Raw genomic sequence first — 243,793 nt, 5'->3', positions numbered from 1 at the left:
TTTCCCGTCTGCCACGGTTGAAATTTAACAAAATATATAAGTAAAGGAAAAAAAACGACAATATAACCAACCAGCCCCAAGCACACCACTTCCAACTACACCACGCGCCGTCAGACACAAGCTTCCCAATTCCCAATGCCCGAATCCAAAACAAATGCCCATTTTTATGTGAATTTTCCGATTTTCGAGTTCGTTCTATATTGCGACTTGGCGATAATTAGATGATATTCGCGATGGCGATACGTGATGACGAGGCGTTCGGTACTGGTGTTGATCGTCCTGATACTCCGTTCCACGGGCCTGGGGCAGGTTGCTGTTGTTGGGCATGTTCCCTTGCCATTCTTTCGCTGTTCAGACGATGGAGCATTCTCTCGATATACTCCCATCCACCCCAATCATTTGATTCTTCCGGAGATAAAGCAGTAGTAATTTCTGCGTTCCCACTTGTTATAGGATACTCATTTCCGCTATTGTGTGGGTGGTCGTGACGTGGGGAGGTGCCATTGAGAGCTTGACCGGTCTCGCTACCGTTCCAAACCCACGAAGATTCGGTACTTCCTTGGACATCACCAGAAACTAGTGCCATCATGCCCTCATCCTGCTCAAGGTTCACCCCATTCGCAAGTTTCTCGCTCAACATTCGTAGAAACCCGTACAGATTTCTTCCGCAAGCGATATTTACATCGCGTACATCTCCAATTATTTTACTGACTTGAACACATACTAAAGCATCTGTAAAGAGCCCCCTGAAACATAGGAATAGTGCACAACGCCATACGTGGGTACACAGCATTGTTGTGGCACATGATGCTATCAAGTTCTGGGCACCTGTGCTTGAGTCAAACCTATCGCTAGGTTGAAACTGCATCGCGCGTGAAAGGAAATTCACGGTATCTTTTGCTGCTGTTACACATGAATCAATTGCCGCCGATCGAACTTCCGGTGAGCAAAGTGTTGATAGATTGTGACGATGAAGTACAAGTCGGCAGTTCTGAAGGTGGAAAATCGGAGAGAGATGTCGTGGCTCAAGAGGCTGGGGTTGATTGAGATGGCAGTTGACCGGGAATGCCGATAAGCATGTCTTGAAATGCGCATCGAAACATCCAAGATTTGGTGTTGATACGACTGGCGATTGTAGGGAACGCAATAATGGGCTAATAAGGCGAACCACGTGAATTGTTGTAAGAAGAAAGTTTGCTGGCTGCTGCTGTGAACCAGGAGGGACTAGCAATCCAGAATCGTAGATGAAATGGTCATCAAGTGCGCAAGGTAGTGAGATATCACAATCTGTGTCTTCTATAAGCAGAACTCTCCCAAGTTCAACTGATAGCAATCTGTTCATTTATGTCAGCTTTTTTTTTATATCTTTAAGTTCACTGCCTTGCAGGGAGATTACCGATCCCAGACATAAATCCCCCACCAAACTCTCCTTCTCATCTCCCCCTCCACGACTGGCCAGGGGCCGCTCTCTCGATGCAATCCGATATCCTGAGCAATTCTCACGGTAGAGCCCAACCAGGTCCAAGCAGCAGATTTACAATTCAACTCGGTAAGATATATACTGGTGAGCAGTGCTGATCGGGCGTGGTCGATGGTGAACTCGTCATTAAATAAGTCGGTTAATTGACGGGAATATGCAATAAATTGTCTTCCATTATCAGGATATTTCGCTTTAATTGCTGGGTCTGCTGTGTAGAGTAAACCACAAGCAAAGACAGCAAACAATGTTGATGCCCAGGAAGGTGGAACATTTGACAGGTCGCCCCGTTTCCGCACGTCGTCGTAACGTTGTACAAACTGTGGCCAATGAAGAATTGGGATGATTGAATGAATCGTCTGATAATATTGCGCCAAGATATGATCCACAATTGGTTGAGGAGGAAGCTCGGGGAGAGGCGGCGAAAAGTTTGACTGAGTGCCGACTTGTCTATATGGTGGAGGAGGCTTGAAAATGCCGCGGCTGTAGTTGCGCACATGCGACCTAACTGACATATCTTGAATAACAGGCGGTCGAGGACGCCTTTGTGGACTCGAATTGACATCTGGTACATTGATGGATATGTCGGAAACAATATCATTATTATTTGAATCCGCATTTTCTTTGGGGTGCCCGTTGGTGGCTTGGAGCTTTCGGATCTGCTCTCGTGCTGCTGCGAGTTGCTTCTCGAGGTCCTGAACTTGTCTTCCTCGGTTGTTAGTATCGCCTTGTTAAATGACCTGCAAACTGGACTAAATACTTAATCGATGACATGCGACGATTTGTTTCCTTTGTAAATTGACATTTGACGTTTCGGGAGGCGCATTCAGAGCAGCTATTGACATCTGTAGCATCACACTATTGGGCATGAAATTATCAGCTTTATGGGCCACCAAAGAACGAATTTTACGGGATTTAAACCAACCTTGACCTTGCGCTCCCTGCAAGCATCGCACGAAGGGTCCTTTCTGCGCTGTCGATACGCTCTTTTTTGAGCCGCATTCAAGCTTTGTCCTGAAGAATGGTGCGGTGGACCTGAGGATGGTGATGGCATCTGAGCATCACGAGAAGGGCCAGGAGAAACTGAAGCCGAATGATTATACTGTGGGTACGCTCCATGATTGGTGCTGAGGCTCATATGCTGTGTTTGTCCACTATTATGGACTGGAATTGACGAAGGATTCATGCCGGGGTCATATAAACGCATTCCATTTGCCTGGGAGTGAGGGTGAGGAAGAGATGGCTGCCCTTGAAATGATTGATGTCGCATTGACATCCTGTCTTCCATAGTACGCTCACAATCCTACAGTAAGAGAAATGCTCGGACCAATGCCACTAGCCGTTGATTGCGGTCTTCTTTTTTTGTTGTCGTCGACGTGATTACCGGTACGTCTGTTATGAAAGGGGACGATGCAGTCGAGATACTGGGTAAGAAGGGAATGAGGACTCTTTCAATAGTAGAAGAAAGTAGTAGAGGACCACCGCGTGCATTCAGCTGACTTCGTGTCGAACAGCAGTCAGATCCAACTGTCTTGGGGTCACAGTTGGCAGGCGGAGAGCAGCAGCAGCGACTCGGTAGCTGTTCCGACTCAGGGGGGGTAGGCTTCTGCTGTGTGGATACGTAATTAGACGGGGCAACTTCACAACTGGGAACGTCCGGAGGAGGAAGAGAAAAAGCGATGGGGCTTTGAAGGGAAAGATGGCGAAGATCCCTTATTTCTTGGAGTGGGAGCACAAGATGACTTATTTTCTCGGTTTTCCGGAGCTCTCCTCTGCAGTCTCCGTCCTCACCCTCCTTATGAATATTCCACTCTCTGTATTTTTCTTTTCTTTTTTCTACTTTTGCTATTGTCTCACTCTCACTTTTTACTTTTTTCTCAGTACTTTTCTGTCTTTTTATTTTCTTTTTGCGCTGTGGATTCAGACAAGGAGAATCGCTGGAGCGGGGGAGACGAATGGTAGCGGTTCAAAGACAGACAGGTTTAGTATCGAAGGATGGGTTTAGGTAGTAAAGAATAAGTGAGGTGATAGAACAGCCAAAAACAGGCAGCGTTGATCGAATCGAGACTTACACAACACCAATGCCTTGCAGCCAGAAGAAGCTTCGTGGGCAGGATGGATACATCACAGTAGGGCAATACAACCAAGAGCCGAAAAAAGAGTGTGTCCCCCGGTTGAGGCAGCCCGTCGGCTCACGTTGTGGCTTGTCCCAGCAACGTCCTCCGGTGCTCCGCTCTTGCTGTACCGTGGAGCAGATGCTTCGCTCGGATCGTCTTCACGGTTTCCACTCCCAAACACCCCCCAAATATAAGCCTCCCTCCCTCCCTCCTAGGTGGTTCATCCAAGCGGCTGTCCCAATTACAATGGCTACCTACACTCCGCCTCACCCCACTAACATCACTCTACTCAGTTAAGTTAAATCTAGAAGAGGGGGGTGGTGCATTGCGGGCTGGGATGCGGTAAGTATGGGTAGAGTACGATACTTTAGATGTGGATGGATGGGTGAATCGGTGGGCCAAATGCAGATAAAGTGGAGAGGCGAAAGAGAGACAACAACCCTCTAATAATCGCTACCGAGTACCGAGTGACAGGCCCGGCTACTTCCTCACCTTGCGGCGGGGTTTCCTCTTTTCTTTCCTTTTGGTTCGCCGGCCCTATAATCAAAACTGGTTTGTTTATTATGGTAATTTACATGTCTGGCCCCATACCGTGACCCCCAACGGCGGGATGGGCGTTAAACGAGCCAAACAACAAGTCTGGTTAACAATCATAGCAAGGCCGAACAGCATGTAGAGTGTAGGTATCAGGACCAGCAAACACCTCAGCAACACCAGCATGTACGTAAAAGAGAGAGAGGAAAGGAGGAGGGAGGGAGTGAGTGACTCGAGGGGATTCTTCTTTTTTGCCCTCTTCGCCCTCCTACATCCTGGAGAGTGACACGCCCCAGGCACAGGTAAGACAACGAGAACCGTTTCTGTCTCAGAAGAAGCCACAATTTAAGGTAACTCAGGGAGTTACGTTAAATGCGGATGCGCTTCCGTTGTGTTGTGTGAGGGCATCTCTCCGGCTCCGGCAACAAATGCAAGAAAAGAAGGCTGATACACTGGTACTCTAGGTAGGTGTCTTCATTCCTGATTATTCTTCCTGTCTTGGATGAGCCTGTATTGTGACCTTTTTCGTTCCCCACAAAGTGGGTGAAGCGAAATCTTCGAGGAAATGAGTGTAGAGGCCGCTGAATAATTTGATCTCGGAAGTTAGCCGGAGCATCCCCATGCCCAGGCACCAAAACCATTACTAGCTGATCGCCCTGATTATCCGGGGATTTCGAGCATTAGAGAGTACGATACCGGTAAGCGTCGGCGCTTGACCCGAAAAAGTCTTTTAAACCACAACCTATAACCAACTACTAGGATTACAAAAATGTTGACCTACCCCCAACCGGGGCTGTTATGGATATCAAACAGTCTGAGTATTGAGAGTAACCTGGCCCTTAGCAGCGCACCGTCTCTCAGGCTACGGAAATCTCGGCACACCTCAATAGCTGTAATCTGATTTCCTATGTTCGAGGTGGTATTTGGCATTGACACCCCCCTGACCCTAACCCTCATGATAAGTTTACACGTCCATCTATTTGAGCCATACCATTCAAGCCCATTTATCCGTCAATTACAGCCCTACCTAGATCTTAAACGACATCGATGCTATTTTGGGGGGGGGGGGTTTTCGTCTAACATTTGCTCCGTGGTCGGTATCCCTTCACCTGGGTTGTCATATCATTACTAGAGCCAACCGGCCACTCGCAGGCATGTCCACATGTATGTAGGCATTTGGCGTCATTTTATCCCCAATACACTCTATCTGGGGACAAGGCCTTCCCTGTGACGGGTGTGCTCCATCTTACTTAACCGACTTATTGGATCATGCACCAGATCGTGAACAGCACTCTAATAGGTAGAGTACATGATGACCCTTGAGGGAACAGCAAGGGCACCTCGGTCGAGAAATATATTGAATCTACTCGTCTTCGCTTCACACACCCGAAAAGAAGAAGTCATTATGTGTGCTCTATCGTATAAATTAAACAAAATAGAGTCCAAACAGGAGCTGGTTTTCGTTCGTGCTCGTGGCCCATGGGGGTAGAGAATCACAAACACGCCGGGGTATGCACCTGCAAACTTTAAGATACATACATGTACCGCCACAGAAAAACGGCATTCTCGGTATATTCCGCCTGTGGGTGCGTTCCCGCACGTCCGCTCTGCCGTGCTCCGAGAAAAAAGGACCTTCCATGAACCATAATCTTCTTGTCCGCCAGGGAAGAAGGAAAATACGACCTCCCATGAACAGAAGAGTATGAGATACATAAGTGCTATCTATAACATCTATTCTGTATACAAGAAATATCGATACTGGATATCTTAGGTGCGATGCAGGTATGTTTGTCTAGACCCCAGGGAAACAACGAAGATGGATGAGAGGGAACCCAGCAGAAAAATCTCCGAGGATAAGGTGCAAGATCCTACACGGCTCGTTTGCATCCTGAACATCTTCCGCTTTCCGCCGTCATCCTCCTCGGTCAACTTGAAGCACAGTATGGAACAAGGTTCAAGCCAAGATGTTGGGTGTGGTCGCACTGCCTCTGGCCCCTGCTGCTGCTGCATGTTGGATTTGGCTGGCAAATATCCGAGTCGATAGAGGTGGGGAATGATTCCCATTGGTTGTTTGGGAAAGGAGTGCGTTGAGTTCCGGGAATTTTCCTTCTGGTCGGCCAGATACTTTCTCAACGGACAGTCGGTATCGACATGCACTCTACCCAACTAAGAAGTAGTAATCGATACGAACTTTGCATCGCCGGTTGCTAACTGGGTTTTCTTTGTTATTTCCTCGGAAAGTTCCTCTAGTTGCACCTGTAGTCCGTATGTATAGCATTATTTGCTTTTATATTTGCACCTTTACGTGAGCCTGAGGGTACGGTCATGAAGAGTAGAAGAGTTTGAAAGGACTCCAACAACAATGGTAGATAAGATATCTCTACTGTTGCTCCAGAGAGAGCACCCGATTCTTCTTCTCATCATTTCTCACTTCTGCTTCAAGAGCCCTGGGCCCCTCATATCTAACCCCACGGCGTAGTCTTGGCCGAGTCTATTGTGCTCCTTCCTATTTACCATCCAGTCTCTGCACCACTTGACTACATGTGTCGTACGATATTGCCAGATGAACCTATCAAACGGCCAATCGGGCTTCTCCAGAGCCTGTAACTGGTCACAGCGTGGTTTGTACCGGGTGCCCTAGAGTGGAGAGTACTCTACTCTATGTCAACATACATACATGCTAGTTACCCCAAGTCTAGACCGAAAGAGTGGGATAGGTACGCTCTGAGCCGCCGTCGGGCATTATTCCCAGATTGCCCTATTGCCAGTGAGTTTTATTTTCGGCGAGGTGGACACTTTTCCCCATTATGAGGTGGTGGTCGGTTGCAGCCGAAGGATCCGACGAGCAAATCAGCATGTGAGGTTAATCAGTAGTGCTCGAGGAAATCAATCAAAAATGGTCTCTTAACAGCTTCATCAGATTCCCGTTACCGTGATTCCAACTCCCGACGAAAGCATGAATGAGTGCCGATTCGACGCAATAGTTGGAATAAATGTTCTCCGACTCAGACGTGCACTTTTCTGAGGTACTGCTTATACAATCTAGACCATGATTGGCTGGGCCCCGTTGATATTACATGTATGGAGTTTGGGTGATCAGGTTCAAATGTGCCGTCCACGGCACTGGCCATGGCCCCATACATGTATGTATCTCCTACCAGCTGCCACGCCGACTTTGGGGTAGGTAAATACTCTATCTAGGTAGAGTACCTTGATTGTGATACTCAGTCTTTTCTGCAGAAAGGCGTCCGTGATATCGAATTTTTCCGTTTCTCCGTCAACTTTATTTCAACCTCGCTGTTCCGTATGATTACTATTGGCGAGACTTGCTGAGTAGTCTCTGGATGGGCATGAGTCAGTTGCAAGGATCGATATTCTTGACAAGTGCAGCTGCACTACAAATACCAAACATCACTTAACATATTAATTGCTCGTGATAATAATACTCTCCGTGCTTCTCTATTCTTCGTTTTATGTCTTAGTTCTGAAGCCTTCCCAGCTTACGTATACACACAATAGTGAGTGAGAAACATCCAGAATCTTAAAGATCATTCCAAAGATGCTTATCATTATGAGTTCCACCGTGGCCGATTTGTGGCTCTTGTATTTGGTATTCGCAATCATCAACCTGATCTTCGAGGTATATAAATGCCAAACTATTCGGCCCTCTGATAAGAATGTTAACAAAAAAGCCCGTTCAAAGCGTTTATTTAAATTTTTTTATTTTAAAAAAAGACATGTCCTCATGCAATCCTGCCGTCCCATTTTGGGAATTGATCGCCCTCGAAGAAATTGCCTCGAACGCTACCGGAAAATCTCTATCTGAGTTTTTTGGTTTCCATGATAGTCAAGACAGTGTATACGGACCCCTTGGTGCGAGCAGCGAACTCTCGCCTGCTGCTGATGTATTCGATACGGCTACCAGCTATGTGATACATATATCTCTACCTGGTGCGAAGAAGGAAGATATTTGGATTGGCTTCGATGAGGTAACAAATGCTATTTTATTAAATTATGAAAGCAAGGGGGAAAAAAGAAAAATATTGAAGCGAATGCTAATAATCTTGGACGTGTAGCAAAAATCCGAAATCCAGATCTCAGGTGTTGTTTACCGGAATGGTGATGAAGAGTTACTAAAGACACTTACTGTTGGAGAGAGGGGCTCAGGGTTTTTGAGAAGAAGATCACGTTGGGGAGTTTAAAAAAAACCGGCTTATGTGAACTCGGTTGACATTACAGCAAAATTAAAAGATGGTGAGTATCTGCTTTCCGCGGAAGGCAGCCTAAACTTACTAGGATGATGTTATAGGTATACTTGAAGTCCTCGTCCCGAAGAAGGAGAGAGAATCATTTGAGAGTAGGAAGGTTCTGATTAATTAGAGTGCTTAAATTAGACGAGTCTAGCACTCAACGCAGATGTGGAGAACATGATCTGCGCATTGAGCGAAACTTCTTTTTCAGTGTATTTAGCACGTATATACTGTCTGTTATGGCTAAGATTGTTATCGTACTTTGTTTGATTGGCGCGGCCATACATATTTGTCATTAATGATTGAGTTTGTTATCGATATCGGGCTTCCATGCTCCTTTCCAGTTCTCTGCATCACGTCACACGCGTATTTTGCACACATGCTAAACCTCACGCCCTCATAGGATTGGGCAAGGAATATGCTTGCCCATTCACGGATACTTTGTGAGACATTTAACGAGTGATATATCATGATTGAAATACAAGGATACCTTGCAACACAAAAGTAAAAGATCCTAGAGATGGATCACGAGATGCGTGAAATAGAACAGTTAACAAATAGGAGTTTGACAGATAAGAGATTTCCTGTGGAAACCCAGTATAAGGGTTAACTGTGGAGTATCATATGTTGTCAGTATGTATTCCGTGCGTATGCAGGAACTTCTTTCTTTTTGGAGGAGATTAGTGATCCAAGCTAGCTTGGGGTACGTGGGCCAACCTTCTTGTATTCAATGGACACCTTGGACTCTCTGACAGCTACATGTATGCATACATGTAGCTTCCATATCATGAGAAAGGGGTTGAGCAACCCATCACGTGATCCAGTACATATGCATTTTAACATCAAACATCCCAAGTTATGCCTGTTTTCCACGGCAAAATAGCAAAACCCATCAGGTTTTCTAGCTAAGAGAGTCTCACAAGGACACACTAATGGATTCTAAGCTTATAAGTATGTATTGAGGCCCGCTGATCTGATGTTTTTGGATTAAAACGAGTACATACAACAACGCTGCCATCCACACCTATATTTGTTATATCTCTATCAAATGATTCAAGCTTTACGTTCTTCGTTCGCTAGTAGATCCTCGTCTCCGCATTCTGTTCATGTTTCAGAAAATCTGGGTATGAGCCTGGCGCAATCGATTGTTGTTGAAACCCCGGAGGATAGGTCAGCCCAAACAAGCTCGACCGTTACACGTCACGTGAAGTGAGATTATGATAGGCAGCGGGCCTGCCAAGAACCTTCAGGTCCACGACCACCGTAAAGCCCCTCCTGCTCTTGATTCCGATCCCGAATAAACCGTCTCCCGCTCCGACGTCTGTTAGCTGTTGTTTTACTTCTGTTTCGATCATTCGCTCCATCCCGTCTCTTGTCTACTTTCTTAACCCCGAAACTCCCGTCACGCGTCACACAACCCCTCAATCAACAGCAGCAGCTTGGTCTTACCGGCGAACCCTTTTTCTTTTTTCTTTTTGCCATCTTTCTACAGCACAACAGTGTAAACAATGGAATCAGATGGTGATGGAGTAAATGAGTTTTTGCAGAGGATCCGGGAGTTAGGGGACAAACGGGACCGCGAAGATGAGGAACGTGCGAGGAAGCTTGAGGAGGAAATCATAGCGGGACGGGAAGCAAGGCGAGCCCGGAGAGATGGTTGGTGTCTCTACATGATGGCCTAAAGCCGAATACCCCTTTCCCGGAATTTTGAAGGAGTTTGCTGATTTCCCACGATAGAACGCGCAAGATCTTTGTCACCTCAGAAGGATTCGCCGCTTTCAGCACCACTAAGTCTCAGGTCGAGCGTGTTGGAGATGTCTTTATCCCGGCCAGGAACTGCAGAGGATACAAATGGGGGCAATAGACGGGAAGATTCCGTGGAATCTGCCATGGACAAACTGACAGGAAGGTTTTCCGCCAGCACATTGACTGATGCAGAAACATCAGGGAACGAACAAGAAAAGGCACCAAGGACGCTTTCCTGGCAACGAAGACCCAAATCGTTCCACTCTTCTGTCTCCAGGCCCACTTCTTTACTATACAAACCGGAAGAGCCTCAATCAGAAGAAGAGCCAGAGAAACGGCGTTCGCAGATTGCACAGAACCTTGGCTCGAAGGACCCGTCATGGTTTCGACAAACACCTGACCGGGGTGCTACATCCGGTGCACTGCGGAAAACTCAAGACGAAAGCATGGACCTCACTGCAAAAATGGCTTTGCCAGGAATGTCTTCTTCTTTCGGAGGAATGCTAGGAAAGCTCGGCTTTGAAGAGGATTCGACCTCTGAGGCGGATAGACCAGCTCTTTCTAAGCGGGATTCGAACGAAACTTTATCTTCAACATCGACGTTTCGTGGCCGTAGTGATTCTCTACACTCAGCAAGTCAATTGACTTCCTCCACATCTAGTTCCGGAATCTCTCGTCACACAAGGGGGAACTCTTTTACGAGTAGTATCTCTGCGCGTTTTGATCCATCGCTGGTGGGTGGGGGCTTTGTTTCAGAGGATGGGTTCACTCGACCTCCAGCAATGAGTCCTAGTCAAGGCCGAATTTCGCCCGAACGGAAGGAACGCACACCAAGTCCGACGAAAGGCTTGGGGGGGTTTGTACAAAGTGCCCTTCTTAAAAGAGAAGGGTCTATAAACAAAAGATGGAGCAACTCTCAGCAGCTTGGTTCACTCTCGCGAAACAGCTCTACGGCTTCAAATAGACATACCTATGGGAATCTAAGAGAGGCTGCTGCAGCTGCGGCTGCAGATGAAGAGGAAATTGAGGGCGATGATTTACAAGATGGGGAGACCACAGAAGATGAAAGCCAACTTAGTCAACTTAGTCAAGTTAGCCAAGTCGAGCATAGTCGAGGTAGTTCTCTAAGTGAGCCAAGACTGGCATCGCCCGGCACATCTGGTGATATTCAATTATCTCCCCCACCCCGGAGTATGTCACCACCAGCATCGCCCACCAAGACCTTTGACCAGAAGAGATGGAGTCCAACGAAATCCTCATGGCTAGAAAGTGCCTTGAAGAAAGGAACAGACAGTAACGCTCCGATGAAAGCATACACTCCACCTAAGGAGAAAACACAGGCTAAAGTCATTGAGACGAAATTTCCGGATCCCATGGCCACTCGCCCCCCTACAGGCCCCAAACCCACGAGTATTGGATTGAAAAAGCCTCTCAGCATTCCAAATATCCCACCATTACGGCCTTCTAGTATTCCAGACATCCCAGTGTTGCGACCCAGCGGTAGCCTAGATACCGTAAAGCTGAACCCAGAAATTGGAGAAAAGCCTGTGGTTCCTTCCTCTAAGCCAGTTTTTAACTCTCCTATGTCAAACAGAACTTCAGTTTTTGAGAAACCCCCCCCGCCGCCTAAAGAAACCATCAATTTCCGTGCTGGGCTCAAGCCTCGCTCAATGACTGATGCTGCGGGCAAGGGGGAACACCTGCCATTTCTCAATGCTATGACACGTTTGAGGTCCACAAAAACGAACAACTATGTACCAAACAACGAGTTGAAGGACAGGATTTTGGCAGGTAAAGCCAACTTACAGGCGACTGCGGGTCCACAGAAAAATAAAGCACCGGATCCACTGAAAGAAATGGTTCTCTCTGCGAAAGCTTCTCTTACGCAATCAGAGCGCCCGATAGTACCGCGTCCCGTGGAATCTCCAATGGCAGCAATAGTAACAAGACCTCGGCCATCAAGCTTCTCTGCTGCCAAGCAAAACTCGGCACCCGGAAGACTAGAGCTGAAGGAAAAGGGCCCATCGTTGGCGAGTAGATTTAACCCCGGTTTAGCGAACCTGCTTCAAAGGGGACCCCCTCCAACCTCGGGCCGAAGCGAATCGAGTAATGCCGCTGGGAGTCAACAGGATGATTCTGAGCCCAGTGAAGGCAGGCAACTAACGCATGTAAGTAATTATAAAATAGTCGACTTCAGTGGATAGCGTTACCCTTTTTTCTCATCAACTGACCTTTGTGGCAGATGACAAAAGCAAGAGCACGAGGCCCGAAGAGGAGGGCACCGACAAAGTTTGAAGCGTCAGATGCACTGCCAGCTAAAGGAACTTCTCGAAGCACACCATCAGCAAAAGAGATGTTTTCTTCACCGGTAGTAAAGCAGCAAGCCCCACAAACCTCTCCAAAACCTATCACACCTAAACCTATCACATTCAATAAGCCATTTGATGTTCCAAAGCTTAGCCCTAAAATTGAGACGGCTACCGGACATCCGCAATTTGCATCGGCGCCTAAAGATGCACCAAAGATCGAGAAAGTGAAGCCACCTACGCCCGCTAAATCCCCTTTACTTAAAGCAACATCAGCCTCAAGTCTGAGGGAAATGTTTACACAACAGTCGTCGGGCACAAAGTCTCCTTTGAGCGAAAAGTCTCTGGTTCTACCAGAACCTTCGCTTTCATCATCTGCCACCTCGAGGATTTCGCTATTGCGTCGGACCTCGACAAACCCTAATATTAATGAGCTGAATGAAGATGAAGAACCAGCTTCGATCAAAACTAAGAGCTGGGAGGCTCCAGCAATCTCAAGAACGTCATCATTTGTTTCAAGGGGTGATGATGATGATGATGATGATGATGATGATGAGGATTCACTGGCACCCCTCGAAAATACAAGAAGTCGTGATGAGCCATCTCGGATTTTTGGCGGATTTTTCAAAGGACCAGTTACTAAGACACCAAGACTAGATTTGGATATCTCTGGTATTTTGATGGGCAACCGCAAAGATACTACTGAGGAAGTTCAGTCACTAAAGACTGAACTTTCGGAGATTACTGGGTACGGCAAGTTGCAACCTGTTCCTCAAGAGTACGAAAATGTGTTATTTGATGAGAGCATGTATGTTTGCATCCATACGTTCAAGACTCAATTGGGAGCAAAGGGAACAGAGGTGTATCTTTGGAGTGGGGACAAGGTCTCAGAGCCTGCTGTTGAAGATGCGCTTCTCTTCGCACGAAAATTAGCAAGAGAAAACGATGGGAAACTGGTAAGACTTTTACTAAAATCAAAAGCTATGAATTATACTGAATTATGATAGATTCGTTTGAGGCAAGGACGTGAAACCTCCGCTTTCTTCCAAGCTCTTGGTGGCATTGTTACCACAAGACGTGGATCTCGCACGAAAATGATAACCGAGAATCCTTTTGTACTTTGTGCGCGCCACTTTATGGGTAGTATTGCCGTAGATGAGGTTGACTGCAGAGCATCGAGTCTTTGCTCTGGCTTCCCTTTTATTGTTTCTGCCAAGGGCCGGGTTTTTCTCTGGAAAGGGAAAGGCTCTACAGCTGAGGAGATTGGCGTTGCTCGACTTGTAGCCTCTGAAATGTCCAAGGGCGAAGTCCAGGAAATCGATGAAAATAGCGAACCTGACATGTTCTTTGACATTCTGGATGGTAGCAGCGAGGACCGGGCATCTGCTGACTATTGGCACCTGAAGCCTGCCCACACTTCTTACAACACCCGACTCTTCAGGATTGATCTGGAGTCCCATGCTAAGGTAAATAAGATCCGATTTGTGCGAGTAAATGTGGGGCTAATATTTTATGTTAAGGTGATCGAGGTTTCACCATATTGCCAATCAGATCTGAACCAGTCGGAGATCTACGTTGTGGACGCCTTTTTTGAGCTTTATATGTATGTTTTATATCGTGTTTATTGTAAAACAAAATTGTCTTGCAAAATTAAGTCTAGGGCTAATACTTGGGTACAGTGTTCTTGGCGCCAACTCTCAATCTAAGAGGCCCGAATTCCAGTCCGCATTGCAGTTTGCACAAGATTATGCCATTCTTGCAGCAACAGTAGACGATCGACCATTCATCCCGGTTAGCAGTGTGATTGTGGGAGGTGCACCCAGAGAGTTTAAAGTGCTTTTCAGAAATTGGGAAGATGCAAAAATTCCCACGAGTTGGCAACCATCACGGAAACCTAGTTTACGACTTGTTGGTTTGACGGCAGCAATGGAAGCGATGAAGGTTATTGAATAGAGAGTTACTCGTAACAAAAAATAAAAGCGGTAACGATTGAACGAATTAAACGGTCTTGGGTTAGTAGTGGGTTGGGAACGGGATAGCGGGAGCGGGTCGGACCTTTCACTTCCTTGGGCATTTTCATTGGGAGGCTTGTTTTTTATATTTCTTTTATTCTATATACTCGTCATACCTTTGTGCATGCACGCATAGTGTTTTCCTATGTCACCTCCCCCACCCCCCCCCCCTTTTTTTTTTGCTTCGGGACATTTTTCATTTTCCTCCTATCATACCTAGCGCAGGGCGTTCTTCATACTCGGTTTTTGCATTATCTAAAAGTCCAAACCCGGCGCCTGAAACATATTGCATTGCATTGCGGGGTGGGAATGGGTGTTCATAACAGCAGTTCAATACCATCTTTTATCATCGTACCTTTTCCTTCCCTTTTATAGATCAGGCCGGATCACATGACCTTTTGGCCTGCGAGTGAGAGGAACATGCCGCTGACGACGGTTGAATCCTTCTCTGCAGGTGGCTTGTGTAACTTCGCATTAAGCACCGGCCGGAACAAGCCTTGAAGAAATGAAGAAAAAAAAGGAAACCTTTCCACCCTTGCAGTGCTACTAAGTACAGTCGCAACTCGATATGCCGGATTGCCAAGATTCGAAGGATTTCATACGGGATAGCAAAAAATCCGGGATAGCAAATTGATTTTGCAGTAAAAAAAAAACCAAAACCCCAGAGGATTTCGTACGGGATAGCAAGGGATCCGGCATATTGAGATCCGGCGTATCGAGTTGCGACTGTACATAATTACTTATTCATTCTCCAATAAGACCACTTTGGACACGAAACTCCCCTTGCGGTATCGTTGGCGGGCTGAATCTTCTGGTCCAGGGGAAAAGTGGGAGATCATGAGAGAGGAAAAAAAGGGATATCATATGGACCAACCTGATAAGTCATGAGAGGGTGGCCTCCAGAGAGGATGATGACGTTTCCGAACACGACTGCTATTGCATACCATACAAAAAAGCGCCAAATCCACCTTTTCGTTTGTCATGCAATATTGGTCGTGTTCGGAAACGCTATGAAGCTACGAGTAGTGGTTGCAGTATGCATATCAGTTCCCATTTGTCTGGCTGTCATATGCTTGCCATTTGAGTTCCACATCCCTTCGAAAAAAAGAGCCAGTGAACCAACCACCCACCTAAGCTACGTGTAGCCAACCAATAATACTATTCAACAAAAGAAAAAAGAAAATATCTAGAAACAGTCTAGGTACTAGCGATGCCAGAAACATTATTGATCATGTGACCCTCGTATTGGTGTGAAGCTTTGGATTTGTGAAGGCAACCGATCACATGATCAATAATGTTTCCGGCACCGCTAGTACTACTACCATCCCACTTACCACGCTCAGTTTATGCAATAATAGCAATACCAAACAATTTATATACACACCGTAACGGTCCTATGAAGCAAATCAAGTCCAATGTAAACTTCCACCCTCCCTAACGCCGGCATTCTATTCCGGAAGCAAATTCCTTTCCAACCACCCACTTCGAAACACTCCCTGTGGGTCCAACTCCTCCCTAAGCTTACACCAATCGCCCAACTTCGGATACATCTGCCCAAACTCCTCTTTTGTGGCTGTCGTGAAGTTCTTTGCCCAATGCGGCTTACCGCCGAGCTCTTTCATGAGGTATTCAAACGCCTCATAGTACCTCTCCCACTCGGGCGGATTCCGGTGGAATGGCCTGTATAGTGTTGCATTTAGGTAGAGGGTGGGTCCCGAATGATAGGATTGGTCGAGCCAGGGCTTTTCGGGCTGCAATGTTGTGTCGGAGACGCGGACTTCGATGGGGGCATGGACGAAGATGCCACGGGAGGAGAAAGGGATGCCGGAAATATTTTCCGCATCGCCGGTTAGCCAGGCTTGCAGGCGAGTTATTGCTTCTGGGCCCTTTTCTAGAGGGATGGCCCACTGTGAGGGGTCAGAGGAGCTTATCTTGGAAGAGAAGAAATGATATGACTGCATGCATGAAATAAGAAAGAAATACATGACGCAGGTGCTCGTTGCGCAACGGATGGGAATAAAAGAAATTGCGTGTTCTATCTAGCGTGATAAATGTCATGTGAAACATATGTTTCTCAGCTCTCACAAACACATCGACTTGAAGGATTCCGCTTCTCTCCCTTGATGTGCCAGTTCTTTCGCTTCCTTATTCATTCTTGAACAGGGTGTTCCCCAAAACGATCGGATATGTTTGCAATAAGAAAGAAGTAAAATATATATAGAGAGAAAAACGAGTGATATTTACCTCATTAACGAATTGTGAAAACAGGCAATCCATAGTCAACGCCTCATAGCTTTTTTGGACCGCATTCCCGGTCTCGCCCTCACCCCACCCATACTGCATATAAAACACATACCTCTCGACAATCGGCATAAACGGCGGTACCCAAGTTGCCAAGTACAGCAAAAACTCGTAGGAGAACCGTCCCAGAGTCGCTGCGTACCAACTTGGTGGTCTCTCTCGCAAGGGATCCTCAGTCTTATCTGCTTGCCAGATTATAGACCGCCCAGAATACGGGAACCACCATACCCGAACAAACTCTTCCCGAGTCCACAGGTCCTTATTCCATGCTTCAAGCATATTGGGGGTCTTTATGATATCCTGATGCCATTTCAGGTTGTAAGCCGGAACAGCCTGAAATGTGACATGAGTGATGATACCTAAACCTCCCAGCGACACAAGCGCAGCATGATAGAGATCCTTATTCTCCATTGTGCTACACTTGACGCTCTCCCCACTCGCCAACATGAGAGTAATGCCAATGATTGCCTGCGCCAACGTCCCATGCCTCAGTGATGAACCATGCGTATTTGTCGCAATGGCGCCTGCAACACTCTGTGCCGTGATGCTCCCCAAATTCGGCATAGCCCATCCACGCTTCTCCAGCTCGTCTGCTAGCTGATGCAGCCGTATGCCCGCCTCAAGTTCCAACTGCATCTCATCCTTTCGTTCCGCCACCACCGACGAGAAATCATCCAAATTCACCATCCATGACGATGTGCATGTCAGGTCCGATGGCGAGTGCCCGGACCCAACAACAATAATTTTTTTACCATTTTGACGAGCGAGGGTCACGATGAGTTTGATTTCGGGCAGCGATTGGGGACGCAGGTAGAGCTCGGGGTGAGAGAAGTGTGTTTTGGCCCACGTGTGGTGCCTGTGATTTAGGGAGGCGCGGAAGGGAGTATGAGTTTGGGTAATGGGGTTCCAGGAAAGCGCCGAGATCTGGTCGGAGGTGTATTTGTAAAACTCCGAGTACGCCTGGGGGTCCATCTCGGGCATTCTGAATAAGGCGATAGTTTATAACGATATTTCAACTTCTCTCGGGCAAATAAATGGAAGGAAAGGTAATTGGAGGTTGTCAGGTATGTATAAAGTTTTTCTTCTTTTTTTCCTTTTTTTTCTTTTTGGCTTGTCTATGTTACTAGTGAGGATCGATGCTGCAAGGGACTATCGATCTCTCTCGGAGAGTAACGGAACCTGGGAAGGGGCGAAACAAGGTGCAGCAGCGAAGAGTAGGAGTATGGAGGCGAAGAAGGAAGGAAGAACGGAAGGGAGGTATGTATGAAGATGTATATGTATGCAAACTGTAAAGATATATGTACGTACGCGTACCTATGCAGTATCAGAGGAGGGATTGTTTCGCTGTTTCACCCACCTTTTATATTCACAAGCCAGGCTGAATCTGACAGGATAACAACGTGGTCTAGTGACCTTCGAATTGTAGAACATCCCGCCACCTTGTGTATCGCATCGTGTCGTACATCCCGTGTACCGGGCATCGCACCGCATCCATATTGTTCGCGGAGGGATTTTTGGTGGTGGTGTTGGTGGTGGTGGTGGTGGTAATGGTGGGGTATCTCACAGTGGGAGTAGAGAAGTGTATCTAATTCTCAGATTGTCGGCGATCTTGATGTAGTGTTGTGATCATCACACTCCCTCATGCCAATCAATTGAATAGGTATGGTAAAGTACAGCTATGTAGAGTAGGATACTATGCAGTCGGGGGAGTGCGGTGGGCCATGGGTGATACATTGACAGGCATGATAGGGAGTCCGAACGAGATGTGACTGCGCGTGCGTACATGTAGTTATTGAGGTTGTTTGGCTGGCAGGCACAAGGATTAGAACTTGTAGACTGTCCTAGAGGTCATACAGCCAGTAAGTAATAAACACTGCGGCAATCGGAACCAAGTTGGAAATGTAGTAGAATTGATGAGTGATCTCAAGACAGAAGTAGGGTGAGAAATTCGCCAGGGTATCGATTTGAATTGCACCGCTGACCACATTATATGGTGTATAACAAATCTATACCCCCAATGAACTTGTCATCTTGAAAATTGTGGGTATCACCACCATCACTGGCAGATAGGTATCACGGTGACATGTCATGTCACTCTACATGTTGTACCTTCGCCGAATCCCAGTATTGCGCGTCTAACTCGTCAATATTTCAATGTTTATGAGGGGGCGGACAAGTCGTTCACTTTGGTACAACATAATGACGACATTCAGCTGTTTGTGACAGACTGACAGACAGCCTGAAAATCAAATAGGGAAAGTCGGCATGTCGAGTCCTACAAAAGACCGTCAATGAAGTTAAGGGGAGAAGGGATAAATAAGACCATATTTTTTTATATCAACTTATTAACAATCTTTCAAGCAAGTACAAGAAGCCTGAATACTCAAGACAGTTAGAACACTAGCCTTACTAGCTAGCGGGAGAAACAACATCGGTAGATGTAAGTACCGAGTGTGTGAACTCTACTGCATTTCGATCACAAACCAATACCACGAGCAAGCAAAAAACAAAAACAAAAACAAAAACCCTTTTAAAACCCGAGGAGGTGATCGCATCCTGAAGGAGGGGCGTCTTGCTCTATCTCCCGAGATGGTGGTTCTGGCAACTACCCAACTAGTCCCTTTTCCATGTCAATGACAGAAAAAAAGAAAAATACGAGGCTCCATCCTGTCAATGACCAAAAGAAAAAGGGCTTTTACATAAAGCGGGCTTGCCGAACCGTTCCCCTCTTCGGCAGAGAGGTGAGGGTAAATCGCTGGCATCAAAAACGCCATCGGCAATCCTTGCATAACTACCGGTGCCTTGCGCCCCGTTCGAAAAACGTGATCATGTCTGTGTGTCTGCATTTGCTGGGTCGTCGTCGGGCGGCCAGGATTTAGTGGGATCCGAGTCGGTTCGGATGGATCTTCGTAGTTAACCCTAAGCGAAGGGAAGTAAACAAGCGCAGCAACAAACGAGGATGGTTAAAATTACATCTGCCATGCCATGCCTTGCCATTTCATCCCATCAAGCACGGTAGGAAGGGAGATGGAGGGGGGCTTTTGTGATGCACTCTATCCTTATGACCTACATGCACATGTAAGATTCACTGGATGCTTGTTCTAGAGAGGGGAAGGTTGGATGATGAGGAAGACATGTGTATGAAGAGGGGCATGATGAGGAGAGGGGAGGATGAGGAGCCTCAGGGGGAGGGCAAGCAACCTCAGATCAGATGAGGGGCAGGAGAGATGGAGTACCAAAGATCTGTTAAGCGGAGACATCCTGTCCCGGTACTCTTTGTATCATAGCTTCGCACTCGCCCATTATTCTTCCAGTCCAACGGTGCGGCACGTCCCACCTAACGCATGGAAACACCCGACCTCCTCCCCCTAACTTCTAAGCCGCCTTTCCACCAACCACGTGGGAAATATTTTCTAGAAATCACGCCCGTACTACAAATAGGTACCGGAGGGGAGCTAGCTACTGACCAAGACAGTTATACCTGCTACTTCATGACGATGATGATGAAAATTGTGCCTGTCAAGGCTTCCTGAGCACTTTCGGATGTGCTGTAAAGCCCTATCCTTCAGAGACCGGGCGAACAGCCTCATTGAAAGAGTCAGGTAAACGCATGATGGATATAGGCGCCATAAGAAACAAAGCCGGCCTTTGACATGAATGTACTATGTACTCGTTTTCAATGACCGAGTTCGGTACACTTCCTAGTCTCGGGACTGTAATCAATACTTAGAGGATTCCGGGTACTTCCGCATGTTGTACTCTACTGGAACCGATCTTAAACAACATCAACTGAGATTTATTATCTATCCGGGTGACTCATTACCCACTTTACTAGTTAGCTAGTAGCACTACACATATTCTACAATACGCACTTCAAGCACTGAATTATTTCTCCCAATTTGCACTCATAGAGAGAGAGAGAGAGAGAGAGAGAGAGAGAGAGAAAACTTAGGCCCATCATATTGTCATGATCAGTATAACCCATATGTACGCTTGAAGCTACATATAGTAGAGCACTAGACGGTTAGGTCTATATAGTCGCACAAGTCTTCTATTTCGCCAGTCCAAATCCTTGCAGCGAATCTATTTGTTCCTTCAATATCCAAGCAAAGCAAGAAGAACAATGCTCCGCAGGGGCTCAGTTTTGCCCAAAAACAAAGACTCCAAGCCAGCTTCGCTACCCACAACCTCCGGAGAGTAAAGTGTATGCCCCATATTCTCAGTTCGTCTCGCTTCTCAATAGCTAGTGTCGTTTCGTAGTGCCGAGGCTTACTCCGGCCGTTTTTAATGGCATAACCAACCAACCAATATCGACACCTTATTTCTTTGCACGGAGGAGGAGGAGCTAGGCATAGCTAGTAGTGACTAATATGTCATCATCAAACCTCACACGACCCAGCCCAAGGGGGAGGCAGCAAAGCAAGCCTTGAGGAGGGAAAGGGTTCAAATCCAAAACCACCTAGAAGGTAACCCTACGGCGGAAACTCCACATACTCAATGCGAGGAGGCTTCCATGAAACTTCTTTACAGCTACTTGTTCAAGGAAACATGTAACATTCTAAATGCCCAGGAGTTGTATATAACCCTTTCCCCCTCGACTTGGACCCCATCCTGTTTTACCAACTACAGACAATACCTAGAGAAGAGTTAGAAACAATACAGTTGAACCGTGCACTACTACTACCATCCATAATCAGTACTACAATATCTCTTTCGTTACTCACATTACATCAATCCTCATCTATCTTCCTTCTTTAACTCTAAGCTCCGGTAGCTCAGAAATTTCATATATTCAATATGTCCTCATCTTACAGACCAGTGGTTGCCATCGCCGGCTTGGGTGGTGTTTTGGGCCAGGCCACTCTTGATGCCCTACTATCACCACAATTTGCATCAAGTTTTCAGTTACCAATAAGAGTTCTCATGAGAGACCCTTCCCGTTTTGGTGGCCCTGTTCATCCAGCTGGAATGGTATGCACTTACATTTGCACTTACACCTGCACAGAACTTTATTCTTCTATTTTTGTTTTCCTTGATTACTGACTCTTGAGGATTTCTCAGGCCGCATATCTCGGTGTTGACTACGAAGACCCTGAGGTCCTCGATGACGCCCTAGAAAATGTCGATGTAGTCATTAACCTCCTTGGAAGTATGTCTTCATTCCTCCTGTTTCAAAATTTCTGAAACCTCGTTTCTCAAGCGATTTTTCCCTCAATGCGCCATATGAGTGAGGCTGACATAGGTGCGCATAAAGTGTACCCAAGGTCGTGGATTAGCCTTGGCGACGCTGCCTATCGATGTGGTGCGAAACTGTACATTCCATCCGAATTGTAAGTTACTTCCCAGAAAATATCCCCGAAGCACATCCACCCCGGACACCATCAATTCATTCCCGTTCCCGTGTAAACGTAAAAAAAAAGATTAGATCGGTAATACTTATATTACCCTTCTCTACAGTGGCCCAGATCACCGAATGTTCACATTCCCATCGCCGCTATCAGTCAAACAAGAGCAATCCCAGCGCTCCCGTGAGGACGGCATTAAAACTGTCCAAATCTTCTGCGGAATGCTCATGGACTACGTGATCCCGTCCGGGTCTTGGTTTGGCGTCGACCTGCCAAACAGGCACATAGACGCCGTTGTTCCCGGCGGCGGCCGTGCGGAACCAAAGATCTCGTTCACATCAATTGGCGATGTTGCTATGGCCATAGCGTCCGTGGCTAGACGCAGACCTAGTACCCTGCCTGATGTGATCCATATAGCCGGTGACACCTGCACCCTGAGGCAGCTGGGAGAGCACTGGCAGACGATTACGAGGTCAAGGGTACACGTTGCGACGACAGATTTGGCAAGCTTCAGGCAGGGAGTGCTTGAGAGAGGATCGTCGAATCTTGCGCTTTATTATAGGTTGGCCGCGGGAGAAGGTTTGCTGAATTACGGGTCATCGAATGCGAATTCCTGGTTGAGCACAGGTGTGCAATGGCAGTGGAAGAGTATACAGCAGCAAATAGCCGGTAATTAGATCTAGCTTCTAGTCTTTAGTTTTCCTTTCTCTTTCCTTTCTTTTTTCTTACTTTTGGTTTTTCCTTTTTGAGTTCTCACGTTTTGTCTCTTCTTCTTCTTTTTCTGCCATTGAGTATTCAAGTCTTGTAACTAAACAGTGCGTGTCAGCAACACAGTCTTTGCAAAGTCTTACCGAAAGATCAATGCCTGAGACCAGGGCAGCGGGAAGGTGCAAGATTAAGGAGATCGGAGGGGGGGGGGGGTCGCAAGAAAGGTCGGTTTCGCGGGGGAGGAAGAGGGGGGGGGGGTAGGCAAAGAGGCACGGAAGGAGGGGGGGGGGGGGGTAGGCAAAGAGGCACGGAAGGGAGGGGGGCACTTTAGAGAGGCTGTCGAAATGATAAGGGCAGTACAGGAGTACTAAAAGCATAGGAACCAGCGGGGCCACCACCAGAAGAAGGGAACGGGACGGGTAATGGGTAACGAAGACGATAGCGCACACAAGCAACGAGCAAACGGACAATTCAACATTGGGGTAGACGATTATAGATTTCTTTAGGAGTTTGGGATAGATGGTTTTGATATTTTAGATGTTTTGGACGTTTTAGGCGATTTAAATGGTTTGGGTTGGATAGACGGTTTAGACGGTTTAGACGGGATAGATGGGATAGATGGGATAGATGGGATAGATGGGATAGATGGGATAGATGGGATAGACAGGATAGACGGGATAGACAGGATAGACGGATGCATATGGGGAACACATTTTTAGGTTTGGGGTCATTTTTCATATTCTTGGGTTTTTAGGGGGGTCACAGCTACATGTAGTTGATCTGGCAAGTGACATCAAATATAGCATAGCATGAGAAATTTCTTTTTTGTTCGCTACATGTAGTTTTCCCCTTAATACATCCTTTTTAGCAATTGAAATAGAATGTTTGGTATTTGTTTTAGCCAGATGTTGAATTTGTCTCCTCTTAGTGTTGATAGGTGGTATAATTCTTTAGAGTGGCTTGGACCCTGGCGGTCATCTTGAGAATAGTCTACAAATATTAAGCAAGACAAGGACTAGTCTTCTGCTGATACTGATGCAGAAGATTTACTATAACTATACATATATAATCAGTTTCCTCGAGTTGAAGACCTTTTCTGTCTCTGACTATAAGGCTGACGCTAATCGTGTGGCTGTGACCTTACGGCGATGGTAAAAGGTCGGGATCCGTTGGCGTGGATGCAATGGAATCTGGATGCTGGGATATCAAGCTTGCTTCTTTTCACCGTCGGTAACTGTGTGGCGTGGTGGTGAGAAGTTGGAAGTAGGAAAGTTGCGAAAGCTAGGGTCCATGGCCCTGGTCCGTGCACGCATTGACACTTGAGGCTGAGAATGAAACCAACTACCTCAATCTCCCAACATCAGACGACGCCTGGATTCGCTCAGGAAGTCCCTCCGCACCACTGCAACAAATAGAAATACCTCAGAACCAAAAGTTACAAGCGATCAAGATGTTGTCAATTCTCCGGAAGGCGCAGTTAAAGGACAAGGAGATGCGGGTATTGATGCTGGGTTTGGATAACGCGGGGAAGACAACCATCGTGAAGCATATCATGAAGGAAGACGTCAACACTGTGAGCCCGACGTTAGGCTTCATTATCAAAACTATTGATTACAAAGGGTAAAAATAAAGCTCTCTACTGTTTCACCTGATCTATATAACTATCTTTTTTTGGTACCCTCAGCCCTCTCAGAGAATGATAATATTGCGCCCCATATCAAGTCCGAAGCTAATGATACTTATAGTTACAAGTTAAACATTTGTGAGTAGTACAAGAAAATATGTCATAAAAAGCAATCATTGAGGCTTTGATATCCGGACCCCAAATAATGGCCGGATACTCTTTTATGATATCACTAACACATCATGGAGCACCTCATTAGGGGATGTCGGAGGTCAGAAGACTCTCCGCAGTTATTGGCGAAACTATTTTGAAAAGACCGACTCCTTGATCTGGGTCGTAGATGCCACCGATAGATTCCGACTTGAGGACTGTGCCACAGAACTTCATGGACTTCTTCAAGAAGAGGTATAGATCTTATTTCCCCTTCGATTGCCTTGTCTATGCCTTACATATGGTCTTGAAGGCATCAACTGCGAAAAATGAATATAGAGAATAAAGCTAACGACAAGCGCTTTCCAATTATTTGTAGCGGTTACTTGGAGCGAGTTTACTAGTCTTTGTAAATAAGACCGACGTCGCTGGATGTATGACTCATGATGAAATCCGGGAGGTAAGCGAAGCCTTTCATGAAACTCGTTAAGGAATCTAGGGGTGGGAATAAGAGAAGTCAAAAGAGGCGAGAAACCGCTTCTCTAGACTGTTGCTACCCTAGTACTATGCACTAACCGTTTTGAGCGGAAAGGGTCTTAAACTCGACGAAATTAAGACGCATAAATGGACGATATTGCCTTGCAGCGCGATGACAGGTAAGAATCTCCAGGAGGGACTAGATTGGGTTGTGGAGGACGCCCAGGAAAGACTTTTCCTTTACTAGGTAATTTGCTTTAGTATTTGATAGAGGCCGAAGAATATCAAAAAAATACCTAATATATGTCAACCGGGTAAACTCGATCATTGATCCGCTGCACATGATATGATTACTGAGGCACACCCAACTGCCCAGGACAGATTTGTCAGAATAAGGATCAGATGAAACATCCCCATACTCCCCAAAATCCAGGGACTGCATAACAAAGAAAACCATTCCAACGTTTTGAAACCCAGGTTTACTTGCATGATCACAACATATTCCCAAATAAACCCCCAGTCACTTAGGCACCGCACAGCCTAGTTTTAACCGTCTGGATCGATTTGAGTCCTCCATGCGCTGGCCCTGCCTCCTTTACTGTGACTTCTTTCACCAGACCTTTTGAACCGCGCCACAACCTGGCCTGGTGAGGCGTTTGCCAACATATCGACTCCCTGTCAGATCTATCTTGCATGCATGCCAGATGAGATCCGAAGATAGCACACACCACATGGTCAACTAAACGAGCCGCGCGCGCCCGGGAAAGCGGATAAACGATCAGATCTCAAGGATCACAGAGGCTAAGGGGATGTGGTACAGTCATGCGGGGGATTCTCACTAAATTGACGCCAGACAATAGGATTATTCACGCGGCTGTCTTTTTTCGCGCCCTCATACACATATTCTCTCCCTTGAGGTACAGTAAGATGTACGTGTACTGCGTTAGACTGGATTTAGTACATTGTCCGATTCTCTTCGCCCGTGCTTGAGGGCGCTAATGGGGGTGTATATAGAGAATTCGGTTTGTCCCTTTTTTATAATTTTTATATTGCCGTTTTTTGTTCTAGTAATTGCTTTATCCGGACGGAAATCATTGACACCCATTGATTGAAAATAGAACCAGAAAACAGGCAAGGTGATGGGGGTCAGGCGTCAAAAGGATTTCTCTAACCCATCTCAGAATCATAAAATCGACCTCGGTGCTTTACCTGAATATAGCCTACCGGAAACTAATCGCATGAGAAATGATCGGTACGGCCGACAACGCCGCTTTATGACTCGATAATTAATTATCTTCGCCGTCACGAGTTGGTATTTCTATTAGTAGGATCAACCAGTGCTTTTGGAGATTTATTGTGATAGTGGGTAGTTTGGGTTATTGTGGGATGTTGGGGGCCGTCAATCTTTGCTCTAAGATTTGGGTAGTTTAGGACTTGTCAGACTGCTTAACACAGCCCTGGAGGTAGAAGTTTACTGAAGTTGTTTTCCCCCGTAACATCGATGAATCCATACCTGCGGTTGGGTAGTTTACAGCTCGAGTCTGAGGTTCGTATTGAGGTAAGCACCCGGTGCCAGCACAAGAAGCCCATAACCCCGCCCACACCAAATAACTAAATACTTGTTCCCAAGTGGTCCTTTGCTTGCTATGCGTGCTACTAGTCCTATACGTTTTAGAAGTATTGTAGGAACAAAGATGAAACATTCAATTTTACGAAAGAATATCGGACTTAGGGCGGGGTATGTGACTTGTGACATGCCACTCACGTGCACCCACAAGACAAGCTCTAATATATTCAGATTAAGCACTTCGTTACTCCACCTCTTTAAGCTTGACGCTTCGTGGGAAGTTCGCTTTTCTATATTTAACAATACTCAAGCGTTCCCAAAGCCCGAATTTAAGGATTTCTTGACCTGCTCTCATGCCTGTACGTCTCTTAGGTCTGCTTATAACCTGCTACACATGATAGAGTAATTTAAACAAGAGGGTGAGTATAGATAACCTACTGCAAATGATATCTTTCGCATTGACACCAAAAATTTCCTCTCCTTCCGGCATCTCGTGACTCGCCATCTACTGTGAGATAAGTGCATGTAGGGAAGCGACAGAAATTGATTTATTGAAAAATAGTGTGTCAAAATATCGGAATGCCACTGAGCCCACCATATAGCTACCTGTGATATCACGTTTGTTCCTGAAACGCACTAAAATCAACGCATATACAATACTGAGGCGCGACGACAGTCCCAACCCAAGCCCCCCAAGCCGTAGAAGTAATAAAGTCTTGGATGACACTAGGAGAGAGCTCGAATGGTTAACCGAAGGGAAATTAGCAGACGAGATTGAGGAGTAAGCCGACTTCAAAACCATATGGGAGAGAAAGACTCGCTTCCTCAGCATATATGGTGAATCGAGATCGCTATCCCACCAGCACTGAATGTCATCATCCTACATATACATTAGAGATCCCAGCCCACAGATCAAAAAGTAACTCAGCTTGACAGAGGAATTCGACCTCTAACGAGAGCTAGAAATAAGACGTCTACGCAGTTAGAAATAGGACGACTGATTCAGGCTAGCATCGACTTTGGGCATGGTAGGTTATGAACGTATACACAGGTAAATGTGGTACTATAAGGCTTACATGCATATGTACTAGCCGACTGCTGCTGCCATGTGGTGGGAAGAGAAACCCTACACAATGTCTCGGCATCGAGTGATATCCTATGAAGGCTAGCGCGGGTGGTGGACGAAGTTATTACATGAATACATGTATTTCCTTACCGTTTTATGATTACTTAAAGTGTAACGTGTTTTGAAAAAGAAAGGACTATGTAGATAAACTTGAATCAAGAAGCATTATTTCAAATGATATGAGAAAAACAAGAAGTATTATGAAAACACGTACGAAGCTGTTCTAGACCTGCCCTGGATACCCAAACTATGTATGTATGTAGAGTATGTAGTGATTGGTCAAGTAAGATAGTATGGAATAAAAGGATAAAACACTCCCTCGTTTCTCTTTTCCTATTTGCCATTAGCATGCTTTCGATTCTTGTAATTAATAGCGTTAATCAAAAAAGAACAATCTTGCGGCCTCCCATCGTGATTCAGGCTAAGGCACAGCGGTTTTGGTAAAGTAAACAAGATGTTTACCGCTTGACCGTAAGAATCACGAGTGTTTTGGCCAATTGGCTAAGTTTGGCTGAATTTTAACCTTGGCACTTGTTGCAGAATATTGGTTGGATTTATGCTAGCCCCGCAATGTACGTTTTGGGTAACTGAAGGGCGGGAATTGAGCTGGAGCTGGAAATTCTCACAATATACTATTATGTGTAAGGGGTATCCTACGCATTTGGTACTCTTTGGTTATAGATGGCTTCACCACTCACCCGGAAGCCTCCTTCACCCAGACAGTTGACATGAAAACAATCAGATCTACGTTCTAACCGGCTTGTAACAATTACTATAAATTATTTAACTGAGGGGAGTGTCCGTATGAGTGGTGGAGCTAGTCTACTTGAATGATGATCGATGGTCGACTCGAATTTGGAGGGTATTCTACATAAACACCGAAGACAGAATTGTAATTCCTACTTTCACGCAAAAATAACTTGAGGAAGTTTCGATATCAAAACAAATAAAAACGCTAGGTTTTGAGCCACGGATATTTTTCGAGAGCCGTTGCAAGTTGCGAGTGATATCTTATGATGCAATTCTACCCTTGAACCACAGACCGGCACAGAGAGCCATCAATTGATACACGTCCAGAATAGGATCCGTACATATAGCCGCTCTACATCAGCCAATGAGATGCAAGTGACAATGATAATCGTACCCTGAAGTGGACCTTTTCTTGGCACTGCACTCCATATGTATCGCATGTGCACGTGCTCTCTCCAGTCTGGGTCGCGTCGGGACCCGGCATGGGGAAGGAAGTCAGTCAATCAGTAAATCACTCGCTCGCTCACCCACACACTCCTCTCTCTCTACCCCCCCGCCCACACACAACACACGACAGATACAACTCATCAATTTCCCCCCTCATCTCTCCTGAGCTGCTTCCATCTGAACTTCAGCTTAAATAGAGAGGAAGAGAGTACTGCTGTGAGATGTCTGCCTCCACCGCCCACACCACGTCCGAGTTCTCCCCCACGAGTCTGAGTATCTCCATATCAGCCTCGTCCCCAATGGAGAAATACCCAGGTAATTGCAAGCCCACCTCCGAATTAGCCTATTACATAGCTAACAAACCCACTCTTCAGCCAAGCAGCACGCGCGCAACGTCGCCAAAGAGCTCCTGGTAAAAGACGGCCTGATCTACCTCGAGGGCACACCAACAGTCCTCTTCGAGGACTCAGACGAGGCAGTAAAGTTCCGTCAGAGACGCTACTTTCTGTACCTTTCCGGTGTCTCGGATATCCCAGACTGCTACCTCACCTACTCCATTCAGGATGACAAGTTGACACTGTAAGCTCCAGTTTAGCGTGCACTAAAAGTGGTCGGTCCGCAGAGAAACTAATGTGGCGTTTATGATAGCTACATACCGCCATTCAACCCTAGTCAGGTGCTCTGGTCAGGCCTGCCGCCGTCGATTGAAGACTGTATCTACAAGTCTGCACCCCCTGGCTTATTAGCTCGCTCGACTGACGATACTGACCGCTTATAGATACGACGTCGATGAAGTCCTGCACTCCACCGCCGTCGCTGATGACGTCCTTAGCTACCACCTCAGCTCCCCGCACTCCCCCCTCTACATCTTACACACACAGCAATCCCTCATCCCCACTGCCGTACCCACAACTAGCATCAATAACCGCCACCTGCAACCCGCAATGGACAATGCACGCGTATACAAAGATGGCCACGAGATCGCGCTCCTCCGCAAAGCTAACGCCATCTCGGCCGCCGCCCACCGCGCCGTCATGGCCGCCGTCCGCACCGCAAAGAACGAGGCTGAACTTGAGGGAATCTTCCTGCAGCAGTGTGTCTCGCGGCAGGCGAAAACGCAGGCCTATGATCCGATTGTTGGCTCTGGACGGAACGCGGCGACGCTGCATTATGTACGCAACGATGAGCCGCTGAAGGGGCGGCAGTTGGTGCTACTGGATGCAGGTGCGGAGTGGGAGGGGTATGCGAGTGATGTGACGAGGACTTTCCCGATCTCGGGAAGATGGACAAAGGAGGCGAAAGATATATATACCATTGTAGAGACGATGCAGCGTGAGTGCATTAAGCGCACTGTGAAGGGCGTGGACTGGCGGGATACACATATGCTTGCACATCGGATTGCGGTGAAGGGGTTGATGCAGCTGGGGATCCTGTATAATGGCACTGAGGAGGAGATCTTTAGGGCCGGTACTAGTAAGGCCTTTTTCCCTCATGGGCTGGGCCACTTTTTGGGGCTCGATACACATGATGTCGAGGGGACACCAGATGTCAACTGGAAGGCTGAGGGAGCTAGTGTCTCGATGGCGCCGACGCTCCCAACGCCGAGAGTGGGCAGAGGGCTTTATAAGACGGCAGTGAGAAGGACTTTGCAGCCACGAATGGTCATTACCGTGGAACCGGGAATGTAAGTGAACTCGCCCATAGATTTGGTTGACTTGGTATTAATTATGTGGCAGATACTTTTGTGAATTCATCATCCTGCCGTACTTGGCACATCCAACACACGGGAAATATATCAACAAAAAGGTTTTAGATAGGTATTGGGACGTGGGGGGTGTCAGGATTGAGGATGATATCCTGATCCTAGAAAACGGCAATGAGAACTTGACTGCGGCGCCCACGGGTTCCGAGATGCTGGCATTAATCAGTCAGGGTCAAGGTACATGTAATGGGTATGAGTGGTAATGATTGATTTGGACTGTTTTTGTTATGTAAGTAGTTTCGAATACCTTGAAGCAATATCTACTAATATTTATAGTGTTGTATGAGCGGCATTATTTTGTCCCTGTTCTCGTGGCCTGTTGATAGGCTTGTATTAATTAAATAGTTAATTATTCCATTTATCAATTGAGTCGAGGAAGTTCTCTGTGCAGCAAATCTCTCGTGAAGACATCCCAGGGATTTCCAGGAGTATATTCACTCATGCCTGACCATACTTACTGCATGCTTGGTGATACTCTCTTAGGGCTTCAAAATAGCATATCTGTTCACAGGATATCACCATATCTCCGGAACCACACCACATCCCATCAAACCCATCAGTAAGTTAGCCATGAACAATGAAGTATCTACACAGCTCCTTCCTCCTCCTCATCCTCCACTTACCTTCCAGCGCCCTCACACCCTTCCCCTACCTCTACGAGATGCACCACAAGTTCTCCCCCCCACACCTCCCACTCCCCACGAAGCCCATGAATATGAGTACCTGGATGTCACACCTCCCCCTCCACACCCCCTCAACACGCTTTCTATCCCCGGGACCCATGACACCATGGCCTACCGCGCCAACCGCCTCCCGAAGTTCACCACTACACAAACCGGCACACTGCACCAGCAGCTCCACGCCGGCGTCCGCTTCATCGACATCCGCGCCCGCCACTACCGAAATACCTTCGAGATGCATCACGGTGTCGTGTACCTTGGCACAAACTTTACGTTCGTCGTCCGTACGCTCCACGCCTTCCTAACGGGTCCCGGCAGCTCCGAGGTCGTGCTCATGCGCCTAAAGGACGAGCAACACGCCCAGAGGAACACACGCACGTTTGTGCAGACGCTTGAGTGGTACATCGATGTGCACGAGGACACCGTGGAGATGTTGACGGACCTGCTGTGGTTCCCTGGGGATACGAGCAGGCGGCTCCCACTGCTGGGTGAGGCCCGCGGTAGGGTCGTCGTGTTGAGGGATTATGATGCGGAGGGCGCAACGTATGAGCTCGGCCTGCCGTATACGGACGAGAAAAGAATAAAGATTCAGGACCACTATCAGTTGTACACGTACCTAGATGTGATCAAGAAGAAGTGGGACCTCATCATCAACTTCTGGCGGGAGTGGGTCTCCTTCTTCAACTCTATTCTCGACGCCTCCGTTCCCACTACTAATCCACAGGATCTCCCGTTGCTAGTAAACTATCTCTCTGGCGCATCGCTGTTCTGTGTGCCACGCAACGTGGCGACGAATGAAGCCTGGGGCATCAACAACCGCGTGCAGTTCTTCCTTAGGACGGCGTGGGAGACAGCGTGGGATGCGGCATTCCCGGCCTGGAGAGAAGAGTTTGTCGAGTTGAGGGGTGAGACATTAGGCGTCGTGGTGTGGGACTTTATAAACACGAGAGCTGCGAGGCTGGTGGTGAGCTTTAATTTTAGAGGCGTGGAAGGGTGGGATTGGTCGGAGGTGGGGTTTTGGACGGCAGGCGAGAGATGGGAGTTTAAAGAGTGGAATTAAAGATGTGTGGGTAGATGGGATTTGGTGAGCTTATATAGCGGTTTAGGAGTAGTGAATCGATACCGATTATCGTGACCAGTTTCAAAGACCTGCCTATAATATGATGTGCGCAGAGTGATATATCATGATTCTAGGCTCCCTTTAAGCTTGAGACGGCCAGGCTAGCTCGAGACGGTTGGGCCTGCCAAGAATTAGTAGCACTAGGCTAGCTAGAGGCCAATGATTGGAATTCTTGTAAAACCCCAACCCTCGGGGATCGGTTTCTCTCGCATGAAATGCCTTGACTTGTAGGTTGCGATATCAGGAGCGAAATTAGTCCGCGGATTATTCAATCTGAACTCAGGGCTTCTTGTTCTTGGAGGTGGGGCGGGGTTGGCGTGGAGGGGCCCGTACATCAAGTGGGTGAATTCCCCTGCAGAGCTCTAAGATTTCGAACAAGTACTGATTGTTTGACTTGCCAAGATAGCCCAGAATAACATAAACCCAGTACACCCGCCCAAAATTCTACATTTTGCAAGGTTGAAACTCAGCCAGATCTGCAGAGACAGCCAAAGCCAGTCAAAACACTCCAGGACACGTCGTGGCTCCTAAGGTCAAGCGGTAAACTTCTTGTTTACTTTACCAAAACCGTTGTGCATGAACCACGATGGAGGCCAGGGGAGGCCGGAAGATTACCGGGGAACCTTTTTGTCTTTTTGTCTCAATTTTTATGATCCGGGATGTAATAGGTGCTTGAAAATACATAGGAAATTGTAGAGAGATTTTTTTTTTCTGCTCTTGCTTTTTTTTTCTGACCTGTTTATTCTGCTCCGTGCATACCGTTAATTCTCGAATAATCCACTATCCCCGTATTTGTATGTGGTAGGTCCGAACCAAGGCGAATTGGGGTATCAAACTTCACGGACTCGTGCAGGTACATACTTTTTCTCACCCGGAATTAAGATTTAGCGAAGCGGGGATAGTGCATTTCTCGAGAATTAACGGTATATCGATAATCGCGGTGTTCTATATATATACATATATACCTTTGAACTTGCAAACACGGCTCTTATCGTGAAGTATAGCCGCTGTCCGCGGCTGGGCTCGGTTATGACCTGGAGGCATAAGTAACCCTTATCTATATAATTTAGAGCCGTAGATAATCCAGTATTTCTACGGCCCGGAGTAACGAAAACCGAGGAAGATAAAGGCCTAGATCGGGATGCGCCATGATCATATATGACTATCTCGTTATGAGTAAATTATTTATAGATGACTGTTTGTATTTATGACCTCAACGGGCCTATAGTGTGGGGTGGGCTCGACCATTTCGATATTGTTTCATACCCCAAAATCAAGAGTCAAGACGGCCCTTTGGGAGACTTGACGTCTAGCTAACATTAGTGTGCATTGATCGGCCACACCACCTTCGAAATCAAATCCCGCAAAACAAAAGGTACTCATAAGATCAGAGTACCTCTCCCACGGGAGCCCTTGCATGCAATTAATGAATTAAACAAAAAAAAAAAAATTCCCACGGGAGCCCAATCATAGAAAATCACTCGTCCGAGCTAAGCGCAGCAAGCACAGGAATGTCTTAGGAGAAATCCTTACAATTCAGCCATTCGCATTACATAAAGACCTTCCCTCTCTTTGGAATGAGTCGGAAAAGTCTCACGGTGACTGAGTTCTTTAGAGTGAGTCATTTCGTTGACTTATCAGCTATCGATTCGCTTATCCCGAGGGAGTCGGACCGCAGTCACACAAGATTCCGGGCTATGGCGCGCGATGACTACCAAAGCGCGCAATAACGGCATCGCATTCTCAGGCGCCCCTAGCACTCCGGTACGTACCTTCAATTTGACTTTTATCGTAATTAAAGGAATGGATGGTGAGAGTGGTGTGTGAGTCATGCTCGTGGCTTGTGGGACCTTATGGAATATAAAACATGGCCCTGGCCGCCCGAAAAGTTAGAAATCATCAGAAAATACAGACAAGCAATTTCTAGAAGGATCAGGATCCTGAAAGAAAAAAACCCCATCTTATAATTTATCTCCTCCTTATAAATACATCTAATACCCCCTCAACAACAAAAACCTAAAAGCACCAAACAATGGGAGTCAACCGCGCAAAAGTTAGCAAGTTTGGTCGTCGTCGTATTACAAGATACAACGCCAAGCACATCCTCTCCGAGATGTACGAGGCCGAGAGTCTCGACGCTGAGGTAGATAGTGACGTCGCACGCGAGTTGGGCCTGACGTGGTTCTACGATGATTACCATGGCAGCGCTGCTACTATCAACCAAGATCTAGCGGCCGCAGATGATGTATGTTTGATTACCACCACTAAGCAGAAGGGAAAAAAGAATCAGAACTGACAAGCTCGCGGATAGACGCTTTACAAGATGGGTATTCTTTATGATACACCAACGGAGGCGGTGGTGGATCCGTTCCCAGGGATCGAAGTGGACCGAGACTGGGATATGGTGTCTTTGGCACCGACGGATGGGGAGGGCGAGTGGGATGTTGTGTCCATTGTAACGGTGGAGGATGATAATGCGGATGCGGACGATTGGGAAGAGCGGTCGGTGGCTTAGTTTAGCCTCGATGGGCTGTTTTCCTTTTTTTTTCCAGGCATTTAGCATGGGTTAACGTGGAGTTTGTCTTTTGATTTAATGTACTTTATTTACGGTGTTATTTGGGTTTATTTTTTTGTCCCCCTTCCCCCTCTGGTTTTAGGAGGTTATGGTTTTTTTTTTTTTGGGGGGGGGAGGGTCCATTATAACTTAAAATTTGGTTTGGTCTTGGTCGGAGAAGTTTTGGGGTGATTTATTTGATTCTTTTGAGTCCTCTTTTCAGGAGGAAGAACCTCAATGCGAGGATTTGGACTGGTCTCGATAAACGCGGTGGTCAAGTCCGATAGAGATTAAAAAAAGAGAGGACCTTTAATGCTTTTTATTTTTTTTCTTTTTAAATTATAATTCTACATGCGGTTTTATGATAGAATATTATTTTGATCTTGATCTCAAAATTCCTATAGCTCTGTAATTGAATGAATGTGAATATGATGTCCCGGCCCGCGGCTAAAGAGTGTTGTACATGTACCCGGGGTACATGTATGTATGTATGTAGGAATAAACATTAAGAATGCACCTGGGTGAGCAGGTTTCAGATCGACTGTACTGTGCATGTGCATATGTGTACAGATGAACTCAGTGTTTCAACACTGTATGCCCCGCAGGAACAGCATTGTAATTTGTGAAGTCAGTTACCATGGCCTCGATTTTCCTGTCCACGTTATCATAGTAAGGTAAAACATGCCTTCCGTCAAACCTCTTCCCGCCCCCTTCCTTGGACGCATTTTACATGTTTCAATGTTAGATGCTCTGAGTCAAAAGTACAGTTTGTGATTCGGTACTCCCGTGCACAGCCCATTGAGTACTCACTCAATTGTAAGAAATTGACCAATAGAAAAATACTTGTTGAATAGGTTGAGAGGGCGACTTTTTCGGCTTTAGTAATGTTGATACAGGCGGAGAAAGCCTAGGTACTGAGAAGATGGTGAAACAGTAAAGTATGTGTAGAGCGCGCGCGGGGTACGATAACCATGAAATAAGGTCTATTATACGAAATCAGTCTTGATTGATCAATTAGTAATGATTAATCTCGGTACACTTACAGCTAATCATTCATATTCATCATGCGAAACATGATGTCCATCACTGTTCACGACTACATTTCTGGTAAGCTGTTTACACAATAGTTTGTTAGAAGTCAGAGAGGATCAATGATTGAAATGCCTCTTTGCGCGTGATCATAATTGGATCCGATTTTGGCAAGTGCTAACTAATTCCAAGGTGTGGTATTATTACTGCAGCCATTGGCTTTGACATAACCCTGCTACTAAAATATTGAGTATTTAGTAATTGTGAACTCATATCATTCCATATGGGTACATGTGCCTACATACGTAAATTGGAGAGCCGATCCTTGACACCCAACCACCAAAGCAGGGTAACCTAAGGCCCTCCTTCAACACCCCTCCGTCCCAATTACAGCATACCATACCCCGCCAATCCAAATAACCAATCCCACTCTCAACTTCTCAGAATGGACAACAGACAACGTGGCGGCTTTCGAGGAGGACGTGGTGGCCCCGGCGGCGGCGGTGGTGGCCGAGGCGGCGGCCGTGGGGGTGGAAACCAGGGTTCATACAACAGGGACCAGCAGCAAGAACGAAAGCCCCGCGAGGCTATTCTAGACCTGGCAAAGTTTATGGATAAGGCTATTACCGTTAAATTCAATGGTGGAAGGGAGGGTGAGGGTTTTTGTTGTGTGGTGTTGCTTGAGAGACATGGTTAGCTGACTGCTGGTGTAGTTGTTGGAATTCTGAAGGGCTACGACCAGCTCATGAACTTGGTATTGGACGACGTGAAGGAGAACCTGCGAGGTATGTTTTGTGGCTCGAGAACTTTGCGTTTAGCGTATTGGTGCTAATAATTATGACCCGAGCACTACAGACGAGGACGGAAACGAGCACACACGCGAACTTGGCCTCATTGTTGCAAGAGGTCCCATGTTGACGCTCATCTCTCCAATCGACGGCAGTGAGCAAATTGAAAACCCCTTCCTACAAGAGAGCTAGAGCTAGAAGAACAGGTATCATTAAATTGCAGGAAGAAAAATTTATGATAATTACAGGGTTGGCGTTTTTTCCTTTTGATATTTTCTTGCCTCATAGGATTTGTATGCTATCACAGTACCCGCATCGAAAAAAGGGTCTGCGTTAGAGATCGCACCAATAAAGCGCAGCCGGACTTTTGCGTTTGCTACCTCTCGGTTGTGTTTGGTGTCCCCAAGCTGTTGGGAAGTTGTTGTATGGTTCTGTGTGAACTGGAGAAAGCTTAGGCAAAGCCAGCTGAAAAACATGTGACTCGGCTAGATTCCCAGAAAATCTAGGATAGGCGCAGGTTGAATACATGTGGTATGGTCGAGTGATATTTACCCTAGTAGCCAAGATTCATAGACCGTCACTCGCATACACCCGCCCCATAGAAACCACCCCGCAGCTTTTCATGCATGAAAAATCCATTATTTGGTTACTTTACAGCGGGACTTCAATAAGAAAGAGAAAAACTCCATCTAATACTAAGATACAAACAAAGGAAAATGTAATTGTCCTGAATAGGCCCAGAAAGGTAGCTATAGAATGATAAGGAAGGAACCTGTCCCCCTTCGAAATATTAAAAATGAAAAGCATAGTGGTGTTGTTTAAGCCTCAGAATCAAGGTCGCGAGCGCGCGAGGGGCCATTGAATCGACGCACAGTACGAACCTTTGGTTCGCCCATTCCTGGAATGACATCGATATCAACGCAGTGGGAATAAAACTATGAGATAACTGCCGTTAGTATCATTTACTCGAAACACAAATAGTCAAGGGCTAGGCTCACCTCAAAGTGACCCGAATCCACGGCCGGTCCATACTTTTCACTGTAGTCCCAGACCCAGTACACCGAGTATGTAGTCCCAGCCTTTACATATGTAGGAATCACGAAACCACTATCTCTGCAGTTTTTATTTTTACCATATACACCGACCCCCCTGTCTTTGGAGATTTTGGTGTGGTTGGGTTCCGCACATTCTCCGTCATCGAACTTCGAAATACCAACGAGTGCACCTTTGGGGCCGCCATCGCGCGTCCATGTCCTGACATCTCCCAGAGTCGTTTGCTTACTCGGCTGCGAAGTACCGTACCAATACGTTTTACCAGCTTTCCCAGAATACACTGGGTCTGTCGTATGCCCATTCTCGCGATGCCATCCGATTACTCTGTCTCCGGGGGACGCTTTAAGTCGGGGTGTTCCCGGTAGATTTACGGCATCCCTTTGAAATTGATTACAGATAAGGGATTTATTAGACTCCATCAAGTTGACATGGTGCAAGTCGGCTTGTGGGTCGGGTTCGACTGTTGGAGAGTTTGTTAGATTATTTATATAAGAGCTATAGGTATCTTTAAGCGATTATCATATATGGGACGTACAGAAGTTTCTAGGATACCCAATAGCGCCGGTACGCTCGACTTCGATGTATTGGAGCTGTGTGTGAAGGGCGTTAGCGTATTATCAAAAACCGGAAATGATCTTAGATCAGATTATTTTACCCATGAGTGTGAGGCAACCAGTTGCACTCCCAAGATTATTAGAGCGAGAGGTGAAAGTTGGGTAAAAGTGCGTTGGAAAAGCATGGTGAAATCTTTATTGTCGTGAATATGAGGAGCTGTTCGTTATGTTATAAATGAAGAATTAGAGTATGTAGCTAAGACTCGACGCCCTGTATTTAAATACAGCGGGTCAGTAAAGATCAATAGAAGTCAATTTAAACTCATGATTGAAGCTTAGCTTCACTTACCTTCAAAAACAGAAGCCTAGCAAATGAACAGAAAGAGTGCCGTTAATACTATTTACAATATGAATACCAGCATCTTATTTACTCATAAACGGTGCGTGGGAAGCACTGTAATATAATACTCATGAGCCCCACCTCGAAGAAGAGAACAAAGGCAAAAAGTCGTGCACACAAATGTTTGGCTGCACTAAACATCCCATCTCAAGTCTCTACACTGGTTGAATGCCTTTTAGTTCATGTAGTGCTCAAAGGATATGATACAAGCTCGGTACTAGCTGCAGGCACATACGTTAACGTGTCATACTTGATTGGGTGTCCTATAATTCAAAACCCGGTTCCTGCATATGCACGTGCATCCTGATGGGTCAAGTCTATTGTATGTACCTGGGCCTTCATATGATTTGTCGCTCTTAACGTGCTCGACTTTGTGAGTTGTTGATTCATTATCCGAAGTCGTGGGAGAGTTTTGCATACGTTAGGAATTTGACCGGGGTTGTGTCTAACTACCAATGATGGTGTGTCCTAGGGTAGAGAAGCTGCACAATGTCACTGTTTGGGGTAGACTGACAACTCGACTGTTCCATAGTCCAAATTCAATGCCGGTGTGATAGCACATTAAGGCTTACAAAATCATAAATGCCACGAGTGATCTAGGATGAATAAAAGGCGATTTACAAAAGTGACGATATAAATAGTTGAGTATTTCCAACTTTTCTAATTACAACGGATAACAGTCTTCTTGCAAAAGCCCCGGCAACCGCCCTCTAGTTCTTGCCTTGCTCGATCGTGTGTTCCTATTGCGGAACAACGCAGAAGGAATGAAATTATACTCAGCATTGTAACTGCCAAAGGAAAAAGAGTCACTAAGATACATTGCAGATATTTGTTCCCAATATTACAGACGAGGTGTAAGGCAACAAATATGGAACGTTCCTCCCACTAATCATCCTCCAAACAACCTCCGTTCTCTAGACCGATGCATATAAATGCAAGTAAAGGAATCAAAGTCCTATACTCACGCAACTAATAACCATGTTGATCTTTACACGTCTTACCCCGAGAAAAATTCAGAACCTCCAAACCTGGGTATATCGCTCTTTCTCTACGCAATAGACCCATACACCCAGTACATAGGAAACGGTATTTTACCGTCTGTTGTTTTTGTTGAGATCCTGGAAACATGTTTCGACTTGTCGCTTCAGCTGTATTGTGTCAGTTCGACCAGACAAAGCAAGTAAATTACTAAACATACCTCCTTGTAGGTCACAACAAAACAATTCATGCTGTCCCGAGAGACCAACATAATTCTCTCGTCTACGCCGGCATCCAACTTGTTCAGGCAGCTCAACACATGTGCAATATCCACCACCGGTTGACCGTTTTCATCAACCGAATGAAAGACATAATCTCTGAAGAGCTTCAAGAAATAACGATCACCAGTTTCACTCCATCTTGGATCATGATCAAACTCAGGTCTCTCATTGATGAAGCCAAACTTGCACAAAAGCCGGACCAGCCGACCATTCTCAAGTTCTCTTGAAAGCTCCGATTCAAGCGAGTCTTCATAATGAAGAGCGCTGTCAAAATTCTGGAACGCCTGATTGGCAATTGTCTTGATGAACTCTTCCACAGACTTCGTTGCACCTGTGGCAAGAAGGTAGATGCTGTCATGCAATTGCATAGAGTAATGTCTCCTGATATAATCCATACTTTTCTGGAAGTTTTGAAGCGCTGTTGGAGTGTTGCAAGCAACGGAAAGCATGAGCCGACCTAGCTGGGTCAGGTCCTCAAGCTGAGCCTCACGCACCATGTCCTGAGTTTTTATGGTGTCTGGATGAATCACGTCCAGGATACCGCAACAATTCAAGCGTATTCTAGCACGATCAGTCAATATCATTCCAGACATTTCTAAACTGGTTTAAGTACCGCATCTTGCTTGTAACCAATATTTTTGATCCTTCGATTACCCTCGCTGCCAGACCTGCACTATGAATGACTTTCAGCGCTGAAGCAATCTGTACAATGTAACTCCATAGTACTGGTTCTGGAACTATAGGCCCAACAGAGTGTCGAGGGGTAGTGTATCTTGGACTTGGCCCAAAGTGAGTCTCAGCCAGCGTCTTGGACAAAGGATGATAATCATAGACGAAGATGATAGCTACAAGACAAAACTTAGGCATGAACGCTCACAAGCTCGTCGGATGCAATGAGCCGAAAGAAGATCTAGATTGACTTACAGCTGTCTCCAAATTTTGTAGTAGTCCAAGCGTTATGGATGGTCACTATGTTTGCGCTCAAAACTTTTTTCCATCTTTGTATTATTCTAATGTCGGCTTCGTTGGACAAACGGAACCCTATACATTGATATCTCACCTGTTAGGGCTTTTATATTCAAATGAACCGCGGCAAAAGAACTTACCCTCAACTCTCCGAAGCGCATATGGATTGGCATCTTCATTTGAGAACGCCTTATAAGCCCAGCTTGGATATCCAAATACATTTATGTTCTTTTGGTTTGATGTATCTAGTGGCACTAAAGAGTGGAATTCCTCCACTGCCGGGGGAAGAATCGAAGTAACACCTTTATCGGGACGAAAGAGATATTCATGTCAATCACCGTCCACCCTGGCTAATAAGGGGCTGAAAGAGACTAAATTACTTGGTAAAGACTGCAACGTAATTTCTGCTTTCCTTTGGAGCTCTTCCCTGAGATTATCGGACATGAAGAATCCATGGATGTTCCTTTGAAACGGTAAAAGCTTTTGCGGAAAGGGAGCCAGAGGAGCATAACGGTGGTAAGGGAGCTTCAAAGTGAGATAATGGAGTTAACAAAACTCTCCATTGTGAAAATCAAACATGGTAAAAATTGCAAAGGGGGGCACAACCAGAGGTGTATATGACTGTGTTTGTGGGAAAAACATATCGCCCGTCTGCGCATACGGATTCACCGGCTGTGAAACCGGAAACTCGTATGCATTCATTGCGTTTGTTGCCGCGTTCTTTATTTTGTTAGCCCTGCGCCGTGATTTCGTAGGCGAATATACATTTTCCGCCAATCCTATTGGATCAAAGCCATGCTGCTGTAACTGATAATTCTGCTGATGATCAACTGCGTGGGATATTGAGTAACTATCCACAATCAGCTGACAAGAAAACGAGTGGGGAAAGCCTTTGAGATTGTAAGCTACCCACCCATTATTAGGATCATGAAATTGAGGCGCAACCGGGGGTGTCGCAACTCCTAGCACGTCAGCTCGAGATGCCGCAGAGTTTGCCCTGCTCAATGTATTACCAGTGGTGTGTTTCGGGGTGAAAGGTGCAGCGTCCGCAACGTTCGGGGATATTGTCTTCTTGGGGGGAGTCGCCGGAGTGAAAGAGGGTGAGTCTACATTGAATTTCCCTCGTCCGCTCCCAGATTGCTGTTTTTGCGAATGGGGATCGTGATTGAATGCGCAGCCTGGGGTGATCTTAGTGACCTATTCCAGGACATCCACAACCTCTGACCTCTCACCCTTATCTTGGTAACGACAATACCCGTAGATTGTGATGTTTCGACAAAATGTGTTGGTAGATTCTGCTTTGTGTCAGGACCAGCGGATATCCGTACAATCAGATTTCGTGGATTGGAGTATAGCGGACCTTTCGCTTTTGGTCGAGGTGAGGACGAAGCACCACTGATAGACCGGCGGTTCTCATTCGGAGGTGGAGTTCTTGATCCTGTCGGCGAAGCACCAGTCACAGATATTCCAGGGCCACCGCTCGTATTTGGCCTCAGTGGAGAGGTCAATGCCTGGTTGAAATTGCGGTTGCTGCCCGTCGCCGTTGACGGTCGTTCGGTCATCGTGGAAGTTGTTGTGGGCTATGGATATCCGGGAGAGAACAGTATCCCATGCAGGAATGTATCAAAGGCAGATTATAGCAACAAGTTTACTATTATTTATTATCTTTTTCCGTTGCCCGAGGATTAATAATTCTGAGCGAATACCATGGAAGGGAAATTGAACAGATTCCGGAGGTTCGCTTCGGTTGATCCTTGCTTTTCTCTCTCTTTCCCTCTCTATGTCTGCGATGAGTCTATATACCTCTCTCACAGATTAGAGCCTCCACAGCACGAGAGTACAGGTTTCCCCACGCCTTAAGTGTTTCTTTTGATGGAATAATCTGAGGATCGAAGAATACAGCTGTTGAATGAGATTCAGGTACAGTTGAGGGATATTTGTAATATGGAAAGCTCTCCTTGTTTATCGGGAAAGCTGTGTGTATGTGGTTATGGAGGAGAAGGGATGTATCTCTCTCTACCTATGTAGGTATCTCAAGGACCAGGTATCGCAAATCGTTTTGGGGGGCAGACTTGTGTAGCGATGGGTGGGATGCTGAAAGGTGCAGCAGGAGGCTGTTCTCGGACAGAATAGGAGGGGAGCGCTCGAGGAGGAGAAGAAGAAGTATGTAGAGGCGGCGCGGCTGTCCGCAGGTTAAGGAACGGCGAAGGGCTTACTCGGAAGGAGGGGTGCATCTAGCCTCGATCTGGGAATAACCTATCAAGTTTAGTGGCTTGTACCCCACGTTACACAGCCCATGCTGTCTGTACCTGATCTTCCAATGCGGAGACTTCTCAAGATCTACAAATGAGAATTTGGGTTTCCTAAATTCTTTTTTAAATCGTAGAGGTGCTGGAATATATTTTGGAGCTCGTATGGGTCGATCTGCCTTCCATGACTTGCCTGAGCATCGAGGACCTTCATAACGCCACCACACGGGCTTTCTATATTGCATATGATATATGCCTGCAATTACATGTATATAGAAGAAATCTGGCGAAATCGATTTCTATTTAGACACGTTCCTTGCACGCGGTGAAAAATTGGTGTCCCGAGACATAGGAACAGAAACAAAGTTAATATATTAATCCACCGTAGCACTCAAGCGCAGAACCAGGATCAACTGCAACTTAAATTATAATCCAAATACATTTTAAATATTTAATATTTTTTTTATTACAACCACTAACTTTACAGATACTGCAACTTTCATTTAGAAAATCCACTTGGATTTCAGAAAGGAATGATCATGATCAAGGATTGCGGGAAGCTTGGGTCAAGAATTCCAGATTTCTAGTGACACTACTCAAATCAACTAGGTACACTAATATCTAATACCAAACTGGACTATTGGTACGCATGTCGGTTTCAATGAGGGAAGTTTCTTCGCTTTTACGGGGAGGACTGTATTTAGTTGGATATATACGCGTATGATTCTGATAGCCCCAGGACATACAATATAAATCATACAAGATTGGTGGCGAAAACTTACATGTATCTATTAGCACCTACAAGGAGTTAAGGTGACATGCAGGGAGACCCGACTGTTTCGATTATCCAGCCTTTATTGAACAACTAATTGTTATTGGTGTTATAATTCAACGATTGCGTATAACGATCAAGACAGGAGAAAGATCATGTTCTTGACGGGGGAAAAAACCACACATTAGTATATCGCTAGTCTCGTGCCCAGATTTTGGTTGTGAACTCGTTCCTCGTCCTGCAGACTACAAATCGCACCACAGGCTGTGAACGGGACTAGTATACCGCACGTTACCTCTGAGTACTCTTATCCCAACCCTCGATGGAAAAGCTGGCTCGTGGAACACATAGAAAGCGCAACCGCCCCATTCAAGTTAGCCTGTCATATTTAAACAGGATGCCAAACATAAATCGGGATACACAATTACTATAAGTTTAAAATGACAAGCCAACCTTCATCAAATTTATAGTTGTTGGCTAGCAAGGGATGATATGGTTCGAGTGATAATCCATGACCCATGAAGGCTACATATCCAGGCTACATCCATCCATCCAGTAAAAGAATACATGAGCACACCTAGAAATACATGATTTTTTGCAGATATCGATAGTGATAGCGAGAGTGAAAAACAAAGGAATGCCGGGGCGCATGACTTTTTAAGAAATACATGCCCCCATCAAGTAAGTGCAAGATCTTTGGAAAAAAGATTTTACAAAAGTGTTGATACATTGCGGCTATCCAATGTGATCACGGTTCAACGGTTCTTTCCGGAAGCCAGGCCCGAAAAGCGAGTGCAGGGAAAGGAATAAAAGCGCTAATTAACAGTTACAAATGGGTACAGGCACAAATAGGAAAGGTGGATTCATGTGAGGATGATATGGGGAGACATCAGGCATGGGATAGGGGACGATGTTTTAACATAAGATCATATATCATATGACGTAAAGACAAAGTGGGAAATACGATCGTGTATAAGAGTTCTTCCAGGGTAGTTTATGGGTAGTTTATGGGTAGTGGTGCAGGAAGGGATGGGGTGGGAGCGGAGAGGACAGGGGAGAACCAATGCAAGACAAAAAAGAAACCACAAGACAGGCCCGTCTTCAACCGATCCATCTAAACGAAAACAAGAGGAAGAAATGAAAACAAAAGAAGAATAAAAACATGGTGTATCTCTAACCAGGATTCATCAAGCATAAATATATCCTTCAGATCCTATAGTCAGACATTCGCACATGCTTTTTTTTCATTATCAACCGTAACCGCCGGGAAAGAGCAACTATGAAAAGAAAACAAAAACCAAGAGATACGGAGAGGATAAGAGAAACAGCAAACTCCCCCAAGGACCCCGAGTTGGAAAACAAAAAGAGAAGTAAAAAACCAAAGGTAATGCCCAGATTTGAACCGACTGATTGAATAATGAACCTCTTCATCTAGGAAACTCGGAAAAATATTTTCTTCTTTCCCCTCCCTCCACCCTTCCATCTTTCGTTCTAACCTTGGCAGCAGAAAAAAAAATTCATTTCCGTGAGATTTTTAACATTTAAGAAGCTTGTGCCTGCTGACGCTTCACTTGTTCCCTTGTCCATCGAGCAGTTTCAAGTGTTCTAGAGCTAAACTCCCGGCTTTGTCGTACTTCCTTGATCATGGCACCGATCCAATCGGCGCGGAAGTACTGGGCAATCTCGCCACCGGGGAAAGCATCCGCCAAGTCCCTACCTCAAAGTAAGTTTGTGTAAAAAAAAAAAAAAGAAAGAAAAATGCCTCGGGATATTGCAACTTACCCAAGAACACCCATGCCAGATCTCATCAGTCCTTCAGTCTTGTTTATGTCGGCATTTACCGATGACAGGAAGCCGAATATGTGCTGAACGTAAGGGGCAAGGAGAGAGGCTAAATTTACGTTAGCATAATTCCAGTGTCTAAACACGCTATGCAACACAAGGTCTCACTCTTATCGCCTGATTTCAGAGCAATGATGATGCCGTCGTACGCATCCATGATTCCTTCTCGTAGCGAGATAACGTATTCTACCATCTCATAATTGCTATCGGTACTGGCAGTAATCCCAGACGCCTGTTGAAGAACACCCATGACCACTTGCAGGTATGTCTCGAAGTGGCCCCCAATTGCTTGAGCAATGTCACCAAAGCACTGAAGAATTGCTGGCTTGAATTGCTGGCTAAGAGTGTTGCTCTGTTTTCTTGTTATTATCACTCAAAACAAACCATTGCAAGTAGGAAAACATACCTGGAGATTGTTGAGCAAATAGTTCATGAAGTGGTCGCAGTAAGGCGCTGCCTTGTCGTTTATTGAACGAGCAATGTCACCCACGAGACCAATAGCCATTGAGCAGAGCTGCTGCTCTTCCTGGTTGCCAAGGGCATTGTAAAGGAAAGGCGTGAATGCATCCATGTAATTGGTGAAGTCCTCCTCCAAAGCATTAGCCATAGCTCCAACGGCTCCAAATATCGCGTCAGGAACAGATGAGTTTGGTGGCAGCGTGGAGAGGATCCCCAAAAGGATCTGCATGATGCTATCGGCCTGGGGCTTGATCTCCTTGTCCAAACGTTGAATGATAGTCTGTTCTACAAGTTAATATGGGGAATACTAAAAGCTGTCGAAAACGCTGGAATCCGTACCATCAATACTACAGCCAAACTAGTCTGCATCTCCTCCAAAGTGATACGGTCATCCGTGCTAACAATTTGTCCTCTCAAGGCAACAGTCTTCTCTAGCCTCTCCATGATTACAGTGCACAATTGAGCAATAGACGGCAGCTCATCCTGTCCAACGTTGGCAACAAAAGAGTTGAGGACTTCGTAGCAAGCCGTTCTGAGCTGGTTATCAGCGTCGGATCTATAAATAAATGTTTGTTTAGCCTTAGTCCCCAAAAATTTGGTGTGGGAGTTTATTTATACCTTTCAGTTGCGGCCAACAGGGCACTAACACTATCCTTAAAGTATTTCGACAACGAGTTTTCCTCAGACTCGCTTTCAATGCCAAATCTGTCCGCCAAGTTCATCAAAGCCCAGCAGCAAGAGCTAGCCATTTTTGGACTATCCTTCAGGCCGGAGAATAATGCCTGAATCAAGCTTGGCAGATGGAGTTGAGGGTCGATAGATTGCCCACAACATTCGCAAATCCTCCCAAGAGCATAGGCTGCAGAGTCTTTTACCATTAAGTTTTTATCATCCATCATTCCCACAAGTACAGGCAGAGCCTGCTTGACCAGGGGATCAAGTTGCTTGAACTCTGGTCCTTCCATGATTGCACCAAATGCCGAAACAGCAGCATCTCTTAACCTCCAGTTTTCGTGGCGCAAGTTGGCCTCTACAAATTGCAAAACATGGCCGATCACCAGACCCTGGACACGCGCGGAGTAAAGCTGCAGGCACTGGTATGCTGCACGGGAGACATTGTACTCATCGTCCGCGGCATCTTCGTCCTGCTTTGTGAGGAGCTCCAATAATACTGGGACGACCTCTGGAGTGGCAATACGCGCAAAATTGAAGAATGGCCGAAGCTCAGTCATTCCCTCTGCTTGGAACTGCATACTGTCAGCGTCTAAAGTCCGATTGAACAGCTGGGGTCGGATTTACCTGTTCATTGTCATCTTCAACAGCGGACTCTTCCTCACAAACTGTGCACCAAAATTCAATGGCCAATTTGGAGACCTCCTCCTCCTCGTGCTTCATCCCCACAATTGTCAATCCAAATAGGGCCTTCTCCATGTAGAACTTCATCTTGTCGTAGTAAAGATTCATTATCCTGTTCAGGCAACCAAATGCTGCCTGAGTAATCCTGTAGTCTGTGCTCTGTGTGGCCTCGCAGATGACCTGCATGATATAGTTCCTCTCACCATCATTCTCAAAGTTGGTTCGAACAAATTCCAGTGAATCACCCAACGCAACCATGGCCGCATATCTTACGTCGGCGTTAGGCTCCTCCTTCCGGGCACCCTGCACGACGGCCGTGAGGATTGCATTAGAGTGCTGGTTCAGACTATCCCGGAGTTCCTGCTCCTCTGATTCACAGATATAACCAATGGTGGTCAAGGACGACTGTTTAAGGCTGTCGGAGCCTTCGCCGACGTTTCGTACCAGTGCAGGCATCAGGTCCGGCCACTGATTTCGGGGGAGTTCGATGGCGGCGATGGCCGCAATGAACTGCGCGGCCGATTGCCCCGCACGGTTGTCTGTCGAGGCTAGTGTTCGAAGAGAGTTTTCCCGGACTTGGGTCTTGATGGTTGGGTCGACCTGGGTGAGCCATTTCTGCTGTACCTCTAGCAGACGTGTTCGCTCTTTGGCAGTGAGGGCGTTCTTCAGAGCGATACCAGCAGCACTACGGATAAAGGGAGATGTCTCTTCATTTGCGAGTTCCGCCGAGAGCATTTGCAGATACTCGGGCTACATAAAAACCACAAAAGAAGTCAGTTTCCCGCCTCTTCAAGCCAGGGAAATCGGATACCCAACGAGGTGTGGGGGGGGGGGGGCAACGTACAAAGTGTTGGACGGCAGCGGTCGAAAGCTGCTCCTCAGCAGCACCACGGATAGCATTATCTAGAGAGAGAAAAAATGAACATCAATTTCCGGAGCAGAAATTGGGGTTGGAGGATAAACAAAACTCACCGGCAGATAAGGTATTTGCCAACACCTCAGAGACGTTCATGGTTGCGGTTGTGGTGGTTTTGCGATGAGAATGAGATGGCGATGAGATATGTAGTTTAAATCGACGACGTTGAAAATTAAAGACTCAAGGCGTCGGGGAATCGGTTGTGATGATGGAATTTGTGGATGATGATGGTTGTGGGTAGAAACAAGTGGGAGAGGAAAGAGGTAGAGGCGGTCGTGGAGTCTACTGAAAGAAGCACGAGGCTGTCTCCTGTGTGGAAAAGTTCAGTGTCAAAGGTTTGACGCGGGCCACAACAACTCTGCCTTAGGGGGAGTAATTGCGACGTTACACAGCGTTGAATACAACAAGAGATTGTGATTCCTGATTTACCGGAGAAAAAAGGGAGCAAAATAGAGAGTTGTAATCAGGGGACTCTTTTTCTTTCCTTTCAGGTGAAAAAAGAGGGGGAGAGGTGGTGGGGGGAGGCTACCGCAATATCAAGGTGGGGAACGTGCTTGGAAGGCAGCAACGAACCTCTCCTCTCTGTTTTGTTTTGGGGGTCGTCTTTTTTTTTTCTCTCCCCCTTCTCTCTGCTAGTTTCTATTGTTTTGATCCTCTAACTAAACAAGCAGAGTTTGTGTGTGGATGTTTGTTTCTCCTCACTGGTTGGCGTGGGAATAAGGCAGGGAAAATGGGGGGAGGGATTGAATTTTTGTTTTGGGTGTTCGAACTGTGAGGAAGGAGGGGCTCTTTTTGACGGAATTCCAAGAGGCATTATCTATGCCCCACAGGGATGGTTCAACCCCTCTGAAGCTCTCCATGGGGCTAGAGGGGGGCACAAAGCAACCAGCCAGCCAATGATAACCCCGCTCTTAGATGAGTCATCCGCGAAAACTGGAGAAGCTGAGAGAACTATTCAACGACCTCTTCTGTTCGTGAAGAGGAAGAAGAAAAGAGACAAAGCAGATGGTACCTAGACAGACCGCTCTACTGACCGCTGTCACCTATTTACAGATACCTCACTAAAGCAAAAGGTACAGATCACTTGCATACAGAGAGGGTTTAAGGATGTCGGTATCTCCTCACCTCTACATCCATGGAGAAGGAAAAGCCACTGTATCATGTGAACTATGGAAAGGACAGATCGTGAGGGCATGGACTTTCCTGCATCGTCAACGTACCTGGGCTGCTGTATGCAACGATACTTATTGCTTCGTGGCGACACACGTAGTTATCTGCTCGCTTCTCTCCCGTCTCGTCACCGAACTCCTTTCCAATCCAGCTACAGGTAAATAAATAACTGAGGCACACCTTCTACACGCCCAAACAATCCTTCCTACCCGTGATTTTTGCATTTTATGAGTATTATTTGGGGCTGCATTCAACATGACTCGTATTATTGCAGTCTATATATTTTATGCTTGTCCTGGCATACATACAGAGAGTCATTCAACGAGATATATGACCAGCAACTCCGGTGGAGCCACAGAGCTACCCACAGGCAACCTTATGAATCTCTGCATACATTGCAAATTAAAGATTAAAATTGTCGGCAATGAGTAAATAAATGTGGTTATCCGACAGTCTGTATGAACTACAATGTCTATGTAGGTATTGGTGAGGGGGCAGTATTCCAGAGGTACATGGACTGCTCAGAAAATCCAACAAAACAAAGGCACAGTATGCTGCAGGCAGGGGTCCCTGACTAAAGAGTCTACTATGCATGCATTATCTTTAACGTCCCACTTTTCCCGGTTGTTTACTTTTTGCTCCAAATAAGAACGCCGCCCAAAGACTTTCCCAGTGTGTATTTTTGTAACACCCATAAGCCCCCAGATCTAACCCACAGCTACGTTTCGTTTCAATATCAATGTCGTCATTCATCTTTAGTTTTCCCCCTGCCCCTCCCCCTCCTCCCCCTCAACTGTCATTCCCCCCTCCTCTTCCTCCCCCTCCTCTTCTTCGTCTTCCTCTTGACCGTCCAGATCAAACACAATGTATCTCATCCTGTCTTCCGCAATCACACACCCAACTCGCCTGCCCTTATTCCCATTAATGGTGAGCTGCACCGGTATGAACGAGGAATCGAACTGGCGTCTAGTGACAACGGCCATCTCTTCCCCTTGCAGCGCCTCTGCATACGAAAATACGCTTTCGGACAGATCTTCGTGATCGTAGTTCTCATCATAGGTTATGATATCATATGCGATCGACACCATCTCGGAATTACGACCAGCTAATATTAAAAAAAATTGTCGGTCAACAAATAGAACTAGCGGAACCTTGGAAAACAAACGGGGATATATGATTACTTTTATCAGCAAGAATCAAGATAATTGCGCTCGAATCAACGAAATGAAGATCCACCAACACGGACTCTGGGTCTGGGAAGAGGACTTTGGCGCAACCAATCTTTGAAACCGTACTCAGGGATCCGTCGACAGAGATCTGGCACCGGATAAGGATAACTAAAAAGGAAAATCGTTATTATCAACCATTATTATCAGTAGGTTTGCATGCAATTAATGAACTAAACAAAAAAAAAACATTATCAAACCTCAAGAAGGGCAATCATTATCAAATCTCAAGGAGGATGGCTGCACTCACGATTATTCGCCTTCTTCTCAACATCACACAACGCCACATAAGCCACCTGGACCCCCCCCTCCACCACCATCCTCACATCCATCTTGCCCACCTCCCTCTCCGCCACCGTCACCGGCTTCCCCACCCTCAACTGCTGCCTCATCGCCATCTGCGGCTTCGCAAATACCGACCTACACAGCTCCTCCAGGTACGCCGCCAGCTCCATAAACCCGGGTGGCACCGGCTCCCTGTCAGCGTTGCGCGCATACAGCTCAAACACGCTCTCGCCCTTCTTCTTCTGGTACTCGCTCAGGCGCAGGAAGCCCTCGCGCCGGAAGAAGGCCGCCAGCGACGACTGCTTGAGGTAGCATCTGATGTACTCGGACACGCGCAGTGTGTCGATCTGCGGGTCCTCGGCCGGCTTGTCGTCAATGTTGATGACGGTCGACAGCTCGTCGAGCGTGTGCCGCAGCCAGGAGCCGAAGGCCGCAAAGTGCTCGAGCTCCTTGTTGAGCTTCAGCAGGAACTCGTGCGCGAACACTGTAAGCCCTGAGACAACGTCCAGGCAGCGAGTAAAGTCGTCGGGATCAAGTCCCAGGGGACTCCCTCTTTCCTTCCTAGACGGCCCCCCCTCGTGGTTAGCTAGCTGGTCAAGGATTGAGCCTGGAGCCCGAAACAACAACAGTAACACACCATCTAGCCAATCCCCGCAGGCGGCAGAAGAGCACCGTCAACCGCTCACACGTCGGAAGCAGGTTCTCGTGGACCAGCCTCCGCAGCGTCTCATAGCCATTCATCGAGCTCTTTTCCCAGCGCTTCTGGCCCTGCTGGCAGATTAGCGGATTTTCCGATCATTTCCGGGGGGTGCACGTGCCGCCTTACCCTTTCTGTCAGGACGTCGACCAGCCATTCGCGCAGCACCTCACTGGGCACGCCGGTCACGAGGAGCTCGAAGAATTCGAGGGAGACCTCGCTCCCTTGCTTGCGCACGTCCTCGTCGATGATGCTGACGTAGCGCTGGGCGAGGTCGTTCATGGTTTTGAACTCGGTCTCGAGCGCGACGACGGCCTCCTGGATGTAGCGGAGGAGCGCTTGCACCCTGGTTGATGTTGATGCGAGCTGGAACAGGTACTGGCCGAATTGTTGGATGAAGAGGATGTCCATGGTTGCGAAGAGGATGTTGTTGGTCTGGGGTTCGTGTATTAACAGCGAGTGGGTGGACAGGTCTGAGGAAGCTGTGTGACGCAGGAGCTATATTGCTGATTGTCAGAATCCGGATTAGCATTGCAAAGGAGGGAATTGTGGTATACCTTTGAGTGGGGTTTGAGCTGGTGGGATAGGGATGAGAGCTCCATAGTTCCTATTAAGAACGAATCAAATACACTATTAGATAGTTAGCCCTCCAATATCAAGCTTCACAAGAAGAATCAAGCTCCACAAGAAGAGTAACCAACTTCAAGAGAATCTTCCCGCCCTCCTCCCCAATCAGCAGCACATCCAGATTATCCCCCTCCCCGCCCTTTGTAACCGAATTGATCAACGCATCCAGCGTAACCTTCGACGTAAACGTGCTATCTCTGTAACAACCCCCTCATCAGCTCTCCATTCTGCCCCAAACCCCCACCCAACCCCATCCCAATCCAACCTCAAACACCCCCCAACCTCAAACACCCCAAAAGCCAAAACCAAAACCAAAACCAAAACCAAAACCAAAGAAAGGAAAAGCCCTACGCTCCAGCCGACGACGGCAACACACTCAACCGCGGCAGCATCTGCCCCACATCCATATCAAACAGCGCCTGCGGCGTACAATCCGCCGACTTGACCTCCGCCGCCATCCCCGGCCGCGTGCGCAGCGAGTAATTGTCGACCCAGCCCACGCACGACACCGTGCCGAAGCTGGCCGCCTCGGACGTCAGCCGGTGGATCTGCTTGCCGTTGTTGACGTCGTAGATGCGCGTGGACCCGTCGCTGTAGCCTAGGGCGAGCATTTTGCCTACACCCCACCAATCCAACCCAATTAGCCACCACCACCTCACCTCCGACACACACAGGGGGGGGGGGGACAAACCGTCAGGCCGCCACCGCAACCGCTCGATGCGCGTCTCACCGCCGCCGGGGCCGACGTTGCGGTCGCGGCGGTGCGCAAAGCCCCAGACGCGCTGGCCGTTCATGCGGTAGAGGAGCACGTTCTCGTTTGTTGTGACGAGCGCGATGAGGTCGAGGGTGGGGCTCCATGCGGCGAGCCCGGGGCGCGCGGGGAAGGGGAGCGCCTTCTGGTAGAGGGCGAGGAAGCCCGTGGGCTGCTTGGCGGCGGCGGCGGCGGCGGCGGCGGTGGTGGTGGGGGTGGTGCCGGGCTCGGTGTGGGGTGAGGAGGCGGCGGAGGCGTCGCCCATGATGAAGAAGGGAGGGAGGGGAGCTTGCGGTGGGGGATTGGTGGGGGGAGACGCGTTGAGGGTTGAAGTACGGGATTGGGTGAGATTAGGCGTGGGCACTGACTGTCAGTGAGTGAGTGTTATCGGAATTGTGAATCGAATCGTAGAGGGGGGAAGAGTTAAAGAGGTTCGAGAGCTTCTACCCCACGGCAGTCCGAACACCTCGATAAGATACGATACGATACGAGAGAGCTCGTGCCTGATCGTCGGTGCGTAGTGGGGTGTCCGTTGCCACGGCAACGGAGTCTCGAGTGTGTGCGTGTGTGCGCGCGTCATGGAATATCACTCGGTGCTCAAGCTCTGTGTGTGGCCCGGAATGTGTCGGGGTGCAGAGTCTGTCTGGCCAACAGCATTGGACCTGGCATTAAAACAGGCACTGTCCTCAACACGGGGCCTATGTGCTGCGTTTCGGTCATGCGGACTTGTACTTGCTAGTGCACTCACCACCGGAGCTTGTCTGGCAGCGCTGTACTTATGCCTTGAGAGCCAGAGGTAAAAGTATATTACATTATACTCTCACATTTCTGCGGTCTATCTACTAGCCCTCTTCCCTACAGAGCCCTGCGATCTGAGCATCTGAGCATCTACCCACTCACTACCAGCTTCAATCCCCCCTCCCCCAAAACCCACAAATAAACTCTACAGCTAGTAAAAGAAACAAACAAAACAAACAAAACCCACCAGCCAACTGCGGTTACAGAATTCTCTGAGAGACTTTAAACCAGCTTTAAAGCTACATGTAGCTCTCCCTAGATCAGAGAGCCCCCTTAACCACCCGCACCATTTCCCGCGCCTTCATCCACCCCATGCATCCCACACTACATAACCCCAGACCAAGCTACATAACTCCACTGCCGAAAGCCAATGCTTAACCCACCACAAAACGTACATTCGCCATGCCACTCTACTTACACCATTGAATTCCACCCACACTATTCCATCCTCCCGCACCCACAACCTCGAACCCAACCCCAAAAACACGCAGCACATACTCACCAGAGTAGAGTAGAGTAGACCATCTGAAATCATTGAACCTGGAGCCAAACCCCCTACCGCAATTGATCCAGCCCGCATGTGTAATTACAAACTACAGCACCGCGGGACCGCTGTCGACTACACTACGTGACCCCCAGAACCAAAAAGCTAAAAGCCAAATATTTGATTCTACTATACACCGCACCCCCAACCCCTTTTTTTTTTCCTCCACAAGATAAAAAAATCCTCACAATAAATCTAAACCATAAGCATCACCAACAAAAGGAAGAGCTGCACAAAAGAAAGAAGTTTCACATTCCAGCAAATACTGACTATACTACAATTACACTCCTATATAACCCCACCCACCCACGACCTACTACTCATCATCATCATCACTATCATCCGCCAAGCTCTCCACCACCAAATTCGCACTCGGCCACAACATCCCATCCCTCACCTTCCCCTGCGCCTCCAGCACCTGCCGCGGCATAAGACTAACCAGCCTAAACCCCCACTCATGCGCATACCCCTCCGGCGGTGCCACAACCTTCTCGTCCAGCTCCACGCCCAGACAGTCCACAAACGCATACACCTCCTCCACGTCCGCGCCGGCCCCAAACCGCCTCACCAGCCTCTCGCCATCACCCATGCGGATCGACACCCTCGCCGTCTCGGGCCCAGCCTCCGGCTCCTCCGGGAGCAGCGACGCGCGCCACTTCCTCCACGCCTCTCTGTTGCGCTCCAGCGCCTCGGCTTCCTCGGCGGCTTTGCGCGCGGCCTCGGCTTCCCGCGCGGCGGCTTCGGCGGCTTCCTTACGGGCGCGGGCGCGCTCGCGGTCGGCGGCGAGGGAGGCTTCGTAGGCGCTGTTTTGCTGCTCGCGGATTGCGCGGTCGGCTTCGTGGACTGCGCGCTGGGCACGGAGGCGGTCGAGGGACTCGGCGTGGGTGTTGATGGCCGTTGTCATCTTTGTTATGAGCGCCGCCGACAGCGTAGGTCCTGCACAGCGAGTCACGACTGACATTCCCTGGGAGTTGGAGCCCGACGCTGGTGTCATTGCGATCAGCGCTGCGAAGGGGAATTTTGTGCATGCCAGCGCTGTCGAGACCTGGTAGGCTTCCGAGTCCTGGACACTGCCCGCCCACAGGATGATTCTGTGATCGTTGATGAAGCGGACGACCTCCGGGTTGGTGAGTGTGTCGCGGTTGAACGAGGTTGTGTCGTCGTGCTCGTCGGACTGGAGGACGACGAGGAGGAAGCGGAGCTCCTTCTTTGCGAGCTCGAGGGCCTGGGCGTATCCGCCCTCAAAGAATGGGAGACCGGTATCGGCGCCGTACTCCTCCTCAAAGAGGCGGATGAAGCGAGCGGCGGTGTCCCGCGGTGTTTGAGAGCGGCGGGCCCGGGCGGTGCGGGTGGCGGGTCGGAAGCGCGCCAGGAAGGGGAAGAGCGTGTAGAAGAGGGTGAGGAACGAGTTACCGACGCGCCAGAGCATCGAGAACGGGAATATTAAGAGTGCCAGGAGGAACGGCGGCCGCCGTGACACCGACGTCGGCTGCGGCACTATTCGGGGCGCGGGAGTGATGCCCGATCTGTTGCGGGTCAAGGCATTGGGGGGAGTGGCGAGAGTTCTGGAGGTTGTTCGTGCGGCGGCGGGAGGCGGGGCTGCTGCCTGAGCGGCGAGAGCTTCGGCGACGGGGTCGGCGGTCTCGCCGTCAAAGAACTTTGCGATTGCGATCTGGGAGCTGTCAGTGGGGGGGGGGGGCAGGGAGGGGCCTGGTAGGGTGGGCTTGTACCTGGACGTTCCATTGTGACCGCTGTAGAAGGGGAATGGCCTCTGGGGGAGCTTGGGCAGTGACTGCTGTGAACTGCTCCAGAGCTTCACGCTGGGAGGCGGACAGCTGCTGGGTGGGGTCGGTGGTGCCTGATGAGTCTGACATGGTGACGGGGGGCTGCTACTCTTCTAGTACTCTGCTGTTACTATTACTGGCGTGGGGGGAGGCTCTGTACGTAGATCAGTCTGTGGGCGTGAGTGTGGGTGTGTGACTCGTGTGATGCAGACAGGCCTGCTGGGAGATTGCCTGTGTGGTGGATGTCCGAGAGATGGAGATGTATTAGATAGAGCCGATAGCTAGATGATAGATGGGGATGGGTATGTAGATAGGTAACGAGGTGGCCGTGGTTGTGGGTGAGTGACTGAGCGTGAGTGTGAATGAATGTAGGGAACGTAGGGATGGATGGAATGGATGTGAGAGTGTTCGGCTGTCTCGGTGTTCGGCCTCGTGTCCTCTACATTGAGGTGTGTTGCTCTACTTTACATACTCGACAGGGCTGCAGCACGCGCATGCACAGCACAGGACAAGGGAGGGATTCAGGCATGCAGCACGTCGATAGAGATACAGACCAAGATAGAGTGCCTATAAGAGCGTCATTAAGCTCTGTCTCTGGTACATCTGGCTAGGTAGAGTTGAATGCCTGAATATCTGAATCTCGAGATATCCACTTGCCTACACAATAAACATCTACATCCACGTCTACCTACACTCTGTGCCCACGGAAAGTCACTCGATTACCCTGTCCCTAGCTGCCTGCCTGTCGCTGCCTGCCTCACCTCGACTCTACTCTCCACATCACTCCTCCTCTCCCTGTGCTCCCACCCCAGCCAACCAGCATGTCTCAGCCTCTCACGTCACATCGACACAACCACCGCAACCAACAATAGCCCCCCCCACCGCCGATCCCTCAACCAAACCAGCTTTTTTATGATGAACACTGAGATATCCACCAAGGAAGCAGGCACAACAGGCACAAGCAGGCACAGAGATGGCTTTAATTTTACTTCTCTAGCTGCTACTACACAAATAAATACCCAGTAGACCCACGCCCCCCCGGGCGCCTATTCATCATGCCTCTCCAATCCATCCCATACGTCCCAGCTGACCCGACCCTGAGCTGAGTGTACCTGACACAAATTAAACATCTACGCTCCCACGATAAACTCTAATATACATCTACATAAACAACCCCCCCCCCCCCAAATCCCCTTCTCCCTCCCTTCTCCCCCTCCAAAAATAAACAGTGTATCCGTCAAGAGTGCTCTTCGCAGCGGCCCTCACCACCGCTGCTGCAGCCCCCGCAATGCCCGCCCTCGCCCGCAAGATCCTGATCGTGGCCGCCATCGACGGCCTCATCCTCTCGCCCATCCAGAACTCGCGCAACAACAGCAACAACAACAACAACAACAACAACACCCCCAAACCCGTCAAGATCGACTGGAAGAGCAAACAGATCCTCCCCCACGCCGCCGCCGCCGCCAGCAAAGACAACAATAAACCAAAAGACGATGCAGCAGCGGCAGTAGCTCCCAACGGCCTAGAAGCCCACGGAATCGCAGGTAACCCCCCACTTCCACCCCCCCCCCCCCAATTCACTCAACCCCCCAATTCTAACCACCAACAGGCCTCCTCACCATCTCCCCCACCTCCTCGTTCCTAATCGCCATCACCTCACGCGAACAAGTCGCCACCATCCGCGGCCGCCACCCCATCTACGTCGTCACCGACGTCGCCCTGATCCCGCTCTCCTCGCAGCGCGACGCCGACGCCTACATTGCGCGCGCGCGCCCGCGCGTCGCAAGTGGCGACACCGATGGCGCCACCAGCTCCTCGGAGGAGGAGGAGCTGCAGGACGACATTGCGGCGTCGTCGCGGCGGTCGAGCACCGACACTGCTACTGGTGGTAGCACGGTCGGCGAGGATGTCATTGGGCGCAGGGGCCTGTACGGCCGCTTCGCGGAGAAGTGGTTCAGTAAGCGCGGGTGGGCGGAGGAGCGGAGGAAGTCGGAGGGGCTGTCGCCGGGGGAGAGGACGGCGGCGGCGGCGGTGCAGCCGCAGAAGGTGGATGTGGGGCATGCGGTGGAGGAGAGGGAGGGAGTGGATATTACGAAGCCAGAGAACCGGCCGGCGCCGAGTGGTGAGGAGGAGAGGGTGGTGGATGGCGCGGCAGATAGTAAGGGGGAGGTGGAGAAGAAGAAGGAGGAGCAGGTGGTAGAGGAGGCCGTGGAGGCGGTCAAGGAGGATGTGGCGCACAATTTGACGCCGAAGCTGCTGAATACGACGAGGCTGCTGTTGGGGGGGTCAAGGAGCTTCTATTTCAGCTATGACTGGGACATCACGAGGAGCTGGAGCACACAGCGTCACTCGAAGAGCGAGAGTCTGCCATTGTGGAAGCTTGTGGACCCATTGGTGAGTTTCCCCCCATTCATTCGGTCGATATAACCATCTCTAACCCTCCGCAGTTCTTCTGGAACCACCATCTCCAAAAGCCATTCATCGACGCAAACCAGAACGCCTTCGTCCTGCCGCTCATGCAAGGCTTCGTCGGGCAGCTCCCCTTCACAACCACAACCACCGCCGCGACGCCCCCGCCCTCCGACGGCGACCAAGCCCCAACCTTCGAGTCCATCGTCCCCACGCAGCAGAACCTCCTCCTCACACTCATCTCGCGCCGCTCCATCCGCCGCGCAGGCCTGCGCTACCTCCGCCGCGGCGTCGACGACAACGGCAACGTCGCAAACAGCGTCGAGACCGAACAACTCGTCAGCGACACCGAGTGGGCCCGCGTCTTCTCGTACCTCCAGATCCGCGGCTCAATCCCGCTATACTTCCAGCAGAGCCCGTACGCGCTCAAGCCGAAGCCCATCCTGCTGCGCACAGAGGCGGCCAATGCGGCCGCATTCGCCGAGCACTTCAGGGCCGCTACTGACCGCTACGGCAGTGTTCATGCTGTTAGCCTTGTTGAGAAACATGGCAATGAGGCTATCATCGGCGAGAAGTACCAGGCTGCGATGCAGGGCCTCCCGGAGAACGTGAAGCGCAGTGTTGGCTTCAGCTGGTTCGACTTCCACCACGAGTGTCGTGGGATGCGCTTCGAGAACGTCAAGCACCTCTTTGACGAGCTCGGCCCGGTGCTCGACGGCTTCGGCTACCACGACGAGTCCTCGTCGCCGTCCGCCGGCGGAGGAGGAGGAGGCCATGTTACGCGCCGCCAGCAGGGCGTGCTGCGCACAAACTGCATGGACTGCCTCGACCGCACCAACGTCGTCCAGAGCGCCGCCGCCCGCGCCGCGCTCGAAAAGAACCTCGCGGACCTCGGCGTCCGCGTATCCGACGGCTCGGACGAGGCGTGGTTCAACCGTCTGTGGGCCGACAACGGCGACGCCATCTCGAAGCAGTACGCGTCGACGGCCGCGCTCAAGGGCGACTTCACACGCACCCGGAAGCGCAACTACCGCGGCGCCTTGACGGACTTTGGACTGACGCTGACGCGGTACTTTACGAACATTGTCAGCGACTTCTTCACGCAGGCCGCGATCGACTTTCTGCTGGGCAGCGTGACGGCGCGGGTGTTTGACGAGTTTGAGGAGGAGCTGATGAGTGGTGATCCGGCGGTGTCGATGGAGCGGCTGAGGCAGAATGCGGTCGAGGTGTCGAGTAGGATTGTGGTGGAGGATGAGGGGGAGGTGCTGCGCGGGGGGTGGACGATGCTGGCGCCGGCGGAGGCGGGGACGCTGAGGACTTTCCCGTTTAGGGAGGTTGTGGTCTTGGTGACGGATAAGGCGCTCTATCGGTGCGGGTTTGACTTTGCGCTGGAGAAGGTTAGCGAGTTTGAGAGGGTGGAGCTGGCGGATGTTGTGGGGGTCCAGTGGGGTATGCTACTTCCTCTTCAAGTCACGGATGTTGTGGGGAATGGTTTTTTTTTTTTTTTTGCTAACAGTGATATTATTATTATTATTATAGGAACATACATCATCTCAACCCTCGCCCACCCATCCACAGACGAGAAACGCAATGTCGGCTTCATCGTACGCTACCAGCCCTCGTCGGCGGGCGGCAGCGTCGTACGGGTCAACACCCGCTCCATGAAGAGCATGTTCTCCAAGGGCACCTCGCACCCAAAGTTCATGGCCTTCAAGGTGCTCCCTGGCGCGGCCAACAGCAACAGCGAGATCGAGCTCGTCGAGGGCGTGTGCAGAGAGATTGAGGCTGCGCAGAACGAGAGGGTGAAGAAGGAGGGTGTGGAGCAGGGGAAGGAGGAGGAGGGGCAGTTTGTGGTGAGGAAGGATGTGATTGGACTGGCGGAGGCGAAGAGGAGTACGGGGTTGCTGGAGCAGTGGGGGTATTCGTTGAGGAAGTCGGTGTGGGCGTAGATGGGGGGTGGGTGGTTTTGGTTAGATTGGTGGTTTGGGGAGTGGGGTTTTTTTTTTTTGCTTGTGTGCTTTTGTTTTTTTATGGTTTAGATGAAGTAAGTACTTGAGTTACGAAGTTATGATATACTCTAGGGTGGTGGTTAATGGGATATCAGCTAGACGTGCGGCGGTTGTTGTGTTGATAGCTATATAGTTGGTTGAAATGATATATTGCTGAGCTAGAAGTTAGTTTGATAGTGCCTTGAGTGAAGGATTGGGGAAATGATTGGAGTGGTAAAACCGCTAGGAAAACTTGTTTATAGACTTTGCGCGCAGGAACAGACCGTCAAAGACTCTACGCTTATTCCTTGGCGTGCGAGTGATGTCCTGTGATGTAGGTATCTAGTCGTTTACCAATACAAACCAAAAGGTCTGCAATATCCCACCTTTGACAGAGGTGCGTGTCCCGAACAAGCCGGCGCTTCAGCTGCACGTTATGCGGGTATCGGGTGATATCATTGTGGGTGGTTCCTTGTACATAAGGCGTTTTGAAGGGTGACGAGGGTAGATCGATCACCAGTCGGGCGTTATTGTAGTTACAGAGGGAAGGCTAGCTAGATAGATAGAGCTCGTACCCAGGGTAGTAGCGCTAAGACCTTGTATTCTAAGGTAGGGATGTTGAGGTGCAGGGACAATGGCTGTACATTTGCGCCTGCGTGTGCCAATCATTTGGGGGGGGGGGTGTTGCCTGCTTTGTGTTTTGCTGTAAATCACGCCTGAGGAAAACATCGTCTCTTGTGGCCGTAGTATCGTGTTCGTTTACCGTTCCTAGTCCTTGCCTAAAGAAAAAAACGATGGCATTCGAGATTGTGACGTGGTCCCGTCTGTGAATATATTTTTTTAGACATAATAGTTAATACACTAAAAACAACTCCTAGAAAAACCATGCATAGAGGAAGCCTTTCGGCATCAGTAATTATGAAATATTTTTTGGTGGCAGGATGTACTTCTCTACCGATGGCCGTCTAGGAGTCAATCGCAGCCAGAAATCAAACGAGCTGCGTTGTAGTTTGATGTTAGGGCCAGGAGTTCGAGGCCAGGTAGGGCCATCATACTAGATTAAGGCCGAGGAATCTTGAGGTCACTTTCTGGCTGTGTTTAGAGATGGTTCGTACAAGTAGCTAGGAAATAAGAAATAATGAATGGCTAAAGATACATGTATGCTTTTTGACATTAGGATCCTGGACGATGCTACCGTGATGGATGGACCCGTTACATTATAGAAGGGACTAATGAAGTATCGATAAACCATATTACATGTAGTATATAGCTACGTCAGTGTTAGACTCATTCTACCCTATCAAAAGCAAGAAACTCTCATCTAAAAAAAGACCTCTAACCTCCATTAGCTGATGTTGATAGGTTTCTTCTACTAACCAATCCTTCCAAATTTAAACTGGTCAACCCGTGGAGCCTCCTCACTGGATGAGCTTTAAAAGTGGGGTAAAACACAATTCATCACACACAGCGGCGTTTAATCCATAAGTCATGTCAACGGACATAAGAGTGTGATTCTCACACCATGACCAGCCGAGATGTAAATGACGAGTGATAACTTGTGACCTAAAACAGGGTTGGTAGGATTGGAGCTGCAGGGAGCTTTTATGCCCTTCCGGTTACGTTTCTGCTAATAAGCTTTCGGTCATTAGCCTAACTTGGCCCTTAATTATATGTAATAATACAAACACACTGCCGCGTACTCATAACAGAAGATAGGGCAATTCATGCAGTTGCGAGTGACAAACTGTGACCATAAGATCTGCAGGAAAAGTGATAACCCGAGGAATAACTTGCATTCAAGCTTAAATTACTATTAGGGGAAATTAAATTTCGCCCTTCATTCGTGTGATTAAATTTTCTTACAAGGATGATTTTCCGTCGTGACTGCCGCGTAGAATTATGCACATTACATATTGGCAATAGTGGTTGGCCTAAATCAGGGTAAGTATTGTAGAGATGCCCCCCTCTCAGTCATAAACCATCATCACCCACTCCCTTTTTTTTTTTTCTCTTCCTATGACCAGTTTGCCCGATAGAATCTTTCATCAGGCACGTTAAAATTACACTGTGTCCATCCCCCTCGACCATTTGCTGTGGGTTGGTCAATCATTCGGACAATACGCGAAACGCACACGCACACCCTTTGTTCAGCAAAATCGCCACGCTACTGCCGCCTCTTCTCCCCCGACTTGCTCATCACCACCACAATCACCACCACAATCACCACCACAATCACCACAACCACAACCACCACCACTTCTCTCAACCCCTCAACTTCGAAAATAACTAGCCCGCCTGCTTCATCCACCGCGCGACAAATCTCATCAACATCTAGCATCGTAACACGTTTTCGACCCTGATCTACTAACTATTTAGCTTACAACCCTGACCACCAGCGCCCGAGACCCGGTCGTGATTCACACCCAACCTTGCAGCACACGTAACAACGCCCCGGCGTTTGTTACAAAGGCGTCCCTTAACGAAGGAAAAGCTGCGTAGCAGCTCTCACAACAAAACAGTGGGTCACCATTCATGAGCCTGTCAGTTCCAAGTATTTCCGCTTCTCTGTTAGCCCCCTCCACACCATTCTCAGATCTTCTTGATCTTTCAGACAATCCGGAAACTCCGGAAACAACATATTCTTTTCAAGAGCCCAGACAGCATCGAACAACCATGCAGACAGATGAACATTACCTCGCCGAGCCCGTGCCGGACAGGGCGCCTCACTTCAACACAGATGACGAGATGGTAGATTCGGAAACTGATCGGAAAGATACCGATTTCGATATCGACCTTGACTCGTATTCTAGTCCCGAGGGAATCGAGGTCGATGATGTGAATAATGCCATGGAAGACGACTATGTCGACAATGCAGAACCTCCAAGTATATCATTTGATAATGATGATCTTATGATTGACGAAGAGGAAGACATCACATATCCAGTTCCACAACCAGCCCTCCTTAGCAGTCATGGCAGTAGTGATCTACCGGAAGCATCTCAGGACACCCTTAGACTCCCCAGTGTTCAGAACAGCGCAGATGTTCCGCTTTTTTCTTTCAGTCATCAGGAGTCCTCTTTGCCCCACGAGACACAATTTGCTACCCAGGAGCTTCCTTCAGTTCCGGATCACTCGCTCTACGAAGACGTGCCAACAGATAATGTAGACATTCCAGAACAAGTAACAAATACTGAGACTCAGTCCTCAAAGCCTGATGCAGAGGCGTCAACAGAACTTAATAAGGATGAAGAGACACCACGCGCTCAGTCTCCCGCTAAAGCCGCAGAAGAGGCGCACAGAGAGCCAGATTATCAGTCGGGAGATGTACAAGGGCACGATTCGACTGAATTAGATAATGATTTCCATCATCATGGTAACTGGAGTGAAAATACATCCACTACCCTAGCTCATGAGCCGAACTTATTAGAGGATCAACGAGAGTTCGAGGATGAACAAGATGCTATTGTCGGCAGTCATGCTGAAGATGTTGCGGCCGAAGTTAATGACACCATCGAGGATCCTGCCACTATTACAGGGTTCGCTCAATATAGCCTTCATCCCATAATTGTACAGTTTGGTGAAAATCGCCTGAGTCTGTTCCCCCCGCCTCCTCCAATTGCCGAGGATGGGTCCATTGGTAGTCCGATAAATGATCTTGAATTCTTGATTCAGGACCACGATGTTTGCGAGAAGGGGGTCGATCGGTTATTTCAAGAGCTTCGGAATGTTCTGGAAGGTGTAGTTGGAAAAGATGTAGAGTTTGTCATGGAGATTGAGGGTTATGGAGTTATAATTGGCGAAGTAAGTACACACTCTTCTTTGTACAAGCACCTAGGCTAATCCTTTTTTACAGGATAACAAATCTTGCAGTGCCTTTTCGCTCCAAGACATCCTCAGTTTCCACGTGCAACTCCACCAACAGGATGGCCTCGAAACCCCTGAACCTCTACAGATAAATCTGACTACTCGTCCAACTCTTGTAAACCGTATCGCGTCCCTTACAGCAGCCGTGAATCAGGGCATTGGGTTTTCTCAGGCTGTCGGTGTCATCGAGTCCACTATTGAGGACATTGAGGATAGCTACATGAAAACCGGAGACGACCATAATGAGAATGTCGCAGAAGAAAACGCTCAGCCCGAACAGGAAGAGAACCAAGAGGTAGAGTACCATAATAGTGACGATGACCGACTTCTTGAGGAAGACGAAGAGAGTTTGGCGCCCGAGCCGAAGGCTCCACAAGAGGTTTACTCAAATTTAGTCGCGCCGGTTGTTCAAAAAGATACTGAGGAAGAGCTTATGAAGGTAAATGAATCAAAGGCCGATCCCTCCACAGATATGAAGAAAGTGGAAGAAGAAATTGATGATGATGATTTTGACCTCGAATACGGCAATGAAGAGAAAGAGGAGGCTGAAAACGAGCAGCCTGAAAGAGAGCAGCCTGAAAAAGCGCAGCCTGAAAAGGAACAGGCCGAAAAAGAGCAGGCTGAAAAAGACCACAATGGGGCAGATGAAATGGGTCCAAAAGTTGATACTAGATCCCCATCCGGGTCTTCTTTAACTTCCGAGCCTCCAAAGCCTGTCGGTATGCCGACTGATAAGGATTTCAAAGATACCCCAGTCTTGGTACAAATCGAAAGTGGGACTGAGGTGATTATAGAGGAAATTTCTAGCGAGCCTTCACAAGAGGCTCAACAACCCGAGGAGATCCAAGATGCTCCTTCTGATCAGAATAGTCCCGAGAAAGATGACGAGGAGTTGATCGAATACGAGGAAGACAATGAAACTGATGAAAAGGCTACAGTTGATCTTGAGCATCAAGCTGCTGAGTCCAAAGAACTGTCCCATCACACTTCCTCGGGCCAAGGATCCCCTCAAACATCATCTCATTATTCTCCTCCAGGGCAAACAACCTCCCATGGCTCTCCTCACTATTCTTCAGCAGAACATAAATCCCCTCTCGAACCTGGCTCTCCGCACGTTCATGGTATGTACAATTCCTTTTATTCTTTGACACCTTTCATTTCCATCGGCGGGCGTTTTCAACAATGCAGCCCCGGCCTCAATCAGTTTGGTCGCCTTACTTACGATAATCCAACTACAGAAGACTCGAAAGTAGAATCCCCTGCTCATTCAGTTAGCAATGAATCGGAGCATCAGACAGATCACGTCAAAAATTTATCTGAAGTCAAGGAAGACAATTCTCAAGAGATTCAGGACATCCCAAACGCTACTAAGGTTCCATCTTCAATTCCTGTATTCCAGGGAGATGATGGCGCCGAAGTTCAGTACGAGTATGCTGAGGATCAACACCAAACTGAATACGACGGATACGAGTATGATAATCAAGAATTGTTCGAATTGGAAGAGGGAGAATTTGACGAAGAAAACGGTGGAATTGGAAATGAAAATGATGCAGAGTACCAAGAAGGTTTTGAGTATGCTGCCAATTACCCCACAGATGAACAGAACGGCTATCTAGGCGAAGAAGGAAACGAAATTCCGGATAACGCTGAGCCACACGAAACGTACGTGGGCGATGGTACATACGATAGCTATGAGGGTGAAGCAGAATACTCAGCCCAGGATGCGGACGGATATTCCATCGAATACCCTGAAGAAAGCTACGGTGAAGATTTGGCTGCTTATGAGCAAGCCGAGTTTGGAAACGTCAACGACATCGAGACGGCTGCAGATAATGAATTTGGTGTCCCCGTAAAGGAGGGCTCGCAATCGCCAAATTATGTCGTTAAACTTTTGGACAAGACCTCAACAACTATCAAAGAGGTCGAAGAGGAACAACTAATCGATTATGAGGATGAAACAGAGCTTGTGCAAGAAAAATTCGAAGACAAATCTTCTCAGCACGTGAAATCACCTGGTGACCAAAAGAGAATGCGCGAGGACGAATCAGCATCCCCTGGTTACGGGAGTGATGATGAAAATCAAGGTTTGTGGCACTTTATGCAATAAGTTAGATTCTATATCAGGTGCTAACAATTTTCGCAGCAGCTAAACGCGTTCGCGCTTTGTAAGAGACACTTTCCGTTCTTATCCGGCTCGTATACTATTCCGCCTTCACCATTTTTCGCTATTTTCGTGTACGTCATTGTGTTTCCCCCTGTTTTCTCTATATACGCCCCGCATTCCGTCTAGCCGGCAACACAACTAGGACGGGAATAATGCTCGTAAACCCACCATAAAATCTGACTCGGCGGGTTTCTTGGGGGCATCATTGGGGTGTCTAAAAGTTCTGGGGGTGTTGTGGGATGTTCCTGTATTTTGGGAATAGGGCGTTCTTTTTGTTTGTTGTTTTTCTGTGAGGAGTGTTTGTCGCCTGCTATAGTTGGTCTTTTGGGATTATTTATCTCATGGCTCAACGCCAGGATTGTGGTGATATAGTTGCACGTTGTGCAAGTATTTCACTGTAAATCTTGGGGTTGAGGCGTGCTATACCTATCCTAGGAGAAGACTGATCTGATCTATGGGCTGGTTGGATTCATGTCTCAAGAGTTTGTGGTACGCAAATATTTCGAAGGTAATCTGTTGGGAAGTTAAAAAAAAAAAAAAAAAAAAGGTATGTCACTGGGATCTAAGGGCTTTTGTCGAGAAACGCTGGATCGAATATAGAGTAAGTCTTCACAAAGTACTTAATCCCCACTCCTCCCCTCCCCCTTCCTATATCTCTAATCTTACACCCTTTTTCTTTGTCATTTTCGTGTCCCCCCACCCCCTCCTCGATAGGAATGAGGATTTCTTGCAGTCTACAGGAAGGAAAAATTTGCCTTTTTGGCTTCGTGCACGCTACTAATCCCCTTCAACGTCACTCATTATAAACACTTTCTTTCTCTTCGTTTTTTTGCTTCTGTCGCTTTTATCTAGTTAAAAGATTTACTTTACGTATTTGGCTAGCGCTGGAGGGAGATATCTTACTTCCGTTCGCCGAGTTTGAGTGGGTCATCCTGATCTTCATTTGCTCGGGACGATACACACAGGATGTGTGGGGAGCTCGCATTTGGCAAGCCAAATATCCGGTACCTTAATGTTTGTTCATGTCTTGATTGCTTTCCTTGTTTTTCTTTGTGTTGAAATAGGAGGTCTTCTGTGTTTCACGATCTGTTTCGGTCTTGGTTTTCAAGTGGTTAGAGGGTGGCCGAAGGTGTAGCAGGTTTGAATTCTTTAGTTTTTATCTGGTAGGCAGTCGGTAGATATAAATTAAGTCTCTTTATCATTAGGGCTAGTTCCATCCAAGATATAGATTTAAGATCAGAGCCATGGCGTCGTAGTATAAATTGACAAATATTTTTGATAAGTAGGGCCAGCTTTCTAGGAGGGACTGTCTTCTGATCATGATTATGTGGTAAGTTTTACACACACTACTTCACCTTCAACTTTCATTCTCGAGGGATGATTTCTTGCCCCACCGGTCAGGTTCCGAATTTACGTTCTCTACTTTGTACTCTTGCTTTGGATACCTTAAGTGACATTATATTTTTATTGATTATATAAGAGCTGTGAATATCTGAACTAAAAAAAAACATGGAATACCTGAAGCACAAACCGTTTCTTTGAATTAAGACTTCCTGACCATGCGAAACAATTACTCATTGAGATTGACTCTCTGCAAGAGCGTCGACTGTATAAATATATTGATATATCCTGTATCAAATACCATGAAAAATACAAAACTTTGCCCAAAAGATATCGCCAAAATCACAGGAAAAAGAAATTGGAGAGGTTGAATATAAGAGAATGTAGACGGAAATCCATTGCACGTACGCTAAGCCTCAAAGAGACTCAAATATAAGCGTTCGAGTTCTATCTACATGTACATAGTAATAGTAATAGCAGCGATACCCAAGCGCGCCTACATATATTTGTATATATGTAATGTATCGGTTTGTGCTTACGTTTACGACAGGTAGATTCAATAAGGTTGGTGTTCGCTCAGAAACTACAGAAAATTGAGATTGTGAGTGCAAAGATTAGTGTAGAAGTACAAATTGATGTTTTACTTACCAGCGGTTGCAACTTCCTTAGAAAGTTCTGAAAAACGACTATCCGCCTTGTCCAATCTCTCCTTCATCGTCTTAAACTCTGAACCGACCCCCTCAAAGCCTCTCACGACCGAATCTTTAACATCCTTAACTTTCTCAACGCCTTCTTGTACGTGCTTATCCGTTTGAAAGACAGCCTGACTGCGAGAAATTAATATAAGATATTCAGAGCCGCCTCATGATATTAAAAGGTGTGAGCCTACGAAAAAGGTTCACTCACAATATTACTTCCATAATGTATGACTGGAAGGTAGTGATGTGGAAAAGCAGAGTTGACCCAACAATTTCTCTTGCAACACCCTCATGACTCAAGCCCCATTTGATGATCCTCCACTTATCCTTGGTTTTGCGAACATTTTTTTCGACGTTTGCACTTTCAAAGTATTTGTTGTAAGCCGATAGGTAGGTATTTAGAATTTTCTTAAGGATGTGGAGCTCATCGAGAACCCCGTCCCTTATGGTAGTGTCAAATAAAGTGCCATCTTCATCCGATTTGCGCGAGAAAACTTCCGACGCTATCTTGATTGATCTTTGAAGGGACATAAGTGAGGCGCCAAGTGTTCTACACTCTTCATCGATGTTTCCGGCGAGACAGTTGTAAAGTTGTAACGCAAGCTGCCCTACCGAAATTATATCGCCGACCGAAAACCCAAACGACATATGTGTATATACGGTGTATTTTGAATTGTTTTTTGAAGACCAAGTGATAAATCTATGCTTGACTATCAAATCCTTTTGGCGCACTCTTCCTTATTTTATAGTATCGGGTAGTCCTTATTTAGGGGACGCTCATGTAAACACGAGATTGTGAGCGTTCGACCTGAGCGTCTACCACTTAGAACGCTTATGTTACGTTATGAGTAACTGGCTTCTGGGATCGCGTGAAAGTTCTGGAACTCGGTTCAACTGAGTTGATCTGGTAATTAAGACCGCCTGCACAGCCAAAACCCAGTCCCTTATCCCACCAGTAGGGTGTTTAAACTCACTAAGCCTTGTAGCAGACCCGCAGATATATCACTGCTGTACTGAGCGTTCCTCCAGTACTTACCGGATTTTTTATTGGGTCCGACTCTTTCAACTAGGTGATAGGCAACATACGAAGCAAATGCAATCAATGAATTAAACAAAAAAAACATACGAAGCAAATGCCCTCGGGAAACCCCGTTACGAAGCGGTTTCCCTCTAGTTCCAATTGGAGTAAAACCAATCAACACATGAGATTTCGGGCGTTTTTGACCTCCCTGTCAGCGGGCGTTATGGGATTGTAGGGCTCGAAAGTACGAGTTGGTCATTTGATCTTTAGAGACTGAAAGAAGAGCTCGGTAGGACGCTTTGTGCGGTAATACAAGGCACACATGTATTCGTAGATCCAAGGACGAAAAGATCCATATATACTTGAGTTAACAATATCGGTCCAGGTGAATAGTCGAGATATGTATTGAAGTCTTCCACATATGTACATTACTGATTATGGATGTGCGATATGAGTGTGATTGATACTTGGATGAAGGTGAATCAGAGAGGGGGTAGCGAGTATGTTATAGGTGAAGGGACGTAAGGGTTCTGATTCGGTTTGAAGCGTTTTCCATGAAGTTGCTGGATCTGTAGAAGTAAACAACTCGAGGTGTGTCGTTTTGCGATAGGGATTATGCCTTGCTTAAATGCATGAATTGACTTTTCCCTTGGAACTACCGGCGGCGCTATGCAAGAGATTCTGTACATAGATTGTTACCCAAGTAAAGCTGCAAGAAAAAAAAAGCATTGACTGCTATTGTCACCCAAAATGTGAACAACTCAAGAGAGATGGTTGCCTCGACCTGGTTTCGTATCCTGCGCTCCGTCAAGGTAAGGTTTTGAAGTGATAGAACGTATTCTGCTACAATAGAAGATGGTTTTTGAATAGGCCAGGTTCCCGTAAGCATATGATAATTGGTAGTCTCGTAGCCAACCCCTACTTAGCAGCAAGCTGCTCAACCAGTAGCAGGTAATTAGTATATTCCGAAGATACCAATTAAAGATCTAATATTCGGTCCCGGCCTAATAAAAATTTGGCGCTAGTGTGGTGTCTTCTCTAGTATTGCAACGGATAGAAGTATAGGTATCTATCGAATAGGCCCCTATAACAAACGGATAGATCTTCGATTCTGTTTGATAGAACCTACTCGCCAAAAAATAAAGTCTGGGTGAATTAAGTATCTGGCCGAATGGCTGCGTTGCAACGGTACTTATTTCACCGCCAGACTTTATTTTTTGGCGAGTAGGCCTCAAAAATCGTCTATCCGGCAATAGAGTGAGTTCTATCGCTTATGGGAAGGCGTCCAGTCCAGCCCATGGCAGCCATACATGTAGTATCGCCACTACATGTATGAAAAGATGCTGCACGCCGATAGGTAGAACGCGTACTAGAGATCTGGATAATGCTGGTTTTTAAAATCTCTCCAGCAAATTTCTTGTAAATAGGAAATATGTTAGCAAATACTATCACCCAACAACTTCCCATTGATATGTTCTAGTTTAAAGCTAGTACTCACTCAGAGAGTGACATGCATGCTTCGGTTGGTGAAAATTCTTGATACTGACACTCCCTAGTCTCTGGCTTTTCTAACAAAGATTAGGTGTAAATGCTTATTCTGGACGTATTTCTTCAGGGTAATATTAGCTGTTTTTCTGCACTATATGAAATAGAGGAGATGGGTGAACCCGTGTTATAGATGAGACGAGACGTCTTGGAGTCTCATCTCGAACAGCTCGATACCAAATGTTTTTAGTCTAGGGACCGGCTGGAAATCTGCCAAGATATACAACATGTAGTAACATGTAGCAGAAATGTGATATAAAAAAGATAAAATAAAAAAAAAATGTAGCAGAAATGTGGATACACATGTAATTACTACATGTACATATACCTCTGTCTTTCGCAATGCGGTAACACTACATGTACTGCATGCTTCGTTAAAATAAGGAAATAAAGGGGCATATTCTCACAATGCCACACTCATGCGGTATACATTTCAGCTAGAAAGCATGTTCGACCGTTGAGCAATCGACCCCATCCAAATCGGGCAGATTATAGAAGTATATGATACTAAGAATTGGCCTAGCTCGGTGGTCCTCGAGACTCCTTGTCCTTTTAGACCATTGTCCTTGGATGCCATCGAGGACATGTCCTCGAGGAAAGGGCACACTATCCTAGTCGGCTAATATATGACGTTGACGTTCCCCCTCCACTGTAACACCCCCCTCACTGGAACAGATGTTTATTGGTTGATATTTGGTGAGGAAAACCGGTTCAAGATGAAAGAGGCCAGTTATAATGAGGGGGTGTTCCGGCGGAGGGGGAAGGCGCCTTTGTGCGTAGTGTGCGCAGGCGCGCAGCCATAACCCACTTAGGATTTTCAGGTGTTCTCTCGGATCCTGTAACAACTATCATTAACCCTGACTGACTGGTAAGATCGATAAGATCGATAAGATCGGAGCCTCAACCATAAAATTTATCGTCTGAGTGTAACACACAGATTCTTCATCCCCAACCACATTCTCCCATAGCACCAATCGACCCATAGATAATCCCACACAAATACTTAATACTTCGGCCTTACATCCACCCTAATACAGCTTTGGCTGTCCCTTATAGAGCTTGCAATGGCCACTCCTGTCGTCCGAATCCAACCTACAAAACTCCCAGCACTCCCCGCCTCCACCACCCCCGAACAGCGGTACTGGCTTTCCTTCAGGTCTCCATTACTAATTCATGAACATGCCTCCGTTTCATCAATTCACTTCTCACCACTTGCGCCGCATGATTTCGCCATTACTTCCTCAACATTAGTCAAGTTATTCTCTTCCAAGACCAGATCTGTGTCAAAAACGATCTCGCGGTTTAAGGACATCGCATACTCTGGGAATGTTCGATTCGACGGGAAGATTCTTGTCGCCGGAGACGCGACTGGACTGATCCAAGTTTTCAATCTTTCTTCGAGGGCTATTCTCAAAACATGGAGTGAGCACAAGCAACCCGTTCAGGTAACAAAGTTTTCGCCTAGCAATCTGACCACTCTTTTGTCTGCGTCCGATGACACCACTGTGCGGCTTTGGGATCTTCCGTCTGGGAAGTCAACCAGCACGTTCCTCGGCCACAGTGATTATGTGCGCAGCGCTGCCTTTCTTCCCACTAACAGTACCCCACTCATCGTATCCGGGTCTTATGATGGCACCGCACGCTTGTGGGATCCGCGACAGGCATCTGGAAGCGTCATGACGCTCTCTCACCCTTCGGCGATCGATGCGCTTCTCCCAATGCCGGGTGCGACTACAGTTCTTGTTGGCTCGGGTCCTGTTGTCCAGGTCTGGGATATCGTCGCCGCAAAGCCACTCACAGTCCTCCAGAATCACCAGAAGACAGTAACCTCCATGGCTGTCTCGTCATCGTCTGCTGGACGCCGGGTCCTTACCGCTGGTCTCGATGGACACGTAAAGATCTATGACCCTACATCCTGGAAGGTTGTCCATGGAATCAAGTACCCCGCACCTGTTCTCTCAGTGGGCGTATCACCCGATGAGAAACATCTTGCTGTTGGTATGGTCGGTGGATTGCTCTCTATCAGAACTCGTAGCAGCGGCAAGGACAAGGCAAAGGTCACGGACCAGGACAAAATATTTGACATGATCGCCGCCGGAATAGACCCCATTACCGGAAGAGGAGGGAAGAAGGAGAAGAGCAGTGCTCTCAAGCGAAGACTCAAAGGAATAGACTACAAGGGAGAAGGGACAGACATCGTTGCCGAGTTAGGCTATAGGGGCAAGAAAGAGAGATCTTGGGAGAAGACTTTAAGGAAGGGGAGATATGCAGACGCGCTAGACGCAGTTTTGGTACCAGATACACTTCCGTTAACAACCTTTACACTGCTCAATGAACTACGTTATCGGAATGCAACAAGGACTGCACTGGCAAACAGGGATGAGATAACCTTGCAACCAATCCTAAAATGGCTGGTCAAATATATCACTGATCCACGATATGTGGAGGTCATTGTCGACGTTGCGTTGTTGATTCTTGGTAAGTGTCTCCCCAAAGGAAAGCCTTGAACGCGACTAATGACTGTAGACATGTATTCTCATGCCCTTGGCCAATCTCCCGAGTTTGACGGATTGATAAAGAAGCTGCATGATCGTGTCAGCAGTGAGGTAGAAAACTCAAAAATGGCCTGTCAAACTAAAGGGATGTTAGGGATGTTATTGGCAGCTTCGTAATTCAATAGGTAGATGCAGTTTCCTTAATTTATACCACAATATCCTTCAGCATACCTATGTAATGTACGATTATTTGGATGGGCTTTTTCTTTTTCTATAAATATTTCATTTGCTTCCGTATCAAAAGTTTTTTTCTTCTTTCTTATCTCAACACAAGCCCCGGGAGAAGATTCCTTTGAAACTCCAAGAGCACGAGGGTGCTACTTGGATTTAAAAGGATTTACTGTATTTAGTGGTAAAATATATCTCAGTAGATCATAAAAGTAAAGTTACATGTATCTCGTGGTGCGAGTGATTACATATGATTCACGTTCGGGGAGTAGCGGGTACAAGCCGGTCTTGACTCCAATACATAGTCGATCCAATATCTATAAACTACTTAGTTTTTATAGTATACAGCAGTTGAATAAAGGACATATACATGTAGATACTACATGTACTAAGATGATCGCCGTCGAATACATTCAATTGGGCACCCTGGTCTGGTTGTTCATTTATGGTTAAGCAACGTCCCCCTGCATTCCGCACATGTCTGCACGCATAGCTGTCATCCCGCTACCGAATTTACCCTAACACCTAAGCACGATAAAGGTAGTAGATACATGTAGCTGCACATAGACACCAATGCTATAAAACCCCGCACCTCTGTCCTATTCAGAGCCTTTCCTTGGTTCCCCATATTTTGACTCCGCACGGTTGGGGCAGTCAGGTGCTGTCTGGCACTTTTCACCAACTCCCTGGCTGTCTCAACCTCCCACAGGCTATCACCGCACAAAGCCCTCTTGCTTTCGCCAACTAGCCAGTTCACGCGAACTTTCCTCCTTTTTGCGAAAAAATCTTGACAAATATTGAATCTTGATCTCGGTTTCCTGGATATACGATAGCGGGCATTCTGCTGGTTATCGGAACTGGCAATTGCCAATTGAAGGTGTCGACGGCTGCGGCGGATAACACCTGTATTGTGTTAGAGTTTCTCGCACAAATATAACCCTTCATTTATTAAAGAGTATGAGGTGCATGTTGGACAATATGATTTTCCCCCTTTCAGCTGAGCAACCCATCGCTACGACAACTACATGTATCTATCTTGGCTATTTTGCGGAATTTGATCCCATGAGGCACTCCATATGTTTTGTTTATATGCCTTGGAGTACACACAGTATATTCGAGCATCTAGAGACAACTCCTGGGTATACGTATATATCCCATGCCACTGATAGTAGACTCTACAAACAACATCCTGGCGGTACGTATACCCCCCCCCCCCCTTTTTTTTTTTCCCTGGGTCACAATGGGAGAACTAGAGCTTGACCCTAACGAGAGTAAAGGGTCGATAAATAAAAAAACAAATAGATCTCCGAGATTAGAGTTCGTTTGGGAAAGCGTGAAATTTTTCTCTTGGCCAAGGGGATTTTCTTCGGCGCACCTCCCCTTCGGCATCTTGTACAGGGAATACGAATGGAACAAATAGTAAGTGCTCAAAGCATCTGGACAATTGGGAAATTATGCACATAGCTGATACCGCGTTAGAAGTTCAAATAAACGGGCCTGAAAAGAAAAACATCCCGAAAAATATTGGAGAGGCTATCAACCTAGCTCATAGATGTGCGCGGTGTCCATAAAAATTATATTGGAGACCCTTTACTGGTGGGTTCACTAAGCCTTCTAAGGCAAGTGGAGCCACCAGGTTTTCTCCATCACAACCAGAGAACGTATCCAGGGAACTTGAACTATGGACTGTGAGTCTTAAGTTCGGCAGACCCGAGATGTCCGGGGCTTTCACTGCACACGACCACGCAAGAGGCGAAATTCCTACCCATCCGGTGAACTTTTCTAAAGTCCAGCAGCAACACTGGAACTCTTGAAATGCCCAACATATCCTTGAGCGGGACGGTATTAACTAAAACATTGGGGTTAATGCCGCTCGCTGAAGGGATATGTTGATATTTTGACAGTTCCAGTGCTGGTCCTGGATTGTAGACGAGTTTACCGGCAGCTTAGGCAGGGAACTCGAGCAATGGGTGGTCTGTGACTTTTTCGTCGACCCGGTTTTGGTAATCCAGTCCTATTTTCTTAGTATCTCAAGAGTTAACTAGTAGCATGGCAGTTACTGATTACTTATTTTACTATATATAGCTATAGCATATAGTTTATTTCGGATCTGGTTGAGACAGAATATAGAGGGGGCGCTTACGCAGATATCGCAGAGGAAGATGGATTATGTATCTAGCTGACGAGTAACATTATGGTTCAGAACTGCTGTTTTGTATCGTTAAGAATATCTAATAATCTACATTCGATGATCCAGAGTAACCTGATCAAACGTTAAATAGAAAATAACATATGCTTAAGCTTATTTGTCGAACGATCCCGTATTGACTTCTGGCAATCTTAACGCCTTTGTCATCCACAAAGATATATGTAGCTATATATAGAGTATTGAAAGTATGGGATTAATATAGTTGGATGTTCATGTAGTTAATTCAGTTGCATTGCACATAAGTCAGTGACGTTGTTGCGATTTATAGCGAGCCAAATTTCGAGAAAGGACAATGTCTCGAAAAGGACGTTAACCTATTTCTTATAATAGGAGTCCATGGAAACCATGAATACAAGTAGTTCAGATCGAACCTCTCATAGATATATCAGTCGGATAATAGTTCCAATACTTTGAGTTAAATTTACATGCCCAGGTTTAACTCTAGCCCGGTTTCTACCTTCGGTCAATTATAGCGCTCTTTTTGACTTCGGGTTGCCACTTATCTCCTTTAACTACACACACCTCCTGGTCCCCACGGCTACAACCTGGAAAGGTGGCCATCACTTAAGATCAACGAAAAGTCTCATACACGGAGGTAAGTGAAAAATTCCGGGATAGGATAAAATTTCCAATAGAGTTCACGGAATATCTCCGCAATAATATCGCCAAGACCGAGTGACAACTGATGATTCGGCCATCCGACCCATGCCCCAGTTTCTTGGGCCAGGGAGATCATTATCTGCATACATCTGTCAAAGCTCACCATATCCAGTCTCCTATCAGGGGTGAGCTTTTGGCAGCAAATCCTCTAGCTACTTCGGGCTATGTAGTACCTTCGCTAGATATATAAATATATTGTGATTCTGACGCTATAGCACTAAAGTCACTTATTACCAGGCTGGGATATCGACGCAGTATGCATTATATAGGGAGATGATAACAGTGTTGATCGCTAATTCTAGCAGCCATTTAATTCCTCGTAAACACTTGCTCGGATAAAGGAACAACATCATACCTGCACACTCTCCAGTGAGATTTATGAATGCTAGTTACGAAACTATTGAAGGAATCTGATTCGGCTATAATCGGTACATGTACTTGTACTCCGTCAAAGGGGTGATATATGTGTCCAAGTTGTCCAAATATACACATCTAGCACCGGTCAAGAGGTTGAATATCTTGACAATCGATTTATTAGGCTAAAAAGGCTGAGGGTTGAAATTTCGGCGCCGTGGCCGAAGATAAACGGATCATTTTCATACCCAGAAATCTAGAGCATAGTACTGCAGTATCAATCGATATTTGATTTCACCTAGGAGGTTGAAGGGATCATAGCTTAAGATATATATATAACTATTACTTATGAACCTCCTATCAGGGTTCAACAACTGCCACGACAAACATACATATACGCCCCTTTCTTGGTATTGACTTTTGGCGAGATTAACTATTAGATATCCTGGCAAGTGTGTGCATGTATCTACGGTACCGGTAGCATTTTGTTTTCCCAAGAAAACGTAACAGCCGAAACAACACCCCTTTATCCGTTACTAATCTGCCAGAATTCCGTGGATCTTACAAGCACTCTCCTGGATAAGGATAAAACAATTAAAGTTGATCCATAATAGAACAACACCCTCGCCGGATTTGATTGTAATTTTGCACGACGAGGAGGCTCAGTATTAGATCTGATAATGTGTAGATAGTACCGAACCTCGGGCACACACGGGGTATCATTTATCACCTTGCAGAGCTCACGTGGGATGAAGACTCGCCAAGTTCGCTAATCGAGGCCACGGGTCCGACAGGTCGTCTGGTGAACGCTCTGAGTGCTCAGGACAGAAGATTACGCGCGGGGAGGATTTCAGGAGGGCGGATGTGAAACGCTGGTGTGAACTGGGCCAGGGGGGGGGGGGGGGTGGAAACGGTCTGGTGGTCCCTGCGTTTTCCATAACATTTTCCGACTTGTCCCAGAATACCAGATTGTTTCCATACTGTTTCCACACCATCAGAATCAAAACCAACTGCAGAAATGGAGAGATGGTGTTTCAAAAAGTGTTAGAATAATAGTGACAGAAATTCGATGGAAGAAGACTATAAATAATAAGGTTTTGGGGGAAAGAGGAGATCCACTCAGCTGAGGCTGGAAACCTGACTTATTTCGATATGGATTTCTTTCGTTGGGAAAGTGTTAAGGCAACCTTGAATTCGGCGTGTGCACCGAGGCCCTTGTTTTCTCAGGCTGGGCGTTAAAAATAGGATCAGTTGCGCGGGTAGAAGTGCTCTATTGCTCTTGCTGCATGCTGCTAGGTGATCGCCAGCCGAACCGACCTCTCATGTGTTGTTGTATCAGGGCCAAGTAAAGAAAAAAAAGACAGATTTCCGAGGCTTCAATAATGCTGGGCATCGTTCTGTAAACTACATACCTCAAGGCATCTGCCATCTCTCCTATGTGCCTCGAGATACCGAGATAGCTACCTATCCCCGCTACGCAAGGACAGCTACGGGCTGCTACTGCACAGTCAGACAGACGCCTCTCCGCTGGAATTCTCCCCTTCATACATACGTACCTACTCTAGACCCCCCTCCCCCTCCCCATACATACTTACCCTTACACACACCCCCTGGGAGATCTCGCGCACGTAGGTATTACATACAGCGGACTGCCTTGCCTACTCTACGTCCACTGGCACTGAGCGAGCGACCTGTGCAACTTTCTATCCTAGAGTTTTCAAAGGCATTGTCTGTGCCTTTCTACCGAACGAACCCCTCAGAGTGCATCTTCAAGAAGTTGCGTCTGTTTCTCTGCCCTACGCACGCTGTGCTCCTACCCAAACTAGGACTTACCCGTTTGAACACCCCCGGCACTAGGCTTATTCTCCTCGAACAAACTTCCACCTCTTACTGGTCTTAGACTCCTGCCGCGTGGCCTTCAGATTCAATCGCGATAACAGACCACCCCCATACGATTTTCAACCACATCAGCGCGCTCTCCTACACACGCTCTTTATTGCTTCATCGTTTCTCGTTCATTCACGCGACGCTGGATTCAATTCGCTCGTTTACTCACTTTCTTTTCATCCTCAAGATACAACTGCAGAGCCTCACTCAAGGCTAGCTGAGGGAGGAGGGGCCAAACATTAGATTCATCATATTATTGCATTTTCTCGGATATCCTTAGATCTACTGCGCATAAAAAGAAGATTTAGAAGGTTCTAGAGTTCGATCTTCAAAATGGAGGAGAAGTGCGCATTCCATCACCATTTGCCATTTCGTCATTGCAAGGCGGGGAAGCTGATTATTTCTTGTCATGGCGCCTTGCAGATACATTGGGTTACTTTTGGCTATAACCTCTAGCATGGCTATAGGTTTGTTTCTCTTTTCGTCCAGGCTGAGTTTTTGGGGAAATATTGTGGCTGATTGTGTTTCTTCGTTGTGGTAGGAACAAGCTTTATATTAACAAAAAAAGTACATTCTCACGGCGGATATCCGTCTCCCACTCCCTGATGTGGGGGTCTTCTCAGGCATCGCTAACCTCAGCCTCGGCGGCTATAGGGACTAATAGATACGGCAGATCGAACGGGGTTCGAGGGGGAGGGGTTTACATATCTAAAGAACCCCATATGGTGGATTGGGATGGTGACTAGTAAGGGACCCACTGATTCAACTTGAAGAGAAGCCCCGAGTCATGTCGGGCGATGCGACTCCTTGATCCTTTTTTTTTTACTGACCTACTGCTTTTCCCATCGAATAGTGATTCTCGGTGAGATTGCGAATTTTGCTGCATACGCGTTTGCACCGGCAATCTTGGTAACGCCTCTAGGCGCATTGAGTGTATTGGTTGGGTGCGTTGCGCTATAATCTAATATCGAACAACACCTAAGGAAGTTGAGTTTGGCTAACGAGGGTTTCCATGGCGCAATAGTGCAGTATTGGGCACATATTTCCTCAAAGAGGAATTGGGAGTCTTAGGGAAGCTAGGATGTGCGATTTGTCTGATCGGCAGCGTAATCATCGTGCTTCACGCACCTCCAGACAAAGAGATTACTACCATCGATGAAATCTTGAACTACGCAATTCAGCCAGGTACGTACTTTTCTATAGTAGCTTCCCCCAGTTCTATACATGTATCTAATCGGGTTTTCCCTTGTGAATAGGCTTTCTGCTTTACTGCGTATTGGTCATTATCTTTTCATCGGTAATGATTTACGTTGTATCCCCGAAATACGGAAAGAAGAATCCACTTATCTACATTTCAATCTGTGGGACTGTTGGTTCATTGACCGTCATGAGCTCCAAAGCATTCGGAATCGCTGTCAAATTGACCTTTGCTGGCGACAAGTCGGAAAATCAATTTACGCATCCTAGTACATATGTATTCGTTATTGTTGTTGGAGTCTGCATTCTTACCCAGATGAACTACTTTAATAAGGCTTTGACCCAGTTCTCGAGTTCTTTGTATAACCACCATCATCCTCTGGGCTTCCACATACCATAGCATTGATCAAGACTAATATATATCCCGCTGACTAGAGTTACACCTCTTTACTACGTCACCTTCACGACTGCCACCCTAGTTGCCTCGTTCATTCTTTTCCAGGGTTTTAACACTACTGATCCCGTCAACACTATCTCGCTTCTTTGTGGCTTCCTAATCATTTTCAGCGGCGTATATCTTCTCAACATCTCTCGAACAGACCCCAATGGAAAACGAATTCTGGCGAACGGCCGAGTTTCGACAAGCTATGATGAGGGTGTGCCGACAGATGGCATCACTGGACTCCAGGTACGACGAAGCATGCAGCTGCGGAGGTCCGATGTTGGAGGGACCAGGAGCAGCATTGGCGCAAGACTGCTGGGAAGAGATGACGAAGAAAGCGCGGTGGGATTAACGGATTTGGCAGAGGATTCGGACAGCTATAGTGAAGATGATGATGGGATGGGGAGATTAGAGAGCACGAGACGATGATTGGGATCGGGTGCTGCTTTTTTTTACTATCCCATCTCATTTTTTTCTTCATCTTAATCCAGGGCTTTGCCTGCCGGACTATATATTTTTTTTCCTTTTGACATAAAAGAACTGGGGTTTTGTTGTTTTGGGAACGAATTTTCTTTTGTCATTATATTTTCCTATATATTTTTTTTCTGGAGCTCAAGGTGCAGAGCCGCGGCGAATGGAAACGGAATAAAGGTTAGCTTAGGCGTACAGACAATATGAAGGAGTACGTTGAACCTGTTGTAGAAATCGGATGGGTTTGGATGGAACATGGGGAAATATTCATTTTGTGCTCAGGACCGGAACAAGGCGGGCTGGCTTGGCGGGTGGGGGTTATTGTTATTGCATTTTATTGTTAATTTTCTTCTAGTAACCCCCGTATGGTTCCTCTTCTTTCTTTTTCTCCTCCCACTTACCCGCCCTTATCCTAGCAGATTATTGTATAAGTTTCTATTTCATTGTGTACCGTGTCGGGTTGGCTGGCAAAACCATTGGATGGTCGGTTGCTAGACATATGACGAAAGAATCAGAATACGCCCTCTCTGCGCGTCGCAGAGATCGAGGTGGTATCTCTTTTGTAAACATGCTTGTTTATATTTTGTAGAGTCAGGTCATGAAGGAGTAATATGGGATTCGACATTAGAATTATCTTGTCAACCTTCATTTCCATCTGCCACCTGTGCTTTTGCTTCAGATGCTATTAACTACATGTAACTACCAACTTCAGGATCCGCCCCTGTTTACTATCATTTCTTTTGTATCGTTACTATTACTTGTAGGTACTTTAACTCTTTTTAGATTTTGTGTCGGTGTGTGGACTCGGAATAGAGTAATAGATGGTTTAGAATTCGGTTCAGGGGAGTCGATCGATGTCATAGTTAATCATGTCGTATCACTCGACATTCTCCACCACCATAGTAGAAGCAGGGATAGAGTTTATTTTAGTCTTAGCACGCTCTTTACACATACTCTACGTCGAGCCTTGCTCAAATATTAGACAACTCGAGTTCTTCCACTTTGAAATAAACAGTGAGGCATAAGATCCTTACTAGTTACGTCTTACCATGCTGTTTTCGTCGAGTGCCTTGTGTCACTCCCGAGTAAGAACTTTAAATACTTTGAATCAATCATAAACTACATTTAAGTAACACATACAGCGCCAAGAACTTGTGGTATAGAGCCTTTGGACCTGTTTGTCCTCTCTTAAACCAATTTACCTACTTCCTCGAGTACGTGGCACTAAAAAATCACTAATTAACCTTTCAAACGTCGTGGGGGGTGCTACAAAGGACACCGTGGAGCTAAGGGATACTCGCTATATCGCGGGGCCAGAGTGCCATCACATCTTTGAAAATTTTCCTTTTTCTTGATTATTACGGTTATGATTTTCAAAGACTTGAGCCCCACAATACCAGCATCGTTCTCTACCAATTACTCTGTCTTCCTCAAAGACTGAGGAGCAGGGATTCCTGCATACACCTATCAAGTAAGTCTTGGCACCATGTCAGAGCATCCTGTAGCTAATCCAGAGTAGAGTTCACCCTAGCTACTGCACCAGGTAGCTAAAGTACTCTACTCCCACCAACTGGAAACAAAAATTCATAACCTAGAACAGATCGACTGACAGCGATATAACGTTTTTTTCCCTCTCGTCTCGGTAAAACTAAGCTTTCGATCACCTTGCGATAATCGAGAAACACCGCGTAACCAACCAATGGGGTATGTTCACTCCCTGTATGTGGGGCGATGGTTAGATTTGGTTGGATTTGCACTGCACTTGGTAGCACTCGGATCGCAATCGTGCATACATCATAGGACACTGTACGTACCAGCGCTGTTGTATGCGTTTTTGTATACTTTCACATGTCAGGTACATACAGTTGAATAAGTATTCAGTTGAAGCCAGTCCAATTGTCGATTATATAACTGCGCTGAGCCTTCTCCACGGAGATTTTAACATCAACCACATTTTATTGTTCCGTTCTGCCCTTCATATAAGTCGTAAATCTGCTCTGACATTATATAGCTACTTAGCTATCTGCCTTCTTCCTACTCACACGACCAAACGGCATACAACCTACAACTCACACATAGCCTCACGTGCCCTCCCATTTGCATTCGCATTCCCAAAACGAACTTTCAGCTGGTCACGACTTCCCCGAGGTGAGTAATTATTTTTTTGGCTTCTGACCTGCCTCCCCCTTCTAACATTTCTTCAGGGTACCGTCCCCTTGCATAGCTTAAGATCCAAGATAGAGGTATTTATAACCCCCCTCCCCCACTGAGCAGGTAGTTTTCTGTTCTAACCAGTATTCTAGAACTTGTCATTGGCCCAATTCGGAATATATAATTGCTTCTTAACCCCCTCCTCCACATCCTGCAAATTCTTTCCCCCCCCCCCCCCCACCGCAAAAAAAAAAAAAAGGGAAAAGCTTTTGCCCTAAGGTATATAACCCTTCTCAATTCCCGCATAAAAAATTTTTTCTTCCAAACAATTAACACTGTCTTAGAAGATCTTATATACCTATACCTACCTCACAACCTAAACCATGACCACCACCACTGCGTCCTCCTCATACCTCCGTGCCACAAAAACACCCGCCGCATACGCTCTCTCCTCGCTTGGCCGCCTAACAATGACCCCGCGCACGCCGCTGTCCCCTAGGCCTTCTGCCGCCGATAAGATGCATATGCCATTCCGCGCGCGAGAGCGCCAAGACAGCACTGCTTCAGCAGCCTCGTCGGCGTCGTCCTCAATGTCTTCGTCTACGATATCGAGTGGCTACAGCAGCTGCACTGAATATGACGCGGACGTACCAAGCAAGGGTTGGCCGAGCACGCAGTTTTGAATTGCGGCGTTTGAATTGTGCGGCGTTTAAATTGTGAGCTTTGGGCCATTGTGGGACTGGTTGATTGTGCATACTCTTAGGTGTTTAGGCGTTGAAGGGGGACCTTGTTTAAATGGGTTTCATGGTTTGATGTTTTTTCCCGGCGTATGGTAGAGGTAGAGGATTCGTTTTTTTCCCTTTCTTTCTGGGGTTTACAGTAAGTATATATAAGTGCACATTCATTCCTTTCTTTACTTTCTTTTTCTTTAATTTCTTTCTATGGAGCATTGTGGGCGTTCATTTTTACTTCTTTTGGCGTTGGCCGACGAAAAAGGAATATTGATTATATTTTTTCTCCTCTGGCGGAAGGTGTTGTTTCGTGCATCATCAGGAGTCTAGATTGCGGGTAGGCTGGTGGTGGGTGGGTGGGGTTGTGGTTGTAGTATTTACAGTAGACGGATTTTATTTATACCTTGGTTGCGTTGCGCATGCGAGTTAGGTTAGCTTTGTATTAGCTGCTAGATATTAGCTAGACTGCGGGGATGCGGAAATGAATTTAGAGGTTATAGATTTCCTACTACATGTGCAGCGTTGCCGGGAATCAATGGCCAGTAAACCTAGCCATTGGGTTCAGACTTGGTTTTTCTCTCTCTCTCTCTCTCTCTATGGGGTAATTAGGATGCTCTAGAATCCCTCTACGGGTTGGAAAAAGTGTAAGGAAAAAAAAAAAAATATTTATGGCGCAGAAAATAGGGCCAAATAGTAGGTTTCTGTATTAGAAAAGAGCAGGGACTCAAATCACCAGGTATTTGACTTAACCATCCTGGCGCTCTTATTGTACCCATACCTAACCCTGGGGTTTTAATTACATGCCCATCTAAACCTCATTTCCACGATGGCCATATATTTGGGTTTGGGGGGTTGAGGTTTGGCATGCAATTGGGATTGTGGGCGAAGCTTCCCTACACAAAACCCGACTTTTGTAACCCTCATTGGTTAACCAGCACATCACCACCACCGTATACTTATTCAATCTTAATTCTCAATGCAATGTTATATAGCCAGAGCCGGAGAGAAGCTCCATTGTCGGATATACTTGGATCCTTAACACACGCCCCAGCACTATATATATATAGTAATAATCGGTATTTTCCCCAATTGGTCAATTGCAACCATGGCGGTTCACTCGATGTTCATTCAGGGGTCACCGGAGAATATTCACTCGGGTTTGTAATGATCACGTGGGTTTGTAGCTAGCTGGAGAAGAAGGAGGCTGGCTTTAGATATCGTTTTCCTTTTTGAAATTCGCATTACATATATCTCCATTCCCCTCCCGTTTTGTCCGTCTTTTCTTTTCCTTTTCTTGTCTTTTCCTTTTCTTGTCGTGCCCATTTAACCCTTTGCATCCTCCCATTTGCATCCTCCCTACTCGATCCCGTCATTCACATCCCCCATTGAAAGAGCGTCCTGTCTCGAAGTTTAAAAACCCGGTCTTTGGTATCCAAACAAAATCCAACCAAAAGTAGTGAGGAGAAGAAGGAAAGAAAAGAAAAGAAAAAAGAAGAAAAAAGAAAAAAACTACTACTCATATCCACTCCATCTCCATCTCCATCTCTGTCCACCTCATCTCATCTCATCTCATTTCGACTCTGACATCTCGATATCCCAAAAGAAAAAACCGCAAAAAAAAGGTAGGATATAAATAAGTATAGCGAGCGCAACCCATACCACTTTAATAGTAATAAAAAATAGAAGAAAGAAAAAAACACCCCATTTCTGTACATAAAGAATATAAAAAGAAATAAACAAAATATGGAAAACCTAGCTGGTACTCAGACCCAGACCCAGACCCAGACCTACTCAGACCGACCCATCACCGAACCCGAAACAAGCTTTAATAGCGGTAATTTACCGGCGGGTCCGGACTCTGCACATTCAATTAGCCATAATCCCCCGCAATCCCACAAGAGCAACACAGAGAATCAACTTACAATCGGCGACACCGGACTCTCCGCCCTCGGCGGCGGCGGCGGCGTCCTCCTCCTCACCTGATTCCCACCCGCGCCCGCCGCCGCACTCCCCGTCCTCGCCGGCACGTCCTCCGCCCGGTCCGCATGTTCCGCCGCATACGCACTCCATGGATCATCCCCACCCACATCCACGATCCTCGCCTGCTCCGGCACCGGCGCTGGCGTCGGCGTCGGCGCTGCCGTGGCCAGCGCAGTATACCGCTCCAGCGCCAATCCCAACAGATCATTCGTCTCGATCAGCGTCGTCATAGTGTCTTCGTCCTCCGTCGCCTGAATATAATTCACGATCGACCTCGTCGCCGTGCGGCAGCGGTCCGCAAACTCCTTGACGAGCTCGTTGGTGGATACCTCTGCGGGCGGCGTAGATTGCAGGACCTGCTCGAGCAGCGACGCGGACGTGCGCGCCTCCGAGATGCGCGCTGTAAGCTCCAGCATGCTTGGCAGGCCCTGGTGGCCCTGGTAGCTGTCGTGGCCGCTCTGGTGGCGGGGACGCGATGAGCGATGCGTCTCCGGGGCATTCGGGACAGCGGCGTCGCCGCCGTGGGCCAGCGACGCCGCATAGTTCAATGAGCGCTTCTCCTTGCGCCAGATCTCGCGCAGTGGCGCCAGGCCCTCGTCCGCGCTCTTGGCGCCCTCCCAGTACTCGAGCGTCTCGCCGAGGATCTGGCGCACGCTGGGGTCCATGCCGCGGCGGAGGAGGTCCTTGACGGCGGCGGTGAACTTTGGGTCGGCAAGGTTGCGCGTAAAGGTGGGGCCGGGGTTGTCGCTGAGGATGCGCATGATCATGATGGCGTTGTACTGCTTGTGTGGGTGCGTGGCATTGTGTTTGGGGTCGAGGTGCTTGCGGAGGGCGGCAGCGGCGGCGGCGCAGGCGGTGGGCGAGGACTCGGCGATGTCGACGATGGCGGGGAGGTGCAGGACTTCGGAGCCTGCGGGGGAGGAGGGGCCGCCGGAGGTGATGAAGAGGGCGAGGGATTTGAGGATGGCGGTTTCGGGGGGGTCGTTGGGGTTGGGGGCGGGGTGGTCGGGGGTCGGGGAGCGGCGGCCTGTTGGGGGGGGTTAGTGGAGCTGTGGGGCGGGGAGGGGGGGGTACTTACTGCTGCTGTTGCTGCGTTTGAAGGAGGTCATTAATCGCTTCATGGCTGCTATTGGTGATGCTCTTCTGCTGCTGTGTGGCGGTGAAGCTCTCTCGTTCATCTATGGATGGACAGACAGATGGATGGATGGGCCCTTGGGGGAAGAGAAGGGGTAGGTGGTGGAGAGGAGTGGAGTGGAGTGGAGTGGAGTGGAGAGGAGTGGAGTGGAGAGGAGTGGAGTGGAGAGGAGAGGAGTGGAGTGGAGAGGAGAGGAGTGAAGGAGAGGTTTGGTTATGTATCGACGTTGGCTACAGCTCTCTATTCAACAACAGAATTAAAGTGTCGTTGGGGGACCGGGGTGACGCGTAACAGATTGAGGGGAGCAGGGGCCGGGTGCTATCTCTTGGGCTCTCCTCTGCACCCGCCTCTGTGGCTGCTGATGTGATGTGATGCGCGGCGGGGATAGCTACATGTAGTCACAGCAGAGGGAGGGAAGCCCTATCTATCCCTACCTACTGTTCCCTCTCCACCACAACCACATCTTTACTTAGGCGCCGCATCCATCCACGCACGCTCGGACGTTAAGCCGTATGCACACCCACACACCCACACACCCACAGCGATACATGTATGTACCTACCCGTACCTTAAAGTAGCGAGAGTCTCTTGCTATTCTTAATGCTATTCCTGCAGTGGCTGTGTTCTTGGTTCCGTCGAACGTCGTCAGCAGCGGCGGTCGGAGTTAAGAGGGGGGGGATTGCGTGGATGCGGTGCGTTGCAACGCCTCGCGGGTCTTCCCTTCCACTTCCTTTGTTTCTGGTCGGGAGTGTGCTGTGGGGGAGGTAAGGGAGTGGGCAGGGAGGGAGGGTTGTTGTGCCGCGCGGCAGTCTGGTGTGGCAGTGCCGAGGAAGGAGATTGGCTGGATTGGGTGCATCATGGAATGTCACTCGAGAGCGGCAGCTAGCTACAAGTAAGGGTTGTTGCTGATGGGGCTTTTGGTGGAGAGAGGGGTAGGAAGTGGCTACATGTACTACTACTCTATGCTCTACGTGATACATTCTGATCTACCCTGCTGTGGCGCTATGGAGAGAGAGCTATCTCAAGATCTACGGTGGTGGTGGCCAAGCGGCGATAGGCTGGGCTGCCCTCCATCCGTATCCGAAAGGTCCATTCCGATCAATTCTTCACATCAGTGTCAGCAGACTTAGTCAGGGCTCTCCGTACCACGCGGACAACCAACATCCCAAGACCCAGCCCATTACGTAGGGATGTATTCATGGTGTATCACTCGGTGTGCTTTACGGTTCTAGAAGGTGGTTGCGGGGCCGACGTGGGTGGTGAGCGGCGGCCGCGATATTCTAATAGTATCTCTCATCAGCAGCCACGAATGAACTTCCTTCTAGTGACGATTACCTCTTGATGATGATGTAAATGTAAGGGTAGTGTGAGGGGTGGGTGACATACCTTTGATAAAAAATCTTCCTCTTGTCGAAGCCTAGCTTTATTGCTCACTTGACAGGTATCTACACCCTCCCCAGCCGGAGTCGAGGCATGTGCTCGTTGGCTCTAGATCTCTGGGGATGGATGGGGGCTTTATAAAACAAGACCTACGCGAACGGCGGATGGTGATCGACACTCGTGGAGAAGGGGTTTGATACATGTAGCTATGATGACGATGACGATCGATGAGGAGTGACGCATGGCGCTGGGAGCTGAAACTCAAATTCTTTTTTGCTTGGTGGGAAGGTGTGGATCGCGGACTGGGGGTTGAGAGTTGGAGATTGATGATTGGGAGCGGGCAATTACCTGGCTGACATGGACCCTTCCATTCCATTCCATTCCATCACACTACCACACCATCCCAGTACTACAAACCAAGCCCCACTATCATTAACCGCATGTGCATGTAACGACCTCCCATCAATCAGATCCGAAAGTCCAAGCTCCTGAATCCACCCCTCCCTCTCACTAGCCACACACAAAGAAAATGATAGCCCCGCCGACGCATACCCTCCACAGCTTACATATGTGGTCTGGTAGGCCTTGACAGTTGAGGGCATGCTTTAATACTCGTTGGGGCAGAAAAAAGCATATGCACATGATCAAATTCTCAAAGGCTAAGTGCTCTGCTTCTACCCCTCTAAGTCCGAGCCTTAGTATATCGAGGCCTTCTTCTCGCCGTTTCTCCCCACAGCTATACTATAAGAGCGTCTGCGTCTGGTACGAAGCGGCAATGATCGAGTTAATTCGGGCGGGCCCAGGTGAGTGCAATTAAATCTGGAAAGTCCACCTACCACCGCCCTGTAATCTTTGCTGGTGTATATACGCCGAAGACGTCTTTAGCACCTTTTGACGCACGAGGGGAGCATAGCTAAATGCCCCAAGCTCAGGTGGGTTCACTCAAGTACGTCTAGAAAGAGCTTCCGTCCGGCCCCGCCTGGTAATCTCTGGCGGCGGAGGTTGTAGGGAGTCTTTGATACCTCTTGATACACGAAGAGATGGGGTAAGTACTTCCCATGATGAGCTGTTATATACAGGATAAAACGGCGCATCTTTTACGAGGTCGGGTTGGTTTGAAGCTGTATGGGGAAAGGGAGGAGAAGGTGGTGGAAATTGATTTTCACGCACACACACACTCTCTCGTCTTCTAAGATATTCTCTGGCTATGGCGACTAAGACAGGTAGATACTTTTAATTCGATTCGAATGTTTATATGCTGTATACCACGTGGTTTTCTGCCTGGTGGGCAGTTCTGTGCCACGACCCAAACAGAAAATGTGTAAAAAGCAGAAGACAAGGGTACATGTATGTCTACATGCAGGTTATGGGAATTTCCCCAGACCCCTTTCTTCTTGCAATTGGCGTCTGTGGGTACGTATACTTATGTTTCTTCCCCCTTCCATCCTCTACTGTTAGCACGTTGCCCCCTCTCCAAATCCCTTTTCTTTCTTCCCCTTTACTTACTGGTCTCCTCCGGAGATTACAGTATCAAAAGACTTTTGGATATCCTTTGGGGGGGGGGGGGGGTTGTCGCCGCCGCTGGATATTAACTAGAATGATGGAACGCCAGACCTTTTGCCTTGCCTTCCTACCCCCTTCCCCACAGGTCACGCACTGTTCCCCTCCGAGTCTTTTTTCTTTATCCGTTTCTAGATCTCTTCACAGGTTTATAATATATCTCGGGGCCATATTGGGCAGATATATGAAATACTTCCTATCACAGTCCACAGAAAAAAAATGCAATGTAGAGCTAGACTATCTCCTTGACGTGCGCGTGTGGTGGAGGATAATTCCGGCTGTGTCTAGTTGCTTCCCTTTTCTGGTCCCCCGTCATTTTCTGCGGGGTGCGTTATTCGAGTGAGATTTCGTGTCTAAGAGGACGATCGCTGGCAGAGTTAGGGGCTTGAGAGCTTTAAAGCGGCCTCGACTGGCTGTATTGTAGTAGATAGAATAACTGCAGCGCCAGATATGATAGCCACAGGGTAGGATTGGATGCGGGAAGGTTTTAAAAGAGCGGGAAATTTGACTCTCTATTGCTAGAAAGTGGATTTGTGTCTTGGAGGTTCATAGAGTAGAGGTTGGTTGTGGGTTGTAGGCTTTGGGTCAAGCAGTTACCCAGCTAACACACCTTCTTTCTCACCCACCAACGACCTACATCCACCACCATCTCCAACGACGCATCTCAAGCGTCTCATCCTCCAACCAGAGGCAACTGAGATGATTTCTATCTACTTCATCTTTTTCCCTCTTTTGCGCACAGTATGTCATCCTTCGGATGACCCACTTCCCCCTTCATCTAGCTCCATCCAACAATGAACAGCGCCTGTACTAGTATACTCTCTTAAGTGGGAGTTTCCATCACCCCTCATTACCAAACTACCAAGATACAGCGCAGACCCGCTTGCTACGGGTGGGCAAGGACTACATGTAGCCCCAACATTTGGCAAACCTCAGGTCAGGGGTGTGTCAATATGCGCTCCGGTGCCCATTGACGGATGGTGGGAGCGAGTGAGATATCATGTCGCGGCTAACCCGCGGTAAGGGTTCAATAAGGTGCACTAGACATCACTAACCGCAGGGCAGAATCATCAGAGAACATAGGGCCCGGCAAAGCAACCAGTTTCTTTTTTTTTCTTTTCTTTTTTTCGATCTCTTTTTCGGGATCGGGCTAGTGCTGTGCATTTATCCAACCCACGGAAAAACCGCTGGCTATGTCTCCTGAAAAGATTTTAAGCATCCTAATACCTTTTGGGCTGGAGTCACTGCAACTGCATTTGGTAGTTGCCAATGAAAAGAGATTCTATTCGCCTCTTTTTACCATCGCCGAAGACACCGCTAAATATAATGCTGCAGATTGGACCTTGTTCATTCACCCGAATTGGGGACGAGAACGGATATAGTAAAGACTATCCTGGAGTTTGGGAGACTTGTTTGAACCACTAATGGATAGATATGCCAACAATATTGAACACAGTTCGCAAAACTCATCAGTCTCGAACCTATATCTATATCAAGGCCCACAAATAATGAGCATAACTATAATAGACCAAGGCTGCATATAAATGCGGCCGCGGGATATGTATAATATACTTGACTAAAAAACGCAACGAAGCGCTGATACACCGCTATTTGATCAGTTGATCAGATCTAAAACTAAGGCTTAGAAACAGCTAAATAGTCATCTATTAGACAGTAGTAAGACTTCATAAGTTGGAGACCATCCCGTAAAAATGACCCTGCGGAGCCAAATTTGGGGCGAGTGATTGTGGGTGAATGGGAAAAAAAAAAAAAAAAAAAAAAAAAAAAAATCACAAGCCTTTTTAAAACTCTACAACCAACGACCACCATTACTTACTGCTCAATGCCTTTTAGATAAACTGCTAGTTCGGTAATTGGACAAGGAACCCTACTTTACATGCCGACATAAAATATCGAGACCTAGCTAGCGGGTTAAGGGAGACCCGGGCCTGTAAATTTTGAAAAATTACGGGCACCACCCCTCTGAAATTCTCTGAGCACCCAAATGCCTACAATTCCATTGGATACATGTGTAATGCTCAGGCCTCAGCTTCGTGCCTCGGCAAAGTGAAGCCTTGGCAGGAACCAGGATATGAGACACCAATAATAAATAGTTTATTATGCTGTTAACCATCCGTTGTCACGTCAAGCTCTTGTGGCCAAGGGGTAAGGCGTCGCACTTGTAATGCGAAGATCTGGAGTTCAAATCTCTACTGGAGCATGTTTCTTTTGAATTTTTACCACCAAGGTCACCCAGTGTTACTTTTTGGGGAAAGAGAACGATCCTATTGCCCAACACAAGATTTTAAACCTCGCTGGCATACTGACTGCTCTACGGCTCACCAGCGCATGTTTAGTTAATTCCACTATTGCCTGAGGATCATTGGTACGGAATACTTTATCGAGTGAGGGTTTATCCATAAGGCATCACTCGCTCGATCTCCCACCACCTCTCCCTACGCCTTTCTCGCGCGCGTGAGTAATCTTTAGCAATGACGAGTATCAGTCGACTCTGCTTTCTAAAGCTTGATCGCAGCAGGTTACACCACGTTGGAGGGCAGGTCTCGTCCATGTCGGGAGGTTTCCCGCGGAGCAATTCGAAATCCAAGGACACCCAAGTAAAACCAAAGCTTATTATCCTCCTTCCGCCTATCGGCGGCACTGACCTGATCAGGTAGGTCGTTGATATTGATTGACCATCAACCGGGGTGTAGAGTATATTAGAGAGTTTGCGAATGTAGACCTAGGTCGCTGCGCTGTCACACTTAATCACGGTCATGCCGAGAAAACGCCTTCCTGGAAGTGCATGCAGAGTGCTCACCTACTGGAGGTCTAAAATGTCGATTTGGAGACCAGAAATCTCCACCCACAAAAACAGAACAAGACTATGGGGGATAAAGTTATAAAAATTATCATGATGATAGTCAACAATTCGTCTCTTCCTAGGCTCAAAAAAAGGTAAATTCGAGCGTAAAGCAGGGGGGTGAATAAAAGTGAGTTTTCCAAGCCGATTACAGGTTTCTGTTGCATTTGATCACTAGCGCGACCTCAAACCCGCAAACTCATTACACCCACCTAGGTCTCATTTCCAAAAACTGCCTCTTGGCGGCGACCTAGGTCTGCATCGCAAACTCTCTATTGCAATTGCATTCGCATTTCCCCGCATGATGTGCTGTGGATATTATTAAGGTGCCCGGGGTCCCGGATATCGATGAAGTATGTTCATACGTACTTATTTGCTAACGATGATCTGGGGGGTACTCTGCGCACAGAGGTAATAAGGTGGGTAGGCGGCATGTTCCTCGAAGAGATTGACTGCACGATGCCCTAAATCCTCCGGTTAATATGTACATGCAATTGTACGAGTGCTATAGTATAGGGTGCGGGGGGGGCTGCATGCTCAATGGGATTCCGCGAAGCCTAAATCACAGATATGACAAAAGTGCTTCGAGGGAAATTGCGAATTGAAGTCGCACTATAAAACCGTGTTAAGAATATAGGTACATATATCGGTACCTGAAATTCCAATTGATATCCATAGAGCTGGGATTGGTATTTGTGAAAAATCAATTGAAGTGTTGATGCTTCATGATCATCTCACTCATGTGTGGGGAGGCACATGAGTGCAATGAGGACTGCTGACTATCAAATAGGCTGTGAATATCAATCCCAGAATGGTCACTCCGAACTCGGATGAATAAAAATATGGCACAGTAAACTTAGATCGGGAATGCTCGGAAATACCGCATCGAAACCCCACCCCATCTACAACTCAAGTCATAGAGAAAGTATAGCAAAGAATATCATTACTAACCCTAACTACATGTATGTATCTGAAGGGTACTCGCATGTTAGAGAACTAGCGCGCCCGCACTATTATCTAACAACGCATAAACCTTCTCCGAGGTACTCTAGAGGCAGTCTCACAATTCTTGTTCCTGGCGACTTGGTGAGTGGATGGGTGCTTGATCCGAGGTGCCGGGTTTGGGAGTTTGGTGGGTGATGGTTTCGTCCGAGGAGTTGAGGTTGGAGCTCATAGGTTGTTATTCGATATATGGTCTGGCTTATTGATAGACAAGCACATTAACTACATCAAGTTATCGTGAGTTTCTTTTCTTATTGATCTTCATTTCAACCTTCAGGAGTATACATACATTAGTACAAGTAGTTTCCGGCCTTCGGCCGGTACTATATGTATATCAATCAGTCCAATATACAGACAAACCGCTTTTCGGCTTATTTCTCTATTTACCTGGCAGGCAAAGTCCATCACTATATCTAGATCTGCTCTGGTCAATATGTGCCTTTTCTGATATCCCCGATATATCAACGGATAGGTCAGACAATTTCTCCAGTTAAAACTACAGGTATATCCCTTTAACACCCACCAAGCCGCTAAAATCGAACTACTAATCGATTCCCAGAACCAGTAGAAACCTTATTAACACTCTAACAACACAGCACAATACCCTATGTTAATATCCAACACAACATGTTTCAAGTGAAACAAAAACATCCCTCAATGAACCAATCAGAAGACTATAAAAGCACATTGCATATGCAGGTTATAATTATATACTTATTAGATGTAGCTATAGCAGTCAGGTAGTCCAAACTTTCTGCAACAGCTATTATTTTCGCAATCAATGCGGGTATCCATACCCCCATCTCCCGCGTGAGGCAGCCAACCCGGAATATTATGTTTTCGCTGTACAGGATGAAGAGCCTTTCGTCTCAAGTTGCTTTTTTTCGATTTTCACTTTGGTTTTTGTTCCTGATAGAGTGGATCAACTGAGAGTTACCGATGCCAAGAGTTTTTGTCAGAACTATCACTAGCTCTGTTGGACGTCACTGGAACTTATTGATGCAGCCTAACCTTTCAGGAGATATTCGGTGAAGTTCCACTATGAAGTCCCACTATCCCTTGAGATTCGTGAGTTGTCTTACTGCCTTGCGGTATCTTAGTCAACTAGGTCATAGCGCACACCTACTAACTACCCTGTTTTAATTTTTGGCTATCCATATGTACTACGCGTGTAGGGGCAAGTCTGTTGACAGTGAGAACTGTTGCAACCACGGCCACTGTCATCAGACTTACCCCGACATTCGTAGTACAATAAAACCCTTTAGAATAAGGTCACGTCCCTTAAGCTTCCAGGCCGGATTACAGAAGCCAGCAAAGCTGTTAAGTGATATGGTGGGTGACCCATTAGAGTACGGATCTCCAGGAGTATGTATATTCCGCAACAAAACACTTAGAGTACGTGCTGAGATCCTGTAATCAAACCATAAATTTCTCCTCCCGTTGCTTGATCAAACCGCTGATCTCTATAAGCAAGACATGAACAAGATTATAGATATTATCCTTAAGCCATATATACCACGACATGTCGTACTACAACTTTAGCATATATCACCACCCCAACCAGACGCCATTATTAAAGAAAGAAAATATACATACGAATAAAAAGCTTACTATACGCAGTACTGTTCTTAAGACAAGATCAACCGCTTACAGATGACGTAAGTTGTAAATTGATACATGTGTTGAAGTATGTATGCGATCATTACTTCGAAAATCACCACCTGACGGAAGGTTTAAAACGATCACTGCCGGGTTTAGATAACGTATATAGCCTAATTTTGATACGAATTTTCACTTGTTTAGAACGCAAAACCTCAGAGCTCCATTCATTTTAAGCTTGATAGTCTCAGGGGTTAACTAGGAATTTTTCACACGATCATTGACAATAGGCATAGAGAGTTTTCTGCTGACAAGTATTTATTAACTATCACTAAAAGAATGTATCGTATAACTGCATAAGCCATATATATCTAAATAACCCAGTCCGTACCCCCAAACCTAAATGAATGATCCCATATCCCAAAAGCTCCATAGTAGTCATAATTATAAAAATAAAGGAATGACACGACAACATAATATGAAAAAAGAAACGATAAAAACTACATTAAAGCGATTAAGCAAGAACGATCAGACCAGCCACGACAGCAACGAAGCCGATCATGCTGGGCCTATTAATTCCCGCAGCGCCAGTAGAAAGCGGTGGTGCAGTACTAGATATAGTTGTTAGCTTTATTGGTGTTAATCAAAATTTGACAAAAAGGTAGTGAACTTACGTAGAAGGAGTAGTAGCTGGAGCAGTAGGAACAGTCACATTGGTTGAAGGGGTAGAGACTGTTACTACAGTACTTGACACCGGGGGGACAACAACTGTGACGCTGGTAGACACTGCTGGAGGAACAATCACCGTAACACTGCTAGTCACAACAGTGGGCAAAGTGTAAGTTGGCGGCACCGGGATGTTTGTGACACAAGTTGTGGTGGTATAGTAACTCGTCTCCGGAGCACAAGCAGCACATGGTTTAGTTACGATGTAAGTTGTTGTCGTGAAAGTGCTGATGTCAGTGGTATGCGTGTACGGAGGAGGAACCCAGATTGTAGTGGTGAGTGCCGGAGGAGTAGCTGTGGGTGGGCATGAGACTGAGGTGATGGTGTTGGTAAGCGTCTTGGTGATTGATGTGACAGTAGTGTAGGTGCTGGTTCCGGTGGTATAGGTCTTAGTGACCGGGATGCATGTCGTGAGTGTCGAAATTGTAGTGTAGGTGATAGTCGTCTTTGAAGTGACGGGAGTTGAGGTGGTACATGGAGTAGAAGTTGATGGGGGTGGGACAGTTGTCGAGCTGGTAGTGCAAGGGGTTGACGTCGGAGGTGTGGGAGGGTGCGAGTGAGAAGTTGTGTTCCATGCCGGAGGAGGTGGGTGAGAATAGGTGGATGGCGGCGGCGGCGGCGGAGTAGTTGTAGAGCTCGTCGTACATGAAGTTGACGATGGCGGTGGTGGAGGAGGCGGAGGAAGCGTTGTAGTCGAGCTAGTGGTGTACGGAGTCGACGATGGTGGAGGGGGAGGCGGAGGAAGTGTTGTAGTCGAGCTAGTGGTACACGGAGTTGACGATGGAGGAGGTGGTGGAGGGTACGAGTGAGATGTGGTGTTCCACGCCGGAGGAGGCGGGTGAGAATAGGTGGACGACGGCGGCGGCGGCGGAGTAGTTGTGGAACTCGTCGTACATGAAGTTGAAGTCGGGGGCGGCGGAGGCGGCGTATAGATTGAGGTCGTGGACGACGAAGAAGAGGAAGAAGACGTAGTCGACGTTGTGCACGACGTCGAAGTCGAGGATGGCGGAGGTGTAGTACTAGTAGTACTGGTAGTGCATGAGGTTGAGGTTGTGGGAGGAGGAGGAGGAGGATGAGAGTGCGAAGACGAAGAACTCAGTGAAGAGCTCGACGACGAACTTGGGGGTGGTGGGGGTGGTGTATAGGTAGAAGAAGTTGACGTAGTGCAGGAGGTTGAAGTCGACGAAGACGGGGGAGGAGGAGGAGGGGGGTGGGAGTACGAAGACGAGGAACTCAGTGAAGAGCTCGACGACAAACTCGAGGGTGGTGGGGGTGGTGTATAGATTGTAGTTGACGTAGTGCAAGAGGTTGAAGTCGACGAGGATGGAGGAGAAGGGGGCGTGTAAATCGAAGTGGAAGACGACGACGGAGGTGGAGGTGGAGGCGTGTAAATCGACGTGGAGGAGGACCAGGAGGATGGAGGTGGAGGATAATAGGTCGAGCTCGTTGAAGTGGTACACGAAGTTGAGGTCGAAGATGGTGGATAATAAGTAGAGCTGGTAGTAGTTGTGCAGGGAGTTGAAGTGCTAATTTCATAATCTGGGGTTGAATAATGTTCATGGTCCCAACCCTCACCACCACCTCCTCCACCACCTCCATTTCCGCCATGATCTCCTGCAATCGCCCCAACTGCTGCGAGGGCGAGAAGACTGATAATACGAACTGAGTTAACCATTTTTGTTTGGTTCAATATATCCTTCCGTTCTCAATTGAAATTGGAATAAATGCGTTTTATTCCTCGACTCGACTAACGATGCAAGTCGGACTAAGTAAATAGCGAGAGAGATATCAATCAACACAAAAGCGAGTGTTTGTGTAGAAAGATACTTTTCGAAAGCGAATGACCTGACGACAAACGATAGGGAAGAGATGGTAAAGGAGAAATATGACTGTGGGGTCACAGGTTCTTTATACAATCATGAGTGGAAACATGATGCATAGACAGATATCGAGTGACTAGGAGTCTAAGCATGTAGACAAATCGGATAAGCACCAAGTAGCTGCGCACAGGTGGGCTCCGGTGTGACAATCACTACATGGCGACTTGCACCCACTCAGATTTGCTATGCGATTCCATATCTTCACAGCCGTGATATGATGTAGTAATGTTGCACAGAAAGCCTAAGCCTTTTTTGGCGGCTGACATGTAAATATAATAGATGGATACGAGTAGAGTAAAGTATGTATGTACTATACTCTATCTACTCGGCGTTTTTAACCACATGTAGGCCCGGAACTACCAATTGACAGGCGACCATACTAGAACTAAGTAGACCGAACGTCAGATGAAGAAAAGCAAAGGAGCAGTGTCCCATCCGAGTTAGGCAGGGAGGAATGATCGACTTACGATCCTGATAAGAATGCAATAACAAAACACATGCATGGGCTTGACTGAATTCACGAAAATGAGTGGTATGATGGCGTTGAACGCTCATTCGTCTTGATCATGATAACTAAGGGCTTACCCAGTGAAATAAACCCCAAAGTGGCTGGGGTGGCCCAGGTCGAGTACTTAGAGTAGTGCCAGCTCATCTGTGCTGACAGGCTTAAAGGAGAAAACCCTATTTTGCAGGTTCGAAAAAGTGCCGGAATGGTACATACAATACCGTATGTATATATATCGATCAGCCCTACGGCCCTAAAAGAGCTCCAAAAGTGAAACTACTTACTACAGTACACATTGCACTTTCTCATCCGCTCGTCAAATTTTCCAAATCCCCTACTGAATAGGCGATCTGTAAATAATTCAAAGTCCATTGATCGATGAGGGTTTTTGTTTGTGGCATGGGCGGCGGCGTCCTCCAGGTGTCTCAGTGCCGGGCCGGATGTGATAGTAGCCCGATTGTTCTTCCCTTCCCGATCAACGTGCATGACATGGATATGGGAACGGTTTACTTACTTGCATCTTTGTATTTTTGGTGGGCGTGGTAATCAGCGTCATTGGTTGCAGGGTTCTATGATTCTGGAAAAGAAATATACTATTCTAAAAAAAGAAATGGATCAAGCGAGGGAGGCACAGGGCGGAACATAGTTACAGTTGAGACCTGCAGTCAACGCCCGATTGGCGATGTTTCTATCTCTCCTCACTGGTTTGAGGAAACGGATAACTGCACGTTTGGCAGGTATGTAGAGTGCATAGATGCTGTACCTACATAACCCGACTCCTCTTTTGGTTTGCCCTTGGTTGGGTAGAATTCCCAAAATGGGTAAAGATCTTATGTACAAGCTTAACAGCAACATGGGAAGGAATCAACATTCTTCGCTCTACTCTATGAACAGGTTTCTTCTTATCATTCTGAAAAGTCGTTCTCATCCGCTTAATTGTCTCTGAACCTTGCGGTGTAACGAAAGAAAATTTCACCCCATTACCCAAGGTATCTGACTGGTACCTATGTATTGTTATTTCACGGCTTAAGTTCTGGCTGATTCCTGAGACAACACAAAAGGCGATTTTTTTTTACTTTATTAGATTCTCATTCTAGGCTGAAATACATGTCATGAGGGCAGCAATGATGATTAGTATGCTTCCTACTGAGTACAGAGGAGTTTAGAAGGCGTGCATTGCGAGGGTGGGTGCTATATATAGGTTTTAGCAGCTCTACACAAGCTTTTATCACATAGCCGAGCTTCCCTAAGAAATTTAAATTGTTATGCAAGGACTCTAACTAATCGTCGTCATCGTCAGACCCACTGTTGTATCCCTCCTCATAAGCTTCCGCAAACTCCCCTAAGTCGTTTAAAAGAGCCTCTCTTTCATCAACACCAACTATTCGTGACACGAGATCTTTGACATTCTTCAATCGCGAGATTGTTTTGGATGATGTTGTGAGTTTGGTGGTAATCCTGCCAACGCAAGGCCTGTCAAGGACTGATCTGTCAAGAACACGCGAAGAAAAGATGGCGGGGAAACTGTCGATTATTGGGTATGTAAACTGCGTGAGATAACTATATAACCGTCAGTGATTGATGAAGAGAGGTTGCATTATACAGTGCGGGGTGAAGATGATCCTGGAAGGAACAGGAAAAAGAAAGCAACGCTGCTGTAGGGCTAGATAGATAGTGCTTGTGTACTGACATGCACGTTGCTGAGCTGATGTAGCCTGAACACAACGCCCACCACTCCATTCTATGGCATTATGGGGCAACAAGATATAAAACAAAGAAACATCAAAAATAAAAATTGAATGCTGGAAAACCAAGCCTCTCAGTGGCTGGGGGAAGAAAGAACTTGTGGCTTTTTCGGCGCTGTGAACAGAAAAGGGCAAGAAACACCCGGGGGAAGCTATGGAGGCAGCGAAATCAAAAGAAAAAGGGCCTTACCTTCCGAGAATAGCGTCACGCCGATCATGTGCCAATCCAACTGTCCGAGAAGCAGCTGCCGTCTCTTCCATAACCTGCTTCTCATCGAATCCTCTCATAACTTCCGCTTCTGCAAAGACGTGTCCATCACCATCGGTTTTTTTCCCTCTAACCCTGGTGTTACTCGAGTCCCAAGAGAGTTCAATCTTTGATGCCGAGTCCCGCGGCGAGCTGGATGCTGGTGGCAGCGGCGTGCCGTCCGATTTTTTTTCTTCCATATCGTGGATAGACATGGTAAGGTTGGTAATCTTCTGACTCCCGCTGACATTGAGTAGAGCAGCCATATCACCCAAACTTCCCAATCTACCAGAGCTATCACTATCCCGAATACGAGTAGGTAAAATGCAGGTCTCAAGTGCTACTGATAATAACCCGCTCACATGCCATTTTGAGGAATTGTCCATTGTGAGATAATGTGCAATTTGGGGGGAGGGCTTCGAAGAGGGATGTAAAGAGATGTCAGTGGGACTATCCCTGATAGAGAGTACGCGAGATCAACTGTTCGCTTGATCTCCTGTTCCTATTTACGGTCAGTCTTGACTGGCTTAATCTTGGAATACGAGGTGCTCGTTCTAGTATAAACTTCCATCCGAATCTTAGATAAAAAAAAAAAGAAAACGAGTGACTGCGAATCAAGGATAAAAGGCAATTAATTTGATGGTGGGGGATAGTAAAATCGACAATAACATTAGCAAACTCACCCTGGGAACCTTATCTCTACCTTCCAACCCCCAAGTCACTATGGAGGCTTTGGAGTACTCGTCTCTTAGAGCAGCAACATATTCTGAGGCAAATCCACCCCAAGCATCATCGGTAGAAGTCATGATTTGGATGCCCTGCATTTGGTCGCACTCCTCTGCAAATAACCTGAAGTCCCTATCGATCAAGTCATGCTCCATGTGCAAGTCATGGAAAAGAGCCTTTCCTAGGCCGAATCCCTTGAGAGGCATAACCTTCGAATCGAGCTCATACTCACTGATTTGAATAGATGATCGTGGGTGATAATATACTCTATTAAAGTCACTCCAGTAGCGGACTGATGGCGTGTCTAGCTCGGGAGCCGGAAGTCCCTAAACGTAACATCTCGCAATTGTGAATACATGTGGGGGTTTCGGAGAGCAAGATTTAGATGCTCACAGCTTCGAGGTTTTTCTGGTACTCAATTGGTTCGATGGGGGTCTCTCTTTGTATAGTGGTCCCACGATCCCTAATCCACGCAAGCAAATCTCAGCACGAGACCCATTTCGTAAAAGCAGATTGATACGTATTCCCACCATAGTCCCTGAGGGATCCCCCCTACAGTTTCCTCCATTTGATCATAAAGCGCATTTATCTTTCGCATGGACCCAAATCCACCTGTTTCACCAGAAAAAGTCAGCGAGAATTAAATCATGATAGATAATTCCAATATCCTTCTTGAGACTATATACCCTTTAGGTCGTAAATCAGGGTCCTTGGTGTATATGTTTCCACCCCACCGACTCCGATACCCGGGCGAAAGTGTACGTCATGATCAATGGGACTGGGAGTTGCATCTTCAGTGTATGTGAAATATGACTCCTAGAGGATGTTTGAGTTAGCTACCAGGTTGTTCAATTGCCCCAGGAGCTTTGCTTACTTGAGTGTTCCAGAAGTGAGTTCCTAAGTAGTTAGCTTGGTGCCCTAGTTGTAGGGTGATGATTTCGTGCATTTATTCGGCGCGAGTAGTCGTTAGGGATGTGGTTTGAGGTTTTAACTATGGGATCAAGAGACTCTTTGGAGGATGTGAGTCAGAGATATGCAACCTTCTCATGAATTTATAAGCCTGGTTATAAAGTTGTGTAGTGATACTCCAGCTAGATGCTTAGGAATGGGCTGAAGTGCCATGCTTTACGGGTCGCGATGTGGAAATTCTCTGGTCACGTGACTAAATCTACTGGTGATGATTGGCTTGATTTACAAGAGTGCCAAGAGTAAATCAAAGGATAAAGCTTAAGCTAAATAAGTTCCCCGCTATCACATCCTTATCTTATCGCAATGCATCATATAGTATCACTCGTCATCAACGAATCAAGAATGTTTTTGTTTAATTCATTAATTGACTACATGTACTCTATGTATAATTAACATTACATACTTACATACATGTAGATACATGTACTTATATGTACGTTAAATACAATTATGTACTTAAACCCTTATTCAAAAGTAAATACATGTATTGTATTTACAAGGACCTTATATATAAGCTTCTATCTAGAATGAGAGCCTGGTCTGGGAAAGGGGTCCATGCAATATAATCTTGCGGACGCATGTTTTATTTAATTAATATTTGGGCGAGGTCTATATTTTGGCTTATCGGTGGTACTATATGATTTATTCATATTTCCCCGAATCTATTCTAAGTAATTGCATTCATAGAAGGACTGTAAACGTGCATTGAGTTGACAGTTTTAGTATTTCTTTTAATACACAGCGGGGGCAGGCGAAGTGATGTAGTTAATGATATATCTTTGATGAATAAATAAAAAGTCCCGATAAAAGATTTATAAGTCACTTCTATTGAAAACCTTTGTGCAGAGCTGATTTAAATTCTACCCACAATAAAATGGGTTTTTCTTTCTTTTAAGAGAACAGGATACTATCACTCTATTCTTGACGACCAATGAAACAGTCATACATCTAACTAAAGAGAAGTAGGTCCTCGTCGTGATAGTGATACCTGCTGATTGGGCTGCATGAAACCGATTGTTCGCCATCATCGGCTGAGGGGTCGATGCTCCCGAAAAAGTCAATTTTCTTCGTGCTGGATAGGTCCATCATATCATGCGTTGACGAATACTTGACATCTTGAGGGGAGTCCCCACTAATCCCAGCATCAGGCATGTCAAATAAGACATCATCAGGAAGCCTTTCTGATAGATTGGCTGGTCTGGTAGGGTATGAATTACCGCGATATGAAGGTGGTTTCTCTGATGTTTCCATGGCACGGCCTATATCATATGGAGACAAATCACGTGTTTGTGCTTTGGAAATTTCGTTTCTCCTGACGGATTTCACCGGCACTGGGCTGGGACTAGTCGTATGGTCATATTCACCGAGGAATTCGGGCACTGTTGGAGATGATTTGTCGTGAGTTGATGGGTGTATCCGAGAGTGAATCTTGGTGGGCATAAGAATTGGGGTTTTCAAATCAAACCCGTCCTTGATAAGGCCCTCCTCCCAAGTAGCATATGGCTTTACAGTTCCCAAGCTTGGAGAGTCGCAAAATGATGAGCTCCGAGGAGAGGTCCTCTGGGAGCTGTGGTTGAGCCTTTTGGGCGGAATTATATCAGGAATTTGCTCAGTTGTTGTGTACTTGGTTCGATGAACTAGAGATGAATTTCGCAATTCATTCTCGGCATCGACATCAGAAAATATATTTCCTGCTCCCCTTGCAGAATATCTGGGTCTATCCTCTGATTTTTGACCCGGTTTAAGCAAGAAATCCTCTGGATATTTTGAGCTAGAGAAAATATTGAGTTCGTCCCTAATTTCTTCTATAGCCTCAAAAAGTTCCTTCACCGTTGCGATGACATAGTCCAGTGGAACCTCCCTAGGACTTTCGCGTAAGTACTCTTTCAATTGGTTATTTTGTACTTTGACCTCAAACACGCTTTCAGGTCCATCTTCCACTTCAAGGATAGAAACCTTGATGTTCCCACGGATCCAGGTGGTTTCCTTGAAAGTTCTAGACTCTGCAAGGACCAAGGGCTTATATCCGTGGTTACGTTCAACCTCAGAATTGACTAAAAGTCCTCTTTTGGTTGAATACCTGTAGGTCCGACTAATGCGTTCTTCAATTTCCTGTGTACTCGCGGTACATTCGCGGGCGTTAGCAATGATTGAAAGTTTGAAATCAAATGCCTTGGCTGGGTTGTGAATAGTGGCCGAGAATGGACTCCTTTTAAACACGCGTACTTTGTTGAGTTCAAGCGGCCTCGATTTTTCTAATATTATCAGCAACTTCCACCTCGAGGTTGGTGAAGGAGACTTACTACCGGCATATTTCCCTCCCTCAAGTATATCAAGCGACCAGACATTCGCGTAAGAATTCCCATCTTTATGTCCCACAATGTGTCGGATCTTGACGGTTTTAAAAGTGTTTCCTTCTCTATTATATCTGAGTTTTGGTAGAATGTCTCCCAAGTGTTCGATCAGGCATGCATCCAGACATTTGCGAAAAGAAGACACAGTTTCTCTGAGGTGACAGAAATCGTTGACGGCGAATTTTGCACCATCAAGTGGATAATTGTTGGAATTTTCGTAAAAAATCACTTTCCCGATACTCATCTATACAAGTTTGTAAGTATATAAACACCCCTTATGGATATATGAGTATTTGGTACCTCCAGCTTGAAATAATCCTCTGTTTCTAGTGGTAGTCGCCTTAACTGCGCCATCAAAACTTTACTAGCTTCGCGGGTTACTTCAGGAACAAACTTCCATTCAACAAATTTCTTCATATCCCACATGCCGCTAGCACAGATCCTGTCATTTCCATTCTCAAACTTATCCGTATGAATTGGATCTAGGACATAGGTGTTGGAAGTGTTCTCCTGCAAGATACTTCCGTCGTTGAATTTGCGAAAAACGACGCCATCAAGGAATTCTTTCCCCAGAAGCTTTACTTCTTCTTCGGCGAGTTCATCAACGATGGGAGCATCCGTTTTGGAAATACTGAGACGTTTCAGCAGCTCATGGAGCTCAGCATACGCCTTTTTGACGTCCTTAGGCCCGCCATGGATGAAGAGGGCATTTCCCTTCTTGTCACACTCGATATGGGTATTTGTTTCGGTCCCGATTCTAAAATAAATAGAAGAGTTAGTACTTATTCCATCAGCGGCTTTGATAAAATAGATTACACCCCTTACCTCGTCAAGTATTCATCACAAAGACCAATTCTATCTGCTGCTTCTTCTGGATATCTTTCCAGAGAAACACAAATCTCAGTTGTGACCACGGCCATATGGTCCAATTCTGTAGTCATTTCGGCCTTGGTTAAAGGTTTGCTGATTAAAACAGGAGAGTGTAGCGGTTTAGGTGTTCGTGAACTCTCACCCTATTTTTTTTAAGGGAGAGACGATGGGTGTTATATGAGAAGGGGAAGCGGGGTTGTGATGTTGTGACGTTATGAGGTTGTGAGGTTGTGAGGTTGAGAGCTGTGGTTGAGAGTTTGGGTTGCTTGAGTTGTACTTTGTATGCAGAAGATTGCCGCCATAGAGTTAGAAAATGAAAAACGCTATCTGAACGAGTTTTTTCGTACATGGTATACATGCACTGCATTTCAGTATCGTACCGTAGTAAGGCCTGTTCGGATGTCCTGGCCCACAGCTACTTTGGGCACATTGGTGGTTTTGAAAAGGTCCTGTACTACATACATGTATTTTTTTAGGCAACCATAATCTGACAATGCTGAGATTTTATTGAATAAGCGCCAATACCAAAAAAAGCCCAAAGTTTTTGGGGAGTTCGGGAAAATAATCTGGAATAAACCGCATCTTGAATAAACCAAACACGAAAAACTCAATTCCATATTTTCCTAGATATCGGAGGAACAGTTTGGTTAGATCACAGGTTTTTTTTTTTTTTTTTTTTTTTTTTTTTTGGGGGGGGGAGACATTTTCATTCCATCAGTTAGAGGCTGTAGTAGTAGAGTATGGTTGTAAACTGGCGAGTCTTTATTGCATACATTATGTGGCTTCACATGCGTGAACAAAATTGGTAGAATCAAGCTCAGAGCTACATGTTATATCAAATGTATTTGACCAACAACTCATTTCTCAATCCTCCTGCATATGCTCATCCTCAGAAATATCATCAGGTATACTGAGAAAGTGCGGTCCCCCCATTCCCCCAAGTCGCTCCCGTTGAGCTTCGCTCATCTCCCCGATTATATCCTCTAATTCTGTTACATCATGCACCCTCAACTCCTTTTCTGACGAAATGATGGACAAAATCTTCCGCATTTCTTCAAACCCTAATACCGGGCGTAACTTTTTGAACGCTAAGAGCACCAAATCTACGATTTTGTTAGCATGATGCTTCAAGGTAAGATTCTTATCACTAACTTTTTGACCATGGGCAGCATTGTATCCCCCTGAACAGCGTTTCCTTGGCTCTCCTTGGCTCTTTCTCTCTCAGTTCGAAGTTTACATAGGTTATCCATAGCCCGATATTAGATTTAGTTCTGCCCAAATGCTGGTTAGTTTGCTACACAAATATATGCGGGTCTACCGAAAAGCATACCGATTGCACTCTACTGCCTGCTCGAATAACGATCTTACTGCATGTGGGCTATATCCTCCGCCAATTCCCGTCATTCTCAACTCCGCCCAGATAGCAAAAACCCACCCCAAAACTGTTTCCCTTCCTTCCTTCAGTACTACGTCCCTCACCAAAGTCCTGACCTTATTCTCGATCTTTGTCTTTCCTTCATTCCAGGCATACAATCCCATGAAAACAGTGTTATTCGGAAACAGCCTAACAGCCTGCTCTAAAACTTCTCTCATAATTTTCATTTTAAACATCTTCGCCGTCCTTGCGTGGTAATACAACATCTGCGCTTTCGCCATAAGACAGAGTTCATGCACAACTGATTCTGGCCCAGTAAGATCCCGCCGCTCAAGCTCTTCCATGAATGTATCAAAAATCGACAATGCGATGGATATATCCTGATCATGAGAAAGATATTCAAGAAGAGCCCGGACTTCGACGTATATAACTGCATGGTGATTGTGTCCCATTGACATCATAAGGTTCTGCTGATCATCCAGATACTATGGTGCCAGAAAGATCGTTAGTAATTTTCAGTCAACAGGCCTGACACACTCACTCTTCTAGCCTTCAACAACAATGCTGGCTGTATATTTTTCGGGCTAAAACTATTCTTATCTTCTGGAAGCAGCTTCCCAGATTCTATGGAGAGAAGAATACGAAGTGTTTGTGGCGGATCCTCGAGCTCTTTCCACGCCCAGGTTCTCCACAGCAGAATTGCATCCCGCCTACTTGCTTCCGGAAAACCTTGGCTCATTCCCAGTGTGGTCGTAAAGATATTCCGTGCGGCGTCAACTTTGCCATCCTGCCATTCAACCTGCGCAAAACCATTCCAAAGAAGTAAACTAGTCCTAAATTTCTTTAATAGGGCCTTTGCGACCTTTGTGACACTATTTTGTGTCAGCTTCCTGCTAATAGGTACATCTAAGTGATACATACCTTTCAGGCTGGTTTCGTGATATCCAGGCTAGGTAGTAGGTTGCCAGTTTTTCATCCTCGAAACCGTCAACAAGCATCTTTAAGGTTCTACCTACAAATGCTGCATCCACTCCTTTGACGTTTTGGCTCCAATTGATAGATTCCCAAGTAAAGAGGGAGGCTTGCCCAATCGGATAATTTTTTAACCCAAACCCGAATGGATTGCCTTTGGACAGGCCAGTCTTTCGTTCCGGCTCCATCGACAGTCCCCCTAAATAAGTGATTATTTTTGAGTCTATGGCCTCATCCGAACTCTTTGGCCAAAACCACTCATCCAGATACCATTCCTCCATGGAACTCATATCATTCCTCAAAAACGTGTCCGTTACGCCTGGCGAGTTTGAGGAAACAGGCCTCGCCGGTGTCAGGTCTGAAAAAGTCAAAAATGCATCAACAATCTTTCGCCGCACTGCACCGACCGAAAAGCAAAACATGAGAGCTTTGAAATCTGAAAATAGTATAACACGATAGGGATCATCCTCTTCTACCTCGTCGGTAGTCCTTGCGGGCATCATAGATAATGCCAGCCTTTCCTCCTCGTCGTCCATCCATGAACCAAATATATCTCGATGATCCAATGGCCCCGAAAAAAGCTTTTCTTCTCGGGGTTCCGGGATATCACCGTTACCGCCTGAAATTACATATGCTGCCCAACCTTTAGCACCTGGCTCTCCAATGCGTATAACTTCACTGTCCCAGAACTCTTCGAGCTTTCCCAGGAGCTGTTCGTGGGCTACTTCGGTGTTTGGTGGCGGTGTGATTAGCGGGTTAAAAACATTTAGCTCTAGCATGCACTGGAAAGACGCTATGGCAAGTTCCACATATCCAGCTTCACGCATGAATAAGGTTGCTCGTAGGAATACGTAGAGAATTATGTCTTCGAGCTTCTCTTTTTCTGCTGATCCCGTATCGTTTTTCCCTAAACGAAACACCGCTGAACGAAGTACAACCAGACATTCGGTGAAGGATTTGATGCCTTCTGGATAAGTAAAGCTCTGAAAGTCTGTTTGACGAAAATTGATATATTTTGTCCACAGCCCAATAATTGCAGAATTTTCTTTGAGTATTTGCTGCCACTTTAAAAGAAGTCTTTTGGGGTCCCAAAGGGTTTCGGCAACACCCATATATTTTACCAGTAACCTTTCATCCCCTGGGCACTTTTCTAAAGCCTTGGTTAGAATATCAAGTTTAACTTCCCCGATACTTCTTCTCTCAGCAAGTTTCGGTTTCCGCCCGCTGCTACTTAGAAGTGTGTCTTGGTGGTTTACATATTCCATCCAAATATCGACATCCCGAGGATTCGCATCGACCTTCTTGATGAGCTCGCTGTTCCGTCTGCGATCAATCCATTCACTGGAGGTGACAAAATCTTTATCCGAGTCTGTGGAAGACGCATACTCTAGATCCCGATCCTCCGGCTTTGTGCCAACCTTTTTTAGCCCTTCAAGTGACCGGTAATGGTTGTCGTCTTCCTCTGAGCTTTCACTTTCTGCACCTGGGTGATTTTTTCTCTTCTTCCCCTTCAATTTTGACGATATTGGCACAAAATCCAAGCCCGCCTCAAATGCTTTATCATCACTCCCCCCGTCCTGCTTAATTCGCAACATTTTCACACCGTCATTATCATTTCTTGCATAGGTATATCTTGAGCTTTTGCCACCCCCAGAAAATTTTATATCTTTTTTGGATGTCAGGACAAGCCCCTTCCCATCCCCCTTTTCCCTATCAATCCGGATATCCGGGCTTAAACCTACCACACACCCGGACCCGTGGCGACGGTAGTCTGGGATTTCATAGCGATATATAGTGCCATAAGTGATGTTTGAAGGGTCGCCGCGTGTATCAATGTAGTATTGTTTTTTCGGCGCGTCCCATGAGTCCGGAGAAGGCGAGCGCGTCCTTTGAACCGCTATAGTAGTGGTATTTCTAGAAGGGGAGGTTGATCTACGATGATGGTGACGGCGATGTTCTCGATCTTTATCTCGGTGCTGATGTTCTCGTCCACTGCCATGATCTCGGCCCCTGTCCCTCTCTTTGTCACGGTCACGACGCCTTTCGTCGGGGTCTCTCTTCCTATCTTTATCTTTCTTCCTATCTCCTCTTCTATCCCCACTCCCTGAGCGGTGCTTCCGGTGTTCTCTGTGGCTCCGGTTCTCGTGGTGTTCTTGTCGATTGCCTTTCGTTTCGTCCTTTGGTGCTAGAGAAGCCGGAGGTGAATCTTCTTTTAATGGTTTGAAGCTCGAAAACTTGGGGACAATACGGCGGGCGGATTCCTGAATATGATGTTAGAATGGACATGTATCTCAGGCGTGATATGGGTCTTAACAGTAGGCTGGGGATCCATTTCCGAGGTGTTGGTGGTTTCCATTATGTATGGTGATGTTGTAGACAATGGCTATTGAGGCTCAAAATAAAATGTGCAACATATAAGGTGCTCGTGTGATGAACTGTGATGTGATGTTTTTTTCTATCACTGGCTAATATAATAACAATACTCAATGTAGTGAAGAATAGAACAAACGGATATCTAAAGCACTGCATTCACCGCGATAAGCCAACAGATCAACATTGTGGCTTAGTCATAGTACATATGGTGCGCCCACGCTTAAAGGTAGCGGATCGCAACGAAATGTCAATCGCTTAAGTCTTTGCCACGAAAAATGGTAAAAAAAAAAGCGGAAAGATAGAACTCTAGTTCAAGAGATGATGTTTAGTTATATCTTTGCAAATTTTCGATATCTATCTGGGTTGAAAAGCCTTAGCAAGTTGATATTGTAGATTTTTGTATGTAAAATGCGCCAAGACTGAACAGGGTGGAACAGTATTATACCCATTTATACCCCAGAAAAGCAAACCTGAATGATCCGTGGCAGTAATGCAGCAGAATGGCTAGAAATGGGTCCTCTTATTGGCCCATGAGGCCCTATTGCAGCCACAATTGTTCCACTTCCGTATGCCACCATATCACAAACTCTACTTGCTGCAAGGAGATATAGCTACATGTACCTAATGCACTACATGTACATTTAGCAAAACCCTGAGTACATGTAGCCCTGAAGTACAATTACTCTAACCTGTAGTTTAGCATCTAGAGTAGGCAGAGTACTCTACATGCGGTCTAATCATTGAACTCTAGGGCTACATACATGTAAGATGTTGCTCTGCGGGTATAAAGTCTGACTCGAGAATAGGGTTAGGGATGATACTGTTACCATTACCTGTCAATTATGAGTACACGTAGCCTTGGGAAGTGAATTCGGTCGGTCAGAATAATGACATGTGCACACATTTAAGCAATATCTTGCAATAACTCTCCATATTTGCCCAAGAAAAATTGCGCACTCTGTGATTTGAGTTTGGGATACCTATGTACGCTATTTTAATTTTTCTCCGCTACACATACGTATTAACACCACACCTGCCAGAAAGAGTCACCACCGCGCAGCCTGATGAATCACCCTGCAATCCCACCAACCTTTCCGGCGCTATACATGTACATGTAATTACATATACTCTACACACTTTCTTTTATTATTATACCCCTGAGCTCTGAAGTAAACCCCAGGGCATCAACTCCAAGTGTAAATATGTATGTAGCCAGTGATGATGCCAAGACCGCAGTCCGCAGGGTCTCAAGGAGCGAGTCATAAGCTATGACGCAACGGCCCTTGAAGCTTAAAACCCTCTACCTCTCTAGCTCTGGGGGTTTAGTGTGCTGTCTTCTTCTAGCTTCATGTTATGTTGTCAATAGTAGCTAACTTACTTGTAATCTCTTTGGTATGACTTATAGAAGCATGAAAAACTTTTGTAAGCTTAAATCTAGGCTCAAATCATGATGCGCATTTTTTTTTACCAATACATTATAAGTTGTTACTTAAATTCATTCTACCCACGAGCATACTGACTACAATGTAAAATTGCCTTGAGGGTATTTGGTAGCGAAATTCACCATCACTAACTCTTTGTTTCATCTTTCCAGGCTTGCAATGAATACTCCCCACATGAGTGACCCCCCACTCTACTAGAGCTCCTTTAATAAACAGCCCGAAGATGCTACATCCGTTGTTTACTTAATAATAGAGTAGTCTCCGGTTTCCTAAGCAATAACCTCACTACATGTACATATATGTATGTTGCTAAGGTTAATTGTAATCAGATGGGCCAATCAACTGATGGATGACACCCAAATATAAGATTTACGGAAAGGGCCAAACACAAACTACATCCAAATTTGATCCGGGATGATAATCTGGTAATAATCACATGCATGCACAGAACGAAAGAGAAAGAAAAGTCACTTAAATATAAACACAGAACCGCGACCTACAAAAAAGAACCCACAGATTGACAACCCAAGAAAGAGAAAGGCTTTATTTTTTGTTTCAACTGTATCAGTACAGGTGCCCCAACCGTACTGGTACAAAGCAGGGGATAGAGGAAGAAGAAAAAAAGCACATTTCGACATGATTTCGCCTTTAAAACTTTTTTTATTCCTGCCTGCCCGTCTTGATTTCGATTTTTTTTTATTTATACCGACCCCATCCCCGAACACCAAACCAAGTAATTCCTTAACGGTTGGACTTGGCGACACTATAGTTTGGACAAACAAATCAGCTTGAAATCCTAGGTAGGAGATGTTTGAAAAAAAGGCTTTTGCGTACCGCTCGAGCTCGTCCTTCTTCTTAATGGCGTAAGAGTTGGATGACCCCTTGGCAGCGTTGATAAGCTCCTCAGCTAAGCACTCAGCGATGCTCTTAACGTTCCTGAATGACGCCTCCCTCGCTCCGATAGTCAACAGAGCGATGGCCTGGTTAACCCTCCTGAGGGGAGAAACATCGACAGCCTGTCTCCTGACGGTACCGGCAGAACCAATACGGGTTGAATCTTCACGGGGACCGCAGTTGACAATGGCATCAACAGCGACCTGAACAGGGTTTTGGTCGGTCATGAGGTGGATGATTGAGAAAGCGTGATCAACGATACGGACAGCCTGGAGCTTCTTTCCGTTGTTGCGACCGTTCATCATTAAAGAGTTGGTGAGACGCTCAATGATGGGGCACTGAGCCTTGCGGAAACGTTTTACGGCATAGCGGCCAGCGGAGTGAGAGAGGTAGACCGGGTTACGGATGTTCATGTAGTCGCTGTGTATTGACAATTTCATGTCAGCTTTCCATCCGTTTCAAAGGTCTGCCTTTCCTCCTATGCTTCTTTCCATCCCGCGGCTTCCTTCCATTATGCTTCCATCCTGCCCATTGAACCTTGCATTCCACCACCCTCCATCCACCCATCCATCTCATAAAACATCGCCTTCCCGCGAATCTGGAGAAGCAGTCGGGGGGGAGGTCCTACGTCAACGAGATATCCCTGATCTCAACATCCTCGTAGCTCCACTTGTTGAAAAGCTTGATGCTACCAATCTCCTCGGTAACCTCCTTGGGGAGGACAGAGTAGTTGGCCGAGGCGACCTCAACTTCACCGTTATCAGACATTTTGCTGGATATTAAGCTGGGTTCTGTAAATTTTTTTCGAAAATTAGCAAAAATGGCGGGGCGATTTCGAAATTTCTAACACCTGAAGGAGTTATTATCTGACGTACATAAAACTCTGGTAGCCGCAATGGTCTCTCGGGTTGTCGTGATCGTGAAGGGTGGTAGTCAAGTTGTTTGGTGGAGATCTTTTTTTGGTGGATCTGAGAGAGTGTGTGGTAGCTGTCTTGGCAGAGAGATTGTAATCTGATTGTGGCCTGGGACTGCTTTTTAGTCAACAGCAAAGATTAAGCGCTCTTGCACCCTTATCTGATTTGATTCCTAAGGATCATTGGTTACACAAATCGATATAATTGAATATGCATGGGAAGATGAGAAACCGCCTCAGAAGTACCGTATATCATCTAAAGACATTTTTCTCACAGTAATATTTCTATAGTCTCTGTCTTCTTGGATATCACCAAATCACAGACTTTTTTTTGAAGTTTTCGCCTCGACTTCCCCCTTGCTCAACCCCTGTCTGCCAGCCAGCATCCTGATCGCCTTCTTTTCCATTCATCATCTTCATCACACTCATCACATACTTCGATAACATACAACGAATCCACTCACCGACTAACCGGTGAATTCTCTATCCGCATATCGGCTACAAAGATTGTTTGAAGAAAAGGGTTCGAGTTCACCGCTTTCTCCTTCTGCCCGCTCACAGGGGAATTACCTAACACCTTTGTCTTTGCCCTCGTGTTCCAGTGAATAATCCCCCCAAGAGAATCGCCCCATCAATAGACCTACGAAGAGAGCAAGAGAAATAGACAATCATGTCGGGACTAGACGTAGAAGCCCTCCTCGAAGCCTCAGAGAGCAATAAACCTAAGCAGCCAGATCATCAAAACAGTGCCTTTTCTTCTCCGAAACCAGATCGGAACGGCGGTGGAAGCGTCAAGTCTTCTTCATCCAGACGTGATAGGGACGATAGGGATCGCGATCATAGGGGCGACGACAGGAGCCCAAGAAGCGAGCGCCATCGCGAGCGAAGAGCAAGTAGAGACAGTGATAGGTGAGTGCCTGAGCTTGAGCCTTATTCCCCCCATCATCAAGGAATGTTATGCGCGACAATCACGTACTTACAAACATCCGATCTTTTCAATAGACGTCGCACTGGCCGTAGGGATTCCTATTACGACGAACGTGATGACTATGATTACTCCTCATCGCGCTACAGGCACCGGTCCCGTGAACGGGATGATGATAGGTACTCTTCTCGCCGCGATCGCGATCGCCGTGAGAGCGATTATTATGATGGTGGGAGACGTGATCGCCTTGACCGCAGATCTAGAAGCCCAAGAAGACGTGCGGGGAATAGGAGAACTAGGTAAACTCGACAAACATATATCACTAGCTGTTCTTTTACTAACAGATGGATCCAGATCACGTTCACCTCAGTTGACCGAAGACGAGCGTGATCGTCGAACTGTTTTTGTTCAACAGTTGGCTGCGAGACTTAGGACCAAGGAGCTGATTACATTCTTTGAGAAGGTTGGCCCAGTCAAGGAAGCCCAGATCGTCAAAGACAGAGTTAGTGGTAGATCTAAGGGGTACGTAAAAGTTTTCTGTATAAAGAGAGGAATTCTAGAGCTTTTGCTAATATTCCTTCTAGTGTTGGTTATGTAGAATTCAAGGATGAGGCATCTGTGCCTAAGGCAATCCAATTGACCGGGCAGAAGCTTCTCGGTATCCCAATCATCGCGCAGCTTACAGAGGCAGAAAAAAACCGACAGGCTCGGGTCAGTGCGGCAGAACAGAATACAGCGAACCAAGTACCTTTCCATAGACTTTATGTTGGAAATATTCACTTTAGTATTACGGAGAGCGATTTGCAGCACGTTTTTGAACCGTTTGGAGAACTAGAGTTCGTCCAGCTCCAGAAAGAGGAGAGCGGTCGTAGCAGGGGTTATGGTTTTGTGCAGTTAGCTCCCTTTCTAAGCTATCTTCTCAGATATATACTAACACCATGCACTTAGGTACCGTGATCCTAATCAAGCAAGAGAGGCACTTGAGAAGATGAACGGCTTCGACCTTGCCGGCCGTCCTATCCGTGTTGGTCTCGGAAACGATAAGTTCACACCCGAATCCACCGCGCAAATGCTTCAGCGTTTCTCAGGCTACCAGGGCTTCCAGGGCTCTGCATTCGAAAACCGTGGCCGTGGTGGCAATGACCGTGTTGGTCGCGCTGACGATAAAGCCGGTGGAGCTGGTGCTAGCGCTCTCGATGATACCGATGTCGCTGGAGTAAACTTTAACAATTATAGTAGGGACTTGCTCATGCGCAAACTTGCGAGACAGGACGAACCGGCCCCCACGTCAGATAAGCCACATACGAACGGAAGTAGTGGAAAAGAGATGCCTGTGAGGCAAAAACAGAAATTACCCGAGAAGGTGATTGCTGGTCACAAGTCTCTCCCCCTTGACGTTCCCATGGCTAGTAGGTGTGTTGTATTGAAGAACATGTTTGACCCCACCGAGTAAGTTCTACCTCCCCTATTTTTATCTTCGGAATACTGGAAGTTAACGTCATATCAGAGAAACTGGTGATGCGTGGATTAAAGAACTAGAAGACGATGTAAAGACCGAGTGTGAAGGCAAATACGGCCATGTTGTTCATATCTCCCTAGACCCCAATAGTCAGGGTGAGATTTATATTAAGTTCGAAAAGGTTCAAGGGGGCGAGAAAGCCATTCAAGGGCTTAACGGGAGATTTTTCGGTGGAAGGAGAATCTCTGCCAGCCCGGTTGTCGACGCTGTATACTCGAGTTTGTTCGGGCGATCGAACGCCAGCAAAGCAATCTAAGCAGACAGACAGTGGCGGGCAGGAGGCTAGTGAACATTAAAAATTAAGGATTAAGATGGCAGGCTAGGGACTCAATACGTGATGAGATAGACGGTACGTTGCTATTTGCTTCGCTACTATCTCCTACTTGATGATCGATGGTTTTTTTTCCTTATCACTCTAGGTATATTTGACTGTGGGTGGATAGTATTTTCCTCTTTTATTTCTAGTTTTTTTGTTTTGTTTTGTCGGGATACGAACGCAGTAAAAACCAAAAGTAGGGCGCATATGACTGTTCTGCAGAAACTCTTAAACTGGAGTGAATATTTTTTTTGGGGGCTATACTCTACCACTCACGCCTTTTGCTTTTTTTTTTACCTGTGATTATACAGATAGTTAGGCTGTAGAGTAATTTAATGAAAATGTGGGTACAACAGACTATTAGGTCACGAAGAGGGATCTCTTTGGTTACGCACAGTCATGGGGCCCAACACTCCAGAAAAGAAAAGTAACGATATAGTAAGTCAAGTTTGTTGACCCTTGCTGCAGGCAGCATCACAAGATCTCGTTCGAAGTATATATCCTACCAACCCACGTTGTCGTTGTCTGTCCGACCGGGTCCATGGGAAGAATGTATCAGTCACAGCCTTACTGAGATCAACAAATCTTTGTTCCCCGGCCCCGGGACCTTGGTTCCTTTTCCTTGTTCGCACCTGAGGAGCGGAGATTTACTGCACCCAATCATAGCGATTGCGTCATGAGATCTCGCTCGGAGTTTTCTAGGCAGACAGGTTTGTCAACAACTGCAGTTTCCATCCCAACTCCTGCATCCCGTACGCGTGCCGGGCGAACCAACCAGGCAGCTGCAGCCAATCGTAATTCCCGTGCACTCCATAACTACCAAAAACAAGGGGCTGCAGGGTTTATCTGCTATCCTTCTTTCCTTCCTTTTAACTTTTCATTCCTTCGTTATTATTGGTGGTTGGGGCTGCTGCTGGTATGTTGTTTGACGTGGTATTTATTATCCACCTAGCATAGTATTTATCTATCCTGTTGTTTTATTGGTAAATCGGTCTGTTTTAAGAAATTACCACAATAAACATTGGTCTGCTGAGCTAGACGGCGAAGCTTTCTATGTTTGCGTTTGTTTTGTGGAGGTCCTTATAAAAAACATCGTGGGCCCCATTTTTGTTCTTGCTGTCTTTGAGAGCCTTTTTCGTTGCCTTGCCTTGCCTTGCCTTACTTTGCTTTTCTTTCCCTTGACGTTGGCCTGCTTTTTTTGTTCGTTTTTTTGCGGTCATCGCTGCTGTTATTCAAGACAAGGGTTACTTGATAAGATAAGAAGCCATGATTCCAAGCAGTGAGCCCAATAAAACTCTCCATGCAAAGTTTAAATATGGAAATACTAATATGCTGTAGAAAATGGTGTAATCGGGGCCGAGCGGCTGTCACAAGTCGTTATCCCCAAGCCAGAAGTCCGTCATAGGGTAATCTAGCGATGTCAACATTTATACATGCTCCCCTGCCCCAATCATAAGATCTCACTCATTTCTAAAGGGGGGTTCACTCACCACTTCCGACTAACCTCATCATCTATCCCTAGGAAATTTCTGGCTTCCCTTTCCTTCTCCCCTCGTCTCTATGCGGACTAGAATCTCCCTTGGCCTACAGCAATTCTATTTTCAGTCAATCTTCCAAGACCATCACTGATAATACTACAAACAATAGCAACATGAGTTCCGGCTTTCGTTTCTCCGCAACTTCGGAACCCTTCACACCGATCGAGACTCGGCCGTCTACACCTAAACCCCCTGCTCACGCAGATCCGATTGCGGTAGAAAGACTACAGAATGAGCTTCTTGAGACATCCTTCCAAGTCAATTCACTCACTGGGAACCTGCGTGAATGTCAAGAGGACTTACGGGCTAAATCTGCCGAGAACAAACGGCTACGTAGCTACATCCACACACTCGAGGTCCTAAATTCACGCCAACCTCCTGCTCTGGTTTCTCTACAAGCGTCTATTCCTTCCGCGCCCCCTCCTTCTTCCCTTGTTTCTCCGGGACGAGTAGCGACAAATGGGACCATGAAACCCGATAGCTTCTTCAAGGAGGAGTTTGGAATGCTGTTTCGTGAAATCCATAACTTTGGGAAGGGCTTCTACAAGTTCGCAACGGATGTCGACATACCATCGGAGCTGGCGGGGACGGTGAAGGATATTGTGGGTGACGAGAGGATGCTGCGGGATACCCACACAAAGCTGTTGATTGTGGCAGGGATCGTGATGCGATTTGTCTGTTTGGAAGTATTCAGAGATGGCGGGGTTCTGGAAAGTAGGGAGGAGCAAACAGGTGAGATTGACAAACTTCAATTTTGGTATGGGAGAATTATTAACAGTTACCCAGCTTCTCCAACAGCCTCGGAAAAATATAGCACCAAATCCGCCGCCCTCGCAACGAAGATTCATACATTTATCCTACCACTCATGTCCCGCCCTGGAGACCAGAAACACTGTGAGGAGTCGTTCCGTCTGTTGGAGGCGCTCATCTCGCATGCTTTCCGCATTGGTGTTGATAGAGACAATTGGCGGTTCTCCTTCCCAAGTCGTGGAGCACGCTTCGTAAATGCTACAATGGTACCATGTGATACGAGGAACCTGGGCTTTTCGGGTGAGCAGGAGAGGGATAATGGGACTCTCGAGAACGAGAGGAGATGTGTCCTTTTTTGTGTGTTGCCGTGCATAGAGAAAAGGGGCGCAAAAGGATGGGGTGTTGTTGTGAAGGCGAGCGTGAGAGTGTAAGTTGCGATATGCCTCGTGGTGATATATTTTTAACTGTCTTTGTTTAGGTATTAATTTTCCCTTGTTTCCTTCTCTTCTGCGGTGACGTTCGGTCTCCGGTGTCTCTTGGGTGGGTCCCTGTATGATGGCCTGGTGTTATTAGTTAAATACATTTAATCTAGAGTGGTGAGATAAATAATTCTATTTCCTTGAATGCTATGGCTTACGGGTATTGTTTGGCTAGTGTGTCCTTAGAAGTTGGTAGTGATAACGAGTAACAAGTTAGCGGGGATTTGATCGAGTGATAATATATGATCAACTACGATTTCTGGCTTGGTAATCATCCTGTACTGCCACTCTCGTGAATTTCAGTTGATTGTGGACCTTGAGGCTACTCTACTTGAGAAGAGCAGAGAGACACCTTACACTCTCAGACTTTGGGGAGTTATGACTTATTCTACCCGATGACTGTATGCCAATTTTCAGGTGTGCAAAGGGATTTGTATCTGCATATTGTGGTGATTGTATGAAGGTAGGCACAGGTAGTGCCGAAATGCCTTATATACATACATGTACTGGCTGCAAACAGCACTGGCTACTTGTCCCCCAAGCCTGAAGGGTACACGTAAACCATAAACGAAGATTTCTGTTAAATAGAAGGTTCTTCTACTTGCTGCGAGAAGGAAATTACAGGATAATTTTTCAATTTAAATCCAATTGTCATGCCAAAAATTAGCGGAATTTCATGCTTGTGGTGTACATCCGTCCGGCCGGCCACACCCTTTCCTACATTGCCCATCGATCTTCGAAAAACATATAGATCCCATATTTAGTTATGCATAAAATTCCTGCTTACCTCTTAGCGATGCTGCTGCGCCGGTTTTTGGTTATAAATCTGCATGACAGCCGGCCTGGGCCGGGTCATGGGATTTAAATGTCGGCGGCCGCGACCGGATCAGTTGAGTGGGGCTAAAGTGGACCACGAGGCTGCTCGAAGCAAACAGAAACAAACGCATTGAGAAGCCTCTGCATCTTGGGGCAATTCCCTTTCTGTACTCGGGCAGTAGAGAGACGACGTTTTCAAGGAAGCAAGCATTGATCATAACTACAAGTACCGAAAATCAAAAGAAAACATGCAACCCTATCTATAATCAGGCCTTATGCCACGCCAATGGCGAACTTGATCCCGCGGCTTTGATACTAATCGTTCACATATATATGCGATTTTATACTAGCTGACCGTAGGCCCAAATAGAATAATGAATCTGCTGGGATTCGCTGGATTAGTTGCGTGGTTGAAGTTAGTTCATTTTTCTCCCCCTTCCTTCATTCCTAATTGTCATGATATGGTCTTTTTTGTCATAGGTAGAATCGAATTCTGATGTGGCATTAACTGCACATGTGGTTACGGCTTTCAAATCGTGGCTGTGCATGTTAATGGCCGAGTGATGATGTGTGATTGATACGCAATCACCAAGAGATGAACTGCCTTGCACAATACCCGTGAAGGACATAAAAACCTGTTCAACGATTCAATTAGCATCGTTTACACCTCGGACATAGGAATTTATGCATGGTGGCCCTTGATTTGTAACCACACCCAAGACAAGAAAAAAAAAAGCTTAACGAAACATCCTTGGCTTGATTACTAACCCCAAAGAAGTTCTAAGTTCTTGGTACTTTCATCCCCAGAGCTTTTTAAGCCGTGATCGTTGCCTGGTCAATACGCACGGGCCCATCCGGAAGAGCTGCATTCAGTGATGCCTGCCAACCCACACCGGGTGGGATGGTGGTCCCGCTTGTGCATCACTACCTGGGTATCCGTATCTATGCGGGAATGAGGGGTGATGTATTTCGTCATTGGCAAGCTGGAGTGGTGATATGGAAGAAACACACATGACGTTGAATTGAGTATAAATATGGCCCCCCGCACTCGGGGTATGAAATATCTCTATCTCTATCCTCATACTACTTACACTCCATCTACTCCAGTCTACCATCGCCCTAGCTATCAATCAATAAAACTATCCATCTTACCCCAATTCCTTCGATCATAATGGCCCCCAAGGTCTTTGCGTAAGGCTTCTTAGTTCTACCAATTTACTCCCAACCCATCACTAATATTACCTTCTAGCACTGGAGCCTCTGGCTACATCGGCGGTGCCGCTCTCGATGCAATCATCAATGCCCACCCCGACTACGAAATTACCGCCCTCGTACGAAGCCCACAGAAAGTCGCATCCCTAGTTGCCAAATACCCCAACCTCAAGACTGTCAATGGCGATCTCGACTCAGGGTCCGTTATTGAATCCGAGACAGAGAAGGCCGACATCATCCTCCACTTCGCGGACTGCGACCACGTCCTTGCTGCCAAATCCATCTCCGCCGGCCTCAAGAAGAAGACCACCCCTGTCTTCCTCATCCACACATCCGGCTCTGCGATCCTGCCCGACATTAGCAAGGGCGAGTTCGGACAGCAGGTGGACGAGAAGATCTATGACGACATTGAATCTATCAAGGAAATCACGTCGTTCCCAATCGAAGGACATGTACACAGGGATGTTGATACCATCATCCTGGGGGCTAACTCGGATAACGTCAAGACGGCGATTGTGTGCCCACCGACTATCTATGGCGTTGGAGCTGGCACAGCGGGAAATACCCGCTCTAACCAGGTCCCAGGGCTTACCAAATTCACCCTGCAGCGTGGCGAGACATTCCAGGTGAATGCGGGGAAGAGTTATTGGAACAATGTGCACATTGACGACTTGTCACAGCTGTACCTCCTCCTCACTGAAGACGCTGCTGCAGGTGGTAAGAAAGCCACCTGGGGCACAGAGGGTTACTACTTCGCCGAGAACGGAGAGCATGTTTGTGGCCCCCACTTCCCCAGATTTTACAGCTTACATGACACTAACCTCGGATAGGTCTGGGGTGAGTTGGCGAAGAAGATTGCCGAAAAGGCTAAGGTCAAGGGATACCTGAGAACCAATGACGTCGCCTCGTTGAACGATGATGAGATCAAAAAGATCCACCCATTCGGCTGTGTTATCTGGGGAACTAACTCGCGAGGGAGGGCCTCAAGGGCAAGAAAGGTTTTGGGATGGACACCAAAGGGTGCGTCATTGGAAGAGACACTAGATGCGCTGATCGACTCTGAGGCAAAGTCGTTGGGGATTACACCTCCTGGGGAGACCGTCGTTTAAAAGCATGGTATTAATCAAGAATCGGGATAGTTTGTGGTGGGGGTAGCTAGCGTTGAACAAACAAATTTATTATACCAGTTGGCCTCCATTATTAGTAATATTTCTTTCGGCGGGCGAGCATAGGAAACTTGAAAGTTGGAGCAGTGTAGAGGAGTTGCATATCCCACTGCTGGCTAAGCCCCAAAGTAATTATGTATTGACATTGGCTCGTAGAGTGAGTTAGCCACTGGAGGTGGTTTTCTTGAAGGTTCTAACATGAGGGATATCAAACTTGCTTCATGGTCTATAATAAATTGATTTTGGTCCAGAGCTACAATACATGTAGCTTACCGAACCCCTACATGTACTTTACCATCCGATAATACACTGCGTGTAGTAATTGATCTTTTACTGATATTACTCTACATCGCCAAATACCTATCCAGATTCAATAACAACTCTATAGTTGAACTATATCTGGATTCGGGGGCTTTTAACTGTGGACTAAGCTCCCTAATGTAAGTTGTCTAGACCTCAGTTCTGCATGAGATGCAAAGGTTCATCAACGATCACTCGTCCCAGGAAAACAGCGGAAGAGTGTTTCTAGAAGTTTATAAATTTTGGTAACTGACGTTGATATTCTTCTTCATAGCTCCAAGTCTGCATCCTTAGGCCCTGCCATTGCGTGTATAAATGAGAGGAACGAGCACTGTTATTCTCATGCCAGTCCTTTATTTTCCCGGTGTTGTATGGCAGTATGGACCAACACTATCAGGGTGTTTAATAATGCCTATGGACGGCCCGATACCGCCTATATGATTTTAATATTAACACTGGGAGACACCCGGAGTTTTCCACTTGGGTTATCGACATCTTTAAACTTAGGGTACCAAAGGTGTGCACATGATGTCTAATAACATTTTGTTAACGGCCACAAAAGCACCAAGCCTATGGTAAGCTGCATAGATAACTCTGCCATCATTTCCGTATGGAGAGGCCACAAGGTGGGTTATCATAGATCTGTAGCAAAATCATATAGTTCCAGTGCCCTGTGAGGTGATACCAAAAGAACCCTAAATGGGAGTGTGAGAGCGCCCCGAAGGTTGAGAGGCAATAACGAAGATATATACGGCATGATTATAAATCGCAGGTACGTCCACGCTACACGCCGCAGAATGAGGTATAGATTTCTTTTGGCAGCAGAGAGTATATACTCTTAATTGGACTCTGGTTACTGGTGTTTATTATTTAGAATGCCAGGCTGGTATGAAAACCTGAGGCCAGATCTGGGGGTAGACATGCCCAAACTTCTACTCATATAAGAGTAACCTTGGCCTGTTCCAGGCGGGCTTCTTCCTTAAGTCGCAGCTTGTGTCATATCTTTAGAATCGACACTGCTCATTGGTCGTCGAGAATAGTAATCCAGACCAGAGTACCAGACTAGAGTACCAAGATAGGTGAAGAGGATGATTTTTCTTCGTCCTCAGACTGTTGGAGAGACCAGATATCCTGGTCCGTGAGCGAGGTTCATCCAACGATAGAGACAACAAAGGGCGGTAAGCTCGCTTCCTAAACGGATCCTTTCTGGCATTGATGACAGGTACTCCAGCTCCAAAACTCGAGTGACAAATTATGAATGCCGTACTGGCGAAAAGCCTCACTGGGGTTGAGTCATACATTGAATTGTAATCGAGATCGGGCATACAGCTACACCTCGCTATAAAAAATACCAAGGTGCAGGCAATTTTCATTTCTTATGGCAATTTTCATTTCTTATCGCAAAATATTTCTTATAGCAAGTAAGATTTTGGCGTAGAGCTGTTAGCGTGTACCCTATGGGGTGTTTATTACAGCAAGGTTTTTTTTTAATAGCGAGGTTTATAGCGAGGTGTCGAGGGGAGGCTAACACGTTAGGAAGGTAGATAGATGTATTACTCACAGTCTGACCCACCAAGCAACCTTAAAAGGGCTGGTCTCCCCAAGTCCCTCTAGCAGAAACATCCAGGAAATAATGTCCGACATAACCATCTGCGGCCCCAAACGGGGCGACAAAGGTCCATTGTTTGAAGATGCCATGAAGATTCGTATCCCTGTGTTTGTCGAAGAGCAGCACGTCCCCACCGAGAACGAGCGTGACAGCGACGACCTCCGCTCCCTCCACTGGGTCGCCTACGAGGGCGCAACCCCTGTCGGTACCATCCGAATTGTCCCCCCGCACGAGCACCGAGGCTACTTCAAGTTGGGGCGGTTGGCAGCGTTGAAGGAGTACCGGGGGAGAGGTGTAGGGCGGCTGCTGGTCGAGGCGGCGGTCGAGTATGCGAGGGCGAATCCGGTGGAGATGGGACCGATTGGAAGTGCAGGTGGGGTAGCAGATGGGGATTGGGATGGGAGGTGTCTGGTGCATGCGCAGACGGCGGTGAAAGGATGGTGGGCGGGCAGAGGATTTGTGCTGGATGAAGGATTGGGGGAGTGGGATGAAGAGGGGATTATGCATGTGGGGATGTGGATGAAGATTGTAGAGAATGTGCCCCCAACGTTGCAGGGGAAGGCGTAGAGTGTGTGCATACTAGGCATAGATAAGGGACGGCACCTAATAGATTGTTACTGTGGTGTTTGACCTGAACAAGGTGTGGGATTAGGTTTCTCAGGCAAAGTCTGACTACTGTATCGTCTACTAATAGAGGCCCAATGCGGTCATCATTCACTTAAGCTATGTAGATTGTCGACTGGCTACTGGCTATGCCTCACATACGAGGTCCATCTCGCCGTACGTCTGGGAGTTTGGAGACCGGTTGGTAGGTACCCATGCAGGGCTTCTCCTATCAAGTCCCAGGCCTCAAGGCGAAGGGTCATCACAGGGTTTAAGACGGAATTAAAATGATGCGGCTTTCCTGTCAATTGAGGCTCATAGAGGCTCTGGCGGGTCGACCCGCTGCACCTTTTCCACACCTGGCAAGTGACCATAGGCACATCAGTCCTCTAAAGTAAACAATAAACAATACCTCTTGAGGCATAAAACATGCCACTGTCTATTAGAATCAATGCAGGGACATTAAAAAATACGTAGGAAATGTAGATTCTCACTCATGGTACGGTTGCCAAGGAAGCGCGCCCACTCCCACTTTCACATCCCCATTGGGGTCAAGGATCGGTTATTAAGACAGGGTATCACGCTACTCAACGACAGTCAAGTCGCGGATCGCGACTTTCTCCCCTCTCCCCTACATAATCTATCGATCCTCCAACCCTACTCTACCTATCACCCATCCACCACAACACTCCTTCTATATCTCTAACTCTCTCGTTACCGTTCCACGGATCTCTCACCGTCTACTTATCCTTATCCTCCTACTCACAAATCTCAATTCGCGTGTTTCTCACACAAAGCTTTCCCCACATCCGAGTGAATCCACGCCCATTTTGCCTTGTCCCAGCAAAATATGGCGTCATCAATCTTTTACAATACCCCATCGGGGACATCACGAATGCACAACTTCGGGCAAGATGAGATCGACTACGGCTTCCAGCCAACCTGGGCAACCGTCCCCGTGCAAGCGGCCTTCGACACGTCGCCAGGCACCGGCGCCCGCCGCGACCAGCTGCTAGGAATTACACGAAAACCCATCTGGCAGGAAGCAGAAGAGAAAGAGAAGGAGAGAGAGCTCTTTAATCAGGAGCAGCTGGACATGACAGCGACCGAGAGCTTTGCGTTGGCGACTATGGCTACAGCGTTCCATGCGACGAGTGGTGTTGCAAGGATCGTTGGCACGACGTTTGTGTTTGCTGGAAAGGTCTTGTGGGCTGTTGGTGACGGCGTAAAGAACATCATCAGTAAGAGGATTAGTCAAGCGGGGTTGACACCGATGGAAAGGAAAATTAGGATGAAATCCAGGAAGAAGCCGGTAGTTAAAAAGAGGGTTAAAAGTAGGATGTTTGATACCGATAGCGAGACTGCCGAAGACGATAATGAAGATGATTCGGATTCAGATACGGAGACAACTGGGATGCAGAGTATGCTGGCTATGCCGCCGCATATGGTCGGGGCTACTCCGTATGTCGACCTGATTCTATTTGGAAGGGCTCGGAATGTGGTTGTTGATGCTAATGGTGTTTTATAGGAGAATTGTTCGTAATCAGCGTCGCACTATCCGCCATCCAGCACAAGCACCCAAATTTTCATCACCAGCTGCTGTTAAAACTCGCCGCCGTAAGATGCCAAATACACCAGCCTTAAAGCGTAAGGTCAGATTTGAGGACGACTCGAGCACCCCCGCCGATACGCGCGCAAATAACGCCCCCAATACCCCAGCATTTGTATTCAATACTCCCAAGGAAAAGAAAAAACAGATGACCAAAAAAGACGAGTTTAAGATGAACTTCAAAAAAGATATATTTCAGCCATGGGTTGATTATCTCCACAAATATGGATGGTCACGTGGCGCATTTAGGGCCGCTTTGGCGAACTATGAACTCCCTACAGATATTATTAGTCAGCTATACGATATGCGTGATACGAACCCAAAGGCGTGGGACACTCTTATCGAAGCTCACACTCACGACGGATTTATTGAAAGACTCAAGCTCTGTGTTCCGGCTGTTGTATACCCTGAACCTATTGACTGGGAGGCCATGAGCGCCAGAGGAGGCCCAAAAGTTTCTTCCGAGAGTCGTCTGCAGCAAAAGGACGGAAAGTGCGTGCTCTGTCGAGGCATGTCATGGGCTGGGAAGGTTTATACCAGAGAAATTGCCGAAGGAGAAGATGTACCATGTCTGAGCCACCATAAATCTGTTATCCCATATACTCAAGCAGAACTTAAAGAAATCACACCTACTAGCAGCGACCCAGTATTTAGAAGGTGGTGCCAGGAATCACGCTGGGACTGGCTTTTTAGCGACCCACCAGCTAGCGGTCTTAACGATGACGAGACCCCCTGGAAGATTCCTAATGACGACCCGAGACTTCGCCATGTTGCCCGCCTTGGTGATCCTGAGAATCTGGAGCATCCTACTGAAGCTATGAGGATGTTGATCTTTACCAGATTGCAGGAGAAGTATACTGCTCAAGATCTAGCTGCCAAAAGGTTCATTGATGGTATCCAAACCGCCGGTAATCTCATCCTCGCTGAAAAACTCAAGAAAATGGATCTCGAACGGAAGCGCCAGCAGGTCGACCAAAAATGGCTCTGCGTCCGCCAAGTCAAGGTCGTTGTCAAGGAAAAAGAAAGCATTCTCCGCCATGGCCGCAAGCGCACCGCCGCTGATGCCGATGTCGAGGAGAATAACGCAAAGAAAGCACGCAGCGACGCCGCTGCTCCAGTATTTCGCAAGATCGCCAGTGTCCGCAAATCGTCCATAAGGCCCCCTGCTAACACTAACACTAATGCTATCAAAAGCCCCTTCCTCTTCGAGAAGCCATTATTTACTATACCAGCTCCCTTTGACCCCGTCGAAATCAAAAAGATCAGGCTTATCCCACCTGTACAGGAGAAACTGACTGATCCCGACACACTTTTCAAGCGGCGATACGAAGAGTCAACACGATTCTCACCGAAGCCACAGAAAACCGTCAGCTTTAGCGCCTCCACTGCCGCACCCGATGAAGAAGAAGAGCCATTGTCGAAAGAGGAGCTCGAAGCAATCGCCTACAATGAGGAATGCGAACGCCAAGAACGGTTAAAGCAGCTGCGTCTCCAGGAAGAAGAATTCTGTAGGAAGGAACGCGAAGAGGATGCCGAGAGGCGCAAGAACAACCCTAGTACTAACAGCAAAGAAAATGGTAAATCTTCATCTCATTATGGCGCCCCTGGACCCGGAAGCACTATTGATAAGGACAACGATTCTGATAACTTGGGCAGCGGAGGGCAGAACAACTTCAGGCGGCATCGAATTCAACTCCAGCGGGAGGCTAGGCGCGCGCGCTGGTATAAGGAAATAAAGATGATGGAAGAGGCACGATCCGATCGGTCGGTCGGGTTCGTGCAGCGGATGAAGTGGGCGCGGGAAATCAGAGGGCGGAGAAATATAAAGGAGAGGTGGGAGAAAAAGCAGAAGGCAATGGTGGAGAGGGAGCAGAAAAACTGGGGAGAAGGAATGGCGGACCGGGAGATGGACGCCTGGGAAGCTGAGCACAGGCGTCAGCAAGCTTTGTCCAATAGTCCGGAAGATCAATATAATCAACATATTACCAATCACTCAAATTCGCCTAACATGTCCCCTACATGTACATCCGGTACTAACACTAGGACTAACGCTGACGCCAACGGTGCTGCCAACGCTGACAATGGTTTCGTTGGCAGCACAAATAACTTTTCGGGTAAGCGATCAATATCTATCGCTATACTAGATGATACTGACACAACCCCTAGTTCCTCCTTCAATTCCCAAGTCTTTTCAACAAGCTCAGGCCCCATCTCAACAATCTGCCAGGCCTCAAGTGCCATTCAGGGCCAAACCCAACCCGCCTTCTCATAAGCCAGCACGTCCTTCTGTTCGTTCTATTTCCCCTCCACTAAAGGAGGCCCCCATTAAGGAGGGACAGGAGGAGCAGACCTACAAAGCGTGGAAGTCGATACCTCTTTTTCGCCAATCTGGGTCTTCTTCTTCTTCTGGTTCTTCTGCCTCCTCTCCAGCTGTGCGTGAGCCGACGCTCCCACCGCTTCCGAGGCATGCGAAGGCGAAGTGGCAGGGCGGGGCGAGGATTGGAGAATGATTTAGAGGACGGTTTGGAGAATGCGGAGTAGGAAAGGGATTGTTTCAATGGCGTATTTTATTTAGGGGATGGAGAATTTTATTTTATTATTATTTTTTGGAGGCGTTTTCCTTTTGGGCTCTTTTTGATAATTGTATTTTTTTTTCTCCTCCTTTTGTTTATATACCCTTATTCTTTGTATCCTTTATCCCTTTTCTTTCCTCTCCATCAATTCATAATATCATAATTCTTCCAAACAATCAAGACGTCCTTATCGTAAAGAAGGAAGGTCAATGATCGCTACGCGTGTTGGTGCGGTAATTCGTGACCTATCATTGACACCACCATCTAATCTTATCTGATCTGTATGTCGCAAATGCTGGCACTCTGTGTCAGCTTGCTTGGCAATGCCCAATTCGCCGGCGGCCATGACATGGCGAGACAACACGGCATCTTTGTGTCGCACATTAAGTATGGTACATATCTGCAGTTGAGATATGGCAGCTCCTAAGAGGCCATCATCATCATCAAGCTTAACGTGGTGTGTTTGACGTGAAGGGGCAGATGTATGTAGGTCCCGTATGGGGCGATACTAGCAGTAGGCAGGTACAGACAGCAGTTGAGACTGTTAGAGCTGTATCGAAATTGTTAATATCACATCGATTGGCGTAGGAGCGCCCAAAATCCATGCATTATCTGTCTACTCCACTCTACTTAAAAACGAGCCTCGCAAATGGAGGAGACCGACCCGACAACGCCGCCGACGTTCCTTGCCAGTGGGTAGGTTAGCTGTGGGTATTTTTGAGCTGAGCTAGCTAGGCCCTTCATCTCCACAACCACCCTCTCCCTCCCCTTGACATTTCCCTCTTAGCATGCCATTCCCGCCACCGAAAGCAACAAAATCCATGGGGCGCAGAAAAGCTTTCCCGACCGACTGACTGACCGGCCTCAATTTTTGACACTCCCGCTCTCGGTTATCCGCCCCACACCGTACGTGCTATACCGGTGCGGTGCACGTACCCCGACAGTATTGCACCGGTGCGGTTAAGCTTCGTCATAGGTATGGTTGCGGACACCTGTATCCGGAGTAGGTGCGACATTGGTGTTTTTTGGCTATCACTTTCCCAATCAAGTAATAACTTGGCTCTTTCGTGCCAAGACCTATCAATGATATTAAGAGGTAGTCCGAGAATTGCCTAATCGGGTAATTAAATGCATAACGCCCAGAACAATTTCCGAAATAGGCAACTTTGGGCGACATTCATTTGGTCTCTTACCAAAAACCCAACTTTTAGAAATTCAATAACTCCACAGCCATAAACGATAAAATTAATTGAACTCTGTCATGATGTAGAGCGGAGGCTAAAGCATCATTTAACAGAGAGAAAATAATTTTAGGTGTAGTGGTTGGAAAGTCATCACCCCCCAAAGTTTGAGGTCAAATGTCCTCCGGTTACAGGTGTCCGCAACCATAACCCTAGAATATCTATCCGGGCGCGAGGAATGGAATGGCGGCCCCCATTCTATGTCTGTGTGTTGCGGCTATTCAAGGACATGTGTGGCTTGCGCCTAAGCTACATGGTTGGTTTATTGTAGTAATGGTTTTATGCGTGTTTGGGGCACAGGTTGGGCTGGCTGACCTTGATCACTGACTGATTTGGCCGACGGGTGTCAACCGAGTATTGTCAATACCGATAGCTACAAGTATGTACATACTTGCCTCATAGCCTTCATGAGTAAGACAAGAAGCAGGTGGATTAGCTTCGTGTCTAAGAATACTTTTGCTAATGTGGTGATGATAATGATGATGATAATGATATTAACTAAGAGGTACCAGGAAGAAACAAAGGAAAAAGCCATCTAAAACGAGTGAGAGAAAGCCAGAGAGAAGAAGAGAGAAAAAACCCCACGAGAAAGAACGCCTAATGTACCCCAAACTCCATAAAAAAAAAGTCAAAAAAAACCCAATTTCGGTCAAACCCGTCTACCATCACTGTCAGACTATGGCTTCATATACGAGCCCTTATACTGCGTATCCACCGCTCTTCTACTTTGCTGACCGGAATGGTACACCTCGTCCATGTCCGGCTCGTATTTCCCGTCCATCAATTTTGCGTTTTCCGGGCGCGCAGCGGCCACATATCCATCCGAGCTAGCACTGCTAGCACTCGTCTCTTTCTGCATCGCTGCCCTTTGCGCCAGCCGTCGTTTCTTTGCCTGTCGGTTGCGGTACGTGAAGAAGCAGAGGACAATTAGGACGGCGACGATGAATATGCCAATTACAAGACCGATTAGACGACCGGTGTTGTCGGTGCTATATGGTGGGATATATATGTTAGAGAGGGAAATATAGCAGAAGGAAGAACAATAGTAAAAACTTACAATGATTCACTATCAGTCTGGCCACTTGTGCTGCTAACAGCAGCCGCGCCGCCGACACCTCTGGCCGGGTCTCGTGCAAGTAACGAAAGTAGTGGTAACGCATCCACTAGTGCCAACAGTCCGAGAAACACTCCCAAGAAACCCGCCATGCGAGAGTATCTAGAATCCATCTTTATTCCTTTTCGAACAAATAAATCCACCAAGCGTCGAGCGAGTGTGTATGTAGGTAACGTTACTGGGCTTCTCTTAGAAAAATCTGGGCGAGTACCCCCTCCTTATATGGAAAGAAACCTCAAACATTTTACCAGGGGCTTTAGTTTTTTTTCTTTTCCCCCTGATCCCCTCACATAAATGTATGTGGAAGTAGCTTTCTTTCCACCCCGGACCTGCGCAGCTTATTTTATGGTTGTTTTGACCAACCCGGACCCTCACTCACTCCCCACCCCGCTCGCTCGGAGGGAGAGAGGCTGTGTGCCACGCGCGTAGTGACACTGCAGCACAGCATAGCAGAAGACACCTCTACGTTTTATTTCCGAATATGGTGGGTTTACTGTACTGATTGGGGCTTTGAGTTAGCCTTCTTTCACTATTTCGGCTGTATTAGTAGCGTCGTGTCACCGACTGAGAGATCACTGGCTCGATATGCTTAGTCATCTATTTGTCGCTTCCCCACTGGTTAGCCACGGTCACAATTTATAATTGTTAGTTACGAGTGCGGAAAACCGTTGGGTATCGCAAAATTTGCACTTTGGCTTTGCTGATACAAGCCAAGGGGGAATGGTGATGCCTATGAAACATGTTCCCCTTACTTACCAGGTAATCGTACAGGGAGCGGGCCCGGGGAAAATCCTGATAGAGGCCACTATGGGCATATCAACATATTCCACCGTATTGGACTGCAGGGGTAGCTTTTAGAAGACGAAGAAGACATCTCTCCATTCATTCTTCTTGACGTTCAGTCGGCAGGGATCCTGAAGAATAATTGTGCTTGTGGAGAAGCCACGGTAAGGAGTCCTTGACTCCTTGTAATATAAAGTCTATCCGTCTCATAGAATCCTATCCTATCGCGTTAGCACATCCTCCTTGAGGAACAACACGTAACCTGTCGTTCCAGTTCCATGGCCAGGGAGGGGGGTTTAAGCCGTCACAGTTCCCGATTCCTCGGTACACATGTAAACTTTGTAACGGATATACCCGCTGGAGGCGTCTAATTAGCACCGATCCAAACGCTCATTTGAATGCGTATTCGATAATTGCATTACGAGTCTACAACAGGGCGGTGCCTTTTAAAATGCATCATCACCATCCACTCTTCTTTCCCGCCTTGCTGCCCATAAGGATAGAGAACAGGGTGGTTCCCTTCACCTCACAGTTCGTCAAGAAGCGAGAAATATAAATAAATCCTCATTGCTAAAATCAGTGAGGAGTGGTTGCATGAGCCGCAGCGGCTGGGTTATCCTGTGTTGTGCTCCATGCAAGGCTTCGGAGGTTCTTCCGCGCATAAATAATAACTGCATAAAGTGTAGTTTTGTGCACGCTTTACATCGCCCTTGCTGGTTTAGTAAATTGAACCGAGTGCGAGTGACGATTCATGAAGAAGAAGAAGGCTATTGAGTTGAAGCGTCTAACGATGAAAGCATTATCGAGTGATACCTTGTGATCTCGCGAGAACAGATATAACTGTGTCCAGGGATAGTACAACTCTGTATAACACATACCTCCGCTTTCGTTTGACTTGTAACTTGTGCCAACGAGTTTGATGACTAAGGGTGCAAACAAGTCGATTCAAGCCCCGAATATCGGCCAAGCCGAACCTGTGACCCAGGATCTTGAGAGGTCGGTCTCCAAGGCCAGTTCAACGGTCGTGATACGAGCTCACTGAGCTCGTAAGCCCCATCCACGGCGACCAAGGAGGAGCTCACATCGGCCAGAAACAGGTGCAGTAATATGCTTGCTCTTTTGTGAAGACATCAAACGAAAGGAAAAGAAGAGTGGAAGAGCTGCCGTGGTTCACGACAACGAGCTGTTACTAGAGGGCTATCTCGACCACAATATTCAAATAGCTTCATAATCACGATTAGTTACTGTATAAATCTATGAGAATGGAAAAAAAAATAGATAATTACCGCTCAGGAATGCCTGGGTTACTGATGGTATAACCTCTAATTGTAACAGCGACAATGGGCATAACGAGCGTCTAGTGGTGGATGTCTGGTATCGATTCACAGAGACTTTCTTGTCCGCGTAGCGATACCGGTGATCAGAGCAAAAAAAACAATAAGACCAAGAGTCGATAGGCGCCGGGTCAGCGCAGCATATGATAGATACATCTAGATACAATAATGACCTTGATCATAATTGCAGTAATGCTCCTCCAAATTGGTAAAGGGCATAATAGGGGGAGTGCGGAGGCTTCAACACAGGTGTTATTGATAGCACCTGCAAGCCATCACGATGATTGCATGCAGGTAAATTGATAGTGATAAATCCGTTTGAATAAAGCTTACTGTGTCGTCACTGAGTACTTAACCGCTCAAGAAAGCCACTGGAAGTCGTCTCAGCACCACCCACTCTTTACATACACCTTAACTGGTGGCGTTCAAAATCCCTCGGCAAGAACCCTACCAAAATGACGCGGCAAGTCCCACTATTACCATATTTCTTCCCCAGATTATACAAACCTTTTCATGTTGATTCCCGAGTCTAGCTCTTTCTCCAGTGAGAATTTCAAGACTATCGAGGAGTATGATCTCCAAGGCACGGTCTTAACAAACTGGTATCTAAGCTTTAGAATCAGCTCTAGCATAGGCGTGTCTGGATCTAATATTAAAGAAATTTTGAGATGCTATATATAAGTAAAGATTGCTAATAAGCAATTAATTAATTAAACAAATTTTTTTTTTTGCTAATGGGTGCTATAACCGCTAACCTTGCTAGCTAGTTTAGTACGCGTACTACAGCCTCTCCATCGATATAATTGCTTATGAACCCTCCTATCTATGATTACAGAGATTGGTAGTCAGAAATTACAACGTGGAGTTTGGAACTGAGTATCGATTTAGTTGGTACTTTGGTGGCAACGCAAAATAGTTTATGGCTGCAAAAGAGAAATTCTGTATCTCTGATCGCTACTATATACATGCATAGGCAGCGGCCTACCCTTTGATCATGAGGCTATAGAATCCTACGTATGCGTATATGAACACGTATATTAAAAGCCTTAGTCACCGAGAGCGATTTCTAAACTGGCCGTTCATTTTCCCCACAAAATAATTTTACAAATGCCATTCTTTCTTAAAATGAAGAGGAAATACTGTCCAGACGATAATAACCACTCGCAGTACGTACCCGAGTTTCCAAGAGGGAGCTTAGGAGTATGAAGTTGTACCATTTGAGTCAGCGTAGTCTAAACACACGCAGACTGACCGGTTCCTGATTTCTTATTCATGTTTAAGCTAGGCCTATCGATATCTTGAGCTGATCCGTTGCAAATAATATATGGGCTAATCTGATCAGTAATTAAGATTAATACTAGTAAACATTATTCGAAAAGATTTTAAATAGGAAGCTATTGGAACTTCTTTGCATCAGAGTCATTTTTTTCGATTGGTAAATTGTCAGACCAGACTCGACGGGTATGAAGTTCTCCTGTCCGGAATAATAATCGCTGATGAGATGGCTCTTTAAGCTTACTACAATTAGGAGGATCATGTTTACTAACAAAGTTTAATTTTATATTTCTCAACATATCTCTTGGGAGTTGTTCTTGGTGGATGCTCTCCTGCCAAGTGAATGATTGTCTCTCTACTAAGTGTTTTCGTAAGATCCAAATAGTGGTCACTGCGAAAGTATTTCTGGAAGCCGAGATAGGAATTTTTTATCAGGAAATAGATCATGAATTTAATTCTCACTAGAACAGGTAATGTGAGACTCGATGGTCATGCGCTAAACTCACACAAACAAAAGATTCTAACAAAGAAAGCCCAAACAAAAACACGCTCTAATGAGTACAAGCAATAGAAACATAAGAGAAAAATGAAAGAAAGACGGAGGCTAGCTAGTTCTAAGTAAACGCCACAGGGCTTCTGTCATCATCCTACATTTTTGGAACGGCCCAAAATCATTAGCGGTGGTGAATAGGTTGCGGATGTGTGTACTGTTGACAATTCTCAAGAACGTTTGGTAATTATGGAGTTCTGAATTCCGCTACCATCAAGATAGATAAAAAAAGAAACCATAAACTTACGGTTCTCATCCAAAATACCCAGCTCCATAATCAATATCTATACTCCACATACTGGTCGAACTCCATATCTAGGTCTAGCCCAAACAGCTCCTCATTTTTCTCACCGTAATAATCATTCTCCTTCTCTTTCTCCTCATCGACCTCAGCGTAATTTACCTTTTTCTTCTCATGGCCTCTAGGACTCCTTCTAGTTGGAGTCATCGGTGAAACGTAGCTGTTCTTCCTCGCGCTTCTTCTCGTTGGTGTTTTCGGCGCAATGGCAAAGCTTACGCTCTTTCTTGTCGGTGTTAGTGGGGACATTGAGAAAGGGTCAACCTTTCCCCTTGTGCTTCTCCTCAAAGGTGTTGTCGGGAAATTAGTGCTCCCCAATAAATCGAATGTAGCCAGCGAGGGAGAATAACCCAATATGGGGGATAATGGAAGTCTCTCTTTTGCAGTAGGCAAGGAGAGGACCTGAATTCTCATGTCCATTGGTGGTCCGCGACCTTTCTTTTGCGGAGGAGATTGTAAAGATGTTCTTCTTCTCTTCGGGTCAGGCGACGATTCAAGCGGAGACTCAGGTTCAGGCTCCCTTGCTCTTTTTCTATTCCTTTTGTCTAGTTGTCCACTCCCTTTCTTCCCTAGAAAACGCACCGCAGTCGCACCAGTCGGCCCCATTCCCATCTTCTTAGAAAGTCCATTCCTGGGGGCGATAAGTAAATCGCAACGGCCCTCTTGCTCAAGTCTATTCATTTCAGCCACGGTCACCCCCATTGCCCTACGGCCGCCCCACAATGCACGAGTCGACAATTGCTTGTCTATATCTTCTTGTGTCACTCCTGGTGGCGCGCGATGTAGACATTTTGCACGGGCCTTCTTGATATTTGCAAGCCACAAGGTGGCATGTAGTGAGCCCTTGCCCTCTATTTTTGGCTGGTTGGGGTTATAGTTAGCACGCCATGTCCGAAATGCAGTGAGCTCTTTGTTAGAGAACACCATCTTGTTATTATTCTTCATATTTTTCCCAGCCGGGGGCTCTTTGATGAAGTTACTGCGGCAGTCTGGGATAAGCGTTCCGGTAGTAAGAATGGGAGCGATGTTAGTCAGAGATTCGAAGCATTGGAGGTGAAGGAAACAACTGGAGAAGTAAGGGTCATTATCGCTTTCGTCTGATTCCTTGAATCGGCCTGAGACTTCGTCTATAGCAACACGGAACTCGCCAACTTTGAGGATTCCCCCAAGAGCGCAATCTTTGGCACGGCAGGTCGTGTATTTTGGTTTTGACCTGCTTTTGTTTGATTTGCCATTGGTTGTATGGGACGAAGAGGATATATAACGATTTTTGGCCTCGTAGGGATGTTTCTCAATTCTGAGGACAAGACTGGGACCGAGAGGGTGATGGCGGATGAATGAGGTGAGAGTGCTGGCATTGAAAACGATTGTTTTGTCAAGGAATCCAAGAGAGTTGTAAGTTATCCCGGAAGAGGGGAGACCCGGGGCATGCCAGGTGGGGAGTGATGTATAGGTGGTGTATGTGAAGTCGGTTCCGGATTTCGAGTGAGTAATAGTGTAGGAGCCATTGATGCGGATACGGGGGACAGGGGATGTGGAAATAAAGTAGTTGGTAAGATCTGTACGAGGGTAAATTGGGACTAGGTTCGTATAGATGGATGTTTCCACGTCGGCAGGGGAGTTGGTGAAGCTTGACGGCTGACACTGTGTATTGTCTTTGAACCCGTCTTTAGGGACTGAAGATATTGTGATAGACTCATAGACACCAGATACCTTCTTTGGGAACATAATGCCATTAGGAGGGCACAATTGTAGCTTCGAAGGGGTGATTGCAATTGGGCCGCTCCACTCATCAAGCATCCGTAGTTCAGGATCGATATGCGAATCATCAATAGTAATCGGCGAATACTCTCCTCCAGACTCCGTTGCTTCTTGGCCGATATCAAAGCCAATATCTTGCATATTATTATGAAAGTTAAATTCTTGGAACTGCAAATCTCCTTCCTGCATAGCAGGTTGTTGCACTTCTTGGTTTCCTGGGAACTCAAAGTTTTCAAGCATTCCAGTGAATGAATCTTCGCCCGCAAACATATCAATATCAAATTCTTGGGTATCTTGCTCACCACTTTGGTAGCGCCCGCCGAGATCGAAATTGGCGAGACAAGAATCGATAAAGTGCCGAGTTCCTGGAGTAACCGGGCTATTCGGTAGACGTAACTGATCAAATTGGTTGGTAGTTCCGGCAGACATTTTATTGGCTTCGGATATTCTTAATTGAGTATTGGTTGGGAATGTTGGTTTAAGTTGGTAGTACTGATGGATGGGATGTGAATGTGATGCTTTTTTAATTGGCAGTAAGAAGCTTAACTTTTATATCAGTACGACCTGCGTACAAATTCTTGAAAAAGAGTGTATCAAGATGAAATCCCCCAGGGAGGTTGAAAAATAGTTGAGAGAATGTTCGCTTGAAAACGGCTTGGTGTTTGAAATGGGATCGGGAATAATTGACATTTTATACATGGCCCGTGCGAATATAGCGGCATCGGATTTTCAAGGGCCTCGTGCATTTTGTTTATTGCGTTACGTGTGGTAGTCTTTCTAGCTATACATGTAGTTCGTTGGTTTTGGCTAGAAGTTGGTGAAACGAAACAAAGGTTGTTGCTTGTTACTATTATATTAGTGCGAGTGATAGTTAGTGAGAACGAGCTTTGTGGCTTTTCTCTATTAGCTCATCTAGTAGATTCATATGAGACATGATCATATGATGATATTACATATGAATTGATTGCGGCTCTGCTCGATTTTAAAGCTACTAGACCGGTGACGAGAGAAAGAAAATTTTGTCGGTTTCGGAGACCTTATCTGCCACATTAATTTTGATATGGATATATATAGAATTAATACCACAATTTCTTTCCGGCCAGGGCTAAGAGGTAAATATATATATATGAGGACTTGGATTTTGCTGGATCTTAATCATAAATCTTAATCACGGCCTAGAATTATATTACGGAGGTGTCGTTTCACAGTACTCCACTAGAGGTTTCTTCATGTATTTGCACTTAGAGGGAGGCTCAAAGTTGAATACGTCACACATATTTAGATTGTAGCAAAGAGGTTTTAAAGTTCAGTAAAAGTCAAAATTCTATGGTACTTGCCATGGCATCACTAGGAAAGGTGAAATATGAAGGTAAATCCACGTGATTTTGCTGGGTTGGAAACGATCTTTCTTTCTAGTTACAATTCATAACCATTATAACTGATCCATGGATGTATCTATGTGCGGTAGAGCTTGTAGTTTCGTTGAACTTATATCTGTATGTTAGCACTCTGAAGAATGTTTATAATATTACGTATAGTTACAGAATTTACTAAATTCAATACGAAAAGGCTTAGCTCCTCAACGCAACAGCTACGTAATCCCAACTTCGACTTTTTCGTACGGTGCATACATTTATATAATCAGAGTGGGGTAATCTACACAGGATCAATTCAACGCGGCCACATTGATACTATTGTGGAGGTATCTGTATGTGTCGAGATAGAAGTATCTTGATCATTTTGCAATTTCACAGCAGATAGCTGCAGGCGCAAGAAAAAAAATTTATCATTCGAGCGGAAAGTTGTGGTGGAGTTGATGTCATTGCATAAAGTCAATTTCACCTACAGGAAAAACTCCGGTAGAGATGGTGCTAAATGTCAGATTGAATAATTTAGTTTTCCCCACCCCCCCTGTTTCCACTACCCCCTCACCTTCTACTCCCATCTCTATATAACGGCCGCGACAGTCGCAGACTCATACCACAAAAGTATACCCTCCTCTATTTTCAGGTTATCACTTCACTAACTCGCACCTGCTGCTACTAGCTGGCTAGACAAACAAACACAAACAAGCCACTACCTAGTTCCCGACTAAACCCCCCGGTTCTAACAGAGTTTTCCCCAACGCCTAACAGTTTACATCCCACATTGAGATCCGTCATCATGGTTCCTAAGACACTCCGCCTCGCCGATATACCAACAAAACCCTCTCGTATCATCACCTTCACCCTCACCTTACCCCAATCCAGGGACTTTCTACAAGGCCTCGCCAACTCAACCCATTTCGGAGTTTCTCCAACTGTCATAGTTGAGCCCACCCAAACCACAGAGTCATCCCCAGAATCTCAAGAAATTTACTCCAACATCGAACACGACCCTGACGGATCGTCCTCTCCCAATACCACTCCCGAGCCGGGCACACCAGCTTCGCAGTCGTCATCTCCGCTTCTTCCTCTTCTTCCTCATCCTCCTCCAACACCACCACAGAAGACGAAACATCAAAGCCTAGAGGAGATGCGCATTGAAGCAGCCAAAGAAGCTGTCGTAATCCTCCGTAGCTGGGGTCGCGAGGACATCTCAGCGGAGTTGAAAGAGGTTATCGCAATTAGGAACGCATCGGAAACTGAGGCGGAGCTTCTGCAGAAGATAATGTGGGTGAAGGAATGTCTGAGGGGAAGATATCAGATCTGGATCCAACGCTCAGAGGCATATAGAACTGAGGGTACTTCAAGGAGCACAAGAGGAAATAAAGATCACGAGGTTAAGATGCTCTGTGGCTACCCGGGGTGCGGGAGGACATGGGATGACGGAGAGATAAGAGTCAGCTTCGAACCACACGGATGGACAGCAGAGGAGAAGGTCAAAGGTGCCGACAAGAAGAAGAAGAAGAAGGTAACATTTGATCTGAATAACGAAATGATGGACGAAGAGGAGGACAGCATGATTATTGGTGAAAACGAAGAAAGTCTCAATGATCCAGCGGACGACAGCAAGGAGATCAAAAAACTACCAGATTATCACGCCCTGCTCACAAGCCCCCGGAATATCCGCCTCCATGGACGTGGTGGATTCTTCTGCCTCCACTGTTTTGAGAAGCTTCTGGTCCCTCCAGCCACCCCTACTTCTCCCGCCAAAAAGCGCAAGCGGGAAAATAGGCAACATCTCCGTCCAAACCCGCTTTGTAGGATATACGGCTCGGTGTTCCCAGAGACCCGCTTGTCTGCGGATGGAAAATTTCGGCTTGATGCAGACATGGTGGATCTCGTGCAAAGATGGAAGGACGCACTTTTTGACAAAGGGGCTAAAAATCTCAGGGTTCGTTTTGGAGAATATCTTGGGAGTGCGGAGGAAGCTCCTGAGGAAGTGGAGGATCGGGAGGTCGGAGATGGAAGAGGATTGGCAGAGTTACTGGGTATAAAGATTGTGGAACCGGGTGGAATTATTAAGAGGAAAAAAAATTATTGACTGAACTGGGCTACATAGGAGTGAGTCGGTGATAGCTAACTGTAAAGTTCTAGTATCGCAATAGGTGAATAAGCTAATTATTTACCCCCGAGAAAGACTAACAGTTTGTATTCAAAATTCAACTAGGCTTAGAACCCCTCTAGAACGATAAAAACGCATTTCGCATTTCTACTTTATTTTTCTTCGTATTCTCGTCTTTTAGTGCTATAGCTTTACGTTATCTACTCCAATCTAATTATCCCTTCATCAACGGTATTACGTTAACGAGACATGTAATTAAAAAGAATCACCTGTAAACGTTTTCAGTAATGCGTTAATACGGACAGTTAGAACTCCAGTCAATGGGTACAAGGCCTTGAATCACAAAAGGTCACTCGACAAGTCACATGGCTTGGCATTAGTGATATTTGATGATGCACCAACAATATGGATCTGAGTCTCTTTCACAAGATATTGTCTGCGCCTGAATATTGTTCAGCTCTGACTCCCTATCATGGTCTAAAATATGCAGCACATGGGCCTAAGCAAATCAATCCAGCAGGAAAGGAATCGAGGTGCAGAGTGCCACACTCCTAGTTATCCTATGCTCTGTTTGACAGCCGTCGCGGGGTGACCTGGGGATTCTCGTTGCAGTGAGGACGTCATGTTGAGGGAAGCCACAGATTTGAGATATGGGGGCGATGAAGCTTTAGTAGACCGGTAAATTGGGTGTATTCAGTAGTGCGAGCGAGGGAAATGGCGAGCTTCGTAGGGAAGTCTCGTTGGTACCGGTGTCGTACATCGTCAAGGGTAACTGGAGAGGAATACTTCCCGGCCCAGTATTAACGTTTTAAATGATTATACCAGATGCAGGATAGATAAGGAACATGGAAGGGCTGCTATGTAGTGGAAGGGAAAGAACTCTTCCTGAGTCATATAACGAGAGCAACAAGTTGACTATAAGAAATATAGAAGAGCCTAATTCGATCCCAGTTGCTTTAATATGCACGATACTTCCATCCTGTTTCTGCCAAATCTACAATGTAATTAGCCCTAAACCCTAATAAGAATTTCTTAGTGCTTTTCTAGTACAGCCATTAAAAAGCTCTCTTCCATCCCGCTTCTCTCCTCACACTTTCTACCAATGCAAAACCTTACCAGCGAAATCAGATTCAGGTAAGTCACCGCCAGTCGGCTAATACGCACAGTCGAGAAACACGCCGAAATTCTTTCCCGCCCTTAGAACCCATGGCTTTTGCTTCTTTGCCCTGGCTTCGTACAGAGGCCATCTCTCGAGTCTCATCAAACTACAGCTGAAGTGATAGTTTGTAGAGAATCCAAGGATGGTTATTCTTGAGATAATATGGCTTTGGTAAGCCGAGTCCTCTCTCTGATGAAGGTTTCTGCAGGGGAAGCCCTGGAACATAACCATCCACCACTAACTCTTTTTACTAGAAGGGGCGTTGAGTGCCTATCTTACTTCTACGCCCAGCGAGGTAATGTCCCTCCCAGCCCCGTAATCAAAATATTCTCTCGAGAATACTAACCACTCGGCGCCATCGCCACGGAGTCAAACAAATACGGAAACTACAAAATTTCTTCCAAAATATCCAACAAGCTAAAAATATACAGGGCAAACACACAAAATCTACCCAAACACAATACACAAACCTAAAGCAACGGTAAGAAAAAACACTACTCTCGTACCGTACACCGGCTCTAACTCACAAAAACAAAACAAAACAAGAAAGCAACGAAGATGCCCCCAAAACCCTCGAGGTAACCACTCCACTGAGCGTAGAAACCCGCATGTTCACACAAGATCACTCGGGCTTGGCAACCTCCCCTGCCTACCCGGAGGCCCCGGGCCTACTCCAGGTAGCGGTAGGGTTGAGAGTAACCAAATGTTAACTCAATTGAATTCATGGAACAGGGTGATATGGGTCTGGTAGCCTAAGAGCTGATTAACCGACAGGGGCGGGGGATATACTTCCGGTAGCGGCGGAGTGAAATCTGGTGCTGGGGGTGTCCTCCGTCCCCTGCCGAAGAATTACATTTAGGAATCGCAGAGCCATATGGGGGTAAATGATGGAAGATGAATAGCGGGCTTTAGTTGCGATCCCGCCCTTCATTGCCTCCTCTAGGTCTGGCTTCGTTGAATGCAACAACCAATGAGTATTAAATTAAAGCACGGATATCCGGAATGCCGAAAAAAGCATAAGCTGGGTTGTGTAGTACAGAGATAAGTCCCCAATTTAGATTGATGTCAAAAATTTAGAGGTGCACTAATTACTAACAACATTATAGAGGGTAGGGTATAACTTAGGTTTCATCTTGGGCATTCAAACCAATACAGAGGTCTTGTAGCCCTCTTACGAAGAAAATTGACACAGATGAGTGGCACCATATACTCTCAGTAGAGCTCCAAATGAACAATATATTAAAAATCAGTCATTTCCTTATCATACAACATAGCATCCTCATCGTATATTCAAACACGGCTAACGAAGCAGATCATATCACATCACATAAGCTTCGTCACCATACCCCAATTTGGAAGATCAAGAATGTCATTGATCTCCCAGTGGAGTATTTAAGCTACAATACAGAAAGGAAAACCCAAGGAATGAAAGCCCCAGACCCAGAAAAAAAAAGAAAGAAAAAATAATTCCACCCAACAAAGGAAAGATAAAAATAAAAAAACACACAAAAAAAAAGCCGTCCAGTTCCGCTTCTACTATCTAAGCAAAAGCACCCACAAACGCCATCCCAAACGCGCCAGCAAACACCAAAAAGCAAGCCGCCACTCTCCTCTTTCCCGTGAGCACATTCCAGCTCTCGTCGCTCAAGAAATCCTCCGCGAGCAGCTCTACCAGACCCGCAAAAACCAAAAGACCCGACGAGATGGCATTCATGACCCCGACCATAAGAAGACCCGTCTGGCTCTTCGGGCTATACAGTGTGTGTGTAGCGAGCCCAATTGCTTGTCCGAGTGGTGTAGTGAGCCCGTATGCAAGTGCCATCATCCATGGTTGTATTGCCTTTGGATTCCAGTCCAAAACAGCAATTCTGCTTCCGAGCGCAAGGCCCTCAAACGTCTGGTGAAAGACGATAGCGATAAGGAGGACAACGAATCCGGGACCGCCAGTAACGCTAAGCGCCATACCGATAAAAACACTGTGAAACAAGATCCCCATCTCAAGGAGTCCAACCTGGAGAAGCGCCTTCTTATGGACCTGCTGTGGGGTCAAGTTTCCGTTGATGCCGTGGACATGTTGTGGTTCAGCGTCGTTGACGGACTCCGCGGGCTCCTTCTTCTCATACTCAACGTCGACATCATCATCCTCCTCCTCAACCTCGACATTACCCTCCTCCTCAACGGCACACTCATCCGCCTGCGCAATGGTGTCCGACGAGTTCCTCCGGTTGTAGCTTGCAGCTCCCGGGCTAAGTGGCGGCCTCGTTTTCTGCCCCTGCTGCTGCTGATCCTTCCCCATATCACCGTACATCTTCAGTCCCTGGCTGAACGAATGGCGCCTGGACCTTCTTCTCCCCGCCATCCCAAAACCGACCACACCGACACCCCCCGCCCCACCAATCTCCTCGCTTCCCTTGCTCCCGTGTCGCCCCCGCCCCATCACCGCCCTCACCACACCACCCGCACCCCCCCACTCTTTGGCTGCTTTCTCATCCTTGCACTCTTGTGTACACCCCAGCTCGAGCGTTGCCTCCCGATGGTCCGGCTCAGAGAAGCCGCCCTTACACAGACCGCGCGTAAACAGCATCTCGATGACTGTGACGAAAAAGACGGCAGCCATGGCTATCGCGCCAGGCATGGCCGGGTACTGCTTGTTCCAGAACTCGGGTAGGCAGGGGTCATTGAGTGAGATAAAGGCGGTCGGGAGGAGATGTACGAAGGCTGTTGAGATGAGGACGCCGGTACCGAAATGGCGGGCGCCGAAAAGGAATGAGGGTGGAATGCGGAGCCAAGGGACTCGTTTCGCGATGATTGGGAATGCACATGCTAATCAATTGGGTGTTGTTAGTTGTCAATGATCGCGGCTGCGGGCAGGAGAAAGGGGACGGGGGAACATACCGAGTGAGCTTTGTGCTAATACTACAAATAGGGCCATCACATGTAGGCCGAGATTGTATTCTTCATCTTGGGACCGGCCGGCGCCGCACACGGGCACGGAGCGTTTTACGAGCGCATTATCGAAAGTTGGCGGGTTTTGGTTGAACCATGTGTTCCCTAGATCGCTGGAATGTCAGAGAGGCTTTGTTCATAACCATGAAGTCTGAAGAATAGAAGGAATAAAATGAAGGCTGGCTCGTCTCGTTCATACCGGCAGGTTCTGGATCTCTTGTGGGGAAATTCATATTGACGTAGTTGAAGAAGCCGTTCTACAGGAAGAATTTCCAGAGGATAAAAAAAAAAGTTACCCGCAAACAATGCGGTGAGCAATAGCTGGATTGATTGTTTCTACTGCAATGCGGCGGTATATAGAATTTTTTTTGGGGGGGACGTAGAGATAAATGCACAATAAGACGGAGAGTAGGGTCTTGGGGGGCTGCAGCTACCCTTGTTGACTGTACTGGACGAATCGAGCGAGAGATAGGAGGCTCAGCTCTGGATTGGGATTGATGGCAGCAGATCTCGTGTGAATCACCAGCTGGATGGACTGGATGGACTGGATGGAAATATAGCGAGTGATAATGACGAATTTATTAATGAACAGGTAGGCAGCACTGTTGATAACAGGTGGTAGTAATGGAAGTAAGTAGATGATAATGAATGTCCTTCAAGAGGGAGAGAAAAATCCGGGGAGAGAACGGAGGAAAGGAGCAGCAGTATATATTGCCTCCAATGTAATCGAGTAGTGAGTAACAAGGGATGAGATTTTTTTTTGTCGTCAGCTTCATATCATCCATCCCCCATCCATCCCATCCCAGCAAAGAAGTTTTTGTTGCTGCACATGATCCAGCAAAGAACCCTGTTGGACTGATTGTCTGGAGTGGACAAGAGGACAGGCTTTCCCACAATCGGACCTTCTCGGAACCTATCTTGTTACCCGATCCATCCATCTCGTTCCTTCTCCACACAACGGGGAAAATAAAAATATGCTCAAGTAGAATAACGTTCCGCTAAGAGCAGTAGGTGCCGAAGCGAATGAATGAGATCTCGGCTGACACAGCAAACAAACAGCAAACGAACGCGCCCTTGATCTTCCTGCCCCTGTCTGCAGTTTGCAGATTTCAAAGAGACGGAGAGCTAGATGTACGAAGGAGGTCCGGATTGAGGTTGATTTAGAGTTTTGCTTTTGCGAATTGCTTTTCGCTAGCAGACTGGATTGGTGGATGGGATGTATCGCAATTCTTTTCATACCTATTCTCATCCATGATCCTTCCATTCCTTCTTACTCTACCCACTCTGAAGCGGTTTCACGGCCTAGCTTAATTTTTATCCCAGGCGGTTTTCTGTCCATTAAATCCCTCCAACAGCAAGGAAAATCTTTCTCGCAAAACTTGTAGGAAAGAGAGACGTACATGAGTAGGTATAAAGTTAGGTACATTTTGGTATTTAGGGCATCACAACCAATCTACGCGGAAGCTTCTGCCCGCAAGTTGGTGCTGGTATCCAACAATACATGTAGCCCTGATGTCACTCTAGTATCTACCAAGTTACAGCTTGTGTAGATGAAACCAAACCCAGTCCATGGAAAAAGAAGATCAACTTGCAGAGAAACAAGTCGAGCCCCATCCCCCAGCCCCCATCCCCCATCCCGGACCGTCCCGTGCGGTAACCTCGGGAATGGTCTCAACCTCAACTTACTCTACTCACTCGCTCCTCCTCCTCCTCTCCCCACACCCGTTGGAAGGGGCAAGGCGAGAAAGAGTGAGACTGGGATGATGATGAAGTGAAGGAAGAGGCGCCCCGACGCACAGACAAAGTCGCTCCTCGTGTAGATTCCGCATTGGGAGTTTCACGATCCACAACGTAAACGCAAACAGCAACAGCACAGAAAGAAAGAAAGCATATGATCAGGAACCGCCGCAACGCAACACAACGCAACCCAGCGCCTGGCGGAACCGCTGCGCTCGGGCCAATTGTGCTGTCGACACTCCCAGCTAACTGAAAAAATGGATCGTGATCAGAAAGACACTGAGACGAAAGGGACGCTTTTACATTTTTACTTTTATTTTTGCGTGCACGATATCCACGATCACTTTTTCCTTGTAGCCACGATCACCTCACACAGTTATTGTACCACGGCACATAAAGGTTTGATGTGCAACATGCCTGTCTGTCTTTCTCAAATATTCTGTCTGCTCCAGAGACACGGACACGGTGATATTTTGATCAACAACACCTGCCCAAAGCTCAATGCCTCACATATGTAGACTCAGACTCCGACGTAGCAGGAACAGACATTCTCCAACTAATACTAATGCTCTACTCCCGGCCTCTGCTCTACATACTTATTCTACAAGGATCGATGCCATACTTGCGTCTATGATACTAACTATTACTCAACTCCCCATGCACGTTTTTCAAAGTCGCTTGTAACTCAGAACGAAAGTCTCATCTAGCGTCAAAATCACTCACTCACTCACTCATGCTCACTGCACTGCTGCAGTCTCCGATCCCACTCTCCTAGGGACCGTACTTCTAGACAGCTCTCGATTCCTCTCTCCTCTCCTGCATATGATATGTACTTGGATTATATTCACCTCTTTTTCAATTGGCTCCCAATTCCTACTGCCCCGTCCAACCAATCCTCTGGAGCAAGTAGGTACAGTTGGAATACATAACTTCAAGTATCATATACCCTCAACCTCATTCGGTAACCCCGAGACCGAGACTCCGAGTCCACCCGACTGACTGAGCAGACTCAGCCCAGTACTAGTATTTCTCTGACGTTTTTGAACTGGGCCATTATTGCATACACCCAAAATCATGAGCTTGGCGTATTTTTGTATGGCATGCAATATCAGTCGCGTCCACAAACGTCAGAGAAATACGAGTAGAGTAGCTACATGTACCTACTGTAAGGTATGCATGCATGCATCCCCTCCAAACAGCATACCACACCACACACAAAAGATAAACTTAATCTAAGTGCCAGCCAAGCCAGTTAACTACACAATCTACTCTATTCTATTCCTCTCACCCTTTCTCTCCCATCCCGCAATAAATAAAAAGAAACCGCTCAAAAACCAGCTGCAGATCATATTCGGTCCCTTCCGAGTGTGTGTGTGTGGGTGGGTTGAGGTTTGTGGGTGTGGGTGTGGCTGTTTATTAAATACTCTGCATGATAGATATTAAACTACCGTACATACTGCATTTTTTTTTTTGGACGAGCACCGGGTAGACAATGAATGGTGCTGGGTAAAGATTCTACCGTTCGAGAACCGTGGGGGGAGCTTGCGGGGGGAGCCGGAGCTGCGCGGGCGGGGTGGATATATTACTTTGGAGATGGAATGTGGAGATACGTTGAGGTTCAGTTGAGGGGACGATGATTGACGTAGGTAGCTTTTTGTTCCCTATGTATATACCCATACCTACAATATGTAGGCCTAGGGCCCGGGGGGGGAGGTCAAGGTATGTACCCAAGCAGCTCATGGGGGCCTCTCCACAAAAAAAAAAAAAATTCGGGAGACGGAAAAATTCAACACTGTAGAGTAGCCCTAGCTACATGTACATATACTCTACCTAGTGTATGCATGTACTTTAGAGTAGATTTACTCACGGCGCCCAGAGGAGCGCCCTCCACATGCAAATTCTGCACGTCGCACGAAACGCGGATGAAACCGTTGGCTCTGCAAAAAAACTTACTCTAGAGTGCATATGCGGGCCTATATAGCTATAAAATAAGAATAGTAACACCAGAGCAGAGTGGGGTAGAGATCTGCGACTGGAAATGACTGCCTGGTGGGTATTAGTCGTCTATTATGCAGCAGTCGGAGGTAGCTTGTGGGGCGGATGAAGTGTGAGTAAGTGTAAACAGGGTGGTGAGTCGGGTGAGTGAGTGGAGTAGGAGAAGTGAGGAAGTAAGGGAAAGCCGGTAAAATGGTGTGTGCGCTTCTTCACGGAACGTCACTCGGTGGGCTAGCATCTTGGCGATGCACCGGCGGCGCTGGGCACGTCGGGTGTACGTGTTTCATTATCTATCTGTAGCATTTCGAGTTTTGTGCTTATCTACTCGTGATGATAGTCTATAGAGAGGAATCTATCGTAACAATAGAGATAGGGTGTTTGAGACCGCTTGCACTGGAGGGCTCTAGTTCGGGTGACTGGAGGTGGATGGGGTGATTTGTTGGCCATTGGTGCAGCTGCAGTACTAGTACTTTGTTGTACGGTAGGAGGAGGAATTCTGTGTGTATCATTCCACAAAGCACTATGTAGGTGTACGTTACTTAAGTACTTGGTAAACCAAGAGTTAAGGACGTAGATGGGAATATATACATGTACATGTAGTTGTCAGGTCGCGTATCTTACCGTATATCTTCCGGATCGTGTGTATGTAGTGCAGATAGCTCCGGGCATCGCCCACTAGTGTATCCAACCCTCCGGGAGAGATGCCATACGGGCATGGCCGGAGCTCCGTGCCGACTGCTGTCTCTGAGCCTCTCGGTATGTCGGTCTAGCTGGGTTTGCTTGCACCGGATTGCGTATCTCTTGTCTCTCAATGCAGGTTATCATTTCGATTGCAAAGAATCAGGGAAACCAAGAACTTAGGTGCCTCTCGCGGATGGTGATGTCTATAGCTGCTGTGTCTGCGTCTCTATAGCATCTATAACTTCTCCTCATATGCTACGCAGATCTAGATTATCGATGATGTTTTCAGACGTTGGGGTGAGAGTAAGTTAAGGTTCCATGCAGGCACTCCCGGGAAGGAAGTGCATGCACCGCGCATAAACCTTAAAACTTAAACCGCCCGCCCACCCACCCATCAAAACTGGGAGTCTATACCGGTCTTTGTCCTTCGAATACGAAGAGGGAAGAGGCGGAGGACAAGCAGCTGGTAGTAAGGGTTCGCAATTAATTTCCTACATGTACAGTAGCCTCTGCTTGAATTATACGGCACTGCACCATTGGGGGTCAAGGTCAGTCGTGGTACCTTTCTTCCCCATATTTATTATGCTACTTTATCACGGTTATAATTATCTCTTGCTTTAATATATATCTACATCTCTGTATCAACAAGGAAATTTTTAAGTAGAAATATAGCAGCCCTCGGGGGGAATCGGACCCCATCTCCTCTGGCAAACGTCCTACTGATACCCAAATCGAACACATTATATCAACTATGCTACCGGAACCACTGCTGATATAGTGGGCTCTGAAGCGGAGATAAGTACCACTCGATTGCAGATAAGGGAGATAAAGGGGATCTAATATAATACCAAATTTGCAGGCTTTTGGGTATGCAGCAGTTTAGTTTGGAGGGGGCAGCCATCCCGTGTGACTCCTACACCAGCTGCATCTACTCTTATAGTATGGATACAGGGCATACATACCTTAGAAACCTCCACCCCGCCGACCCGCCCCGCCCCACGATTCGTGGATCTATTATAAGGCAAAAATTTACCTAGAATTCACATCCCACCAGCAGAGGCTCTATCAACTATCTCTACCACCCGGTGACTCTGATCTCGCGGGGAATGTTGCTGTAGCTCGGCGCGAACTTTGCTGAGACGAGTTCCAGTCATGAGGTATCACTCGGATAGCACAGGTGTTGGGGGAGTCTCGAGACGTTCCCTAGATTAGTGGAAAGCTGGCCCAGAAAAAAAGTGAGGGTAGAAATGACAGAGACTTAAGGCTCGCGGCTTCAGGATGCTCAAACACTTTTTTACACGTGGCCTCTTGCTGGGTCAGTATGTTTGTTCTACATAGGTTTTACTGTGGCCTGTTTGTTCTTTTCAGTATGCACTGGGTCTTCAGACACCGCTCAGGCTTCCTAGCACACCGTTTTGAGTTACTAACAAAGTGTTATGCTTTATCAAGTATGCACTACACCCCATCCTACGTTTCCCTGTAGGGTGTTTAATCTAGTGGAGTAAGCTAGGGGTCTAGGACGATTTGGCCCAGGGGTTGAGGCCACGAACATGGCGAAGAAATTCTCTTTATCTTTGTCACTCTACCACACGCTTCATCAAGACCGTACCTACATCCCCCCCTTTCGAATTGCTACAGTTCCTAATAGGGCCATGTGTAAGGTTGCATGCAATTAATGAATTAAACAAAAAAAAAATATGACTATGTGGTCACCAGATATCACTCGATTGAGATGTCTAATCTGGCGTCATCCCAAGTTGCATTTTTGTCAACGCTGGGAGTAGATAAAATATTTAGGACTAAAGAGATGATAACTGTGCTCAATCTTTGGAGAGAATCGTAGCGGGCGTTGTCCTATAGTCCTATGCAACGTTGTTGCCCTTCCTTAGGAATAGATTTGGTATTTAATCTATCTTTGAGTTCCGCCCCAGATTCCGAGTCGAGGTTTTGCTTGAAAGTGCCACGGAAAATGCCCCGGCTCCTTGTTTTTGATCATGGTGCCGGGCTTTCTCAAAAAAATATTTTTTATGTATGTGGTAAATACATTTAGTATTTCATTTTTCGAACTTTTACGGAATGACCGGGCCGGGTGATGCTACATTGAAGAGAGAAAACTTGAAAGAAAAGAAAAGAAAAGAAAGGTATGCTACAACTGTCCAAGGCTATTCTAACAATGAACAGTTAATAATACTTTGCAGTGACACTGCCATAAGTTTTACCCTCAAACTCAAACTCAAAAGTCAATGTTGCACTCTCTACCGTCATGATGAGATTATAGTTGATATCATAATACTCAAACCCGTACGGACTCGTTCTCTTTGGAAAGATGTCCTTCGGTATTGATGCCGGGAGTCTCGACGTCAGTTTACACACCAAATATGTATCTATAACGCATATAATTAGCACCATTGAAATAAACCTATGGAGCGCCGGGAAACTCACCAGTACTATTCGTCTTGATTGGCGCCTCATCAAGCTCACTCGCCACCAAATCATCCTCAAACACCATCTCCTCGTCCCAGTGTGTCTTCCACCTGTTGTAGAACGGGAAACTGATTGGTTTATCCTCACTAACCTCATCACCCTTCTTGATATACCAGAAAGCACGATCGCGCACTCTTGGTGTACCATCAAATGAGCTGAGATACTTTTCTGCCTCATCGTGAACATTAGAGTCAAAGGCCTGAGTACAGTTGACACCGTAATTTCTTCTTGCGTGACGGCTTCTCACAATGCCTCCCTCCAGCCCACGCAACACAGCACCACGCACCACGGCACTCCACGCGTTTGTGGGTTGCAGAATCTCGACTTCAACATCAGGATTGCGGGTACTCTTGAGATCCTTAAACAGTCGCTGCCGGAGGTATTCACTTGCACCGAAACCTCCGACTAGCAGGATTGCGGAGACGTCGAAGCCGTCGTCACCGCTCTCAACAGCATCCATCTGCTTCTGCACCAACCCGACAATCTGGGAAATCACGGGGTCAAAGATCCCCTTCATCTCCTCTCGCGTGAGGATGAAGAAGCCGTCCTCTACACCCGCCTCTTCATTGTCCGCGACTCCGGGAATGGGGCAGGAGAAGATGTCCTCGTCCTCATCCTCGTCCTCGTCGCTGAACGTGCGCTTGAGGAACTCGTCGAAATGCTTCAACATCACGATGCGGCCCTTGGGCTTCATGGCGTTGAAAACATCGTCGCCGATCCGCTTTCGCACAAAGTTCTCAAAGTTGGCATTGATGTATGTAGATCCACACATGCCACCGGTACCCACTGCGCACTCCTTCACTTCAAGTGTAGGTTTGAGCGCCGTGATTTGGTAAGAAATAAGATCCTGATCATTGACCCCCCAGTTAGTCGCCCCCAATTAAAGGACCAAAAAGAATAGAAGTCATGCGCAACATACCACCGTACCACCACCACAATCAACCACAATGAACGTATCATCGACCCTCAGCGAATTCGGCTGGATGTCTCTCAATGTACACACCGCCGCCGCATCGGGCTCACTAATCATTCTAATCTTCGTTCCCTCGCCCAACCCGGCCGCCTCCGCCGCCCGCAGCGTCGTCGCCTTCGCCGCGTCGCTCCACACCGCCGGCACAGTCATGACCCAGTCGATCGGCGTGGCCTCCAGGAACTCTTTTCCAAAGTTGCGCTCAAGCGTATCGACCGTGTGGCGCTTCAGCGCGCCGAGATAGTCGGCCACGACGTCCACGGGCTCTTTTCCGGCGGGGATGAGGTGCTTGGTCTTGCTGAGGGGCGAGTTGGCCGAGTCGCTGTCGTACTTGCTGGGGTCGAGGAGCAGCTTGATCCAGATGAGCTTCTCGGACTCGAGAGGCAGCTCGAACCCCCATTTGAAGCTGGTGCCGTCGGCGGAGTAGGCGATTTCTGTGGGGACTTTTTCGGAGTTGCGGTTACCGCCTGCTGGCCAGCGCTGGATAACGTTGATTTCATCGGGAGTTGCGGTGTGGGCCTGGAAAGCTTAATTAGTTATCTGGCAGAAGGTTGAGGAGTTTTGGGGAACTACCCATGCTACACCGGAGTAGGTTGTTCCAAAATCGATACCGACTTTGAGGGAGTGAAGTTTAGTCATGGTGGGATATATCAATCTCACTGGTTCTCAAAGTAGTTTCAGTATTTCTGAGACGCTCAGGCGTGGATATAGAGGAAGGAGAAAAGAGGTAAGTTGCTATGAGCACTTTCCAGAAAGACTGATCTACTGATTCCCTTGAGAAAGAAAGAAGGAGAAATAAGTAGAACCTTGGGGGACTCTTATAAATATAACCAAGCTCCCACCTGAACAACCACAGTAAACTAACTCCCTCACTTACTTACTACATGGTAGGTATTCCACTCCTGATAGTCAGCCTCATTTTTCCATAAAGGCCGCCCAATAGGCAGCAGCCTGTGTTTTCGGCACCACAGCGTGAAACACGACATCTCTCCGATGTGAGTCACACAAAAACCTTCTTATCATGAACATATAATGTACCTACAGTCCAATCCCCAGAGCTGCTGAGCTTACTGATCTTCACCCGCATGGTGGTTGTTGCTGCCTTGTTGAGGAGCAAGGCTGTACCGGCATTATCCACTATCCAATGGTTTCAGCTGGGTTAGGGTTACACAAGCATTTAGAATTCTGACATGTCGAAAAAATGTGGGGGAGTAGGTATTCCGTGTGAGGAGGGATGAGATGCATGCAGGTTGGCTTCAATCAGGACAATTGCAGTTTGGGTAGTTCCTTTTGGAATGACTCGTTTTAATTCCTGTCGAGAGACTTTGTTCTGCTTTGGGGGTGACTACAGAACGGAGGCTCTTGGAACATGGAATTGGATGAGTAGAAGCACAGCTACAGTCATTTTTGGGGGGAGTCGATATTTTCCGTCAGTCGTATGAGATCGAGGGCTTAATGATTGCGACAGCTTTACCCCAGCACGTCCCAAAAAGCACATTATGCCAAGGTGCAACGCGACGGGAGCTTCCTGACCTCTGAGCCTCAGCCTTACCGGGTTTTGTATGGATTCGTTAATCTCCAGCCTAAACCATGTTGAGATATATGTCTACCCCCGCATGTTAAGTAAGTAAGACTCACAACAGCGGGGATACGAATGTGCGTACGAGATGGGGTACGCCGGAGCAGATGGGGTGTGTGGTAGAGTCAGAATATTGCAGCCTAGAAGTCACTGTGCAGCTATTGCTTTTAGCGATGCTACCTGAGGTGTTTGAACATAGCCTCCAATTCTTGCTTGCATAGCCGCTTGATGATAGGCAGACGTACAAATATTATCTCTTGTAGCTGCCTAGAGGTGGTATTTATCCATGTTTTGACTTGGAGATTAGTATTGATAAGGAAAACTGCACCCTCCCCCACAAGAAAAGGTGCTAGAGAATAAGAACTAAGAATCTGTGAGAAAAAAGAGTATCTACTCTCTTTCACTGTTTGCAACACCGGCCTTTTGGATAGTTCCAGATAGTTTATTGCCGTCGATACAGAATACCTTGGACAATATGACTTCAGCTTTCCGGGGTATGTACGGGTGGTCATCAAAGTTTGCAGCAGAGGAGAACAAGAAGCTATCTGACGAAGATCTCAAATTAGTCGAAGAGGTATATACCATTACTTTAGTTCTCAAAGAAATAAGTATTGCAAACAGACAACTTACCAGCTTTAGATCTCCAAACTCCAAGTCACCAGCAGCCCCCCAGATCCAGCGATCAAGACTCTGCAAACACGGCTCCTAACATCCACAAACAAAATCGCCCACTTAACACGCGAAAATGCTGATCTCAAGTATCAACTCCAACGGCTCAATGAAGAGCGCAAACAAGCCGTCGAGGCCGGTGTTAATAAAATTCTGGAAAAAGAATGGCTTCCTGTCTTCAGACAGCTCGATCAAGATAACAAACAGCTTCATGCCCGAAATATTGCTTTGAATCGCCATATCTTCAATGGAGAGAATGAGCTTGTCCATCTACGTGCCGAGCAGGCAGAGATGAAGAGATCCACGCACATCGCTGAACAGGCTGTGAGGAAGTATGAGCAGCAAGTAAATAAGCTGACCGAGACGATCTCACGCAATGGACCGAAAGAAGAGGCTAGACAAGGGACCGCGCGAGATGACGACTATTTTGCTACTGAGTTCTCAGAGCTGGTAAACGGAGTACAGCAGTGGGTGTTTAGACATTTTAGAGGCGGGGCTGAGGATAGATTGGCCGGTCTAGAGGGAGACTTGAAAACCGCCTTTGAGGAGTGTGTTCATGAAGCCGAACCGGTAAAGAAGTCGAGGGCGCAGTTAGACGCAATCTCAGCGATGGTAGTATGGATGTTGAATAGAGATGTATTCCAGGCGTTTAGATACCTGGCTTTTGGGGATCTGCAAGAGCCATTTGCAATCTTGTACGATACCATAGAGGGGACTGGTGAGTATCCAGAGATTATCTGTTTCCAGTATAACAGCTAATAATTTTACCAAAAAATAGAACTTCAACGACATTTATGGCGCTCAAAGACTGTTGACTTGTTATGCAAGCACCCCGACGTTCTTGCTGCTTTCGCCACAGCGGTCGAAGCTCACACGAATGATCTCTCCGCACTTTTCACTCCCCTCTGCGCTAAAACCTCTAAGGTTGAGCTACGCACCAAGTCTCTCCATGCGCTTGTTGAGAAGACCGCAAAGCTAGCTCTGGAAGTTTCACAACAGCAGGCAGCCTTTGACTTGTGGCCGGTTGCCCCTGGGGAAGAGTATGATACGTATTCGATGGAAGATGCGGCAGCAGATGCAGAGGAAAGAGAAGATGAAGAAGATACCGAAGCGGAAGTTAGGATACAGTTATTCCCAGCGGTGCTGAGGATGGACTTTGATAGAGATGGAGTGAGAAGAGACGATAATCCCGTGGTGGTGTTGAAGGCAAAAGTTGTCTCGAAGCCTGTGGCAAAGATCGAGTAAAAAGGGTAATGAAAGGGGTTTTTTGTTTATTTTGTAGGCATATACTTTCAGCGTTCGAATTCTTCGACTTCGTAGAGGGAAAGATAAGGTTATCGAGAGGCGGATGATTCCACCGAAGGGTTCTTGTTGTAGTGATGTGACTGTTCCATATAATCTCTACAAAGTCTTTTGTACTGTTTTCTAGGGTGTCCTTCACAGTATCAGAGAGTTCCCATACACATGATACACTCTGCGGTGTTGAGTGTGCGACCGATATTTTGATTGCTAATTAGGATATATATTTAATCGTACCCTGCTGGACCATATAAGCTCCTGACGCATGGTGAAGTGTCTTTCACAATGTGAAATTCACATGAAGTCACTCGATCACCTGACTCCTTGATCCTAATATCCCTTAAGCTATCAATATATTAGCAATCTTTTATAGGCCAACAAGCAACAGAAGATTCAGGCAATAGGAGACTGATCAGGTCAAATAAATGATAAGAGGCCCTAGGCCTTAGTAAACTACTGATGTTATAGTACCCATAAAAAAAGAGTCATGTTTCTACAGAAACTCATACGTACGAAGTAGTTGGGATCCTGGTTATTGTGAACAGGTACGAAGGCTTGTAAAGGGCAAAGAAACTCAAAGAAATGATGCCATAGCTTGATTACTAGCTCGGGCGAAAGTTTCCCTCTCCTGTTATACTGATTAAGCACTTTGATCTTCAACACAAAGTACTAGTCATTAGCCGTACTACATCCATTGCCTGCTGCTTGCAATCTTGCAGTCTTTGGATTGGATTTTTTTAGGTACAATATCGTACTTAGAAGCATCCATGGCGTGATACCCAATCTATCTACTTTGGACCAAATCCAATCTTCTCATGCTATATATATGACGGGGATACTAGTCGGCGAGGTATCAAGTTGAGTTGATTTTTAAGCAAAAATCCAAATTAGTAATAGCCTGACAGGGGTAAATGATCGATTAACCAACTTAAGCTTTTAAGCCCCCACGACAAACAAGGCTTAGCTGGTAGATCACCCGTATATTTGAAGGAGCTGTCGCATATGTCGATTGGTAAGTTGCGATGATATTTCGGCTTCAAAAATCAGTATATTCGTATTTATGGTGGAATAAGTCCGATATCGTGGTATATAATAGGCCTTGAAGGATCACTAGAAATAAGCACCATCATCAGCAAGAAGAACAGCAGCAATCAGCGCACTAAGCAAACACAAAATGTTCTCAACTAACTTAATATCCTTCCTCCTCGCTCTCTCCCCGATTGCGACTCTCGCAGCCCCCCATCCTCCTCCTGAAATCACCTCGTACACTCTTCCTGGAAACAACACCCGCCCCGAAGGTGTAGGCCGCCAGCCCAACTCTCCTTACTTCTATTCCGGGTCCGTCACCACAGGTTCACTCTATCGTGGCGATATCTACACTCCGGAAATAGAAGTTTTCATTCCAAACACCCCTAGCACCTGTCTCGCCGGGATCAAAATCGATGATCAAGACCGCCTTTATGCCGCCGGCTGCGCTAGTGGTTCCGTCTTTGTTTATGATGTTAATACGCGCGATCTTCTGTATACATTCACTGTAACCTACAGCGGGGGATTTTTGAACGACCTGACGATCGCGGACGATGGGACTGTATATATCTCTGATTCATACCGCCCTTACTTGCTCTACATCACCCCGGATCAACTCGCTGCGGAAGAGACAGAGCAGGAACTGAAAGTCTACACAAGGCTTGATTCAGTGATCCCTTACACAAACGCAGGCGACGGTGTCCATATCGGAAATGGGCTCGTGGTGACAAAGGACCAGGAATTTGTGATACTGGGAAGCTGGGAAGGCAGGGCTATCTACCGTATCTCTTTGGATGATAGCAAGGAAATTTCTCCTATTGACTTGGGTGGAAAGACGGTATATATCCCCCGACCCATACACATGATATGTGGTAATTTCTGCTAACAAAATTGAATGAGTAGGTTGGTAAAGTTGATGGTCTACTCCTCCGGGGCAAGACTCTCTACTCCGTTAACTCCGACTGGGACATTGGGCTCTTTATCGATGTTATAGAGATCGTGTATCCGTACCTTGAGGCGACACCAGTGGGGACTCTCACGAGTGATTTGCTGTATGGGCCTGCGACTGCGGCGTTTGATGGGGATGATTTACTGGTTACAAATTTCCAAGGGAACTTGCCAAATCCTCATCTACCCTTTGATATTGTTAGAGTACCACTATGTCAGAAAGCATGAGGAGAGTTCACGTAGTGGTTGAGCTAGTTTTTATAGATACATGTAGTGATTAGACTTCAGTGGCAATATTAGAGTATTATCGCTTATAAATGGATAAACAAGATCCTAGTCATGAAATATCACTCGTCGCTTTTAAGGAAATACTCCGGATTTATGTTTCAGGGCTGTAGCTTCGCTATCACGGTACCATCACTAGGTATAGAGATACATGTAATACTGAGTGAGTACAAGTAAGTTGTAAAATACTCATACATTTTGTTAAATTGTTTCCTGACCCATTGAGCTATTCTCAAGGTAAAAACCAACCAGTTTCTAGAAAAACCCCCTGACCCCGCCGAGAAAGACCCTACTATTCAGAATATCACTCACTCTCAACACTAACTAATTCATACGCTCACAATTCGCACTAAGCGAGAAGGAGGCGCTTCAAATTTCTACCAAACATCCTCTACGAAGGGAAGAGAAAAAAAAAGACACCAAAGAAGGAGAGAGAAAAAGAAAAGAAAGAAAAAGCCAACCTGGCTCAATAAGTACACTTAGAAAATATCGTCTACGTCCTTCCATTCACCACTGTGCCTCATGCCCCAGTAATCGCCCTTCGCCTTCCAGTACTCCTCGCCAGTGACTTCACAAACCGCCTTCTCGAACCATCTTGGCTTCCACTCCTCGCCACTCTGCTCCCGGTCTCTCCTCTTCGCTCGCTGCTTCTCCTCCAACCTGTTCTTCTCTGTAGCCGCAAAGTCATATTCTCCTTCTTCCATCGCTCTCTGGTCGGGTCGGAGACGTGTATCAGTAGGGCAGAGTACAGGCTTGAGATTATCAGGGATTGCGTTAAGGGTTATGCTGAACGGGGTGAGATTGAAAGGTGCTGGTGGGCGTGGGTGGTTCTCCCAGACCAGGAAAGCAGGGTTTGAGCCACCGCCGCCGTTAGCAGGAGGTGGGGCCACCGCAAGATCCTGGCCTGGAGAGAGGCGGGCGTAGATTTTATCATTCCATCGGCCACCAATGCTCCACACTTGAATTGCATCGGCGTTGAAAACCCGTCCCTTAACCTCATATGCGGTTGATACACGCCAACCTCGTGCCTTGAAGTCGAGCTGACAGCTTTCTCCGGTGGTCCAGTTTTTGATCTCCATAAGACCGTAGTTGTCGACTGTTGGGGAACCTGTGATGATACCAATAACGGACGTTGTGACCTTTTTCCACGTGTACAATTCCTCTCCTCCGTCAGGAGTTCGGAGACGAAGGAACCATGTACCGAGCGGGTTGATGTCAAAGCTCTTTCCGTAGAATTTACTTCGAACGGCCGATTCACCCCAATAATCCCATTTCTCGGCCTCAGCCCATGCCGCACCGATAGGAGGATGGTGGGAGACTTGCTCGATCATGAAGCGGTAGTTCTTGTCAGGGCGGACGTATTCATAAGTCTCACCAAGAAGAGGGTTGAAAGGCTTTGCGACACGATCAATGGTTGACGAGTACTCGGAAGCAGCAAAGGCGGCAACATAAACCATTCTTTCGGTAGAGTCGGAGCGATCAGCAGCCAGGTCAAGAAGATCGGTATATTCCATATCCTCCGCTACACGCTGAAGTAGCGATGTAGGTTCATTGAAGGAGACTGGAAGTGTCATCTTTGTCATATCCTTTCCAATCATGGATTTCAGAATACCCTGCTTACTGTCAGTATTTTCTCACTCATAGGATATCACTCGTGGTCTTACCCAAAGCGAAATTTTCGGCCTATCGTCTGCATCCATGCTCAACTTTGCTCTTGGCGGATCCTCATAACCCTTAAAACTTGTCTTGACAGCAACCAACTTCTTGTGTCTCAACACCAATGCTCCTTCCGTCTCTGTAACGTCCCCTTCGGGCCCTTCGCCAAGAGCCATATTCCTCTCTGAAAGTCCTGGGCTCTTAAGGCTCATGACACTAATTGGCATCTCTGAAACAACCTCCACCTCACCGCTGTCAATTGCGTCAAAGAATTGGTCAGTATCCTCATCGTCGGAGTCACTGTCACTGTCCGCTACAAGCACCGGGCTCTTCAACACCGAACCAACCCTGGCAAGTTCGACACTATTCAGTTGTCCATCAAGGTTCTCCGAGGTGCTGTGATCCAGTCTAGGGCTCAACGGAGCGCTACCACTAGTTCCTCGGAGAACCTCCTTTAGCGCACGTTTGGCCTTCTTCTTCTTTTCGCGCTCACCAGCTGCTTTGCTCTCGAGAGTTTCTTGCTCACGTGCCAAGACAGCCATATTCTCCTCCCATATTTTTCGAAGACTGATCTCCTTCTCAATGCGATACCGCCAGTAGGAGTCGCGTTCCTTGCTCATTGAGAGAAGTTCCTCAACAAGTGTTTTAAGACTGGTGACAGCACTTTCATAACTACTCAGAGCTCCAGTAACCAGAGGATCACTGAGCGTGAGGTCGGGGTTCTTCGCATGTTCGAACTGAACAGCAAGTACAACTTGGCTAAGAAGATCCAACTGCAACCTTGCGGAATTTCCTAATAGAGATAGAGCATCACTGGTTGGCGGTTCATGGTGTCCGTTAGAGCTATTGTCATCATCATCCACGTCGCCTTCCCGCTCATCCCCAGAGGCACCGCTGCGGCTGCGGCTGGATTGACGATTTCTTGACGGGCCGCCTGTGCTCTGCTCAAAAAAGTCACTTTCCTCACCCTCCGTTGGAGCAACAAAGCTGCTACCGGTACGGAGGCTTGTTTTTCTATTATCTCCCGAAGATCCCCCAACGCTGCCGCGGCGACTAGATGCTGTGTCGTTGTCCTCATGACGTTGCTGCTCTCGCATCCGTCCCATCCGCTCGGCCTCGCCGGCTTTCCGGCGCTCCTCTTCTCTCGCCTCGTCTTTGGCCCATTGTATGGCATTGTTCAGGGTCCAGTACCAGCGTTTGGCCTCGACCACGTGATTTGCTTTAAGGTGATATTTGACGGATCCTTTGCCATGGATCTCAAAATTCTGTTTGTCTTGTGCATCCATGTGAAGTTTGGCAATCCTCATATTAATTGCACCTCGGCAAGCGGAACCAATATCGTCTGTAGATGTAAATATTAAGCAAACATTTTTTTGGGGGGGAAGGACATGGGGACACTTACCCTGATGTTTGTAATAACTCAATACCCCATCTTCAAGCACAAACCACCGGAGCTTGTATCCGCTGGTATAATTTGTCCATTTCTTCAGGTACCCCTTCATTTCCCTTCCTTCCTTCCCAGCGATGCCAGTCGCAAAGGTTTCCCCCGCAGTAGCCAAACCAGTAGCAGCGACTTCTGCGGCACTCCCAAGAACAGCCCTCTCCTCTATTCCCCGAGCAGCGGCTTGCGCAGCAGGGCTCTTCTTGAGCATGTTCTTCGTTTTGTCATCCTTTGTTACGTCCTGCGGCAATTTTCCCTTGTTATCTCTCCTAAACGGATCCGCGCCGTGCAGCAGGAGGATCTCGATTAATCTTGTATCCCGCCTCCTGGCAGCATCATGTAGTAGTGTCGATCCACCGCCATTAGTAGGTGGTTCGAGGGTATTGAGGTCTAATAGCCCTTTCACCCTTGGAATTTCCAGAAGTTTTTCGATCCGTTCGTAGTCCTGCTCTGCTACGAGTCGGGTCAACTTCTCGATTGTTTCCTCTAGAAACATACTTCGCGCCAGCTGTAGCATCTGAAATACCGCCGGGGTCCTTGAGATCTCCAATGGCGTTCGATTATTATAGTTGTGAATACTGTCATTAATCTCTGCTTGCTTCAATAATAGCGATACGACCTCTGCCCTTCCAAGCTTCGCCGCCGTATGTAGCGGCGTATTACCTGTCGTTGGATCCCGATGGTTGATATCCAAGTATGGCAATCCGGACGGGGTAGCCGCGTCGGTCGTGGTGGTCGACAGGATATACTCTATCACCTCAACTTCGGCACACTGCACAGCCAACTGTAGTATAGAGCTCCTGATTGCATCATCCACTGAACCCTCCCTGATGGTCTTCGAAATAGCCATAGTGTCTCCATTCCTCAACGCTTCATAAAGTCGGAACGTGCGAACAGTATCCTCAACGCTTTTCGCATTTCCGACTAATACTCCCGAGCCGCCGATCAGCGATGTCGCAGAGGTGTTTGCAGTCGAGGGCAAAGGTGGTGGTTCTTCCGTGATTGGCTTAGATGATGGTGATCGAAGTGAGATGCTTCGTTTCGGCACTGAAGCGGTCGAGGAGTTCGCAGGTGTTAGGTACTGAGTTGATGAGTTTGGGGTTACAGCGGCAGACGCGTTGCGGGAATGTGATTTGGAGGGTGAGTTGCTGGAGGATGAGTGTAGGAGTGAGGAAACCATTGCGGAGCGGGTCCTACGATGCCTGGATGGAAATTTCATAAGTAAGCTAAACCTGAAAGCTTGATAAAGTGATCAAAAAGAACAAAGGAGTGAATGAATGAATAATGGAGGCTCGAGTGAACGGGACGAAGATGGGGGAAGAATGATGGAAGGATCACGGTGTAAGTTATGAAGGAAAGACTTACCCTCCATCATTACGGCTGCTCCCCTCGGACATTGCGGGTAGACGAGCGAGGGAGGTGAAAGTGAAAAAAGTTAACTAATTTGGGATGTGCGGCGTTCCCGGTGGAAGATTCAGAGAATGGCGAGCGTTCAAGCTCGGTGAAGCGGGGTTCAGTAGCGGGTTATGATGACGATGATGATGGTATGTATGTATGTATGTATGATGGGGGGAGGTTGAGGAGGGAAGATGCGGCGACAAGAGGTTTTATTTTAGGACACCAGGATGGGGGATTGATTGCTTTTCACGTGCTTGGACTATACGCCAAGTTAATCGTTATTCAAGATCGTGGAGTTCGATGTCTAGGTGGTGGTGGTGGTGGTGCAGTGCAGGTCAGATGGACACCGGAAGATGAGAATGACGGTAGTGGAGGGGCACAGAGAGAGGTGTATGTGAGTAGCAAGTATTTAAGAACCAAGAAACCGGTGACGAAGCTGACAGGAACTTGACCAATAAGGGGGATTATGAGAGAGAATAACCTTTTGTTCGATTCTTTACAGCAGCAGCTGCTGCGGCTTTGAGGTGTTATTAAAAGTTTAGGGAATCAATCCTGAAGGTTGGCGGTCGCACCAGCTGATCCCTACTATTTACGGTCGCATCCAGATTGTAGATCTCGATGGACCCTTGCGACTAAAATTCAAATATCGCAGCGGTCTTGCTGTCACCCTTCCAAATGGAGTATTTACATACGTACTAGTAGAGAACCATTTCTCTATCAATAGAGGGAGCGTAGAGTACCAGTGTTGAGATACCCCACCCAACCCCCTCCCCGTAGCACTGATACCGACAATAGGTCCCAGCGTCTATATTTCTTGTTTCTACATGTCTAAGATTTTTGCATCAACCAAGATTCTGATTGCCTCTGAGACAATCAACCGCGCGACATGAAAAGTTGACGCGTAATCAATTTCAACAGCACGGACGCTCAAGAGGATCCTTTCAGCTTGGTTGTGGCAGTGTAACTCAGGAACCGATCACTTACTAATACTAATATATCTGGCATGTTTGTTAAGACCGGAACGGAACATCTTGTGAGACTTCAATAGCCGTAGATTGGGTGTAACCTTAATTTCACTTCCACCAAGACTTTGATAACGTCTCTCTAACCTGATCTCGGCATCGGCCTGTTAAACTTCTTCCTCCCTGCCAACCTCTCATCGGATATTTCATCTCTGGAACGTCTCCATTCCTTGCTTCGGAGCTTGGAATGCCTTGGTATGTTGGCTGTGCATCTTGTATTGACGAGGTTTCGGGTGATGCAGGAACCGATGTTCGAGTTGAAAGAACGACGTGAGGGGGGAAGGAGCCTATTCCCTTTACTTGATCAAGGGAGGTACTCTTTGACTGCATTAAACTAGTTTTAAAACTATGGCACTGGGCGCAGAATATCAATGCTATATAATTGGATGTCGGTATTTATTCTCTGCTCCCCGAAATCATTCATAAAATACACAGTATCATTATAACCCTTGGATAATCCTCAAGATTTAGACCAAGAAATGAAAATATGATAGAATACTGCCAACAAGCTTCGACCATAAAAAGAAAAGGGGCTATTAATGAATTAGAAGAACTCTGAACTAATGATTAAACTAGATGGCTCTACGGCCTCTATATCTCGCGGGTATAAATGGGTTATAAGCCAGAGAAGTGATTGGGGTCTCGACCGCGGCAGCGGTAGTTTCAGCGGGAACCTCTGCTGCGGGTGTTTCCGCGGGTTGTTCAACGACACCGGTTTCTGTTGGAATTTCAGCTGCTGTGGTCTCGGCAGGAACTCCGACCGCCGTTTCAGCCGGAGTTTCTTCGGCGGCGGTCTCACTAGGAGTGTCATCCAGGATAGTCTCAGTAGGAACGTCCTCTTCAGCCGTGGTCTCCGCGGGAGCGTCAGTGGACACTGCATCAGGGGTGTCTTTTGTGATGTATTCGACAGTTGGATCGGTAACTGTAAATAAATCAGCATCATATCAAAAATTCCCGAATTCTGAGGTAACATACTCCACTGTGTCTCAGTCTCGGAAGCACTGGCTTTTTCATAATCCACTTTGGCGATAGTCTCGTAGCGTGGCGGTGCGGATCTCCCATCGCGATCGATGACGACAACTATTTGCACTACAATAACGATAATTTTCTGTCAAACATAAAGTCAATTCATGCACCCCAAGAAATGAAGAGTATAGAGGCAAAAACCTTGTTATTATTCTTCCTGTCTTTATCCCTTTGCTCCTTAGCCCTCCTTAAGTTGGCTTCCACCTTTCTCCGCCTTCTATCATCATTCTTCTTTTTGTCGTCTTTCTTCTTATCATCCTTCTTTTTATCGTCATTATTCTGCTGATCTTGTAGCTTTTTAATCTGCTCCTCCAAGGCATCGATCTCATCCTGGAGTCTCTTTGCCTCTTCATCCGCATTTTTCTTCATTTCATCATACTTCTTCTGTTCTTCGTCTTTTTTACCGGGGTCTTGTTCGATCCGGATCTGAATTAGGATTACTTCAAGTTGTTTCTCTTGTTCTAGCCGGCGGGAGTCTTCTTCTTGTTTCTTAGTGGCAAGTTGGGAGTTGAGCACGTCGATTGTATCTTCGCGTTTAGCGAGGGAGGAAGGTGATGTAGGTGCTGAGAAATATTAATTCAGGTCTAGATCATAAACGCATACCGAAAGAGGTATTACTTACCAGCTTGTACAGATATGACAAGAAGGATGGCAAATATCATGGAAAGATTGAGAAAATGCATCGTGATAGTGCGTGAGTATAAAGACCTTTCTGGTCGAGAGTTCAATTGAGGAGTATGAGAGTGAATGTAAGTGACGCTGTGCCTGACCGCGACAATAGATTAAGTAAAGAAAGAATTAGTCGCCCTAGACGAAAGAAAGAAGAAATCAAGGAAGGTAGATTATGAGTTAAAGTTTTTGTGATTGAAGTAGTTGAATGAGGAAAAAACATAGAGGGAAGGAATGGTATTTATCTAAGTTTCCGATGGAACTACCTGTGGGTCTATAACCTGACCCGTACTCAACAAGCAACTGATGCTTGACATTCACGCATGGACCATCTCAAACTCCAGCACTCAGGAATTAAGCTCAACAGCAGTATCATACTACTGCATTGGTGGCTGTATCACAGGTCAGCACTCGCTACGCCAAGTCAAACTGGGATAAAACGCCAAGCCCGTGATTGGCGCCAGTTCCTTTCTTCACGCCTTCCTGTTTTGAAGGCTTTACTACCATTTCTCCGCATCAGCCTTATGGGAATCTATTACATTTAAGCATATCTTTCGCTTCGTTAGAAGCCGCCCCTGGGCCGCTGTTAGAGATCGGGATTCGAAACCAGGATACGAAGAAGCTTGGTGTTAAGTGTGGTCTTCTCACATCTGAGGCATACTGCAAACCCTCCTAAGTTGGGAGGAAAATCGCTAAGCAACCGAATCGTTTCCAGAACACGACCACTCCACCTACTGATTTCTCGTCTACGACGCTCTACTTATGCCTATTGTGGGATGAAGACATATACATTACTACATTATACGTTACTGGAGTTAAATACATGAAAACGGCAATACAGAAGAAGTAAGGTTCCAAAGATGTTTGTCTTTTGCCTCTCTCCTGCCTTATACAGATCACTCAACTAGCTATGCCTTAACATGATCTGATGAAACTTACAACAAGCATATCGATCGAGCACCACTCTCAAACCTTGGAAGCGAGAAACCGCATGCACCATGTTATTCCAAATAACTAAATAGCCCCTAATAAAGCGGTTGGTCTCGATGACAGCTATAGAGATTTCAAATAGCTAATGCGGGTGGTTCAAACTCCTGTCCCAATAGACAGTCGCGATGAGGTTTGAAGGAGTAGTAGGCCTTGTTGAGTCAGTTCAGTTGGTAACACAAGCAGGACTTCATGCATCCACGATTCTGCCACTTCAACCGTCTCATGATCAGCATACCTGGTTATCCAGATGATTTACGATCAAAAGATCGCACCACCATAGGCTGAACCACGGATCGGATGTCGTTGTCCCCAGTAGCGAGCGTTGGCGCCAGTGTGGTTTGTGTGGTGCCACAGACCGTACGTTGTTTAAATTCCCCAGCACGCACCCTTGTCTGTGGTCTTTTTATATGACAAATTATTATTTCCGGGTGCATGTACGACATTTTGTTTAAGGACGCAAAGCCTAAGAATAAAGTCGCCATGGCGCCAGACTCGACAGACTCTCCTTCCTGGGGAACTTTATATTCCACCACGGGTCTTATTTACCCTCTTAGGTCCAAACTACATCAACAGTCAATAAAATACATGCCTGCATCCGCATTGCCACCTCCGAGAGTCTAAGCTCATCGATACTGATTCCGCAATCTCACTCGGGAAATCCGAAAAACCGCTAGCACACGAATAAGCCTTAACTCTTTATAAAAACGGTGCGAATAAACCAAAGCTTAACACCGACCAAGTCCCGCAAGTTTTGGCCTATTTTCATTCCTGGAGGTTTTTCGGCTTTCGCCAGCTTATACGGTAGAAGAGTTGACTGTATATAGCAGAAGAGAAAGATGCTGCACGGATCCGCTCCAAGTTCTCAACAGTGACGGCCAAGCAGTCACCACATCAGTACGCCCAGGATAGGAGAGAAACTTCAGCGCCTGAAAGTTCATATCTGAAGTCCATCACTTTTCTTGGCCTTTCAGACCCAACAACAATACAACCTCATTCTTTATCGAACTAGAGTAAGTCAACTAGATCAGGAGTGGCTTTATCTCTCTATTCGTCCCTCTTGCGCATGCCGCCCTGGGAGGCACATACTTGCTGATAAATCAAGTGTGTACTATTCAGAAAGTATCCGGAGATGATCAGATTTAAATCTAATCCAAAAAGGTTCAACCCACCATAACAAAATATAACGAAGAGCCAACCTTCCATCAGGTCGACGGGAAGTGGCGAGTAGACATTTTTTTTTTTCTATTGTGAATTCCCATTCATCCTGTCCAGTAAAGACGGTATCGTATATACTATACTGGGGGTATATATGGCGCTCACGGGGGTGTTGGGATATTTGATTTATTTCCATACACAAGACAGCTAAACTCGCGCGAACAATCCTCTTAAATTACATAATTGGCCTATTGCTCGAACAGCAATTGCTTTCAATGCTTTCAATGCGAAGTCCTTTAACCCTGTCCATCGCGGTAGCACAAAAACCTTATTGGTAGATTTTGAGCCGCCGATGCCAAGGAGGATGGCCGAGTTGGTTATGGCGCCAGGCTTAGGCAGTAGTGCCAAGGCAGGATGGCCGAGTTGGTTAGACCCAGGTCGTAGGCGCAATCCTGGGGGTAGTTATGGTTAAAGTGAGGGTACGACCAACTCCTGTGTATATTTACAGTATCAAAAATGTGGGTAAATCTGAGTGAGAATGTGCCGCTTTATCTCCATATTTCAACGAGGTATACGTTAGTGGTGCGGCAGTGGTGCGGCATTGCCAGAGGCTGCGGTAGTCGTTTTATCCATATATTTGCAAATTGGTTTTAGTACTCCTTAGCGTTACAATAGAAAAAATCCCCACACCTCCCACGAGTACTACGTCTATGATGTAAATAAAAAGAGCAAAAGACACCGACGGGTGCGTCTTCTTCGCCAGTCCGAACGAAACCTCAGCAATAAAAAAAAAGAAAAAAAAAAGATGAAGGAGCGTGAGTATTGTAAAAAAAATGATACACCTGGTATGGTGTAGATAAAAAGAACAAAAGGTACATTGATGGCAGCCGCCATGTCTACTACCCCCACCCCTGGATTGAACCATTGACCTTCGACAGGTACAACTTGGCACAACCTCGCGGTGTATCCGGAAGGCGAGTGTTAACCGGTTGGCCACTCGCCCATGTGTGTTATGGGCTCTAAATGATACTTGGACACCAAGCTTTGATTGTTTCACGTGACTAACACTATTAGATGAAGTGCTAAATATGGGGTGCACGGCTCGACTCGTTGTTTGGCGGGAGTTGTTGCTGGTTGCCTCATGGGAAATCACTCGGATTATACCACCCTTTGGGCCTCGCGGTGAAAAGGCCACAACCGTTTAGCCATCACATAGTACGGCCACTCCATATGTACTTTTCTAATGAACTGGTTTCCCATATACGTACCAACCCTCCTCTTGGGCCTGAACTGTGGCCTGGTTAAATTTCTAGCTAGCTAGCTCGGCATGCATCATGAATATCACTTCATTGCGCAAATATAGCGTAACGTAGTCACTGGCCTCAGTATTCCCAACAAGTCCAGAACAATAAATTTGTTCTGCAGTAGGAAAAAGTGTATTTCACTGAGTATTTTGTACGAGACAGACAAGCCTCTCCTCTCCTCGCCCATGGGTGTTCCTGAATGGAAATGACATTTAGGCGCCAAGGCTTAGCTCCAGTAGCGCTTTGCTGTTTCGGGACTCGAGCACTAGTGTCCTTAGTCAACTTTCAACTTTCAAGTCCCGTCTATAGCGAATCGCACATGCCAATGGGGAGAGTTTAATTTCAAGCCAGGGGGTGTTAGGACTATTGAAATAGTGTGGATCTATTACTTATGCTTCTGAGAGTCTGTCGAGAGTCTGTCAACTCTAACTCTAGGTCTCTCTAGCAACAAAAGCGCAATAACTACATGTACATGTACTTTCCAAAAGACTCTGCAATTCAACCCGGTTCACTTCACCTAGCTCCTCAAGCGCGAGGCCCCTTATATTCTACGGGACTACACGAGTGAGCGCATCAGGGGAAAGGGTCTGGCCGAAATTACTTTAAGTGCAGCAAACCAAAGGGGAAGCTAGGGGAAAGGGAGGGGACACTGATACAGGCTGGCTCATGGTAAGGCTCTTTCGGGGCGGCATGGTATTGTTATATTACACTGAATCAATGAAAACAAAACTTAGTACCATACAGCAACAGACGGCGCCCAGCACGCCGCCAAGCACAGTACGAAGCCGACCCCTTTCTATGAGAAAGAGCCCATCTACCATCAAACCCAATGGCCACCACAAATACAATACCAATTCCCCAGCTACCAAATCCCCTACTAGCGCGTCCCTAAGTGAATCTCAAAGAAGAGCTCGCACCTTACCCAAAGAAGCCATCCCAAATAAGTCCAATTAGAGCCAAACAGCAGACTAGCACGCAACCATTTAGGGCCAGTTTCACCTATTCTGGCACATCTCTTCAGCTGAGGTCTCACGGGCCAGGCACCAAAAACAATCTCAACCAAGATCTCGCCATCCCGCAGCGGCAAACCTGTTTGAGTCCTTGCCCCAAGCAGTCGGAAGCGAGGGTTAGGGCTAGCGAGTGGACCCTTGCGCCAATCGTTACCGCGCGCGCTTGGGATAAATTTAGGATGACGTCGAGCTAGTGGGAATCAAGCGAGTTTCGGCTAAGGGTTAGGGGACGAGCCTGACCCAACCAATCTTGAAATACAGCGAAATGGTCGACAGGTTTTTTGGGGGACAAAGACGTACAGGGACAGGGGATAGCTTTCAAGAATGCTGTTCTGGCTGTAGATCGATCTGGGGATGGGACGAGTATATAGGGTGAGACGTTCCTGCAGTTTGGGGATTTTGGAACATTAGTTTCAGCATTTCAGTATTTCAGAGTTTAGCATTCAGTATTATTACGATCAATATCTAAAGGGCAATCTGGAATTGCACTTACAGTAACGAATAGTACCATATCTACAACCAGTAATAAAAAACCAGCCATGATATCTCCCTACCTCCTCTTCCTCCTCCCCGCCCTCTCCCTTGCGCAGCAACAGACACGCTCCGACACCCGCACCCTCACCGTGACCAACAACTGCCCCTACACCATCTGGCCCGGCCTACTCACATCCAATGGTACCGGCCCCGCCACCACCGGCTTTGAGCTCGCGGCCACCTCCAACCGCTCCGTGACCGTCGGCTGGGACTGGGTTGGCCGCATCTGGGGCCGCACAAACTGCACTTTTGGCGCCGACGGCGCTGGCTACTGTCTTACGGGCGACTGTGGAAACAAGCTTGAGTGCCAGGGCGCAGGGCAACCACCGACGACGCTGGCAGAATTCACGATCAGTGGGAGTGGGGAGCAGAGTTATTTCGATGTGAGCCTGGTGGATGGGTATGATCTGGATATGAAGATCACACCACAGTATCAGAACGGCGAGGGGAATAGTCCGTCTTGTAAGTTTATCCCTTTCGGCCCCCAATACATAACGGTCTATAGCGGAAGTCCATTTTGCTGACTTGACTTGATATAATAGGCGTAATGACCTCCCCCGTTGATGACAAAGCCATCACACACTGGTGTCCCTTCGACCTTCTCGTCTTCCCGCCTCCAAAGTCCCCGCGTGACAGTGCGGCGTTCTGGTACCCCGATGACAACCTTGAGCGCCCGCTGCTCTCCCCGTGTCTGAGTGCCTGCGCGAAATGGAACAAGCCCGAAGACTGCTGCAAGGGGAAGTGGGATGACCCGAAAAAGTGTAAGCCGAGCTTGTACAGCAGCAAGGCGAAGGCAGTGTGCCCAGATGCATACAGTTATGCGTATGATGACCATCTGAGCACATTTACCGTGCCGACGGGACAGGGCTTTGAGGTGACGTTTTGCCCGGCGGGAGAGAGTTCGGATATCATGATGGAGAGGGGGGTGACGTCGGGAGCAGCGGGAGGGTGGAAGGGTGGGATGAGCGCGGTGTTGGCGGTGGCAGGTGTGGTGGGTATGGTAAATATGTTGTAGATGTGAGAGGATTGGACTGAAGTGGAGTAATTCTTTTGTTTGGGTAATAGTGGGGTTAAAGGCGTTTTCTTTTTTCTTTTCCTTTGTGGTGTGATACCCTATTAACGATGTAATCTTTAGAGATCGATAGATCAACCCATTAGCTATAGACGGTCAGGAATAAATAATCTCGATCATTTAATTTTGGGGTGTTCGTTGTACCGAGTGATAGCCTGTGACTGCATCTACCCACCCCATTAACGTCTTAGACAGAATTGCAGTCGGCGCAATGGTGTAATGGCATGGCACAATGGAAAAGGGGAATTTAAAGGATGAGTTGAAAGTAACTAAACAGGGGCCAAAAGAGGATGAAACTGTTTCTTCTAAAACGCTAGAGAGCTCCATGACGGCCTGCCAAGCAGGAATTGCGTTCAGCTAAGCATACATAATCATATCTTGAGAGCCGGTCATGCACTATTTCGATTAATGCGACTGACCGTCCAAAAGATTACATTTAGAAAACCGTTTTGGTTGTAATGTGATATGACTTGGAAGTGGGTTATTCTTAGTCTCGTACCCATCCCGTACTTGCAGCAAGCCGCCCACCAGATGAAATCAGACAGGCTGGGGAGGAGCCTAGGCCACTCTGTGCTGTATATACGAATGAATTATCTACCAACAAATGGAGGTGAGTCATAATCTATCACTCGATACCTCCAGTAACTCCCACTAAGTCGACCTCGACCTCGACCTGAGTATAACCTGGGATAACTGCTTCACTTCTGTACCAATGTCAACCTTCTCCGTCGGCCACGGTTTTCAGGGAAGAATCCAACACACACCCGCACTTCCTTCGTCTTGGTGGAGATTAGCGTGCGGCACAATGCCCATATACTGAAAAAATACGCAAGAGCATGATGTATCTCAGTATAGGCACACTCCAAACACGGATAACACTAGCAACTGCTTACAGGATCCCCTCAGGTCTTTGGGTGCTGGGTCGCGTCTTTATAGACAGTATGGCAAACACGAGATATCATTTGGGTGTGCCAGTGGAAGACCTTGATCAGCGAGTCTCGATGCTACAGGAATTTTTCTTAGCCGTTGATCATGGGCTGAGGCTACCTATTAAGAGGGTTTCATTTATTCCGTGACGCTGGTCTGACTCTCATACGCGGCACGAGGTCGATATTGATTGGTATCTCTTGTTTGTGCGCAGTTCCGGGCAAGGGAATGGTGCTTAACAGGGCTTGATTTAGTTACGAAACCTATCTCAATAATCAATTGCAAGCTATATACAAGCCGAACCTTATACCCACCAGCTATTATCGGGTTGGGGTTTAAACCTGACTACATGTATGGTTCAAGCTAATGGCTAATCAAGTATTCACAGGGACAAACAAACACAGAAAATAACTTCGAAAACCACTTATTTGTGGTCGATTGTGTATATATACACAATTCCACCACTTACAAGCTCGGACTCGTGAGGTTCTTCACCCCCGACACTAACATTCTCGCTGCCCCCAACTGCCTCTTCAAGTCCTCCTTCTCCACATCATGGGTATCCTCCACCTCGCCCCACCGTCCGGTTTGGAACCTCACCTCCACGCTCGCCGCCTCCGCCGCCTCCTCCGCGCCAAACACCTTCTCCCTCCCCATCGAGAACTGCATCTCTTCACTCCACTCCGCCACCAGCCTCGCCGCAATCAACAAACTTTTCGTCGCCAGCACGGCCCTCTCCAGCCCCACCAGGTCCCACACCCCCAACCTCTCAATCCAGCTCCTAATCACATCCCTCGTCTCCTGCGGCTGCCCCTCCACCGCAATCAACCCCTCATCCCCGTCGACTGGCACAAGCTTCACCCCCGGCCATACATTCGTAGTCATAAACGCCGTAATCGGCCTCGCGGACTCCTCCTGCATCTCGCGCAGTGACTTGCGCCCCTCCTCTGGGGGCGTCGTCGGCGCGAAGCACAGCAGCGTGTCGGTGTCGAGGTACCGCAGGAGGTTCTCGACGATGTCGTCGCGCTTCGCGACGCTACCAGCAGCGGGAGCGGCGCCCTCGGCTTCACTGGCTTGTAGGTCGATGGCGCGCGAGGCGAGGCCGGTCAAGGGTATGAGGTAGGACTTGAGGGCGTCGGCGGAGGTGCGGAGCAGCGACCATTCGAGGGCGATTGCGGCGGCAAGGATGGGCTTGGTGCGCGGGATGAGGATGGGCTGCTTGGTGGGCGTCTTGAGGGGGCGGGTGTCGAGGTTGATGCCCAGTGCGCCTGTGAAATGGGTTCCCGTGCTGTTAGCTACTCGCTGCTGTGGTAGGAAAGACCGCAGTACGGGGAGAAAGGTCGCGAACCATTTGATGACTCAATGACAGACACCTCCTTCCAGAAACGGCCGCCTTTCGCCGACAGAAGAGTGTTTTCGGCGCGCTCGAGCTTTTGGCGGCGGCGGAGGTCGGCGATCTCGCCGGCGGGGAGTGGCGGCTTGGGTGGCGGCCCGTGGGCGGTTATTGGGAGGGGCGTTGCGTAGGCGGGAGAAGAGGTGTGTAGGAGACATTGAGAGGCCGGGAGGAAGGGCCGGGTGCTAGCTGTTATACGTGTGCGTGCTGCAAGGCGTGGGAGTAGGCGGGACATGTTTGTGGTATTTTTGGTGATGGTGAAAAATGGTGGTTTGGACTCTGGAGATTTCGGGGATTTATGGGTGTGCCAAGACCGGTGTGGTGGTGGTCATGGTGCCATCGCTGCTCACTCGGCCAGAGAGCTGGCAGCTGCAGATCTAGAAGAAGAGCGAACAGAAATGATTTTGATTTTCGGAAAAGGCTCGATCATGAAAGTAGGATAACCTCCTAACGAGATATTTGATGGTTGAAAGGAGACCTGAACCCTCAATTGCGATGCCATTAGCTAGATATGGGTGGTAGCTGCGAGTGATGGTGCATGCATGAATGCATTCTTCTATCCCCTCTTGACGCCCAAAAACCCTCCTTTCCTCTTTCATAATTGAGGTCTAGATGCGAGGAATAGGGCGTGAAATCTAAAGGTGAATGAACAGAAGACTGGTAGTTTACTGATCTCCATATAATTACACGAATTGAACTGACAGAATATATCAGGAGACGGAGGTGGGTTCAGGTCCTTCGCTCTTATGATCGCATAGAAACACAGCAGGTATGGAGTAGAGTAAACACCTACCCACGTGCTCCTAACTGCATGCCTCCTAAGCTTTCCCAGACAGCACTACATGTATGTATCAAAGATTCACGACGCATGGAGCTCGCGTGTATCCGTGCGTGGGGAAGAATTCAGGCTCAATGAGCTGAAAGTGCTCACATTAACCGCAGAGATCCTCAGTCTGCCATATGAGGTACTAACTAACCTCCACCCAGAGTTTCGGTGCAGCAAAGCTAATGTGAGTCGGGTGTGTAGATCACTCAGGAACAACAGCGCAGGTGGATCAGCAGCGCCCGCAACATGTCTTGCAGCCGGACAGACACTCTACCTACTCTAAGGGACATAGGCACATAAAGCATTTACATACTTCAGAGTGGTATGGGGGTGCAACAGGTGAAGGTTACTTCTTCCACGGACGTCGTTCATTCATTCCTCTTCATGCGCAGCTGAAGAAGGAATGCAAACCGTGGCACTTGGAGCACTGGCTATGAAACGTGGCTCACTGGTACAGAAACTATAAAGAAGCTCTCCTCCACGTACATACTTGTATCTTCTGATCTCCTTTGTCTTATCTCACCTTGTCGGCTTACTAGAGTGGAACACCATCCATAGTCATCGGGCCCAGCATCCTGCAGGTAGAGAGTGTGTACATGTAGCTACATGTTCTACTCTGATCTAGGGCGTGAGATAGATAGCCATGATAAGTGCTCCCCGTAACTGACCCCTCTTTCAAGTGTCTTTTTTTTGATGACATGCAGGCAAAATCCTCTCGTTGTTCATGTACCACAAAGTTTGGGAAACGGAAACCTGGGTGTGGAGTTCTTTGCACTGTGTTGCTGTAGCAACACTTCGCCCACGAGGGCTGCAAACTTCATCACGTTCAGGCCTACCAGAAGTTGTATTTGCTCTGGATCCTGCTCTGGCCGGTCGGATCTCACAACAACGCGTCTCAACAGCTCTCACTCATTTGCCCCTCTCCTCCCCCCAATTCCATGCCTCATATTGAAATGAGTGCTGCTGTCCCAAACGACACGGTACGGGTAGCTGGGGGGGAAGGGAGGAGTGCAATCTAAGGTCCACCACCTGCAAATTGAAGAGGAGTGGAGCAAAAGTGCGTCATCTTGCTGTGCTTGTCTGATTGATCGAAAAAAAGAACGCACCAACCAGGTGGAAAGGGCAGCACGGTCCAGTCTGGAATGCAATGAGGTGCCAAGTTTCTTCACAACCTCCATCTTATCGTGGCTTTCCCACTCCCGTGATTCGTCACCTGGAACGATGCCCGATTCAACCCTGTAGAAATGTGAATTGAAGCTCTGACCGGTTGTCAGCGCAACCGAGAGAAAAAAAAGTTGGATCAGTTTTCTGGCTGTTCTGCTTTGGCCTTTGGGAAGGGAAGGTGCCTAGTACGGTATTGTAGTTAGTAGCAGAGGGAGGTAAGACGCGAGTAAACAAACGCTCTCCACCACCCCCACCACCCAACCCGCTCGCTGCCCACATCCATCAGAGAAACGCAAAACAACTCTCGAGCAGGGCCTTGCTTGTTGTTGACATCAGCTGCCTGCCGGAAAGAGTGAGAGCTTCCCTTTCCCTCTAACCTATCCATCGGTCCCTCTGGTCGTCCACCATCCGTACCTACAGGTGTCGGCTCCTCCCTCCCCCACCCCTGACATTACCGGCGACACGTTTTTTTTTTTTTTTTTTTCCTTTGCATCTTGGGAAATCGTGCATATACATATCTATCTAGTGCCGGATTCCGCTGTGTCCGCTGTCTGCCCGTGGAACCTTCGATACCTAGAGTACCTACCTACCTACTAGCAAGGGGCCTGCATCAACGGTAAGGAAGGAACAGAGAAGCAAGAGCAGAGAGAGAGAGAAGGGAAAGAAAGAAAGGAAAGGAAAAAGGGTCTCTAATCATAACTAATTTACAATAGGTAGGAGAATAAAGAAGATTCCGTTGACAAGCGTACGAAAAAGAAAGGTCAAGCTGAGGGGAGAATCAAAAAAAAAAAAAAAAAAGTGTCCCATCCGTTCTGAGCAGTCAATTCCGTCAGGCATCTTCTGTTTTTGAATTCAAATCCCCTGCTGTCTTTCCTACCCTATCCTACCTATCCTACCCTATCCTACTCTATCTGTATTCCTTCTCCAGGTCCCTAGCTGCCAAGCTGCCACGTCGCTGCGTTTTGGAAATAACAGAGCAGGAGGAAGAGGAGGAGAGACCCTCTCTTACAACAGACAGACCCAGCCAGCTAGCTAGCTAGGTAGCTTCCGGGCCAGCCTCAATATCAAGAACACCATTCATTCGCCAGGAACACATCCGAAATCCCCATCCCTACAACGCCTGGGGGGACGAGATAGATACATAGTTGCGTCCCAGGTTGAAGACTTGCAGCGATATACCTCGAGGGTTAAATCTCCCGCGTTACGTTACGTCAACCTCCTTCAACAACCCGCGACCACACGCGGCCCCGCTCCAATTCGACCGAGTGAGAGTGGGGTGGTAGAGGTTGGACACGATAATTAAGAGACATAGTGGAAGAGAGAGGATAGAAGAGGAGAAAGAGAGCTCTACATAGAAGCTAGTAGGTAAATATTTTGTTCTTGTCTACACTGTAGGCCCATCGATTCATTACATCGTGACACCCAAGTGCGTGCGTGCGGCTCTAGAGCTCTAATTGGACCTTGTATTTTTCTAACAATAACAACACCATTACCCAATATTCACCATCGGCCTATCAATTGTTTCATTGGCTGCTGAGTTTCTGGGAGAGCTTGTTACGGGGGCTCAAATAGTCAGCCGATCCTACAGTCTCGAACTAATCTATTAATCTTTCTTGGTACTTTCTTTTCGAGCTCTCTTTTGAACACCCCCCAGCTTCTATTCTCTCCCTCCTTCCCTACCCCCTCCCTCCCCCCTTCTCATCCCCCCCCCCCCCCCAGGCATTGTTAACCAGCTAGTCCGCTCAATGAGTAGTAAACCGAAATCCCCACACTACCCAACAATGGTAGCCCCGCCCACAACCCCCCGAAAAGCCGCCGCCGACCCAGACGACAACATCCCATGCAAGACGCCCTCACCGCGCTCGTCAGCCTCGCAGGCACCCCCGAACCCCCGCCACAACGAGGAGGAAGGAACACCGCGGGTAAACCCCCATGCGAACGTGTCGAGCCACCCCTTCAAAGGGTTCGGGCTCAAGTTCATGAAGAAGGCTGGCGGTCATGGCGGCGACGACCTCGACGACCGGCTCCACAGGAAGACGAAGGAGCAGATGGAGCGGGCCAAGAAGCTGGACCTGGGCCCTGCGCTGGGCCCGCACGACACGGTCAATGTGCGCGAGCGGGTCAGGAAGTGGCAGGCTGCCGGGGGGGGCGTTGTGAATGGGGACCCTGTTGAGATGCCGCCGATCACGCCGGCGACACCGTCGCCTCCGGCAGCAAGGAAGAGGGGCTTGTCGACTGCGACGGCTGAGACGGATCATTCGCCGCTAGTTCCGCCAGATGTCATCATGAAGGAGCTGCGAGAGGGGTGGGAGAGCGCTTCTGACGCTGATAAGCAAGCGGAGCGAAGGAGAGCGAGGAGTAAGGAGCGGGAACGAAAAATGAAGCGTCGGAGAGACCGGGAGAGAGGGCTTAATAAGGACTCAAGCGTGGGCGCTCAAACTGAGTACGAGGTGGAGGTCATGTTTGGCTCGGAAAAAGAGGCTACCAGTGGTGTCAGCAAAAGCATAGTCTATGACGACGACGGCATAAGGATAACGCCCGTACGTGTCAAACGACGAGGCTCCGGGAGTCGGAAGAAGAAGAAGAAGGACAAAGCAGCGGCAGTGGAGGTGCAGACCGACAATGACGGCGGCGGAGGCGTGAAGGTCGAGCCCGAAACCGAGGTCGAGGAAGAGGGCGGCGGTGTGAAGGTAGAGGTTAAGGCCTGGGAACACGATGATGGCATCCGAATATACACCACCAAGCCCAAGACCCCCGTACCAAAAACTCCAGTCTTCGCAAGGGTCCAGGGAGGTACCCGTCAGAATTCGGTCCGGAAGGGCGAGAAGAGCGTTCGCGCACGGAAGGAAGAGTTCGAGGCGGAGATGAAACGGGAGAGGAAGGCCACAAAAGAGTTTGAGGGGCTGGTCAAACAGCAAGAGGCAGATGAGGCCGAGGAGAAGCTCAAGGAGGAGAAGCTTAAAGAGGAGAGGTTGGAACGCGCCAAGAAATACGAAGATGCAACCTCTTCGAAAGACGATTCAAATAACAACATTGAAGGTTCCACAATTGTAGGGGACACTGAATCGGCAAAGAAGAAGTGGGAAGAATTCAACGATGATGACGGCATCCGGGTCAAGCCATTGAAGAAGGGACGCCGAAAGAAGGGCGCCTCATCGGAAAAGCTGAAGAGTGAAAGGGAGGCCAGCATCCCCGAAGAAAGCATCGCAGAATCAGAGACGGAGATGGAACAGGAAAAGCTAGAGGAACAGCGGCGGAGGGAACGTGAACTCTCTGAGATTGAAAGCGAGCGTCTACGCCAACAACGCCAAAAAGATAGAGAGAAGCTCGAGAGGGAGCGTCAACGTGTGCGTGAGCTCGAGAAGCTGGAGCAGGTCCGTTCACGTGAGCGTGAAAACGAAAGGCTTGAAATGGAGCGTGAATTGGAGGTGGAGAGAGCGGAAAAGGAGCGTCTGCACCAAATCGAGCTGGACAAACTTGAGAAGGAAAGAAAACGTCAACGGGAACTCGAAAAAGCGCTAGAGAAGGAAAAATTGAAAAGGGAGAAAGAAAAGATACGACTGCGTGAAAAGGAGCGGGAAATGGAGGCAGAACGGAAACGTGAACGGCAGCGGATGAAGGAAAGAGAAAAAGAGCTGGAGAGAGAACGAGATAGGGAAAAAGAAAAAATGAAGGAGAAGGAAAGGCAACGGGAGAAAGAGCGAGAGCGAGAACGGGCACAGGAGCGCGAAAGAGAGAAAGAAATGGAGAGGGAGAGGGGGCTTTTACGTGCCAAAGAAAAGGAGCTAGAGCGCGAGAGAGAACGTGAGATAAGGCGGGTGAGGGACATGGAAAATCAACGGGAGATGGAACGGCAACGGGAAAGGGAAATGGAAAAAGAGATGCAGAGACGAAGGAACGAAAAACGCAGGAGAAGGGAAGCTGAAAGGCAAAGGCCTGCTGGTTCCGGATCCGAATTGGATGAGGATTCTGCATCAGAGCCTGAGTCCGCGCCCTTTAAGAGTACAAAAACAACTCCAAGGCCTCGAACCCCCGAAGACCCATTAATGGAATTTCTCAGGAAGGCGGCAAAACGAGGCAGCCCACGTCTTTCAAAAGATAGGAGCTCTCTCGACGATAAGAGCGAACAAACATCGCATAGAGACTCGACCGCACCCCTTGAATCTCCGAAGCGGTGGGAGTCACGGAAAGAGAAGAAAACGAGAAGTGCTTCCGCTACGCCAACACCGAGTACCCCGTCTCCCAAACCAGCTGAGGAGGAGAATTCCCCGCCCCCAACTCCGGGCTTTACAAACGAAGACCCCCCCGAAACCCCTACCATTCCTAATAGACCAAAGAGAACCAAAACTAAGAGCAAGAGTTCGATTCATCCTCCGGAAGCAGATAGACCAACTGGTATATCATCTAGGTCGGTTTCCTCTCAAGAAGACGTATCATTGAAGGCGAAACAACCAAGTGTAAGGTCCACACCTCAACTAGATGAGAATTCCACCGTCAAGGATACAGCAGAAGAAAGACCCTCTACAGCTCGGTCAGATGGATCTTCCAGATCATCACGATCATCTGTACTTCCTGCCAATAATCTCCCGCCGATGCCATTGAGCCCGCCAGCTGTAAAGCCTCTTAATCTTTCTCCGAAAAAGAAAAAAAGCGATAGCGGGAACCTTCTACCAAAGGTTTCATCAGCAGCTAGCTCCTTCTTTAAAGCCGTTAAGGAAGAATTTCAGGCTGCTTCTGCGCGGGCCAATGAACCATCTTCCCCATCTTCTTCTTCAAGCGATTCTTCGAGTGATGGTGAGAGTATAACAGATGTTATGGAACGTCGGACAGAAGCGCCAACTAGGGAGAAATCTGTGTCCAGGCCAAAGAAGGAAGATACTGAATCTGAATCGGACTCCGAGTCGGACACAGAATCTGAGTCGGAGGTAGAAGTCAAGGAGAAGGTAAAGGTAGATGACAAGAAACCGGAGGTGAAGGAAGAAGAGCCGGAAGCACCCGAAGAGAAACCTGTATCCAGGTCTTCATCGCTGAAGAATAGCCTCAAACTTCAAGACATTCCATCACTTCCCTTCCCACGAAGAAGTCTTCGCAACTCTACCTCCCCGCCCAGACCTAAAAGCCACAACCGGTCGCGCACCGAAGGGTCGATCAAATCTACTCGTTCTGTTTCTCAGGATTCGGCTTCCATGGTTGGGTCTGAACATGCGAGAACAATTTCACTTTCTTCCGTGGCTACAGTTAAGCCTTTAAATATCACGCCAAGGCCAACTCCCGTACTAAAGTTTGATCCTGTTTCTCCCCCTCCCCAGCCACAGCCACAACCACGATCACAACCACAGCAGAAGAGACATGTGGAAGTGCAATCTGTCCCGGAGAAGGATGCTCAAGAAGAGACCTACACACCAAGTATCCTCTCGAAAGGCGGCAGTTTGAAACGCAAGTTCACCAAACATGAAGACCTTATCTCCATCCTTTCGGCGCCAAAGCCTGGCAAAAGCCTCCGATCTGCGGCCCGGTCCAGAAGCCATCGTACTAAGGGCAAGAAGGCAAACAGAAAAGTTTCTACACTCACTGTCACTGACCTCATGGATGAGATTGCAGCAGAAGAGGTGAGGTATATGAGGGAGCTTCGAACATTGGTTGAAGATGTTGTTCCTGTGCTTTTTGCAACTGTCCTTGAGCGAGCCGATGATGTGGTAAGGAGGAGATCCTTAAACCGTGGTCGCGGCCATGAGTATAGTCCTTGGAATGCATTTGGAGCAAATCCAACCAGACCAATAGTGGACATGGGTATCTCCCTTGAACGCCTTAAAACCATGCATGAAAAGATGCCGAAGAACCCAGATGACCTTCTCATTTGGGCCAGAGACGTAAAGAAGGTATATGAGGAGTACTTGACTGTTTGGCGCATGGGATTCCAGGATGTAGTCGTGACTCTAGTTTCCCATGTTGAAGAGGAGTTCGACGATGAGGCCTCCCAAAAACAAAGAGATGATGCTGCAAGGAAGGACTTGGAGCTGCTTTACAGCTTCGGGGTAGCTCCACTCACTCCTTCTCCATTTGAGGGTGATCCTTCAACCTGGGCCATGCCGCCTCCACCACCTCCAGAGCTTGAGGAAGAGGAGGAGAAGGTTGATGTAGCGTTCTTACTGAAGAGACCTCTTGTAAGGTTGAAGATTTTGGCCAAGCTTTTTAAGGTAATTCTCTCTAATATTATCCTACCAAGGCCATACCAATCGTGGTCAACATGTGGGGCCCAACACATACAAAACTCTTTCTGTTACAAGGGCATTTATAACTAACCCAAAACTTACGATGTATAGCGAATCAATATGCTTTGCCCTTCTCCACTTGCGGTCTCGCTCGCATCTTCATTTCATTCGTTGGTCACCATGGCCCGCCGGAAGATTGCTGAAGAGAAGGCACGCATTGAAGATGAGGCAGCGGCTTCAATAGACGTTGAAAAGGCATGCGAAATATACAGCTTACTGACCAAACCCGACGTTTATTTGGATCCATCCAAACGAGTTCGGGCACGTGATAGCTTCTGGATGAAACTTTATCATTCCTCTGGACGTGTGATACAGAGGAGTGTTGAATTGATTCTCCGGGACCCAGCTGTGAAGGGCAGACCACATGGAGCTGAAATTCTCATCTGTGAATTTGGTGCTGGTGCGGAAAAGTGGTTGCTCTTTACACCTATCCCCCTTGCTGCTATTTCTGCCAGGACGGGTGATGCAGCTGGCGAAATCGTTGTGATGGTTAGAGGGGCCGTGGGAACGCCGGAGGAGTGGAAGCAGGTTCTTGTTTTGCAGTCTGCCACAGCGGCGGGCTTTGAGTGGGTCCAGATGCTGGGTCTCATGCCTGTTCCACCAGAGGGGCCATTTGGGGGCCAGGTTCATAAACCTACTGTCCTTGAAACGGTTATCGAAGAATCAACCATTGCCTCCGCTTCACGTATGAACACACCTGCCGTAAGTCAACAAGGAAAGCCCGCCATTGATGTTTTTGCATTTATGGAGCCGGAGGGCGAGGAGGAAGCCGGCAAGGACGACAGCGGCAGCGACAAGGACGACAACGACAACGACAACGACAAGGACGACGTCAACGAACCCGAGCCCGAGGACAACGTTGCGGACCCTGAGCCACCTCGGCCGTTGTCTGTCAGGCCGTTATCGGTTACACCCTCCACCAAATCCTCACTCCCCAGATCCGAGAACGCCTTTGGGGTGCCCACTCCCGAGTTTAAGCCAGCAGAAGCACCACCTCGGCCACTTTCGCTTCCTCCGGATTTTGCTGTGACACCTATCACTCCCGGCGGCTACAAATTCTTGGGAGGATTTTTCCAGGTGGTTAACGTTAATGCTGATGGAACGGATAGAGAGCCTGATGAGAGCCATATTTTACTTGCATCACCTCTGAGGCATTCGCCATCCCTACATACCTTGTCGGACTCGGCGAAGGCTGCCCAAAATGAGAATAGGCGTTCTGTTTCTGGTTCCAGCATTCAGCGGTCTCGTAAAGCCAGCAAGCCAATTACTCCAAGACGTTCATCTGTAGCTAGTCTTGAGGAAGTTCATGATGAACGCCCTAGATCTCCGAGCCCGCCGCCAGAACCCAGGGCTTTGGATACTCCGAGAACTCTCAATCGGATGCGCTCCATTCATCTCGATGATGAGGAACGTCCAAAGGCTTTGAGGATAACCAAATCTTCGTCTTTGGAAAACATTCCAGATCTCTCTCCTAGGCCAGAAACGCCAAGCGAACAGACTGAGGAGTCAGACTCTCCCCCGCCAGTTCCAGCTCATAAGTCCAAGAAATCTCGCACACCTGTTACGGAACCTCCGCTCTCTTCTACTCGAACGGGTGCCCCGCGGCGCCGGACATCGAGCCCTCTCAAGCATGAGTACGACCCCTCTTCTCCTTCGGGCTCTGAAGCCGAAGTCGACGAAGATGAGGAGATAGAAGAGATAGGAGAGGCGAAGATAGTTATCGTAGATGCAGTGGAAAGAGTGGAACCTGAGACTGGAGAGCTGGCTACGCAGGAAGAAGGTTCCTCTGGGACCTCGTCCTCTTCTTCTGAAGATGAGGATTCTGATGATGCGGTATCGATCTGTTCCGAGGAAGAGGATGGCGAATATCCTCCGCCTATGCTTTCAATCCCTAGGCGTGTCTCGAAACAGCCGTCCGGTCTCGTCCAGTTGCCAAGGCAGCGGCCCTCTTCAGTGTCGTTGGACAGCACCCCAACTGTCGCGACAACGGCAACTGCTGCTACCTTGCAGGCGCCAGCCCCGGTCTTGAAGTTCCGAGCTTCAGTGTTCTCATGGGCCACCAGTACATGGGAAAAAGTGCATCCGACCGAGTGCAGGATCATTATCACGCCTGGACATATTGAGGGTATTCCTTACTCGGCGCCCTCGCCGCCAGGGACCCCGAACTCTCAAGGTTCCCTTAAAGACATCAAGAAACCGTCCGATACTAGTTTGGAGTCGTGCATGACAATTTTCAATATCGAACTCACTCCTGTCACACCTGTGCGACGTGGGACGGCAGTCGACATCTCAATCCGCACACCAAAGAACTCCAAGTTCGGCGGAACGAGTCTTATGCTACGATGCCGCTCTCCCACGGAGTGTGAGAATTTGTACAATGCTATCAATCTTAACAGAATCTATCCGGCCAACTTTCAACCCCCGTCGACTTTGTTAAGCACACTCACGGTATCCGAGACGAGTGAGACTTCAACTGGCGACAACACTAGTGTCAAGCGAGGTTGGGGAAGTTGGGGTAGGTCAAAGACTTACCGCAACGGGACTTCTAGCGTGCCCGGGAGTGTCATCTCTGGTCAATCTGGTCAATCGGGCCAATCTGAGAGCAGCAACTCTTCAGTCTTTGGACGATTCCTTCAGAAGAATGGCATGCTGAAGAGCTCCCAGCTTGGCTCTATGGCATCGATCTCATCTGCTAGCTCTAACGGCGATGGCTCCCGCACCGTCGTGCTCGATGGGGATCAGATCTTCAAAATCCGTCTGTACCGCCGCGAGAATGCATCCAAGTGGAGGGACCTTGGTAACTCTAGACTCAGTATCATGAAGCCGCCGTCGGGCCATAAGCGTCACAATGCCACCGGCGACGAAAAGAGGATTATTGCAACCAACAAGAAGGGAAACGTTGTCTTGCTGGACGTGGTACTGGGAGAATCATCGTTTGAGAGGGTTGCGAGAACGGGTATTGCGGTGAGCGTGCTGGTTCCCGAAGGAGAAGAGAATGGCACGGGTGTACCCGGGGATGTGGGAGGCCTTGGTGCCAAGAGTGTTGTCTATATGATGCAGGTAAGTCGTCGGGTGTACACTCATATGGTTGTTGTTCGTTGTTTGGTATCATATACTGATGTGTTTGTCTTTTCTACAGATGAAGGGTGAAGTGGAGGCGTCGTACGTCTTCTCGATTGTCGGGAAGTTGAGATATTAGTTTAGTTGTAATACCCTTTTCTTCTTCTTCTTCTTTTCTTTCTCTTTCTTTCTTTTGTGCATAGTAGTTGGCCCACAGGAGGATATATTTTATTTTGACGGCGAAATAACCCCTCTCATTCTTGTTTTGTTTGTTTGTGTTGCAAAAATGGTCTAGTATACAGGAGTTTAGGCATTTTCATTTGGGAAAGGGAGTGGAGTCTGTATATTTTGCTTTGGGATTTTGTTTTGTTACTTTTCTATTAGTGTAATCATGTAGTATTGCGCGGTGGCAGCATTAGTTGGGAGTTTTTTTATTTCTTTTCTTCTTGTCCCTGATCGATGGTATTTTCAGTGAGCCCCTGCGGTTGGTATATACATGTACCCATAGCATCGTGAGCTCTTCTATATACCCCGGCTGCCTCTGACCGCCTTAAGAGACGGCTTATGAGCATAAGTGCCTCTACTCACACCTCCGCCCGTATGTATGTACCGGTACTCTGTATTTCTTCTTCCTAGAACCCAGATTTTAATCACTTACGCTTCGGCCGTATTCACGGCTTATCACATTTTTCCGAGCTTACACATACGTGAACGTTCACGTGCTGCATGCAATGAATGCGATGAACGCATCCGAGTGATTACCCATGTCGCCTACCCACCCACACCCCTGCAGGACCTTATGCATGCTCTGTCGATCACAGCTAACGTCGGGGTTGCACGTTACTACCGGCGCCAATCTTACTGGCCGGTTAGCTACATACAAGTATTTAAAGCAGCAATTCCAATCGCATTTGCAAAATACGAGAAAGCAAAGTTCGGGTATGTGCTCTACATACATGTATTCTTTTTCGAAGCTTTTTTCACCGCGCTGCTATAATGTACATATGCAGCATGGGGAAAACGCGGCACAAACCCCCTGCGAGAATTTATATTATCGATGATCTCATCTCTACTCGTCGTTCATTGTTAGTTACCCCCCCCAGCGCAGCTCCATGGAGCAACTGTAGAGTGTGTGTAGCTAGACCTATCCTGAATAGCTCTGTAGAGCTAAAGGGAAGTCGTAACGGCCGCCTCATATCCATACTTCTAGCACTAGTACCGTCGAGTGGGATGTCAGGTATAAATAGAGCACAAACCCGCCCCACACATGTAGCCTGTAGTTCTAAATCCGCCAATTACGACTTTTTGAATACTCATACAACACATATATATCTACACCTACTTTCTTCAACCCAACCCAAATCACAAATCACACCCAGCAACAAATGCCATCCTCCACCACCACCACCCCCAGCTACGGCACGCAGAAGCCCATCTTCCTCGCCACGCACCCGCGCGCCTGCTCCACGGCGTTTGAGCGGGTGATGATGACGCGGTCGGACGACGCCCTGGTGTGCCTGCACGAGCCGTTTGGGGATGCGTTCTACTACGGGCCTGAGCGGCTTGGGCGGCGGTTCGACGGCGAGGGGATGCGCGGCGTGAGGGAGGGGAGTGGGTTTGCGGAGGTGACGTTTGCGGATGTGGTGCGGGGGATTGAGGAGGCGAGGAAGGGGGCTGAGTTGGTGGGTTGACTGTGGCTTTTTCTTATTGTTGCTGCTTTTTTTTTTCTTTTTTCTTTTTGTAGTTGCTGTTTTTTGTGTTGCTGTTTTTAGGTGGGTGATCATTGGCTTTGTGGGCGGTTGTGGTTTGTGGGCGGTTGGATCATTGGCTTTTGGCTTTTGACTTTTCGTCTTTGGTGGCCTTCTTAATTGCTTCTTCTTTTGATTGTTTTTCTTTTGGTTGGTTATTTGCTTGTGGCCTCTACCTGAATTATTGGTTCGTGATCCAGCTGTTATATCACGGAGGAGCTGTTTCGTCAGCTTATCGTTCCATATACCCCAATCCCCACCTCTACTTATTAGTACTCATAGCTTCCCAGAAGACCCAACAACTAACAAACCTCCCCAACCAGGAAAACAAGCGCATCTTCATCAAAGACATAACCCACTACCTCCTCCCGCCCACCCCCTCCCACACCTCCCAACTCGCCCCCTCCCTCTCCTTCCCCCGCAAAGGCTACGGCACCCTCTCCTCCTCCTCCTCCGAAGACCACACCAACCCCACCGTCCTCCCCCTCCACATCCTCCGCCGCTACCAGTTCACATTCCTGATCCGCCACCCGCGCCGCGCCATCCCCTCCTACTACCGCTGCTGCGTGCCGCCGCTCTCGGCCGCAACGGGGTTCGACTACTTCCGTGCCGACGAGGCGGGCTACCGCGAGCTGCGGGTGTTTTTGGAGTTCTTGCTGGAGAAGGGGGTTGTGAGTAGGGAGGAGCTGTGTGTGGTTGATGCGGACGACCTGCTGGATGCGCCCGAGGCGGTGATGAGGAGGTATTGTGAGGCGGTGGGGTTCGACTTTAGGGTGGGGATGCTGAGGTGGGGGGAGGGCGGGGATGGGTGTGGGGAGAAGTTTGAGAAGTGGAAGGGCTTTCATGAGGATGCGATTGGGAGTGTAGGGTTGAGGCCGAGGGGGAAGGTGAGTTTTGTCTTTGTTTTTTGTTTTTTTCCCCCCTCTTTTCCTGTTGGGGGTATTGGTGCTGATGGGGCGTAGAAGCAGGAGAAGTCGGAGGAGGAGGAGTATCAGGGGTGGGTGCAGAAGTATAGGAAGGAGGGGGCGGACCTGATTCGGGAGACGGCGGAGAAGAACTTGGAGGATTATGAGTTTTTGAAGCAGTTCAAGATGGTGATTTAGGTAGTAGGCCGGTGTTTGGACTTTGGTTGTGTTAGCAGACTCTTACTACTACTGCTGCTGCTGCTGCTGCTGAGTTATATATATATAGAACGCTATACAATAGCTGAGCTGAGTCGAGTCGGGAATTTCTCTATTTATTAGTATTTACTCATGCCACCGAATATAAATGGCGGCATAGCTTTAGCTGCAGTAGTTCTTGAAAGCTATTATTTAGATTTGGTGACAGTACTAGTATGAGTGTTCTAGTAATATACTCGGTCTCGCCAGTGCCACTAGAAGCACAACGGCCGTACAGCGTAGAACGGGGGATCGTCGCTGTCACAAACGCTTGCGCAGCCCTATTGCCCCACTCAGGAGAAGAGAGCTCACCACTGGCTGGCCCTCGCCCCTCGCCCACTCACATCCACTCACATCCACTCCCAAGCCAGAGAGAGCTCACACTCACACTCTCACTCCCCACCCCCACTTCCTCATGACGCACTCGTCTAAGCTCCTCGCTGACTAGTGACGTTACCGCCAAGCCCCTCCCTCCCTGACTAATCAACCCCCAACCCAACCCACCAACATCGAACCAGCAGCTCTAACTTGCCAACACCCACCACCGTCGATATTCATCACCATCACCCTCACTGTTCATTCCTCACAGTCCTCACCGTCCCTCACCGTCCCTCACCGTCCCTCACCGTCCCTCACCCCCCCCCACACACACACATCCATCCTAGTAAAACCAGAAGAAAGAAAGAAAAACACCCAGCAAGCTATGCGGTACACGTACCATATACCCGCGGCGCTCCTCGCGCTGCAGCTGCCGTCCCTCGTGGCCGCCAGCTTCTCGTGCCAGGCCACCCCAGGTGGCAACGTCAAGTTCGACTTTAGCCCGCTCAAGGGTGCACACTCAATCACGATGGGCCCGAAGGACGACTATCCATTTGTATGTTGATTTGTTGTCGTCGTCGTTGTGGAGCAGTGTGATGCTGATAAGTACGGTGGTGCTGCTGGTAGGTGAGGAACATTACGTGGACGATAAACCCGTGTGGGCCGATAGGCAAGGAGAAGCACATCCCCGCGAAGGAGCAGTGTCCTGCAGGAACCCAAGGTACGTACCCCCCTCCCCTTCCCCCTCCGCGGGCGTGCTTGCTGATATATGTGTAATGTGGTATGAAATGAGCAGTGTGCGGCATCGAGCGCATAGGCCAGGAGGGCGACGAGACACCGCTAGTGGCCGTGATCCCCATAGCGGGCGACATTGATGGCCGGCACACGGACGAGGTTGTGGAGCGCCTCAAGACGTCGACGGCCCCGACGGACCAGGGCAAGGAGGGGCTGCGCGTGGTGCTCCACGGCGGCCTGTACAAGGGCGCGAAGCAGCAGGCGATCGTGGACTTTATCTGTGATCCTGACCGGACGGGGTTCGAGGGCGACGAGCCGGACGAGACGGAGCCGGAGGAGGCGGCGGCGGAGGGCGTGGCGAGGAGGTCGCCGGAGGAGGACAAGAAGGACGGGGATAAGGAGAGGAAGGACCGCAGTTTGAAGTATGTGAGCTATGAGAGCGTGGAGGGGAAGCATACGTTGAGGCTGGAGTGGAAGACAAAGTATGCCTGTGAGACCGTAACTGGGGGTGATGGATCGCCGGACTCGGGGAGCGGGTGGGGCTTCTTTACGTGGTTTATCATCATGTGAGTATCTTTTTTCTCGGCTTGGGGCTGTCTGGGGTGTTGGCTGACTGGATGTAGTCTGTTCCTTGGTATCGCTGCGTATCTCATCTTTGGTTCATGGCTGAACTACAACCGGTACGGCGCACGAGGGTATTTATCACCTATCCCCCTTCCTCTCCCAGTTTATTTCCCCCGTTAGGAATGAAGACTGACACTGCAAACCAGCTGGGACCTCCTCCCGCACGGCGACACAATCAGAGACGTCCCATACCTCCTCAAGGACTGGTCCCGGAGGGTCATCGGCACACTGCAAAGAGGTGGTGGCCGAGGTGGCTACAGCGCCGTGTAGAAACAGCTGCATCAGGGGGGCGGGGCGACTCTTCTCTTCCCTCTCTATCTCTCTATCTCTCGTTTTGTTGTCAAATCACCATCATATCTCGTATAGTTTTTTTGTTTGGGTGTGTGCATTGATTGGCTCTGGGTTCCTTTTTTTTTCTAGCAAGCTTCTTCTCATTTTTTTTTTACCCCTTCCTTCCCCTTCGGCCATATTACTATCTTCTCTCTTGCTTCCTCCTTCTCCACTTTTTCTTCTTTTTACTTATCATGGAGGACATACTACAGGCAGTTTGGGGGGGTATATCAGCGCGGGCTTTCTTCTTTTTTCGTTTTCTCTCTTTTTAGTGCGTTCTTGGCCCGATCGATATTCGTAAGGGGGGGGAGGGGGTTGCTTTTTTTGTGTGGCCTATTGGCCCTTACTTGGTAGTTGGTTACATGTAGCTAGGTTGGTGGTGCGTTCTAGAAGGGTAGCGTTGTGTGCAATTTATTGGTTTTTATATTCTGAGGTGGTGTCGTTGTCGTGGTGGTTTTGGGGGCGAGTGAGGAGTTGTGATGCGCCCGTAATCTTGTATATGGCAGCCAGTGTCGTCTCTACGCGTACATGCAGTATATGTAGTGCTTTAACAAACGCTTCGTTGCCTGTGATGTACATACATGTAGCTGTGCGGTATGCGTAGGTAGTTGGAGCCACGCATCTGGGTGGTAAGACTGCTGCACAGGCCATCACTCGGATCTGGGTTTTTGGCTGGGTACCGAGATGGGTATGATACAGTACACAACGAACACAAACAACCAAAGCACAGAACAGGAAAGAAAGAAAAGGTAATATACTCCTGCACTTCCATCCCCCCCCCCCCCGGTTCAGACCACAGCGCACACCCCCCAACACAAACAACAGTAGCCAAGCTCCGGGCGGCCAAAAAACAATCTTGGCACGATCCGGCTGGCTATAAAAGCACGCCCTCTCCCAGACCTGGTGCGGTGTGGTGTGGTGTGGTGTGGTGGGTGGCAAGTGGCTTGTGGGTAACGGCTAGGTACCGGCCTACAAGTGGAGCTTGCTGCTGTGACCAACCGGCAGGTGGGGGGATGGTGGGGGAAGAGAGGTGGAGGGGCAGGTGGTGGTGAGGTGGGGGAGGGAGGAGGTGGGGAGAGCTGTGGTGGGGGAGGTGGTCTGGGAGAGAGGGAGGGGGAGGAGTGGCAATGGGGAGCAACGACAGATGCTCTCGCCGTTTGCTTCGTCTGGTCCTGGTTGGGGGTGGTAACTGGGACCAGAGAGGCTGGTGGTGGGGGGAGGGGGGTTTCTGTCGTTGCTGCTTGTGGGTGGAGGGAGGTTGCGTGTTGCGCCCTTGGGGTGGGGGGAAGGGGGGAGTTCTGGGCCGCTGTTGGCGGGGGCGGTTTGCGGGGGCGGCTCTCGGCGGTGCGCCTGGAGGGGGAGGGCGAAGGGGGCTGCGGGGTGGTTTTCTCGGGCTCTGGCTACGGCTGGAGCTTGAGGGAAGCTATCCCTATGTTCCTACTGGGCTCTTGCTTTGGCGGGTGCTTGGGGAGACTCGGGGGAGGTTTTCGGTGCGCTCTGGCTACGGCTGGAGCGTGAAGAGAACCATCCCCTAGGTCTCCACAAGCTCTCACGCCACTGGGGATACCGTGGGGCGGTTTTCTTTGGACTCTTGCCGTTAGTGAGAGTTAATGGCGGAGGTCGAAAGAAAACCACCTCGGTATTTTACCAGAGGGCGAAGGAGGGCTTGGTGAGGGCCAAGGGTAGTTTTTTTTCGGACTCTGGCCGTGAGCGAGGGTTTGGAAAAAAACTATCCCTTGGGCTTAACTAGGTCCTCGCCTTTGTGAGAGCTTGGAGAGACTCGGGGCAGTTTCCTTTGCGCTTTAGCTACGGCTCGAGCTTGGAGGAAGCTATCCAAAGGTTCTTACCGAGTTCTCCCTTTGGCGGGGGCTTGGGGGGGATTCGGGGATAATTTTTTTTTTCGCTCTCTGGCTACGGCTAGAGGTTGAGGAGAACTATCCTCAAGCTCTTGCGCTGGGTAGATCGGGCTCCACTAAGGGTTTTGTGAGGCCAAAGCGGGTGGTTTTCTTTCGGACTCTGGCCGACGGCGAGGGTTCGAAAAAAAAACTATCTCTTGGTCTTCACTAAGCCCTTGTTTTCGTGAGAGCTTGGAAAGCCTAGGGGGTCGGAGGTTTTCTCTTCGCCTCTGGACATGGCTAGAGTTTGAAGAGGACGTTCGGGAGATCGGGCGTAGTTTTCTTTCGACTCTGGCCGTTGGCGAGGGTCTGAAGAAAGCTACTCCTCGATTCTCACCTAGCTCCAGCTCTGGTAATCGCAAGGGCTTACGGAGGTCACGAGGCGGTTTTCTCCGGGCTCTGGCCGCTGGCGGGCCGGGGGTGTGGGGAAGGTCATAGCTTCGCCTTCACTAGTTCTTGCCTTTGGGATTAAGGGACAGCTTTCTTCGGGTGGTTTTTTTCTTCAGCGAGAGCTTGAGGAGGAAGATGCCCTTTAGTTCCTACCAATCCTTAGCTCTGGCGAAAGTCAATGGATGGCTTCCTTCCCACTCTGGCTGCCGCGAGGGTGCAAAGAAAGCCATCCTGATTTCCTCCAAGATAAAGGGTCTACCGCGCCGACCAACCGAGGGGAGGGAGATGCTCTTAAAAATACTCCTAAGCTTCCACCTGCCCTGAGGGCGGAACACGCAGAGCTGAAAGACAAGAACCTAGGTAACCAGTCAAGCCAACGCCAATATCAGATGTTGTTAGAGCTCTGTTTACGGCAGGCTATCTATGTGTAGTCTTTTAAAGGGTTCTATCTAAGGAAGCTGAACCTCTCTCCGCTAGCGGAGGGAATCCCTGGAAGGGAAGGGCCGTCCATCCCCAAAAAAACCGTAAAAGCTCTCCGCGTCGTGCACTTATATTACAGCTTATGCCGTTGGCTTGGAGTCTCTATATACTAGGCCTAGCTGCCTAAATAGTCACAATCGAGCCGGACCGGACCGGTGTCTGCTTCTCCATAAGGAATACATTTCACCATGCAGTACGTTCCTTGAAACTCAAACCCCCCATGTACTGTTACCAACAGTCCTAGTAGGAGCGTCGACATTGAAGAAAAAGCTCCGAAAGGCGCGCGCCGTCGCAGTCAGGCGCCAAGACCTACACAATGCGTATCGCAGCACCAGGTTCATCTGCAGCCAGGTAATGCTTCCGCTGGTACCTGCACCCAAGCCCGGTAGGAAGGAAACCAAGTCCAGGAAGCGGTAACAATGCCTTTTTTTTTTGAGCCGCAGTACAGAATCCTACAGGGGCAGAAGGCCCCAATGCCTTTATCAATTTGTTTTTACGGGCCCGATCGGAGAGGGCCACATTGAGATGTTTAGTAGCGCCATGGTGACCGTCATCACCTCTTCTCACTCGCACACGGGGCATAGACTCTGGTTTCACTCGGCAGCATCAATAAACCTTCTGAACCTTATTAGGTTTCTCAGATCTACCGAGTCTCCTCCAACACAGCTACAAGCCCAGAACTAACGTCAATTGTAGTACAAGGGGCACAGAACCTTATGTACCAGCTACGATCATTGGCCCTGTCCCTTAGCACCTCAAATCAGAAGTGGAGAACGCGCCCGAGTGACAGCCAGTGACGCCCCAGCAGCTGTCCCCCCAGCCCGTTCGTTGCCATAGCAACACCCTCGGCCAGCTTCCCCACAAACCAAGCTCAGTAATCAGGCGCAAGCTGTCCAGCAGCTGCAATATAAAAACCCCACAGCTCCCCCACATATTCAATTCCTCCCCCACACACCTACATCTACATACATACCCTCTTCTCACAATGGCCGAAATCACAAACTACCCCTCCCTATTCACGCTCACCTCCAAGACCGCCGTCGTGACCGGCGGCTCCCGCGGCCTCGGCCTGCACGCCGCCTCAGGCCTGCTCCACGCCGGCTGCAGCACGCTCATCATCACATCGCGCAAAGCCGACGGGTGCGCCACCGCCGTGCGCGAGCTACAAGCACTACACCCGGCGGCCAGGATTCTCGCCATCCCCGCGGACCTCAGCAAGCTGTCGGAGGTGGAGCGCTTCGTGAAGGCGGTCGACGAGGCGACTGGCGGCAAGGTGGACGTGCTTGTGGCGAACGCGGGGGCGACGTGGGGCGCGCCGCTGGAGAGCCATCCGGACGAGGGGTTCGCAAAGGTCATGGATCTGAATGTGAGGAGTGTGTTTAATCTTGTGAAGCTGATGGTGCCGTTGCTGGAGAGGGCGGCGGCGGAGAGGGGCGGCGATGAGAGGAGTCGCGTGGTGACGGTGGGGAGCGTGGCGGGGATTGTGGTGGGGGCACGGGCGTGAATGGGACGTATGGGTATGCGGCGAGTAAGGCGGCGGTTATGGTATGTTGAACCTACCTGCCTCCGGTGTGCAATTGAAGTGAAGCGGTGCTGATTGTGGGTGTATAGCATATGACGAAGCATCTCGCCATCGAGCTCGCCCCCCGCCGCATCCTATGCAATGCCATCGCGCCAGGCTTCTTCCCAAGCAAGATGGCAAACGGCTTCATCTCAAAGTCCGGCGGCGTGGAGGGACTCGGGAAAGAGAACCCGACAGGCAGGCTCGGGAAAGCCGAAGACATTGTTGGCTGCGTGGTGTTCCTCTGCTCAAACGCTGCCAGCCACGTTAACGGCGCCATCATCCCAATTGATGGCGGAAAGCACCTGGCGCAGAGCAGACTATGATGTTGATGTGAATAGCGGAGGAGGGGCGAATTGCGTTTTTTTCCATTATTATGTATTTTAGCCTAGCCTACATATATAGTCATTCCCGTAGCAAGCAAACACAAAAGCAAACAAAAAAAAAGAAAAGAAAAGAAAAGAAAGAAAAACCATCCACTATAACCATTACCACCACCGCAAGCCTACTTCTCTCCTTCCTGCTGCTTCTGTTTCTCCCTCCCCGCAACCTCCATAACACACTCGATCACCTTCCTCACCCCCTCCATCTCCTCCTCCACCATACCGCCACCCCCGGCCGCAGAAAAGCTCATGCTGTTCCCCACATACACCGGCAGCCCCAGCCGCTTCGCGAGGATCTTGCCGATGCGTGTCGCCGTCTCGAGGGTCTGCTCGCGCACGTAGATGGCGGTGGATAGTGGCTGCACTGACGTTCTCTACCACCCCAGTCACGTTAGCTGTATCCCCAACGCTAGAGTCACTGAAAGAGACGTACAGAAGGCATCGCATAGATAAAGGACCCCAGCGGCGCCGGCTGCGAGGAGGTCTCGGGCGTGCGCGTGGTCAGGAAGAGGAGGAGGGAGTGTGCGGTGAGCGTCATGTGGATGTGCACGGTTGTGTTGTGCGTGTGGGGGAGGGGGAAGGAGAGTTGGTGGGGGGTTGCGGAGGGGGCGAGGGCCGTCATTATAGTGAAGCTGTGGGATTTGTCGGTGGTTGGTGGTGAGGATTGGTGGTGGTGGGATTTCGGAGGTGAGCTTTGGTGGGGTTTGGTGGGTTGGTGGGGCGGGTGTGTGTGCAGGGGTCAGTCAGGTTGGTAGGGGGTGGCTTGGCAACGAGTGATGGGTCGTGAAGAGGATGTGGATTGGAATATTCCTATCTTACTTAGCATCGTAGTGGTACGATTCTGCTAACGTATATAACCTCAAAGTGCCCAAATAAACTAACCAAGTAAATATCATGTAGCGCCCACCGAGAGGCAAACCCCCCATAAATATAAAAGATCTCGAGTATCCACACCGGGATCAAATCCAATATGTCTACTAAGTACATAGTAGCTACATACACTTACACATCACCTTAAACCTACAACTGCACGTATATCAAAGGATGCTACTTCCATCCTAAAGCAGACGCCGAGACAGAATGGCCTTACATAGCTCACAGGTTTTGTTATCCCCCTTATCTGCAATTAATGGCTTACCACCCGCTCCAGTGCCCACTGTAGCAGCAGTAGTTCCGGTAGCATAGTGAATAATGCGCTCGATCGGGTATCAGTAGGGACCATTGCCAGAGGAGATGATGCTTGATTCCCCCCCGAGGGCTGCTGTATTTCTGCTTAGAAATTTCCGTTTTGCTGCGGAGATGTAGATATATTGAAGCAAGAGATAACCGTGATGAAGTGGCATAATAGATATAGGGAAGAAGGGGTTATAGAAGAATGCTTCGCGTTGGTGCTCAGAGAGTAAGTGATCTTTGCTCACGGGTCTATTTAGATAGTAGGCTCTGGGGCGGATGATGAGTACCACTTGATTGTATATAAGGAAGATAACAAGATCTAATTAATGGGTTGGGCGAGAAAAAAAAAAAAGAACGAGATCTGGAGAACGAGTGACATCCTATGATTAAAACTTGTCCTCAGAACTAAAACCACCCCGAAGCAGAGCCATATATCGGCCTTCAATGTGGTCTTTCTGGGGCCACTGATACTTTCCTGAGTACCATGTTCGCAGCACCTCGTTTAGAGAGGATACGAAGGAAAAGAGAAGTCGGAGAACGCCCAAATATTGAGTGAAACGGTCCCCTATCCGCTTGCGAGGGGCAGAACTGAGCGCAGCTCAACTGGCCCTCGATCCTGGCACCTGGGACTAAGAGAGGCCAATCTAAACACAACTTGGCCCCTCTTAATACGAAATTTGGGTTCTCCCGGGCCCAAAAAGGATAGAGAGGGCAGTCTCAACGTGACTCGTACCCCTCTTAATCCTCTAGGGTAAAAGTACCGAGAACCAAGAGAGGCGGATTCCACATTCTAGCTTAGAAAGTCATAGAGACAGTTGTCATGCTTCCCATATATCTCTTCGTGTCCATTCTTCAGCGTTCACCATTGATTGTTTTCCACAGACACGTACACATAACACTTCCATGCACATGCTGGGTAATTGCTCGAACCGGGACGTTTAATTTGTAAAGAGGGGTTAGCTACGGTCATCCTGAACTGAGGTATAGTTAATATAATTCTACGAATGGAACCAGAAGGGTGATGCAGTACTGGCATATCAAGAAGGAGCGGGCGGTGTATCGATGTGAGGGGATGAAGACCTATCTGACAGTGGTGGTAGCTACATAGCCTGACGGATGGAGAAAAAGTATGTTGAAGGGGGTACACTGTCATTGTCATCGATAGCGATTATCAACGGGCAAGGTGTGGTGGTGGTGAGGAAGGCGCCAGAAGTCATGTATTTACTATGACCCGTGATCGTACCCTGTTGACTACGGATATGTCAAATCACGGATATGTCAAATCTTATCAATTGCGATATGACCATAAACGTTTCCTGATTGATTTGAGGCTAGACATCGGTTAGATATGTGACCTTTTGACCTTCTCATCTGTCGCAACGCATGTATACGGATAATCGGCATTGCCGGGCTTCCGCAGCTGCAGATCACAGCCCGAAACTTTAGACCCCTGGAATCATGAAGATTATACCGTGTAGTGTTTCCTCAAGTTGCTTAAATGACTTACAGTCTCATCTCAAGATAACATGGCCGAACTGATAAGATAATCTTCCCTTGGAATCTTAACTTTGAAAAGGCCTTTGGGGAAAAAGAAGCTTACGCGTCATCCTATTCCTCGCTTTAGAAATTAAATTAGGTCCGCCAGGTCGACGTCTACATGTTCTAATCTCGGTCAAGGATATCACTGTTCTCCTCTACCTACGAGTGCCCCTCATTCAGGAACATTCCTATATGGGGTATATATAATATATCTGGGATCTAGATAATCTATCAGAAACAATTTCCCCACATTCCTTCTCTGGTAGTGCTATGCCTAGCTGCTGCAGGCGATCATTCTGTGGCCGAATAGAGCCAACCAGGGATCGATAAACTAGGACTAGGTCATATGCACAAATAGAAGGCCACACTATATATCAGAGAATCATAAATCTTTGTGGAATATGATCAGCAAACTGAACCCAAGCTATTGATATTGATAACAAAAAATTAGCGTTGACGGGTGAGCTAGGTCATTATGAATATCCATTGAGTTCCATGACTTCAACCCACAGAAGCCTTTTCGAGAATGCTCTCAAATCTACAGAAGGAATTGCTGAGGTACCGGTGACATTGGTATTCTGAGAGCGGGTCTTTGCAGCTATGATAGACGTCTTAACGGCTCACAGCAGTTGTATCTCATGGGAGAAGAAGTCATAATAAAATTCGGTTTACTACGAGAAAACTAATTATGGACATCTTCAAACCTGCATAGGACTGTTTCCCACCTTTTCATCAGCCCTCACCTCTACAATCTCTGCTGAATCCCCAGTCGACCCAACATTCTCTGACCGTTTGCAAAACGGGTACCTTCCCTTCTTTTCCTTAAACCACATTACAACAAATCCAGCTGACACTACAATCCAATAGATGTTATAGGCAAGGACTGAACCATATGTTGCCGAGTTCTGCCATCCGAGAACTATGGTCCCTGTTAGAACATGACTGCATTATGGTTGAAGGAGGTAACTTACTAGCGTTAAAAATACCCCATCCGCCTCCTTGATTAAAAGTCGGGCTGCAGCAGTTAACATGCCACACGCTTTTCCTAATATCATAGCTCCCAGGACCCGTTCCCGTCTCCGCAACATCCCCACCCACCAATCTACCATACTGCCACATCTCAAAGTCCCACACAGCTCTCGAAAACAGGCCTGCAGCGACTAGGTACAGCACAGCCGTACTCGCCACGAGGAACATTTGCACCTTCACAGTATTTCCACCCTTATATATAATCCATCCGATTATCCCGCCTGCGATCAGTCCTGTGATTACAGGGAGAGGGAATGCGCTGGCCGGCGAAGAGATTGAGACGCCACCAACAAACACAACGGCCTCGAGCCCCTCCCGCAAAACTGTGATGAAGGGTAGAATCGCCATGGCGTACTTCTTTGTAAAACCGCCCATGTTCTTGGGCTTGGAACCAAGGGTTGCGGTGAGCTTTGTGGACCATTTGGCCTGCAGCTTCGAGAGGCGGAGGATGGCAGCACCCATTATCTTGAAAGGTTTTAGTTCATATCTTTATAGACGCCCGATGAACGAGGAGTAATACGGTGATGATAATGGACGCGATAAGACAGAAGATTCCTTCCCAGAGATCCTCACTGGTGCCCCAAATGTCTTTTCCGAGGGTGTAAAAGGCACCCAGGAAGCCTCCACCGATTATCATACAGATTAGGAGCCCGGCGAGAGAACCTAACCAGACCTAGAAAGAAATTGTCGTCAGAAACCTTCTTGTTAGATGGCGAGTCTCTGGATAGGGCGTATTACCTGCCATACGAGGCGTTTGTAGATCTTCGGATCATGTTCGGGGCCGTTGAAGGACTGCTTGAGGAAGGCGAGGAGCACGGAAATTATTATTCCGGCTTCAATGGTTTCTCGGAATATCACGAAGAATACTGGAAATTGTTAATTAAGTTTAAATCTCTGGATTTATACAGGCTCTCAATGGAAGGTAGACCCCCGTGGGCGTTGAAGGTAAAGAAGGGGTATAAGAGAAATACGACCAAAGAATTGAGGGTCATGACTGGTCACGTACCTGGAACAGCAAAGAGGTCAGGCATTTTGGCGATGCTTGAATCCCAATGGGAATACTCTTCAAGAGTTTATAAAGAGGAATACCACAAAGAGGTCGAACGAGATCACCAAAGTCAAAAATCTACCACTTTTGACAACGGAGCAAGCAATAAAGGAAAATAAATGGCACAGGTAACACTAGCTATTTACCTATCACCCCCTATTGTGAGACGAGATATTTACCATCCATCCAGCCGGCCAGGCTTAGTTCCCCGTAGGTATATCATGATCACGGGGAGGATGTAGGTAAGACTCTACCAAGAACAAATTACAAGGGTACCACCTGGAAAAAAAAAATCGGTCCATTGCCACATGTCCCACCACATGAAGCCAAATACCGAGCGGTATCACAAAAAAGCAGTGTCCAGCTAGTTAGCAGCGGGGAACTAAAACATGCATTGCATTAACGACCGGTTGTCTGATGAACTGATTGCAGGAGATTATCAAACCATCTTATCAATCGAAATCACAATAGATGATCGTGGTGGGGTTTCAGGAGTGGAAGAACCGTCTCGTACTCAGCTAGAGGCACCAACAGTGAGGGGGGGGTGGGAGTTTTTTTAGTGGTGATCCTTGCACCCGGGTTACACAGAGAGATTTTAGATACTTCATAATTGAGAATTACAGGGATGGAAAAAATCAAGCTCTCTTGGTGCTAATCAAGCTCTCTTGGTACTCTTGGTACTCTTGGTACTCTTGGTATACATAGGCGAGTCGCTAGGTATGTGTTCTGGGTAAGAAGTCTCTCCAGGAAAGACATTCTGGGCAACATGTACCGGTACCTACCTAGTACCCTGTAGCTACGATGTCCATGAAATCGCGCATAGATTAGATACCAGCAGGATCCACACGGCTTTCGGCATTGGATGGCCCAGGGTCTCTAGATCAGTTAACTGTACCAAAACGGCTGGGTGTCATCTGATAACACCACAATTATCTGCTGATTGTTCGAGATAACTAGCACCAACCTGCACTACGATTGGATCAAGCAAGCGAGACTGCTCAAGGGGCGTTCTTTTTTGGCTCCCTGCATTTTTCTTTTTCGGTCCAAGGCCTGATCTTCGATAACCATAGACCAACGACCATCGAGCCATCAGATAATCCGCGCGGAACGCTGCCCGTTACACACTGGCCACGGGGGGGGGGGGGGGGTAGGTAGGGGAACTCTAGTAATGTGAAACACTTGAATTCTCTGGGACTCCGTTAGCTAAAATCGCATGGGTTCCGAGTTTTCTTTTTTTCGCTCTCTTTCTGCTGGATGTGGGTAGGCTGAGTTGGTACTAGCTAGTGATTTACAAGGCGAGTCTCAATGATGCTGGGGGTTAACAAATTTACTTCTTTATTCCCGAGGCTTTTTGTCAACGGTATGTGGCTACATGTTCGTATGTACGCTGCCCGGTTTGCTTTTCACAATTACTTTTCACAAAGCATAATAATTGAGGTGGGCAGCATCACACGAGCAGCTTCTTGACCACCCCAAGTGCCTTGTTGTCAACCCTATATTATATCCAACAACAGAAACTCCAAATATTACTTTTTCATATAGCCAGCTCAGCTAGGCCCTCTATGCAATCTTCCGCGCCATCTTAACTTTAATCCCCATATCATTGCGAGCTGACCCTCCCCTTCTCCCCCGAGAGTAATTGTCCTGCCAAAATGTTATTTCCACTCCTCCTCCCTGTATTAGCATTCCTCCCCTGCGTACTCTCGAAAACCGTCACCTATGACTTCAACATAACCTGGACCACCGCAAACCCCGACGGCAAATTTGAGCGTAAAGTCATCGGTATCAATGGAAAATGGCCAATTCCTACCATCGAGGTCGACAAAGGCGACCGGGTGATTGTGAATATGTACAATGGCCTGGGAGACCAGAAAACAAGTCTGCATTGGCACGGTCTTTTCATGAATGGGACGAGTTACATGGATGGGCCCGTGGGAGTGACCCAATGCGCGGTTGCGCCAGGACAGAGCATCGTATATGATTTCGTTGTAGGTATTCACCTTCTCAACTTTTTTTCTTTCTCTTCAGATAAATGCTGGCTTCATGATGCTGATGAAACCACAAAACCGCAGGTCGACCAGCCAGGCACATACTGGTACCACTCGCATCTGAAGGGCCAATACCCCGACGGCCTGCGGGGCGCCTTCATCGTCAATGACCCCGACGATCCACACAAGGACCTCTACGACTCCGAGATCGTGCTGACCTTCTCCGACTGGTACCACCAGCAGATGCCATCACTCATTAAGCGCTTCCTCTCCGTTGCCAACCCCACCGGCGCCGAACCCGTCCCGCAGTCCGCCTTGATCAACGAAACACAGAACCTAACCGTCTCTGTCGAGCCCGGCAAGACGTACCTCTTCCGCCTGATCAACATCGGTGCCTTTGCGGCGCACTATGTGTGGTTTGAGGGCCACACCATGCAGGTTGTCGAGGTTGACGGCGTCTACACGAAGCCGATGGATGCGCAGATGCTGTACCTGACGGCCGCGCAGAGGGTTGCGGTGTTGGTAACGATGGGGAACGACACGAGTAGTAACTTCCCGTTTATGGGAAGTATGGACGAGGTATGTGCGCCGAATTACCTGCTAAATTCTCATTTCCAAGTTGCTGGTTGCCGGTGGCTGACGAGGGTTTGCCGGGTAGGATCTGTTTGACCAGGTTCCCGAGGGGCTGCAGTCGAACGTGACGGGGTGGTTGGTCTACGATTCGAGGAATGAGAATCCGCCCGCGAAGGAGATTTCGGAGTTTGATCCGTTTGATGATTTCTTGCTGGAGCCGGTGGATGAGGAGCCGTTGCTGGAGAACCCGGCGACTTCCATTACGTTGGATGTTGTTATGGATAATCTTGGAGATGGAGCAAACTAGTATGTCTTCGATAACTCCATTTATATCTCTCCTATTAACCTATAAATTAGTGCTTTCTTCTCAGGAATCACCTACGTCGCCCCAAAAGTCCCAACTCTCTACACCGTCCTATCCTCTGGAAACCTCAGCACAAACCCGGTGATATATGGCTATAACACAAACTCGCATATCCTTAGACACAACGACGTGATAGAGATTGTAATCAACAATCTCGACCCAGGGAAACATCCCTTCCATCTTCGTAATTCCCCCCCCCCCCCAAACCCCATTTACCCAGCCTAGTACATAACACTAACAACCCCCCAAAGACGGCCACAACTTCCAAGTAATCTACCGCAGCCCCGACGACGCTGGCGCCTACGACCCCACCGCGACCCACGACAACCCCGCCATCCCCATGCGCCGCGACGTAGTCCTCGTCAATCCCAACGGCAACCTCGTCCTGCGCTTCCGCGCCGACAACCCAGGCGTCTGGTTCTTCCACTGCCATCTCGAATGGCACATCGTCTCCGGTCTTGCCACAACATTTGTCGAAGCGCCGCCGCAGCTGCAGTCGCAGGTGGTGCCGCAGGACCACCTCGATATCTGCACGGCGCAGGGGCTGTCGACGGAGGGAAATGCGGCGGGGAATAAGGTGGACTTTTTGGACCTCACTGGGGAGAATAGGAGTCCCGACCCGCTACCGGCGGGCTTTGAGGCGAGGGGGATTGTGGCGTTGGTGTTTAGTTGTGTCGCGGCCGTGGGAGGGATGATGGTCGTGGTGTGGTATGGGATGGCGGACGTGCCGAAGTAGTGGCCCAGCTAAGCTTAAGCCGTAGAGTCAGTGTAGTTTCTCTTTTTTATTTATATTTTATTGCGGATAACGAGACATGAGATGATGAGATGAGGGCGCCGGGCTGGAATGATATGCGTTCTACTCCCTGTAAATATTCCCCGAGATCCCAAGAGTAGATACTCTACACGCCACCGCCCATAATTGAAACTTCCTCAGGTTAATGCATCTGAAGTTACGATAAAGTTCCCGTAGACTGTGGCGCATACAGCGCTAGCCACCACCACAACCAACGTGCCATCAGAATCACACATTATCACTCGCCCGAGAACTCCGTGACGTATTCTCACCCTTTTTTTTGTTAAGTCATTAATACATATTCTCGCCCCCTGTCCATCTAGATCTAAGAAACATTCCCATGCGTGCAGACGCGCTTACAACCCGCAATTATCAACTCACGAAAAACTACACCGTACATATCAACGGCGGTAGATCTAGATTAATGCCCGTACAAGGGCCAAGGCCGTAAAAGTGGTTATCTAGGCCCGGTTATAGGCTTCCTTCTTCTCAAATCTCCTTCCACTTCTGTAATACAAGCAAGAAATCGACAGCACTACCAGCGGCCAGATCGCTACACATATACTACTTCGCCCAAACCTTAACCTAAACCAGCTATATTTGCATGAGAATTGGTTCTCACGGCTAGGTCCGCTAATCTTCACGACATAGGTCAATTTGTATAGGAGAAGAAGAGCTAGATGCAACCACTTATTGGTGGTTGATGCCGCAATGGTCCAGGTCATCGTATATCACTCGGATGTTGTAGGTCTTTGTGGTGGCTGGTATCTACGACCAACGAGGTGGCTGAGAGAATAAGTTGTGTCCACAGCAAGTATTGGATCAGTTAATAGTTTACAAAGCCAAAGATTACGCACAATGAGTCTCAACTTGACCGAATCGTAAACTTGAATTTTACAGAAAACCTCTCGTTGACGCATACAATATGTATTCAAGATAACACAAATCCGATCCCAACTTATGTAGTTTATATGGATTCAGTCGTAGTACACCTAGTTGTAGTTCTAGGAATTTTGTAATGACTCTTATCTCGTCGTATCTTCTAGAGGCAAACTCGCAGCCCGCTTTCTTTTATGTTTTCGTGTTTTTTCAAACTTTTCTTTGGAACCCGAGAAATGGACCACCGCGCTACTCGCAGTTACAGCACGTACAAGATTGACCTCATCAGACTGGAAGACTCCAGCAGACACAAGGTTCCTCTGACCGGTTTCCGGGGTTTTATCAGTTGCAAGATCTCGAAAATCAACCCGATTGGCTTGCGGGGTGGCGCCAGTTACACGAGATCCAGGGCTCTGATCTGGGGGATAAAAACGGTGTGGAGTAGGAGAACTTCTTTGTGTTTGTAAACGGGTACCCAAGGACCCCTGAACATTAGGCGCATGTTTCCTCTCTCTTTCCAGTTGTTCCCCTTGACTACACCATCAAAAAAAACAGTCAGCCAATGAATACAACACCACCCCCCGTTTCAGATCAGATTCAACCTACTCTATCCGCACCTGCGCACCCGGCTCTATCCACGCAGAATGATAAACCGACTCACCTTCCCCAGTTCCACGCCCCATCCTCGCTCTCATCAATCGATCCCGTTGACTACTCCACCAACAACCAGTCAGCCAACGATTCACGAATACAACACCACCTACCCTTAAGGGCCAGACAAAACCTACTTCTGCACCCGCAAATCCTGCAATAAGCTACTCGACTCCGGCCGCGGTTCAGGCTGCGGCTGCACCGTTACCAGCGGCTGCCACTCAGGCCCCTGCCCGTCAAGGCCAGCCCCTTCCTCAGGCACTACCGGCGCATCCACACCGTTTCTCCGGCGGCTCTCACCGCAGTTCCTGGGTCGGTCAACTAGGTGGATGAATCGGAACCCACAGAGCGAGGCCCAGCAGTCACTTGCGTCCTCGCGCACTCCCTGGTAGATCTCGGACAGCCTTCCCATAGTTGATATAATGATATAATATATGGTACAGATATATATGTACCGGGTTGAGAGGACTCTGTGGACAGAGATTGGGAAGATTATTTATAGTCACATGTAGTGATTGGCGGCGGCATCGAGATAGCTGGCCTTTAAAATCTAGATCCAGCGACGGTTGTGGTATTGAAAACACGTAGCTGACTCAATCGATGAGAGATATGGCCAGGCCCTCCGTACGAAGAGCTAGGCCTACTGGGGATCGATGATGCGCGGGTTGGTGAAATGAACTACATATATAATGCTGATACTTGTATTTAATTCGGGCTACATGCGCGTGTGGGAGTAAGTATATGTACTCAGTAAAACTTGAGACCGCCATAGCCTAACCACGTCTCAATCGGACGTATGGAGAAATCCATCTATTATGCCTAACATCGAATCACCAATCAAAACAATAAATATAGAATCACGGGCGATCACTCGCATTTATAGCCCAGTCAGGTCTTGATTGATTGATTGATAACTCGGTAATCAGCTTGACCCAAGATCCGGAGATCCGAATAAGCCAAAGATTATTCAAAATAAATCACCCACCCAACGGTTTTTCCGTCACGATTATCTTTGCCAGTGCAGGACGGACACCAGTGTACTTCTATGTTGACCGTTAGCCATGCATACGGCAGAGCCCAGGACATGTGAAAATGCTACTAAAACGACTTAATCATCTCCCTGAATTAGTCTGCCCTTCATATGGTCTTCTCATGTGTTGAGTTTCCCGGGACAAAATCCCATCTCGTGTGCATCACCCAAAGTGGAATTTAGGGTGCCACTTAAGCTTACTACGCAGCTCCGAGACAGCAAGGTCATTTTGCGGGGAATATGCACTTAGCTCATTGAAAGCGGCACGCTGATACCTTCAGTGACACTCGTCAAAAGCAAGCATTGTACGCGTTGCGTCATGGAATCTGAAGCGGCATTTACGTAACTTCATTGATAAAGGCAGTCATATTCCACAGAAACGAGTGATAGTCTATGATTTCTCCACTCAAGTTCACATCTATTCGATATGCGCCAAAGACAAGGCTTTCGCAATATGCGGGTTGCGTCACCAACCTCAATTATAGACACAAACGGGTTCATACATGTGTATGTACACACAAGACAGATCTCGCTCAGAAGGCGCGCACTGCAGCTTCCCGAATCCCGATACCGCTGGTGGTATGGGCTGCATGAACGTACACTACGGCTCGGTTTTGTTCCCGTTTAATTTGGATTTCTTAGGTTTGGGTTTTTAGATTTGCTCCATGGGGAGTATATAAGTTCAACATCAGCTGACTGTGGCTTAGAAATAACCTCCAACCAACCCTTGTGTGATAAAGGGAGGAGGTCGGGAAGGCTTAACGTTGGGATTGAGAGAAAGACAAATTCTAACATGAGCGCCCAACGATCGGCATTCTGTTCCGCCGAGGGCTCGTTAGAGTGGCTCTGTTATATTGCTCCTGAACACACGTTTGGTGGAACTTGTTCTTTTGTCAAACATCGGCTGTACAGATGCATCTCAACCAACCGAATCCAATCTCTTCAGTTTTTAGCAAACCTTGTGCTTATCTGCTCCCTTTTTACTATGATATCGTTAATTTCCATGTACTCCCTAACCATGGGATGAACACCGCCGCTCTCTATATCTAGACCTCTAAAAGATAATTTAGGCTTTATTTCTTATATTCTTGCACCCTTTTTCTTTGGAGGCTCCTTCGAGAATGAAGGATAAGAACAAGCGTATGCGCATTCGGTCTCAGGGTGTCCGAGTGGGACTACTTCATAAACTTAACTTCCGGCATTGGATTTATGACCATTGCTCATTAATGGCATATCCAAGGGATAAATGTTCGCCCACTAATATACAAACGAAATGCAGAGTTAAAGATGAGAATTGACTAAGCTAAAGAAATTTCGCGAGATCATATGTAGACAGTTTTCTTTAAATATGGATTCCTCAAGAAATAACTACGAATATAATTGGTATAATTTGGGCTCCGTAAACTATTGTAGTGTGTAAGTAGAGGATAATAGTACTATTGTGGAAGTCAGAGTCTTCAAGTCTTGGGTAGAGGTGCCTCCTTACCCAAACCTAGACCCTCCGAGCTCCAAATTCAGTCGAGAGACATTTCCGAGCCTTGTTGATTGTTTTGGGGAGGTTATGACCAAAGTGATGAAGTTTGAGTTAACGAGGGGGGGAAAGCTCTTATCGTGGACGGGAAGTCAGTGGTAAGTACCATGACTGGAAAGAAACTGAGCTTTGAAAATTCTAAACCCAAACTCATTCAATCGTTACTCCATATAATTTTCAGCCGTCAACACATCCTCCATCTCAACTTTTGTGGTCATTCGTCACCTTTGAAGCACTGCCTCAAAGTAAGGCGCTTCATAGAAATCCAAAACCAAAACGCATCTCATTCGATAGTTTAGTGGTTCAATCCTTGGGTTGCATAAACCAATTGTAAGCCTACAGAAAGTGGTGTCTAGCCTCGGCCGAATGGAGCATTCGCTTCACTCGTCCCGTAACTCGCCCCAGCTTAGCACAAATCATTCCATCTTTGCAGTTAGTCCTGCATAAGGGGGTGTCTGGAATATAGATCGAGAATTACGTCTACCGATAAATGGAAATTATGTTTTTTTTTGTCACTGTCCCGAGTGTCGCAAGGGGTTGTGAGAGAGTATATCGATAACTTTGAGAACGTTAGAGTAAAATGCGTCGAGTATACTCGGGCACTATTTCTCCCGAGAGTTTTTTTTTTTTTTTTTTTTTTTCACGTTAGGAACCAATTCAGAGTTCCAAACCAGGCTTTCGACATTTTTGAGAGTAACTATAAACTATAACCCAGTGTGGAAGCTAGAGGCAATCTCTTTTGGAAGAAAGCTTAAACCCATGGACCGGGAACTGGTTGATTGACAAGTCCCTGAACTTCCCACGTTTCCTCCCCTCCCTTTCTTTGGAAAGCCCCAGCGGATTTCCGACTATCAAAATACCCTGACGCCTGGAATCGTATAGCTCCCTTCTGTAATATTACTCACCCAATATTTCAGAATTGAAAGGAGGGAACGGGGCCAAATCAACGAAAGTTAAATCAGATCATGAACCGAAATGAAACACAAAGATAAGCAATTGAGCTGTATCGTGCATCTCACATCTTTCTCCTTTCTTCGCTTTCACGGCGTCAAGTCTGTGCGAAATGTAATAATAGCGGAGCGGGACTGGCCGAGGGAAGATATTGTATCATTTAAACGGTGTACACGGTATGATAGTACATTCCCTTGGGGGCCATCACGTCTACATGCATATGAGCCGTGTTGCATGGTATATCAATCTGTAATTTAGGGGATTAGTAAATCCTAATAAAATACGGAGGATTACGGCGAAGAAGGATATAATGTATGTAGAAGGAGCCGAGAAAACCAACCTACTAAGATTGAAACCGCAAACCTGGTCTGGCACCCTTGTTCCGTGCATGCCATGTTTCGTATTACTATACTAGGCACTCCCTTGCTCGTGGATCATAACGTCCGGATATTATCTTTCGTGTAGAGTTTCGCTATTTTAACCGAGCTGTTACCAGGACTGCACTGATATCTATGTCTAAACTCGCGCAATTTGCATTCGCTCTTCTGAAACAGATGGGCCAAGCACTGCGACAAGCGAAGCTCGTTTGAAAGTAGAGTAATACTGACTGTTGCGGATCCTACACTAAAGACAAAGATTCTCGAAGGAGCAAAGAACCTTTCTGCGGGCAGAGTCGACAGCCGACATTAGTACTAGAGTGTTAACATACTGCTGCAATGGCATTATTCCAAATGGGAACATGAAGCCCAATTCAGAGATAACTAATTAGTTGTTTGTGCCTAAAACGGAAGCGCTACCACTCCCCACAGAAACAGCGGTGTCCCTTCCCGCAACCACCACCATCCCCCGCAAACCCCACGGTATATTTCACAACTCCATAAGAAAGACTTAAGTTGGGGTTTGGAGGGGAGAAAGCGGAGTATCAGGCAGGAAAAAAAACGCGCATCGTGAATGGTGCGCTATTTCCCCCGTGAAAATAAACACCCATTCGTCCACCAAATAGGGATTACCATGAGTAACTACCAGAATTAGCTTTGAAAACATGCAAACGACAGGCGGAGAACGGCAAAGACGTGAAATGAAGTTACCTGATCATGGCATGATGGACCAATTAACAGGTAAAGCCTTTATTGCACCTGCGTTCAAGTCGAGTCATCGAGTGTGAATGGGTGAGATTTCACATATGATCCCAGTGGACGAAAGAATCGAAAAGAGTATCATAGAATATCTCGAGTTTGAACCTCGGATATCTATTTGTGAGGGGTGGGGGGCAGATGTTGAGCAAGGGAGGAACGTTGAGGTGGGGTTTAGACTAGTATCTAGTTAGAAATTGAAGAACTTCTTGCTGACATTGACTCAGCAACGTCATCAACTAACATCACATCAAAGTCACATCTGAATATTCTACCATACCTTGATGATAATTTCCTTGATAAGTTAGATGTACATGTATTCAAAGCTAATTGACGCACCCAATCTTAGAGCACAAGAGGACACACTGGAATCCGGATGCGTCTTGCTACCAGGATAATTTTACAAGGAAAAAAAAAAAAAAAAAAAAAAGGCCAATCAAGATTTCGTGGAGTAATTGAGATCTAGACTGTGGGGTGTGCTCTACGAAGCGTGTGGAGGATAATTGCATCAGGTTATCAAGTAGGACAGAGAAAGAAAAGACTGCATTTCGACCAGTTATCCGGAATCAGAATATGGGTAAATCTCATGCAGTTGCAATCGACCTGCACGAGTGATCACTGATGACTTTGCTTTTCGTCTTGACTGATAGTTAATAGAGCCACTACATTCCATAGCGAGGATAATTACCCGATGTCAGATAACTTTATATCTATGTACCTAACTTGGGCGTTCTACTCCCAGAGCTTGTATGGCGTCAATCTACACTATCCATGAAAACCCAGGGAATTCTCCCGTTCCAGCATCCCCAAACGGATCACGATACCTTACGGGAGAATATTCATTGCGGCAACGGCGCTGATGGAGGACAATAAAGAGATGAGAAATACATACCCGATATGTACGTTCCCCTTCTGGCAGTTAGGCCCGCCACGACCGCTTGAAGTTTGTGAACCAGTATCGGAAAATCTGTTGTTCCGATAGTACGGAAACGGGGCCCGTACTACCGAGCTGGGAGGATCAATTGGATTGTATCACGAGTCTCTTTGTCTTTTCGGGCAGATCATGAGTTTCGTTTCTTTTATGTCAGCTGGGTTTTTTTTTAGAGATGATTTCACTTCTTTCCTCAGGGATATGTGCCTACCACCCTTGGTGGTCCTGAACAATTTGGTCGTCTCTGATAGATACGGACCGATAGTCCGTGCGTTCTGACATCTGTGGGGATCTGCATGCGGCTATTCCGACAAGTTGGGTGCAGCACTTGCCAAGAAAAAACGCCAAGATCCTGGATGAGGCACAGTAATACATTGTTTATTATTCCTTGACGAAAACCTCCATGCAAGGATCTATCGCAGACTTCACGATGCTTATATTAAAAAACTTAATGATACAAGCAAGAAAATTTATTGACTGGATCGAAAGCGTACTAGTAGGAACATATTATACCAAGAGTTACAAGGCCCATCCGTAATCCATAATTGAATAGGTCACTCCGTGTGTCTACGGGGCTGTGCCTCCCACCGGTGGGGGTAATCTTCTAGCACTGTATTGTATGTACCGGTCCGGTGTCTACGCTTAAGTTTACTTCTAGCGCCATAATACGCTTATAATTAAATTTCATACAAAGCAGTTGTTTTTGATAGCAATGTGGGAAAAAAGACATGAAACCTAGGAGCTCCCTATACGGGATCTACACTCGGACCCAGGCGTATATTTGGACAGGCATAAGAGAATACGTTCTCGGATCCTGCAATCAATCGATAAGTTTTTTCAATCAGCAACAAAATTATCACACAGCTGCATTCACTATAGTACTTTGGATATATATTGGTTAACCAAGGTACGTACGTGAGAGACAAGTACCACGTCTGTGTCTTAACCTGCACCTTTCATCCAGTGAGCTTATTCAATCCAACAAGGGCCCTGGGGAAGGCACAGCGTAAGGAATATGCACCCCCGGCTACCAAAAAAGAAACTGGCCTGAGAAGTCGTGATAAACAACTGATCGATGAATAGAGAAAGAGTTATGCTGCGGTGATTGGGACCGGGAAAAGGGGACATTAATATGAATGCGTGAGAATTCCAGAATAGGAAATATTCTCTTCAATGAAAAACGTGAATTTGGTACTACAAGATCGTACGACATGGTTCCATAGATCCTTACGCACATACCGGGCGTGAATAGGAAGAAAAATCTGTGGGTAGTGAGGTGTACGGGCGTGGCTCATGCGGGTCTTGCGAGGACGGGGATGGTTTGGCCTATAATATACCAACAACGACGTCCCCTCCTGTGTACTTCCTTCACAAGTCATCAACCCCCCCTGATTCCCAAAGTACATTTTAAAGCCCGTTGCCTTCATCAAGGTGATCACTAGTCATCATCATACGCATTGGTCGTTGATCGTCGAAATCGTCATCCTCACACTCTTTACAAATCTTATACCACACCCACAACAAACCGTTTCTCCCACGTCCGATCACGAGCTGGTGGGAAGTGGATCAAAAGCAAAACAGTGACTCAAGTCTATCCCGTAGCTGTAAGTTAAACTTTGACCTTGCGAGACATACATGCAGATAAAAAAAAAAAACTTACAAAAGGAAGTACCGCAACCATTCGAACTGGTCAACGAATTTGGAATTCTAGGACCTCGCTCGAAGTAAAGAAGAAAAAAAAACGAAACGCAAGGTATTTTAGTTTCAGTATTACTGAAAACAATTGTAAGTCCTCATATTTTGTTGATGTTTTCTCTCATCTCCCCTCTGTTCACGGCATTCTCTTTGTTAACATTCCAAACAGAAAAATTCAGCGTCTCCCTGGCTTCGGCTGCGGAGTTTTGATCCTTGCACGATGATTCGGAATAAACAAATAGTCTCTATCGGCGCCATGAAGAGCTCAAATTTACCGCTCATTTTGTCGTTCGGTTTAATATCGCAGTTCTTGACTTCTGTGGGAGCAAAAGAACTCAATAATTTGGAGGGACGAGCTGAAGGCCTTTTCAAAGGGGAAGCAATTCCAGACGTCAACTGGATGAGTAACGATATCGTCAATTTCACGTGGGGGTTGACGGGGGTGGATAATTTTGAGAATTTGATGTTTTCGTAAGTTATCTTCGTGTTTGATATGATGAGAATGTTGGGTTTCGTTCAGCCATCACTAACCAGCCTCTCTGATAATAGGACATATCTCTTTTCAACCTTAGGAATATCATTGGCCCTTTTATTTTTCTTCCGGATCTATATTCACAGCGTTCAACATAGTAGACTAGCAATAACCGTCAGCTCCTCCTATACGGCCTCTTCATCTCATTTTTACTCCCTGCCTCCAGGAAAGAAACTCGTTTGGATCAGACGACATCTCATACTCGCACCCCTCCACAAACTTCGTCATAATAACCCATGGATGGTGAATTGTGGATCCAAGATTAGGTTACATCTTGGAACTCTCCCCTCTCGCATTCACTTCATCTACTTATTTCTATATATCCTATCCAATGTTCTTTACTGCACACTCGCCTTGCCATGGAACGGCTCAATCGGGCCAGAGGGAAAGTTTAGAGCCCCTACCAAGGCATCTTTAGTCGCTGAATTTCGAGGAAGGACTGGGGTCATGGCAACTGTCAATATGATCCCACTATTTGTTTGTATGGTGCGAAATAACTGGATTGGTGATGCTGTCCAGGTCAATTTCGACACATGGAACTTGTTCCACAGATGGATTGGCAGGATCGTCGCCCTAGAATCTTTTGCACATATGGGTGCGTGGACAGTAAACAAAATTGACCAATCTGGATGGTCTGGTGTTGCCGAAGCATACAAAATCTCACCGTTTTTGCAAGTTGGCTTGATGGTGCGAATATTCTAACAACCCCTTCTCTCAACAATAATGAATTTTCTAACTTTTCACCCAGGCTGAAATTGCACTTGCTTTGATCGCTGTAGCATCTGCATCACCCCTTCGACACGCGAACTATGAGTTCTTCCTATCGCTTCACCAAATCCTGGTCATTTTCTTCATGGTTGGCGTTTACTGGCATCTTGTCATTGACCAGCTGCCGCAAATCACCTACGCGAACATCACCATCGCGATTTGGGTGCTCGACAGAGTAATGAGAATTTTCTGGATCCTCCGCTGGAATATCAAGATGAAAGGTGGCAAGGTTTCATGTAACGTGGCAGAGGTTATTCCTCTCAAAGGAGCCAATGCTGTACGAGTCAGTGTGGAGCTCGTCCGTCCTTGGGACTTCAAGCCGGGTCAACATGTACGTTCTCATCATCCTCACTTTGATACTACATGTACATGTACTCTACATATAGAGTAGTACAAATTGAGCCTGCAGCTAACTGATGTTTCATAACTCACCAGGCATATATATACATTCCCAGGATCGGTTGGTGGCAGTCTCACCCATTCTCGATCGCCTGGGCGTCCACAGAACAGGAGTTCACAGAAAGCGAAGACGCAACCTGGGTCGAACACGGCACCGCCGAGGATCTACGAAGAAGTCAAATTTTTGCGGCGGAGACCGGTGAAAAGGTCGACTCTATGGTCTCGGTGCGCGAGCATGACGCCCAGCATTTATCTACGCCGCGCTCTGGCGGCGGAAACCCCTACGAGATCAGCCCGCACCATTTGAGCCCTGAGGGGCACCATCACAACAACCGAAACAGCACCTATAGCTCGCGCCCCGCCTCTAGGCTTCATCGTCTTAGCATGCCCCCATTGCCAGTCTATCACCGGGAATTAGTCACGACGCAGGCACTGAAAACCAAGACCACAATGCACTTTGTCATATCAAAGCACAGCGGCTTCACCAAGAAACTCTACGACGCGGCAGCTAAGGCTAATAATGGCAATGACGGCGAGAAGGGTGAGGTGGCTCCTCTCCAGGTTGTTGGCATGTTCGAAGGTCCCTACGGGGGGCACCACTCATTCGACTCGTATGGCACCACAATTTTCGTGGCTGGAGGGGTCGGGATTACCCACGGTATTGGGTATGTGAAACACCTGTTACACGGCTACAACAAGGGCACTGCAGCGACGCAGAGGATCAAGCTTGTCTGGGTTGTCAGGAGTGTAGACAATATTGAGTGGGTCTCTGATTGGCTCGAGGAGATTCTGCAAATGCCCAATGTTAGGCAGGTCGTAGAGGTTGATGTCTACATCACCCAACCAAATGAGGCAGCGCACACTAGTAGCTGGTCTGGGCGTGGGGGTGTTGTCAAGCTTTACACTGGACGCCCGGATTTCGATATTATCGTCGAAAAAGCTGTCAAACGGCAAGTTGGTGCCATGGCGGTTAATGTCTGTGGTGGAGGTGCTGTCAGCGACGCTGTCAGAGCTGCCGCTAGAAAATACATTGACGTCTCCTCAATTGATTTCTCAGAGGAAAGCTTTTCCTGGTAAAAAAAAAAGGTGAGAATTTACCCTAATCATTGACTATAAAATTTACCTAAAGCTAATGATTTTCTATTAGATTACTTATATTTTTTCATTGGTCGGACGTTAATACTATTCCTTCTTCACCTAATATCCCTACCCTCGAACTCTTGGTACTCTTTACCTCGAGGGTTGAATCTACAAAATATTTTTCCTTGTATTTACTAACACTTCCATCTTGTTTCCTGAGCTGGAGATACCATTTTTCTTTGTCAATCATATGGGAAGGTTCCTTGGCGTCTGTCTATATTTTTTCTTGATACCCTCCCTCGGTCTGCATGCCGCCTAGTCTATTTTGCCGGTTCCTGCATCTCTCCCTAGCATTTGAACTTGGTAATCCAACCCAATCACGCGTATTAGCGAGCGAGTCTCTTTCCCCTTCCTTGTTATTTTTTTTCTTCGTTTTTTTGTATCTTTTCCCCAGGGGGGTATATTATGATATGATACTATGGCGTCATTGATATTTTTCTTCTGCTTTTGGTCCTTCCTGTATATATGATCAGTTCTCTTCCATATCCAAATTAGGCCGTATTGTTCGGAACGAAGGAACAATCGTCCATATTACTATTGCATTGGCTACCTCTCCGAGAAAAACAAAGACAAGTCCGCTCGTGATGATGACATTTTCCGAGACAAAGCCTCAGGCGCTGCGGAAAGATCCTCCGGAGAATTATGTAGGTAGAGTATTTGGAATAATCGTCAGCGGGCGCTAGCAGTCCGGTTCCCAACAAGGCCCCGACGACCCGGCGGAGTGTTCTTTTATTTCCCCGATGAGATTCGAATTCAGGAGGGAGGGGTAGCCCAGCATATGAAATTTGCGGAGGTTCGATTTTGGTGCTACGTTGTTCCCCCCAAGACATAATGCAAGTCTCATATACAAGAAGTGACCCGCCCTTCTTTCCTCATCCGTGCCTTACAAGCTAGCGTAGGACGGACGGCGGTCGGGGATCCTCCAGGAAAACAAGACTGCTATTCTTTCAAGGTTGCCTCGTCTCTTTGTGTTTTCGTATTCGTACTGGTTAGAGTTGAGATGCGTACGAGGCAAGGGCCGAGGCGCAGTTGAGGAATTGGAATTGTAGTAAAAATCTCCTCTTCCGTGGTCCCTTACACTATCCGCCCTCGTAGCGCGTGCCCAAACCCGTATGAACCTTTGCTGCAGGCCGGTAATCCGTGGGGGTGGGGGGTTTTTCCGGGGCGGTCCGTTATTCCGGGATCTTGTATCTAGTATGGTCCTGATTAATATAATGCGGGGTGTACCGCCATGAAGTGAGTGACCTAAAGAGCAGGCTAGACAAGGTCATGCCCTGGATTAATTGGAATTAATTGTTAATATAGAGAAATTCCGGAATATGTATTTGATATTATGTGAAACCGCGTGCAGGTGCAGATGACGAAGGCATTACAGCACAGTTGTAATCTCTCCGCCTCCTCCGCCATGATGCAGAAGAAAGCTGGGTCACGATGGAGGGGAAGCGGGGAACGCGGGGAAATACAAAATGGTAATATGGGGAAACAGCCTGGTAGAAATGCATGGGAGAAACGGATAGAAACAAAGAGACGAAACGAAAAAAGGTACATGCGAAGCAGATTAGCAAGTGCGGCTGGCGGGGTAATTTGAGAATTATTGAATGATAGATCCAGCGAATATAGTGCTCCCCATGTCGAGTCGAGTCTGACAAACAAAAATCAGACACTCAATAAATAGTCTAGACCTCCATATATATATCCGCCGTTAGATTGGATGAAACATATTTTTGAAGCCGGATGTGTAGGACATATGACCTGGTCGGGGTTAGACTGTAATTTCTCATAATTATTATGGTGAGGAGTACCAGAGTGGGAGAGATTAAACGCCCGCTAATGTGGTTGATGGTGATGGTGATGGCCCTTTGTGCAGCTGGGCGGATGGTTTATTATATTTGAGGCGACGAGAGTGTGTTCGAGACCTGGCGATATTTGCAAGCTGCTTGGAAATAACTGTGGAGCCTGGACAGTTGCGAGCTGGGGGGAGTTTCAGCAAGTTGCGGGGGGGGGGGGGTTGATATATGTAGCCTAAATGAGGAGTTACATACTACGGTGTACGGTGGAGAGAACACACCGACAGGCTAGTATGTGAGAAATATGGCCGGATGAATAATAATAGAGCAGTGGTGCTATTCTTAATTAATAACCAAGCTGGACGGGAGATTCTGGACTTTCACATAGACACTTCTTGTCTTGTACTAACCAATCATGTGCGCTAACTGTATCTAGCATGGCATGGACGCGAGGCCTTTACTATTTGTCCCAGGTTGGTAGATAATCTTATCTTACCAAACATCAATTGGAAATATCTGCCACCGACAGTATTATTACCCACTAGCGCGCTCACATTCTTGGTTAGCGTAGAATGTATGTAGTGCACGTATCTAGCAATTATTAAGATGCACGTGTTTTCGAAGTCCTAAAGATCGCTTAACACCGACCATACAAATCACCATGGCTAGAACTCACCTGCCGTCCTGGCTTGGGCCAGAAATCTAATTCTTCACTTGACCCACGTCTCCTCACATTAACCTTATCCCCCTTGTTTTGTTACCGGGGTGCCTGTGTTCCAATTACACTTTACATTCCCAGCGAACATCCAAACAAGTGGCTTTAGTTGGTCATTGGGCTAGAGGTTTTTCCTTAGGATCTTCTTAGGCCCAAAGAGCAAGCTATATGTTTAGCGAGGTAAAGGTCATCCATCGCATAGGCAGATGTAACATTGGAGCTGTGCATGTAAGTGCGTGTAGTTATATGTATGCATAAGAAATCACTCGATCGCTACTTACATACATGTAACTTAGTGGCCTTGGCGCTGGCACGTGCCATGACAAAAGCGAGTGTTTTCTTTCAGACCTCATACGTCTTGCACCTGTCTTTCACCGCCTATCACTACAAATAAAACGCTCATTGACTGACCTTCTCCATCAAGTTGCACTCCCTTTGGGTAGTGGTTGGCCAAACGACGCACACACCAACTAAGTGATATGCAGCGACAAGGAACGTCCGCAATCCCCGACCTGGAGCAACTGCAATCGAATTGGAGATCATTCACGCAGTCGAAATAGGTTTGAATACGCAGCAGTCCCCATTTCTACATGTGAAGAGTGCTCCAGCAGCCAAGATTCATCCGACAAAGTGCATATCCCAAGGAAATCTTCTAGGGTACAGAGGACTGTTTGGTGGTTGTGCGGGCAATAGACATGCGGACAGTTAACGGTTTGACGCCTAATTTGAACCTACCAATCAGATAAGCGGATCGACGTTGCAGCTTCTAGAGCACGGGAAGTCTTCCCCGCAAAATTAGAATGGCATGGGTTCCCCGGATGCATCCCGGACATTTATCCGCAAGTCTCAACTGTGGAGAAATCACTTATATTCCTGCTAGGTTCAGATTGGTTCATGATCCACTCCACCAGAGCTTATTATATTAAATTATTCTATCATCCTATAAACAAGGGTCGAGATCGACAAACACGACAAAATTATAGCTATTGCCAGATTATACCAGAGGGGAGATAATTCTAGAGGGGAGATAATTCTGGAGGAGAGACAACCATATCCCTTGATGCCACCATCAAGTCGAACACCAACAACTACACGGCAGAAGAGATTTCTAAGACCGTATGCTAACATAAATCGTCAATAATACTTAGGTTTCAATATTACTGGTCCAACGCTTGCGCTTGACACTACACCGCGCAAAACCCAAATCAGTAAACAGAAATCAGTGCTCATGCGATTCGGCGTACATACCATCTGATAGTAGGTTCCTTTCATTTTAACAAGAGCAGCATGTGAGCCTTGCTCCACTACCTTCCCGTCATCAAATACGAAGATGACATCTGCTTTTTGTATCGTGGAAAGCCTGTGCGCAACAGCAATCATGGTCCTTCCTTGTGCTGCACCCTCAAAGGCCTTCTGTACAATTTTTTCAGACTCAGTATCGAGACTTGCTGTGGCTTCATCTAGTAGCAGAATCTTCGGCTTTCTAATCAATGCTCTTGCAATTGCAACCCTTTGCTTCTGTCCCCCAGACAACCCGACACCTCGAGCACCACACAGGGTTTCATAACCATCGGGTAGAGAGGAGATAAAGTCGTGGATATGAGCTTCTTTACAGGCTTGGATGACAGCTTCATGGGATATATTCTCGTCATTGGACCCGAGACGGACATTTTCGGCGATGGTCCCTTGGTAAAGCGTTGGCTCCTGGGCCACTAAGGAGACAGCATTGCGGTAGCTCTCAATGTCCAAGGAGTCTATATTTCTTCCATCAACTAGGATTTCACCACCGGTGACACTATAGAAGCGCTCCAAAAGACTGATTGTTGTTGTCTTTCCACACCCGGATGCACCGACAAAGGCAGCGAACTGCCCCTTCTCGATCTTGAGGTTCAAATTTCGGAACACATTTGCGTCACGCGTGGAGTATTTGAAGTCGACGTTTCGGAATTCAACTTCATAACCACCTTTTCCCTCGTGGTCCATAATCTCGCCAGGTGGTGGTTTTTTCTTCTCGCGGATACCAACGATCCGGTTTACTGCTTGGACAGCTTGTGCAATGTCTGGTGAATATCCGAGGAACTGGCCCGCAGTTTCTCCACTTTGGATAATTGCCTGATAAACAACAAAAAATTGAAAGGGATTGTACTCCCTGGTCGACATTAATCTACCGCCGTACCAGAAACATAACGCCGACCCAAGCAGGTTTATCGACTCTGAAGCAGAAAAGAGAACTGCGGCGTATAATGTTGTGTGGATAGTACTCTTTGCATGGGCGGCGAGTAGCGTCCGATATCGTTCACTAACCGATTGTTCCATGATGAGCGATGAAACAGTTCGATATGCACCAACCGCTTCACTAGCAAACTGTGCACTGTCTGCAAAGACTGCAGTCATACTAGCCGCCAGTTTACCTTCGATGCGGACTCGGATGAGACCACCAAGAAAGATAAATGGCAGCGCACTGCAAATGGAGACTAGTCCCAACTTCCAACCGATGACGAGCGAGAGGATGGAACATGATAAGATGTTCACAAAAGCGATAGTTATCATCCCGGAATTTGTCCCGAGCAGATTTTGCAGTGCTGTAGGGTCGCTGTTTAGTTTTGATGTTAAGGACCCAGCAGAGTTCCCTTCTGAATCGAAGAACGGAATACCCTGGCGGAGCACATTTTGGAAATATTCCAGACGGTAATGGGTTGTAAGGTTCTATAATATCAACGTTACAACTGATTATCTCAGGCTTGAGGATCGAGACACATACGTATTGGATCGAGGTAAACATCGCGCCCATCATGAAATAAAATACTCCAACACCCATTGCCAGAACAAAGAACATCAATGCCCAAAAGTTTGCACGCTCTTCAAACTCACTGGGATTGTCAATTGACTGGAAGGTCTCCAGGAATTTTCCAAGTAGAATCGACTGGGCTGGAAAAGAGGCCCCTTTCGAATTCTTCTAATCAGCTCATCGCCACGAGACCCCCAAAAAGTGGGAAACATACCTCCACCAGCAGCGCCGATTAATCCTAGCAGGTAAAATGGCCACAGATAACGTTGTTCCCAGAGTAAAAGTGAGATGCAATTTACAGCCCCAAGTTCTTTGGTTTTCGTCGGGTGTGCGGCTTCGACATCACTATGATGAGAAGAATCTTTGCCTTTTCCGATGCTTACTTTTGATCGCCATGTCGTCGTTCTTCGGAGCCTTTCGTTAACATTCGTTGCATCTTCTTCCTCGAGCTTCACCACATCCTCTTCATCATCCGATAATGCTCCTTCTCTATCTCCCATTGATAAAGTCTGCCCATTAACAAGTCCTGCATATGCACCGTTCGGCCGAGATAACAGCTCCTCATGAGTCCCAGTTTCTAGTACATTTCCACGTCCAAGAACAACTATCTGATCCGCTTTCTTGATGGTAGAGAGACGATGTGCGATAGTGATTGTTGTGCGCCCTTTAGAGACTCTGTCTAAAGCATCCTGAACAATTCGTTCATTTCTAGGATCGATAGCGCTAGTAGCTTCGTCTAAAATGAGAATTGAAGGTTTTGAAATGATGCTCCGTGCAATTGCGATTCGCTGTTTCTGACCTCCCGATAGTTTGACGCCCGATTCTCCAACTTTAGTATCATACGTCTCTGGTAATTCGTCCACAAATATACTTGCGTTGGCTTCAATGCATGCTTCACGGACCATACGACGCTTCTCCTCCTCGGTCACATCTTCCCATTCGGTGCCCATGAGTCCGTACGCAACGTTCTTGTAAATCGAATCATTGAATAAGAATGGCTCCTGCATGACTAGTCCAATCTTGCTTCTCCACCATCGAAGGTTTAAATCTTTAATGTCTACACCGCCAATACTGACAGTGCCCTGTTGAGGATCGTACCAGCGCTCGATCAAACTGACAATGGTAGATTTACCGGAACCCGAACTTCCAACGATAGCAGTTGTCTGCCCCTCACGAAAAACTAGTGATAATCCTCCTGATTCCACATCACCGCCTTCTTCAGCAGATCCAAGGATAATTATATCCTTCCGTTGGCCAGAACCAGGATATGAAAACTTGACATTCCCGAGAACGAGGTCTCCAGAAGGTACTGAAGATGGTTTCAGGCCATCAGTAGATGTGGCGTCGATCGTAGGCTTGCGATCAATGACCTGAAAGATGGTGTGTGAGGCGGAAGCAGCTTTTATTATCGCTGTTGCTTGAGGTGCTATGCTTCCAAAACACATCACCGCAATAAGGACAGCAAAGAATACACTACATATACGTAAATACATCAGTTAGCTAGAGCTAGAACTGGGGTATTGAGTGGTATGATCATAAGGAGACCTCACGTAATAATTGTCCCGGCATCTTTGATATGACCTTGCCGAAATAATCTTATGCCATACCAAAAGCAAAGGGCATAGCTAGAATCACGTATATATCAGCGACCACTATCAACTTCCTGTCTCAAAAAGTCTTACCCGCAGTAAATCACAAAAAAGGCTCCCGCGTATTGTACCCCACTGTTTGGCGCTTTCTTTATCCCTTCCGCCCTACCCTTTTCTAACAACACCTGGTATCTTTCTATCAACCGTTTCTCGCCATTGAAACTCTTGACCGTCCTTACACTCCCCAATACCTCCTCCGCCAATTCGGCAGCTTTAGCTTGAGCAGCCAAAACTCTCTTCTCAAGTTTTATCTCGATTGGTATACTAACCCCATAGATCAAGATAGTGGCAGGCAGAATACAAGTCGTAACAAGTGTCAATCTCCAATCCTTTGCGAAAGCAATTGCAAATCCGGTGAAAAGCATCGCGGTGTACTGCACAAACATACCGAGCTTTTCGGAGATACCTTGTTGTACGGTGTTAGAAAGTGTGGTAATTGAGACTGCGACAGCCCCAGGGGTGCCGGCAGCGGCGGTAGGCGTAGATGCAGCATCTTGTGGTGCAGATACCATATCGAGAGTGACATCTGTATCTGGAACATATGACATTGCAAGAGCATCAAAGTAGGCAAGGTCCTGTCTAAAAACAGAAGTGAGATATTCAAGGCGAAGAGCTGCAGAAATACGGGTTCCTGTTATACGAAAGCAAGCCTGAATGTTAGGTTAGTGTATGATCGTCATATATAGGATAACGAGTTTCATATCGATATTATTTAGATCAGAAATACTGACTATTGAAATATATCCACTGAGAAACTTTCCGAGGAAAAGATAAACAAAATATAGACTGTGTTGTAAGTATATCGTGCCATCATACAGCGGAGCGAGTAAAATTAAAAGCTTACCACATCTTATCAACACTTCGCCGAAACTCTTCCGCGCTGACAGTACTATTTGGCTGGAAAAATTCTGTGAACCCCGTGACAAGATTACCGAGTATTATTGTCATCATTGGGCTAATGATCGTTAGCATCGAAAGCCGGGCGTACAGGTCCAGTGCTAGATAAATGGGAAACATACTATGCAACACCAGTTGCTATGGCCATAAAGAATCCAATAGTCTGCAATGTCCAATCAAATCCAGTACCATATCGCATGATCCTCTACACATATAGGAGATTAGCTACTGACCATATTCATAAGTCGAGACGTTAGTAAAAGAGATTCTAACGATATAATTACTCATCCCCGCTTCATCGTTTTTCTTTGCGGCAGACTTTTCCTCCCCATTCTCAACATCTTCCTCAGATTTTACCGCTTTAGTCTTATCTTTTCTAAAACGTTCAAAGAAACCTGTTTTCTTATTTCCGCCAGACCCGGCACCGTCCTGGTAGTGAGGATCAACGGCTATAACCCCCTCTACTTCGCTTTTTCCTCCTGCTGTTTCAGCAGGAAGGGAGGTATTCATCCTTGTTGATTGAAGAGAATAATCGCCCCGTTTAATCCTTTCTCCGGATCGAAGAACAATAAAGATATTATAGCTGTAACAGGTCACGACGGCTGTTAGGTCTTATTCGCGGAAAAATTAATCTTAAAATGGAAAGCTAAAATGACATATAAACCAGTATGCCATAGTGAGATGAAAGAGCTTTTACCCGGAAGAGTATCACATACATAAGGCAAGAGAATAAGTACCGGTTTTGTTTCAAGTTCTTGAAGCACAGAGTTACTGCGATACTAATAAACCCGATTAAGCTTTGCTGGAATAGGATGGTTTTACACGTGGTTTGAAAACACGGCTAGGCACGTGCTAAGAAGCTTAAAAGAAGAGGTTTGCGGGGCGGGTAATTAGGGCAGTATCAATATCTCGGTCGCCCCGCCAGAGCGATGAAGTTGTTGAAATCTTTCGGGAAACCGGAAGTAAGATGTCCATATATATAGTCCACACATCTCCTGTCGGAATTGCTCCGAACCGTACCCCTAACATGGAAAGCACAGATCTCATCTTCTTTGTTTGCAGAGGTCGAAATCATCGACCGCGTGTAACATGGTGTGCATGTGTCATGCACGTTCGAGTCAACCTCGTATCTGGTGTAACATTAGCATTCCAATTGGGTTTTAAAAAACGAGTTTGAGTCTCTATGGATGAGGTTAATTGACGAGGACCGCTCATTTCATGACTCCGCCAGTTATGCGTGCCAGGAGCCCCGGCCCTTGTTTTTTGTTCTCGAACCTTAAAAGACTTGGCAAATAACACGCGATGAACTAGAAACCATCGTGATATTGTTTTAATCTACCCAAAATCTATAGTATTCATACAAGTACAAGTAAGTACCTGTATTTATTCCTTCGTCTATTATGTAATATCTATTATGTACTGGATTTGGTATAAAGTAGTTGCGATATCGACAACTCGCGTTAGAATCCCCATTACCAACACAGCGATATTAATACGAGGCCTACAATATTCAGCCAGCCACGACTTCATCTTGTGTTGAAGGTTATATATAGAATGTATACCAGTAAAACGCTACGGACATGTAAGTACTACGTTAAAGAAGCCAAATTCTGGTGCGCATGCATCCTGAGCTCCCCCAGGGGCCTCATGTCTCTGCGCTGCCGTATTCAAAGAAGGCTGGCTTTCTGCACTTCCACGTACAAGGCTCTGGGATTAAGTGAGTGAACGGATCCTCACCAGTCAACACCCCATTAGTTCATTCACTTAATGCCAGAGCCTTGTACATACCGACTTGGGATCTTGTGTACCTGCAAATTATTTGCTTTTCCTATGATCCGCGTTCCAGAAAATCCAGATATGTTAGCTGCCGCGTAAGCCCAGTTAATTACATGACTTGCCGCCAAGATTCTCTTATGATCAACAGTACAGGTTACCCATAACCATTTTAAACAAGTATGGAGATGGCTGGCCCAATACTGCGCGCGGTACATAATTGAAATCCTTCACAAGGCCATCATTTATGTTTCCATGGAGCCCATCGAAAATCCAATGAGCTGGCGCCCTGTAGCTACTCTAGTTGACAGAGCTAAGGTAATTCTCCCTTACAAACAACTTACTTACAGCCACTCTGCAAAAGTGTTCGTGATTCCGATTTCGGAGTGAGATATTTCTCCATATGTAACCGTGGCGGACCATCAAAAACCCCCAAGAGAAGACTCCCAGTGACCAATGGTGCCCAAATTAATGAAGAATAAGATCAATGACCTATCTTCTTTTATATAGTCACGAACTATATTATATATTTTTCGTTGTTTTGAATCTCAACTTTAATAACATCAGTATTACATGCAATTAATGAATTAAACAAAAAAAAAAAAAAAACATCAGTATTACGGGTGCGCCACACTGCGCACTGACATTAACTATATCACGAACACTTTTGCTGAGTGGCTGTATATATAATTATGCTATCATTTATTAAAGATGGCCACTGAGATTATCCTTTGGCCTATCACGAGGCTGCGCCGCCTAATATAGGCCCGGATATCTCAAAAGATGAGCCAAGTGCTAGTTTAGTACGGCCCCGTATATCCAACTAAATCATATAATATTATAATATATTCAAAGCATCAAAAATCACCCGCTTCCAACCCATACCGGACGTAATCGTTTATAGATTGATTGATTAGTTGATTAACTAGCTGATTTAGCTATACAGTCTGATATAACTCCTTTGTGCGCCTTGTCGGCAGCAAAATTTAAAAGTAAATGCATGTAGTTGCATATATCACTGCAGCTGAGCTTGTACGTACCTTTTTTTTTTTTTTTTTAAATCATGTAGTTTTATTGTTTCTAGGTACAAAACTCTGCATGCAATCATAGACTATGGCATATGAGCTTGTACATACCTACAACCTGTTGAAATATATCTCTTGGCGGTGAGACTCTCTCTTAGAATTCTCTTACAGTGGCAAAGCCAGTCACAACACAGGGACTCTTATCGATCACCAAATCACCCCATATTATTTGATAAGAGTATATGCTGTGCTGAGGTCAATAGAAAATCCTGGAATTTCTGTCGATACGAAGGCTCTGTGCGCGCATCTGGTACTAGTATATGCTTATATGTACCGATGAGAGGATGTGTATGGTGCATGCTAGGCGCGTGATTGATTTATCGATAGTAGTGCTCTTTTTCCAGTGCCAATGAAATTTATCTTCGCTCTCTAGTGTAAATTTCGTAGTCGTGTTTCTTTTTCTGAGGACGATATCGACCCGAGCGATAACACATACGGAGGCTCTCGGTAGTTTAAGGAGATTTAAGGAGTTTGGGGATACCGTTTCTAGTCTCCGATTTTAGCCCGGAAGTCCTAATATGGATCCCAGATCCCTCCGAGCTAGACTAATACCTCCGAGAAGCCAGCTGACAGAAAAGATCTCTCACACCAAGCTATACCCATGAGTCAACCAAACGGCGATGAGACGCTCTGCAGATCTGGGCATGGGACTAGAGTACTCGCGTCTAGTATAAAGAACCAGAACATGCAAATGCGTAGTTTGTATGGCAGCTCAGCGCCACTCCATACAAATAATCCCTGCTTTCTCACTTGCATGTTCTGGTTCTTTCTCCCTGGCGCGAGTACATTTGTTTATCCTCTTGATGGTCCTCTCGGATCACTACTGTAACAAGCACTGTGTTTGGGACTCCAGTTTCAATGTTCTTACTGTTCTTTCCACTGCCAGTAGCTATTAATGACCTAGATAGCAGTTTTGTAAAAGATAAACGTTCCACCTTTAATTCAAAGCAATTTCGAAAGCCTTCTCCATATCTACAACCAGAAATAACCCAATACCACTTGAGTCTCCCTCCCACCTCCAGCTTTCAGCATAACATTTCATCAACGTCTAAATGTCAACATCAGCACCGATTAGACCTTTTGACAGACGAAAAATAGTGTTAGTAAGAGATCTTATCATAACCACAGTGTTCATTGTAGTACCCAACTCTCTCCTTGCTTGTGCCTCTGTTGAAAGAGACATGCCATATCATTTCACTATGATAGATGACAGAATTAAAGAGGAAGACAAGGACAAAAGAAGGTAGGAGGGGAGGGGAAGAGCGCCCGAGCGAAAAACGGAAGGAGAGGTCTCCCGTTGCATGCGTGGGTCACGCACTAGTGTAAGTGCATAAATATGTCCTTCCGATCTTATCCTCAACACCATCTTTACAAACGGCTATCCGCTTAGCCACTCACATTCATTATCAGACTACATGTACTCTACTATTACATATCACCTAGGATAACTATGGAAGTGGTGGCGGTGTGTCTTTCATAACGACGTACTTGCATGTATATACTCGTCTACCAGCATAAGCACCAGAAAATGCGAGTGACAAAGTCAAGGATTATTTGTATGGCAGAACGTTGCCACTCCATACAAATAATCCTTGACTTTGTCACTCGCATTTTCTGGTATGTATTGCCAGGTTACAAAAATAACTATGCACCCCGCATAGCAACCAGACACGATTCTCAATCCGTTTCATTCCGGCCATGGACAAGTGTACTACATATAGTTCTCTAACTCTCTAGATTCATAGATATAGAACCATCTTTACCTACTCTGACGGTTGGTGGTTGTCGTTGGTGCGTAGTTATTTTTGTAACCCGACAATACTATACTTTGCGAAAGTGAATTGGAAGATGATTCATAATACATTATAAAGCAAGCGACCTGCATCACCTCCACTCTCCTCCTCTTGAGCCTATGATTCTTTCTGATAATTAATTATTGTGGTTCCAGATACTCGCACGTCAATTATGTATTTGCCCAACCAGCAAAACACACCAAAAATCGAGGTTTGCAACAACTCATAAAAAGCCCCACACCTAAACCAAAATATCAACGACCAAGTATAGTATAATTTTGATAAAGGAGGTCCATGCTTCAAATTCTTGGCCCAATTGAGATACTGGTAAAGGTGCCATAAAAGGACCCTTTTAGACACATTTCACCTTCAGTGCTTGTTCTTTGTAGATATGGCCTAAAAGTGGCCTGTAGAGTCTTTCAGGTGTCTAGATAGAAGACACATAATTTCAGGGGAGATGGGAAAGCTCTCTGGATTCTGTGTGTGTTTTGCTGGTTGCGCAACAGGTGCACGATAAGTTTTCGTTGAGCTGAGCTCGCCCTGCGATCCTGTGCATGCGCTCTGCTGGCAGCACATGCAACAATAGCGAGTGATGAGACTACAAAATGAGACAAGACTTCAATATATAAGTGCCGGTTTGAAAAATTCTCGTGGCCTTGGGCAAATCTTCGATCTTTATCATATTTAAATACCTTAGTGCGTCTCGGGAAATCCACATCAAAGTCGGGGCAGGAGAATAGAGGAATTACCCGACACAAGACGCGCGTATACAATGATATTAAAGTCAATCCCCAACTGCCTCAACCGATGACGATTTAGAAGTAAATCTGCCCACTCATGTGAAAAGTTTAGGATATAATAAACCCTCGGGGATAGTGTTTGCGTTGATATCGGGGGCCGTGGTTCTCGGGATGTTTAAAATTCTAGGTTTTCGGAAAGTATATGTATGACCCGGCACATGACCCTAGTAAAAACACCCCGAACTAGTACGACCGTTTGGTTGATTGCCTAGGTCATTGTATGGTTAGTTGGTTATTAACCATACCGGCCGTGCACCCAAACGATATTCTCCATATCTCTCAATCTAGCTAAAACAATTTTATAGGCGCAATCTGGAAAAATTACATTACAAAACTCTTGCTTGTCGTCAGTTCTGAGCCGGCCCATGTATCCAAGCCTGATTCGACACCCTGTGACATTCCTTTTTTGCATTCCGGTTGATCAGCTAATCCAACCCTGGTTCTGATCGACAGAGGATCGAATAATAGCTACCAGACTGTGCACCGTGCGAGACGAGCAATGTACACGCATACACATACTGCGCGCGGGGTATGTACTACCTGAGTTGTATAGGCCTTTTGACAGAACGATCCATTTGATCAATCCCCCAAATCACCGTTTAAGCCTTGAAGGTCGGAAAATACTTACCATGGACTTAAATCGATATCAATTGTTTTCTCTTTTCAGTTGTTTGATGTTGATGCTATATGTAGTTTTATACGGATATCAGCTTCTGGATTTAAAGTTATGTGAGTGTGTGTGTGTGTACCACGCAATTAATTAAGCCGGCGGGCCGCAGGCACCATAATACTTACATGTACGTATTTGCATCTGGTGTGATAAGCTGATCTACGGGCAGCACCGGAGATAGAAATCTAAATTCCACCAGCCGCGGCAAACCCGTGATGTATCTATGTTCAGGATATAAAGAGGCATAAATCCTCTCTAACTCGCAATTCAGCCCGTTTCCTCTGCTTAATCATCAGCAGCTCATTAAAAGAAGAAAAAATGACTATCCGAGCAGCAATCATCGGGGCTGGTATATCTGGATTGGTTTCGACCAAACAGTGCCTTGAAGATAATATTGAACCAGTTTGCTTTGAGGCTCAGGGCCACATAGGAGGTACGTTTTGTACGCACGATACTCGATCTACTGTTTAACTTGATATTCAATGATGCAGGCCAATGGCGGTACACTGAGCCCGATCCACAAACAGGCGAGGTTGTTTCATCAATCTATCGCAGTATTGTGATCAACACGTCAACAAACGTCATGAACATGAGTGATTTCCCCATGGACCCAAAGATATACCCAACCTTCCCGGTAATCCACCTCTTTAGCTACCTTTTATTATCTTCGTGGTGCTAAATAAGAAACATGAATATAGCATCATCGACATGTGCAGAAGTACTTCGAAGCTTATGCGGAATTTTTTGGCTTATATCCATTTATTCGTTTCCGCCACCGAGTCCTGTCTATCACTCCAATCCATGACAATAAATGGCTTGTTCAGACAAGACAAGATGACGGAATTATCACTGAAGAGGTCTTTGATGCGGTATTCGTTTGCACTGGCCATCATTCCACGCCGAATATTCCAGACTGGGAGGGCGTCGAAGATTTCAAGATGAACGGCGGTGAATTGATACACAGCCATTCTTACAGAGATCCAGCGCCATATATTGGGGAAAATGTGGCTGTTGTTGGAATTGGAAACTCTGGTTTGTCCCTGATTGCGCTTATTTTATGACACGTGCATGGGTATCGATATTAATGTTACATAGGTGTCGATATAAGCTCCGACCTCAGTACTATTGCGAACGATTTGCATTTAATAACACGCTCTGGCGCTTGGGTTTTCCCACGGCTGATATGTGGTCAAGCATATGAGACTCTAATCCGTTAGTTATACCATCATATTGGGGTACACATTATTTATTATTGTAAATCTGAGTATTGACTACTTAGGTCGGGCTTTCATGGCAATACTTCCGAGATTCTTTGCTGCACTATTCTTGCAATTTGTCTTTACTGTGACTTTAGGTTCTATTCCACCTGCTCTCAAGCCTAAGCATGACATTCTACAGGCCCATCCTACAAGTAAGATGCTTCCAACATTAATATGCGTTGCTTTCTTGCTAATAATTGAATATAGTTCGCTCTGACTTATTCGAGCGGATTAGGACGGGTACAATCAAGCCCCACCGCGCAGAAATCTCACGTTTCACTGATAGAGGGATTGAGCTTACCAATGGGGAAAGAATCGAGCCATTAAGCAAAGTCGTTGCTTGCACTGGTTACAAGGTAAGGACCACTATCATACCTCCGGATGAACTCAATGCCGTTGGGGTCACTATTAAAGTTTGCCCCAATTGCAAGCTAATCGTGTATATCTTAAGGTTACATTTCCTTTCCTGGCCGATGAAATATACATGTCACAGAATGATACTACAAATTGGGTCAACCTACATCGTATGGTTACACCACCTAAATACCCGACCTTGTTTTTTATTGGGCTAGTTCAGCCACTGTAAGCTCAGTTTTTCTTCGGTCCCGTCACAGGTTGATAAAAGTAGTCTGGAGAAAGATACTAATCCCCGTAGTGGTGCCATAATGCCCACCAGTGAGCTACAATCCCGCTGGGCAACTTCTGTCATTCATGGAGAAATTTCCTTGCCTCCAGCGGAGGAAATGCAAAAGCTTGCCGACCAATATAAAGATAATCTCAAAAAAAGATACGTTGCGAGTGCACGACACACAATACAAGTTGACTACCTCCCTTACATGGATAGTCTCTCTAACGACCTTGGTACCGGGATTACACCATGGAGATTCATCAAGACATTTGGACTTATTAAAGGTTTTAATGTTATGAAAGCTGTTTATCTTGGGATGCCGGGCTCGGCGCAGTTTAGGTTGTTTGGGAAAGGGGCGAAGCCGGAACTTGCGAGACTGGGTTCAGAGAGAATATATATGGGACAGGACGTAGTTATGAGTGAGCAGGAGAAGGAGGAGTTAGAGAAGTTCAGGAAGGTAAAGGCAAAGGTAATTGGCATTTAATGGTTCATGAAGGATATCGTATATATATATAATTCAAAAGTGTGATGTTTTCCAGGATAAAACGAATTAAACTACTCGGGCCCTTGATAAGACACTGTCATTCGTTCTCAAATCATGGATTTCTCGACAAAACTCGGCTTCCTTTATATGATCGAACACACAGCATCAATATTATCTGAGATTGATATCTAGCTATGAGCGCCGCGGTGTATGTCTTTTGTCTCTCACACATTGAAACGTGGTCTATGGAAGTATGAGTGATGGGAAGAGTTCTGTGAACTAGATTGAGTTATGTTCATATATTCATCTGCCATTTCGCTCGAATACTAAGGAAGACTTAGACTGAAACATTCCTCGTATACGGGTGACCGTACACGTGGCGGTGATATCATTTCAATCGTGCTAAGCACTCAGGAGATAAATATACTTTGTACACGCTATATAAAGTTGTAAATCAATACTTCCGATGATTCTACTCTGGGGACCTAATTCAACGGTCTAGACCCGTGGTCATAAGCGGCCACATTAAACATGGATCACGTGTGGTCACTCGAAGGAAGATCCAATTATTCTAGACCTAGGTCATATTAATAGATGACCAATACCAACAATGCAGCAAAGGTTGGACACATCAAAAAAACTCCTCATATACCTTGATCCTAGATCTATGGACGAACACATGGAATCGTCTCAATATTTCATAAATAGAGAAATATATGCCATGGCCTAGCCTATGCTGAGCCGTGGACCTTCCTAAACCATTTATACAGCCACTCTGCAAAAGTGTTCGTGATTCCGATTTCAGAGTGAGACATTTCTCCATATGTAACTGCGGCGGACCATCAAGAACACCCCAAGAGAAGACTTTCCCAGTGACCAATGGCACCCAGATTAATGAAGAATACGATCAATGACCTATCTTCTTTTTATATATAGCCACGAACTATATTATATATTTTTCGTTGTTTTAAATCTCAACTTTAATAACATCAGTATTACGGGTGCGCCACACTGTGCACTGACATTAAAACTGTATCACGAACACTTTTGACGAGTGGCTGTACATACATCTTAGTTCAATCAGCACATTATTTTAGGATTTGTGTATCAATTGGGTTGAAGCTTTCCCCTCTCTTTTTTGGCTTTGGATCTTGACCCATAGAATCAATACTGCACTCCCAAACCTTGGCACAAAGTGCAATTCCATGACCCCTTTAGAACTGACTTCTCGAGTACGTGATATCGAATACTTCTTAGCTGGTTCCACAAGTCCAGATTTCCATTCAATTCGGTTCAATCACAAGGACTCTTTAATACGGGACGGGAAGGTTATAAGATATATTTAGATTTTCTAAGTATAACCTTTCCTATTGGCCAAAATTAGCGGGTTACAGCAATCTTGTGTACCTATGGATACTTAGCACGAAAACCTAAGACAGTAAGCAATGTAACAACGTGCTCACACAGCAGAGCAGATGTATGGCGGTGACCAACTTTAAATGATATTCTCCGAGGGTAGTGACAGTAAATCCAGATAGGTACCTTCAACCTCAATCTTCGATTTTAATATAAATACTAGACTTCCAATTCCATTATTGTCTTCTCCAGCCCTTCACTATCGTCATCACCATACATTCGATTCGACATAACTACAAGTCAATTCAATTAGCCATGATGGGAATAAACAAGCTCCTATCGTTTCTTCTCCTCCAGATTCTCTTTTGGGCCCTCCCCAGCGCCTCCGAGGCCCTCCCAGAACCAGTAGCCCAAGATTATGGTGTGTCTACCACCACGACAACCACGAAACCTACACCCACCCCAACTCCCTACTTCAAGCTACGCGTTTGGAACCACTGGAGGGCACAACCCCATTTCGAGGGGACTATTGAACTAAATTTTGGAGGCGTCTTCTACAATCTTACTCAAAACCCCGAGGGATTTGATGTGGTAATTACATACTTGAGGTCCTTCGCGATGTGGCCGACGTCAACTGATCTGGGTTACATGTAGTATTTCGATCAAAATGCCCCCGGAATGATTAGACAGAAGGAATCTGCTGCATATGCTGCTCTGATTCCTGGCGCAACAAACGGACTGTATACTTTTCATTTTGTCACCCGTGTCAGGGTATGTATTCCTCCTGTGCCTGTTAATCTAACGATTGGTTGGCTGATGGCCCGACAAAGTCACCGAATGTGCTGTGGAAGTACTTCAGTTTCAGGTGGCTAGTCTGCGGACAATGCTCAGGACAGTACTTGGTATATGATCTTCCGGGTGCTGGTCCTAATGCTTCGAGTAATTTCCTTATGGCTCCTGATACGTCAAAGCCGGGAGCTTGGAGGGTGAGTTGTGTCTTGATTTGTGTGAATAACTGATGAAGTTGCTAATTCGAAGTACTCCTGCGATAGGTTTATTGGAATAATAACAATGTCAACAGTCAGCTTCCACCTGGTAGTGTTCGCATTGAGATCTTGAAATAAACATTAGTTATGCGGCGTTTAATTAAGAAGGCACGAAGAGAAATTCCATAGTTTATATAGTATAAGAAATTGGCAAGGAAAGACAGCCGTCAAAACTACATATCCCAACGTTAGCTGGCTCGCCATTGCATTGTGATATGACAATCGTGAAACCTTTCTATATGTACAACATTACTTCCGGACCCGGGACACATTAGCCACGAGAATAGAAGATAAAAATTTCTATTATTAGTACTCGATCACCCAATATGGCAACAATAAAAATCACGGTCACATCCACCCCTTTAGTTAATGGTAGATATTCCATGCATACCCTAAAAAGGACACAGAGAAGCACCTTAATGATCCCAGTTAGCCTTGCTTCTCGTGCGAATACTTGATCAACTTACGTATTTAGTGCAACCTGTGAAATGCAAACATAACCACTCTTATCCCAGCTCAACGCATTGATAATAAATGCACTGTACCATATACTAACACTTAAGATGCCCAGACATATGCATATCCGCCGTCTTTCCGAATGTTTTCGAATTAAGAAGACGGCAGGAACTATACCGCAGATTACTAGACATAAGACCGCGGGCAGTTGATTTAAACTAATAGATAATATGGGTTAGCGATGTGGGGGGATACTGGAGCATCGAATTTCAACGGAGACCGCTACCTGCATCGGGAGTCGTCTCGAGGTGTTGCCATCGCAAATGTTATTGCGAAGAAAACAAACTTGAGAAACAAGATGATTATCAGAATCGCACGGTTTGCGTCGTTCATGTTTGTGATTGCTTGGCGGGTATAAATCAACGACAAATATATAATTCAAAATGGCTAATTAGCCCGCTTAAACTAAACGCAGAGCTGATGGCGCTAGTAAGCTTTTGTATATCGTTGCTATTGATTCGATCGATGAATTAGTAGGTGCCGGTGGCGGCGAATCTTATTCCAAGAGGCGGCCGAGCCGACCAAGCTGGGAGACGTACGTACGTCCAGAGAGAGAGAGCTTCCTAGCTACTTGGCTAGGCAGCGTATGACTACAAGTATATAGCTGGGCAACTGTATACGTAAGGATTCGAATTCAGTCGACTGTGTGAAACCGTAATATGATGCTAAAACCGGGGGGGTCGTCGAGTTTACACCTGCGATTCAGGGTAAATATTTGGCGGGGGGTTCCATAAAATTGACGGCTATGTTTAAAGAGATTCACCCCCAGCACCCCTTTTAATATTTTGCTCACGATCTGATTGGCAGTGTGTCAGGCTCTCTCCGGCCGTTGTTACCCTGCTTAAGCTAGGATTTCGTGACTCGTAGTGTAGCAGTTACATACGTTACTCGATGATCATGCACATCATGTGCAGCATATATATATGTAGATATCAAATGATATCAGCCAATTAAACCACGTCGTCCACAGGGCTTAAAACTTGTTCCGACGCTATATTACAAAAGCCCTCAGTGTATTTAAGAATCTAAAGCTATTCAAAATGAGAGAGTTAAATTGCCGGAATAATCCGGTTTTTCTAATCACATACGGTGGATTATATAAAATCAACTCTTCTATGCCATAAGTTTGGCCTAATTGGCCAATTCTCTTGAGGTGACTGGTAGATCGATTGACTAGCAATAGCGGCCACCTTTATCTAATACGTAGATAACTAATTAGTTACATAATTATATCATACAAAGTTAGAAAATTTCAGAAAATTTAAATATATCTAGTTGATACCAAAGTAATACTCATTTAAAACATGCATGTATACATGTATGTACAGTTGGGAAAATCTAGCTTTCCATTACATATATTTCAACTACATGTAGTCGGCACAGAAGTCAATATCGCACGTACAGAAACGCGCGATCCCCAGCTATACAAACACCCACCTAAATTAACATATAATGCTTCCAAGAGCTCGAGTACAGTGATATATAATGTCTTGTACTCAAAAAATGATATTTACCCGGCTTCAAATTCGGTATATGATCAAAATTAATGGGATGATGGGCGCAAAAACACAATGAAGCTTATATAGGAAAGTCAATTTATCAACTGCAGAGCTAGAGGTATACCAGGGTAAGAACCAAAAAATGCAAGTGACGGAAACAGTAATGATTTGTATGAGAGATCACCGCCACCCCATACAAATAATCCTTGCCCTGAGCAACTGGTTCTTTTCGTGGTAAACGAGTACAGCGCCGGACAGTCAAAATCAACCCTCATGTTCTTTTCAAGCCAGAAACTAGTCCTAATCGGGTAATAATAATCATCTAATCATCCCAATAGGGTAAGAATTATCCCAATTAATGTGGCCGCCTTGGCATAAAGCTATTAAAGTTATTATTTCACACCTATGTTTTTTTCAGGCAGATTGCACCAAATGTTTGAGAGGTCATAGTGCAGCCAGTTCTTAATTATTTTAAATCCCATTTTATGGGGATGTTTACAACCATGATTAGACCCATTTTACAAAAGAACATTATTTTTGGACAAGTGTTGCGTTGTTGAAAGTCGATGGGGCGAAGGGGAGTCGGTGGTTGCTCTGGCCGGCTGGTTTTGGCTGTCCGACACCGTAGTACTTGTTTACCACGAAAAGAACCAGAAAATGCAGTTGCTCAAGGCAAGGATTATTTGTGTAGAGTGGCGGTGATCTCTCATACAAACTATCCCTGTTTCCGTCACTTGCATTTTCTGGTTCTTTTCGTGGTAAACGAGTACCGCCAAAACTCGAAAAATTGGCTATCTCCGGCCAGGGATTATCACTCGAGTGATTGGTTGAATGGCATCGATCTGCATCAGAAGTTTCCCATACAAGTAATTTTGATCTCTGGAAGCTAGCCAATTTTTCGAGTTATGGCGGTACATACTCGGCGCTAAAGATAGCTGAGTGCTCTGGTGTAAAGTCAGCTCTGACAACTGTCCGATGCGTCCGATGCAGAAAGCGACAGTTCCCAAGAGAAGTTTGGCCGCAAACTGTGAATATCTGAGAATTCTTGGTAGCAACGACCTCACAAAATCTCTCACGACTTAATTAACGCGCGAGTAGAATCGCACAAAAAATACTAAAGCGTAACCCCATGCATGTAGTTATTCAACAAGGGCGAAAGTGATTGCAATGAACTACTCAGCTCTTAACCATACGTGTACCAGCACGGCTACTGTGATCAGATAGACGCGAATTTGACTTGGTTCCAAACAACACTAAGTCACGCTATCTCATCCGATGAACGGTGTATAAAGATATTATGGTTCAGTATGTCTCTCATCATGAGATTTACTAATATACAATGACTAATAATACTTGTCTTTACGCGACCCAGTCTAGCACCTCTCACGCGGCCGGTTTGAAGCCGCTCAAAGAACTGTGGTGAATGATTTGGCAACGACTGAGCTCACGTTTTTGCAGTATTCAGATCAACTACCTTTTTGTCTGATCAGCGGCTTCAATCCGGCCGCTAGAGTAGTTAGTACACAACTACAACTGCATCTACCCAAAACTACCATTATCACTGAAACCCTTTCGCTATAACGTCCTCTTTTGGCAGCAAAGTACAAGTGTGTAAACAATCTTCATCTTTACTAGATTACATCGATATCTGTACCAACAGGATGCAGCAGCCAAACCACATATGTCTACTCTAATCAGTTCTATACCTGTCGTTGATGCCAGCGGTCGATGGCAACACTACTCTTGATCTATATAGATTGCGACGCATGCAGATAGAATACATAATTCCTGGCTATGGCGCGGTAAATGTGTCAAAAGTAATCCTACCAACGGTAGTAAATTATTTTGCCACCGGTGGTGAAAATAATACCACCATCTATGCTATGGAGCGGTAAATGTGTCAAAAGTAATTTTACCAACGGTAGTAAATCGTTTTACCACCGGTGGTGAAAATAATGCCATCATTTATACCTTATAATGGATAAAAGCACAGACCTTTTGGCCAAAAGGGGCTATATAATGCCAATGTATGAGTCCTATTGTCCACCGGTGGGGAATTCACCATTGGTGACAGGTATTTTACCATCAGTGGCAGGTATTTCACCACTGGTGGGAAACTTTCATAAGTGTTGGCATTAATGATTGAACATCTACTAATGAAGTATAGTGCAGCATAAAGATTGAAATTCAGTGTTTACACTGCAGACCGGTGGTAAATAATTTATCAACCGTTGGTAAAATCACTTTTGACACATTTACCGCTCCATACTATGCCTTATAATACCAATTTTTATGATAAAAGCACAGATCTTTTGGCCAAAAGAGGCCATATAATGCCAATATATGGAGCGGTAAATGTGTCAAAAGTAATTTTACCAACGGTTGATAAATTATTTACCACCGGTCTGCAGTGTAAACACTGAATTTCAATCTTTATGCTGCACTATACTTCATTAGTAAATGTTCAATCATTAATGCCAACACTTATGAAAGTTTCCCACCAGTGGTGAAATACCTGCCACTGTGTTACAGGAACTACGGAGCGCTGTCCTAAGAAGCGAAGGACAGTAAGGAATACGAGTGACGGGTTGTGATGCGAGGACGGTCGGGTAACGAAAGGACAAGCATAGAAAGGTATCGGGTAGTGTGGGGGCACACGGTGTTACCACACTAGTACTATACTATTATGACGGCACGCTTACTATTGGGTGTCTCACCCGGAATAGAATAGAAAGCGGGGCTTACGGCTGTAGGCTGTTCTACTTAGGGAAGTAGGTCTAGGATAATAGTATGGTACAGCCCGATGACTGGCAATTGCAAGGTTCATGGTTACGTGTCGGAATTAGAATGGAGGACGGAACTATGCGGGGGCGCTTTTCTATCTGGGTTATCTTCGGGAACGTTATCTTATTCTATTATCGTTGTATCAGTTAGTATTAGGAAGCGGGCCTTGGCATAGGTTCCAACATGTATAAATAGGGCAGGATTCTGCGAAGACTTGAGGGTATCATCAACCATCAAGTCAGGAATCCGAAAGGAATAGGGGACTACAGAACAGCGACTCGCTAAGACCTGTAGAGACCGCCGATTTCTGAGTAACATCCGTTTGATGAGTTGCAAGTTGGACCTGTCGGGTTTCTTAGCGAGGTATTTACTACCTACTCTACGCTATTGGAAACACTAGAGATCCTTGAAATACTTGAAGAGCAAAGCCAGATTTTATTTCTTAAGTACGCTTTACATAGTTACTGTTGTAATCGGCGGTAATTTTTTCAAATGTATGGCTTATAGGAATGAAACACTATATTGTACCTTATCCCTAGCTTTTACTCTTTACCTATCGCATACACTACCAGAAGTCTCGATAAGACAGCTACTCGCTTAAACCAATACTCTGAGTATTTTGCTTAGTGGCGGATAGTCACCGTGCTCTCAGTAGAAGAATAAGCGCTTAGTCTATTAGAAAGACCAAAGTACTATATGCACCACCGAGCAGCAACCGCAGCCATCAATAACTACCTTTGCGCTACATCCTTCATCGTTCGAAGAGGAAGCGCCGAACATCTTGTAACGGGGGTGCCTTGAAAGGGCGCGACCGTGACTTCGATCAGGTAGATAGGCAAAAAGGAATACGACAAGCTATCCTTTCGGCTCGTTCGATGGAAAGATAGAGTTTCATTTGTTTTATCGTTATTTGTAGTCTAGAAACTTAATAACTTTAAGGGGACTCCTCGATGGTAAAGACTCGCTGATCCCCCGAGACCAAGCTGGGGCAACCGAGTTCCTTTATGGAAGTTCGGCGCCCCTTCCTTCATTCCCTCTTTCCTTTTTTCACTGGCCCTCCGGCCTTTCAAATAATCTGGGGGCACCGTCTATTTTCTATCAGGGGGGAGGAGAAGAGTTGCTACCACACCGCGGACGAATTTTCGTCCGAGTCAAATCTCGCAATCCTTGCCAAGAAAGGGTCGGGATCCTAGGAACTAGAGGAAACAGCCGACCAGACAGCAATTGCTTATTCAGAGTATTTAGAATAGATTTTGGTGTTTTTAAAGCAAAGATTTGCTTTGGTAGTTTGGGTCGCACTCTTACTCCCCCCAAAGATGCACCGGGCTGAAACAGGAGGGTTCCGGTGGTTCGACGCTCCGGGGGTTATTTTTGGGGGTCTAAAACGTGTTTATTTTGCAGTGTTTCCTCAACTCCGCAATGCGTTCATTCAACCACCCCAAATGGACCGGAGCATCCCCAGGATCCTTTCTGACGTGGTAAAGCATATTTTCCGGGCCTCGGTTGCAAAGTTATTGTGCCTCAAAGGTTGAATGCCAAGGTAGGGTAACTTATGTTTGGGGTTACCCTTCCTTATTTGGCCTGCTCGTCCTGCTGCTCTAGTTTTGGTCCAGTCGTCTAGCTTGACTTGTAAGACTTCTTGCTCGCCAGGATCTCTACCCTCTATACCAATAGAGGTAGGGGCTCATCTGCCCTTGTCTTCACCCATCGATGAAGAACCAGCTGCGGTTAACCTAGGGCCGTATGGCTTGACTGGTAGAACAGGTATTTTTGTAACAGCCCTACTGTGGCCCTGTTACACATCTATACTGCGGATACCTTCACTACACAGGTTTTTTCGCAGAAGCAGGAACTACCGCTACTTTCGAGGAACACGACCCCGAAATCCTCAACTACCCAGAACTCTTCCCGATCAAGATCACTCTCTCCCAACGATCTTTCGGACTTGCTCATCCAGCCCCCTGGTTCATTGCCCAACCCTGGTGCAGAAGGCATCCACAGCTCAAACTCGAGCAACTTAGCAATGTCAAGGGCTCATCAGCAACGGTCGGAGGAAGACTACAACATGGAGAGTTCGATCGCCTTGAGAGATCGAGGTATATTAGAAACCCAGGCGAAGAGGCGCCACAGGAAAGAGAGAGATGTGCCGATAGGCTCCCTCTTCGCATCGACGAGGCAGGAAGAATCCTATGGGCAGGCGAGGAGGCGGCAGGTAGACCACTGGGAGTTCTCCCCATACGTCACCCCAATCAGAGAGAGATCCTCTACTCAGAGGCCCTCGGTGCCTCGGGTAATGGACGACGACGAGGATACCAACATGGACGTAGAGGAACGGCGGGTGGAGAACCCTTTTGGCGACCTTATTGGGCAAGAAGTCCAGCGACAAGGGGCCCCCGTGGTACAACAGCTCAGCCGCGGGATCGAGGAACTCAGCATGCACGTGCGGGATATCCCCATACTCAGGGAACTCACCCGGCAACAGCAGGAGTATACCAACAAGATCGTCGAGGACCTCCACGCCAAGTTCGCTGGGGACAGAGCCGAGCGCGACAATCAGCTCAACCAGGTCATGGCTCAACTGCGGGCGGAATCCACCGCCGCTACCAGCAACCTCGGCCAAGTCCTTGGGCAGATCGTGGAAGCTACTAGGGCGCATCAGGAAAGGCAGGAGCGACAGGATCAGCACATAAATGCGCTGACCAACTTCGTTCAACAACTCCCGAAAGATGGCCCTGTGCAGATACCCGCGGAGGTTATGGCTGCCCTCGAAAGGATGGAACGGGACAGACAAGCTGCGATGGAGGACCAGTTCGCGGGTACAAAGAAGAACCTGGAGGAGATTATTGAGCAGATGCGGGTAGCAGCCAATAGAACGGCAGCCGCCCCCGAAGGCTCAGGAGGCGAAGGCATAGTACCCCCGCCACCTCCACCGAACCCCCCTAGCAATTCCGGAGAGAGACCGGAAGGATCAGGAAGCCAGCCCCCCATACCCCCTCGCTCTGAGGCAAGAGAAAGCCAACGGAGTGAACAGGGAGGCAGAGGAGGCAATGGCAATAATGGCAACGGCGGAAACCGCGCAAAACCACGAGACCCATCCCCCTCAGACTCATCCAGCTCCTCCGATTCAGAGGACGATCGCCGAGCACGCGAACGAAGACAGAGAAAACGGGAGGAGCGAAGACGCCGTAACAGGCAGCAAGAGGTAGACCTCATGCACCCCCCTCGCGCCACCCTAGGAGATACGCCAAAACAGGCAAAAATCCCCTTCTCCGGAAAAGCCGACGAAGACGTACGACACTGGATCGACCAAATGGAAGTCTTAATTGAACTTCAGAGAAAAGTCCGGTGGGACGACTAAACTAAGATCCTGTGGGCATCCCTCGAACTTACCGGGAGTGCGGCAAAATTCTGGCGAAACTTCGTGGAGCGACTATCGGTAGACCCCAGCATCGGAACATGGGAGAATTTCAAAAACGAATTACGGATTCAGTACGGCAATCGAACAAGTCAAGAACTAGCCAAACAGAAGATGGATAAGCTCCGTCAAACTGGCATGATCGATGACTACATCAATGAGATGCAGAATCTGGAATGGGACGCGAAGGTCGGACCCATCGTAATGAAATCCATGATCCTAACAGGAATAAACTCCTCGCTGGAACAACGCCTCTCGAATGCGATCGAGGAACCAGAAGATTTCGCGGAATGGCTAGCATGGGTTAGGAAGGTCGGACGTAAGGATCACGAGGTGAAGGCCCGGAAAGAGATCTTACGTGGCAAGGATGTCGTGAAACCTCGTGAGGAAAAATCGGAACGGCGAAAATCGCGCAACCCCGCACCTTGGAAAACTTTTTCCGCGCCAGCACACAACTCTAAGGCCTCGGATGACTTAGGTGTCACCAAGGACGAAAAAGAGAAGTGGCAAAAGGAAGGAAAATGTTTCCGTTGTGGTAGAGATAACCACTTCGCGAAAGATTGCGTGGCGACGAGTAAGGTCAGGTTAACCGACCTGAAGAGGAAACGGTATCCTTCCGGAGGAAAGGACCACGGAAGGGAGGGTGAGAAGAAGCGGAAATTGGGCCCCCAGAGTGAGGCATTTAGGGCAAGAATTACAACCTTGGAGGAGCAAAATTGATTGGGTATTTCTATTTTTTCGGTACCTCATGTTGCGGTTTCTTTCTATTTTTGGGTCATGGAAACAAGGTTTTTATGTATTACGGTTATTCTTATCGGTTGGCTACGGGATTTTTCTATATTTGTTTTGCTACACGCGCGGAAATTCAATTCTCTTTACACACACTCTGAGGATGGGGTTACACCCCGAAACGCCTGGTGCGTAAGTGTTGTACCATGATCTTCATCAAACACTCGAACTCTCTATATAAACCCCCTCACCCCGCGCTCAACGAAGAAAAAATCATCGAAACTCACACCCAAAACCAATACAAACCTTTTACCAAACCAACATACAAACATGTCTTCCAACACACAAGAAACCCGCCTCGAGATCGAGATCTCTTGGGATCACCCCGCAACTAGTACCAAACATGTCGCAACAGTCAACGCACTCTTGGACAGTGGCACAGAAGACTGGAT

The 243,793-nt window shown here is 47.1% G+C and overlaps 59 protein-coding genes across 59 annotated transcripts; 33 read left to right on the top strand and 26 right to left on the bottom strand.

Annotated features, from left to right (window-relative positions):
• Positions 1-217: 217 nt before the first annotated feature.
• Positions 218-2,765, bottom strand: LAJ45_02259 (uncharacterized protein; the record flags this gene model as incomplete). The annotated part of the gene is made up of 4 exons (XM_046111850.1): positions 218-1,334; positions 1,397-2,182; positions 2,238-2,335; positions 2,403-2,765. 4 exons carry the CDS (start codon positions 2,763-2,765, stop codon positions 218-220), a joined length of 2,364 nt encoding a protein of 787 aa, XP_045974750.1.
• A 3,179-nt stretch (positions 2,766-5,944) lies between these two features.
• LAJ45_02258 (uncharacterized protein) lies at positions 5,945-6,735 on the top strand (the record flags this gene model as incomplete). Its single annotated transcript, XM_046111849.1, has 3 exons — positions 5,945-6,068; positions 6,391-6,393; positions 6,608-6,735. 3 exons carry the CDS (start codon positions 5,945-5,947, stop codon positions 6,733-6,735), a joined length of 255 nt encoding a protein of 84 aa, XP_045974749.1.
• A 470-nt stretch (positions 6,736-7,205) lies between these two features.
• On the top strand, positions 7,206-7,842 carry LAJ45_02257 (uncharacterized protein; the record flags this gene model as incomplete). The annotated part of the gene is made up of 5 exons (XM_046111848.1): positions 7,206-7,312; positions 7,369-7,374; positions 7,628-7,646; positions 7,705-7,768; positions 7,832-7,842. The coding sequence occupies 5 exons, from the start codon at positions 7,206-7,208 to the stop codon at positions 7,840-7,842; spliced, it is 207 nt and encodes a 68-aa protein (XP_045974748.1).
• Positions 7,843-7,865: 23 nt separating this feature from the next.
• On the top strand, positions 7,866-8,508 carry LAJ45_02256 (uncharacterized protein; the record flags this gene model as incomplete). The annotated part of the gene is made up of 4 exons (XM_046111847.1): positions 7,866-8,117; positions 8,205-8,316; positions 8,368-8,382; positions 8,438-8,508. The coding sequence occupies 4 exons, from the start codon at positions 7,866-7,868 to the stop codon at positions 8,506-8,508; spliced, it is 450 nt and encodes a 149-aa protein (XP_045974747.1).
• Positions 8,509-9,886: 1,378 nt separating this feature from the next.
• On the top strand, positions 9,887-14,383 carry LAJ45_02255 (uncharacterized protein; the record flags this gene model as incomplete). Its single annotated transcript, XM_046111846.1, has 6 exons — positions 9,887-10,034; positions 10,116-12,292; positions 12,367-13,386; positions 13,438-13,896; positions 13,951-14,033; positions 14,110-14,383. The coding sequence occupies 6 exons, from the start codon at positions 9,887-9,889 to the stop codon at positions 14,381-14,383; spliced, it is 4,161 nt and encodes a 1,386-aa protein (XP_045974746.1).
• Positions 14,384-15,890: 1,507 nt separating this feature from the next.
• LAJ45_02254 (uncharacterized protein) lies at positions 15,891-17,724 on the bottom strand (the record flags this gene model as incomplete). The annotated part of the gene is made up of 2 exons (XM_046111845.1): positions 15,891-16,349; positions 16,687-17,724. The coding sequence occupies 2 exons, from the start codon at positions 17,722-17,724 to the stop codon at positions 15,891-15,893; spliced, it is 1,497 nt and encodes a 498-aa protein (XP_045974745.1).
• A 136-nt stretch (positions 17,725-17,860) lies between these two features.
• On the top strand, positions 17,861-18,332 carry LAJ45_02253 (uncharacterized protein; the record flags this gene model as incomplete). The annotated part of the gene is made up of 3 exons (XM_046111844.1): positions 17,861-18,000; positions 18,153-18,241; positions 18,310-18,332. The coding sequence occupies 3 exons, from the start codon at positions 17,861-17,863 to the stop codon at positions 18,330-18,332; spliced, it is 252 nt and encodes an 83-aa protein (XP_045974744.1).
• A 3,208-nt stretch (positions 18,333-21,540) lies between these two features.
• LAJ45_02252 (uncharacterized protein) lies at positions 21,541-22,957 on the top strand (the record flags this gene model as incomplete). Its single annotated transcript, XM_046111843.1, has 5 exons — positions 21,541-21,714; positions 21,805-21,892; positions 21,998-22,073; positions 22,201-22,757; positions 22,923-22,957. The coding sequence occupies 5 exons, from the start codon at positions 21,541-21,543 to the stop codon at positions 22,955-22,957; spliced, it is 930 nt and encodes a 309-aa protein (XP_045974743.1).
• A 1,289-nt stretch (positions 22,958-24,246) lies between these two features.
• LAJ45_02251 (uncharacterized protein) lies at positions 24,247-25,347 on the top strand (the record flags this gene model as incomplete). The annotated part of the gene is made up of 6 exons (XM_046111842.1): positions 24,247-24,416; positions 24,542-24,558; positions 24,680-24,825; positions 24,950-25,030; positions 25,163-25,226; positions 25,319-25,347. 6 exons carry the CDS (start codon positions 24,247-24,249, stop codon positions 25,345-25,347), a joined length of 507 nt encoding a protein of 168 aa, XP_045974742.1.
• A 9,184-nt stretch (positions 25,348-34,531) lies between these two features.
• On the top strand, positions 34,532-35,014 carry LAJ45_02249 (uncharacterized protein; the record flags this gene model as incomplete). The annotated part of the gene is made up of 2 exons (XM_046111841.1): positions 34,532-34,744; positions 34,811-35,014. 2 exons carry the CDS (start codon positions 34,532-34,534, stop codon positions 35,012-35,014), a joined length of 417 nt encoding a protein of 138 aa, XP_045974741.1.
• A 1,513-nt stretch (positions 35,015-36,527) lies between these two features.
• LAJ45_02248 (uncharacterized protein) lies at positions 36,528-37,062 on the top strand (the record flags this gene model as incomplete). Its single annotated transcript, XM_046111840.1, has 3 exons — positions 36,528-36,735; positions 36,796-36,867; positions 36,938-37,062. 3 exons carry the CDS (start codon positions 36,528-36,530, stop codon positions 37,060-37,062), a joined length of 405 nt encoding a protein of 134 aa, XP_045974740.1.
• Positions 37,063-37,688: 626 nt separating this feature from the next.
• On the bottom strand, positions 37,689-38,662 carry LAJ45_02247 (uncharacterized protein; the record flags this gene model as incomplete). The annotated part of the gene is made up of 4 exons (XM_046111839.1): positions 37,689-37,805; positions 37,869-38,383; positions 38,459-38,513; positions 38,579-38,662. The coding sequence occupies 4 exons, from the start codon at positions 38,660-38,662 to the stop codon at positions 37,689-37,691; spliced, it is 771 nt and encodes a 256-aa protein (XP_045974739.1).
• Positions 38,663-39,968: 1,306 nt separating this feature from the next.
• On the bottom strand, positions 39,969-42,664 carry LAJ45_02246 (uncharacterized protein; the record flags this gene model as incomplete). Its single annotated transcript, XM_046111838.1, has 12 exons — positions 39,969-40,025; positions 40,076-40,697; positions 40,750-40,981; positions 41,061-41,177; positions 41,243-41,404; positions 41,483-41,627; positions 41,709-41,822; positions 41,868-41,952; positions 42,016-42,061; positions 42,116-42,280; positions 42,335-42,397; positions 42,463-42,664. The coding sequence occupies 12 exons, from the start codon at positions 42,662-42,664 to the stop codon at positions 39,969-39,971; spliced, it is 2,010 nt and encodes a 669-aa protein (XP_045974738.1).
• Positions 42,665-45,664: 3,000 nt separating this feature from the next.
• On the bottom strand, positions 45,665-48,792 carry LAJ45_02245 (uncharacterized protein; the record flags this gene model as incomplete). The annotated part of the gene is made up of 9 exons (XM_046111837.1): positions 45,665-45,836; positions 45,906-46,014; positions 46,074-46,317; positions 46,372-46,704; positions 46,764-46,980; positions 47,043-47,671; positions 47,724-48,530; positions 48,625-48,683; positions 48,753-48,792. The coding sequence occupies 9 exons, from the start codon at positions 48,790-48,792 to the stop codon at positions 45,665-45,667; spliced, it is 2,610 nt and encodes an 869-aa protein (XP_045974737.1).
• Positions 48,793-50,621: 1,829 nt separating this feature from the next.
• On the bottom strand, positions 50,622-53,717 carry LAJ45_02244 (uncharacterized protein; the record flags this gene model as incomplete). Its single annotated transcript, XM_046111836.1, has 9 exons — positions 50,622-50,971; positions 51,048-51,203; positions 51,343-51,938; positions 52,015-52,145; positions 52,204-52,572; positions 52,632-52,704; positions 52,776-52,898; positions 53,053-53,317; positions 53,393-53,717. 9 exons carry the CDS (start codon positions 53,715-53,717, stop codon positions 50,622-50,624), a joined length of 2,388 nt encoding a protein of 795 aa, XP_045974736.1.
• Positions 53,718-55,110: 1,393 nt separating this feature from the next.
• On the bottom strand, positions 55,111-56,668 carry LAJ45_02243 (uncharacterized protein; the record flags this gene model as incomplete). Its single annotated transcript, XM_046111835.1, has 2 exons — positions 55,111-56,466; positions 56,525-56,668. The coding sequence occupies 2 exons, from the start codon at positions 56,666-56,668 to the stop codon at positions 55,111-55,113; spliced, it is 1,500 nt and encodes a 499-aa protein (XP_045974735.1).
• A 1,198-nt stretch (positions 56,669-57,866) lies between these two features.
• On the top strand, positions 57,867-60,936 carry LAJ45_02242 (uncharacterized protein; the record flags this gene model as incomplete). The annotated part of the gene is made up of 4 exons (XM_046111834.1): positions 57,867-58,122; positions 58,188-58,972; positions 59,026-60,436; positions 60,527-60,936. 4 exons carry the CDS (start codon positions 57,867-57,869, stop codon positions 60,934-60,936), a joined length of 2,862 nt encoding a protein of 953 aa, XP_045974734.1.
• A 2,712-nt stretch (positions 60,937-63,648) lies between these two features.
• LAJ45_02241 (uncharacterized protein) lies at positions 63,649-67,008 on the top strand (the record flags this gene model as incomplete). The annotated part of the gene is made up of 4 exons (XM_046111833.1): positions 63,649-64,776; positions 64,829-65,960; positions 66,078-66,923; positions 66,983-67,008. The coding sequence occupies 4 exons, from the start codon at positions 63,649-63,651 to the stop codon at positions 67,006-67,008; spliced, it is 3,132 nt and encodes a 1,043-aa protein (XP_045974733.1).
• A 1,745-nt stretch (positions 67,009-68,753) lies between these two features.
• LAJ45_02240 (uncharacterized protein) lies at positions 68,754-69,690 on the bottom strand (the record flags this gene model as incomplete). Its single annotated transcript, XM_046111832.1, has 4 exons — positions 68,754-68,795; positions 68,884-68,927; positions 68,993-69,171; positions 69,251-69,690. The coding sequence occupies 4 exons, from the start codon at positions 69,688-69,690 to the stop codon at positions 68,754-68,756; spliced, it is 705 nt and encodes a 234-aa protein (XP_045974732.1).
• Positions 69,691-72,672: 2,982 nt separating this feature from the next.
• Positions 72,673-74,280, top strand: LAJ45_02239 (uncharacterized protein; the record flags this gene model as incomplete). Its single annotated transcript, XM_046111831.1, has 2 exons — positions 72,673-74,086; positions 74,135-74,280. 2 exons carry the CDS (start codon positions 72,673-72,675, stop codon positions 74,278-74,280), a joined length of 1,560 nt encoding a protein of 519 aa, XP_045974731.1.
• Positions 74,281-79,774: 5,494 nt separating this feature from the next.
• On the top strand, positions 79,775-81,509 carry LAJ45_02238 (uncharacterized protein; the record flags this gene model as incomplete). Its single annotated transcript, XM_046111830.1, has 8 exons — positions 79,775-79,785; positions 79,865-79,908; positions 79,983-80,008; positions 80,096-80,186; positions 80,295-80,385; positions 80,466-80,626; positions 80,698-80,998; positions 81,074-81,509. 8 exons carry the CDS (start codon positions 79,775-79,777, stop codon positions 81,507-81,509), a joined length of 1,161 nt encoding a protein of 386 aa, XP_045974730.1.
• Positions 81,510-84,085: 2,576 nt separating this feature from the next.
• On the top strand, positions 84,086-84,385 carry LAJ45_02237 (uncharacterized protein; the record flags this gene model as incomplete). Its single annotated transcript, XM_046111829.1, has 1 exon — positions 84,173-84,385. The coding sequence occupies one exon, from the start codon at positions 84,173-84,175 to the stop codon at positions 84,383-84,385; it is 213 nt and encodes a 70-aa protein (XP_045974729.1).
• A 1,873-nt stretch (positions 84,386-86,258) lies between these two features.
• On the bottom strand, positions 86,259-87,534 carry LAJ45_02236 (uncharacterized protein; the record flags this gene model as incomplete). The annotated part of the gene is made up of 3 exons (XM_046111828.1): positions 86,259-86,291; positions 86,356-87,440; positions 87,492-87,534. 3 exons carry the CDS (start codon positions 87,532-87,534, stop codon positions 86,259-86,261), a joined length of 1,161 nt encoding a protein of 386 aa, XP_045974728.1.
• An 8,932-nt stretch (positions 87,535-96,466) lies between these two features.
• Positions 96,467-98,353, bottom strand: LAJ45_02235 (uncharacterized protein; the record flags this gene model as incomplete). Its single annotated transcript, XM_046111827.1, has 5 exons — positions 96,467-96,563; positions 96,627-97,376; positions 97,447-97,697; positions 97,767-98,204; positions 98,342-98,353. The coding sequence occupies 5 exons, from the start codon at positions 98,351-98,353 to the stop codon at positions 96,467-96,469; spliced, it is 1,548 nt and encodes a 515-aa protein (XP_045974727.1).
• A 1,990-nt stretch (positions 98,354-100,343) lies between these two features.
• Positions 100,344-102,727, bottom strand: LAJ45_02234 (uncharacterized protein; the record flags this gene model as incomplete). The annotated part of the gene is made up of 8 exons (XM_046111826.1): positions 100,344-100,623; positions 100,999-101,349; positions 101,418-101,557; positions 101,739-102,107; positions 102,175-102,244; positions 102,312-102,393; positions 102,468-102,597; positions 102,656-102,727. 8 exons carry the CDS (start codon positions 102,725-102,727, stop codon positions 100,344-100,346), a joined length of 1,494 nt encoding a protein of 497 aa, XP_045974726.1.
• Positions 102,728-103,698: 971 nt separating this feature from the next.
• On the bottom strand, positions 103,699-106,045 carry LAJ45_02233 (uncharacterized protein; the record flags this gene model as incomplete). Its single annotated transcript, XM_046111825.1, has 4 exons — positions 103,699-105,005; positions 105,054-105,348; positions 105,405-105,861; positions 105,930-106,045. 4 exons carry the CDS (start codon positions 106,043-106,045, stop codon positions 103,699-103,701), a joined length of 2,175 nt encoding a protein of 724 aa, XP_045974725.1.
• Positions 106,046-106,838: 793 nt separating this feature from the next.
• LAJ45_02232 (uncharacterized protein) lies at positions 106,839-110,677 on the bottom strand (the record flags this gene model as incomplete). Its single annotated transcript, XM_046111824.1, has 6 exons — positions 106,839-107,077; positions 107,127-107,245; positions 107,305-107,834; positions 107,891-108,221; positions 108,271-110,582; positions 110,636-110,677. 6 exons carry the CDS (start codon positions 110,675-110,677, stop codon positions 106,839-106,841), a joined length of 3,573 nt encoding a protein of 1,190 aa, XP_045974724.1.
• A 2,200-nt stretch (positions 110,678-112,877) lies between these two features.
• Positions 112,878-113,798, bottom strand: LAJ45_02231 (uncharacterized protein; the record flags this gene model as incomplete). Its single annotated transcript, XM_046111823.1, has 3 exons — positions 112,878-112,899; positions 112,971-113,450; positions 113,659-113,798. 3 exons carry the CDS (start codon positions 113,796-113,798, stop codon positions 112,878-112,880), a joined length of 642 nt encoding a protein of 213 aa, XP_045974723.1.
• Positions 113,799-114,613: 815 nt separating this feature from the next.
• LAJ45_02230 (uncharacterized protein) lies at positions 114,614-116,643 on the top strand (the record flags this gene model as incomplete). The annotated part of the gene is made up of 7 exons (XM_046111822.1): positions 114,614-114,852; positions 114,946-115,167; positions 115,223-115,390; positions 115,453-115,761; positions 115,817-116,317; positions 116,376-116,448; positions 116,509-116,643. The coding sequence occupies 7 exons, from the start codon at positions 114,614-114,616 to the stop codon at positions 116,641-116,643; spliced, it is 1,647 nt and encodes a 548-aa protein (XP_045974722.1).
• Positions 116,644-118,354: 1,711 nt separating this feature from the next.
• Positions 118,355-119,422, top strand: LAJ45_02229 (uncharacterized protein; the record flags this gene model as incomplete). Its single annotated transcript, XM_046111821.1, has 1 exon — positions 118,355-119,422. The coding sequence occupies one exon, from the start codon at positions 118,355-118,357 to the stop codon at positions 119,420-119,422; it is 1,068 nt and encodes a 355-aa protein (XP_045974721.1).
• A 2,035-nt stretch (positions 119,423-121,457) lies between these two features.
• Positions 121,458-122,607, top strand: LAJ45_02228 (uncharacterized protein; the record flags this gene model as incomplete). The annotated part of the gene is made up of 3 exons (XM_046111820.1): positions 121,458-121,477; positions 121,536-122,271; positions 122,329-122,607. 3 exons carry the CDS (start codon positions 121,458-121,460, stop codon positions 122,605-122,607), a joined length of 1,035 nt encoding a protein of 344 aa, XP_045974720.1.
• Positions 122,608-124,597: 1,990 nt separating this feature from the next.
• Positions 124,598-125,140, top strand: LAJ45_02227 (uncharacterized protein; the record flags this gene model as incomplete). Its single annotated transcript, XM_046111819.1, has 1 exon — positions 124,598-125,140. The coding sequence occupies one exon, from the start codon at positions 124,598-124,600 to the stop codon at positions 125,138-125,140; it is 543 nt and encodes a 180-aa protein (XP_045974719.1).
• Positions 125,141-126,026: 886 nt separating this feature from the next.
• Positions 126,027-128,521, top strand: LAJ45_02226 (uncharacterized protein; the record flags this gene model as incomplete). Its single annotated transcript, XM_046111818.1, has 4 exons — positions 126,027-126,510; positions 126,574-126,637; positions 126,705-128,362; positions 128,442-128,521. The coding sequence occupies 4 exons, from the start codon at positions 126,027-126,029 to the stop codon at positions 128,519-128,521; spliced, it is 2,286 nt and encodes a 761-aa protein (XP_045974718.1).
• Positions 128,522-128,640: 119 nt separating this feature from the next.
• Positions 128,641-129,295, top strand: LAJ45_02225 (uncharacterized protein; the record flags this gene model as incomplete). Its single annotated transcript, XM_046111817.1, has 2 exons — positions 128,641-128,899; positions 128,952-129,295. The coding sequence occupies 2 exons, from the start codon at positions 128,641-128,643 to the stop codon at positions 129,293-129,295; spliced, it is 603 nt and encodes a 200-aa protein (XP_045974717.1).
• Positions 129,296-131,275: 1,980 nt separating this feature from the next.
• Positions 131,276-131,826, bottom strand: LAJ45_02224 (uncharacterized protein; the record flags this gene model as incomplete). Its single annotated transcript, XM_046111816.1, has 2 exons — positions 131,276-131,588; positions 131,657-131,826. 2 exons carry the CDS (start codon positions 131,824-131,826, stop codon positions 131,276-131,278), a joined length of 483 nt encoding a protein of 160 aa, XP_045974716.1.
• Positions 131,827-135,932: 4,106 nt separating this feature from the next.
• LAJ45_02223 (uncharacterized protein) lies at positions 135,933-138,143 on the bottom strand (the record flags this gene model as incomplete). The annotated part of the gene is made up of 1 exon (XM_046111815.1): positions 135,933-138,143. The coding sequence occupies one exon, from the start codon at positions 138,141-138,143 to the stop codon at positions 135,933-135,935; it is 2,211 nt and encodes a 736-aa protein (XP_045974715.1).
• A 1,734-nt stretch (positions 138,144-139,877) lies between these two features.
• On the top strand, positions 139,878-141,179 carry LAJ45_02222 (uncharacterized protein; the record flags this gene model as incomplete). The annotated part of the gene is made up of 1 exon (XM_046111814.1): positions 139,878-141,179. The coding sequence occupies one exon, from the start codon at positions 139,878-139,880 to the stop codon at positions 141,177-141,179; it is 1,302 nt and encodes a 433-aa protein (XP_045974714.1).
• Positions 141,180-143,899: 2,720 nt separating this feature from the next.
• Positions 143,900-145,538, bottom strand: LAJ45_02221 (uncharacterized protein; the record flags this gene model as incomplete). Its single annotated transcript, XM_046111813.1, has 3 exons — positions 143,900-145,182; positions 145,255-145,410; positions 145,505-145,538. 3 exons carry the CDS (start codon positions 145,536-145,538, stop codon positions 143,900-143,902), a joined length of 1,473 nt encoding a protein of 490 aa, XP_045974713.1.
• A 6,361-nt stretch (positions 145,539-151,899) lies between these two features.
• LAJ45_02220 (uncharacterized protein) lies at positions 151,900-153,811 on the bottom strand (the record flags this gene model as incomplete). Its single annotated transcript, XM_046111812.1, has 4 exons — positions 151,900-152,102; positions 152,161-153,049; positions 153,122-153,691; positions 153,746-153,811. 4 exons carry the CDS (start codon positions 153,809-153,811, stop codon positions 151,900-151,902), a joined length of 1,728 nt encoding a protein of 575 aa, XP_045974712.1.
• A 1,415-nt stretch (positions 153,812-155,226) lies between these two features.
• On the top strand, positions 155,227-156,665 carry LAJ45_02219 (uncharacterized protein; the record flags this gene model as incomplete). The annotated part of the gene is made up of 3 exons (XM_046111811.1): positions 155,227-155,325; positions 155,391-156,138; positions 156,199-156,665. 3 exons carry the CDS (start codon positions 155,227-155,229, stop codon positions 156,663-156,665), a joined length of 1,314 nt encoding a protein of 437 aa, XP_045974711.1.
• Positions 156,666-157,893: 1,228 nt separating this feature from the next.
• On the top strand, positions 157,894-158,921 carry LAJ45_02218 (uncharacterized protein; the record flags this gene model as incomplete). Its single annotated transcript, XM_046111810.1, has 2 exons — positions 157,894-158,583; positions 158,649-158,921. 2 exons carry the CDS (start codon positions 157,894-157,896, stop codon positions 158,919-158,921), a joined length of 963 nt encoding a protein of 320 aa, XP_045974710.1.
• Positions 158,922-159,457: 536 nt separating this feature from the next.
• On the bottom strand, positions 159,458-163,472 carry LAJ45_02217 (uncharacterized protein; the record flags this gene model as incomplete). The annotated part of the gene is made up of 4 exons (XM_046111809.1): positions 159,458-160,591; positions 160,643-161,976; positions 162,037-163,277; positions 163,441-163,472. 4 exons carry the CDS (start codon positions 163,470-163,472, stop codon positions 159,458-159,460), a joined length of 3,741 nt encoding a protein of 1,246 aa, XP_045974709.1.
• Positions 163,473-165,067: 1,595 nt separating this feature from the next.
• LAJ45_02216 (uncharacterized protein) lies at positions 165,068-166,183 on the bottom strand (the record flags this gene model as incomplete). Its single annotated transcript, XM_046111808.1, has 4 exons — positions 165,068-165,417; positions 165,471-165,603; positions 165,663-166,084; positions 166,144-166,183. 4 exons carry the CDS (start codon positions 166,181-166,183, stop codon positions 165,068-165,070), a joined length of 945 nt encoding a protein of 314 aa, XP_045974708.1.
• Positions 166,184-171,188: 5,005 nt separating this feature from the next.
• On the top strand, positions 171,189-172,198 carry LAJ45_02215 (uncharacterized protein; the record flags this gene model as incomplete). Its single annotated transcript, XM_046111807.1, has 2 exons — positions 171,189-171,645; positions 171,726-172,198. The coding sequence occupies 2 exons, from the start codon at positions 171,189-171,191 to the stop codon at positions 172,196-172,198; spliced, it is 930 nt and encodes a 309-aa protein (XP_045974707.1).
• A 1,449-nt stretch (positions 172,199-173,647) lies between these two features.
• Positions 173,648-174,810, bottom strand: LAJ45_02214 (uncharacterized protein; the record flags this gene model as incomplete). Its single annotated transcript, XM_046111806.1, has 2 exons — positions 173,648-174,450; positions 174,531-174,810. The coding sequence occupies 2 exons, from the start codon at positions 174,808-174,810 to the stop codon at positions 173,648-173,650; spliced, it is 1,083 nt and encodes a 360-aa protein (XP_045974706.1).
• A 3,536-nt stretch (positions 174,811-178,346) lies between these two features.
• On the top strand, positions 178,347-186,036 carry LAJ45_02213 (uncharacterized protein; the record flags this gene model as incomplete). The annotated part of the gene is made up of 3 exons (XM_046111805.1): positions 178,347-182,762; positions 182,889-185,897; positions 185,977-186,036. 3 exons carry the CDS (start codon positions 178,347-178,349, stop codon positions 186,034-186,036), a joined length of 7,485 nt encoding a protein of 2,494 aa, XP_045974705.1.
• Positions 186,037-187,282: 1,246 nt separating this feature from the next.
• On the top strand, positions 187,283-188,748 carry LAJ45_02212 (uncharacterized protein; the record flags this gene model as incomplete). The annotated part of the gene is made up of 3 exons (XM_046111804.1): positions 187,283-187,579; positions 187,969-188,532; positions 188,608-188,748. 3 exons carry the CDS (start codon positions 187,283-187,285, stop codon positions 188,746-188,748), a joined length of 1,002 nt encoding a protein of 333 aa, XP_045974704.1.
• A 760-nt stretch (positions 188,749-189,508) lies between these two features.
• LAJ45_02211 (uncharacterized protein) lies at positions 189,509-190,752 on the top strand (the record flags this gene model as incomplete). The annotated part of the gene is made up of 5 exons (XM_046111803.1): positions 189,509-189,679; positions 189,751-189,844; positions 189,920-190,424; positions 190,482-190,553; positions 190,629-190,752. 5 exons carry the CDS (start codon positions 189,509-189,511, stop codon positions 190,750-190,752), a joined length of 966 nt encoding a protein of 321 aa, XP_045974703.1.
• A 3,810-nt stretch (positions 190,753-194,562) lies between these two features.
• Positions 194,563-195,081, top strand: LAJ45_02210 (uncharacterized protein; the record flags this gene model as incomplete). Its single annotated transcript, XM_046111802.1, has 1 exon — positions 194,563-195,081. The coding sequence occupies one exon, from the start codon at positions 194,563-194,565 to the stop codon at positions 195,079-195,081; it is 519 nt and encodes a 172-aa protein (XP_045974702.1).
• A 38-nt stretch (positions 195,082-195,119) lies between these two features.
• Positions 195,120-195,464, top strand: LAJ45_02209 (uncharacterized protein; the record flags this gene model as incomplete). Its single annotated transcript, XM_046111801.1, has 2 exons — positions 195,120-195,122; positions 195,189-195,464. The coding sequence occupies 2 exons, from the start codon at positions 195,120-195,122 to the stop codon at positions 195,462-195,464; spliced, it is 279 nt and encodes a 92-aa protein (XP_045974701.1).
• Positions 195,465-195,643: 179 nt separating this feature from the next.
• On the bottom strand, positions 195,644-196,143 carry LAJ45_02208 (uncharacterized protein; the record flags this gene model as incomplete). Its single annotated transcript, XM_046111800.1, has 2 exons — positions 195,644-195,895; positions 195,955-196,143. The coding sequence occupies 2 exons, from the start codon at positions 196,141-196,143 to the stop codon at positions 195,644-195,646; spliced, it is 441 nt and encodes a 146-aa protein (XP_045974700.1).
• Positions 196,144-198,931: 2,788 nt separating this feature from the next.
• LAJ45_02207 (uncharacterized protein) lies at positions 198,932-200,293 on the bottom strand (the record flags this gene model as incomplete). Its single annotated transcript, XM_046111799.1, has 5 exons — positions 198,932-199,152; positions 199,205-199,727; positions 199,783-199,935; positions 200,001-200,128; positions 200,269-200,293. The coding sequence occupies 5 exons, from the start codon at positions 200,291-200,293 to the stop codon at positions 198,932-198,934; spliced, it is 1,050 nt and encodes a 349-aa protein (XP_045974699.1).
• Positions 200,294-201,962: 1,669 nt separating this feature from the next.
• On the top strand, positions 201,963-203,971 carry LAJ45_02206 (uncharacterized protein; the record flags this gene model as incomplete). The annotated part of the gene is made up of 5 exons (XM_046111798.1): positions 201,963-202,298; positions 202,383-202,877; positions 202,957-203,177; positions 203,229-203,419; positions 203,487-203,971. 5 exons carry the CDS (start codon positions 201,963-201,965, stop codon positions 203,969-203,971), a joined length of 1,728 nt encoding a protein of 575 aa, XP_045974698.1.
• Positions 203,972-205,691: 1,720 nt separating this feature from the next.
• On the bottom strand, positions 205,692-205,970 carry LAJ45_02205 (uncharacterized protein; the record flags this gene model as incomplete). Its single annotated transcript, XM_046111797.1, has 1 exon — positions 205,692-205,970. The coding sequence occupies one exon, from the start codon at positions 205,968-205,970 to the stop codon at positions 205,692-205,694; it is 279 nt and encodes a 92-aa protein (XP_045974697.1).
• A 7,853-nt stretch (positions 205,971-213,823) lies between these two features.
• Positions 213,824-215,605, top strand: LAJ45_02204 (uncharacterized protein; the record flags this gene model as incomplete). The annotated part of the gene is made up of 3 exons (XM_046111796.1): positions 213,824-214,048; positions 214,110-214,460; positions 214,565-215,605. 3 exons carry the CDS (start codon positions 213,824-213,826, stop codon positions 215,603-215,605), a joined length of 1,617 nt encoding a protein of 538 aa, XP_045974696.1.
• A 3,722-nt stretch (positions 215,606-219,327) lies between these two features.
• LAJ45_02203 (uncharacterized protein) lies at positions 219,328-224,014 on the bottom strand (the record flags this gene model as incomplete). The annotated part of the gene is made up of 10 exons (XM_046111795.1): positions 219,328-219,354; positions 219,419-220,876; positions 220,932-221,113; positions 221,173-222,431; positions 222,509-222,583; positions 222,641-223,257; positions 223,339-223,393; positions 223,452-223,562; positions 223,627-223,709; positions 223,778-224,014. The coding sequence occupies 10 exons, from the start codon at positions 224,012-224,014 to the stop codon at positions 219,328-219,330; spliced, it is 4,104 nt and encodes a 1,367-aa protein (XP_045974695.1).
• A 5,929-nt stretch (positions 224,015-229,943) lies between these two features.
• LAJ45_02202 (uncharacterized protein) lies at positions 229,944-232,066 on the top strand (the record flags this gene model as incomplete). Its single annotated transcript, XM_046111794.1, has 9 exons — positions 229,944-230,058; positions 230,117-230,259; positions 230,324-230,657; positions 230,721-230,837; positions 230,905-231,036; positions 231,092-231,240; positions 231,336-231,466; positions 231,540-231,981; positions 232,037-232,066. 9 exons carry the CDS (start codon positions 229,944-229,946, stop codon positions 232,064-232,066), a joined length of 1,593 nt encoding a protein of 530 aa, XP_045974694.1.
• A 1,601-nt stretch (positions 232,067-233,667) lies between these two features.
• LAJ45_02201 (uncharacterized protein) lies at positions 233,668-234,476 on the top strand (the record flags this gene model as incomplete). The annotated part of the gene is made up of 4 exons (XM_046111793.1): positions 233,668-233,943; positions 234,007-234,123; positions 234,183-234,338; positions 234,405-234,476. 4 exons carry the CDS (start codon positions 233,668-233,670, stop codon positions 234,474-234,476), a joined length of 621 nt encoding a protein of 206 aa, XP_045974693.1.
• An 89-nt stretch (positions 234,477-234,565) lies between these two features.
• Positions 234,566-235,247, bottom strand: LAJ45_02200 (uncharacterized protein; the record flags this gene model as incomplete). Its single annotated transcript, XM_046111792.1, has 5 exons — positions 234,566-234,571; positions 234,630-234,633; positions 234,790-234,813; positions 234,866-235,072; positions 235,141-235,247. The coding sequence occupies 5 exons, from the start codon at positions 235,245-235,247 to the stop codon at positions 234,566-234,568; spliced, it is 348 nt and encodes a 115-aa protein (XP_045974692.1).
• Positions 235,248-243,793: the final 8,546 nt, after the last annotated feature.

This window comes from Morchella importuna (genome assembly GCF_003444635.1).
Source record: "Morchella importuna strain M04M26 chromosome Unknown Morimp01GS004, whole genome shotgun sequence".
Classification (NCBI taxonomy): domain Eukaryota; kingdom Fungi; phylum Ascomycota; class Pezizomycetes; order Pezizales; family Morchellaceae; genus Morchella; species Morchella importuna.
This window is presented reverse-complemented; position numbering and strand designations above follow the sequence as displayed.